Source organism: Dendrobates tinctorius, unplaced genomic scaffold (assembly GCF_039654945.1).
Source record: "Dendrobates tinctorius isolate UK_male_01 unplaced genomic scaffold, ASM3965494v1 ptg000090l, whole genome shotgun sequence".
In the NCBI taxonomy this organism is placed as follows: Eukaryota; Metazoa; Chordata; class Amphibia; order Anura; family Dendrobatidae; genus Dendrobates; species Dendrobates tinctorius.
This window is the reverse complement of record NW_027361758.1, coordinates 1,049,591-1,303,987: the sequence shown is the minus strand read 5'-3', so window position 1 is coordinate 1,303,987 and position 254,397 is coordinate 1,049,591. Positions and strand designations below refer to the sequence as shown.

The following is a 254,397-nucleotide window of genomic DNA, read 5'->3' as shown; positions in this document are numbered from 1 at the left end:
GGTCTGTTTTAATGCTAAGAATGATGAAGTTATTACTAAGAAGTTATGAATGATGAAGTTAATACTAAACGTGATGAAGTTAGAATGAGAGAATGTATGTCAGGCAATCTGCAGCGTCTCCACACACAGGCAGCCCCCCTTCACAAGATCAGTCTGTGTTTCCACAGCTCCCTCCGCCCCTGTAGTAGCGGAGGGGATGAGAACGGCCCCCCCTTAAGCAGCCCAAAGCGAAATGTGCTGACAGGAGATTTCTTCTGTGTCTGCAGCCTTAACATCTGTATAATTCTATACTTGCCTGGTTCGTGTAGCCTCATCTCCACCCCATCTCTGGTAGACCCTGGTGATATACCATCAGCCAGGGGTCCCATAAGTGCCAAACACGGGGGGAGGACTGATCCCCATGTCTCCGCAGATGCAAACTAGCTGACTTGTATATAATGCTTCTCTATACTTATTGCCCTTGGGTTGCCACAGGGGTTCACAGACTGTTTCTCCACTCCGGTAAGGAACAGCCCCAAGCAATTCCTACGGAGGGGAGAAATGAGGAAACATTTTACATTTGCAGACAACCCTTACACCTGATAACTATGATTTGAAAAACCCTAGAGAAGCTAGATTTGTAAAAATGTTACTGATAGGATTGAAGGAAGATCTGAGAAAGAAGTGATGAGGGTACGGCTAGAATGTATATACAATCCCTTTCCATGTTTAGGGGATAGATGACCAGATTATTAATAGGAAAGTAAAGAAGCAGCAGAATGCAACTCCTGTTATGGTGAATACACCTCCGGATGCATTTAATAATACTGTGGCACAGGCGGCAGGTACACATCACAGGGGAACAGAGAGAGAGAAGGAAAGATGGGATAACAGACCCAGAGAAGTGTAAACAAGAATAGCGGTTCCCCCACAGGATGGTCCACTCACTAATCACATAATTAAATCTTCCTCCTTGGAAACAATTAAAATGCCTGATTGATAGGGGGTGAGCCGTACTATAATATATAAGAAAAAGGATATGCCACAACGATTCATGACAGGGAAAATGGTGCAGGGATTAGAAGCAGGTGGAATAGTTCATCCCTTGTATGAAACAGAACCCATGAATTTGTGAATAGCATGTACCACAGACGTGTGCCTAATTGCTAGTCTCAGATAAATGTCCTATAGCCTTGATAGGTGCTGATATCCCGAGTGCTATGAATGCAGTCTTTTTAATTACGTTTGGAAGAAAGGCATTACTGTTACAGGCCCGTTGTCTGAAGCAACCCTCTCACAATGATGTTGCTAATTTAGCTAGATGGCGAGAAATACTGCAACTGACCAAGATGAGGACATTCAACAAATGTTCAAGCAGATGCTACCTGCAGTATAGATAAAGGATAAGACAGATGTTGGTTTAGGATAATACCAGTATTCATCAGATTGAAGCCAGGAACTGTACCGGTGCGTATTAGACGATATCCCCTGAGCAGAGAGATCAAACAGGTACTGTATGTCTAATGGAAACAGCTTCCTTGTTAATAGTTTGGTACCATGAAGGATGTATGTAAGGCGTCAAGAGGTAACTGCCAATAGCAAAGGAAAAAGTGTTCTTAGGTTATTGCATTTCACTTCAGCTGAAACACATAACACCAGAAGAAAAAGCCATAAGCCAAGCAATGGAGCTCACTTACATCTGCCACTGAGTATATTCCTGGGGCTGACCAGTTACTGTAGAGAATGGATTCCCTCTGCATCACAAACGATACAGCCTCTCTTTGATGTGTTGTCATTGTGGTACAACAAGGGACAGCCATACCAACTGACCCCGGAAGCAAAAGAGGGGTTCAAGAACCTGAAGGAAGCCATTCTCTCAGCCTCGGCTCTAGGAATCCCAAATTATGACCTCCACTTCCATTTGCATTGTCATGAATTGGAGGGGGGGGCATGCTGAGGGTATACTGTATTTTTAACATGGCTACTTGCTCATGTGCAAGAGATACCAATCCCTAATGCAGATCAAGAGTTTTATGTAGATGTGTCACAGGATTTACCAAGATGAAGTACCTTATACAAGTTATTCAATAGTTGATCAACATAAGGTGGTACAAAGTAAAGCTTTACCTTCTAGGATGTCTACTCGAGAAGCTGAATTGAAAGTGCTCGCTGGGGCGTGTGTAATCGCTGAACATTTGACAGAAAATACTTTTACAGCTAGCCGCTAATGCAGATCAAGAGTTTTATGTAGATGTGTCACAGGATTTACCAAGATGAAGTACCTTATACAAGTTATTCAATAGTTGATCAACATAAGGTGGTACAAAGTAAAGCTTTACCTTCTAGGATGTCTACTCGAGAAGCTGAATTGAAAGTGCTCGCTGGGGCGTGTGTAATCGCTGAACATTTGACAGAAAATACTTTTACAGATAGCCGCTATGCAGTTGGCATCTGCCATGATTATGGTCCCATATGGAAGAGCAGAAAGTTTGTTGGTTCCTCCGGTAAGCCCATTAAAAATGCAGATTTGGTGGCTCAGCTTCACAGAGCATTGGAGCTGCCTAAAAAAAGTTGCTATAGTGAAGGTGCAAGCTCACACTAAAGAGCGCACTAAGGAAGCCGAAGGCAATAACTGAGCTGATGTTGCAGCCAAGGCTGCTGCTTTGTTCCCTCTTCCTGCAGGAACATACACTGTACAGGTGTCGGGGGAGGTGACTCTTCAATTACTCCAGAGCCTGCAAGAACAGGCCTCTGCACCAGAAAAGGAAGAATGGCAAAGGCACGCAGGTGCGAAGGAAGAAGATGGATTGTGGAGAGCGGACGGTAAGTATTGCTTGCCTAGGGCATTGTTCCCTATGGTGTGCTCCCTCTCCCACGGATTAACAAACCGATCCAAGGATGGAATGGTAAGCCAGGTAAAAGCAAGTTGGGTCGCACCAGGATTCCATTATGCTGCTGCAAAATTTGTGCAGGGATGTGCAATCTGCGCATGCCATAATGTAGGGAAAAAAAAAAACTGAAGGTGTCACCAAAGTGCACCCCCAGGCCATTTTACCCTTTTCAGCGACTGCAGATTGATTTAATTCAGCTTCCAAGAGTAGGCAACTATGAATACTTGCTGGTATGTGTGGATCTTTTCTCCAATTGGCCAGAGGCATGGCCCTGTGCTCATGCAAATGCACGCACTGTGGTTAAAAAGCTAATGTCAGAAGTGGTTTGCAGATTTGGAGTGCCAGAGGTAATTGAAAGTGACCGAGGTAGTCATTTCATGTCACAGGAGTGCCAAGGAATCACCCGAGCCTTAGGGATGGAGCAATAATTTCACACTCCCTATCATCCTCAGAGCAGTGGCAGGGTGGAAGGGTTAAATGGTACACTGAAATTGAAAATTCAAAAAGCAATGGCAGAAACAGGTAAACCATGGACTGAGTGTCTTCCCATTGCATTGTACACTTGTAGGATAACTCCCAACAAAAAGACAAGTTTGAGTCCATATGAGATATTGTTTGGGAGCCCTCCCAAGACAGGATTGTACTTTCCCTAGCAGATGCAGGCCTCTCATTCAAATATGACGGCCTATGTGGGTGCATTGCAACAGGTGTTGCAGCAAATTCATGCGCGTGTTTTTAGTTCCCTTTCAGATCCATCCTCCTTACCGGGCTCGCATGACCTTAAGCCTGGAGACTGGGTGGTGACGCAAAAGCACCTGAGGAAAAGTCTAGATCCTCACTTTGAGGGACCCTATCAAGTCCAGCTGATCACGCCCACATCTGTTAAGTTGGAAGGAAAGTCTACCTGGATTCACGCATCTCACTGCAAGAGATTTCACAAGAACTAAAGGAGAATGGAATTTGGGAAGTACTATCCATTCTTGCTTCTCATTGTGATTGAGATACAAGGAGAAAAAAGTAATAAAATCCTCATAGGGGTTTGTTATAAGCCACCAAATATAACAGAAACCACTGAAAATGTATTATTGAAACAGACAAAGCAGCAAATCACAATGAGGTGATTATTATGGGGGACTTCAACTACCCCGACATAGACTGAGAAACAAACCTGCGTATCAGAAAGGAAACCAATTTCTGTCAGTGACCAAGGATAATTATCTGTCATAACTTGTGCAGGGCCCAACTAGAGGGACAGCCCTTCTGGACTTAATTTTAAGCAACAGGCCAGATAGAATAACAAGTACGAGTCGATGGGCACCTAGGGAACAGTGACCACAATATAATACAATTCCACTTGTCCTTCAGTAAGGTGCCCTGGAAGGGGCTTACAAAAACACTGAATTTCAGGAAAGCAAAGTTTGATCAGCTTAGAGAGGACCTTCGCCGAATTGATTGGGACAATGTCCTCAAAAATAGGAGCACAGAAAATAAATGGGAAATATTTAAATCAGTTTTACACACCCACTGCGAGCTAGCCATACCATAGAGAAATAAAAGGGCTAGGAACAGGAGAACACCAATGTGGCTAAATAAGGATGTATAAAAGGGCAATAAATAACAAGAACAAGGCATTTAAGAAGCTAAAACAAGAAGGCAATGAAGAAGCATTAAAAAGTTATATAGAAAAAAATGTGTAAAAAACAAATACATTTACCAAAAGTGGAAACTGGGACAGAGATATCGCATGATAAAGAGCTAAATATATAGATATAGGCTGCAAATAGTTGTTTTGTAGTAGTAGTAGTAGTAATGTTTTAGAAGTGGCAGGCTTTATTATTTGAATAATAATACACAGACTAATGTAAGGCAATTGACAGTATGTTTTATTCAATGCACAGTTGATATACACAAGCTGTTTGACATTGATGCTCTGTGATATGTATATGTGTTGCATGATATTTTCGTTGCTGTCAGTTTGCATACTGTATACCCTGCCTTTGGTTCAATAAACGAATAAAAAAAAAAAAAGTGGAAACTGAGAGACTCGTTGCTAAGGAAAGTAAAACAAACCCCAAACTATTCTTTAATTGTATAAGCAGTAAAAAGATTAAAATTGATGGTGTCGGCCCTTTAAAGAACAATGAGGGTGAAATCATAGAGAGCGATGTGGGAAAAGCAAATGTTTCAAATACTTTTTTCTCAACAGTGTTCACACAGGAAAAGGATTTGCCAGGGGAAATGCAGAGTGATAATGTAAACTCCCCATTAAGTATTACCTGCCTAACCCAGGAAGAAGTGCAGAACCGCCTTAGTAAGATTAAAAGTGACAAATCACCAGGCCCTGATGGCATTCACCCTCGGGTATTAAGGGAGTTAAGTAATGTGATAGACAGGTCTCTATTCCTTATATTTAAAGACTCTATAGAAACAGGGTCTGTTCCTTTTGATTGGCGGCAAGCAAATGTGGCACCATTATTCAAAAAGGGGTGTAAAAGGGAACCTGGAAACTATAGGCCGGTAAGCTGAACATCTGTTGTGGGTAAAATTTTTGAAGGGTTTCTAAGGGATACCATTATGGAATAGCTCAATGTTAATAAATGTTTAACTCCATATCAACATGGATTTATGAAGGATCACTCCTGTCAAACTAACCTGATTAGCTTCTATGAGGATGTAAGCTCTCATTGGATGTCATTTATCTCAACTTCTCTAAAGCATTTGACACTGTCCCACATAAAAGATTGGTAAGTAAGATGAGAAAGCTTGGGCTAGGAGAAAATGTGTGTAGATGGGTAGGTAGCTGGCTTAGTGATAGAAAACAAAGAGTGGTTATTAATGGTGCATACTCATATTGGGCCAGGGTTACTAGTGGGGTACCACAGGGCTCTGTATTGGGCCCCCTACTATTTAATATATTTATTAATGATCTAGTGGATGGCTTACACAGTAAAATATCAGTATTTGCAGATTATACAAAACTATGTAAGGTAGTTAACACAAAGGAGGACAGTTTGCAACTACAGACAGATTTGAGTAAATTGGAGAATTGGGCTGAAAAATGGCAAATGAGTTTTAACACAGAAGTGTAAGGTTATGCACATGGGAAGGAGAAACAGATGCTACAATTACTTACTAAATGGGAAACTGCTGGGGAAATCAGACATGGAAAAAGACTTAGGCATCTTAGTCAATAGGAAGCTAAATTGGAGTGCCCAGTGTCAGTCAGCTGCCACCACAGCAAATAGGGTCATGGGATGCATTAGAAGAGGTCTGGGGACACGAGATGAAAACATAATTCTCCCTCTGTACAAATCACTCGTCAGACCACACCTAAATCACCTAGAGACAGTATTGGACAGGATCCACCAGGCCGGAATCACCCTGAACCCAAACAAGTGTCACGTGGGCAAAGCAGAGGTTCAGTATTTAGGGCATTGGGTGGGAAGTGGGAAACAGCAACCAGAACCAGCCAAGATTGAGGCCGTAGCCAAGTGGCCCATCCCACGCACTAAAACCCAGGTCATGGCGTTTCTAGGGACAGCGGGGTATTACAGGAAATTCGTTCCCAATTACAGCAGTGTAGCCAAGCCCCTCACTGATCTGACCCATAAGAACCAACCCTGCCAGGTAACCTGGACCTCACAGTGTGCGGAAGCCTTCCACCAACTAAAGGACGCCCTCACCAAAACTCCTGTATTGGCTGCACCCGATCCAACTAAACGTTTCCTTGTTCTCACAGACGCTTCTATGTTTGGATTGGGGGCAGTACTGAGCCAAGTCGGGCCGGACGGCTAAGAACACCCAGTAGCTTACCTGAGTCGGAAACTACTGCCCCGTGAAGTAAGCTATGCGGCCATCGAGAAGGAGTGCCTGGCGGTAGTATGGGCACTCAAGAAGTTGCAACCATATTTGTATGGATGACAGTTTTCCCTCCTAACGGACCATAATCCCCTAGTCTGGCTTAATCGGGTCTCTGGAGACAACATCAGATTGCTGCGGTGGAGTTTAGCCCTACAACCTCTGGACTTCACCATCCACCACAGACCCAGCAAACAAAACTGTAACGCCGATGGACTAAGACGACAAACGGAACTTGTAAGAACCCCATAAATATCGGTCATCCCCAAACCGATCCGTTGAGGATCAGACTGTGTATGCCGATCGCGTCGCTGAAAAGGGGAGCCGTGTTACGTGCTACAGAACCACTCAGCACCCAGAATATGCTGTGCAGTTATATGTGTGTATAATAGGTTCCAAGTGAGATGCATGTCCCTAATGCATCAGTTCACAGGCTGCGCCCCTGGGCAGAGGGGACACGATACTCTCCTTTTGTCCACCCTCCCCCCACCTTTGTAATTTCCACAGTAAACATCGGCAAGCTCCGGCCACCTGCGGCTTTTCTAATGCATGTCTGGCCTGCCGCTTTTCTATTGACCGGCCCTCTGTATCTGTGTGATATATTCTGTGTCCTGTGAGTAAAGTGTTGTCAGACTGGAAATACATGGAGAAGCAGTGATCTTTTATATGCGCCCATGTAACCAAGGAATTCCAGCCAGCGTCATTCATTCAGACTCCAGCCAACGCAGAGCGCACCTCTGAAAACACGGGGTGGTACTAGAAGAGGTACCCCAGCTTGGTAAACCCCGTTACAATGATATTATAGGGCAGTCACTACAGATTTAGACGACTCTTGGTGTCTTTACACTGCCACTACCCGGTTAGTTTCAATAGCAATAGCTTTTCTTAATGAATTTCAGTTTATAACCATAGTATGTGGGAGCAATGCATATAGGTGGATTCCTAAAGTAGCTGAAGGTGATTGTACACTGGCTAGATTGGAGCCAGCCACCTGGGTATGTAATGAGAATGACAAAACTCAAGATAAAAAGCGGACGGCACCGCTGTTACCGTGTGACTTCAAATGATGTGCGGCATACAGAAGCCCAGCAGCTGGGAATCTCGGGTGCCAGACCTGGAAACAGTCAATCCTGGGAATCCATGCGAAGAGAAGAGGTCGCACTCATCGAGATGGAAGTTTCACTGATTTATTGACATATCATGAACATGTCAAGTCGGGGGAGTGACATAAGGAGTGCTAGAAAGGCTGACAACGGCCGTTTCGCGCTGCTCGAGCGCTTCAACGGGTCAAACAGTGGGGGGGAAGTGCCGGGTTCATATGGAAACCACATCACTCCGTACCTCCTCCCTCCACAGCTGCTGTCTAAGTGACATTAGTGAATTAAAAACATGCTGAGATGCATTACAACATACAAAAGCATAAATACAACTTACTGCACAAGCAGAAAAATGGTTACATCGAGAGATAAATTACAATGCATATTCATATATCGAAGACTACTGTTATTTTCATATGTCGAAAACTACTATTTTTTTCTTTTTCTTATGGAAAACATCTACAATCATATGTATCCAGAGACTGAACTGTCTCACTATTATTGTATTGAACCATGAATATACTCAAAAAAAAAAAAAAAAAAAAATTTTTCAATGACAAATCTCAATCATAGCGGACAAAAACCGCTGCACCGAAAGTGCACAATGTATACGTGCACGTATACTATACAAAAAAAAACAGGTCACTAAACGATTCAAATGCTACGGGAAAGAAAATCCACCAGATTCAAAAAGATGTCTTTGTCTCAAATATGTAGAAGTTCATCAAAGCTACAATAAGAGGCTGCACAAAAAAGGTACCAACCAGAAAAGCCACATGTATACACATGTGACCTAGTTCTCCTATCAACGTCAAGGGAAATGAGGGAAAATATAAACTCCTTCATAAAAAAACAGCCATGTCTATTCTATCATTAAAACCCAGCGGACCTGTCGCCTGTGTATTCATAATCCACCTGGATTCTCGTTTTAATAAGATTTTATTTAAATGCCCTCCCTGCGGCGGTAAAACCACCTTCTCGATTCCTGCAAAGGAGAGAACATTAGGGTCATTTCCATATGTATCTCTTACATGGTTAATTAAACGTGGGACTCTTTTCCCGTTCTGATGGACTTAAAATGCTCACGAAAATGAATGTATAGCGGACGTATGGTTTTACCTATGTAGAAAAACCGACATGTGCAAAAAATCACATAGACTACATGATCTGTCTTGCATGTGATCAAATCTGTTACTGTATGCGTGACCGCGCCCATGTGTAGTGTACAATCAGTATGATGAAATTTACAATAAGGACAATGGCCACACCTATAATTCCCTTGTGGTGTTCCTTTACTCAGCCAAGTGTCACGCTTAGTGACGATCCGATTCTTAACCAGAATATCTCTAATTCTTGTGCTCCGCTTACATGAGATGAGGGGCCCTCTAGATACTATGTCGCTTAAATCCCTATCTTGTTCCAAAATATGCCAATTTTTTCTAATTACTGCTCGTATCTGACGATCCATGGGACTATATCGAAAACAGAAGGTAAATCTCTTTTCATTTTCGACTCTTATTTTTTAGAGGCACAACTCCGCTAACTTTGTTACTATACTGAGATTTTACTTTTTCAAGTGTGGCATCTAATAGAGCCTTAGGATATCCCCGTTGTCTGAACCTATTATATAACTCTCTAGATTGTGTTTCAAAGCCCTCCATGGTATTATTTAGACTCTCAAAAATTGACCATATGGCAATGAATTGATGGTATGTGATGGATGGAAACTGTCATAACGCAATATGGAATTGGTGGCCAAAGGTTTCCTGTAAACTGACGTGCAGGTTTCATTATCCTTAACTTCCAACAAGACATCAAGAAATTACACATGTGGCTTTTCTGGTTGGTACCTTTTTTCTGCAGCCTCTTATTGTAGCTTTGATGAACTTCTACATATTTGAGACAAAGACATCTTTTTGAATCTGGTGGATTTTCTTTCCCGTAGCATTTGAATCGTTTAGTGACCTGTTATTTTTTTTGTATAGTATATGTGCACGTATACATTGTGCGCTTTCGGTGCAGCGGTTTTTGTCCGCTATGATTGAGATTTGTCATTGATAGTCCGTTATTGTGTTTATCCATAATAAGATACAGCTATGCAGGTACATAGTAGTTTATGAGAATCCTAAAAAAACAGATATTAAGTTGCACACAATTAACATTTTTCATTTCAGGATAAAAAAAATTTTTGGGGAAAAAAATTTTTTGAGAGAATTTTTTTGAAAAAATTTTTTATTTTTTTTTGCGTATATTTATGGTTCAATACAATAATAGTGAGACAGTTCGGTCTCTGGATACATATGATTGTAGATGTTTTCCATAAGAAAAAGAAAATAACAGTAGTCTTCGATATATGAATATTAGAGTTGAGCGACTTTGGTCGGATCGGGTTTCGTGAAACCCGAATGAAACAAAATAAGTTTCAGATGAAACTCGTCCGACTAGAGCAAAACAAAGTCGGAGTTTCGTCCGACTTTTATTTCCCATTGACTTGCATTGGGGTCGGGTTTCGGACGAAACTCCGACTTTGTTTTGCTCTAGTCGGACGAGTTTCATCTGAAACTTATTTTGTTTCATTCGGGTTTCACGAAACCCGATCCGACCAAAGTCGCTCAACTCTAATGAATATGCATTGTTAGAGTTGAGCGACTTTGGTCGGATCGGGTTTCGTGAAACCCGAATGAAACAAAATAAGTTTCAGATGAAACTCGTCCGACTAGAGCAAAAAAAGTCGGAATTTCGTCCGACTTTTATTTCCCATTGACTTGCATTGGGGTCGGGTTTCGGACGAAACTCCGACTTTGTTTTGCTCTAGTCGGACGAGTTTCATCTGAAACTTATTTTGTTTCATTCGGGTTTCACGAAACCCGATCCGACCAAAGTCGCTCAACTCTATGCATTGTAATTTATCTCTCGATGTAACCATTTTTCTGCTTGTGCAGTAAGTTGTATTTATGCTTTTGTATGTTGTAATGCATCTCAGCATGCTTTTAATTCACTAAAGTCACTTAGGGTACCGTTACACCTAGCGACTCACCAGCGATCCCGACCAGCGATATGACGCGGTCAGGATCGCTGGTGAATCGCTGGGTGGTCGCTAGTGAGCTGCCACTCAGGCAGATCTCACCAGCGACATCGCTGGGACGGGGATCGCTACTTACCTGTCAGACGCGGCGATCCTGCGTCCTCCTGCCCGGCTCCACGCGTCGCTCGTCGTCACAGCAGGAAGCGCCGCAGGAAGTGGACGACGAGGAATGGTCCAGCAGCTTCTCGCGCGATCAGCGATAACCAGCGGGGGAGCCGGTCGGAGGTAAGTATCACATAAAGCGATATCACTAGCAATATCGCTTTAACGTCACAAAATCGGTGACTTAGACAGCAGCTGTGGAGGGAGGAGGTACGGAGTGAAGTGGTTTCCATATGAACCCGGCACTTCCCCCACTGTTTGACCCGTTGAAGCGCTCGAGCAGCGTGAAATGGCCGTTGTCAGCCTTTCTAGCACTCCTTATATCACTCCCCCGACTTGACATGTTCATGATATGTCAATAAATCAGTCAAACTTCCATCTCGATGAGTGCGACCTTTTCTCTTTGCATGGATTCCCAGGATTGACTGTTTCCAGGTCTGGCACCCGAGATTCCCAGCTGCTGGGCTTCTGTATGCCGCACATCATTTGAAGTCACACGGTAACAGCGGTGCCGTCCGCTTTTTATCTTGAGTTTTGTGATTTAATATTGGACTAGTTCCAGGACTGTGCACGCTTGTTTTGCCTTTCACAGTGATGTTTTAACGGCTTGAACATTATATATAACCATGTCAGTTAACATGGAGTCAGAAGTAACCACACTGGGCAGTAACCTGCAAGCAGGTCGGGAAGATGTGGACAACTATTTTAAGGAGTGCGAAACTTGTGATGAGGTGCAAATTTTAAGCACAAAATCATTAGAGTTTAAACTCATGAATTTGGCTGAGAGAGAGATAAAATTGTTTTGGACTAATAATTCATTAAAGTCATACAGCGATTGTGGACGCGTACCACGAGGACTACGAGTATGGAAAGATATTTCTAATTTTAGTGATAATACTTCATTCCGCACAGAATGGGAGAAGATTCTATTGAAATGCTCACAGGATTTGTTGCAACTAGTTTTGGCCACGAATTTACATAATTATGAGACAGTAAAACATGATCTTGTTAAAGCACAAGAGGAACTAAAATCCAGACTGACAGAAAATCAGTGGACATCGTTTAATAAAAAGATGGACAGTAAACTTCTACCAATACAGGCGGAAATTAAATCAAGAAAACGCGATAAATTTCTACGGGACAAAAATGATTTCGCCAGTGGACAGATTTTTAATTGGAATAAACAACGATCCAATATTAATACTAACTTTGGGCATTTTGGTAAAGGGAAAAATAAACGTTTCTATCACAAACCGAAACGGGCACCAGTAAAAAAAGATTACCTCACTTCAGATTCAGATTCCAGCGTGGGGGAGGGGGTCAGTTACAATACTACCTCACCGGACCAGCAATCAGCATGTGAAGTAGCTCGAGCTGGATCTAATGTCCCTTTAGGCGGAGAGTTAGAAGAGGAAGGAGGAAGAGTTTTCGGTCGGTACCGCAAGAGGAAACAGGTCTCGTGGAGACAGAAGTAATAATGGACTCTCAACCATTTTCAGTGATCAATTTGACAGGACATCTTTTGAATGATTCCCATTTTTGCATACCACAGCCTTTCGATATGACTGAATTTAGAATTGATTTATTTAAGTCTATCAGGAAGATCCATTTGCATAAACACTTTACAGCAAAACCCCCCATTGATAGTAAATTATCTGGGGAAGCACAATGTAGGGTGGGCCCTTTAGGTTTCATGGCTGGTACAGGAGCATTAGCTGATTTACATGAAGATGCCAATTTACTACTCAGTATCACAGGCTCAGATAGGGTAACTAGTAATGAATCACAGTTGATCAATAGACCGTTTACAGGGGGGGTTGCTTCACAATACATGCCTCCCATATCCCCTGGTAACCTTATTGATGTGTTTGAAATGCAAGTTATAAAGGACATTGAATCATTGGTATATCCTGTAGTGCCTTCTAATCTGACAGAATCAGAAAGGAAGGCCATGGTGGAGATCAGAGAATGGTCTGATACCATAGTGAGATCTTCAGATAAAGGCGGCAACACGGTTTTATTGCCCAGGGATATGTATTTTTCTGAGGCACACCGGCAGCTATCTGATACAGAAACATATACCAGATTGAAGACTAACCCCACTCCCAGGTACATCAGGGAATTAAGGTCGTTACTCAGGAAATATGTCATGATGGATGTTATTTCTGAGAAGAAGGCAGAGAAATTGCTGCCGGAGTTTCCCACACGCCCCCACTGGTACCACGTACCCAAAATCCACAAGTCTGCTTCTTGTCCCCCAGGATGCCCTATCGTATCTGGGATAGGATCCGTCACGGAATCCCTGTCCCAGTATATTGATTGGTTGCTGCGCCCTTTATTGGGAGAATGTCATGGTCACATGTGTCAGGTCGCAGATGATACCGCAAGGCGGACCCATAACACACGTGACCCTGGATACACCGCCTCCAGTGGGGCGCATTTAAATAATAAAACGTGCAGGTGGATACGCCGCCTCCACCTGGCGAATTTGGGTATTACACGTTATACATACAATAATCAAATAATAAAGGGGGAACCTGGGAAACTTTAACAATGGTGGGCCCTGCGATAGGGAAAAGGGAATTGGAGAGCTCCCCTGAGCCAGTGTCCCTGCACTCCTAACGTTCCCTATGCCGGTTTCGCACCGGGCGCCGCACGCGTACATCAACGCCCTAGCTCGCCCTGACCCTAAACCCTCACTAGGGAATAGGTCGGTGCGGAAACTAATCCCACCACTGCACTAATAACACACATGAGGAAAGAGACAATACAGGGGAAACGCCACTTAGCTTTGCTCTGTTGCGTGCGCTCCTAGCAACAGAGCCCTCCACCAGAGTGCATCTTCTCCTCCACCCGGATCCATCACCATAACAGGATCCTTCACCTTAGTGCAACCTTGGAGCAGAGTCCAACACCAGTTGCAGCTGCTTAGTACCAGAGTCCCAAGGACGAGTTCAGCTGCTGACACGAAGTCGAGCATGCTTGAGTCCAGCTCAGCGGCCAAGTCCCACATGGTGAGTGCCACTCTCCATAGTCGCCACTCCACCAGCCCATGCAGACACTTCCTGCTGACACCATCACTGCGACTCCACCACGCCATGCCAGCCCTTCGTCCAGACACCATAGCTGAAACACATCCCCCCTGGCTAAGCTGCGCAGGACTCCTCACCAGCTCCATCCTTCATCCAGGCTCTCCAAAAACAGAGTGAACACACTCTCACAATATCACAGGCCGTGATTGCACACCCCTAGCACACCTTTATAGGGTGTAACACCTGATACATGATTAAGTGCACAAAACCTAAAGTGCAATATCAAAACCACCACCGGGGACAGTCAAGACACCTTGGAACTTTCCAAAGTAAAAAAAGTTCACCCAGTGATTTAAAACTGTCAGATCATGACAGAGAGATCCCGTCGTACATAAAGGACACCAATGCTTTTCTGCATGTGATACGGGACTTTGCTTGGCAACCCGGCTTCATGCTGGCATCCATAGATGTGGAGAGCTTATATACACGAATTCCCCAGAAGTTGGGTGTGGATACCATTAGAGAAATATTGAACTCCACAGGCAAAGAGCAGGGCTTTGTGGATTTTGTTTGTGAAGCTTTGAATTTCATACTCACGCACAATGCATTCACTTTTGATTGTACGTGGTACCGTCAAAATGTGAGCACCGCGATGGGTACCCCGGCAGCATGTACATTCGCCAATCTTTTTTTTGGGTGCCCTGGAAGAAAAATATGTCTACAATACCAAACAATTTTTTCAACATATTAGACTGTATCTCAGGTATGTGGACGACGTGTTCATTGTCTGGGATGGCACCAGAGATTCTTTTGACAAGTTTGTCAGTCACCTAAATGAGGTGAACCAGATGAACATGCTGTTTACACACAATTTTGGAGGGACACGGCTGGAATTTCTTGATGTCTTGTTGGAAGTTAAGGACAATGAAATCTGCACGTCAGTTTACAGGAAACCTTTGGCCACCAATTCCATATTGCGTTATGACAGTTTCCATCCATCACATACCATCAATTCATTGCCATATGGTCAATTTTTGAGAGTCCACCGTCTAAATAATACCTTGGAGGGCTTTGAAACACAATCTAGAGAGTTATATAATAGGTTCAGACAACGGGGATATCCTAAGGCTCTATTAGATGCCACACTTGAAAAAGTAAAATCTCAGTATAGTAACAAAATTAGAGGAGTTGTGCCTCTAAAAAATAAAAGAGTCGAAAATGAAAAGAGATTTACCTTCTGTTTTCGATATAGTCCCATGGATCGTCAGATACGAGCAGTAATTAGAAAAAATTGGCATATTTTGGAACAAGATAGGGATTTAAGCGACATAGTATCTAGAGGGCCCCTCATCTCATGTAAGCGGAGCACAAGAATTAGAGATATTCTGGTTAAGAATCGGATCGTCACTAAGCGTGACACTTGGCTGAGTAAAGGAACACCACAAGGGAATTATAGGTGTGGCCATTGTCCTTATCGTAAATTTCATCGTACTGATTGTACACTACACATGGGCGCGGTCACGCATACAGTAACAGATTTGATCACATGCAAGACAGATCATGTAGTCTATGTGATTTTTTGCACATGTCGGTTTTTCTACATAGGTAAAACCATACGTCCGCTATACATTCATTTTCGTGAGCATTTTAAGTCCATCAGAACGGGAAAAGAGTCCCACGTTTAATTAACCATGTAAGAGATACATATGGAAATGACCCTAATGTTCTCTCCTTTGCAGGAATCGAGAAGGTGGTTTTACCGCCGCAGGGAGGGCATTTAAATAAAATCTTATTAAAACGAGAATCCAGGTGGATTATGAATACACAGGCGACAGGTCCGCTGGGTTTTAATGATAGACTAGACATGGCTGTTTTTTTATGAAGGAGTTTATATTTTCCCTCATTTCCCTTGACGTTGATAGGAGAACTAGGTCACATGTGTATACATGTGGCTTTTCTGGTTGGTACCTTTTTTGTGCAGCCTCTTATTGTAGCTTTGATGAACTTCTACATATTTGAGACAAAGACATCTTTTTGAATCTGGTGGATTTTCTTTCCCGTAGCATTTGAATCGTTTAGTGACCTGTTTTTTGTATAGTATACGTGCACGTATACATTGTGCACTTTCGGTGCAGCGGTTTTTGTCCGCTATGATTGAGATTTGTCATTGATAGTCCATAATTGTGTTTATCCATAATAAGATACAGCTATGCAGGTACATAGTAGTTTATGAGAATCCTAAAAAAACAGATATTAAGTTGCACACAATTAACATTTTTCATTTCAGGATAAAAAATTATTTTTTTTTTCTTGAGTATATTCATGGTTCAATACAATAATAGTGAGACAGTTCAGTCTCTGGATACATATGATTGTAGATGTTTTCCATAAGAAAAAGAAAAAAATAGTAGTTTTCGACATATGAAAATAACAGTAGTCTTCGATATATGAATATGCATTGTAATTTATCTCTCGATGTAACCATTTTTCTGCTTGTGCAGTAAGTTGTATTTATGCTTTTGTATGTTGTAATGCATCTCAGCATGTTTTTAATTCACTAATGTCACTTAGACAGCAGCTGTGGAGGGAGGAGGTACAGAGTGATGTGGTTTCCATATGAACCCGGCACTTCCCCCCACTGTTTGACCCGTTGAAGTGCTCGAGCAGCGCGAAACGGCCGTTGTCAGCCTTTCTTGCACTCTTTATGTCACTCCCCCGACTTGACATGTTCATGATATGTCAATAAATCAGTGAAACTTCCATCTCGATGAGTGTGACCTCTTCTCTTCGCATGGATGTAATGAGAATGACTTTCCTTATAAAAATGTCCCTAGCCACATGATAGCCAAATGTAGTGCACCCTCTCCATAGCCACCCAAACATTTAATGCACACTCCATGGTATCTTAAAACTGGGATGGTCCTCACTGGTCCTCTGGGAGTTATGTTCGGAACTCCAAGAAATGCTTAGATGATAGAGGAATTAGGTGATATCTTTGATATTGTGACTGAGTATTTATTTGATGCTATTATTGTAGAATCTGCTTATATGAGACAGCTCATTGTCATAACTAACCAACACTCTATGGTGCTCGACTATCTCACAGCATCTCAAGGGGGATTCTGTCAGGTAGTGGGACCCGCATGCTGTCATTACATATATCCGTCCGGTCTGATGAGAGTCACTCATGACAAAGCACAAGCTAGGCTGATAAAGGAAGGAATACGGAAAGTTAATTTACTAGATGACCTGCCCCTCCCTGAATGGCTCGCATGGTTAAATCCTTTGAATTTGTTTAAAGGAATAGGTGGATGAATATCGGGTGTAATTCATTTCCTAATTCAAGCAGTTTTTGTGATATTGATCATTGCAGTGATGATAAAGTTATTTGTTATGGTTATAAAGTTCTCAGTTCTAATTGTAAATATTTTCCAGGTAAACATAAAGCTAGAATCAATACTGACTCTGATATAAAGCAAGCCCAAGTGATGAGTACCCTGATAACTGGACTTTACTGTGAATGTATATTCTGCAACAAGCAAACTTCAGTGGACCTGGCTGACTATATGCATTGTGGAAAACCGCTGGTGTGAACAAAGACAAAGATAAAGGCTCTACAAAGAACAACAATGAAGATTTATATGCGTTATGGATTTTTAAATGATTAACACTTACTAACAAAGATATAAAATAAATATACTAATATATTAAAATATATGTTACAATGTATCACAATAAGTACTGTATGTATTCACTATATCTTATTAACATATTGCACACAAGACAGACATTACTCCCTTAATAAAATCTGTACTCCTCTGAGATAGGGCAAATCAGTAGAAGTGAAACAAGGAAAGGAGGTCTGATTCACAAGTATAATCTGAATGAATGCACAGCAAAGCTGGTATCCCATGATATACATAGGATAAGCCGTGTATTTTGTGAAGTAGTGTTATCTTGCAGGCCTCGGAAAAAGGCAGGGTGAGATAGAAGGTAGACAGAATGATAAAAAGAGGGGAGTTGTTAAAGAAATGGTCAATCTTAGTTCTCTAAAGCCTAGAAAAATATCAGAAAAACAAGTCTTGTAACCCATGACACCATTGTAATTGTTATCATCTGTCAGTGGTCAGCTCCAAATTTCCCTCTTTTATATTTGAATGATGTCTAAATATGTCGAGGCCAAGTATCTTCTTGACCAAATGCACTAACAGGATATGGTTCCACGAATTGTTAATTTGACCTAAAGGAAATGCCAAAACCTCCCCATATTCCCGCCACATCTAATTAAATATATCTCATATCTCAGGATATAGTTGGCATATCATTATATAACTTATCTTTTTTGCCAATTATTGTGTAAACTCTAATTCATTTTGCCAATTGTTACACAATGTTACAGAATTGTCCATATTTGTTCTTTTCCTCTTCTGATGGGCTATAAAGGATCTACCCTGACCCCCCAATAAAGGAGATTTACTTGATAGACAAGCTACCTGTGTCTCTCATTTTATTTCTCCCAATCCTAGGTACCTAGGCAAAAGCTCCTCCTGAGCTATACCCGAGGAGACATAGAAATCCCTTCTCTGACAGACCCAGTGATGAAACCAGCACAAGCAAATCATACTATTAGAAATATTGTATGCTTATTCCAGCTAACGGTTATTTCTTTAGTAGAAAATAGAATGTCTGTGAATCTGCTGCAGATATGACAAACAAGTACAATGGGTGCGGAAAGTATTCAGATCCCTTTACATTTTTCACTCTGTTTCATTGCAGCCATTTGGTAAATTCAAAAAAGTTCATTTTTTCTCATTAATGTTCACTCTGCACCCCATCTTGACTGAACAAAAACAGAAATGTAGAAATGTTTGCAGATTTATTAAAAAAGAAAAACTGAAATATCACTGTCATAAATATTCATACCCTTTACTCATTATTGAGTAGAAGCACCCTTTTGTGCTAGTAGAGCCATAAGTAGTCTTGGGAATGATGCAACAAGTTTTTCACACTTGGATTTGGGGATCCTCTGCCATTCTTCCTTGCAGATTCTCTCCAGTTCCGTCAGGTTGGATGGTGAACATTGGTGGACAGCCATTTTCAGGTTTTTCCAGAGATGCTCAATTGGGTTTAGGTCGGGGCTCTGGCTGGGCCAGTCAAGAATGGTCACAGAGTTGCTCTGAAGCCATTCATTTGTTATTTTAGCTGTGCGCTTAGGGTCATTGTCTTGTTGGAAGGTGAACCTTTGGCCAAGGCTGAGGTCCATAGCACTCTGGAAGAGGTTTTCATCCTGGATATCTCTGTACTTGGCCACATTCATGTTTCCTTCAATTGCAATCAGTCATTCTGTCCCTGCAGCAGAAAAACGCCCCCATAGCATGATGCCACCACCATGTTTCACTGTTGGGGTTGTATTGGGCAGGTGATGAGCAGTGCCTGGTTTTCTCCACACACAACGCTTAGAATTATCACCAAAAAGTTCTATCTTCCTCTCATCAGACCAGAGAATCTTATTTCTCATAGTCTGGGAGTCCTTCATGTGTTTTTTAGCATACTCTATGCGGGCTTTCATATGTCTTGCACTGAAGAGAGGCTTCTGTCGGGCCACTCTGCCGTAAAGGCCCAACTGGTGGAGGGCTGCAGTGATAGTTGACTTTGTGGAACGTTCTCCCATCTCCCTACTGCATCTTTGTAGCTCAGCCACCATGATCTCGGGGTTCTTCTTTACCTCTCTCACCAAGGCACTTCTCCCACGATTGCTCAGTTTGGCTGGATGGTCAGGTCTAGGAAGACTTCTGGTGGTCCTAATGACCAGGCCAATTTTTACAATTCTGGCCACTGTCCCTTTATAAGGTAATAACTCTGGAACGCTTCCATGGATCCCGGTGATTCTGACATTATTTTCCCGTGATATATTGTACTTCATGATTGTGGTAAAATTTCTTTGATATGACTTGTTTATTTTTGAAAAAAAATGGAAATTTGGCAAAAATTTTGCAAATATCCAATTTTGAATTTTCATGCCCTTAAATCACAGCGATGTCACACAAAATACTTAATAAATAACATTTCCCACCTGTCTACTTTACCTCGGCACAATTTTGGAACCAAAATTTTTTTTTGTTAGAAAATTATAAGAGTTAAAATTTGACCAGCGATTTCTCATTTTTACAAACCATTTTTTTATTAAGTCACTTTGAGGGGTCTATATGATTGAAAATACTCAAAGTGCTCAAAACCACATTCAAGAAGTTTATTAACCCAGGTGCTTCACAGGAATTTTTGGAATGTTTAAAAAAAATTAACATTTTAACTTTTTTTCACAAAAAATTTACTTCAGATCCAATTTGTTTTTTTTTCCAAGGGTAACAGGAGAAATTGGACCCCAAAAGTTGTTGTCCAATTTGTCCTGACTTTGCTGATACCCCATATGTGGGGGTAAACCACTGTTTGGGCGCATGACAGAGCTTGGAAGGGAAGGAGCACCTTTTGATTTTTTCAACGCAGAATTGGCTGGAATTGAGATCAGATGCATGTCGCGTTTGGTGAGCCCCTGATGTGCCTAAACAGTGGAAACCCCCCCAATTCTAACTCCAACCCCAACACACCCCTAATCCCAACCCTAACCACAAATCTAACCCTAACACACCCCTAACCCTAACTTTGGCCCCAGCCCTAACCCTAGCCCTAACTGTAAAATGGAAATAAATTTTTTTATTTTATTTTTCCATAACTAAGGAGGTGATAAAGGGTGGTTTGATTTACTATTTATAGCGGGCTTTTATCTTTGGCAGCTATCACATGCTAAAACACACTTTTTATTGCAAAAAAATAGTTTTTGCATCACCACATTTTGAGACCTATAATTTTTCCATATTTTTCCCACAGTCATGTGAAGTCTTGTTTTTTAAGGGATGAGTTGACGTTTTTATTGGTACAATTTTTGGGCACATGACATTTTTTGATCACATCTTTTTCTGATTTTTGGGAGGCAGAATGAACAAGGGACAGCAATTCATGAATTTCTTTTTTTTTGGGGGGGGGCATGTTTATACCGTTCCGTGTGTGGTAAAATTGATAAAGCAGTTTTATTCTTTGGGTCAGTACGATTACAGCGATACCTCATTTCCATTATTTTTTTATGTTTTGGCGCTTTTATACAATAAAAACAATTTTATATAAAAAATAATTATTTTTGCATCGCTTTATTCTGCAAGCTACAGCTTTTTTATTTTTTTGCTGATGACGCTGTATAGGGGCTTGTTTTTTGCGGGACCAGATGACGTTTTTAGCAGTTCCACGTTTATTTGGAACGTCTTTTTGATCGCGTATTATTCCACTTTTTGTTCGGTGGTATGATAAAGCATTTTTTTTGCCTTATTTTTTTATGGTGTTCACTACAGGGGTTAACTAATGGGTCAGTTTTATAGGTCGGGTCGTTATGGACGCTGCAATACTAAATATTTGTACTTTTATTGTTTAGATTTGTTTTATTTAAATTTATTGATGGAATAAGTATTTTTTATTATTTTTTTAAAATATTTTTAGAATTATATAAAAAAAAATTATTTCATTCTAAGTTTTACACATTGTCCCACTATGCTATAGAAGCTATCAGCGCTGCAGCTTCTGTACACTGACCTGAGAGACTTCCTGGTCATCACTGCGCATGACAGGAAGTCTCTCAGGTCTGGAGTCCCGGATGCCATCATAACGACATTGGGTCTCCATGGCAGTGATCGGGACCCTGGGTCATGCCGCGTGGTCTCCGATCCAAAGGCAGAGGGGCTGTAAGCCAGTCTGCCGGCTCTGGAACACTGTAAACTTGTTTGATCGCAGTGTTCCGGGGGTTAAAGTGCCGGTAGTCAGCTGTGAGAATCAGCTGACACTCGGCCGCACACCTCCCGTGTGCGCAGCCGATCACCGATGACGTACTTTTCCGTCCATGGCCATTAAGTCCCAGGTCACATAGACGGAATAGTATTTCTGGGGTCAGATAGGGGTTAATGTGCATTCTGCACCCCATCTTGATTGAAAAAAAAAGAAATGTAGAAATTTTTGCAAATTTATTAAAAAAAGAAAAACTGAAATATCATATGGTCATAAATATTCAGACCCTTTACTCAGACACTCATATTTAAGTCACATGGTTTCTATTTCCTTGTGATCCTCCTTGAGATGGTTCTACTCCTTCATTGGAGTCCAGCTGCGTATAATTAAACTGATGGGACTTGATTTATAAAGGCACACACCTGTCTATAGAAGACCTCACAGCACATTTCACACCAAATGAGAATCACCTGAAAACATGCAAGATTTCTGGCTCTCACAGAATCTGTCACCCCTTTTTTGAGATATCATATAATGATATCATTCAATTGTGTGTCATATAAGGATTCTCTTAGTACTATTGCTTTCCCCCTGACCCCGCACCTTTCATGCATAAATACCTTGTTTATATCAGTTCAGATGTATATAAACTGCCGCTGTCTGGTCCGCTGGGCGGGGCTTATTCAACTGCTCCCCCCTCCCTGTCTTGCTCTACGTATTTCTTCTTGTGTAGAGCAAGACAGGGAGGGGGAGAGCAGTTGAATAAGCCCCGCCCATCGGACCGGACCGTGGCAGTTTACATACATCTGAACCGATATAAAAAAGGTATTTATGCATGAAAGGTGCGGGGTCAGGGGGAAGCAAAAGTACTAAGAGAATCCTTATGTGACACACAATTGAATGATATCATTATATGATATCTCAAAAAAGGGGTGACAGATTCCCTTTAAGAGAATCCTCTGTCCTTCACTCATTACCTGTAATAATGGCACCTGTTGAACTTATCAGTATAAAAGACACCTGTCTACAACCTCAAACAGTCACACTCCAAACTCCTCTATGGTGAAGACCAAAGAGCTGTCAAAGGACACCAGAAACTAAATTGTAGCCCTGCACCAGGCTGGGAAGACTAAATCTGCAATAGGCAAGCAGCTTGGTGTGATGAAATCAACTGTGGGAGCAATAATAAGGAAATGGAAGACATACAAGACCACTGATAATCTCCCTCGATCTGAGGCTCCATGCAAATTCTCACCCCATGGGGTCAAAATGATCACAAGAATAGTGAGCAAAAATCCCAGAACCACATGGGGGACCTAGTGAATGACCTGTATAGAGCAGAGCTGGGACCAGCGTAACAAAGGCTACAATCAGTAACACACAACACCGCCAGGGACTCAGATCCTACAGTGCCAGACGTGTCCACCTACTTAAGCCAGTACATGTCTGAGCCCGTCTAAAGTTTGTTTGAGAGCATTTGGATTATCCAGAAGAGTACTGGGAGAATGTCATATGGTCTGATGAAACCAAAGTAGAACTGTTTGCTAGAAATAAAACTCGTGTTTGGAGGAGACAGAAAGCTGAGTTGCATCCAAAGAGCACCATACCTACTGTGAAGCATGGGGGTGGCAACATCATGCTTTGGGGCTGTTTCTCTGGAAAGGGACCAGGACGACTGATCCGTGTACATGAAAGAATGAATGGGGCCATGTGTCGTGAGATTTTGAGTGCAAACCTCCCTCCATGAGCAAAGGCAATGAAGATGAAACGTGGATGGGTCTTTCTGCATGATAATGATCCCAAGCACACCACAAAGTAGTGGCTTCGTAAGAAGCATATGAAGGTCCCGGAGTGGCCTAGCCAGTCTCCAGATCTCAACCCCATAAAAAACCTTTGGAGGGATTAGAAAGTCTGTGTTGCCCAGCGACAGGCCCAAAACATCACTGCTCTAGAGGAGAGCTGCATGAAGGAATGGGCCAACATACCACAAACAGTGTGTTCCAACCTTGTGAAGGCTTACAGAAAATGTTTGACCTCTGTCATTGCCAACAAAAGATGTATAACAAAATATTGACATGAACTTTTGTTAATCACCAAATGCTTATTTTCCAACATAATTTGCAAAATAAATCTTGCCAAATTGGACAAGGTGATTTTCTGGATTTGTTTTCTCATTTTGACTTGCATAGTTGTAGTCTACCTATGATGTCAATTACCGGCCTCTCATCTTTTTAAGTGGGAGAACTTTCACAATTGGTGGCTGACTAAATATTTTTTTTACCCACTGTATATGCCGCACTCAGCCTCCTCTCATGTATATGCTACACTTAGCCTCCTATTATGTATATGCCACACTTGACCTCCTCTCGTGTATAAGCCGCGCTCAGCCTCCTTTCATGTATATGCGGCACTCAGCCTCATCTCATGTACAGTATATGCCGCAGTGTCGTATGCTATGTGATGTATACAGAATAATATAGAATATAGTATGCTGCTGTGTATATAGTGTAGAGATGTTTATATTGCATGATGCTGTGTAAATATTACATGGTGTGGGTGTAAGATACCGACAGGGTTGTAGTTATGGCCCCATTCTCAGGGCTTCACTTACCCCAACTCTTCTCGGACAGACAAGATCTCTTCGTCAAATCAGCACAACCCATACTCACTGTGCTGGCAGCTTCTTCACTGCTGTGTTCCCCATTCTTCCCTGCATTCAAAGGACTGGAGGCAGAGTCCAATCAATTTTAAACAACACAGGTTTATTATCTTCAGGACACAGCACATCCATTACACTTCCAGCACATTCTTCACAATACCAGCAGCACATTACCAGCAGCACATTTCTCTGTCTTTCCCTGCTTCTTCTGCATTACGGAATAGGCCACAAAGATATAACGGAACGAGGTGCCCAGTGAAAACGCCACTGCGATATTTCCCCCTTCAACCTGCGTCGTTTCAGACTGTCTACAAGGTCGTCCACAACGTCTACGGTTAACCTGCCTGTGCACTTTCATGGTGGCCCACTGTATCTTCTTCTGTAGCTCACTTCACTTTCCACTCCACTGCTGTTCATACTGTGCTCTTTACTCTTTTCTTCCTCTCTTCATCTTCTTCTATTTTTGCAGGGATGGCTGGGCTTCTGCTTATAATGTTATATGGTAGCTGAGCAGCCCAGGCCATAGGCCATCTGAGCACACACAGGGGTCTACCCCTGGCTGACTAACTACAGGAAGTCTCTCTAACTTACTCCCCAGCTACCCCTCCTAGTGTTAACTCCTAAGTGTCCTACAGCTAAACCTTACTGTGCAGTGTACTCAGTGCCCCCATCTAGTGGTATTTTTCCCTAACTGCACTGTCTTTATCTTACATACAATATAATACAGATAACAGCAATAAATATATGATAAATAGCAATTATATACAGGAAAATACACATAGCAGCATAAGAATTTAAAGGGGTAAAGCTCACACCTCTTAAATGGGATCCAAACTATATACACTGACATAGCTCAACAGTATCTACTATATACATAGCAACACACTACTGTATATTCTTTAGCATAGTATATACTGTGAAGCTGTGTATATAATTTTTTTACCATATATTATGGAGTTGTGTATGCTGTGTATACCTCTCCTGTCCTTTTATACTGGTGTAATTTTAAATATTATTCTGTACATTTACAGTGCACAATACCACTTCTCTTGCCCTGTATATACAGTATGCACTGGATAGGAGATAAGTTTTCCAGTTGCTGGTGATCCCACTGCTGGGACCCCCATGATCCCAAGAACTGGAGCTCTGAAGAGCACCATGTATATGTAGCTGTGGTTGATCACACCCAATGGCGTGCTATTCATATATGGCTCTTCAAATAACTCCTTAAAGAGAGTGTAGTGGGGCACAACAAAGTATTGCAAAAATTCACTGTTCTGGGATGGGGAGTATTATAGTATGTGGGCTGGTGGGGTTTGTGTGGCATGGCTGCTTTTTTGTCCCAGTCCAGCCCTGAATGGGACCATCCAGCTTGTGTCCACAGGACACAGTGTTCGTAGTTTCCATAAAGAATTTCACATTTTTGTTCATCTGACCTCAGCCTAGTTTTTCATTTTCGAACAGTGGATCTGCTACAAATGCAAGAAACGTTTGGGCAGTAAATTCTGCAGAAATGAGTTATTGCCAGAAAAAGGCACTTTAGTATTTACAGAAGATGGAGAAGAAAAGAAAAAATGACTCGAATAAATGTTACCTGTATCATAACTAGTTGTGTTTAATTGTGCTCCTTAATGTGTATGATGAGTACCTTAGTCACTGCATGTCATACCAAGTGATGAAGGATTATAGCTTTCTTCTTTGTGAAAAAACTCCCAGCATATCCTTTTGATGTTTAAGGTTATACTGAAAGGTGTAGTTTCACTGTCACAGTAAAATATGTCCATTACGTATGACTTGTAAATGAAAATGTTTTATTTTTCTTGTGATTAGAGATGGGTGAACCCCAAAAGTAAAGTTCGGGGTCCGTACCAAACACCTAGTGTCCGTGGATGGACCCCAAACACGGACTTCTCCCATGTTTGGCAGACCAAACAAATCTTGTTGAAAGGCTGCAGTGCAGCCAATCAACAAGCTGTTCCTGTGTGGGCACTTCTGGCTCCATCACAGTATGTGGGCTGGTGGAACAAGCTGCCACGAGAAGTGGTGAGTTCTCCTTCAATGGATGTCTTCAAACAGAGGCTGGACAGACATCTGACTGGGATGATTTAGCGAATCTTGCTTTGAGCAGGGGGTTGGACCAGATGGCCCAGGAGGTCCCTTCCAACTCTACGATTCTATAATTCTATGATTCTATGATTCTATGTCATGTACTGGCATGGCTGTGATTATCTGGCAAATTATGTTAAAAAGACGTGGGGTCCCCTCCATTTTTTTATAACAAGCGCAGGTAAAGCAGACAGCTGCAGATCTCAGCTGTCGGGTTTATCTTGATTAGTTCTAAAAATAGAGGGGGCCCACAATGTTTTTTTTAAATTATTTAAATAAATAATAAAAAAAACAGCATGGGGTCCCCTCCATTTTTACTAACCAGCCAAGCTAAAGCAGACAGGTGCAGCTGGTATGCTTTGGCTGGGAAGGCCCATGGATATTTGGCACTCCATAGCCTAAAAATAGCAGCCCACAGAAAATGCGCATCCATTATATGCGCCAATTCTGGTGCTTTGCCCAGCTCTTCCCACTTGCCCTGGAGCCTTGGCAAGTAGGGTAATAGCTTTGGGGTTGATATCAGCTTTGTAATGTCAGCTAACTTAAAGCCCAGGGGTTAGAAATGGAGAGGCTTCTATCAGACACCCCCATTACTAACCACCATAGTCAAAAGTAAAAGACATACACACAGAAAAGTCCTTCAGTTAAACAAAACACTCCCTGACAAATCCCCTCTTTTACCCATTCAAAATGTAAAAAAAATAAAAGTAATCCTCACCTGTCTGCCATTAGTCCAGAATGATGAGGTCCCATGACGATCCCCAACTATGCTACATCTACATGCTGTGGTGAGCGGTGACATCGGGAAACATGACCACTCATGGCATCCGGAACACAGTGAGCTTAGTGGGAGATCCGCCGACTACAGTGACAAGTGGTGACATAATTAAAGGTATCGCACAGGTGGTGGTTCTCATGTTAACCTCTGTGTGAGTCGGCTTGTGATCTGTGGAAACCATACTATAAGGCCACCTGAGTTCATAGTGTCACAATCTCCACTCTGTTTCTGTCTTTTTGTTACTTTGTGTTGGGGCTGTCAGTCTGTGCTGGGGCTGTGCTGCAATCACCTGTGTTCATTTTCCTTAATTAGGCTTCTACTTAAGCATGCTAGTTCTTCCACCCAGGGGTCCCCTATCGGGATGTTTTCAATTCGGTCACTGTCTTGCCTGCGCCTGTCCTACGTGGTTCAACCTTTGAGTCCTCAGATGGCTCTACATTTAATATCAGGCAGCACATCACATGTGGCACTAGTAACATCATTTATTATGCCACGTGTTCGTGCTCCCTGATTTACATTGGTCTTACTATGAGGGAATTTCGTGGTAGAGTGCGTGAACACGTTCGGGACATTTGCGTGGTCAAGACGGTGACTGATCCCTCTGGCCTCAAGGCGATCCCCCGTCACTTTTTAACTTATCATAATTGTGACACGGAGTTCCTTCGCATCAGGGGCATTGAGGCCCTACATATGGGGATTAGGGTTGGTAACTATTGAAAATTATTGGCACAACGGGAAGCCAGTTGGATAGTTAAACTTGATACCCTAACACCTAGAGGTTTAAATGAATCACTTAGTTTCTCTTCATTCTTGTGATCTATATATGGTGTTCCTGTGTTTCTTGTTTGTCTCACCCTTTAGGGGCCCCTTGGACCCATATTGCATCTTATTATGCTTTTTTGCTTATTTGCTTATTTTATTTTTTTAATCTTTTTTCTTGTTAATTTTTTAGCTCTTTATACTTTTGTTACCATTGGCAACTACCAGGATATTTCTCCATCTAATATGTTGGTCTGAACTTTTATCTGATGGGAATCTGATTTGCAATGGATATTCTTGATATTTTGTCATTTAAATTCAGTGATTGTCCATATATACTTTATTCCTTATATATTCCTTACACTTCTGTATGTTTCTCTTTGGAGTTTATGTACCACGTATTTAATGTTATCATTACTGGTGTTGGCGGCATGCATGTGCGCTATTGAGCTGACCTTTTTTTCCGGTCTTGGTGCGGCGTCTCCAGTGCCTCCTGTGCAAGTCCGGGGGGCTTGATTCCCCCGTGCATGCGCAGTGATGCATGACGCTTGACGGCAAGTGCAGGAACTGGCGGCTCTGGTGCGCATACGCCGCTTGAGCCTCTGCTATTGGCCAGGACACAGCACATGACCGGCATTTGCACTGACCACCAATGAGATATAAAGGTCTCTGCCTGGTATTTTATCTGATATCCCCTTGAGAAAACAACCAACTAAAAAAGCGAAACACGCCTTGGGGTTCCTGATCCAACCCGGTGCCACTCATCCTCCTTTATGTTGGTAAGTGCTGCCCTTTATTGTTGTATTTATACCCTTATTTACCTTATACCTTATGCACTTTATGTGGGTCAGTGTTTCTCTGTCCACTTATGACAGACTATTGGTGGGTGTCTGGCACCGTGGTCCTGCTATTCCCATCCTTATGCATCCTACTTTTCTGCCATTTGTACTTTTTTGTATTTGACTTTTATTATAGTTCACTAATAAACATTCTACTTTTTACCTCTATACTCCGCTTTGGTCTCCTTTTGTATCTGTCTATATGGAGTTGATCATTCCCCGGCTTTGGGGGTTTTTCTGCACTAGTTAGTGCTTTTGTCATGATATTATCATGTTACCTGGTGTAGTTTTCATACTTCCTTCACCCAGTATCAATAGTACACTTGCTGTTGCCTGTGGAAAATTGATCCTCCTGTGCTCTGTGCCTGACCCAACTTGACTTGATTTTCTTCCCGAACTCAGACCCTTTGCTTGTGACCTGACTTTGTTTGTGCCTGCTCCCTGATAACTGTTTTCTCTAGTCACCTTTCACGAAGGCATATGGAGGTTGCCCTGATGGGGGACAGGAAACACAGAGAGGTTAAAAGGCCCTCCCTCCTCCCACTTGCCAGTGTCTTTCCTGTTCCCCATGGGGCAGGGAGAGGTCTCCGTGTGCTGTGGTGGCCGGCGACTGCAGTACCTCATATCTTCACAGGCAGGTGGTCGTTTCACGCCTCCTCAGGCTGCTCCCGTCGTCCCTTTTAGCGGTGACCTCGGGACCCCCTCCTGGCCTTCCCACGCCCCCAAGAGTGCAAAGCAGGCCAGGGAACTCGACCGGTGACCTCCCGGAGCTCCCCGGTCTTCTCGCCCTCCATACGCGCTCAGTGGAGAAGCGCGCATCACTTCCAGGACTTGCGTTCCAACCTGGAACGCATCTGGACTTTCGGCTGGGGGCTGAGCAGTGCGAACGCCGCGCCACCTGCACATAGACTCAGGAGGGGGAGGGGGAGGGGGAATCCATCCACGCTGAGGGCAGGGGCTGGCTTCCGACCGCCATGTAAACCTGCCCGAAGTTGCTAACTATCCTGCCAGTATGGAAGGCACCTGTGTCTGCAGAGCCCAGCGCTGCCCCTGCTTCAGTAAGTGTATGCAGGGAAGGGGTCCTCGGGTGGATAGTTTTTAGGGGGTCTTTTCTTCTGATACCTCTCCCCCTCTTCTTCTAGGGAGACTAGTCTACCCCCAAAGCCACTAACAGGAAAAAGTGCACCATATGTAATATAAAGCTACCCTCACTATTGAATAAAAAGCTCTGCCAGTCATGCATCGACAAAGTAGTTAGAGTTGAGCAACCCTCAGTTTTGGAAGAGATTCACTCGCTGGTTGAACAAGAGGTGCAGTCTTCCCTGACGGCTTTTACTCCTCCACCCCCACCACCCCCTTCTCCAAGAAAGAGAAGGAAAATACAGGTTGATGACTCTGAGTCTGAATCAGACCTGTACTGTACATCGTCCTCTGGTAGATGGGAGGAATCTGTATCACCCAAGGCCTCTGAAACCAGAAAATACCTTTTTTCCTCTGACTATATTGAGGAGCTGGTGTCTGCAGTATGCAGCACTATGGGGCTGGAAGAGGAATCAGAGCCTCAGTCCATTCAGGACCAGATGTTTGGAGGGCTAAAAATGGGGAAACGTATAGGGTTCCCGATGCATGCGCATATACTTGACATGATTTCTCAGAAGTGGGAACTGACAGAGAAACGCCTCAGCACCCCCTCAGAGTTGAAACATAGATTTCCCCTGGAAGGTGATTCTGTTAGATAGGACATTCCCAAAGTCGACGTACAGGTCGCAAGAGTTGCGAAAAGAACTGCACTCCCATTTGAAGATTCTTCGCAACTGAAAGATCCAATGGACATAAAAATAGAGAGCCTCCTGAAAAAGTCTTGGGAGACATCTACGTCTGCCTTAACCCCTTTCCTACATTAGATGTACTATTCCGTCCATGTGACCTGGGACCTAAGTCCCAAGGACGGAATAGTACGTCTAGTGCGATCAGCTGCGCTCACGGGGGGAGCGCAGCTGATCGCGGCCGGGTGTCAGCTGATTATCACAGCTGACACCTGGCACTATGTGTTAGGGGCGGTCACGGACCGCTCCCGACACGTTAACCCCTGGCACACTGCAATCAAACATGATCGCGGTGTACCGGGGGTTAAAGGAAGCATCGGCAGGGAGGGGGCTCCCTCTGTGCTTCCCTGAGACCCCCACAGCAGCGCAATGTGCAGCACTGCTGCAGGGGCCTCTTTCCCTGCAGGTCCCCGGATCCAATATGGCGGCGGGGACCTTCGGGGGCCTGCAGGGAGCTGGCTTCCTCACTGCCCGCAGAGCGCAGGCATGAGGAAGCCTGCAGCAGTGCCTGTGACAGATCGCTGATCTGTCACAGCGATCTGTGATGTGACAGATCAGCGAACTGTCACATGACAGTGATGTCCCACCTGGGACATTATAATAAAGTAAAAAAAAAGTGTAAAAATAATTTTTAAAAAAATCGCTAAAAAAAATATTCCCTAATAAATTAATTTTTTGAAAATAATAAAAAAAACGATAAAAGTACACATATTTGGTATAATGACCCACCCTATAAAATTGTCCCATTAGTTAACCCCTTTAGCGAACCCCTTAAAAAATAAAAATAAATGAAGCAAAAAATAATGATTTATTATCATACCACTGAACAAAAAGTGCAATAACACGCAATCAAAAAGATGCATATAAATATCCATGGTACCGCTGAAAACGTCATCTTGTCCCGCAAAAAACGAGCCACCACACAGCGTCATCAACGAAAAAGTAAAAAGTTATAGCTCGCAGAATAAAGCGATGCAAAAATAATTATTTTTTATATAAAATTGTTTTCATTGCATAAAAGCGCCAAAACATAAAAAAAGACATGTACCGCTGTAACCGTACTGACCCGAAAATAAAACCGCGTTATCAATTTTACTGCACGCGGAATGGTGTAAACGCACCCCCCAAAAGAAATTCATGAAACGCTGGTTTTTGTTCATTCTGCGTCCCAAAAATCGGAATAAAAAGCGATCCAAAAATGTCACGTGCCCAAAAATGGTACCAATAAAAACGTCAACTCGTCCCGCAAAAAATAAGACCTCAGATGACTCGGTGGGTCAAAATATGGAAAAATTATAGCTTTCAAAATGTGGTGATGCATAAACTATTTTTACAATAAAAAGCGTCTTTCAAAAGCGTATGACAGCTGCCAAACATAAAAACCCGCCATAAATAGTAAATCAAACCCCCCGTTATCACCCCGTTAGTTAGGGAAAAATAATAAAATAAAAAAAAATGTATTTATTTCCATTTCCCCATAAGGGCTAGGGAAAGGGCTAGGGTTAGGGTTGGAGTTAGAATTGGGGGGTTTCCACTGTTTGGGCACATCAGGGGCTTTCCAAACGCGACATGGCGTCCGATCTCAATTCCAGCCAAAAAAGTTAAATGGCGCTGCTTCCGTTCTGAGCTCTGCCATGTGCCCAAATAGTGGTTTACCCCCATATATGGGGTATCAGCGTACTCAGGACAAATTGCACAATAAATTTTGGGGTCCTGTTACTCTTGGGAAAATAAAAATTGGGGGTGAAAAGATCATTTTTGTGGAAAAAATATGAGTTTTTCAAATTGTATGGCTGTACGTTATAAACTTCTGTGAAGCCCTTGGGGGTTCTAAGTGCTCACCACATATCTAGATAAGTTCCTTGGGGGGTCTAGTTTCCAAAATGGGGTCACTTGTGGGGAGTTTCCACTGTTTAGGCACATCAGGAGCTTTCTAAATGTGACATGGCATCCGATCTGAATTCCAGCCAATTTTACAGTGAAAAAGTCAAACGGCGCTCCTACCCTTACGAGCTCTGCCATGCGCCCAAACTGGTTCCCCCCCACATATCAGGTATTGGCGTACTCAGGACAAATTGCACAATAACTTTTCCAGTCCAATTTCTCCTGTTACCCTTGGTAAAATAAAAAAATTGAACCTGAAGTAATTTTTTTTGTGAAAAAAAGTTAAACGTTCATTTTTTTTTAAACATTCAAAAAATTCCTGTGAAGCACCTGAAGGGTTAATAAACTTCTTGAATGTGGTTTTGAGCACCTTGAGGGGTGCAGTTTTTAGAATGGTGTCACTTTTGGGTATTTTCTATCATATAGACCCCTCAAAGTGACTTCAAATGTGACGCGGTCCTTAAAAATAAAATGGTGTTGTAAAAATGAGAAATTGCTGGTCAACTTTTAACCCTTATAACTTCCTAACAAAAAAAAATTTTGGTTCCCAAATTGTGCTGATGTAACGTAAACATGTGGGAAATGTTATTTATTAAGTTTTTTGAGTGCCATATCTCTGTGATTTAAGAGCATAAAAATTCAAAGTTGGAAAATTGCAAAATTTTCAAAATTTTCACCAAATTTCCATTTTTTTCACAAATAAATGCAAGTTATATGAATGAAATTTTACCACTAACATGAAGTACAATATGGCACGAGAAAGCAATGTCAGAATCACCGGGATCCATGGAAGCGTTCCAGAGTTATTACCTCATAAAGGGACAGTGGTCAGAATTGTAAAAATTGGCCCGTGAATTAACATGCAAACCACCCTTGTGAGTAAAGGGGTTAAAGGCTAACATTGTCTCCACCTACATAGCTAGAGCTCTCTCCCGTTGGTTAGAGGAATTAGAAACCCATATATCCCAGGGTACCTCCAGGGGTGAGCTCCTGGACTCACTGCCTATTCTTCATAGAGCTACTGGGTTTTTAGCGGACGCCTCCATGGAATCCATCAGAGTTGCCGCCAGGTCACTTGTGCAATCCAACTCCGCTAGGAGGGCTCTTTGGCTCAAAATGTGGAGTGGTGACATCACCTCCAAAGCCAAATTATGTGCCATACACTTTAAAAACGAGTATGTTTTTGGGCCTGCCTAGATGAGACCCTATTGCAGAGAAAAGGAGGCACAAAAGCGCAATAGGGTCTTATCCATGTTACAAAGAAAGATTACACTAAAAAATTTGCTCACCTGATTAGGATGAGAGAAAGCATATAGTCTGGCGGCTGCTGCAGATCCACAGGTCCTCAACGACCGTATTCAGGGGAATTTGTAGTTATATGCCGCGCTGCCGCAAGAAAGTATTCCAGGAGATAGATGTCAAAGATTCACAGTGGTTTATTCTACGCGTTTCGGGAGTCTCATGCACCCTTCGTCAGGAAATACGGGGGCATGAGACCCCCGAAACTACAAATTCCCCTGAATACGTAGATGAGACCCTAGAAAAAGCCACCGACAAGGAAAAAGCCCTCTCGGAACAAAAACCTCCTAAAAAGCATTTTTTTTCATGCCTCACAGCCTCAAACCTCACAGACAAGGGGGAAGGGCAATGCCGGGAGGTGGAGCTATGCAAAAGGTAGGGGGAAAAATATTCCCTTTCCCCAGCAACAGCAGTCTCAACAGGAGAAGCAATGACTCCGACCCGGTGGAGGGGAGGGACTCTCAAGATATGTACATCAGTGGCAGAACATCACCAGTTGTCACTAGGTCCTCAATGTCATCAAGGAGGGCCTATTGATAGAGTTCATCTCCTCCCCTCCACAGGGTCTGAAAGTCACCTCCTTTCCAGCTCCAAGAGATCAAACAACGCTGCTAGTAGTTCTCAAAGACCTTATAAGATCAAATGCGATCTCCCCGGTTCCAGAATCGGAATGGGGTCTGGGCCACTCCTCTCGGTTGTCCCTGGTAACCAAACCCTCAGGCGAGGCTCGTATCATTATAAATCTGAAGGGACTGAACCAACATGTAAAGTACCGCAGATTGAAGATGGAATCCATAAGATCAGCCATTCCTCTGATTGGGACTCACTTCTTTATGTCGACCATCGACTTGAAGAACGCCTACTTCTATATCCCAATCCACCCGAGACACAGAAAATACCTCAGGTTTGCGGTACGGCGGAGCTGGCAGGTGGAGCACTATCAGTTCAACGTCCTTCCATTTGGCATCTCCTCAGCGCCAAGAGTCTTCTCCAAGGTAATGGCGGAAGCAGACTCATTTATCCAGAGTCAAGGCGTCTGTATAGTGCCTTACCTGGAAGACTTACTGATAGTAGCCTCCACCGAGGTGACCCTGGAATCCCTCGTATCAAAGACTCGATATACTAAGATCTCTGGGGTGGATCCCGAACCTGAAAAAGTCTCAGCTGCAGCCCTCAAAAACCAGAAAATTCCTGGGAGTACTTCTGGACTCTGCAAAACAGATGTCTTTTCTTCCAGACGACCATCGTCTGACCTTAATAGCAAAGGTCACGACATTCAGGGACATGAGATCCCCTACACTCCGGGAAGGCATGTCGGTTTTAGGCTCCATGACAGCCTGTATCCAATCGGTAGCCCGGGCACAAGCCCACTCCAGAGTCCTTCAAGCTCACGTTTTAGGGAACTGGAACGGTCATCCCAGTACTCTGAACAGAAGAATACACACGCCGGGTCGGGTAAGAGCCTCCCTGGCATGGTGGATAAATTTCAAAAACCTCAACAGGGGTGTGAGCTGGACTCAGGTCCCGCTGACTACAGTTACATCAGATGACAGCAGAAGGGGCTGGGGAGCCATGATAAATCATATCCCTTTCTAAGGACTCTGGGACCGGAGAACGAGCGAAAATTCATCCAATTTCAGAGAGTTGAAGGCTGTGGAGGAAGCCCTTCTCTCAGCAGGTCGCCAGATCGCTGGACAGCACATCCAAATACAGTGGGGAAAAAAAGTATTTAGTCAGTCAGCAATAGTGCAAGTTCCACCACTTAAAAAGATGAGAGGCGTCTGTAATTTACATCATAGGTAGACCTCAACTATGGGAGACAAACTGAGAAAAAAAAATCCAGAAAATCACATTGTCTGTTTTTTTTTTCATTTTATTTGCATATTATGGTGGAAAATAAGTATTTGGTCAGAAACAAAATTTCATCTCAATACTTTATGATATATCCTTTGTTGGCAATGACAGAGGTCAAACGTTTTCTGTAAGTCTTCACAAGGTTGCCACACACTGTTGTTGGTATGTTGGCCTATTCCTCCATGCAGATCTCCTCTAGAGCAGTGATGTTTTTGGCTTTTCGCTTGGCAACACGGACTTTCAACTCCCTCCAAAGGTTTTCTATAGGGTTGAGATCTGGAGACTGGCTAGGCCACTCCAGGACCTTGAAATGCTTCTTACGAAGCCACTCCTTCGTTGCCCTGGCGGTGTGCTTTGGATCATTGTCATGTTGAAAGACCCAGCCACGTTTCATCTTCAATGCTCTTGCTGATGGAAGGAGGTTTGCACTCAAAATCTCACGATACATGGCCCCATTCATTCTTTCATGTACCCGGATCAGTTGTCCTGGCCCCTTTGCAGAGAAACAGCCCCAAAGCATGATGTTTCCACCACCATGCTTTACAGTAGGTATGGTGTTTGATGGATGCAACTCAGTATTCTTTTTCCTCCAAACACGACAAGTTGTGTTTCTACCAAACAGTTCCAGTTTGGTTTCATCAGACCATAGGACATTCTCCCAAAACTCCTCTGGATCATCCAAATGCTCTCTAGCAAACTTCAGACAGGCCCGGACATGTACAGGCTTAAGCAGTGGGACACGTCTGGCACTGCAGGATCTGAGTCCATGGTGGCGTAGTGTGTTACTTATGGTAGGCCTTGTTACATTGGTCCCAGCTCTCTGCAGTTCATTCACTAGGTCCCCCCGCGTGGTTCTGGGATTTTTGCTCACCGTTCTTGTGATCATTCTGACCCCACGGGGTGGGATTTTGCATGGAGCACCAGATCGAGGGAGATTATCAGTGGTCTTGTATGTCTTCCATTTTCTAATTATTGCTCCTACAGTTGATTTCTTCACTCCAAGCTGGTTGGCTATTGCAGATTCAGTCTTCCCAGCCTGGTGCAGGGCTACAATTTTGTTTCTGGTGTCCTTTGACAGCTCTTTGGTCTTCACCATAGTGGAGTTTGGAGTCAGACTGTTTGAGGGTGTGCACAGGTGTCTTTTTATACTGATAACAAGTTTAAACAGGTGCCATTACTACAGGTAATGAGTGGAGGAAAGAGGAGACTCTTAAAGAAGAAGTTACAGGTCTGTGAGAGCCAGAAATCTTGATTGCTTGTTTCTGACCAAATACTTATTTTCCACCATAATATGCAAATAAAATGAAAAAAAAACAGACAATGTGATTTTCTGGATTTTTTTTTCTCAGTTTATCTCCCATAGTTGAGGTCTACCTATGATGTAAATTACAGACGCCTCTCATCTTTTTAAGTGGTGGAACTTGCACTATTGCTGACTGACTAAATACTTTTTTTCCCCACTGTATATTCAGACAACATGACTACAGTCGCTCATATCAAGCATCAAGGCAGTACAAGGTTCAACAGCCACAGAACTATTTCCACTCCAAACTTCTGTTGGGCCGAAAAACACCTTCTGTCTCTGACAGCAGTCCATTTGAAAGGCTCTTCCAACACCCAGGCGGATTATCTAAGTCGCCAAGACATCCACCAGGGGAATGGAGCCTGAACAGTCGAAGCTTCAAGATACTGGTAGACAGGTGGGGCCTGCCAGAAATCGATCTCTTTGCATCTCACCAAAACGCTCAGGTCGAAACCTTCTTCCCCCTAAACCCCAGGGAAAATACCAGGGGAGTAGATGCGTTAGCCCACAATTGGGACTTTCACTTGGCCTATGCATTCCCAGCAATTCCGATTCTGGCGAAAGTTCTACAGAAAATCCGAGAAGACCGGACTCCAACTATCTTGGTAGGCCCGTTATGGCCAAAAAGAAGTTGGTTCAACCTGATCATCGAGCTGCAGGTAGACAGCCCGGTACAGTTACCAGTGGAAGACGACCTCCTCTCACAGGGGCCTATTCGCCACTTGGATCCTCAGAAGTGGAATCTAGCCGCGTGATTACTGCAGCCCAGGTACTGAGAGCCAAAGGGTTGTCGGACCCAGTAATTGCTACTCTACAGAGATCCAGAAAGCCAGTAACCAAAGCTATCTACAAAATAAGATGGAGTTCCGTGCACCTGCAGGTAGAGTGGGTGAGCAGGCTGAGGTCTTGTACCTTATTTTCTCTATGTATGTATATTTGATGACTATGGTCTCCTAACAAAACACTCTACATGTTAAGGATTACTTCCTGATATTTTTTATATATAACAGTGTGCTAGCATAAGAATATATACTTTTAAAGAAATTATGGCATCAGCAAATGGCAAAGACAGACTGAAAAAAGTCGCACAAGTGTTCTCTGGTGATCCAGGAGAAACTGTTGACATGTTGGATCTTTCTACCAGCATAGCACATTTGGAAAAGCTGTTAGCTCAAGAGACAAGGATCTGGTGGGATCATACCACATTGTTGAATTCTGTGGAAAAACAAATGATTCTCAGGGGTCTGAGAATTAAAAAAAATCCTTTGAGTGCATACATAGCTGATTTCAAAGAGCAATGGAATGAAATTTTGAGTAATTGTTCATTGGCCCTTATGAAACTCATTATAAAATATGAGGAGGCTAAACTGAATTATATGCAAAAGGAAATTGACACGGCAAAAACAGCAGTGGAAAAATATAAAGACTGCACAAAATATGAATCCTCAATGTCTTAAATGCATAAGAACATTGCAGACATGGAAGAGGAAATCATGAAGAGAAAAAAAATGAAATTTACACGTGAACTGAATGATTACTCTAAAAATAAAATATATGATTGGGGACAATGGGAAAGAAATTTCAAAAATCCCAAATCTATCTTAAAGGGAATCTGTCACCTATTTTTTGCCCTATCAGCAGCCAGCACCACCATCAGGGGCTTATCTACAGCTTTCTGTAATGCTGAAAATAAGCCCCTGATGAAACCTGAAAGATAAGAAAAACAAGTTGGATTATACTCACCCCGGGATATGGTCCGGTCCGATGTGTGTCACCGTTTGGTCCGGCGCCTCCCATCTTCATACGATGACATCCTCCTTCTTACTTCAGCCGCGGCTCCTGCGCAGACGTACTTTATCTGCCCCGTTAAGGCAGAGTAAAGTACTGCAGTGCGCAGGCACCGGACCTCTCTGGCCTTTAACTGCACCTACGCACTGCAGTACTTTACTCTGCCCTCAATAGGACAGATAAAGTACGCCTGCGCAGGAGCCGCGGCAGAATTAAGAAGGAAGATGCCATCGTATGAAGTTGAGTGGCGACGGACCAGACCGCGACACCCACCACAAAGGACCACACCCCCAGTAAGTATAATCTAACTTGTTTTTTCTTATCTTTCAGGTTTCATCGGGGGCTTATCTACAGCATTACAGAATGCTGTAGATAAGCCCCTGATGGCGGTGTCGGCAGCTGACAGGGCAAAAAATAGGTGACAGATTTCCTTTAAAACATAGCCAGTCTCACAACAGACCTCAGAATAAAATGCATGTGTTGTTTACTTCCTCTGATGTGGACTTCTCTGACAACAATTCGAGTACATCTGAAACTTCATGTATTGAAGAAGTTGTAAGAGAGAGATAGAAATATTTTCGTTCAGCAAAAAACAGAAGAGGAGAGGAGGTAGAAAACACCAGCATAAATCTAGGAGCAACAACACGGTAAAAAAAGACAATGATGAAGTACCGTATTTTTCGGACTATAAGACGCACCGGACCATAAGACACACACCAAATTTTGGGGTGGAAAATAGGGAAAAAAAAATAATGTGTCAAATGGGGGTCCGTCTTACAGTCCGAATTCAGCTTATCAGGGAAGGGATCAGCACAGGGGTGGCTGTGTCCGTGGGGTGGCTGTGCCCGTGGGGTGGCTGTGCTCTAGTCACAACATACTTACAAATCTTGTTGCGGCGATCCCGTGGCGGTGGTCCCAATGCAGCCTCCCTGTGCTCTGTTCTGTGGTGCGGTGGTGTCGGGGCTCTGTAGTGTGGCTGCAGCGGGGCTCTGTGCTGCGTGGGGGGCTCCGCCGGCATTTCGTTAAAGCCCAAAAGCCCCCCGCAGCTCTGTTGCTGCGACGCGGAGGCCTCCGGAAAGATGGCCTCTGCTCAGTTTCAGATCTCCGCAACGAGATCTTGTCCAGAGATTTGAATTTGAGTATGCCTCGCTCCCGGCGGCCATCTTTCTGAAGACCACCACGTTGCAGCAACGGAGATGTGGGGGGCTTTCGGGTTTTAACGAAATGCCGGCGGAGCCCCCCACGCAGCACAGAGCCCCGTTGCAGCCACACTACAGAGCCCTGACACCACCGCACCACAGCACCACCACCGCACCACAGAGCACAGGGAGGCTGCATTGGGACCGCTGCAACAGGATTTGTAAGTATATTGCGACCATAAGACGCACCCCCATTTTCCCCAAAAACCTTTGGGGAAAAAAGTGCGTCTTATGGTCCGAAAAATACGGTAGTTTCCAATAGTGTTCTGAATCTTTCTTCTCAAGAACTCACAAAAGATCAAATTGATGTGTTATCATTGGCACTCAATTTTGTACCAGATCAGAACTTTAATCTATTCAACACTATACTGGATATCAAATTTATCAGACATTTGACTGTAAAAAAACAATTCTGGAATGAAGAGGAAGCAACTAAAGAACCAGATGAAAATCTCCTCCCTAATGAATATCAACATATGGACTACAAAGAACAAATGGCACTTCTTACGTTAATGTCCATCATTGGATGTTAAGGGGTTAACTTCAGTATAAATAATTCACAAACTGTCAATGAACACAGTCCCTTAAAGGGGTTGCGCACGACTTGTGGATCCACTCAACTACTAAAGTGCCTCAGATAAAATAAAATATATCTGTGTGTGTAATATATACATATATGTGTATATACACAGCTCAAAAAATAAAAGGAACACTTACATTGCTTTGTTTAATTCTAAGTCAATCACACTTCTGTGAAATCCGACTGTCCAGTTATGAAGAAACACTGATTGTGAATCAATTTCTCCTGCTGTTGTGCAAATGGAACAGACAACAGGTAGAAATGATAGGCAAATAGCAAGACAACCCCTGTAAAGTGGTTCTGCAGGGGGTGACCACAGACCATTTCTCCGTTCTCATCCTTTTTGGCCTCATGTGGTTGAAGTGTGTCAGCAGTAGAGATGAGCGAACATTGTTGGCTCTTTCCTTATTCAGCAAGCTATAGCGCTTACTGAAAAGGCTGCATCGGGAACCCAAATAGCTGGAACGCTCCTGATAATGAGCTGCTCGGCACTGCAGCTGCATGTGTCGCGGCTGTGTGATAGTTACAATACACAGGTTCTCCTTGCATGTGTTGTGACTGTCATACAGTCACGACACATGCAGCTGCGGTGCCGAACAGCTGATTATTGGGAGCTCTCCAGGTATCCGGGTTCCCAATGCAGCTTCTTTGGTAAGCATTACAGCTTGACGAATAAGGAGGGAGCCGACGATGTTTGCTCATCTCTAGTCATCAGTTTCTGAATGATTAAGGCATTGATGCTGTGGACTTGCCTGCCCAAACCCCAGACCTGAATCCAATCGAGCACATCTGCGCCGAGCAGGATACCTAAAATCCCTAGCTTGCCCTGCACCTAGCCCTTTCTAGTGAAATGGACGGTGCAGAAACTAATCCCACCACTGCACTGAAACACACAAAAGGAAAGGTACAAGCAGGGATAACACCACTTAGCTTTGCTCTGTCGCTCTTGCTCTCAGCTCTTGCACCCAGCAACAGAGTCCAGCACCAGAATGCAGCTTTCATCCTGAATAGCTGCTGCTTCACCAAGCTTTGTCAGAGCTGCAAGGAACTCCTCTCTGTGGCTCCTTCCACACCAGGACTCTGACTGAGCTGCAAGGAGCTCTCTCTAGCTCCTTCCTCCACCAAGGATACTTGAAATGACCAATATCACCAACAGTGAGTGAGAGCACATGACACACCTTTATAGTTAAGCCAGAGGAATCACACCTGTTAGTGATTCCCGTGTAGTAGCGCTAACCACCACCGGTGGCAAACTAGAACAAAAGACACCACTGTGTAATGACCCTAATGGCCACCGGGGGCAAAACTAACTTTAAGCAACCAGCTTAAAGAAAAAAAAAGGTTACAAGTGCTTTTATCTGTCACAATCCAGCATGGATCATGACAGTACCCTCCGTTAATGAGGGGCCTCTGGACCCTCAAGACCGCTCCTCATCAGGGAACCACCTACAGAGGGGACGCCCAGATCCAGAGTTCACCCCTGCAACTACCTGCACTTCAGGTTTTATGACAAACGAGCACCGCTGGTATTGGCAATGTATGTTCTGGAGGCACCACAAATCTCCAAAGCGCCGACCGGGGAACGAGTTGTGTATGTGCATGTTTGGGGGTAACTCGAGCTGGTAAGACTCCACAACACACTTCCACTGGATGTTTTTTGGTGGCCACCCATACATGCTCGTTCACACACAGGTCCGGACCTGAACGTTTATTGCCACACATTCGTTTGTCACAATTTGGTGAATTCTTTTTGGAATTGACAACAGAGTCATCCCCCTGTGTCACCACGCTCACACTCCCGTAATTCACCAAGGGGTACACCACCCTCCAACCCCTTCCACCACGAGGTCGGCGCCTCCCAGGGTTGGCTAACGGCGAGGGTTGAGACTTGCCCCTACTCTCCTGCAGCACATCTGCTGCTCTCACTGAAGAGGAAGGGGACCGTAGTAGAGAGACGGCAGATATAGTAGCCCCTAGGCAGCAGTCCTCACACGACTGCCCCCAGCTGACTACTTCCCTCGCCCGCCAATCTATTACCAGGTTGTGTTTTTTCAGCCAAGTGAGGCCTAAAACGATAGGTACTGGCATTCCCTCCAAGACGTAGCATGACAAGGACTCCTCATGATGTCCTATACGCAGATGGATATTTTCTACGACTTGGGTCAAGCTCCCCTGGCTCAGTGGAACAGAGTTAATGGCCTGGACGCTTATAGGTTGGGCTAGCATCCTACACCTCAGGCCATGAGTCTGGACAAAGTGAGCATCCACCAGACTGACTCTTGCTCCGCTGTCCACAAGCACCGGTATCACCTCCGGTACCCCGTCAGCCAACACCTCTGCTGACATAGTACCTTGGGAGGGCAAAATGGAGGAAATACATACTCCCTGGTCGTCTCCCTCCAAGCGACCAGGGGAATACGGCTTCTGAGATGACACAGATAATTTGGCGCGCATTGGGCAAGTCTTAAGGACATGACCAGTCTGCCCACAGTAAAAACATGCCTCCACCACTCCCTGAACCATAGGCAGGCCTGAACACAAACTAGCTCCTCCTTCTTGCATAGGTTCATCTGGAGACAGCAGTACTCCTCAGCAACCCGGGCTCCCTGTTTACACCTACGGAGTCAGGATTCCGCCAGGGAGACGCCATCAGGATCCCCATACACTAGCGCCAAAGCCACAAAAACCTCGTCCACGAACTCTAATGATGGTGAATCGTCCGGTAGGGAGAAGGCCCAGGATTGGGGATCACCCTTAAGAAGGGACATAATGATTCCCACCCGTTGCTCTTCACTCCCTGATGAACAAGGGCGCAGCCTGAAGTATAGTTTACAGGCTTGCTGAAATACCAAGAATTGATCTCTCCCTCCAGAAAACCTGTCAGGGAGAGATATCTTGGGTTCTGGCTAAGCCTGTCTCTGAACCAAGCTCCAAAAGCCCACCAACAGCTGCAGTTGCTGCACCAACTCATCGCGCAACCCCCTAATCTCATCCGTAAAGATTTGCAGCATTTGGGCAAAGGTCTATATTGGGTACATGGCTCAGCAGAACAAAAATGAAAGGTTGGTGATAATGTGATGGATACGTGTGACTGGACACACCGCCTCCAGCAGGGCAAATTTCTCTGACACACGTGACCCTGGATACACCACCTCCAGTAGGGCAAATTTAAATAATATAACGTGCAGCCGGATACACCACCTCCAGCAGGCGAATTTCAGAATTACACGTGTATCTGGATACACCGCCTCCAGCAGGGCGAATTTAAATAATAAAGGGAAACACTAGGGAAACCGATACAATGGAGGGCTATGCGATAGGGAACGAGGACCTGGAGACCTACTGCACTCCCCTGAGTCAGTGTGTCTACACTCCTGACAATCCCTATGCAGGTTCCGCACCTGGCGCCAAGCAGGATACCTAAAACCCCAGCTCGCCCTGCACCTAGCCATTTCTAGTGAAATAGACGGTGCAGAAACTAATCCCACCACTGCACTGAAACACACAAAAGGAAAGGTACAAGCAGGGATAACACCACTTAGCTTTGCTCTGTCGCTCTTGCTCCCAGCAACAGAGTCCAGCACGAGAATGCAGCGTTCCTCCTGAATAGCTGCTGCTTCACCAAGCTTTGTCAGAGCTGCAAGGAACTCCTCTCTGTGGCTCCTTCCACACCAGGACTCTGACTGAGCTGCAAGGAGCTCTCTCTAGCTCCTTCCTCCACCAAGGATGGTTGAAATGACCAATATCACCAACAGTGAGTGAGAGCACATGACACACCTTTATAGTTAAGCCAGAGGAATCATACCTGTTAGTGATTCCCGTGTAATAACGCTAACCACCACCGGGGGCAAACTAGAACAAAAGACACCACTGTGTAATGACCCTAATGGCCACCGGGGTAAAACTAACTTTAACCTCTTAATCCCATATGACGTACTATCCCGTCCTTGTGCCCTGTGACTTAATTCCCAGGGACGGGATAGTACGTCATAGCAATCAGCGGCGCCCACGTGGTGAGCGCCGCTGATCGCGGCCGGGTGTCAGCTGATTATCACAGCTGACACCCGGCACAATGTGTCAGGGGAGGTCACGGACCGCCCCTGACACGTTAACCCCTTGCACACAACGATCAAACACGATCGCAGTGTACCGGGGGTTAAAGGGAAGCATCGGCAGGGAGGGGGCTCCCTCCGTTCTTCCCTGAGCCCCCCACGGCAGCGCAATGTGCAGCGCTGCTGCGGGGGGCTCTTTCTCTGCAGGCCCCCGAATCCAAGATGGCGACGGGGACCTTCGGGGGCCTGCAGGGAGCCGGCTTCCTCAGTGCCTGCAAAGCGCAGGCACGAGGAAGCCTGCTGCACTGCCTGTGACAGATCGCTGATCTGTCACAGTGATCTGTGATCTGACAGATCAGCGATCTGTCACAGGACAGTGATGTCCCACCTGGGACAATGTAATAAAGTTAAAAAAAAAGTGTTAAAATAACTTTTAAAAAAATTCGGCAAATAAATTAGAAAAAAATAAAAAATTCCCCCAATAAATCCATTTTTTGGAAATATAAAAAAAAAACAACAAACAATAAGAGTACACATATTTGGTATCGCCGCGTCCATAGCGACCTGCCCTATAAAACTGTCCCATTAGTTAACCCTTTAGCGAACCCCTTAAAAAATAAAAATAAAAAACGAAGCAAAAAATAATGATTTGTTATCATACCGCTGAACAAAAAGTGCAATAAAGCGCGATCAAAAAGGCGCATATAAATAAACGTCATCTTGTCCCACAAAATACAAGCTGCCATACAGCATGATCAGCGGAAAAATAAAAAAGTTATAGCTTGCAGAATAAAGCGATGCAAAAATAATTATTTTTTATATAAAATAGTTTTCATTGCATAAAACCGACAAAACATAAAAAAGACCTAAATGAGGTATCGCTGTAACCGTACTGACCCGAAGAATAAAGCCGCTTTATCAATTTTATCGCACGCGGAACGGTGTAAACGCACCCCCCCCAAAAGAAACTCATGAAACGCTGTTTTTTGTTCATTCTGTGTCCCAAAAATCGGAATAAAAAGCGATAAAAAAAAGTCACATGCCCGAATATAGTACCAATAAAAACGTCAACTCGTCCCGCAAAAAATAAGACCTCACATGACTCGGTGGGTCAAAATACGGAAAAATTATAGCACTCAATATGTGGTGATGCAAAAACTATTTTTACAATAAAAAGCGCCTTTTAGCGTGACAGCTGCCAAACATAAAAACCCGCCATAAATAGTAAATCAAACCCCCCGTTATCACCCCCTTAGTTAGGGAAAAATAATAAAATTAAAAGAAAATGTATTTATTTCCATTTTCCCATTAGGGTTAGGGTTAGGGCTAAGGTTAGGGCCAGGGCTAGGGTTAGGGCTAGGGTTAGGGCTGAGATTAGGGTTAGGTGTGTGTTGGGGTTAGGGTTGGAGTTAGAATTGGGGGTTTCCACTGTTTGGGCACATCAGGTGCTCTCCAAATGCAACATGGCGTCTGATCTCAATTCCAGCCAATTCTGGAGTTGAAAAAGTCAAATGGTGGTCCTTCCCTTCCAAGCTCTGCCATGCGCCCAAACAGTGTTTTACCCCCACATATGGGGTATCAGCCTACTCAAGCCAAATTGCAAAACAACTTTTGGGGTCCAATTTCTCCTGTTACCCTTAGGAAAATAAAAAATTGGGGGCAAAAATATCATTTTTGTGGAAACAAATGATTTTTTTATTTTCACGCCCGGGCGTTATAAACTTCTGTGAAACACTTTGGGGTTCAAAGTGCTCACCACACATCTAGATAAGTTCCGTGAGGGGTCTAGTTTCCAAAATGGGGTCACTTGTGGGGAGTTTCAATAGTTTAGGTACATCAGGGGCTCTCCAAATGCACATGACACCCGCAGACCATTCCATCAAAGTCTGCATTCCAAAACGTCACTAATTCCCTTCCAAGCCCCGACGTGTGCCCATACAGTAGTTTTCTCCCACATATGGGGTATCAGAGTACTCAGGACAAATTGAACAACAACTTTTGGGGTCCAATTTCTCCTGTTACCCTTGGGAAAATAAAAAAATTGGGGACTAATTAATCATGTTTGTGGAAAAAATACGATTTTTTAATTTTCATGCCCGGGCATTATAAACTTCTGTGAAGCCCTTGGGGGTTCAAAGTGCTCACCACACATCTAGATAAGTTCCTTAGGGGGTCTAGTTTCCAAAATGGGGTCATTTGTGGGGGGTTTCCACTATTTAGTTACATTAGGGGCTCTCCAAAGGCAACATGACATCTGCAGACCATTCCATCAAAGTCTGCATTCCAAAACATCACAACTTCCCTTCCGAGACCCGACATGTGCCCATACAGTAGTTTTCTCCCACATATGGGGTATCAGCGTACTCAGGACAAATTGGAAAACAACTTTTGGGGTCCAATTTCTCCTGTTACCCTTGGGAAAATAAAAAAATTGGTGACTAAAAGATCATGTTTGTGGAAAAAATACGATTTTTTTATTTTCACGCCCGGGCGTTATAAACTTCTGTGAAGCACTGGAGGGGTCAAAGTGCTCACCACAAATCTAGATAAGTTTCTTGGGGGGTCTAGTTTCCAAAATGGTGTCATTTGTGGGGGGTTTCCACTGTTTTGGTACATCAGGAGCTCTCCAAACACGACATGGTGTCCGATCTCAATTCCAGCCAAAAACGTCAAATGGCGCTGCTTCCCTTCCGAGCTCTGCCATGCGCCCAAATAGTGGTTTACCCCCACATGTGGGGTATCAGCGTACTCAGGACAAATTGCACAATAACTTTTAGGGTCCTGTTACCCTTGGGAAAATAAAAATTGGGGGTGAAAAGATCATTTTTGTGGAAAAAATATGATTTTTTAATTGTACCGCTGTACGTTATAAACTTCTGTGAAGCCCTTGTGGGTTCAAAGTTCTCACCACATATCTAGATTAGTTCCTTGGGGGGTCTAGTTTCCAAAATGGGGTCACTTGTAGGGGGTTTCCACTGTTTAGGTACATCAGGGGCTCTCCAAACGTGACATGGCGCCCGATCTGAATTCCAGCCAATTTTGCATTGAAAAAGTCAAACAGCGCTCCTTCCCTTCTGAGCTCAGCCATGGCCGAAACAGTGGTTCCCCCCACATATCAGGTATCAGCATACTCAGGACGAATTGCACAATAAATTTTGCAGTCCAATTTCTCCTGTTACCCTTAGTAAAATAAAAAAAATTGAACCTGAAGTATTTTTTTGTGAAAAAAAGTTAAATGTTCATTTTTTTTTTAAATATTCAAAAAATTCCTGTGACGCACCTAAAGAGTTAATAAACTTCTTGAATGTGGTTTTGAGCACCTTAAGGGGTGCAGTTTTTAGAATGGTGTCACTTTTGGGTATTTTCTATCATATTGACCCCTCAAAGTGGCTTCAAATGTGATGTGGTCCGTAAAAATAAAATGGTGTTGCAAAAATGAGAAATCGCTGGTCAATTTTTAACCCTTATAACTTCCTAACAAAAAAAAATTTTGGTTCCAAAATTGTGCTGATGTAAAGTAAACATGTGGGAAATGTTACTTATCAAGTTTTTTGTGTGCTGTATCTCTGTGATTTAAGGGCATAAAAATTCAAAGTTGGAAAATTGCGAAATTTTCAACATTTTCGCCAAATTTCCGTTTTTTTCACAAATAAAGTTATTTGAATGAAATTTTACCACTAACATGAAAGTACAATATGTCACGAGAAAACGTCAGAATCACCGGGATCCATGGAAGCGTTTCAGAGTTATTACCTCATAAATGGACAGTGGTCAGAATTGTAAAAATTGGCCCGGTCATGAACGTGCAAACCACCCTTGGGGCTTAAGGGGTTAAGCAACCAGCTTAAAGAAAAAAAAAGGTTACAAGTGCTTTTATCTGTCACAATCCAGCATGGATCATGACACTGACCAGGTGCCCCCATGCTATATACATTTGTTTACAGCATACATTTTTAAACATTTTTTAGCCTTTTCCTCAGCACCCAGACCACCTTGCAGGGTCCAGCAGACAATTACTCGCATTTTCCATTGACTTTCATTGGACTCGCTATTCATACCGAATACCTGGCTAAGGGACCCCTCCTTGCTTCCAGGCATGTCATCACCCCCCCGTGAGAGAGGCAATGCCACTGTGGCAACCGGACTCCTGGGGTGCCACAACTGTGTGATTGTATGGACTGATTCTGTCTCCAGGTATTGCTGCTAGAGTTATTCATCTATGTTTCTTTATTCTTCTAGGAATAACACACATGCTAGAACAACCAGCTGCCCACAATTCTTTACTAATTATACATCTGCGTTCTGAAAAGCATATATTTCCCTCCTACACATATAATGGAATTTACACTGTAGACTATTGTGTACTTAAGTGACTTGCATGGTTTCTAGCTGTGTTTAGCAATCTGGGATGGATAATAATTGGTTGAAGAAAATCTGCCTTGATTTGTTGGTGTCTATGAGAGCAAAAAATCCGACAGATATAATGTCTCTTCCAAGGACAGTAATCAGTAAAGCATAATGCAGATGTAATTGTTTAGATCAGGGGTGGGCAATTCATTTTTATGAGGAGCCACATGAAAGATAGTGACTGTTGTGGAGGGTCGAACCAATAGGCTGAAATTAATTCTTCTCAATGTTAACATATTATTGTTTTTTATTAATATTAATTGTATCACTTAATATTGTGCGGAATTGAGTATGCTGACAAGCTTCATAGCTTCTCTATGGAAGGTCATAGGGTGGCGGTTTTGGCGCCATTGGATCCGGGAGGCCCCCATTACATTTGGAGATTAAATATGGTTTCTCTACCTGGCTTCTACTAGCTGTTCTACGTATCTCCCTACCTTTGGGTGGTAGAAAGGGACGAGCCCTGGGTATACAGCAAGGACATATGATAAGTTCATAGCTCCATAACTCCTTATGAAATTATAAAAGAAAACTATAATCTTGAAGAGGATATGATAGCTGATTGGCAAGAAATTATAGCCCCCATATTCTTCACAACCCTTATATACAGTATAAGCCCCCACATAGGCCCTTATATACAGTAAGAGTCTCCACATAACCTCTTATATACAGTATAAGCTGCCATATAGCCCTATACATACATATATACACACACTAGATAGATAGATAGATAGATAGATAGATAGATAGATAGATAGATAGATAGATAGATTGATAGATAGATAGAGATACTCACCTCGCTCCTACTTTCCCTGACGCTCTGCTCTGGCCTCTGGTGCACAGACGCTTTGCACAGCAAACGTGATGTAGCAACGTCATTGCGTCTGTTGTCTCAGTCGCACACGCTGATTGGTGGAAGAATGATCTGGCAGCTCCATTCTCCACCAATGTATTCAGCTCTATCTGCATTATTGAGGCAGACAGCGGTGATATCGAGATGGAGGCAAGGGTGGGAAAGGTGCAGCTTGTGGGCCACTGTTTTCAGCCCTTCTGTTATTTAGGTTTTTGGGCTAGACTGAAACAGGTACAGGGCCGGATGTGGCCCGCGGGCCGCACTTTGCCAAGGTCTTGTTTAGAAAAATTTACTCCAATCTAGTAAATGATAATAAAAAAAGAACATTTTTAAAAATCCAAATAAAATACAATATTGACACAACACAATTTTCAGCATGAACATGATATACACTTAAGGGAACCTGTCACCAGCAAAAGCGCTATTAAACTGCAGATAAAGACTTAATTTGCAGGTTAATAGAGTTACTAACCTGCTCGACGCCTGCATGTAGCCAAATGCTGTGGGAAGAAAATGAACTTTATTCCCCCGGCAGTACTCCGGTTTCAGTCATGGGGTGGTGCCGGTGTGGGTTCAGTCATCACCCTGAGTACACAGAGTGTTAGCAGCGGATTAATCAGCGTAACATCCAGAGTCAGCAACACAGAATGTAGATTTATTCATATCAAGGTTGAACAGCTTACAGCATGAAATGTGATCAGTCTGGTATCTGCTGTGGCTTGCAGCATGGGAGCATTACAACAACAAAAAGGGAAGAGGAGGGGGCATCCTGTCTGGTTTTTTTTTTGTCACTGAACTTTGTTAACAATCTCACAATATGCACAATATATAAAACAGTACAGTAGTAGTTGTTGCAATACATACAGAACAATATGCATTATTCCAACACCCCCACTCAACAACTACTTATCCTCTTAGTCCCAGTGTGGTCCTCAATTCTTGGAACCTGGCTCGTGGCAATGGCTTTGCCATAATGTCAGCTGACATCTTATAAATTTCACAATAAACGAACTGAATTATGCCACGATCTATCAAATCACGTAAATGATGATGTCTGACGTCCATCTTTTGTACAGCAGCTACAGCTAACAAAGCTCTGAACGTGGTCTGTTTAGCGACTGGAGCAAACGTAGCATCGTAATCTTCGCCATACTTTTGAGAATATCCTTTTGCCACCAACCTTGCTTTAAATCTGTGGACTTTACCTTCAGAGTCATATTTGGTTTTGAAGACCCACTTGCACTTGATTGCCTTTTTGCCTTGTGGCAGCTTGGTGAGTTTCCAAGTATGAAGTTGATGAAGCGATTTGATTTCCTCATTAGCAGCATTGATCCACTTTGTTCTTTCATGGACAGGTAGTTCTTGCATTTCATCCCATGACTGCGGCTCTGATTCAGGTAGTGTCTTGACTATGTAGGATAGACGTTTAGCTGGTACGCCTCTGTTTGATCTTGAAGATCTCCTGATTTCAGATTCACCTGATTTTTCTGTTGTTCCTTCAGTGGTTGAAGAATCCAGCCAGACATCTACATCCTCCTTGTTATTGTCTTGCAATTGTGACTTCAGCTGGACTACTGGCGTGATGTCACAAAACTTGGGGGACACAAAGTTCTCATCAATCACTACATCTCTACTTATTGTGACCTTGTTTGTTTCTGGGTGTAGAATCCTATAACCTTTCTGGGTTTCACTGTAGCCTACCAGGATCCCTTCCTTAGCGTGAGATTCCCACTTAGTTCGCCTTTCTTTGGGAACATGTACAAGTACTTTACTTCCAAATATTTTTATATGATGTAGTTTTGGCTTTCTGCTGTTCCATTGCTCAAACGGAGTTTTCTCTGTAGCTTTACCTGGTTGTCTGTTCTGAAGATAGCAAGCTGTCATGATTGCTTCACCCCAATATGCTGTGGGCAGATTTGCATCAAACAACATACTTCTTCCACTTTCACAGAGTGTTCGGTTCCTTCTTTCCGCGACACCATTTTGCTCAGGATTGTACGGTACAGTGGTCTGAAATAGGATTCCATTTTTCTTTAAAATGCTCTGTGTCTCATTACTTGTGTATTCAGTCCCATTATCTGCACGTAGAATCTTTGGCATTCTCCCAAATTTATTATATACCTCAGCTAGATATACTTCAAGTTTCTCTGGAACTTCTTTCTTGCTGTGAAGCAGATGGACAACTGTATATCTTGAATGATCATCAATAAATGTGAGAAAATATCTCTTCTTCCCAGGAGTCTGAGTGCTCATTGGACCACAGACATCTGTATGTATTAAATCTAGTGTCTGTTCTGTTCTTGTAGTACTTCTCTTAGGAAAAGCTTTTCTAGACATTTTCCCTTTGATGCAGCTAGTACATTTCATTATCTGGTTACATAGATCAATTGTAATGTCCTCAGCTAGTTGCTTTTGAACTAACTTCCTTATTGCTTCTGGGTCTCTGTGTGCTAGGCGTCTATGCCATACATGAATGCAGAGTGTGGCCCTCTTTTGAGATGATGCAGCTATCATGCTTAAATGTAACTTCATTTCCTTGTTTTGTGAGTTTCTTCACAGATAGTAAATTACTCTCAAGCCTAGGCACATAGAGCACATGTTTTACTGGGATCTTCTTGCTTTGTGTTGGTGAGATTTGACAATCAATATAACCATCTCCTATACCTTGTGAAGTCATGTTGACCATTAGCCATAATCACTTTCTCTGACTTACTTTGGTTAAGCTTAGAAAAGAAGTCCCTGTTATTAGTCATGTGACTAGTTGCTCCAGAGTCTATACACCATGCATGCTTTGATGTATTTACACTGACAGTAAATGCAGTTTCAGTATTCACAGAATCATTTTCTGCAGACACAGCACTTTTAACCCTTTGAAGACTGCTTTGCTTTTTCAGCTGATTCATTCTAGCTTTCCAGACTCTGCAGTCGGCTTTCAAATGTCCTGATTTCTTGCAAACAAAACATTCATGTGTTTCTTTTAGGCGCTTTCTGTTATCATTTAGATTTTGTGTCTGTAAAGCAGATTCTGCATCAAATGTCCTTCTGTTTACACCTTCCGCTTTCGCTTATATTCATCTATGAGCTTCCCACTGACATACTCCAATGTAAGCTCATCATCTGGGCGCGCATCTAGTGCAGTTACAAGCGTGTCATAGTTTTCTGGAAGACCACTAAGCAGTAATGTGGCTACATGAAAGGCCTTCAAATCTTCCCCAATGCCTATCAGGCGTTCTACAATCTCTAGAATGCTTGTTATATAGTCCTGCATATCCTGGCCATTCTGTAGTTTAGACTGGTACAATTTTCTCATGAGATAAAGTTTATTGCTTAAATTTATCCTCTCATGCACCTTTTGCAGCTGCTCCCACATTTCTCTTGCAGTTTCACTTTTACACACATGCACAATCTGATCATCATCTATACTGAGTGATATGGTACTTTGTGCTTTCTGATCCATCTCTATCCATTCCTGTGATACTGGGTCAGGTTTAGGCTCCTGTGTGTATTTCCACGTACCTTCTCTTATCAGCAGCATTTTCACTTTGAATTTCCAGGATTGATAATTCTGGTTAGTGAGACTTGGTACTGTAAACTTCATGGAGTTGCTGCTGCTGGTGGCCATCTTTGCTGTCTTCCTTTCTTTTCTTTTCTCTGTGCTCTGGGTATCTGGGACTCTAGGACTCTGGGCCCATAACCTGTTAGCAGCGGATTAATCAGCATAACATCCAGAGTCAGCAACACAGAACGTAGATTTATTCATATCCAGGTTGAACAGCTTACAGCATGAAATGTGATCAGTCTGGTATCTGCTGTGGCTTGCAGCATGGGAGCATTACAACAACAAAAAGGGAAGAGAAGGAGGGGGCATCCTGTCTGTTTTTTTTTGTCACTGAACTTTGTTACCAATCTCACAATATGCACAATATATAAAACAGTACAGTAGTAGTTGCTGCAATACATACAGATCAATATGCATTATTCCAACACAGAGAATGACAGCTGGCTCCACTACAGTGCGAGTGTCAGTCAGGGCCAGGAGCGCGGTTACAGCTGAACCAGCTCCGGTGCCGCATATGCTGAACCAGCTCCGGTGCCGCATATGTGACTGACGCTGGGGAGGATAAAGTTAACTTTCTTCCCACAGCGTTCAGCTATGTGCGGGCTACCGGCAGGTTCATAACGCTATTAACCTGCAGATTAACCCCATATCTGCAGGTTAATAGTGTTTTTCTGGTGACAAGTTCTCTTCACTGCTCTCTTAAAAAATTTATAAAAAATTGCAAGTAATGCAATCCACTTATTTACACATTATTGGCAGAGGATCAGGAGAAAACCCAAAATTCTGGCTCACAAAACTTATTATTATATTGACTCTCAATTAGTGGGCATTCAAGTGGAAATCTTAACACAATGCTCCGCACAGAGAACTGTCAAAATGTGACCAAGGCAAAAGGATTTGTTGATGCTACATTTTCGGCCAGAGTCAGATGGTAAATGTATACAAAAGAAACATACAGTAGTGTTCAAAATAATAGCAGTATGTTCAACAACATAAGTTATCCCTAGAATGCACTTTTGCTTTTTACTTATTTAATTATAGCAGGGTTTTTTTCATTTTGTCTTTTGTAGGTTTTGTATGCTTTTTGGCCATGTGAACATGCATTTATATGCTGCATGTGTACCAACTCAAACCAAGCTCAATTTTTGTGTTTCTTCTTTGTATTTTTGCATTCTGTGCAAGCTGGTATGTGGTCTCCCTCTCCTGAGCTGGAAATTGTATTTAAAGGATTCCCCTGACTGGTGTCCAATGGTTGGGACCCGGTCCTTGTCTGCCCTTATTCACACAGACGTCGACTTTGACACATGATAAGGTTATTAATACTAGACAGTGTAGGACCGCGCCGACCACAGAGTCACCTTGTCGATAGTGGGATGGCTTTTATGCTATGTTTGTTCAAATACAGTATTACTAAAAACTCTGTATGATTTAAATGAACTTTTGCTTTTTACTTCATTTAATTATAGCAGGGTTTTTTTCATTTTGTCTTTTGTAGGTTTTGTACGTTAGACACTTTTGGCTGAGCTCTACTCTACTCTAACCTATTAAATAATTTTTAAAATATGCAATATAATTTGGGCATATTTTTATATATTTTTCAATTTTTAAAATGACCAATAATATCATATACAAGGAACAAATACCGCCACACCACATATTATCACCACAGTGACCGAATTATATCACATACAAGGAACAAATACCGCCACACCATGTCCAGACCACATATTACCACCACAGTGACCGAATAATATAACATACAAGGAAAAAATACCACCGGAGGGGAGAGGGGAAAGAAAGAACAGAGAAAGAGAGAAAGAAAGAACTGAGAGAAAGAATTAAAGAAAGAACAGAGAGAGAAATAAAGAGGGGAAAGAAAAAGAACAGAGAGAAAAAAAGAAGAAAGAATGAAGGGAAAGAAAGAACAGAGAGAGAAAGAAAGAGTGGACAGAAGAAAAGAACAGAGAGAGAAATAAACAAAGAGGGGAAAGAAAGAACAGAGAGAGTGAGAGAAAGAAAGAGGGGAAAGAAATAAAGAACAGAGAGAGATAGAGAGAAAGATGGGAAACAAAGAACAGAGAGAAAGAACAGAGAGAGAAAGAAAGAGGGGAAAGAAAGAGAACAGAGAGAAAGAAAGAAAGAAAGAAAGAAAGGGGAAAGAAAGAGAACACAGAGAAAGAAAGAAAGAAAGAAAGAAAGAAAGAAAGAGAAAGAAAGAAAGAAAGAGGGGAAAGAAAGAACAGAGAGCGAAATAGAGAGATAGAAAGACAAAGAAAGAAAGAACAGAGAGAAAGAATAAAAGAAAGAACAGAGAGAGAAAGAAAGAGTGGACAGAAAAAAGAACAGAGAGAAAAAACAAAGAGGGGAAAGAAAGAACAGAGAGGGTGAGAGAAAGAAAGAACAGATAGAAAGAATGAAAAAAATAACAGAGAGAAAGAAAAAGGGGAAAGAAAGAACACAGAGAAAAAAAGAAGGGAAAGAACAGAGAAAGAAAGAGTGGACAGAAAAAAGGAACAGAGAGAGAAAAAACAAAGAACAGAGAGGGTGAGAGAAAGAAAGAGAGGAAAGAAATAAAGATCAGAGAGAGGAAGAAAGAAAGAAATAGAGGAAAGAAAGAACAGAGAGAGAAAGAAAGAAAGAAAGAAAGAAAGAAAGAAAGAAAGAAAGAAAGGGAAAAAAGAGAGAACAGAGCGAAAGAAAGAAACAGAGAAAGAAAGAACAGAGAGAAAAAAGAAAGGGGAAAGAAATAAACAACAGAGAGAAAGAAAGAAAAGGAAAGAAAGAAAGAAAGAAAGAAAGGATGGGAAAGAACAGAGAGAGAAAGAAAGAGGTGAAAGAAAGAGAGAACAGAGAGAAAGAAAGAAACAGAAAAAGAAAGAACAGAGAGAGAAAAAAAGATAGAGGGGAAAGAAAGAAAGAAAGAAAGAAAGAAAGAAAGAAAGAAAGAGGGGAAAGAAAAGAGAGGGAGAGAGAAAGAAAGAGTGGAAAGAAAGAACAGAGAGAAAGAAAGGGAAAGAAAAAGAAAGAACAGAGAGATAGAGAAAGAAAGAAAGAAAGAACAGAGAGATAGAGAGAAAGAAAGAACACAGAGAGAAAGAAAGAAAGAGGGGAAGAAATAAAGAACAGAGAGAAAGAAAACGGGGAAAGAAAAAGAACAGAGAGAACAAAAGAGGGGGAAGAAAGAAATAACAGAGAGAAAGAAAGAACAGAGAGAGAGAAAAAAGAGGGGAAAGAAAGAGAACAGAGAGAAAGAAAGAAAGAAAGAGGGGAAAGAAAGAACAGAGAGAGAAAGAAAGAACAGAGAGAGAGAAAGAAAGAGGGTAAAGAAATAAAGAACATAGAGAAAGAAAGAAACAGGGGAAAGAAAAAGAACAGAGAGAACAAAAGAGGGGAAAGAAAGATGGGAAAGAAAGAACAGAGAGAGAGAAAGAACAGAGAGAGAGAAAGAAAGAGGGGAAACAAAGAGAACAGAGAGAAAGAAAAAAGAACAGAGAGAGATAGAGAGAAAGAAATAACAGAGAGAAAGAAAGAAAGAGGGGGAAGAAATAAAGAAAAGAAAGAAAGAGAGGAAAGAAAAAGAACAGATAGAAAGAAGGAAAGAAAGAAAGAAAGAAAGAGGGGAAAGAAAAAGAACAAAGTGAAAGAAAGAATGAAAGAAAGAGGGGAAGGAAGAAAGAAAGAAAGAAAGAAAGAAAGAACAGAGAGATAGAGAGAGAGATGGGAAACAAAGAACAGAGAGAGAGAGAAAGAACAGAGAGAGAGAGAAAGAAAGAGGGGAAAGAAAAAGAACAGAGAGAAAGAAAGAAAGAAAGAGGGGAAAGAAAGAACAGAGAGAAAGAAAGAAAGATTAGAGAGAGAAAGAAAGAAAGAAAGAAAGAACAGAGCAAAGGAAAGAACACAGAGAAAGAATGAAAGAAATAACAGGGAGAGAAAGAAAGAGGGGAAAGAAAGAAAGAACAGGGAGAAAAAAAGAATCATAGAATCATAGAATCATAGAATCGTAGAGTTGGAAGGGACCTCCTGGGCCATCTGGTCCAACCCCCTGCTCAAAGCAGGATTCGCTAAATCATCCCAGTCAGATGTCTGTCCAGCCTCTGTTTGAAGACTTCCATTGAAGGAGAACTCACCACTTCTCGTGGCAGCCTGTTCCACTCATTGATCACTCTAACTGTCAAAAAGTTTTTTCTAATATCTAATCTGTGTCTCCTCCCATTCAGTTTCATCCCATTGCTTCTAGTCTTTCCTTGTGCAAATGAGAATAAAGTTGATCCTTCTACAATGTGACAGCCCTTTAGATATTTGTAGACAGCTATTAAGTCTCCTCTCAGTCTTCTCTTTTGCAAACTAAACATTCCCAAATCCTGCAACCTTTCCTCATAAGACAGGGTTTGCAGACCGGTCACCATTCTGGTCGCTCTTTTCTGAACTTGCTCCAGTTTGTTGATGTCTTTTTTAAAATGCGGTGCCCAAAACTGGACACAATATTCCACATGAGGTCTGACCAAAGAGAAGTAGAGGGAAATAATGACTTCACGTGATCTAGACTGTATGCTTCTGTTAATACATCCTAGAATTGCATTTGCCTTTTTTGCTGCTGCATCACACTGTTGACTCATATTCAGTCTGTGATCTATTAGTATACCCAATCTTTTTCACATGTGCTGTCACTTAGCCCTATTCCTCCCATTCTATATATGCTTTTTTCATTTTTATTGCCCAGATGTAGTACTTTGCATTTCTCCCTGTTAAAAACCATTCTGTTAGTTGCTGCCCACTTCTCCAGTTTATTTAAATCTTTTTGAATCCTCTCTCTCTCTTCTCTAGTATTAGCTATCCCTCCTAGCTTTGTGTCATCAGCAAATTTAATCAGTTTACCCTCAATTCCTTCATCTAAATCGTTGATAAAGATGTTGAACAATACAGGGCCCAGGACAGAGCCCTGTGGTACCACACTTGAGACATTCTTCCAACTGGATGTGCAGCCATTTACGACCACTCTAAGCCAGTTATGAATCCACCTAACAGTTGCCTTGTCCATTCCATACTTAGTCATTTTTTCAATAAGGATTGTATGAGAGACTTTGTCAAATGCTTTGCTGAAGTCAAGATATACTATATCTACAGCATTTCCTTGATCCACCCAATCAGTGATACCGTCATAGAAGGAAATTAAGTTAGTCTGACATGACTTATTAGTTACAAACCCATGCTGACTCTGTTTAATCACTTCATTCTTATCCAGGTATTGACATACATGTTGTTTAATAATTTGTTCAAAGATCTTTCCTGGTATAGAAGTCAGACTCACCGGCCTATAGTTGCCTGGGTCCACCTTCTTCCCCTTTTTGAAGATAGGAACAACATTTGCTCTTCTCCAGTCTTCCGGCACTTCTCCTGTTCTCCAAGAATTTTCAAAGATTATGGAGAGGGGTTCAAAAATTTCTTCTGCTATCTCCTTCAGTACTCTGGGGTGTAATTCATCTGGACCTGGAGACTTGAATTCATTTAGGTTAGCTAAGTGTTTCCTCACTATCTTTCTGTTTATAGATATCCTGGATTCTTCTATTCCCTTAATAGGACAGTGAATAACAGTAGATGTTACATTTCCTTTCTGAGAGAAAACAGATGCAAAATAAGAATTTAAAAGTTCAGCCTTCTCAACATCCTGTCTTACCATTTCATCATTTTCATCCTGTAAAAATCCTATAGCATCTTTGACTTTTCTTTTACTTTTGACATATCCCCAAAATCCTTTATTATTGCTTTTGACATCTCTTGCAAGCCTCAATTCATTTTCAGCTTTAGCTAATCTGATTTGTGCCCTGCAGGTTCTGCAGACAGCATTATATTCTTCTTTAGATATGCCTCCCTCTTTCCATTTTATAAACATTTTTTTCTTCCTTTTTAGCATGTGCTTAAGCTCTGTGTTCATCCATCCTGGTTTCCTTAAATGCTTCCTATTCTTCCCTCTTTTCGGAATTGTTAACAACTGTGCTTTGAGAATTTCATTTTTCAAGATTTCCCATCCTTCCTGGACATTTTTGTCTTTAAGGATATCCAGCCATTGGATCCCTCCAATTCTCTTTCTGAATCCCTTAAAATCTGCCTTTCTGAAATCTAACCTTGACGTCTGAGTCTTCACAGGTCTTCCGCCTCTAGTTATCCAAAATTCTAAAATAGCATGGTCGCTACCTCCTAGGGTCCCAGCGACTTTTACCTCCTCAACCATTTCCTCCCTGTTTATAAGGATCAGATCCAAGGTAGCAGTTCCCCTTGTTTTCTCCCTTACCTTTTGGAAGATAAAGTTGTCAGCAAGAGAGGATAAGAATTTCCTTGACCTGTTAGTTTTGTCTGAGAGAGATTCCCAACAAATGTCTGGATAGTTGAAATCTCCCATGACAACTATGTGATATTTTTTGGAGAACTTGGCCATTTGATGCATAAAGAGTTCATCCATATCTTCAGCTTGCACAGGTGGCCTGTAGTAAATGCCTACAATGGTGTCCTTTCCATTGTTCTGTCCTTGTATTCTTACCCAAACAGTTTCTACAGAACTCCCAGTCTCTGAAGCTTCAATCTCTGTGCAGATATACGCGTTTCTAACATACAATGCAACACCCCCTCCTCGTTTATCAAGTCTGTTTCTTGCAAATAAGTTGTATCCTTCTAGTCCTGTATTCCAATCATGTGTATTGTCCCACCAAGTTTCAGTGATTCCAATGACATCATATTTCTTTTCCTGTGTTAGTAGTTCCAATTCTCCTTGTTTGTTGCCCATGCTTTGTGCATTAGTATAGAAACATTTTAGTTTGTGATTGGTTTCTCTTTCTCCAATATTTTTATTAATTAGATTCTTTCGTCTTTGTTCTTCCTTTCCACTTCTAATAGCAGAGTTCTCAATAGCATTTGTCAGGTGTATGGCTTTTTCTGGTCTTTTGCATCCCTTCCCATGTTGTTCTAGTTTAAAGAAGAAAGAAAGAAGGGAAAGAAAGAACAGAGAGAGAAAGAAAGAAAGAAACAGGGGAAAGAAAAAGAACAGAGAGAACAAAAGAGGGGAAAGAAAGATGGGAAAGAAAGAACAGAGAGAGAGAAAGAAAGAGGGGAAACAAAGAGAACAGAGAGAAAGAAAAAAGAATAGAGAGATAGAGAGAAAGAAAGAACAGAGAGAAAGAAAGAAAGAAAGAGAGGGAAGAAATAAAGAAAAGAAAGAAAGAGAGGAAAGAAAAAGAACAGATAGAAAGAAGGAAAGAAAGAAAGAAAGTAAGAGGGGAAAGAAAAAGAACAAAGTGAAAGAAAGAATGAAAGAAAGAGGGGAAGGAAGAAAGAAAGAAAGAACAGAGAGATAGAGAGAAAGATGGGAAACAAAGAACAGAGAGAGAGAGAAAGAACAGAGAGAGAGAGAAAGAAAGAGGGGAAAGAAAAAGAACAGAGAGAAAGAAAGAAAGAAAGAGGGGAAAGAAAGAACAGAGAGAAAGAAAGATTAGAGAGAGAAAGAAAGAAAGAACAGAGCAAAGGAAAGAACACAGAGAAAGAATGAAAGAAATAACAGGGAGAGAAAAAAAGAGGGGAAAGAAAGAAAGAACAGGGAGAAAAAAGAAGAAAGAAAGAAGGGAAAGAAAGAACAGAGAGAGAAAGAAAGAAAGAGGGGAAAGAAAGAACAGAAAGAGAAAGAAAGATGAGAAATAAACAAAGAAAGATGGGAAAGAAAGAGGAGGGAGAGAAAGAAAGAAAGAGAAAGAAAGAACAGAGAGAAAGAAAGAACAGAGAGAGAGAAAGAAAGAACAGAGAGAGAGAAAGAGAGAGGAGGAAGAAAGAAAGAACAGAGAGAGAAAGAAAGAACAGAGAGAGAAAGGAAGAGGGGAAATAAAGAAAGAAAGAAGAGAGAGAGAAAGAAAGAGAGGAAAGAAAGAACAGAGAGAGAGAGAAAAAAAGATTAGAGAGTGAAAGAAAGAAAGAAAGAACAGAGAGAGAAAGAAAAAGAGAAAGAAAGATTCTATAAAGATACTATAGCAGCCTGGCTCCCATTGTAATGCCCACTTCAGCCTCCCGGTGCAGGACATATCATGATCCGCTCACATGGCCGGCACCCCCGATTCCAAGGCGAACACGCTGTCCGTGCTGTCGGAGAAGGACATGGTGATGGATCTGAAGCATTCCCTGAAGTGCCTCCATGGTTCCCTCGCAATCTCCTCCCGATATTACCTAATTTCTGGTCAGCTTCTAGCACGTCACTTATGGTGGAACGTCACATGCGAATTTTAAAGAGCTCCTCGGGGCTCCGCCGTGTACCCCTGTGTCTGCAGGAAAAGTAAGCTCCCGGCTGGGACAGACTCTCTCTCAAAATTGAGACTGTCCCACTGTATCCGGGACAGTTGGGAGGTATGAATGCTCCCCACCATGCACCTTGTACACGTATGGCTCCGCACACCTCATACACACGGTTCTGCTTTGTATGCCTCGTACACACACGGCTCCGCTCCGTACACCTAGCACACACGGCTCCACTCCGCAAACCTCGTACACATGCGGCCACGCTCTGTACACCTTGTACACACATGGCTCCACTCTGTAAACCTTGTACACATGCGGCTTTGCTCCATACACCTCGAACACACGTGGCTCCACTCCATACACCCCGTACAAACATGGCTCTGCTTCGCTCTGTAAACACACGACTCAGCTCCATACACTTTGTACACACAGGGCTCCGTTCCATACACCTTGTACACACACATCTCCACTCCGTACACCTCGTAAACACACGGCTCCGCTCTATACACCTCGAACACATGCGGCTCCGCTCTATACACCTCGTACACACACGGCTCTGCTCCATACACCTCATAAACACGTGGCTCTGCTCCGTACACCTCATGCACACACACGGCTCCGCTCCATGCACCTCATACACACGTGGCTCCGCTCCGTACACCTCGTAAACATACGGCTCCGCTTAGTACACCATGTACACACGCGGCTCCGCTCCGTACACCTCGTACAAGTACGGCTCCGCTCCATACACCTCGTACACGCACGGCTCCGCTCCGTACACCTCGTACACGCACGGCTCCGCTCCGTACACCTCGTACACGCACGGCTCCATTCTGTACACCTCGTACACGCATGGCTCCACTCTGTACACCTCGTACACACGTGACTCCGCTCCAAACACCTCGTACACACGTGGCTCCACTCCATACACCTCATACACACGTGGCTCCGCTCCGTATACCTCATACACACACATGGCTCCGCTCCGTATACCTCGTACACACACATGGCTCCGCTCCATATACCTCGTACACACACGGCTTCGCTCCATATACACGTGGCTCCGCTCCGTACACTTCGTACACACACGGCTCCGCTCCATACACCTAATACACACACGGCTCTGCTCCGTACACCTCATACACACGTGGCTCCGCTGCGTATACTTCATACACACACATTGCTCCGCTCCATACACACGTGGCTCCGCTCCTTACACCCCGTACACATACGGCTCCGCTTTGCTTACCCCATACACACACGGGTCTGCTACATCCACCCTGTAAACCCCTCCTGACCCCACACATAAACTTCCCCTCACCAGCATCATGACAACCAGCACAGCAGAGTCCTGCACACACACTGAGCCCCTGATCATGTGACTCCTGACTCCTCCCCTCCTGTGACCTCATCACAGGTCCTATGCGCGCAGAAGCAACAGCCTAGCAAGTCATCGCAGGCTGTGGGGGGCGCTGCGGGGGATCTCGGGGAGGGTGAGGATGGGATTGGTGCATGGGGGGGCGTGGTGGCTCAATGCAGTGTGGAAAAAAAAGTGTCCCGCTGTCCCGTGTCAAAAACGGGACTGTCCCGCCATATTAATTCACGGCGCTTTGGAGAAAGTACATAGCGCCCCCCAGTGTCAGATTTTCTCCGGGGTCTCGGCTGCCAGGAGTAGCCGAGACCCCAGAGAACATGAATCGGTCGGTTTTTACCGATCTCACTTTTGTGATCGCCGTTATTATTATGCATTAAATTTCTCTTTCCTCTGATGTGATCGCACATCAGAGGAGAGAGAAATAGGGTCCCCGATCCCCCCTGGTACCTCTCCGTGGTCCTCACTTCCCTCCCAGTGGTCCCGCGTCCCGCCGGCGTCCTCCGGTGGGCGCCGCCATCTTGAAAATGGCAGGCGCATGCGCAGTGCGCCCACCGGGAATCTGCCAGCTCCGGTTGGCAGATTCCATTCATTATTTTGATCACTATGATAAACGATAAAAATAGTACATAACCCCCCGTTTATCACCCCCTTATATAGGCAAACATAATGAAATAAAGAAAATATTTTTTTTTTCAGTTTTCCATTAGGGTTAGGGTTAGGGTTGGGCTATGGTTAGGGTTGGGCTAGGGTTAGGGCTAGGGATAGGGTTGGGCTAGGGTTAGGGCTCGGGTTAGGGCTAGGGTTAGAATTAGGGTTAGGGCGAACTAGGATTAGGGTTAGAATTAGGATTAGGGATTAGGGTTGGGATTAGGGTTAGGTGTGTGTTGGGGTTAGGGTTGGAGCAAGAATTGAGGGGTTTCCACTATTTACCAACTTTGGGGGTCTAAAAATTGGGGTCTAAAAAAATCACTTTTGTGGAAATAAAAAACTTTATTTTCACGGCTCTGCGTTTATAAACTTCTGTGAAGCGCTTGGGGGTTCAAAGTGCTCACCACACATCTAGATAAGTTCCTTAATGGGTCTAGTTTCCAAAATGGGGTCACTTGTTGTAGTTTCCCACTGTTTAGGCACATTAAGGGCTCTCCGAACGCAACATGGCGTCCGATCTCAATTCCAGCCAATTCTGCGTTGAAAAAAAAAGTCAAACGGCGCTCCATCCCTTGCGAGCTCTGCCGTGTGCTGAAAAAGTGGTTTACCCCCCACATACGGGGTATCGGCGTATTCAGGAGAAATTGTACAACAAATTTTGTGGTTGATTTTCTCTTAACACTTGTGAAAATAAAAAAAATTGGTTCTGAAGTAAATTTTTTGCAAAAAAAAGTTAAATGCAAACTGGCTCTGTCGCTAAGGGGTTAAACTACTCCCCATTATAGAAATTGAGGGTCCGTCATGCATGAGACCGATTAAGGACTTTCATTTTCTACAATGGAGATCAGCGCAAATGAAGAACTCAAATATGTACATGAAGCAAACAATGGTGGATTGTAAAAATGGAAGTGTAAACAAATGTAAGGGGGTGAAGAGGAAGAAGAGCCCAAAGGAGGTTACCTTCCCTGCTCCTTATCCGGAACCACTTAGCCAGACAGCAGGGTTGCCGGGGAGAAGACTTTCTGCCCTGGACGGACTGGATCATGTGACTGCAAGGGGCAGGGAGGAAGAGGAAGGGGCGTTGGACCAGAAGGTGTGCAGGCAGAGGGCAGCAAAAGCAGAGTGCACCAGGCACGGAGGAGAGTGCGCCAGAGAAAGGGGAGAGCACGCCAGAGAGAAAGCAGGCTGCAGGACCGCGCTCCTAGAGAGAGAGAACTCCCCGTCAGAGTTCTGGGACTGAAGTACGAGACATAGTGCGCACTGTATGTGAGTACGTGGATTCGGTAGCCTTCGTGACCAGAGGAGACTTTCCCCCTGACAGTGCAAAGACAGTGACCCGAGTGTGCAGGACTGGGGACCGCAGTGACAAGCCGGGGCCCCTAAGTGTGGCCAAGAGACTTCCCAGTGTGTGCAGCATCGTTACTGCATAACTGTTTAGTAGATTTCTTAGTCTATTTTTCCGTTTATGTTGTTACTCCTACTCATTTAATCCCCTTACTGCTCCTCCCTGTGTGGAGAATCTATTCCCTGTAAATAAACCCTTTAACTCTTGGTCTGTCTCTGATCCGTGGCGACATCCTCAGTACCTGCAGTTAATTACACACAGATGCTAGTAATATGGCCACACTATTGTAGCACTCCTGTATTGTAGCACTCTAAGACTGTGTGCCCACGTAGCGTTTTTTAAGCATTTCCAAGGCATTGTTAAACGTGCGATTCTGCAGCGCAAACGCTTATAAAAAGCATTCCATTCAATTATAATTGAAAACGTACATGTTGTGTCAATGGTGCGTTTTTTACCGCTGCGGAATCGCTTAGCGGTAAAAACCGCAGCATGTTCATTAATTTTGCGGAATCGCCCGCGATTCCGCATACCGTCGATTGTATGGCCAAAAATGCATGCAAAAACGCTTGACAAACGCTTAAAAAAGCGCGTCAAAAACCCCATGCGTTTTCACGGGAGCAGGGTGTGCGATTCTGCTCAGGAATATTCTGCACCAGAATCGCTACGTGGGCACATAGCCTAAAGGTTTAAAAAAAAAATCTGTACCCTGTGCATGTATTAAGACATTTACAAATTGCCATCTGATCCCGTATTCAACCCTGTTCCAATCCTCTTCTGCACCATATGACTGACTAGCCATCTCACAGAGGGTCTTCTGTATGAACCCTATGAGAGCGTCAATATGAGTCCGATAGACTAAAGTCGTGATCACATGAATAAATCGAAAATCGCCCACTTTGTGTCTAGGAAAAACACGATTTTTCATCCATATTGTCAACCGTATCTCATCTGTGTGTCTATTTGTTTCCTCCATAAGCAATCTGTACGTCTGCGCTGTCCATCTATGTGCCTTCCATTTTTTACTTGAACAATTTAATAAATAATAATAGTAATGCATGCATGAAAAATCTGATTTATAATGAGTAAGTCCAATCTAGAATACAGATGAAGGTAGAACACGCTGCGATTTTTTACACATAGACCATCAGTCCGTGTGTAAAAAGTTTATATGAACTTATATATTTGCATTGGTCAATTTGCTGTCCGTATGCTATCAGATTTGCATAGACAGTACTTGGATGTGAAAAGGGAATCTGTCATATCCCCAAACAATATTTACCTGCAAATAAGAGGTTAATCTGCGATTTAATAGTGTTCTGTAGTTGTGCTGTCGCTTTACTGAAAGCCCCGCTGCCTGGAGGAAATTAACTTTATTCCTCCCAGCAGCCTCCAGCTTTCAGTCATAGAGGCCGGCACAGCTTAGTATACAGTGAACCTTAGGCATTATCGGAAAGGTGCCAACAACTTTTTTCAAAAAGAAAAAGGCAGACAGCTTACCCCAGTCTCTGTAAGTTATATGCAAATCAAATCCTCGCATGGATCCAGGCAGAGCAACCAGAAAATGCGACAAAAAGGAAAAAGCGTGGGATGGAAAGATAAAAATTACTTTATTGACTAGCTACTTAAAAAGGAAAAACATTTTCCAAATAGTTATTCAGGCAGATTCAGCTCCATGTGAGACTTGTGAGTCAGATCAACGCGTTTCGATGTGAGTCTTTGTCAAGATTTGTCTAAAAAAAAAATCCAAATTACCATTATGAACGTGTGAAAAATGCTTGGATACTGCAGAAGGTGAAGTAGCTTTAGGATTGACCGCATCCGAAAGGTGCCGTCTAATACGTATTTTTAAGGGGCAGGTTGTACAGCCAATATATTGCAAATCGCATTTTGTGCATTGGACCATGTAGACGACATAAGATGTATTACAATTTATGCAATTATTTATGGAATAAATTTTATCATTATGTATATAAGAAAACCTCTGCATTTTACAGCATGTGAACATGCCTTACACTTATTTGCACCGCATTAAAAAAAACTTTAATGTTTAACCAGTTGCTAGTATTCCCAATACCAACTGGTTTGCTAGAAAAAAACTCGGAGACAAAATATTATTTAAGGTTAGTGCCTTCTTGGCTGAAAAGTATATATTGCCATTAATCACAGTTTTAATTCAATAGGAGAACATTTGGGAACATGGATGGACTTTCATCTTCAGCCTCTCGTTCAGGAGATTCCTAGTTTTGTCAGAGACACTAAATATATAACAATGATTTTTGATAAATTTTTCTGGAAAGATAATTATACTTGGCTTTCATGTGATGTTGTGAGCCTATAACCCTCTATTCCGCATTCTGTGGCACTTGAATGTCTTTCATATCATTTAAACAAATACAGTTTATATAACACAGAGACAAAGGATTTTTTAATTATGGCGGTTGACTTTTTGTTTAATCACAATTATTTTTACTTTTGATAATAGTTTTTTTGAAAACAAGTGGCGTGAGCATGGGGGCTAAATTTTCCCCTTCCCTGGCAAATTTAGTGATGTCCCACTGGGAAGTTATTTCTATATAATGATGGCAATGCATTTAGTAGCAATATTGTGTGGTATGGGCGTTATATTGACGACCTCCTGTTTGTTTGGGGGGGGCTCTAATCAAGAAGCTACTGATTTAGTCAATTATTTTAATATCAATAAATTTAATCTGAAATTTACTTATCATTTTCATGAAAATAAAATTCACTTTTTGGATTTAACATTATGTGGCGATAGAACTGACCACTCTGTAACTATTCTCTTAGATACCCGATGTTTACCTTGGAAACCAGAGTGTACGCCGGTTTCCAAGGTAAACAGCGGGTATCCAAGAGCCGCGACTCCTTGGATACCCGATGTTTACATTAGAAACCAGCTTGCTCTCTGGTCCTGATCACTGGAAGGCCGTCTATGTGACAGCTCACCAGCGATCAGCCTAACGATGTCCCAGCGATCCCATCCATGTCGGATCGTTGGCGAGATCGTTGGGACATTGTTATGTGTAACGGGGCCTTAAGGCATATTCACATGCTGTAAAAACGCAGAGGTTTTCTTATATACAGTACATACTGATAAAATTTATTCCATAAATAATGACATAAATTGTAATACATCTTATGTTGTCTACGTGGTCCAATGCACTAAATGTGATTTGCAATATATTGGTTGTACAACCTGCCTCTTAAAAATACGTATTATACGGCACCTTTCGGATGCGGTCAATCCTAAAGCTACTTCACCTTCTGCAGTATCCAAGCATTTTTCACAAGTTCATAATGGTAATTTGGATTTTTTTAAGTTCAATGTCATTGAAAACGTTTTTAAACTGCAAAGAGGAGGCAATCATAAACGCAAATTGTTAAATAGGGAATCCTATTGAATTTTTACTTTAGATACCCGTATCTCTCTTGGTTTAAATGCCAGATGTGATCTGATTGAGCAGCATTGACATTTGTACTTGTAATGCTTTTTGTCAAAATCTTTTGGTGAATGTTTTGTCCACATTATTCAGTATGCATTTTATATATATTTTATAATTGTTATTTTTCCTTTTTCTGTTTTGTGTTTTTACAAGGTTTATATGTGTGCATAATTACTTAATTATTGTCAGGTGGTGTGCCCTATAGGGAGGCACGCTATTTTTAGATCTGTGTTCTGATTTTGAGTCAGATCTTCAAAAAGACTCACGTCGAAACGCATTGATCTGTCTCACATGGAGCTGAATCTGCCTGAATTACTATTTGGAAAATGTTTTTCCTTTTGAAGTAACTAGTCAATAAAGTATTTTTTATCTTTCTATCCCACGCTGGATTTTTTTTCCTTTTTGTAACAATTTTTTTTTCGGCCCATTTTTGGGGTTTTGTATGAAATTATGTCTAATTTGCCCTTTGTTATGTTTTTTTTTGTGTTCTTCCAATACACTCAAAGGAAATAAACATATGTAACAAACCATGTAATTGCACTCATTTTCTGGGATAAATACTTCATTTTCTGGAACAATTTTAAGAGTGCTCATTCTTTTGGCCATGACTGTATATGCAATTTAATAGTGTGTTTTGACTTGACAGGTTCCTTTTAATATGTTCCTCTGAACGAGCCCTTATGTTCAGGAAGTGACTTCCGGTCCAGAGAGAATCCACTGTATGAACCAACTGCTCACATTGCCAGTCATGTGGAGTGGAAGAGGATCAGAATGGCGTTATTAGCAGGAGAAGATGGTGATCAGGACAAGGGCAGACATAACATTGGTGCAACCTGTGCAGTTGGGGCCCAAGAAGTGAGGGGGCCCATCTGCACCTCCAAAGCAGGTGTAATTATACATTATGAGCCATTGGGGGACACAGACATCAGAGGGCCCCTGTGCAAGAACTGTATATGGGCCCTCTGCAGCTCCTCATAATGCACAATCGCACCTGCTTCGGAGGTAGATGTGGCCCCCTCATCTCTTGAGCCCCTTTGTGGCAGCACAGGTTGCACTAATGATTTCTCCGCCTCTGTGATGAGCTATTGGGCTGTGGAGGGCCCATATACTGCTCTTCCGCAGGGGCCCTCTCCTGTCTGTGTTGTGTTTGTCTGTTGATGTAGTGGTATCTCCGTGGCGGCTTATATCTGTGTGTGCTCAAAGTTTTGCCACTTTACGACGGTTTTCTTTTTTTTCCTGGGTGAAACTGTACTTATATACAGCACTAGTTAGCCCCTAAAATAAAAAAAACAGGACACACATTTGTCATAGTGCTATCTCCGTGGCAGATCATATCTGTGTGTGCTCAAAGTTTTGCCAGTTTACGGCAGTTTTCTTTTTTTGTCCTGGGTGAAACTTTACTTACTGTATATACATCACTAGTTAGCCCTTCGTTGAGAAGGAAGCTTTTCGCAACCTGATGGCGGCGGCCGTCCCAAGGTACTTGGTCCCCAGTCGCCACTATTTCTCCCGTTGTTCCGTACCGGCATTACACCAGCATGTGTCCCATAATATTACCCATGCCCTCAACAATGCTGTTACTGGGAAAGTCCACCTAACCACGGACACGTGCCTGTGGGCAGGGACGGTACATCTCACTGACGGCACACTGGGTTTACATAGTGGAAGCCGGGACCCAGTTGGACCTTGGGATGGAACACATCCTCCCCATGCCGAGAACTGTGGGCCCTACGTCAATCAGGGTTGCCCCCACAGTCTACAGCTCCTGCACCTCCTCCTCTTCTTCAGCCTCCATCTCTGAAATGAACACATCAGTCAGAAGCTGGAAGCACTGCAGCACTGCCTCAGTCAAGCGGCAACTGGCTGTGCTGAAGCTAATCTGCACAAATCGCACAATGCAGAAGAGTTGTGGACAGCGCTGAAAGAGCAGTCAGATATTTGGATGACACCGCCGAACCTACAGCCTGCCATGGTCATCTGTGACAATGGCCAGAACCTGGTGGCAGCTCTGAGGCAAGGTGAGCTCACACACGTACCTTGCCTGGCCCATGTGCTTAACCTCATGGTTCAACGTTTTCTCAAAAGATACCCGGAACTGCCAGATCTGCTAGTGAAAGTACGCCGTCTGTCTGCCCATTGTAGAAAGTCAGCTACAGCTTCAGCCGCCCTTGCCGTGCTTCAGCAGCGTTTGCAGCTTCCGGCTCACCGACTGGTGTGTGATGTCCCCACGCATTGGAACTGTACACTGCATATGTTGGAAAGGATTTGTGAGCAGAAGAGGGCAGTCGTTGACTACCAGCATCAACAAGGCCGTCGATATTCAGTTCATAATCCACACCTAAGACCTCAGGAATAGACATGGATGTTAGACATATGTACCATCCTCCAGAACTTTGAGGACTGCACCAAGATGGTGAGCGGCGATGATGTCATAATTAGAGTCACCATCCTGCTTCTCAGCATTCTGAAAACCTCTCTGCTTACAATTAAAGAAGATGCATTGCAAGCAGAGCATGAGAACATGGAGCAAGGAAACATACAAGGTGATTACACTCAGCCCAGCCTCATGTCGTCGCAACGTGGATTGGTAGACAATGAGGAGGAGGAGAAAGGACAAGAGCTACTTTCATGCGCTATAGACGGTACTACAAGCACAGCTGTCATGCCATCTGTTCAGTGGGGATGGCCTGAGGACAGGGAGAAGGATGAGGAGGAAGAGGACAGCATGGTCAGTCATCCTGTTGGTGAGGACACGTAAGTCTTGTCTGTTAGTAGTCTGGCACGCATGGATGACTTTATGTTGCGCTGCGTTTCCCATGACCCTCGCATTATAAAAATTTTCCGTGACTCTCATTAATGGTTGTTGACACTTCTAGACCCATGCTACAAGGAAAACTTTCAGTCTCTTCTTCAAGGGGCAGACAGGTGTACAAAAATGTTGCTGTACCACAGGGCCCTTGTAACGGAATTACTGAAAAAATTCCCATGTGAGAATGCTGGCAGCAGAGGTCAGAGTTTGTTGTACAGCCAAGGATTCCAAGCGAGAGAGACAGAAGTACAATCCAGCTCAGGCAGCGGAACAATGGCAAAATTTTGGGACAGTTTTCTCAGACCCTCCCATCGTGCTGCCACAGAGGCAAGGGGTGCTGTCACAAAAAGTGCAATATTTGGGAAGATGGTGAGGGAGTACCTTGCATATCGTACAAAAGTCCTCCGGGATTCCTCTGTGCCTTTTAGTTACTGGGTATCCAAGCTGGACACGTGGCATGAACTGGCTCTCTATGCCTTGGAGGTCCTGGCCTGCCCTGCTGCTAGGGTTCTGTCAGCGGGTTTTTAGTGCCACTGGTGGAATTATAGCAGATAAGCGCATCTGCTTGTCAACTGACAATGCTGACAGGCTGACTCTTATAAAAATGAACAAGGGCTGGATTGGGCAAGACTTCTGTACACCACCGAATGAAAACAGCGAAACCTAACCTCAAATACATTGTCTTTTTTGTGGAGGTGTATTCTCAGGCACTTCTTCACAACCACACATGGGTATCCGCTTCCTGATTTGGTCTGTTTGGTGTTATTCTCCTCCTTATATTCATTCTCATAATCCACAACCAGTAGAACACCAGGGTGAACGTATTAAGATAAGATAATCCTTTAATCGTCCCACCATGGGGAAATTCAGAGCATTACAGCAGCAAGGCAGGAACAAGTACAGATACAGATGCATAAAGGCATTACATTGACAGTAGGTAGGTACATATACGAAAAAAAAAAAAAAGATACAACCGGACTATCACAACTCTGGATCTATCAGTTCACTGTTTGGGTCGTTCTCCGTTTTGGACAGTGCTGGTTATACAGCCTAAAGGTACTGTCACACTTAGCGATGTACCAGCGATCCCGACCAGCGATATGACCTGGTCAGGATCGCTGGTGCATCGCTAAGTGGTCGCTAGTGAGCTGCCACACAGGCAGATCTCACCAGCGACATCGCTGGGGACGGGGGTCGCTACTTACCTGTCACACCAGGCGATCCTGCGTCCTCCCGCCCGCGTCCACGCGTCGCTTGTCGTCACAGCAGGAAGCCCAGCAGGAAGCTGACGACGAGAAACAGCCCAGGCCGTTCTCGCGCGATCAGCGATAACCAGTGGGGGAGCGGTCGGAGGTAAGTATCACACATAGCGATATCGCTAGCAATATCGCTATAACGTCACAAAAACCAGTGACGTTATAGCGATATTGCTAGCGATATCGCTTAGTGTGACGGGCCCTTAACTGCAGCAGGAAGGAAGGACTTTCGATAGCGCTCCCTCTCACATTTAGGATGAAGTAGCCGGTCACTGACAGTACTGCACATCTTTGTCACGGTCTCATGCATGGAATGGGAATCATTCTGCACCATGTAGCTCACCTTGGCCAGTATCCTCCTGTCGCCTACTTCCTGAACTGGATCAAGGGGGCATCCCAGGACAGAGCTGGCCCTTCTAATCAGTTTGTCCAGCCTATTCTTGTCCATGGTTGATATGCCACTACCCCAGCACGCCACACCAAAGAAGATGACTGATGCCACAACAGAGTTGAAGAAGGATGCAAGGAGTGCCCCCCTAACTCCGAAGGCTCTCAGCCTTCTGAGCAGATAAAGCCTACTGTGGCCCTTCCTGTACACTGCATCCAAGTGATGGGCCCAGTCAAGCTTATTATTGAGGATCATACCAAGGTACTTATAGGTGTCAACTATCTCAATGTCATTTCCCTGAATGTTCACCACTACTGGTGGATTTTTTCCCTTGCGAAAGTCCACCACCAATTCCTTGGTCTTCCCGGAATTAATCCTAAGGTGGTTCCTCTGACACCACTCCACAAAAGCTTGGTTAGTATCTCTGTACTCTCTTTCATCTCCTCCTGTGATGAGGCCTACTATTGCAGAGTCATCAGAATACTTCTGCAAGTAGCAGCTAGATGAGTTGCACTTAAAATCCGCAGTGTACAGTGTGAAGAGAAAAGGGGCAAGAACTGTACCTTGAGGTGCCCCTGTATTGCAGATCACCGTGTCTGACACACTGTCCCGAACCTTTACAAACTGAGGTCGGTTCGTGAGGTAGTTAACGATCCAGGTGGAGAGTTGGAGGTCCACGCCAACAAGGCCCAGCTTGTCTCTCAGTATACCTGGCTGTATGGTATTAAAAGCACTAGAGAAATCGAAGAACATTATTCTCACAGTGTTCCCAGGTTTCTCCAGGTGAGAGAGAGTCCTATCTAGAAGGTGGATAATGGCATCATCCACATCAATGCCCAGCCTGTAGGCAAACTGGAGAGGGTCCATATCTGAGCTCACTAGAGGACGGAGACGTGTGAGAACCAATCTCTCTAGTACCTTCATCTGGTGTGATGTCAATGCTACAGGTCTATAGTCATTAAGGTCTTTCGGATAAGGTTTCTTCGGAACTGGTACCACACACGATAATTTCCACAGTTGTGGTACTATACCTATTCTCAGGCTCATATTGAACAGATATGAAATGATCTCACTCAGCTGGTGCCTGCAGGTTTTTATTAGCCTTGCACTGATGCCGTCAGGACCTGCAGCCTTAAAAACTTTGATCTTATCCAGTTCTTTTGCAACCTGGGTACTTGTGAAGAACAGACCCTGGCTCAGTTGACAAGTTGCAGCAGGGGGTGAGGTTATTGTAGCAGAGAGGTGTGAATTGTATGCAGGGGCAGGCGCAGCCAGTGTGTGATTAAATCTGTTAAAGAATAGATTAAGTTCATTAAGCCCCTCTTTATCTACAACCATCCTGGAGACAGTCTGTCTATGCCCAGATATAGACTTAAGACCCTCCCAGACTTCATGAATCCTTCATGAATTCAGTTCAATCTTTCTCTTATAATTAGCCTTTCCCTGCCTGATTAGATTCCTCAGATCTTTCTGCACATCTCTCAGCCTGCCCTTGTCACCTGATCTGATGGCCAACTTCTTCTCTTTGAGAAGAGCCTTTATTCCGGGGCTGATCCATGGTTTATTGTTAGAGAAGCACCTCACTACTTTTGTGGGTACCGTATTGTCTACACAGAAATTAATGTAGTCCGTTATACAGTGTGTGAGACCATCCATGTCATCACCATAGGAATCTTGCAGAACATCCCAAGTGGTTGTTTCAAAGCAGTCTCACAGAGCATCATCACTCTCCTCAGTCCATATCCTCACTGTGCGAGTGACAGCAGGTTCTCTCTGTACAAGTGATTGTACACGGGTTGGAGGTGCACTAGGTTGTGATCCGATCTTCCAAGGGGCGGTAGGGCTGACGAGGCATATGCCCCTCTCACATTGGCAAAGAACAAGTACAATATTTTGTTGTCTCTAGTGAGGCAGGTAACATACTGTGTGCAACCGGGTAGTATGGATGCTGGAGACACATGATTGAAGTCTCCTGAAACCAGAAGGAGTGCTTGGGGGTGAAGGGACTGCATCATGCTCACTGTGGATTGTAGGACCTCAGGGGCGGCAGCAGCTTTCGCAGAAGGGGGGACATATGCAGCTATCATGATTACATGCGATAGTTCCCTCAGTAAATAAAAATGTCTCAGGCCCACAGCTAATAGCTCAATGTCCTTACAGCATGTTTGCTCTTTGACCACGATGTGCCTAGAGTCACACCATCTATCATTCACAAATATCGCCAGCCCTCCGCCTTTCTTCTTACCGCTCTCCCTTGTCCTGTCCGTGCGAATGAGCTTAAAGCGATCCAACGAGACAACAGTGTCCGGAGTACCTTCGGTGAGCCAGGTCTCTGTAAACAGCAACATACTGCACTCCCTTAATTCCCGATGATGTCTGGTCAGCGCCGACAGTTCGTCCATCTTATTCCCGAGTGACCTCACATTGCCCATAATGACGGAGGGAAGAGCCTTCTTCTAGCTTTCCTGAGGGCTCCAGCTCTGCAACCTCTTCTCTTAGTCCTCCTTATTTCTGGTAGAATGTCCTCTGGTCTATTGGCAGCATGCTGCCTTGCTGTATCCCTAAGCAGCAGTATAGCTTCTCTGGAGTAGACAATAGGGTCAGTGATGCAAAAGTCAATATTTGGCAAGGGTGTTTTTATGATGCCCGTTACTAATTTGAAACCAAAACAAATGTTACTCCCCCAGGGGGAACTGTCATAAAGCTGAGATTTAAGTATATTTTTCCCATTTATTCTTATATTTACCATTTTTCCTATCTGTGGAACATCCTCTTATGACCTAGTGTATACCTCTCCAATATAAAATTAGTGAAATCCTATTATATTATATTTTTATTTATATCCCTGTCTCTGAGCTGTTGCTGTCATGATCCAGGTTGGATCTGACAGATAAATGTACAAAGTAACCTTTTTTTCCTTAAGCTGGTGGTTTCATTTATAGTTTTGCCCCTGGTGGCCGTTAGGGTCATTGCACTTGATGTTTTCTTTGCTTTTCCTTTTGCTCCCGGTAGTCACTGGGATTATTGCAGCCTTTAGCCCCTGATCATTTGACCATTCCCTTTTCCTATATAGGGTCACATGGTCTATGAGCAGGTGTTGGTGATAGTGACTTTTTTGGATTCCCACCACGGTGAAGGGAGCAGCTGGCTGAGCTGTAAAGCCACTGCAGAAACCTGGTGAAGTTAGCAGCTGGCTTGAAGGTTGGAGCCACTGCTGAAACTGGTGTTGAACTCTGGCTGCCTGGTGTCATGATCCAAAATGGATCTGACAAGTAAATGGACAAAGTGAACTTTTTTTTCCTTTGGCTTGGTTCCAAAGTGGGTTGATTGCCCCCGGTGGCCATTAGAATTATTACACGTGGTGTCATTCATTCTAAGTTGCCCCGGTGGTGGTGAGCGGTAGTGCACTTTAGTTTCTTTGGTTTAATGTGCACTTAATTACAAATCAGGTGTGAGGCTCTATAAAACAGTTCAGGTGTGTTTGTTCACTGTTGGTGATATTGTGAGTTAGTCATTCTCAAGGAAGCCTGGGTGAAAGAAGGAGCTGAATGAGAGTCCTGGGCAGCCCAGCCAGAGGGGTTGAGTCAGCTATGGAGTCTGCATGGAGGGCTGGCATGGCGTGGTGGAGTCGCAGTTTATGGTGTCAGCAGGAGGTGCTTGCATGGCTTGGTGGAGTGGCAACGATGGTGAGAGTTGCACCCAGCATGCTGGACTTGGTTGCTGAAAACTGGACACAAGCATGCTGGACTTTTTGGCAGAAGCTGGACTCATCTCTTGGACTCTGTTTACTGGGCAGCTGCAACTGGTGGAGGACTCTGCTCCAAGGCTGCACTATGGTGATGGATCCGGTTATGGTGATGGATCCGGGTGGAGAAGATGCACGCAGGTGGTGGGCTCTGTTGCTAGGAGCGTACACAACAGAGCAAAGCTAAGTGGTGTTCCCCCTGTATTGTCATTTTCCCTTGTGTGTGTTTAGTGCAGTGGTGGGATTAGTTTACGCACCAACCAATTTCCTAGTGAGGGTTTAGGGTCAGGGCGACTCAGGGTTTTTAGGTTCCTATGCGTCGCCCGGTGCGGAACCGGCATAGGGAACGTTAGGAGTGCAGGGACACTGGCTCAGGGGAGTACAGGAGGTCTCCACGTCCCTATTCCCTATGGCAGGGCCCACCATTGTTAATGTTACCCAGGTTCCCCTTTATAAATAATAATAATAATAATCTTTATTTATATAGCGCCAACATATTCCGCAGCGCTTTACAGTTTCAAAACACAAGTCATAAGTAACAACGTTAACAATACAATAATTGAAGCAAAATAAGACGAAATGAGACGACCCTGCTCGTGAGAGCTTACAATCTACAATGAGGTGGGGGAGATACAAAGTACAGGTGTGTATTTACAATTGTGTATTTACAATGAAGGTCCAGCCATCTTGAGGGAGTGAAGGATGGATGGAGATAGTGAATGGGCTACACAAGCACACTTACACAGAGAATTACTTTGATCAGTGAACGTGATAGGCCGCTCAGAACAAGTGTGTTTTGAGGGAGCGCCTAAAACTATGCAAATTGTGGATAGTCCTGATTTCTTGGGGTAGAGCATTCCAGAGGATAGGAGCAGCACGGGAGAAGTCTTGGAGTCGGGAGTGGGAGGTACGGATTAGTGCAGAGGTTAGTCGAAAGTCGTTTGCAGAGTGCAGCGATCGGCTAGGCCGATAGACATAAATGAGGGAAGAAATGTAAGGGGGAGAGCTTTGTGGGTGAGAACAAGTACTTTGAATTGGATCCTATAATGAATGGGCAGCCAATGTAAGGACTGGCGAAGAGCGGACGCGTCCGAGTACCGATTAGCCAGAAGGACGATCCTGGCCGCTGCATTAAGTATGGACTGGAGGGGGGATAGTCGAGTGACGGGGAGGCCAATTAATAGAGCATTGCAGTAATCCAGGCGGGAGTGGATCAATGCAACAGTGAGAGTTTTTGTTGATTCCATAGTGAGAAAAGGTCGGATTCTAGAGATGTTCTTTAGGTGTAAGCGGCAAGAGCGGGCAAGAGATTGTATATGGGATGTGAAGGAGAGATTGGTGTCAAACAAAACACCCAGACAGCGTGCCTGCTGCCGGGGTGTTATTGTAGTACCATCCACGGAGAGGGAAATGTCAGATTTAGGGAGGTTAGTAGACGGCGGGAGCAGAAGAAGTTCAGTTTTAGAGAGGTTGAGTTTCAGATAGAGAGTGGACATGATATTGGAGACTGCGGACAGACAGTCACTGGCGTTCTGTAGTACAGCGGGGGTGAGGTCGGGGGAAGATGTGTATAGTTGTGTATCATCAGCATAAAGATGGTACTGAAAGCCAAATCTGCTGATGGTCTGTCCAATTGGGGCCGTGTAGAGAGAGAAAAGAAGGGGACCAAGGACTGAGCCCTGAGGTACCCCAACAGCAAGAGGAAGAGGAGATGACATGGAGCCAGAGAACAAAACACTGAAGGAGCGGTCAGAGAGATAGGAAGAGAACCAGGAGAGAGCAGTGTCCTTAATGCCTAGTGACTGGAGCCTAGAGAGTAGGAGATGGTGGTCAACAGTATCGAAAGCTGCAGATAGGTCAAGAAGAATGAGCAGAGAGTAGTTACCGTTACGTTTTGCTGTCAGAAGGTCATTGGTCACTTTGATGAGTGCAGTTTCAGTCGAATGTAAGGGGCGGAAGCCAGACTGTGAAGGGTCTAGAAGGGAGTGAGTGGAGAGGTAACGGGTAAGGCGGGAGTAAACTAGGCGTTCCAAAAGTTTAGAGATGAAGGGGAGATTGGAGACTGGTCTGTAGTTGTTTGTGCAGGATGGGTCGAGAGCAGGTTTCTTTAGTAATGGAGTAACAATGGCGTGTTTGAAGGAGGATGGGAAAATGACCGAGGAGAGGGAGAGATTAAAGATTGTAGTTAGGTGGGTTGTGACGACTGGAGAGAGAGACTGGAGGAGATGTGAGGGCATGGGGTCGGTAGTGCATGTAGTCAGACGAGAAGAGAGGAGTCTGGAGAATTCTTCTTCTGTGATGGGATCAAATGTGGAAAGTGAGCCAGGGGAGATGCAGGAAGGGATGGGAGTCACAGCACTTGGCGGTTGGGAGCAGATTTCTTGACGGATATTATCTATTTTTTCTGTAAAGTGGGAGGCCAGGTCATCAGCACAAATGTCTGTGATAAGGGCTTGTGCTTTTTGCCTGAGGAGGGAGTGAAGTGTCAAAAAGTTTCTTGGGGTTGTGGGCTAGTGAGGAGATCAGGGTGGTGAAGTAGGTCTGTTTGGCGAGGTGAAGGGCAGCGTTATAGGTTCTTAACATAAATTTGAAGTGGATGAAGTCTTCTGGTGTGCGGGTTTTTCTCCATAGGCGTTCAGCACTCCTGGAGCATCGCTGGAGAAGTTGAGTTTGCGATGTGAGCCAGGGCTGTTTTACTCTGTGTTTGGAGGTTCTGAGGGTGAGGGGAGCTACTTGGTCAAGGGTGCTTCTAAGAGTGTCATTGTAGTGATGAACAGCCAGATTAGGACAGGAAAGAGAGGAGATTGGGGACAGTGATGAGTGTAGGGAATTTGAAAGTGTCTGAGGGTTAATGGCTTGTAGATTTCTGAATGTGTGATAGGTAGGAGTGTGCTGGGGTGGGTGAGGATTTGTGAGCGTGAAGGAGAGAATGTTGTGGTCAGAGAGTGTTGTTTAAATTCGCCTTACTGGAGGCGGGGTTTCCAGACTACTTTATATATACGTGTAATATCTAAATTCGCCAGTTGGAGGCGGCGTATCCAGCTGCACGTGTTATTTATTATTATTTATTATTATTATTTATTGTTATAGCGCCATTTGTTCCATGGCACTTTACATATGAGGAGGGGTATACATAATAAAAACAAGTACAATAATGTTAAACAATACAAGTCATAACTGGTACAGGAGGAGAGAGGACCCTGCCCGCGAAGGCTCACAATCTACAAGGGATGGGTGAGAATACAGTAGGCAAGGGTAGAGCTGGTCGTGCAGCGGTTTGGTGGATCGGTGGTTACTGCAGGTTATAGGCTTGTCGGAAGAGGTGGGTCTTCAGGCTCTTTTTGAAGGTTTCGATGGTAGGTGAGAGTCTGATATGTTGTGGTAGAGAGTTCCAGAGCAGGGGTGATGCGCGAGAGAAATCTTGTATGCGATTGTGGGAAGAGGAGATAAGAGGGGAGTAGAGAAGGAGATCTTGTGATGATCGGAGGTTGCGTGCAGGAAAGTACTGGGAGACGAGGTCACAGATGTATGGAGGAGACAGGTTGTGGAAGACTTTGTATGTCATGGTTAGGGTTTTGTACTGGAGTCTCTGGGCAATGGGGAGCCAGTGATGGGATTGATAGAGGGGAGAAGCTGGGGAATAGCGGGGGGACAGGTGGATTAGTCGGGCAGCAGAGTTTAGAATAGATTGGAGGGGTGCGAGAGTGTTCGAGGGGAGGCCACAGAGCAGGAGGTTGCAGTAGTCAAGGCGAGAGATAATGAGGGCATGGACTAGGGTTTTTGCAGATTTTTGGTTGAGGAATGAACGGATTCATGAAATATTTTTGAGTTGAAGTCGGCAGGAAGTGGAAAGGGCTTGGATATGTGGTTTGAAGGAGAGATCCGCGTCAAGGATTACCCCAAGGCAGCGAGCTTGTGGGACTGGGGAGAGTGGGCAGCCATTTACTTTAATGGATAGGTTCGTTGGGGGGGTCACGTGAGATGGGGGAAAGATGATGAATTCTGTTTTGTCCATGTTAAGTTTCAGAAATCTAGCGGAGAAGAAGGATGAAATAGTGGACAGACATTGAGGGATTCTGGTTAGTAGAGAGGTCATATCTGGTCTAGAGATGTAGATCTGTGTATCGTCAGCATAGAGATGATACTGAAAGCCATGAGATTCTATGAGCTGTCCCAGGCCAAAGGTGTAAATGGAGAAGAGCAGGGGTCCTAGGACTGAACCTTGTGGGACTCCGACAGATAGGGGTGAGGTGAGGAGGTGAAGTGAGTGGGAGACGCTGAATGTCCGGTCTGTTAGGTATGATGAGATCCAGGATAGGGCCAAGTCTGTGATGCCAAGGGATGAGAAGGTCTGTAATAATAGGGAATGGTCCACTGTGTCAAAAATTAGCCCCACTGGAGGCGGTGTATCCAGGGTCACGTGTGTCATATGGATTCGCCTTGCGGTACTCGCTGCGTCCAGACACATGTGACCGTGACACCCGGTGTCCGCAGCAGAGTGAGAAGGTGAAGGTGGCAGCTGGCTCTGAGGTGTCGAGCCACTGTGAAAAGTTAATCCGTTGATGCACTCTGCTGCCTGGTGCTGCAGCAGAGCAAGATAAGTCTTTTTGTGTTTCCCCTGTTTGTATTTTTCCCTGGTGTGTATTAGTACAGCAGTGGGGCCAGTTGTTGTGAGTTCATTTTCTGGTCTACCAGTTGTGAGTTCTCCTTCCAGGCTCCCTCTGGTGGTAACAGGAGGTAGTGAGGCTGATTTAATCAGTAGAGATCTGCCACCTGATAATGAGGATGACTGTTATGAATGAGTCACCGAAGGAGGAAAAAATAAAAATACAAGCAAAGTCCAGAAAACCGGAGAGGTTGGTAGCTATCAGATTGCAGACCCCTGATCCTATTCACACAAATAACAGTAGCCTTGGGGGGTTCCTACGGTGCCCTAGACCCCTCGTTCACAGCCGGAGAACTAAATAAGCCTAAAGAAAGAAAGGGGAAATCTAAACTGCCCCAGAGCAGACCCCCAAAGCAATAGACAGCCCCCAACATGTATTGTCGGTGAAAAGCAGATGAAAACACAAACACAGACAGAAAGACAGGTTGAGCAAACGATGGGGCCCAACTAACTAAATAGGAAAGAACAGAAAAGCTGCTGGCTGCAATCCGCAAAAATTCTGCCAAAATAATGTCAAACACGTCTGATAGAAAAAAGGCCCTGAAGTCACTAAACTTCAAAATCACTATATCAGCACTCAGGTATATTCTGAAGACTGAGCAAAAGATCAACTTGACCAGAGACAAAAATGGAGCTCAGCCTGTACCAACAAGGGCAGGCAGAACACAACACTAAGTAAACAGACACAATCTCATGGAAAAATAAGAGAGCAAAAACTTAGCTTTCAGAAGACAGGTACTGAACTGGCTTGCAAGAGCTCAGAGCAGAAAGGATCACCAGCAACCCTGCAGGGCATCAGCTGCCTTATATCCACTCAGTGATTCCGGGTGTCCAATCACGCTCCGCCTGTTCAGATGACAGGTTTTTCCCATCCCAATCAATTTCACTACCTCTCTTCACCAGCAGAGGGAGTTCATCAGACATCAACGGTGAAGGGGAAAATGAACTCACAACAGTACCTCCCCCTTGAGGAGGGGTCACCGAACCCTCATCCATGCCACCAGGGCGATCAGGATGGGCCTGATGAAAAGCACAAACCAATCTTTCGGCATGAATAGCGGATGCAGGGACCCAAGAATTATCCTCCTGGCCATAACCCTTCCATTTAACCAAATACTGGAGTCTCCGTCTAGCCAGGCGAGAATCCAGTATCTTCTCAACCTCATATTCCACATTACCTTCCACCAATACAGGGTCAGGAGGTGCCACCACAGGAACTACTGGCTCAACAAACCTCTTTAACAAAGACTTATGAAACACGTTATGGATCTTAAATGTAACAGGAAGAGCCAATCGAAAAGAGACAGGATTAAGAATCTCCAAAATCTTGTAAGGTCCGATAAATCTAGGTTTAAATTTTGGAGAAGCCACCTTCACAGAGATATTCTTTGATGACAACCAAACCATATCACCCAAATTAAACTGGGGACCAATGGTCCTATGACGGTTGGAAAACCGCTGGGCCTTTTCCTGGGAGAGAGACAACCTATCCACCACTTGGTCCCAGATCTGGTGTATTCTCCCCACCACAGTGTCAACACCTGGGCAGGCAGAAGACTCCACCTGCCCTGAAGAGAATCGAGGATGAAACCCAAAGTTACAAAAAAAAGGTGACATCAAAGTGACAGAACTAGCTCTATTATTTAAAGCAAATTCGGCCAAGGGCAAAAACGAAACCCAATCATCCTGATCAGCAGAAATAAAACATCTCAAATACGACTCAAAAGTCTGGTTTGTTCTCTCCGTCTGCCCATTGGTCTGAGGGTGAAACGCAGAGGAGATGGACAACTGAATTCCCAGCTTGGAACAGAAAGTCCTCCAAAATCTAGAAACAAACTGAACTCCTCTGTCAGACACAATGTTCTCAGGAATCCCGTGCAAGCGAACCACCTGTTGCAAAAACAAGGGCACCAACTCTGAGGAAGATGGCAACTTAGGGAGTAGTACAAGATGGACCATCTTAGAGAATCTATCACAAATCACCCAAATAACAGTCATTCTCTGAGAGACAGGCATATCAGAGATAAAATCCATTGAAATATGGGTCCATGACCTCCTGGGCACCGGCAAAGGCATCAACAACCCACTAGAGCGAGATCAAGGTTTAGACCGAGAGCGAGATCAAGGTTTAGACCAGGAGCAAGTCCCACAGGACTGCACAAAACTCCTGACATCACGAGACAAGGCGGGCCACCAAAAAGACCGACTCACCAAATCTCTAGTACCAAAAATACCTGGATGACCAGCCAATGCAGAGCAATGAACTTCAGACATCACTCTCTTCCTCCACTGGTCAGGAACATACAATTTTCCAATGGGACAACGCTCAGGTTTGTCCTCCTGAAACTCTTCCAGAGCACGTCTCAAATCGGGCGAGATGGCAGAAAGAACTACCCCCTCCCCTAAGATGGTAGCAGGCTTGGTCACAACAGGAGAATCAGCAAAGAAACTCCTAGAGAGGGCGTCTGCCTTGACATTCTTAGTGCCCGGAAGAAAAGAGACCACAAAATCAAAACGTGTGAAAAACAAGGCCCACCTAGCCTGTCTAGGATTCAAGCGTTTGGCAGACTCCAGGTAAATCAAATTCTCTTGGTCAGTAAGGACCACGACTTGATGTTTAGCTCCCTCCAACCAATGTCTCCACTCCTCAAATGCCCATTTCATGGCTAACAGTTCCTGATTCCCCACATCATAGTTACGTTCAGCTGGGGAGAACTTTCGGGAAAAGAAAGCACAGGGATTCATTTTAGATGTTACCGGATCTTTTTGGGACAAAACAGCTCCTGCACCAATCTCAGAAGCATCCACCTCTACCTGAAACGGGAGTGAGACATCAGGTTGCCGCAAAACCGGAGCAGAAGTGAACCTTCGCTTCAGCTCCTGAAAGGAAGAAACAGCATCCAGAGACCAATTCAGCACATCAGCACCTTTCTTAGTCAAATCAGTCAATGGTTTGGCAATACCAGAGAAATTAGCTATAAATTTACGATAAAAATTAGCAAAACCCAAAAACTTCTGGAGGGCCTTCAAAGAAGTGCGCTGAACCCAATCATAAATGGCCTGTACCTTGGCTGGGTCCATTTCAATAGTTGACGGATACAAAATAAATCCCAAAAATGAAATCCTCTGTACCCCAAAAAGGCATTTCGATCCCTTAACATACAAGGAATTCTCCCTCAAAATCCGGAACACAGTCCGAACATGTTCCACATGAGAGTCCCAATCCTTGGAAAAGATCAAAATATCATCCAGATAGATAATCAAAAATTTATCCACAAAGTCTCGGAAAATATCATTCATGAAGCACTGGAAGACAGAAGGGGCATTAGTGAGCCCAAAAGGCATCACCAGGTACTCAAAATGTCCCTCCGGAGTATTAAACGCCGTCTTCCATTCATCCCCATGCTTAATGCGAATAAGATTATACGCCCCTCTGAGGTCAAGCTTGGTAAACCAACAAGCACCCTTAACTCTAGAGAATAGATCAGAAATCAGGGGTAACGGATACTGATATTTAACAGTAATTTTGTTGAGGGAACAAGGCCTCAATACAAGGCCTTAATGAACCATCCTTCTTGGCCACGAAAAAAACCCCAGCACCTAAGGGTGAAGAGGATGGTCTAATATGACCCTTCTCCAACGACTCCTTAATATAGGATCGCATAGCCTCGTGCTCAGGTACAGATAAATTGAAAAGTCGACTCTTGGGAACTTACACCCAGGGCTCAGCTCAATTGCACAGTCATAACTCCTATGAGGAGGCAAAGACGCAGACTCATTCTCACTAAATACATCATAAAAATCAGCCAAATAGTCAGGAACATCATGCGACTAGGGAGAGGTGGAGAAAACAGGAGTGTCACTAAGGGCACACCGACAACCCCAACTCACCACAGACACAGATTTCCAATCCAAAACTGGATTATGGATTTGCAACCAGGGAAACCCCAGAACAATGGTATCATGCAAATTATGCAACACCAAAAATCTGCAATTTTCTTGATGATCTGGGGCGACCCGCATTACCACCTGGGTCCAAAACTGAGGTTTATTCTTCGCCAAAGGAGTAGCATCAATACCCCTCAAAGGGATAGGCATCCGCAGAGGTGTCATAGGAAATCCACAATGTTTAGCAAAATCCAAGTCCATCAGGTTCAGAGCTGCTACCGAATCCACGAAAGCCTTAGCGGAAAATGTGGACAGGGAGCAGATCAGAGAAATTGCCAGAAAAAACTTAGGTTGAACACCACCCACAGCAAATGTGTGTGCAAAACGTTTCTCTCGTTTAGGGCAGACAGAAATAATATGCGAGACATCTCCACGGAAAAAACACAGCTTATTACGCCTTCTGAACTCCTGACGTTGCGCCCTAGACAAAACTCTATCACATTGCATAGGTTCAGACATTTGTTCAACAGGTGGCAACACCTCTCGTGCAGTTCTGCGTTCGCGCAAACGCCGATCAACCTGAATGGCTAATGACATAGAATCGTCAAGACCAGAGGGAACAGGAAATCCCACCATAGTATCTTTTACGGTTTCTGACAAACCCTTCCGAAAGAGAGCTGCCAAGGCACCATCATTTCAAGTAGTAAGGACCGCCCACTTTCGGAATTTTTTACAGTACAACTCTGCAGAATCCTGACCCTGGCTCAATGCCAACAGGGCCTTTTCAGCCTGATCAATAGCATTAGGTTCATCACACAACAGCCCTAAGGCTTGAAAAAATGCGTCCACATTAGTTAAAATAGGATCATCAGGTGACAAAGAAAACGCCCAATCCTGAGGATCGCCGCGCAGCAAAGAGATGACAATTTTAACCTGCTGTGCGGAGCTCCCTGATGAGTTAGGCTTCAAGGCAAAAAATAATTTACAATTATTCTTAAAGTTCAAAAATTTAGACCGATCCCCAAAAAACACATCAGGAGTAGGGATCTTTGGTTCAGCAACATGTGAATGAGCAAGATAGGCGGAAATTCCCCGCACTTCAGCAGCGAGCTGCTCCACACGATCAGACAATTGCTTCATCTCCATTGAGAAGAAAAAAATTCCCCCTACGGCCTCAAAGACAGAGGAAAAAATATAAACACACAAAAAAAATTCTGACACTTTTTTTTTTTTTCTTTTTTTACAATTCTTTCCTGCTATAGAGCAGGGGTCCCCAACCGCCGGTCCGCGGCCCAGCACCGGGCCGCAGCAGTGCCCTTGCCGGTCCGCGGACACAAGGGGAGCCAGGGGCGGTCAGTGGCGTAGCGGGGGCTGGGGCGGCGCGCAGCAGTTCTTAGCGGCGTGTGTAGCGGCGGCCAGGGAGCGATCCAAGCAGCTCTGCTGCCTGCAAGAGGGAATAGCAGGAGCGGAGCTGCAAGGACCCGTCCAGCTTCCTGCCCGCCGCCCGCGCTTCCTGTCTCTGACTGACACAGAGAGGAGCGCGGCCGCTGCTGTGTCAGAGCGAGGAAGCGCGGGCGATGCTGCGACAGGTGAGAGGAGAGAGGTGGTGTCTGTGTGTATGTATAATGTGTGTGTGTATATATAATGTGTGTGTGTTGGTCTGTGTTTGTGTAGCCTTGCCCTGGAGGAGATGGGGACATGAGGAGAAGGCCATGAGGGGAGTGATGGAGAGACGGCAGTGATGGGGTGAAGGCAATGATGGGGAGAAGGGAGTGATGGGGTGAAGGCAATGATGGGGAGAAGGGAGTGATGGGGTGAAGGCAATGATGGAGAGACGGCAGTGATGGGGTGAAGGCAATGATGGGGAGAAGGGAGTGATGGGGTGAAGGCAATGATGGGGAGAAGGGAGTGATGGGGTGAAGGCAATGATGGAGAGAAGGGAGTGATGGGGTGAAGGCAATGATGGGGAGAAGGGAGTGATGGGGTGAAGGCAATGATGGGGAGAAGGGAGTGATGGGGTGAAGGCAATGATGGAGAGAAGGGAGTGATGGGGTGAAGGCAATGATGGAGAGACAGCAGTGATGGGGTGAAGGCAATGATGGGGAGAGGGGAGTGATGGGGTGAAGGCAATGATGGGGAGAGGGGAGTGATGGGGTGAAGGCAATGATGGGGAGAAGGGAGTGATGGGGTGAAGGCAATGATGGGGAGAAGGGGGTGATGGGGTGAAGGCAATGATGGGGAGAAGGGGGTGATGGGGTGAAGGCAATGATGGGGAGACAGCAGTGATGGGTGAAGGCAATGATGGGGAGAGGGGAGTGATGGGGTGAAGGCAGTGATGGGGAGAAGGGGGTGATGGGGTGAAGGCAATGATGGGGAGAGGGGAGTGATGGGGTGAAGGCAATGATGGGGAGAGGGGAGTGATGGGGTGAAGGCAATGATGGGGAGAAGGGAGTGATGGGGTGAAGGCAATGATGGGGAGAAGGGAGTGATGGGGTGAAGGCAATGATGGGGAGACGGCAGTGATGGGGTGAAGGCAATGATGGGGAGAAGGGAGTGATGGGGTGAAGGCAATGATGGGGAGACAGCAGTGATGGGGTGAAGGCAATGATGGGGAGAAGGGAGTGATGGGGTGAAGGCAATGATGGGGAGAAGGGGGTGATGGGGTGAAGGCAATGATGGGGAGAGGGGAGTGATGGGGTGAAGGCAATGATGGGGAGACAGCAGTGATGGGGTGAAGGCAATGATGGGGAGACAGCAGTGATGGGGTGAAGGCAATGATGGGGAGAGGGGAGTGATGGGGTGAAGGCAATGATGGGGAGACAGCAGTGATGGGGTGAAGGCAATGATGGGGAGAAGGGAGTGATGGGGTGAAGGCAATGATGGGGAGAAGGGAGTGATGGGGTGAAGGCAATGATGGGGAGACGGCAGTGATGGGGTGAAGGCAATGATGGGGAGAGGGGAGTGATGGGGTGAAGGCAATGATGGGGAGAGGGGAGTGATGGGGTGAAGGCAATGATGGGGAGAAGGGGGTGATGGGGTGAAGGCAATAATGGGGAGACAGCAGTGATGGGGTGAAGGCAATGATGGGGAGAGGGGAGTGATGGGGTGAAGGCAGTGATGGGGAGAAGGGGGTGATGGGGTGAAGGCAATGATGGGGAGAGGGGAGTGATGGGGTGAAGGCAATGATGGGGAGAAGGGGGTGATGGGGTGAAGGCAATGATGGGGAGAGGGGAGTGATGGGGTGAAGGCAATGATGGGGAGAAGGGAGTGATGGGGTGAAGGCAATGATGGGGAGAAGGGGGTGATGGGGTGAAGGCAATGATGGGGAGAGGGGAGTGATGGGGTGAAGGCAATGATGGGGAGACGGCAGTGATGGGGTGAAGGCAATGATGGGGAGAAGGGAGTGATGGGGTGAAGGCAATGATGGGGAGAAGGGGGTGATGGGGTGAAGGCAATGATGGGGAGAGGGGAGTGATGGGGTGAAGGCAATGATGGGGAGACAGCAGTGATGGGGTGAAGGCAATGATGGGGAGAAGGGAGTGATGGGGTGAAGGCAATGATGGGGAGAGGGGAGTGATGGGGTGAAGGCAATGATGGGGAGAGGGGAGTGATGGGGTGAAGGCAATGATGGGGAGAAGGGAGTGATGGGGTGAAGGCAATGATGGGGAGAAGGGAGTGATGGGGTGAAGGCAATGATGGGGAGACGGCAGTGATGGGGTGAAGGCAATGATGGGGAGAAGGGAGTGATGGGGTGAAGGCAATGATGGGGAGACAGCAGTGATGGGGTGAAGGCAATGATGGGGAGAAGGGAGTGATGGGGTGAAGGCAATGATGGGGAGAAGGGGGTGATGGGGTGAAGGCAATGATGGGGAGAGGGGAGTGATGGGGTGAAGGCAATGATGGGGAGACAGCAGTGATGGGGTGAAGGCAATGATGGGGAGACAGCAGTGATGGGGTGAAGGCAATGATGGGGAGAGGGGAGTGATGGGGTGAAGGCAATGATGGGGAGACAGCAGTGATGGGGTGAAGGCAATGATGGGGAGAAGGGAGTGATGGGGTGAAGGCAATGATGGGGAGAAGGGAGTGATGGGGTGAAGGCAATGATGGGGAGACGGCAGTGATGGGGTGAAGGCAATGATGGGGAGAGGGGAGTGATGGGGTGAAGGCAATGATGGGGAGAGGGGAGTGATGGGGTGAAGGCAATGATGGGGAGAAGGGGGTGATGGGGTGAAGGCAATAATGGGGAGACAGCAGTGATGGGGTGAAGGCAATGATGGGGAGAGGGGAGTGATGGGGTGAAGGCAGTGATGGGGAGAAGGGGGTGATGGGGTGAAGGCAATGATGGGGAGAGGGGAGTGATGGGGTGAAGGCAATGATGGGGAGAAGGGGGTGATGGGGTGAAGGCAATGATGGGGAGAGGGGAGTGATGGGGTGAAGGCAATGATGGGGAGAAGGGAGTGATGGGGTGAAGGCAATGATGGGGAGAAGGGGGTGATGGGGTGAAGGCAATGATGGGGAGAGGGGAGTGATGGGGTGAAGGCAATGATGGGGAGACGGCAGTGATGGGGTGAAGGCAATGATGGGGAGAAGGGAGTGATGGGGTGAAGGCAATGATGGGGAGAAGGGGGTGATGGGGTGAAGGCAATGATGGGGAGAGGGGAGTGATGGGGTGAAGGCAATGATGGGGAGACAGCAGTGATGGGGTGAAGGCAATGATGGGGAGAAGGGAGTGATGGGGTGAAGGCAATGATGGGGAGAAGGGGGTGATGGGGTGAAGGCAATGATGGGGAGACAGCAGTGATGGGGTGAAGGCAATGATGGGGAGAGGGGAGTGATGGGGTGAAGGCAATGATGGGGAGAAGGGGGTGATGGGGTGAAGGCAATGATGGGGAGAGGGGAGTGATGGGGTGAAGGCAATGATGGGGAGACGGCAGTGATGGGGTGAAGGCAATGATGGGGAGAGGGGAGTGATGGGGTGAAGGCAATGATGGGGAGACAGCAGTGATGGGGTGAAGGCAATGATGGGGAGACAGCAGTGATGGGGTGAAGGCAATGATGGGGAGAAGGGAGTGATGGGGTGAAGGCAATGATGGGGAGAAGGGAGTGATGGGGTGAAGGCAATGATGGGGAGAGGGGAGTGATGGGGTGAAGGCAATGATGGGGAGACAGCAGTGATGGGGTGAAGGCAATGATGGGGAGACAGCAGTGATGGGGTGAAGGCAATGATGGGGAGAGGGGAGTGATGGGGTGAAGGCAATGATGGGGAGACAGCAGTGATGGGGTGAAGGCAGTGATGGAGAGAAGGCAGTGATGGGGTGAAGGCAATGATGGGGAGAAGGGAATGATGGGGTGAAGGCAATGATGGGGAGACAGCAGTGATGGGGTGAAGGCAATGATGGGGAGAGGGGAGTGATGGGGTGAAGGCAATGATGGGGAGACAGCAGTGATGGGGTGAAGGCAGTGATGGAGAGAAGGCAGTGATGGGGTGAAGGCAATGATGGGGAGAAGGGAATGATGGGGAGAAGGGGGTGATGGGGTGAAGGCAATGATGGGGAGAAGGGGGTGATGGAGCACTTATTCAAAACCTATGGTGAGTTGAGTCACATTATAAATGTTATTTAATTATAAGTATGCACTGCTACACTACAACCGTGTCCATAGCCCCGCCCCCTTATGACTAAAGCCCCGCCCCTGCCACACCTCCATCCCCGCCCTGCCGGGCCATGGAAGAATGGTCTTGCTTGAAACCGGTCCCCGGTGCAAAAAAGGTTGGGGACCACTGCTATAGAGTACCCTAGAATCTGCGGTATGGCTGGTGATTCTGTTATGAATGAGTCACCGAAGGAGGAAAAAACAAAAATACAAGCAAAGTCCAGAAACCGGAGAGGTTGGTAGCTATCGGATTGCAGACCCCTGATCCTATTCACACAAACAACTAACAGTAGCCGTGAGGGGTTCCTACTGTGCCCTAGACCCCTCGTTCACAGCCGGAGAACTAAATAAGCCTAAAGAAAGAAAGGGGAAATCTAAACTGCCCCAGGGCAGACCCCCAAAGGAATAGACAGCCCCTAACATGTATTGTCGGTGAAAAGCAGATGAAAACACAAACACAGACAGAAAGACAGGTTGAGCAAACGATGGGGCCCAACTAACTAAATAGGAAAGGACAGAAAAGCTGCTGGCTGCAATCCGCAAAAATTCTGCCAAAATAATGTCAAACACGTCTGATAGAAAAAAGGCCCTGAAGTCACTAAACTTCAAAATCACTATATCAGCACTCAGGTATATTCTGAAGACTGAGCAAAAGATCAACTTGACCAGAGACAAAAATGGAGCTCAGCCTGTACCAACAAGGGCAGGCAGAACACAACACTAAGTAAACAGACACAATCTCATGGAAAAATAAGAGAGCAAAAACTTAGCTTTCAGAAGACAGGTACTGAACTGGTTTGCAAGAGCTCAGAGCAGAAAGGATCACCAGCAACCCTGCAGGGCATCAGCTGCCTTATATCCACTCAGTGATTCCGGGTGTCCAATCACGCTCCGCCTGTTCAGATGACAGGTTTTTCCCATCCCAATCAATTTCACTACCTCTCTTCACCAGCAGAGGGAGTTCATCAGACATCAACGGTGAAGGGGAAAATGAACTCACAACAGATGACGATTGGACCTCAGGAATCTCAGATTGGATTTAAGACAGCCGACGCCCTACTCTGGTGCTGGTGATTCCTTCTGCTTGTCAGGTCTTGGTTCTCAGCTCTGTTCCAGTCAGCTCAAGCTAAGTTTCTCTGCTAATGTTCACACTTGAATTTGTTGTTCAATTCAGTTTTTTGTGTGGTCAGCCAGCCCCGGCTGGGGCTGTGCTGAATTTCCACTCTTATTTATCTGTATTTGCCAATTTGCTTTTTGTCCCTTATAAGATTGGCCTCTTTTTGCTCTGTCTCAGAATATTTCAGAGTGCTGATATAGTGGGAGAAGTCTAGTGACTTCAGGGTTAATTTTGTTATCAGAAGTGTTGGACATTATTTTGTAGGATTTTGGGCAGATTGCAGACAGTGTCTTTCCTTTCCTCTCCTTTCTAGTTAGTTTGGGCCCCATCGTTTGCTCAGCCTATTTTCCTGCCTGTGTTTGTGTTTTCATCTTGTTTCACCGTCAATACATGTGTGGGGGCTGTCTATTCCTTTGGGGTCTGCTCTTGGGCAGCTAGTTTTCCCCTTTTCTTGCTTTAGGCTTATTTAGTCCTCCGGACGTGACGAGGCACCTAGGTTCAACGTAGGTACGCTCCACGGCTGCTGCTAGTTGTGTGGTTAGGATCAGGGATCTGCAATCTGCAGTTACCAACTTCTCTGTTTTTTCTGGGCTTAGCATGTTTAGGTTTTTTCCTCCTCGGTGACCCATTCATAACAGAATCACCAGCCATATCGCAGATTCTAGGGTACTCAAAAGCAGGAAAAAGTTGTTAAAAAAAAAGTGGCAGAATTTTTTTTTTATATGTATTTTTTCCTCTTTTTCTCTGGGGCCGTAGGAGGATTTTTTTTTCCCTAATGGAGATTAAGCAATTGTCTGATCGTGTGGAGCAACTTGCTGCTGAAGTGCAGGGAATTTCCACCTACCTCATTCAATCACATGCCGCTGAACCCAAGATTCCTACTCCTGATGTGTTTTCTGGGGATCGGTCTAAATTTCTGAATTTTAAGAAAAATTGTAAATTATTTCTTGCCTTGAAGCCTAACTCATTGGGGAGCTCTGCGCAGCAGGTTAACATTGTCATCTCCTTGCTGTGCGGCGATCCCCAGGATTGGGCTTTTTCTCTGACACCTGAAAATCCTGTTCTGACTAATGTGGATGCATTTTTTTAAGCCTTGGGTTTGTTGTATGATGAACCTAATGCTGTTGATCAAGCTGAGAGAACCCTGTTGGCATTAAACCAGGGTCAGGATTCTGCAGAGTTATACTGTCAAAAATTCCGAAAGTGGGCGGTCCTTACTACATGGAATGAGAGTGCTTTGGCAGCTCTCTTTCGGAAGGGTTTATCAGAGACCGTGAAAGATGTTATGGTGGGATTTCCTGTTCCCTCTGGTCTGGATGATTCCATGTCATTAGCCATTCAAGATGATCGGCGTTTACGTGAACGTAAAACTACACGGGAGGCGCTGCCACCTTTTGAACAAACGTCTGAACCTATGCAATGTGATGGGGTTTTGTCTAGGGCGCAACGTCAGGAGTTTAGAAGGCGTAATAAGCTGTGTTTTTTCTGTGGAGATGCCTCTCATACTATTTCTGTCTGCCCTAAACGAGAGAAACGTTTTGCACACACATTTGCTGTGGGCAGTGTACAACCTAAGTTCCTTTTGGCAATTACTCTGATCTGCTCCTTATCCACGTTTTCCACTAAGGCTTTTGTGGATTCAGGAGCAGCGTTGAATCTGATGGATTTAGACTTTGCTAAACGTTGTGGTTTTTCCATGACGCCTCTGCGGACGCCTATTCCTTTGAGGGGTATTGATGCTACTCCTTTGGTGGAGATTAAACCTCAGTTTTGGACCCAGGTGATAATGCGAGTTACCCCAGACCACCAAGAAAATTGTAAATTTTTGGTGCTGCATAATTTGCATGATACTATTGTTCTGGGTTTTCCCTGGTTGCAAACTCATAATCCAGTTTTGGATTGGAAATCTGTGTCTGTGGTGAGTTGGGGTTGTCAGTGTGTTCTTAGGGACGCTGCTGTTTTCTCCACCTCTCCTCAGTCTCATGATATTCCTGATTATCTGGCCGATTTTTCTGATGTATTTAGTGAGAGTATGTCTGCATCTTTGCCTCCTCATAGGAGTTGTGACTGTGCAATTGAGTTGATGCCTGGGTGTAAATTTCCCAAGGGTCGGCTTTTCAACTTATCAGTACCCGAACATGATGCTATGTGATCCTATATTAAGGAGTCGTTGGAGAAGGGTCATATTAGACCATCCTCGTCACAATAAGGTGCTGGGTTTTTTTTTGTGGCCAAGAAAGATGGTTCATTAAGACCATGTATTGATTATCGTTCCCTTAACAAGATGACGGTTAAATATCAGTACCCGTTACCTCTGATGTCTGATTTATTCTCCAGAGTTAAGCGTGCCTGCTGGTTTACTAAGCTTGATTTCAGGGGGCGTATAATCTTATTCGCATCAAGCACTGGGATGAATGGAAGACGGCGTTCAATACTCCGGAGGGACATTTTGAGTACCTGGTGATGCCTTTTGGGCTCACTAATGCCCCGTCTATCTTCCAGTCCTTTATGAATGATATTTTCCGTGACTTTGTGGATAAGTTTTTGATCATCTATCTGGATGATATTTTGATCTTTTCTAGTGATTGGGATTCTCATGTGGAACACGTCCGGACTGTGTTCCGGATTTTGTGGGAGAATTCCCTGTTTGTTAAGGGATCGAAATGCCTCTTTGGTGTACAGAGGATTTCATTTTTGGGATTTATCTTGTCTCCATCGACTATTGAAATGGACCCGGCCAAGGTACAGGCCATTTATGATTGGGTTCAGCCTACTTCTTTGAAGGCCCTCCAGAAGTTTTTGGGTTTTGCTAATTTCTATCGTAAATTTATAGGTAATTTTTCTGGTATTGTCAAACCACTGACTGATCTGACCAAGAAGGGCGCTGATGTGCTAAATTGGTCTACTGAGGCTGTCTCAGCATTTCAGGAGCTTAAGCGGAGATTTACTTCAGCTCCGGTTTTACGGCAACCTGATGTCTCACTTCCATTTCAGGTGGAGGTAGATGCTTCTGAGATTGGTGCAGGAGCTGTTTTGTCCCCCAAAAGACCCTGTGACTTCTAAGGTGAATCCCTGTGCCTTCTTTTCTCGAAAGTTCTCCCCATCTGAACGCAACTATGACGTGGGGAATCGGGAATTGTTGATCGCTGTATAGTACAAGTTATTTTTATATGGTTTCAATCAGTTTAATATAATATACACTGACATGAGGTAGGCAAAAGGTCAGTGAAACTTACTTAAGATAAAGGAATGTAAATTACTGGTCATTTGTTTATCCATCAACAAAGGACCATTGATATTCAAGGCAACTACCTTAATTAGATTGGGTGTGTTAACTTTCCCCATGGATGTTATCTTGTGCTCCGAAGCCCCTCCTCCAGCTCGCTGTATTTCTGCCATGTGGCACACATGAGGCCCCCTCCTCTAGTTTCCTGTATTATATACTGGTTAAAACAGGTATTGAGGGGATATGTTTATAGCCAATGGACAATAGACTTGTGACATCATTCCCCATATTGTGGGGCTGGACACACCTTTTAGCTGGACATTTTAAAAGAACTAGGACACATGTTCTCTCTCTCTTGGCTCCTGGAGGATGACTGGTCGACGTCTATCTGAATAATGTAACGTATGAATAATGCTTGTTTCTGATTAATGCATTTGTATTTATAGTTTTATATTGTTTATTATTTAATCTTATCACTTATTAAGTAAATCAATTTAGTAAATTCGATTCTTGTGTGAGCATTTTCTTATTCATCACAATCCATTGGAACCCTTACAATACAACCGTGAAGTGGGCATTTGAGGAGTGGAGACATTGGTTGGAAGGAGCTAGACATCAAGTTGTGGTCCTCACCGATCACAAGAATTTGATTTATCTGGAGTCGGCCAAACGCTTGAATCCTAGACAGGCTAGATGGGCCTTGTTTTTCACGCGTTTTAATTTTGTGGTCTCTTTTCTTCCAGGCACTAAGAATGTTAAGGCAGACGCCCTTTCTAGGAGTTTCTTTGCCGATTCTCTTAATGTGACTGAGCCTAGTACCATCCTAGGTGAGGGGGTAGTTCTTTCTGCCATTTCGCCCGATTTGAGACGCGCCCTGGAGGAATTTCAGGAGGATAAACCTGAGCGTTGCCCTATGGGAAAATTGTATGTTCCTGACCAGTGGAGAAAGAGAGTGATGTCTGAAATTCATTGCTCCGCACTGGCTGGTCATCCAGGTATTTTTGGTACCAGAGATTTGGTGAGTCGGTCCTTTTGGTGGCCTGCCTTATCTCGTGATGTCAGGAATTTTGTACAGTCCTGTGGGATTTGTTCTCGGTCTAAACCCTGTTCTCATTCTAGTGGGTTGCTGATGTCCCTGCCGGTGCCCAAGAGACCATGGACCCATATATCAATGGATTTTATTTCTGATCTTCCTGTCTCTCAGAGAATGACTGTTATCTGGGTGATTTGTGATAGATTTTCGAAGATGGTCCATCTTGTACCACTCCCAAAGTTGCCATCTTCCGCTGAGTTGGTGCCCTTGTTTTTACAACAGGTGGTTCGGTTACATGGGATTCCTGAGAACATTGTGCCCGACAGAGGAGTTCAGTTTGTTTCCAGATTCTGGAAAGCCTTTTGTTCCAGTCTGGGAATTCAGTTATCCTTCTCCTCCGCGTTTCATCCCCAGACCAATGGACAGACTGAGAGAACAAACCAGACCTTGGAGTCTTATTTAAGATGCTTTATATCTGCTGATCAGGATGATTGGGTCTCATTTTTGCCATTGGCCGAATTCGCGCTGAACAATAGAGCTAGTTCTGCCACTTTGATGTCACCCTTTTCTGTAATTTTGGGTTTCATCCTCGATTCTCTTCAGGGCAAGTGGAATCTTCATCCTGCCCAGGTGTGGACACTGTGGTTGAGAGAATGCAACAGATATGGGACCAAATGGTGGATAAGTTGTCACTCTCTCTCCTGAAAAGGCCCAGCGATTTTCCAACCGGCATAGGACCATTGGTCCCCGGTTTAAAGTGGGTGATATTGTTTGGTTGTCGTCTAAGAATATTCCTATGAAGGTTGCATCTCCAAAATTTAAGCCAAGATTTATTGGACCTTATAAGATTTTGGAGATTCTTAATCCTGTTTCTTTTCGATTGGCTCTTCCAGTTACGTTCAAGATCCATAACATATTTCACAAATCTCTTTTGAAGAGGTTTGTTGAGCCAGTGGTTCCTATGGCAGCACCTCCTGACCCTGTGTTGGTTGAAGGCAATGTGGAATATGAGGTAGAGAAAATATTGGATTCTCGTTTGGTTAGATGGAGACTCCAGTATTTGGACAAGTGGAAGGGTTATGGCCAGGAGGATAATTCTTGGGTCTCTGCCTCTGATATTCATGCCAATAGATTGGTTCGTGCTTTTTACTGTGCCCATCCTGATCGGCCTGGTGGCGTGGATGAGGGTTCGGTGACCCCTCCTCAAGGGGGGTACTGTTGTGAGTTCATTTTCTGGTCTACCAGTTGTGAGTTCTCCTTCCAGGCTCCCTCTGGTGGTAACAGGAGGTAGTGAGGCTGATTTAATCAGTAGAGATCTGCCACCTGATAATGAGGATGACAATTGGATCTCAGGAATCTCAGATTGGATTTAAGACAGCCGATGCCCTTCTCTGGTGCTGGTGATTCCTTCTCCTTGTCAGGTCTTGGTTCTCAGCTCTGTTCCAGTCAGATCAAGCTAAGTTTCTCTGCTAATGTTCACACTTGATTTTGTTGTTCTATTCAGTTTTTTGTGTGGTCAGCCAGCCCCGGCTGGGGCTGTGCTGAATTTGCACTCTTATTTATCTGTATTTGCCAATTTGCTTTTTGTCCCTTATTAGATTGGCCTCTTTTTGCTCTGTCTCAGAATATTTCAGAGTGCTGATATAGTGGGAGAGGTCTAGTGACTTCAGGGTTAATTTTGTTATCAGAAGTGTTGGACATTATTTTGTAGGGTTTTGGGCAGATTGCAGACAGTGTCTTTCCTTTCCTCTCCTTTCTAGTTAGTTTGGGCCCCATCGTTTGCTCAGCCTACTTTCCTGCCTGTGTTTGTGTTTTCATCTTGTTTCACCGTCAATACATGTGTGGGGGCTGTCTATTCCTTTGAGGTCTGCTATGGGGCAGTTAGTTTTCCCCTTTTCTTGCTTTAGGCTTATTTAGTCCTCCGGCTGTGACGAGGCGTCTAGGTTCATCGTAGGTACGCTCCACGGCTGCTGCTAGTTGTGTGGTTAGGATCAGGGATCTGCAATCTGCATAGTTACCAACTTCTCTGGTTTTTCTGGGCTTAGCATGTTTAGGTTTTTTCCTCCTCGGTGACCTATTCATAACAGCCAATGCCTGCACCACCCAGCTCCCTAGCAAGGGATATGTGTAGGGTGTGCTAGGGTGACAGGTATCCTGATCGGCGCCCGATGCGGAACCGGCCTAGGGATCGTTAGGAGTGGAGGGACACTTACTCAGGGGAGTGCAGGAGGTCTCCATGTCCCCGTTCCCTATCGCAGGGCCCACCGTTGTAACTGCTGCCCCTTCTCCAGTGTTTTGCTGTTTCAGTTACACGTGCCGTGTCTTGTTGTCTGTGTTACCGGCCTGTGGGTCGCGTCACACAGGACGGGTCCAAGTGACAGTTGCTAGGGACACACATATCTCATTGAACACATTCTGGCTTCATATCTATGAAACTGTGTTCGCCCTTCCCTCTTGTTATTTTCTTTCATAGGTGGATTCACATTTTTTATTTATTTGTTTGATTTCAGTATGGTTTACCATTATGTCTCCTCATTCTCCACCACTAGATCATCAGGGTTAACGGGTTCTGTGCTGCTACAGCCAGTCCAATTTTTGGCAAGGTTGTCTATGATGCCCATAAAATATTTTTAACAAATTTACTCCAAACACTGGTCAAACACGATCGCGTTGTACCGAGGGTTAAAGGGTTAAAGGGAAGCATCAGCAGGGAGGGGGCTCCCTCCGTGCTTCCCTGAGCCCCCCACCGCAGCGCAATGTGCAGCTCTGCTGCGGGGGGCTCTTTCCCTGCAGGTCCCCGAATCCAAGATGGCGACGGAGACCTTCGGGGGCCTGCAGGGAGCTGGCTTACTCAGTGCCTGCAAAGAGCATGCAAGGAGGAAGCCTTGTGCAGTGCCTGTGACAGATCGCTGATCTGTCACAGTGATCTGTGATGTGACAGATCAGCGATCTGTCACAGGACAGTGATGTCCCACCTGGGACAATGTAATAAAGTTAAAAAAAAAAAAAAAAAGTGTAAAAATAATTTAAAAAAATCGCTAAATAAATTAAAAAAAAAAAATTCCCTAATAAATTCATTTTTTTGAAATAAAAAAAACAAAAACAATAAAAGTACACATTTGGTATCGCCGTGTCCGTAACGACCTGCCCTATAAAACTGTCCCATTAGTTAACCCCTTTAGCAAACCCCTTAAAAAATAAAAATAAAAAATGAAGCAAAAAATAATGATTTATTATCATACCGCCAAACAAAAAGTGCAATAACGCGCGATCAAAAAGACGCATATAAATATGCATGGTACCGCTGAAAACGTCATCTTGTCCCGCAAAAAACGAGCCACCATGCAGCATCATCAGTGAAAAAGTAAAAAAGTTATAGCTCGCAGAATAAAGCGATGCAAAAATAATTATTTTTTATATAAAATTGTTTTCATTGCATAAAAGCGCCAAAACATAAAAAAAGACCTAAATGAGGTATCGCTGTAACCGTACTGACCCAAAGAATAAAAGGGCTTTATCAATTTTACTGCACGCGGAACGGTGTAAACGCACCCCCCAAAAGAAATTCATGAAACGCTGGTTTTTGTTCATTCTGCGTCCCAAAAATCGGAATAAAAGGCGATTAAAAGATGTCACGTGCCCGAACATGATACCAATAAAAGCGTCAACTCGGTGGGTCAAAATACGGAAAAATTATAGCTCTCAATATGTGGTGATGCAAAAAACTATTTTTACAATAAAAAGCGTTATCGCCCCCTTAGTTAGGGAAAAATAATAAAATTAAAAAAATGTATTTATTTCCATTTTCCCATTAGGGTTAGGGTTATGGTAGGGTTAGGGCTAGGGCTGAGATTAGGGTTAGGGGTGTGTTGGGGTTAGGGTTGGAGTTAGAATTGGGGGGTTTCCACTGTTTGGGCACATCAGGTGCTCTCCAAACGCAACATGGCGTCTGATCTCAATTCCAGCCAATTCTGCGTTGAAAAAGTCAAATGGTGCTCCTTCCCTTCCAAGCTCTGCCATGCGCCCAAACAGTGTTTTACCCCCACATATAGGGTATCAGCGTACTCAGGACAAATTGCAAAACAACTTTTGGGGTCCAATTTCTCCTGTTACCCTTAGGAAAATAAAAAATTGGGGGGGAAAAATATCATTTTTGTGGAAAAAAAAATGTTTTTTTTATTTTCACGCCTGGGCGTTATAAACTTCTGTGAAGCACTTGGGGGTTCAAAGTGCTCACCACACATCTAGATAAGTTCCGTGGGGGGTCTAGTTTCCAAAATGGGGTCACTTGTGGGGGGTTTCCACTGTTTAGGTACATCAGGGGCTCTCCAAACGCACATGACACCCGCAGACCATTCCATCAAAGTCTGCATTCCAAGACGTCACTACTTCCCTTCCGAGCCCCGACGTGTGCCCATACAGTAGTTTTCTCCCACATATGAGGTATCAGCGCACTCAGGACAAATTGGACAACAACTTTTGGGGTCCAATTTCTCCTCTTACCCTTGGGAAAATAAAAAATTGGTGACTAAAAGATCATGTTTGTGGAAAAAATACGATTTTTTTATTTTCACGCCCGGGCGTTATAAACTTCTGTGAAGCACTGGGGGGTTCAAAGTGCTCACCACACATCTAGATAAGTTCCTTGGGGGGTCTAGTTTCCAAAATGGTGTAACTTGTGGGGGGTTTCCACTGTTTTGGTACATCAGGGGTTTTCCAATTGCGACATGGTGTCCGATCTCAATTCCAGCCAAAAAAGTCAAATGGCGCTGCTTCCCTTCTGAGCTCTGCCATGAGCCCAAATAGTGGTTTACCTCCGCATATGGGGTATCAGCGTACTCAGGACAAATTGCACAATAACTTTTAGGGTCCTGTTACCCTTGGGAAAATAAAAATTGGGGGTGAAAAGATCATTTTTATGGATAAAATATGATTTTTTAATTGTACCGCTGTATGTTATAAACTTCTGTGAAGCCCTTGTTGGTTCAAAGTTCTCACCACACATCTAGATAAGTTCCTTGGGGGGGTCTAGTTTCCAAAATGGGGTCACTTGTAGGGGGTTTCCACTGTTTAGGTACATCAGGGGCTCTCCAAACGTGACATGGCGTCCGATCTGAATTCTAGCCAATTTTGCATTGAAAAAGTTAAACGGCATTCCTTCCCTTCTGAGCGCTGCCATGCGCCGAAACAGTGGTTCCCCCCCACATATCAGGTATCAGCGTACTCAGGACAAACTGCACAATAACTTTTGCAGTCCAACGTCTCCTGTTACCCTTGGTAAAATAAAAAAAATTGAACCTGAAGTATTTTTTTTGTGAAAAAAAGTTAGATGTTCATTTTTTTTAAATATTCAAAAAATTCCTGTGAAGCACCTGAAGGGTTAATAATCTTCTTGAATGTGGTTTTGAGCACCTTAAGCGGTGCAGTTTTTAGAATGGTGTCACTTTTGGGTAAGTTCTATCATATAGACCCCTCAAAGTGGCTTCAAAGGTGATGTGGTCCGTAAAAATAAAATGGTGTTGCAAAAATGAGAAATCGCTGGTCAACTTTTAACCCTTATAACTTCCTAAGGAAAAAAAATTTGGGTTCCAAAATTGTGCTGATGTAAAGTAAACATGTGGGAAATGTTAGTTATCAAGTTTTTTGCATGCCGTATCTCTGTGATTTAAGGGCATAAAAATTCAAAGTTGGAAAATTGCGAAATTTAAATTTTTTTTGCCAAATTTCCGTTTTTTTCACAAATAAACGCAAGTTATATGAAAGAAATTTTACCACTAACATGAAGTACAATATGTCACGAGAAAACATTGTCAGAATCACCGGGATCCAAGGAAGCGTTCCAGAGTTATTATCTAATAAAGGGACAGTGGTCAGAATTGTAAAAATTGGCCCGGTCATGAACGTGCAAACCACCCTTGGGGGTTAAGGGGTTAACATATTTCACAGCAAAATCCGTATTGGTATGTTTTTTGGTGCATCGGTAAAAATGGGATGAATCTCTGAAAACATTGTTTAAAGCTGTGAAATAGGAGTCAGGAATGCTTCCAGGGGCTTTTGCCATGATGTCCCTGTGTCATTTGAGCAGTGGTTCCATCATTTTCAGACGTTTTTAGACCTTTAAAGGACCCCCAGGGGGATAACGGCAAAAATGCTCGGGTCTCCCATGGACTTACATTGGACTCGTTGTTCTGTCCGGGTACCCGAGTATTCCAATATGCTCGACCCGAGCAACGAGCACCCGAGCATTTTAGTGCTCGCTCATCACTAATCATGACTCAAAAATGAAAAAATAAATAAGAAGAATCGCCTGGAGTTTCAGGGGATAACTTTTCCTCACACTGAAGCATAATAACACTTTCCTAAAATAAGGCAAAGCAGCCGATTTGTCTCCTTAACTACAGCGCCTCCTGTTGACGGCCAATGCTCTAAGTGCACACGTGGATTTTCCTCCTGCGTATCTTTCCGCACAGATTTGAAGAAACCCGCAGGTCAAATGACCTACATGTTTCCTGCGGATTTCTTCCTGTTTTTGTGCGGGTTTCTTGCGGTTTCCCCCTGCGGATTTGGAGAATGGAGCAGGTGGAAAACCGCACAAAAGAAGTGACATGCTGCATATTTTGTACCGCACAAAAAACGCGCGTCTGCACAGCGGTTTTTTTTTTTAAATTGATTTACATTGTACTGTAAATCACTTTGCGGATTCACAGCATTTCTGTGCGGTAAAATCCGCCGCGGATCCGCAGGAAAAATGCATCGTGTGCACATGGCCTTAGGAGCTTTAGGTTACGCAAACCGGCAGCTGAGGAGTTAAGATCATTGCGCTCAGTGAAAACACAGTGATTGGGCCAATCAGAGCGGCTCTTCCATCCGCGCACATCTGGGCCACTCAGCAGCGCGCTATGAGCCGGGGGACGATACAATGGGGGAAGTCCCGAGCAGCCAATCATCGGGCGACTCCCAGGAGCCGCTGCCTGGAACTGCTGCCCTGGCAGGGTGAGATGCTCGGTGTGCCCGGCTGCCAGTCACCAGGGAGGCAGGTAAGAGCAGACGGCCGCGTCCCTCCCGGTATAGCGGTGATGCCCTCGGTTCCCCGGACCGCTTCTTTCTGTGGGCTGTGCCTCTCTGACTTCTCCTCACGTCCAGCTGCATCTTCTTAAAGTGACCGCACACCTTAGCGGAAATTCAGGCAGAGCCGCCTTGTTACATAGTGGACATGTCGGCTAGTGGTCCAGGACTGAGGGTGAGGAATTGGGCAGAGTTCACAGCTGTGATCCAGCTCTGCCATAAGGGCAGAAAGCCCCAATTTCCCCCCGTGTGTGCCATGACGGTGCCGTGCTGCTGTGTTCTCCCGCATGTCTGTGTGTCCCTGACTCCCCTCATGGTTTATGCCAGTGTTCTGAAACCTCCATGCTGCCAGTGCATGCTGAGAGTTGTAGTTCAGCAGCAGAATGCTGCTACTAGTGGGTGGCATCAGTGTGGTCTTCAGTTTCCATTTTGGGGGCATTGGACCCGTTTCATCATCTGTAATGTGGATTTAGACCATTATGCCCCAGCATGGTGACAGACGTGTATGGCGGAGCCTGTCCGCCCACTCCAGGCTGGCACGCCGGGTACCGCTGGTTGCTAGGAGCCCGTAGCATGCTGGAGGTGGGTGCCACTGATGGTGTTAGGGGGTCCTGCCTGCTGCGGGAATCGGTGGTGTCCGGGAGGGGGAGTCACCGGAAAGGCGCTATAATAGGAGTGGGAAACGCAGAAATAGATCCAGATCGGAAAAATCCTTCCTGAAGCTGTGGGAACTGTCTGCCAACGGGGTCTGTATATCTTCTGCTGGCAAAACGAGATAAGGGTGGTATGGAGAACTTGTAGTTTGTCGCAGACCTAGGATGTAACACGGGGTTAACCCTCTAAACTGCAGAAACGCTGTAGTGTTTTCTAATAAAATAATGTTATCTCCCCCCGCTGTTTATAGATGGGGGCTTCATAGTTGTGTGCCGGCTAATGTCCTGGCCGGGGCTGTTCTGGACAGTGTCGGGACGTTCTCTCTGGGTTGTAATAATTTCCCTTCTCCAAACTTTATGAGGATGTTTGCTTTAGATTGGGGCTATACAGCGACATGTCACGCCACCAAAAATATTTGTGCAGCTTTCCCGGGACTTGCTTTCGCGCTACTGTTTCAGAGCTGAGATTTTGCTGTAAAAAGCAGCCGTATTTCAGGCAAGCTGCAGTCATACGTGCCTTGCATTGACGTCTGTGGCGCGTGAGTCACGAAAAACTTGCGTCAGAAAGTCATAAATACTTGCGACTTTGTAGCAACACTGATCTCAGGTATCACTTTGTAGCCTTAGCCATAAAGGGGTTGTCTGGCCTTTAGGCTACAAGTCTGCAGTTACTCTATGTGACTTGAAGACTTGTGAATCATCACATTGCGCACTGTGAGGATTCTCCTGTGCTGGTGCCAATAGCGGATGGTCATATGACCATAAGTGTGCGATTTGCATACTCTTGGCCACATTCCAACTAGAGATGTCTGACCTTTCTCAATGCACTTTTATTGAGCGAAGCTGAGCACGTCTAGTCGGCATGTAACTGCAAGTAGGCAAATCACTTATTTGCGATCACCTCCAGAGAATCCTCACAGCATGCAGTGTGCTCGATGTGAGTAGTCACATGGAGTGACTACAAACTTGTTGCCTAAGGCCGGACAACCCCTTTAAAGATGAATTATGTATGTAATTGACATCAGTAATCCAAATTGCATAATCTACTATATAATCGTCTAATTCTGTAGACTGTCTGTAACGGAAATCCCGTGTCGGCGGCCGTGACCAATCAGCGACAGGCGTAGTCTGGCTGCGAATTGGCGTGGAATTCGAACTACGCACGCCACCGCTACCGTCGGGAGATCTGCGGCGCTAGCCGCTGATCTCCCGACGGTTCCCCGATGAAACCTGAAAGATAAGAAAAAAGAGTTAGATTATACTCACCCTGGCATTTGGTCCAGTCCGATGGGTGTCACCGTCCCCTCCGGCGCCTCCCATCTTCATACATACTGCAGTGCGGAGGCGTAGGACCTCTGACCTTTCCCGGCGTCTGTGCACTGCATTATTCTGCTCTGCCCTCAACAGGGCAGATAAAGTACGCGTGCACAGGAGCCGAGGGAGAAGCAAGGAGGAGGACATCATCGTATGACGATGGGAGGCGCCGTACCATACCGCGACGCCCACCGCACCCGCTACCCGGTGAGTATAATCTAACGTGTTTTTTCTTATCTTTCAGGTTTCATTGGGGGCTTATCTACAGCATTACAGAATGCTGTAGATAAGCCCCTGATGGCGGTGGCCCCAGCTTATGGGGCAAAAATGGGGTGACAGATTACATACATATTCTAGAATACCCAATGCGTTAGAATCGGGCCACCATCTAGTTTTTAATAACTCTCTACCAGTGTTTACAGAGCTGTCACTGGTTACATCCTGCCACAGCTCTCTTGGCAGGGAGAGCTTGCCCATATGCATTCCCTTTATTATATGGCTTACAATACCAAGGACCTGTACTAGAGACGTTCTGTAAGTGCAGGGTGGGCACTTGCCCTACAGCAAAGAACTTTACTAGCAGTGCTGCTTCTCCGCCATCTGTTCTGTGCTGTTGCGCTGCTAAGAGGATACAGTCCTGAGCAGAACGCTGCACACACAACCTACATGGATAAAAATGGAGAAACTGAAATGAGAGACTGAAAGTAATCAGAGGGAAGAAGGGTTGTGAATCTAAGGGTACGTGCACACGCTGCGGATTTGTCAGCGCGGATTTTGAAACCGCGGAAAAATCCGCACTGTCTGCACTGCGGTTTCCATTTCCCATAGGATATTATGGTACTGTACACCGCAGCAGAAACTGCTGCAGATCTGCAGGACCAAAACAGCTGCAGATCCGCAGCAGCATCCGCAGCGTGTGCACACACCCTGGGTCTCCTGACACAAACCCGACAGCCTCATAACCATGGTCCTGATCACTTTTTGGGGATTTTCCCTATAAACTTTAATTTAAAAAAAGTGATTATTGAAAACCTACTTTTTGACATTTTTTTTTAAATAAAGCAATATAAGATATTAACCCTTCCTTAAATGCTTTAATGGTTTTTCACACTTTCCAATGTTTTCTCCAAAATCCAGCCACGTTAAAATATTAAGTCTTTTTACTTTGTGGCCCCTGGGTGCCACCTCCTCACTACCGACTCCTTGCAGCCCCTACATGGTTTTCACTGAAGATAATCTGAAAGTGAATTACGTGTCCCCCTTTCTAAAGTGAAAAAACTCCACTTCCCATGAGCCATCTTAGGCCTGTTTCACACATCAGTTTTTTGTGTCAGTTAAAATGCGCCAAAATGGCGGAAAGCGGATCCGGTATTAACTGCTGTGAACGGATGGCGCCGGACCGTTTTTTTTACGGATCTGCCGAATGAAGAATTTTAACCCCTTTCTGCCATCCGACGTACTATCCCGTCCACGGTACCCGGGCCCGTATGACCGGGGACGGGTTAGTACGTCGGCGCGATCAGCGGCGCCCACGTGGTGAGCGCCGCTGATCGCGGCCGGGTGTCAGCTGATTATCACAGCTGACACCCGGCACAATGTGTCAGGGGCGGTCACGGACCGCCCCCGACACGTTAACCCCTTGCACACCGCGATCAAACACGATCGCGGTGTACCGGGGGTTAAAGGGAAGCATCGGCAGGGAGGGGGCTCCCTCCGTGCTTCCCTGAGCCCCCCACGGCAGCGCAATGTGCAGCGCTGCTGCGGGGGACTCCTTTCCTCCAGGCCCCCGAATCCAAGATGGCGACGGGGGCCTTCGGGGGCCTGCGGAAGCTGGCTTCCTCAGTGCCTGCAAAGCGCAGGCATGAGGAAGTCTGCAGAACTGCCTGTGTCAGATCGCTGATCTGTCACAGTGATCTGTGATGTGACAGATCAGCGATCTGTCACAGGACAGTGATGTCCCACCTGGGACTATTTAATAAAGTAAAAAAAAAAATAAAAGTGTAAAAATAATTTAAAAAAAAATCGCCAAATAAATGAGAAAAAAAAAAAAATATTCCCCAAAAAATCCATTTTTTGGAAATAATAAAAAAAAACAATAAAAGTACACATATTAGGTATCGCCGCGTCCGTAACGATCCGCCCTATAAAACTGTCCCATTAGTTAACCCCTTTAGCGAACCCCTTAAAAAATAAAAAACGAAGCAAAAAATGATTTATCATACCGCCAAACAAAAAGTGTAATAACGCGCGATCAAAAAGACGCATATAAATATCCATGGTACCGCTGAAAACGTCATCTTGTCCCGCAAAAAACGAGCCGCCACACAGCATCATCAGCGAAAAAAAAAAAAAGTTATAGCTCGCTGAATAAAGCGATGCAAAAATAATTATTTTTTTATATAAAATAGTTTTCATTGCATAAAACCGACAAAAACATAAAAAAAAGACCTAAATGAGGTATCGCTGTAACCGTACTGACCCGAAGAATAAAACCGCTTTATCAATTTTACCGCACGTGGAACGGTGTAAACGCACCCCCCCAAAAGAAATTCATGAAACGCTGGTTTTTGTTCATTCTGCGTCCCAAAAATCGGAATAAAAAGCGATCAAAAAATTTCACGTGCCCGAAAATGGTACCAATAAAAACGTCAACTCGTCCCGCAAAAAATAAGACCTCACATGACTCGGTGGGTCAAAATACGAAAAAATTATAGCTCTCAATATGTGGTGATGCAAAAACTATTTTTACAATAAAAAGCGTCTTTTAGCGTGCGACAGCCGCCAAACATAAAAACCGCCATAAATAGTAAATCAAACCCCCCGTTATCACCCCCTTAGTTAGGGAAAAATAATAAAATAAAAAAAAATGTATTTATTTCCATTTTTCCATTAGGGCTAGGGTTAGGGTTAGGGTTAGGGCTAGGGTTAGGGTTAGGGCTAGGGTTAGGGGCGTGTTGGGGTTCGGGTTGGAGTTAGAATTGGGGGTTTCCACTGTTTGGGCACATCAGGGGCTCTCCAAATGCAACATGTCTGATCTCAATTCCAGCCAATTCTGAGTTGAAAAAGTCAAATGGTGCTCCTTCCCTTCCAAGCTCTGCTATGCGCCCAAACAGTGTTTTACCCCCACATGTAGGGTATCAGCCTACTCAGGACAAATTGCAAAACAATTTTTGGGGTCCAATTTCTCCTGTTACCCTTAGGAAAATAAAAAATTGGGGGCAAAAATATCATTTTTGTGGAAAAAAATGATTTTTTTATTTTCACGTCCGAGTGTTATAAACTTCTGTGAAGCACTTGGGGGTTCAAAGTGCTCACCACACATCTAGATAAGTTCCGTGGGGGGTCTAGTGTCCAAAATGGGGTCACTTGTGGGGAGTTTCAATAGTTTAGGTACATCAGGGGCTCTCCAAACGCACATGACACCCGCAGACCATTCCATCAAAGTCTGCATTCCAAAACGTCACTGCTTCCCTTCCGAGCCCCGACGTGTGCCCATACAGTAGTTTTCTCCCACATATGGGGCGTCAGCGTACTCAGGACAAATTGGACAACAACTTTTGGGGTCCAATTTCTCCTGTTACCCTTGGGAAAATAAAAAAATTGGGGACTAATTGATCATGTTTGTGGAAAAAATACGATTTTTTTATTTTCATGCCCGGGCATTATAAACTTCTGTGAAGCCCTTGGGGGTTCAAAGTGCTCACCTCACATCTAGATAAGTTCCTTAGTGGGTCTAGTTTTCAAAATGGGGTCATTTGTGGGGGGTTTCCACTGTTAAGGTACATTAGGGGCTCTCCAAAGGCAACATGACACCCGCAGACCATTCCATCAAAGTCTGCATTCCAAAACGTCACTACTTCCCTTCCGAGCCCCGACGTGTGCCCATACAGTAGTTTTCTCCCACATATGGGGTATCAGCATACTCAGGACAAATTGGACAACAACTTTTGGGGTCCAATTTCTCCTGGTACCCTTGGGAAGATAAAAAAATGGTGACTAAAAGATCAGGTTTGTGGAAAAAATACGAATTTTTTATTTTCACGCCTGGGTGTTATAAACTTCTGTGAAGCACTGGGGGGGTCAAAGTGCTCACCACACATCTAGATAAGTTCCTTAGGGGGTCTAGTTTCCAAAATGGTGTCATTTGTGGGGGGTTTCCACTGTTTTGGTACATCAGGGGTTTTCCAAACGCGACATGGTGTCCGATCTCAATTCCAGCCAAAAACGTCAAATGGAGCTGCTTCCCTTCCGAGCTCTGCCATGCGCCCAAATAGTGGTTTACCCCCACATGTGGGGTATCAGCGTACTCAGGACAAATTGCACAATAACTTTTAGGGTCCTGTTACCCTTGGGAAAATAAAAATTGGGGTGAAAAGATCATTTTTGTGGAAAAAATATGATTTTTTAATTGTACCGCTGTACGTTATAAACTTCTGTAAAGCCCTTGTGGGTTCAAAGTTCTCACCACATATCTAGATAAGTTCCTTGGGGGGTCTAGTTTCCAAAATGGGGTCACTTGTAGGGGGTTTCCACTGTTTAGGTACATCAGGGACTATCCAAACGTGACATGGCGTCCAATCTGAATTCCAGCCAATTTTGCATTGAAAAAGTCAAACGGCGCTCCTTCCATTCTGAGCTCTGCCATGCGCCAAAACAGTCGTTCCCCCCCCACATATCAGGTATCTGCGTACTCAAGACAAATTGAACAATAACTTTTGCAGTTCAATTTCTCCTGTTACCCTTGGTAAAATAAAAAAAATTGAACCTGAAGTATTTTTTTTATGAAAAAAAGTTAGATGTTCATTTTTTTTTTAAATATTCAAAAAAATTCCTGTGACGCACCTAAAGGGTTAATAAACTTCTTGAATGTGGTTTTGAGCACCTTAAGGGGTGCAGTTTTTAGAATGGTGTCACTTTTGGGTATTTTCTATCATATAGACCCCTCAAAGTGGCTTCAAATGTGATGTGGTCCTAAGAATAAAATGGTGTTGTAAAAATGAGAAATCGCTGGTCAACTTTTAACTATTATAACTTCCTAACAAAAAAAAATTTTGGTTCCAAAATTGTGCTGATGTAAAGTAAACATGTGGGAAATGTTAGTTATCAAGTTTTTTGGGTGCCGTATCTCTGTGATTTAAGGGCATAAAAATTCACATTTGGAAAATTGCGAAATTTTCAAAATTTTCGCCAAATTTCCGTTTTTCTCACAAATAAACGCAAGTTATTTGAATGAAATTTTACCACTAACATGAAGTACAATATGTCACGAGAAAACAATGTCAGAATCACCGGGATCCATGGAAGCGTTCCAGAGTTATGACCTCATAAAGGTACAGTGGTCAGAATTGTAAAAATTGGCCCGGTGAACGTGCAAACCACCCTTGGGGGTGAAGGGGTTAAAGGAACCGCTGCCCGAGAGAGAGAATTTTTTCTGTCCGCCAGAAATGATTTCAGGGTTAAATTTCTGCCTGACTTCATTCCTCCGGGCATGCGCACTATAAAAGTGCGGATCCTGCAGCACAAAAAATGTTACATGGTCCGTCCAGGCTTCTCGGCGGACGCAAAAAAATTGACGGATTCGCAAAAAAACGGATCCAACGGATGGCCATCCGTCAAGATCCGCTGGTAATGCAAGTCAATGGGGAAAAAACGGATCCGCCAAAAAAAATGGCGGATCCGTTTTTTTGCAGAAACGGTGGATTTTGACTGATGGTCAGAAATGGAAGTGTGAAACAGGCCTTACAAAGACAGTGAGAGCGATTCATTTAACCCCTTCATGACCAAGCCTATTTTGATCTTAATGACCTGGCCATTTTTTGCAATTCTGACCAGTGTCCCGTTATGAGGTAATAACTCAGGAACGCATCCTAGCGATTCTGAGATTGTTTTTTTTCGTGACATATTGGGCTTCATGTTATTGGTAAATTTAGGTCGATAATTTTTGCGTTTATTTGTGAAAAAATCAGAAATTTGGCAAAAATGTTGAAAATTTCGCAATTTTCAAATTTTGAATTTTTATTCTGTTAAACCAGAGAGTTATGTGACACAAAATAGTTACTAAATAACATTTCCCACATGTCTACTTTACATCAGCACAATTTTGGAAACAATTTTTTTTTTTTTTTTTTTTTTGTTAGGAAGTTATAAGGGTTAAAAGTTGACCAGTGATTTCTCATTTTCCCAGCAAAATTTACAAAACCATTTATTTATGGGTCTATATGGCAGAAAATACCCAAAAGTGACACCATTCTAAAAACTGCACCCCTCAAGCTACTCAAAACTACATTCTAGAAGATTAACCCTTCAGGTGCTTCACAGGAACTAAAGCAACGTGGAAGGAAAAAAATGGACATTTTAATTTTTCTAACAAAAAATTTTCTTTAGCATCATTTTTTTTTCATTTTCACATGGACAACAGGATAAAATGGATCCTAAAATTTGTTGGGCAATTTCTCCTGAGTACACCGATGCCTCATATGTGGTCATAAACCACTGTTTGGGTGCACGACAGGGCTCAGAAGGGAAGGAGTAGTGAGCACTTTGAACCCCCAAGTGCTTTACAAAAGTTTATAATGCAGAGCAGTGAAAATAATTTTTTTTTTCCTCCTTATTTTATTTTTTATTTTCACATGGCTAACCGGAGAAATTGGACCACAAAAGTTGTTGTCCAGTTTGTCCTGAGTACGCTGGTGCCCCATATGTGGGGGGGGGACCACTGTTTGGGCGCACGGCAGGGCTCAGAAGGGAAGGAGCGCCATTTGACTTTTTGGAGCTAATTTTCATTTCAATCATTAGCGGACACCATGTCGTGTTTGGAGAGCCCCTGTGTGCCTAAACATTGGAGCTCCCCACAAATGACCCCATTTTGGAAACTAGACCCCCCCCAAGGAACTTATCTAGATGCATAGTGAGCACTTTGAACCCCCAGGTGCTTCACAGAAGTTTATAACGCAGAGCCGTGAAAATAAAAAATATTTTTTTTCCTAAAAAAATATTTTTTAGTCCGCAATTTTTTATTTTCACAAGGGTAACAGGAGAAATTGGACCCCAAAAGTTGTTGTACAGTTTGTCCTGAGTACGCTGGTACCCCATATGTGGGGGATGACCACTGTATGAGCACACATCGGGGCTCGGAAGGGAGGTAGTGACATTTTAAAATTCTGACTTTGATGGAATGGTCTGCGGTCATGTTACATTTGCAGAGCCCCTGATGTACCTAAACTGTGGAACCCCCCCCCCCCCCCCCAAAAAAAAAGTGACACCTTTTTGGAAACTAGATCTTCCAAGGAACTTATCTAGATGTCTGGTGAGCACTTTGAACCCCCAAGTGCTTCACAGAAGGTTATAACGCAGAGACGTGAAAATGAAAAAAAATCATTTTTTTTTTTCCACAAAAGTAATTTTTTTAGCCCCCAATTTTTTATTTTCCCAAGCGTAACAGGAGAAATTAGTCCCCAAAAGTTGTTGTGCAATTTATCCTTAGTACGCTGATACCCCATATGTTGGGGTAAACCACTGTTTGGGCACATGTCGGGGCTTGGAAGGGAGGGAGCACCGTTTGACTTTTTGAACGCAAAATTGGCTGGAATCAATGGTGGCACCTTGTCGCGTTTGGAGACCCCCAGATGTGCCTAAACAGTAGAAACCCCTCAGTTCTAACTCCAACCCTAACCCCCAACACACCCCTAACCCTAATACCCTAATCCTAACGCCATCACACCCCCAACCCTAATCCCAACCCTAACCACAAGCCTAACCCTAACCCAAATGGAAAAATAAAAATATTTTCTTTATTTTATTAGTTGTGCCTACCTATGGCGGTGATAAACAGGGGGGGGGGGTTATTTACTTTTTATTTCATTTTGATCACTGTGAATGATCAAAATGAATGAACGGAATCTGCAGCCGCAGATTCGAGCGAGCGGCATTTTCCAAGATGGCGGCACCCATGATCCGGGACCGCGGGACACCGGGAGCAACAGCGGCACTCGGAAGGTACCAGGTGGGTGAGGGGGGATCGGAAGATGACGGGGAGCGGAGGGAAGGGAAGCGGGAGCAAATGATGACAGCGGCGGCAGATCGCCGCTGACATTCAGTGGCGGGGGAGCGATCGCCGGTGGGGGGGGGGGGGGTCGGATCTGTGTCTCCAGCCATGTCCGATGCTACTGCAGCATCGGCCATGGCTGGCTTGTAATATTTCATTGATGAAATATTACTATCGCTCTGATTTGGCTGTTAAAAGTGAAACAGCCAATCAGAGCGATCGTAGCCACGTGGGGGAGAAGCAAACGCCCCCTGTGGTGAAGTACAAAGCCCCCTGTATCGGGTGACCTTTCATTGACACCGGTCACCCGACCCGCAGGGGATCTTTGAAGTCATGACACAGCATATGCGTTATGAAAGTCGGTGCTAATCCGACCCATGACGCATACGCTGTGTCACAGGTTGGGAAGGGGTTAAGACAGGTGTTAAACACCTAGTTCATTAAGTGGTGTTTGTCAATTAATGGGATTGTCCGGTCTAAAATGTAAAGTCTACAGTCACTCTGTGAAGTGACTTTTGAGTCCCCCCAGCGCAGGCACTGTGCTCTGCGAGGATTCGCCGGTTTCTGAGCTGTGGACGGTGGTGATGTATGCAATATGCATACAACCGGGCAGCGCTCGTCTAGTTGGCACGGCCTCACTCCATACAAATGTGTTGAGCAAGGACATGACCGTCCAGTGAGTGCAGCTTCACTCAAAACACTTGTATGAGCATATCTCATACATCACCTTCTGTGTTCTCAATCGATCATGTCTACGAGGCAGCAGAGAACGGCTACAAAAGACCAAATCCTGGTCTGGCAGATTAAACCTATGTATTGAATATGTTTTTCCTCCGTGCTCCTTGAAGAGGGCATGGATTGCCAGTGGAAACTTTGTCTTGCGAAAACAGTTGATAATCAGAAAATTCGAGCTGCGTCTATCTTTGAAGGCGAACAATACCCTAAATGATGGCAACATTGATACACTGCATTTCGAAAACTTGGGAACTTCCACGATGATCTGATATGCAACCAATTTTTCTGGGAGGGAGTAGCAGGATTGTTGCTGATTTTTACTAAATCTCATATCTCTTGCTGCTAAGAAACAAACTGACTATTGCTGAATGTCAACTTACGAAGCGCATTATCACTGCAGATAAGCAAATTTGAAGGCATACGGCAATTTGGTTGCATTTCTTCCACATAGGTTGCGCTGTGGATCTAATGTACGTACCCTTAGACACTGTTCACACCTTGTAGGAGCCTTGGCTATATACGTCATGTGATTGTTATGTCAACTTTCTGTAATGTTGAACCGAAATGCGTTTTATAAAAGATGCCAATAAATTTGGTCTTATGTGGCTGACTATTTTATGTTGAGCACCTTTTTTCTTATTTCTTTCTATACCCTCATCCTTGGCTTTAGAAAACCTCCTTCGCGTGCAACTTTCTCTTTCTGTAATTAACTTACTGTAGTCAGGGACACTCTCAGCCTTGATTCAGTGAATCAGCAGCGTCTCCTAGATCAACGATGTCAATCAATTGTCCAAGAAATTTTATGTTTTACTGTTAATAGGGGTGTCCACTATTGAGGAAACCCCCTTTTTTTAAATGAAGTAGCCCCCCTTATAAAATATCATACTCTCCTCTGTTGCTGCATTGTTGGTCACTTGTGGCTCACCTGACATTGGCTGCAGGGCTCACATAGCATATCAATCAGCATCCACTATCGGGCTGTTGCTCTCACTTATTAGGCGAAAGAGCACAGCAGTCTAATGGCAATAAAAGAAAAAAAAGTCTAATAACAATGTGGCGTGAGTCCTAGGAGACCCAGCACTGACATGTCTAGAACAGAGCTGGTGTGGGAGATCAGTATCTGCACTACTTCATTAAAAATTGTGTTTTCATGTAGTGGTCAACACCTTTTAATTTTTCACATTGAGGCCTTGGGTGTTCAGTCCTTGTTAGCACACTGCATGCTCAACAATTTTTAACCTTTGTATGTGACGATCAATATGACTGTTGTAATGCCTTGGTCCCACGCAGTATTTTACAGCCTTCTTGTGGACTTTTTTTTTTTTGTTTTGAGCCTAATGAAAAATTCAGCATTATTGAGTTTGTGCATCATTGACATGAACATTATCGTTATCGACTATTAAATTATATCATGATTGGTAGAAAAATCTTGCCTGACCAACAGGCTTTTTTTTTTTTTTTTTTTTTTTTTTTTTACACACGACAGAAAAAAAAATCTTTTACATATTTTGTGGCCGATCCGCTGAAAAATCCAGATATATTACTTGATTTTCTGGATTGAGAGTCCTCAGTGGTTGATACCTTTTTAATGGCTAACTGAAAAGATGGTAACACATTGCAAGCTTTCGAGACTACTCAGGTCTCTTCATCAGGCTAGACTAATACAAAATCTGAAGTCACATATTTATGCACAATACAGCCTAGAAAAAATGCAATAGATAAGACAAGTGACGTGAAGCAGAACTATCAATATGGGAAAGGGAGAAACATAAATATAAACATTGGACCAGTTCATAGAAAAGGAGTCCGGATGTTTTATGGTCCTCTGATTGGGGTCTAGTTCTGTGTTGCCCCGCAAGGTTTTAAAAGGAAATTCCTTAATTGATGTAAAAAGACATAAATCCATGCGACACATTCATTCCAGCACTGAGAGTGTCAAAGGTCGTCATAAATTTATACTCCCAAACTCGTCTCTCTCTCTGAGACTTGAAGTTACCTTTCAATACCAGTAATTTCATATCCACGCTGCTGTGATCAGGGATACAGAAATGTTTGGCCACAGGTAGATCCATTCTTTTTTCTCTTATTGTGTGACGATGAGCATTCATCCTTGTTCTAAGCTTTTGCCCTGTCTCCCCCACATACAGACCCCCAGTTGGACATTTAGTACAAATAATTAAGTACACCACATTAGAAGTAATGCAGGTGAAAGTACCTGGGATCTTGTAGTCCTGATGTGAGTTGGGGATCTTTATCTTGTCCGTGGTCATTATAAATGGACAGGTTTTACATTTTTTCTGGTTGCAAGGAATGGTTCCTGCAGCTGTTGGAGAGGACAGGGAGCTTCTGACAATGTTGCTTCTTAAATTTGGGGGCTGCCTAAAACACAGCAGTGGGGGGTCTGGAAAAATGGATTTTAATCGGGCATCTTTTTGTAGTAAAGGTTGTAATTTCCGTGCAGCTCCCCTTAGCACCTTCAGATTTGGGTTGTAGGTGACTACTAGAGGCACTCGGTTATTTTCTTCTTTAGCTTTGTAATGTAGCAGGTGATTCCTTGACAATCTGGTGGCTCTTGTAATTTGGTTTTCATTTGTTCTTGGATTGTAACCCTGATTCAAAAAGGTCTTTTTGAGGCGACCAAGGTGTTTGTCTCTATCCATGGGGTTGGAACATATACGATTGTATCTGATGGCTTGGCTATAGATAATAGAGTTCTTTATGTGTTTTGGATGGAAACTGTCCCATTTAAGGTATGTTGGACGGTCGATTGGCTTCTGATACAGGGATGTCTCTATTTCATTGTTTTTTAGCTTAATGATGGTATCCAAAAAATTAATCTCGGTACTGGAGCAGTTCTGAAAATCCTCAGAAAGAATTGACATGATAGAAATTCTGTCCAAATCTGGATGTCAATGTCTGCACAAATCCAAGTGGAAAATTTGCACAATTTCTATGACATTTGCTTGCTGTATTGTTGTTTGGACCCCACTAATCATTGATGGCATATAAATCAGTAGGTGATGAGTTGCTGCGTTTTTTATCAGCACACAGTCTCGGTGGCAAATTATTGTCCTGCGATTGCTAATTTTTCCATAGGTCTATGGATGATCCTGATTTGCCCTATATTAGAATTCAATAAGTGTAAATGTGTTTTGGGAGGCATACACTTGGGCTTTCCTTTCTCCCAGACTTGAGGTCAGAAATGTTACTGGTTGGAGGCACTCTTCTACATCAGAAGTCTCCCTCCACTACCCTAGCTGATCAGGAGAACTTAACTCCAACCCTCAGAAGGGGATTAAGAGGAGCTGGACACCTGCTTTCTTTGTCCAAGGTCCCAATTATAAATGCTAGAATCAATTTGCAGGACTGCGGTCTATTGGCCGGGTCAGTGATCTGTGACTGCTGGATGGGAGACCTGTAAATCTGCTTGGCCTCCTGCAGTCCCGGCTCTCATTTTGATTAGCCAGGCTGATGTGATGTCGTCATTGCAGTGTGAAGCACACACGATGTCACACCTGCTCGGTTAATCAAAAGGAGAGCTGGGAGATGAGGAGGTATAAAGAGACCTCCCGGTCACAGACTAGTGACCTAGCCAATGAGCTAATTAATTGGATCTCCCATCTCTAGTCCCAATTTTGGAATCTTCACCAGAATTTCCAAACTTGTGCAAAAATGTTGCAACTGTTTTCGTTTTTACACAATTCCTGGCCGGCTCATTTAAACTTATAAAAAGTGGGCAGAGTGCTGCCAGAAAGGGCCTGGTAAAGATCGGACAAATGTGTCATAATTTACACCAGACTTTGGCTAGAATACATTTGTTGTAGTGTTGCACGGCAGCTGAAAGATGCGCCAAATTCATCAAGTTATACAAGCTGCAGGTTTTAAAGGGAGCCGCGACAGAAGTAAGGAAGAGTACGTCATCGCATGAAGATGGGAGGCGCCGGACCTGTTTCTGCGACGCCCATCGAACCGGATCGCCCCTGGGTGAGTAAAATCTAACTTATTTTTCTTATGTTTCAGGTTACATCGGGGGCTTATCTACAGCATTATAGAATGCTGTAGATAAGCCCCTAATGGTGGTGGCCGCAGCTTATATGCGAAAAATGAGGTGACAGATTCCCTTTAACGAATTGGAGAATGTTTTAGACATTTGCAGACTGACAATTTTTTTATTTTTTTTATGTTTGTGTCGCTTTAAGTGCCTTTTTTATGCTTTCAGTAAGACCCGGTGTGGGAGGCTGTTTGTATTGTGTGGGCTGATTCTTTATTTGTTCTCAATTGCTTCTCTGCCAGTTTTTGCAGCATATGTCAGATTATGCCTGCCTGCTAAAAGTGGGAGTGAGGGATAAATTCAGATTTATTTATTTCTATGTGCAGTGTCTTCTGCGCTTACACTGGCCAGTAAGGCTATGTGCGCACGTTGAGTATTTGCTTGCAGAAATTTCTTCAAGGTTTTTGCATCTCTTGGCAGCAAAAATGTGCGTTTTGCTATGATTTTGGGTTTGTGTTTTCCATGTGTTTTTGTACAGCAATAATAGCTTTTTTGAGCTAAATAAAAATATTAACAGTTTTGTGATGTAATTTCTTGGTTCAACACCACCTTTTCCATTCTGATGCACTAGCATATGAGTAATGGGATTAGGGCTTGGTGTCAGCAGCTGTCATTGACATCAAGCCCTAGACTTGGTAATGATTAGGCGTCAGCCCGACACCCTCATTATTAAGTCGGTAAATAAACACACACACCTTGTCACTAGCGTATGTAGGAGCATTAAGAAAATGCACCTACATAGTCTGTATCCAAACAGTATCTCTTAATTTAAAGAACAAAAACATGGGAAAAAAATTCCATGGGCTCCTGCAATGAGAAATTTCTCATGCAGCAGTGGTGCGAAATCACCGGAGCTGATCAGCTGATGAACTCCGGTGACCTCTCTCTCACGACAGCTCAGTGATACACTGCTGGAGCGATTACCTCCTGTCATTGCGACGTGGGATCGCCGTGGGATACTCGGGATTGCGTGGACTATGGCGGACAGGAAAGTATACGGTGTTTTATTATTATTATTATTATTATTATTATTATTATTATTTATTTTTTAAAGGCATCATGGGCATTGGGGATTGAGCGATAATGTGAGTATATGTTTGATTTTTATTTTACATTTTTTCTAGGAGACAGGGGCGTTGGGGTCACAGACAGCATGACCCCACAGCACGCTGATCAACGGTCTTACCGGTAGTAGCGTAACCGCCGATAAGAACCACCGCCCCGGTGTTTTCAACACAGATGACAGCGTGGGAAACACCATGAGAAGCCGTTGGAAACACAAACAGTAACTCAGGAAATCCGCAAACCTTTTTATACCTTCGTTTTTGCTGTGGATTTGACTCAATTGAAGTCAATGGGTGGAAAACGCTGCAGAAACGTACAAAGAATTGACATGCTGCAGAAAAAAAACGCACTGCAAATACTCATGAGACATCGGGGACAATTTTTTTTTTTTTTAGCTGCATAATCAGTCGTCTTTTGTCACATTGCACCTTATGGACTAATATTTTAGTAGAATGTCATGTAAGTCCCCTATTCCTTGAGAATGTGTTTTCAGTTAGTCCTTTGAGTTATCCACAAATAAGACAATCACTTTATTACCTATATACAACACTCTCAACCCCCCCAACCCATATGTAAATTCTTACATCATTTGGGATATTTTTGGAGGGAAAGATTAAAGGGATAGTTAGGGTGAGTCTTTGAGCGGTGGCGCCACTTGCGTACAAGTTAATGTGCCAACCTCTGCAGCAAGAAAGGGTCTCCTTTAATAGGGACTTGAAAGGGTGAGTTAAAGTTTAGTTTAACCCCTAACAACAATTTTTCCCCCCTTCTCCATTAGGGTACGTGCACACGCTGCGGATTCCGCTGCGTTTCCGCAGCGGTTTTGGCCGCTGCGGACCCGCAGCAGCTTTAGCTGCGGTGTACAGTACCATTCAAATGAATGGGGAAAAAAAAAACCGCTGTGCCGACGCTGCGGAAAAATCCGCGCGGATTTGCTGCGGTTTTGAATCCGCAGAAAGAATTGCATGTCAATTCTTTCTGCGGAAACCGCTGCGGGTTCCTATCTCCACCATTGTGGAGATAGTGAATCCGCAGGACCAAACCGCAGGCAATCCGCAGGTCTTTTGACCTGCGGATTATCTGCGGTTTTTGCAAAATCTGTGCGGATTAATCCGCAGCGGATTCCGCAGCGTGTGCACACACCCTTAAAGTCACTGACTGTTGGTTTGTGTATGACTATTGTTGTGGCCCTTAGGCATGGAGTTGTTTCATTCCAATGGGTGTTATCAAGACAACTGGCTGGTAATTCCGGTTTTTGTCACCCTTGTCCACCTATCACACCAATCTACCTCCTTTTGTCTGATTTATTATGCATGGTATCGGATTATTGGTCCTTGATTAGGCAGCTGTGTTGGTAGATATTGAGTGGTTTATATTGTGCTGGTCACTTTTAGTACATTTCTTCAGGTGATCAGTGTCTCTTGGGGACCCTTAGGGTGAGCCACCGAGGAGTGGGGGTGCCAATTTGCATACAAGGTAGGGTGCCAACCTCTGCTGGCAGGCAGGGTCTAATTATGATTTTTTCAACACAATAGTCGGCTCTAGTTCAGGTAATTTTGGTTCCCTGGTATGGCATCATATGTTGTTGGTTGTTAATTATTTAATAAAAGGTTATTTTTAATGGTATTAGCTGAACACTACGCCCATCGCCATAATCCTATGGCGGGTGCGTGCGCACTGCTATGTTGACGTTGTTGTACGTTACTTAAATAAAATATTAATTAACCTGACAGATGCCGGATTATCAGATGTGATCAGTATTAATGGACCTGACAGATGCAACATTATCAGATGTTATTGGTATTAATGGTGCTGACAGGTGCCATAATAATGATGATTTTCTGTAGCTCCCGGTAGTGATGAGGAGGCAGCAGCGGGGTCATTTCAGGCTGTAAGCATTCTTGAAGAGCTGGGTTTTCAGTTTGTCTGAAGGATCCGAATGTGGTTGATAGTCGGAGATGTTGGAGCACAGAATTCCAGAGGATGGAGGATATTTAGGAGAAGTCTTGGAGGCGATTAGGTGTGGAGCGAATAAGTGTGGCGGAGAGAATCTATCAGGAGATTTAGTTCAGAGATATATGGAAGAGACAGGTTATGGATGGCTTTGTAGGTCAGCATTAGTAGTTTGAACTGGATACACTGAGAGAATGGGTTTGCAGAGGAGAGAGATGAATTAGTCGGGCAGCAGAGTTAAGGATAGACTGGAGAGGTGCGAGGGTGTTAGCAGGGAGGCCACAGAAAAGGATGTTGCAGTAGTCAAAGCGAGAGATGATGATGGCATGCACAAGCATTTTAGCAGATTGAGGGTTGAGGAAAGGATGGATTCTGGAAATATTTTTGAGCTGGAGGCGACAGGAAGTGGAAAGAGCTTAGATGTGTGGTTTAAAGGACAGGGCAAAGTCAAGGGTTACTCCGAGGCAGCGGACATCCGGTACGGGGGAAAGCGTGATGTCATTAATTGTGATAGATCAGGTAAGGAAGATCTGTGAGATGGAGGAAAGATGATGAGTTCAGATTTGTCCACATTGAGTTCGAGGAAGAGAGATGAGAAGGATATGGCTGATAGACACTCTGGAATTCTGGACAGCAGAGAGGTGACACCTGGGCCAGAGAGGTAGATCTGAGTGTCATCAGGATAAGGCTATGTGCACATGTTGCAGATTTTTAGCGTTTTTCCACCGCGAAAACGCTAAAAATCTGCAGCCCATTGAATTCAATAGCATTCTGCATATGCTGTGCTAATGCTGCTTAGTTTTCCGCGGCGGAATTGCATTGTGGAAAAATACGCAGCATGGTCTTGCTTTGTGCAGAATCACGGCGATTCCGCACACATAGGAATGCATTGTTCCACTTACTTTCCGCATGTGGCTATGCCCACCATGAGCAAAGTAAGCGGAAAATGTGCGGATGTTACCCAGGGTCTGGAGGAGAGGAGACTCTCCTCCAGGCCCTGGGCACCATATCCCTGTTAAAAAAAAAAAAAAAAAAAAAAAATTGAAATAAACCATGATATCCTCACCTTTCGTAGCCCCTGCAGCCTTCCCGCAAGTCAGCCGCGCTCCCGGCATCTTCCAGTCCCAGTGATGCCTTGCGACAATGACCTGTGATGACGTAGAGGTCTCACTTTAGTTTTGTGCCATATCTCTGATCTGCTTTTTTTCTACAAAATTAAACAACTGAATGAACATCCTCCAAGGCCAGTGATTACATAATTTTTTGCCAGGGGTTGTAGTAATTTTGGTCAGGGCACACTCAATGGAATGATGGGGACGGAAACCAGATTGTAGATTGTCAAAGAGCAAGTTAGTTGAGAGGTGGGAGGAAAGTTCAGCGTGGACGTGCTGCTCCAGGACTTTGGAAGCATATGGGAGCAGCGATATTGGGCGATAGCTGGACATAGCAGTTGGGTTGAGGGTTTTTTTTTTTTTTTTTTAAGGATATGCCTGATTGTGGCATGTTTGAAAGCAGAAGGGAAGGTACCAGAAGTTAGTGATAGGTTGAAGAGATGGTTTAGGGATGGGATAAGTGTGGTGGTGAGGTTGGGGAGAAGATGGGATGGGGTCGAGTGCACAAGTGGTGTGGTGTGATTTGGAGAGGAGACTATTAAGCTCCACTTCAGTGATGTTGGAGAGGGAGGTTATGTGGGAAGGGCATTGGTCTGCTGTGCAAAGGGGTTTTGATGGTTGAACAATGAAGACTTGCCTTGTAAGGTCGATCTTATTTTTGAAGTGTATGGAAAAGTTGTCAGCAGAGATGAGGGAGGTTAGAGGGGGCAGTGATGGGCGGAGGAGGGAGTTAAAAGTTTTGAATAACTGTTTGAAGATACGAGGGTTGTGAAGTAGGCCTGTTTAGCAAAGGTGAGGGCAGATGTGAAAGCGAACTTTGCCTGTTTGAATGTAGTGAAATCATCTTGCGAATTTGTTTTCCAACGTTGCTCTGCAACCCTGGACACTTGCCGGAGCTTTTTAATGGTGTTATTGTGCCAGAGTTGTCTTTTGATATGTCGCACTCTGCCATGAACGAGAAGGGCGACCGTGTCAATAGCTGATGCGAGAGTGGCACTGTCTGTGTCGTGGAGTGAGGATATGGATGTCAGATAGCGTGTGGGTGTTTAGGTGTGCAAGGTTTCTGCAGGAGGGGGGGAATGTTGCTGGACATGGTTGACAGGTGAGGAAGACAGGGATGAGAAAGTGAGTAGATGGTGGTCAGATAGAGGGGAGGTTATGAAGTTAGAGAACAGAGATGGGTGAAGATCAGGTCTAATGCTTGTCCGTCTGTGTGGGTGGCTGAGGAGGACCACTGAGTAAGTCCAAAGGATGAAGTAAGGGACAGGAGTTTGGAGGCTGCTGACTGAAGGGTATCAGTGGGGATGTTGAAGGCACCCTTGATGATAGTGGGAATGTCAGTGGAAAGAAAGAGAAGCTGCCAGGTGGAAAATTGGTCAATAAAGGCAGTGGTCGGGCCCGGAGGTCGGTATATGACAGCCACTTGGAGGTTGGAGAACGAGTAGATGCGGACAGAGTGGACTTCAAAAGGGGGGAGGGTAGAGGTGGGATTGGGTTAAAGGTGCAGTATCAGACGTTATCGGTATTGATGGACCTGAGAGATGCCATGTTATCAGTATTAATGGTGCTGACAGGTGCCTGATTATCAGATATTACCAGTATTAACATTTAGCTTTTTTAAGGTTTCACATTGAAGCTTATAGGGAAAAAGTACCAAAATCGCTCAGTTCAGCAGCGTCATCAGACGCACAGAGATCGCAGATCTCATGAAATCACATCCACTTTCCTTGCACATATAGGCCGTAGCGTAAATGTTGTATTTCTTCTGCTAATTTTTTTTTTTTGCAGAAACTCTGCTGCTTTTAACTGTCTCAATAAATGCTGGGCAGAGTGCAATAGTTGATTGCTTTGTATACCATCTGTGGCGTGGCTAAGGGTCCTAGAGTCGATGGGAGGTATGTGTCTCAGAGATGGCTTGTCTCTAATGTAAGCCCAGTGTTTCTTTAGTACACATAAGCCCTAAGGGATATCATTATATTTCTAATGTTTTGCAAGGACCTGTGGTGAGGTCACAATCGCATGACTAGTCAGCTGCTGGGTTCGTGGGTGTGGCTATACCTTTAAAATGTAGACTACTCCTGAAACAGAGAGCTGTATGTGGGGAGGGATAAGCCTCCTGTGTGTGCTGGGGCTCCAGGACTGAGCCTGAAGTAATGGACATTTGTGCTTTCTTTTCTGAGCTAAAGGCTATTTCTCTTGTTTTGTGCTGCTTTATGGGTTATGCCGCAATAAACCCTATGAACTTTGTCTCCCGTTGCACCTGAGCGAGTACAATCCCTACAATTGGTGCTAGACATGCGGGCAGCGTTCCCAGCAGAGCTGTGACACTGTTGCTGCATGTCCTGTTGTGAGTTCATTTTCCCCTTCGTCACTGAGGTCTGGTGAACTCCCTATTCTGGTAAAGGAAGGTAATGAGCCTGATTATCAGGCACCTGAGTCTAATGATGATGACTGGCTGAGTGGAGTCACGGACTGGATATAAGGCTGCCGACGCCCTTCTGCCCTGCGGGTGATTTCTCTTTGGACTTCTAGGAAACCAGTCTGATTCCTGCTCCTCTAAAGCTAAGTTTTCTGCTTTGCCTTTTAGCATTTGTGTTTTGTTTTTGTTTGCCTTGCTTTTCTGGATTCTGCCATTCCCTGCTGGAGTGAGCTGATTCTCCTTTTGCCGGTTGCTCTGTCTTCAGAATATTCCTGAGTACTGACATAGTCTTTTTGAAGCCTAGCGTCTTCAGGGCCTTTTTCACTGTCAGTCTGTTGGCTCTTATTTTCATAGGGTTTTTCACGGATTGCAGACAGCAGCCTTCCTGTCCTTTCCTATCTAGTTAGCTTGGGCCCCGTCTTTGCTCAGTCTATCTTTCTGTCTGTGTTGTGTTCTTTCTTCTTGCTTCACTGTCATTATATGTGGGGGGCTGCCTTTTGCTTTTGGGTCTGCTCTGGGGCAGTTTAGATTTCCCTTTCTGTCTTTAGGCTATTTAATTCCCCGGCTGTGATCGAGGGGTCTAGGGCATCGTAGGAACCCCCCACGGCTACTGCTAGTTGTGTTGATAGGTTCAGGGGTCTGCAATCCGATAGCTGCCAACCTCTCTGGTTTTCTGGACTTAGCTAGCATTTCTGTTTTTGCCTCCTACGGTGACTCAATCATAACAATGTCCTGGGTCAAGTTTGTAGCAAGCATTGCCTGGAAAAATGGAGGACTTGCTGAAACACCTGGTCCAGTCCCAGGCACAGCAACAGAAAACCAATAGGCTGTTACAGCAGAGCCAGCAGGAGCAACTGCAGCAGATGCAGCTTCTGGCAACCGCCATCCAGGAGGGCAGGACGAGCGCCCCAACCCCAGGTCTGGCTGATGACACCCACGTCAGGAAGGCGGTAAGACGCGCATCGAAGAAAATGACCTCTGAGGGTGATGTTGAGGCCTTCCTGACAGTGTTTGAGAGGGTGGCTGAGAGGGAAAAACTACAGTGAGAGCAGTGGGCAGAGGTACTGGCCCCATACCTGACAGGGGAGCCTCAGAAGGCATACTATGACTTAACTTTGCAAGATACCAAGGAGTATCCCAAACTAAAAGCCGAGATTCTCTCTCGTTTGGGGGTGACAATGACTGTCAGGGCACAACGAGTTCACCGCTGGGCCTATCATCGGGATAAACCGCCTCTCTTCCAAATGTTTGACCTCTTGCACCTGGTCCAGAAATAGCTGCAGCCAGAGTCTTCTACTCCTGCACAGATGGTAGAGTGGGTGGTGATGGATCGGTTTGTGCATTCCCTGCCGAGACCCCTACAGACTTGGGTTGCCCATGGTGATCCCCAGAATGCCGATGGACTGGTCGAGAGATAACAAGGGATGGAAGGCTCCTTGGGGAAGCAGCCCATTCCATATTGGGGGTTCCAGCAGGGGGCGGAGTCCCAAAAAGGGGTGGGGTGTCCAAGGTCAAAAGAGGTGGGGGAGGCGGTGCCCAAGGTCCCCATGGGTGATATTATTTGCTGGAAGTGCTACAGGCCTGGACATATAGCTGCCCGTTGTCCCCTGACCACTGAGCAGATGGACTGCAGCATGGGACGCCGTAGTTCCTACTATGCATATCCAGCCTGCAGTGTGAGCTCTCCACCTAACGAGGGGCCACAAGCGTGTCCCGTGAAGGTGAACGGTCGAGCAGTAATGGCGCTGTTAGATTCCGGGAGCTTGGTGACCCGTGTACGGGCCACATTTCCTCTCAACCTACTCCTGGGTAAAAAGGTTGGCGTTCGTTGCATACATGGCGATGCTAAAGACTATCCTATGGCCAGGGTGAACATTGAAACGGCGAATGGCACAGAGTCCCATGAAGTTGACGTCGTTCGGGACTTGTTGCATCCTATAATTATTGGCTGGGATTTCTGTCTATTTTGGGAGCTGTGGGGTAAGGGATCTGAGATCGCTTAGCAAGAGCAGGGAACCAATGAACCCTAATAAGGTATCGCCACCACCAGAGGCAGACAGGTTCCCTTTTTGTGTCCTTGTGGGGGATGAGGAGAAGGTGTCCCCTGTATCTGACATTCTGGAGTTGGGGGTGGCCGTGAGAATTTTGGGACTGCCCAACATAGGGACCCAACACTAAGGGAAGCCTTCAACAATGTCACCGTCATTAATGGGGTTGCACAAGAGCCGGGAGCAGACACAAGGTTTCCCTATTTTATGATGAGTGGGGAGTTGTTATACCGGGTCACGAAAATAAGGGAGGAGTTGGTAGAGCAGTTAATAGTACCAGGCCCCTATAGACGGAAAGTGTTGGACATGGCCCATTCACACATCTTGGGGTGGAAAAAATGCAGGAACGGGTTGTGCAGAGGTTCTATTGGCCTGGGTGTCACGGGGAAATAGTAAACTATTGCAGGTCCTGCCCTGCGTGTCAGTTAACTGCCCCCACATCTCATTTCCAGAACCGCCTTGTGCCATTGCCCATTATTGAGGTGTCATTTGAAAGAATTGCCATGGACTTGGTCGGTCCCTTAGTTAAATCAGCCCGGGGCCATCAGTATATATTAGTCATCCTGGACTATGCCACACGCTATCGCAATTCCCTTGAGAAATTCCACCGCGAAGAGTATAGCCCGCGAGTTGGTCCATGTGTTTTCCCGGACGGGTTTGCCGAAGGAGATCCTGACCGAGCAGGGGACACCTTTTATGAGCAAGGTGATGAGGGAGTTGTGCAAGGTTCTGCAAATCTCCCAGTTGAGGACTTCAGTGTACCATCCGCAGTCAGATGACCTTGTTGAGAGGTTTAACAAGACACTGAAGAGCATGCTAAGAAAAGCCATAGAGAAAGACGGTAGAGACTGGGATTGTCTCTTACCGTATCTGCTGTTTTCTATCCGTGAAGTTCCCCAGGCCTCCACGGGGTTCTCGCCCTTCGAGCTTCTGTACGGCCAACATCAGCAAGGTCTCCTAGATATAGCCAAGGAAACCTGGGAAGCCGAAGTCACGCCCCACAGAAGCGTCATTGAGCATGTGGCACTGATGCAGCAGAGGGTTGCGAAGGTGATGCCCATTGTTAAAGAACATCTCCGCCAGGCACAAGAGGCTCAGGCCAGGGTCTACAACGGGCCAGCAAGAGTGAGTCAGTTCAGTCCGGGAGACCGAGTTCTCGTGCTAATTCCGACGGTGGAGAGTAAGTTCTTGGCCAAGTGGCAAGGGCCGTATGAGGTGGTGGAGAAGCTTGGTGAGGTAAGTTATAAAATTCACCAACCCGGAAAACGGAAACCATACAAGGTTTACCATGTCAACCTCATGAAACTGTGGCAAGATAGAGAGCCAGTAGTAACTCCGTGCTTGCTGGGCAACCTAGAAGGTGAGGTTGGAGCGGTTACCATAGCGAAGATGCTATCGAAGGCCCAGAAACAGCAGTGCCGGGAGTTACTCCAGAAAATCAGGGACCTGTTTTCAGAGTTGCCGGGGTACACGAAGGTCGTGGAGCACGAAGTTCTGACCGAGCCACATGTGCGGGTGAACATGAAGCCTTATCGAATTCCCGAGGCCCATCGAGAAGTAATCTCCAAGGAGGTGCAGCGTATGTTGAAGCTCGGGGTCATTGAGGAATCCAAGAGCGGCTGGTCGAGCCCGATTGTCTTGGTCCCAAAACCTGATGGTGAATGGAGGTTCTGCAATGACTACCGGAAGCTGAATGAGGTCTCCAAGTTCGACGCATATCCCATGCCACGCTTTGAGCTCATCGAGAGACTTGGACCTGCCAGATACATAACCACCTTGGATTTGACAAAGGGATCTTGGCAGATCCCCATGGCACGGGAGGCCAAGGAGAAAACTGCATTTTCTACACTACACGGGTGCTTTCAGTATGTCCGGATGCCATTTGGCCTACAGGGAGCTCTGGCGACCTTCCAGAGGGCTATGGATAGAATCCTTGCGCCTCATAAGCTATACGCTGCTGCATAACTGGATGATATCGTCATCTTCACCCCGGACTGGGAGACTCGCCTGGAAAAGGTCCAAGCAGTGTTTGATTCTCTAAGGGAGGCGGGGTTTACGATAAACCCAAAGAAGTGTGCCTTGGGTAAATAAGAAACCAAGTACCTGGGATATGTAGTGGGGCGTGGCGAGATCAAACCCCAAATCAATAAAGTGGAGGCAATTCAAACATGGCTGAGACCTCTGTCCAAAAAGCAGGTTCGAGCCTTCCTGGGGATCGTGGGATACTACAGGAAGTTCATCCCAAACTTCTCCATGATGGCTGCGCCTGTAACTGATCTGCTTAAGGGGACAAAATCCGTAATGGTCAAATGGTGCGAAGAGGCAGAGTCAGCCTTCCAAGAAATGAAAGGGGCTCTATGTAAGCAACCCGTTCTGGTGACCCCAGACTTTAAAAAAGAGTTCATCCTTCAGACAGACGCCTCAGATGTCAGGGTAGGTGCAGTCCTCTCCCAGGAGATACATGGGGAGGAGCATCCTGTCCTCTACCTGAGTAGGAAGCTATCTTCATGCGAAAAGAATTACTCAGTCGTAGAGAAGGAGTGTTTGGCCATAAAGTGGGCAGTGGATACGTTACAGTACTATCTGGTGGGACGTAAGTTTAGATTAATATCCGACCATGCCCCACTCAGATGGATGAGGGGAAACAAAAGGTAAGAATGCTAGGGTCACCCGCTGGTTCTTAGCCCTGCAAGACTTCAGCTTCCATGTAGAACATAGGGCCGGGAAGCTACATGGTAATGCCGATGCCCTCTCAAAAATCCCTTGTCTAGTAGGGGAAAGTGCCAAGCCCCACGGCTTTAGGCAGAGGGAAGAGGTATGTGGCGTGGCTAAGGGTCCTATAGTCGATGGGAGGTATGTGTCTCAGAGATGGCTTGTCTCTAATGTAAGCCCAGTGTTTCTTTAGTACACATAAGCCCTAAGGGATATCATTATATTTCTAATGTTTTGGAAGGACCTGTGGTGAGGTCACAATCGCATGACTAGTCAGCTGCTGGGTTCGTGGGTGTGGCTATACCTTTAAAATGTAGACTACTCCTGAAACAGAGAGCTGTATGTGGGGAGGGATAAGCCTCCTGTGTGTGCTGGGGCTCCAGGACTGAGCCTGAAGTAATGGACATTTGTGCTTTCTTTTGCCTGAGCTAAAGGCTATTTCTCTTGTTTTGTGCTGCTTTATGGGTTATGCCGCAATAAACCCTATGAACTTTAAAAGGAATGTGCCTCCTGATTGTCTCCCGTTGCACTTGAGTGCAATCTCTACACATCCTTAGAACCCTAGCATGGTCCACGGAGTTTTGAAGGATCTTTTAATAGGCTTGGATTCTGATAAATAGTTGTTGCAATAATCACTGGAACCAAGTCCTAGTGGTACATACATATTGTTGTATATTGAGATCAAGGAAGTTTACTGATCATGTGCTCAACACTTCAGGATGGTCATTGAGTTAGCTTGCACAAGGTTTCCATAGCATTTTTGGCCCGTTTCTTCGTGGAAAAAAACGCACTGTGTGCACATAGCCTAATTGTCACAACTTCACAGCAATTTGTAGTGATAATTGGCGTCTCCTTCCAAAGAAGGATTCTATCCATAAACTTTCAAAGACCTTAGTTGCGTGCCACCAGATCACTAACACAATAAGGACTTGTTCACAAGCTGCATGTTTTCCAAAGTACAAAAAGCTGTGTTTTACAGTATCACCAAAGTGAATGAGATGTCTGAAATCTTGTGCACATGTTGCTTATTGCCTCTCATTGTGGATTTGAGCCATCAGTGGTTTTTTTTGTCTGCATTCAATTGAATGGGGGAAAAAGCATATTAAGAAATACGTTAAAAAAAAAAAATAAAAAATGCATTTTTCCGGCCAACACTTGAGTATTTACTGCAGATTTTTCTGCACCAAAAACCAAACTTGTACATACTTTTAGATTATGTTTACATGCTACTTATTTTTTCTGAAGCCCAAACCTGCTCTCGAGTTGGCAGTGTGTTTGCTTTGGTTTTTGTCGCATTTTTTGGGCGTGGATTACATGTATGCTTTGACTACAGTACATGTTAGTTAAATGTAACCTTTAATTAAAGTGTAAATGTATACAAAAAAGTCAAGCAACAATTGCAATAAAAAGAGTAGGCTTAAAGAATGTCCCTGTTTCATCTCTCATTCTTACTCCTACCTTACAGCGGAGGTTGGCAACCTAGACCTGCGCAGATGGCTCTCCCTTCTTTCTTTATTAAACTCTAGGGACAAAAAGGGATAGTATTATCAACCGTTACTAGTGCTAATTCATGCATAGGTTTTACTGTATGAAACATAGAATCCCAGTAAATGGGGAAAAAAAATCTGTAATAAGAACCTATGATGGATATATAACTGTTAGGCCGGGGTCACACTGGCGAGGAATACGGCCGAGTGAGAGGCGCTAAAAGCACGCATTAGACACGGACCAATGATTCTCTATGGGGTCACTCGCACCAGGCGTATATTTCTCATCCGTATTCTACGGTCCGTGCCAATCGCAGCATGCTGCGATTGTCAGCGTACTACGGCCGTAGTACGCCAATGCAAGTCTATGGGTGCGCAAAAATACTGATTACACACGGACCACATGTATGACTTGCGAGAAATACGCACCAGGTGTCTTTTAGCAAAGCCGGCAATTCAGTGCGCGATACAGTAAACTCACACTGACAGGTTTAATAAAGAAACGAAAGAATAGATATAGACACATAGAATACATATATATGTATTCTATCTATTGTTTTGTTTCTTTATTAAACCTAAGAATAGATATAGACACATAGAATACATATATATGTATTATGTGTCTATATCTATTCTTTGGTTTCTGTTAGAAACCCTGTCATAGGGCTCCATTATATTTCCATTTTGCAAGCCTGCGAGAAAATCTCGCCATACGGATGCAGACATGCGCAAAATACGCGACCACACCTTGCTTACGGATGACATACGGAGCACTATTTAGGGGTCATTCATCCGTATTACACTTGTAAACTACGGACCGTATTTTGCGTTGGTTAGTGTGACCCCCGGCCTCAAAGGGAATCTGTCACCCTCTTTTTTTGACTATCAGCTGCCGGCATTGATATCTGGGGGCTTATCTACAGCATTCTGTAACGCTGTAAATAAGCCCCCAATGAAACCTGAAAGATAAGAAAAAAAGAGTTAGATTATATTCACCGGAGGGAGCGGTCCGGGGTCCGATGGGTGTCGCGGTCCGGTCCGACGCCTCCCATCTTCATACGATGCCATCCTCTTCTTCCCTTCCTGTAGTGGCGCAGGCGCACTGCTTGAGGGCAGAGCAGAGTCCTGCAGCGCGCAGGCGTCGGGTGAGGTCTGGCGCCTGCGCACTGCAGTATTCTGCTATGCCCTCAACAGGGCAGAGCTGTGCGCCGGAGTACAGGAAGGGAAGAAGAGGACGGCGTCGTATGAACATGGGAGGCGTTGGACCGGACCGCCCCCTCCGGTGAGTAAAATCTATCGTGGTGTTTTGTTTTTTTTTTTTTATCTTTCAGGTTACATAGGGGGCTTATCTACAGCATTACAGAATACTGTAGATAAACCCCTGATGTCAATGCCGGCAGCTGATAATCAAAAAAAAAAAAAAGGGTGACAGATTCCCTTTTAAAGCTAATGATACATGGCGACGTGTTATACAACACTGAAATCGCAGCGACATGTTGCAACATTGGGTTTAATTATTTACTATAGTGCCACATTGAGACCTATGATTGCAACAGAGTTGCATGGGTTTCCAAATATGTTGGATTTTCTGCAAAATGTGACTTGTCCACAACTTGGCTGTTTTAGTCACAGCAAAATCAGAGCTGTAGAATAGTCGCAAACAAGTTGGGCAAATGTTATTGGCCCATGTGTCAGAGAACTGCTGTCGCACAACATATGTCAATGTGGTCGCTAAGCCCCTAATCTTTCAAAGCCACAAAAGGGGAAAGAGTAAATAAAAAATATAAGATAATTTAGAAATAAATAAAATGTTACAATGTATTACCTGAGATACCAGGCACGTTATGAAAAATGATGTCCTATGCAGAAGAATAGCTGGGGTATTTTTTTTTTTTTTTTCCTGTACTGCACTGTAGCTATATTCACATGCAGAGGATTTTTGCTGCAATTTCTTAAACAAATTACCGTATATACTCGTGTATAAGCCCCCCCCCCCCATTTTGTATAAAAAAAACTGGGAAAACTTATTGACTCGCGTGTTGGGTGGGAAATGCTGAAACTACTGGTAAATTTCAAAATTAAAAATAGATGCCAATAAAAGTAAAATTAATTGAGACATCAGTATAATACTCATAATGCTGCACAGTGAGTGGCCCCGTATAATGCTGCACAGTGAGTGTCCCCTTATAATGCTGCACAGTGAGTGTCCCCTTATAATGCTGCACAGTAAGTGGCCTTATATAATACTGCACAGTGAGTGGCCCCAATTGCACAGGTAGCATAAGGTCAACCAATTATTTTGCTGCCGCTGCCTCAATTAAAAAACAAAAAACAAAAAAAAAACTATACTCCCCTCGTCGCTGCCGCTGCTCATCAGCGTTGCCGGCTCTGCAGTGACTGTTCAGGCAGAGGGCGCATACTAACTACATCATTGCGTCCTCTGACCTGAATGTCACTGCCAGAGGAAGCAAGACAGCAGTGCGACGCGCAGCGGTGGAACAAGGAACAGGTGAATATGGCACCCCGTCATACTTGCCCCCTCCTGGCTCATCTCTGCAGCCCCACTGCTTGTTCCTTGTTCTCTGCACCGCGCTGCTCTTCCTGCTTTCAGCAGTCACGTGGTACCGCTCATTAAACTCATGTATAATCACATATTCATGAGTGTACTGAGCGGTACCACGTGACCACTGAAAGCAGGAAGAGTAGGGGCGCCGAGAGCATGGAACAAGCAGGGGGCTGCAGAGATGAGCCAAGAGGGGGTGAGTATGATCTCTGACCCCCCCCCCCGGTATATGACTCGCATATAAGCTGAGAGGAGACTTTCAGCCCCAAAAAATGGGCTGAAAATCTCGGCTTATACGCGAGTATACAGTGGGGAAAAAAAGTATTTAGTCAGTCAGCAATAGTGCAAGTTCCACCACTTAAAAAGATGAGAGGCGTCTGTAATTTACATCATAGGTAGACCTCAACTATCGGAGACAAACTGAGAAAAAAAAATCCAGAAAGTCACATTGTCTGTTTTTTTTTCATTTTATTTGCATATTATGGTGGAAAATAAGTATTTGGTCAGAAACAAAATTTCTTCTCAATACTTTGTGATATATTCTTTGTTGGCAATGACAGAGGTCAAACGTTTTCTGTAAGTCTTCACAAGGTTGCCACACACTGTTGTTGGTATGTTGGCCCATTCCTCCATGCAGATCTCCTCTAGAGCAGTGATGTTTTTGGCTTTTCGCTTGGCAACACGGACTTTCAACTCCCTCCAAAGGTTTTCTATAGGGTTGAGATCTGGAGACTGGCTAGGCCACTCCAGGACCTTGAAATGCTTCTTACGAAGCCACTCCTTCGTTGCCCTGGCGGTGTGCTTTGGATCATTGTCATGTTGAAAGACCCAGCCACGTTTCATCTTCAATGCCCTTGCTGATGGAAGGAGGTTTGCACTCAAAATCTCACGATACATGGCCCCATTCATTCTTTCATGTACCCGGATCAGTCGTCCTGGCCCCTTTGCAGAGAAACAGCCCCAAAGCATGATGTTTCCACCACCATGCTTTACAGTAGGTATGGTGTTTGATGGATGCAACTCAGTATTCTTTTTCCTCCAAACACGACAAGTTGTGTTTCTACCAAACAGTTCCAGTTTGGTTTCATCAGACCATAGGACATTCTCCCAAAACTCCTCTGGATCATCCAAATGCTCTCTAGCAAACTTCAGACGGGCCCGGACATGTACAGGCTTAAGCAGTGGGACACGTCTAGCACTGCAGGATCTGAGTCCATGGTGGCGTAGTGTGTTACTTATGGTAGGCCTTGTTACATTGGTCCCAGCTCTCTGTAGTTCATTCACTAGGTCCCCCCGCGTGGTTCTGGGATTTTTGCTCACCGTTCTTGTGATCATTCTGACCCCACGGGGTGGGATTTTGCGTGGAGCACCAGATCGAGGGAGATTATCAGTGGTCTTGTATGTCTTCCATTTTCTAATTATTGCTCCCACAGTTGATTTCTTCACTCCAAGCTGGTTGGCTATTGCAGATTCAGTCTTCCCAGCCTGGTGCAGGGCTACAATTTTGTTTCTGGTGTCCTTTGACAGCTCTCTGGTCTTCACCATAGTGGAGTTTGGAGTCAGACTGTTTGAGGGTGTGCACAGGTGTCTTTTTATACTGATAACAAGTTTAAACAGGTGCCATTACTACAGGTAATGAGTGGAGGAAAGAGGAGACTTAAAGAAGAAGTTACAGGTCTGTGAGAGCCAGAAATCTTGATTGCTTGTTTCTGACCAAATACTTATTTTCCACCATAATATGCAAATAAAATGAAAAAAAAACAGACAATGTGATTTTCTGGATTTTTTTTTTCTCAGTTTGTCTCCCATAGTTGAGGTCTACCTATGATGCAAATTACAGACGCCTCTCATCTTTTTAAGTGGTGGAACTTGCACTATTGCTGACTGACTAAATACTTTTTTTCCCCACTGTATATGGTAAATGCTGCCTTTTACAGTACCGGCAAAAGCTATGAGATTTCAGAAATCTTATGCACACACTTAAGCATGCAACTTGCTTTGAAGTCTATGGCAAGTGAGTTGTATGTAACGTTACAACCAGCGGCAGAAAATCCAACATACTTGGAAACTCATGCAACTCTGTTGCAGTCACAGGTCGCAACGTGTCAATAATTACATTCAATGCTGCAAATTCATGCATCATTAGCTTTAACAGCTATATATCTATCATAGTTTGTTATTACAAGTTTTCTTTTAATTTGAATTACTGCGAACGCTTTTGGAAAACCAAATATTACAAAATGAAGGAACCCTGATTTGGGCTAAGGCAACTTGGTGACGCGTTGCAGAACACTTTGATTTTCTGTGTTGTTGCCTTGTGCCCTGCAGTGTCCTGCCACACAAGTGTTGTAATAATTGCAATGTGTTGAATTTTCTACTGCATTTTTTTTTTTTTTTCATGCATTCAATTAATATAGTCCTGTGGACATCACAATAACCCGATGTAAATCCAATAGTGGTAGAAGGAAAATTGCTATCCAGCAGGAATGAGCAACTGTGAAACACTTGCGGGATACGCAGAATTTAGGTATTTGAGACTAACCGAATCTATTGGTTGTACCTTTGTTTGGTATTGTCTCGGTTGTCTGCTTTTCCCTGATAGTAGGCAGTTACTTATCCGTTCTCAAGAAAAAGATGCATGATTGTAAAATACAAAACATGTCAGATAACCATCATGTGAGCTTCCCGTCACTTTCGACAGTGACAGGGCGCCAGTGATTTAAGAGTTCTGCAGAATTTAGATCTGATCGGCTGCACAGAAGCTTGAAAATGTTAGAATAAGCTGTGTTTGACCCTCTCCAGGGCATGGCTTACAATTGCTATGTAAATCACTAGTGATAAACCTCATTCACACGTTAGGGTTTTGTTTTGTTTTTTAGCTCTTTTTAACCACTTCCCGACCTCTGATGCCATGTAGGCTCATGAAAAGTCATGCCAATCCGACCTATGACGCCTATGTGGCATCATGACTTAATCGCCCTTCTGCGGGTCAGGTGACTGGGGTCACTGAAAGGTCACTCGACCCACAGGTACAGGACCCTTTGTCCTTCACTCCGGGGGAGGTGGCTTAGCCCTTCCATGGCTACGATCGCTCTGATTGGCTATTAAAAGTGAAACGGCCAAATTAGAGCGATTGTAATATTTCACTAATGAAATTTGGTGAAATATTACTATACAGCCCTGGCCGATGCTGCAATATCATCGGCCATGGCTGGAGACCTCGATCTGAACCCCCCTCATGACTGACGGCAGCGACCTGCCGCCACCGTCAGTATTTGCTCCCCCTCCCCTGCCCTCCGCTCCCCCGCCTTCCGATTTCCCCCAGCCCGGTACCCCCTGTGTCCCTCCCGAATCCTTTTATGGGCGCCGCTATCTTCCAAAATGGCGGGCGCATGCCGACTCTACCGGTCGCAGATTCATTCATTCATTCATTCATTCATTCATTCATTTCAGGTACATTTTGATCACTTTGTTTAATCCTATCAGTGTGATAGTTTGTCCCCTGATGTGCCTAAACAGTAGAAACCCCCCCACAAGTGACCCCATTTTGGAAACTAGACCCCCCCCCCCCCCAAGGAACTCATCTAGATGTGTGGTGAGCATTTTGAATCCCCAAGTGCTTCACAGAAGTTTATAACGCAGAGCTGTGAAAATAAAAAAATAAAAAATTTCCACACAATTTTTTTTTTCTTTTTTTTTTTAACCCCCAATTTTGTATTTTCCCAAGGATAACAGGAAAAATTAGACCCCCAAAGTTGTTGTGCAATTTTTCCTGAGTACGCTAATACCCCATATGTTGGGGTAAACCACTGTTTTGGGCACATGTTGGGGCTCGGAATGGAGGGAGCACTGTTTGACTTTTTGAACGCAAAATTGGATGGAATCAATGGTGGCGCCATGTCGCGTTTGGAGACCCCCTAATGTGTTTGGAAACCCCTCAATTCTAACTCAACCCTAATCCTAACCCAAACCGAAAAATAAATCTTTATTTTATTATTTTTTCCTACCTATGGGGGGTGATAAACGGGGGCTTTATTTTTTTTTCTATTTTTTACCCTTGTGAAAATAAAAAGTGTGGGCTAAAAAAATAATTTTTTGAGGGGGGAAAAAATGATTTTTTATTTTCACGGCTCTGCGTTATAAACTTCTGTGAAGCACTTGCGGGTTCAGAGTGCTCACCACACATCTAGATAAGTTCCTTGGGGGGGAATAAAAAACTGGAGTCTGAACTGAGAAAGTAAGTTAATGCGTATGCACTATGTAAGTGCATATTAACACATGACCATTAACCAGAGAAAGCTATGTTTACTAAATACTACTATTATTATTAATAATAATAATAATATTACCTTTATGCATTACTTGCAGTTTACTTTTTTATTTTAGGATTTTTTGTTTTCTCTGGTTAATGGTCATGTGTTAATATGCACTTACATTGTGCATACACATTAACTTACTTTCTCAGTTCAGACTCCTGTTTTTTTTATTCATTTAATTTCATTTAATTTCATTGTGCATTCTGTGCATGTATGGGTGTGACTGCCCTCTTTCTGATCTGGGAAATCCATCCTGTCTGGACTATGCTTTTACTAGTGGTTCAGTCCCTCGATCCTTGTTCACATTCACGTCACTTGTCAAGTGAAAAGGTTTTAAATGGTAGAGTTAGGACTGTCCCACAAGGGTTGCCTTGATGTGGCGGGATAGCTTGTACATTATTTTGATCAAAATTATGTTTACTAAATACTATTACCTTTATTCATTATTTGCAATTTACTTTTTCATTTTAGGATATTTGTGTTTTTTGCTTTTTGTTTTCTCAAGTTCCTTGGGGGGGTCTAGTTTCCAAAATGAGGTCACTTGTAGGGGAGCTCCAATGTTTAGGCACACAGGGGCTCTCCATACGAGACATGGTGTCAGCTAACGATTGGAGCTAATTTTCCATTCTAAGGCTATGTGCACACTCTGCGAATTCGCCCGCGGATTTGTATCTGCGGATCCGCAGGTAAAACTGCAGGTAAAATGACCTGTGGATTGGCCAGCGGTTTTCCCCTGTGGTTTGACACCTGGACAATGGAATAGGTGGTAAACCGCAGCAGAATCCGCAGAAAGAATTGACAAGTCAATTCTTTCTGCGGATTCAAAACCGCAGCTTTTCCGCAGTTGAAAATCCACAGCATGTGCACAGCAGAATGTAAATCACATAGACTTACATTGTACTGTACACTGTCTGCAGAACTGCTGCAGTTCTGCAGTGGATCCGCAGCAAAAACCGCAGCGTGTGCACATAGCCTAAAAGTCAAATGGCGCTCCTTCCCTTCTGAGCCCTACCATGCGCCCAAACAGTAGTTTAGGACCACATATGAGGTATCGGTGTACTCAGGAGAAATTGCCCAACAAATGTTAGGATCCATTTTATCCTGTTGCCCATGTGAAAATGAAAAAATTGAGGCTAAAAGAAAATTTTTGTGAAACAAAAAAAAAAAAGGTACTTTTTCATTTTTACAGATCAATTTGTAAAGCACCTGGGCGTTCCAAGTGCTCACTATGCATCTAGATAAGTTCCTTAGGGGGTCTAGTTTCCAAAATGGAGTAGTTTGTGGGGGAGCTCCAACGTTTAGGCACACAGGGGCTCTCCAAACACGACATGGTGTCCGCTAACGATTGGAGCTAATTTTCCTTTCAAAAAGTCAAATGGCGCTCCTTCCCTTCCGAGTCTTGCCGTGCGCCCAAACAGTGGTTCCCCCCCCACCCTTTTACCCTTGGGAAAATAAAAAAAAATTGTTACAAAAAGATCATTTTTGTGACTAAAAAGTAAATGTTCATTTTTTTTTTTTTTTTTTTCCTTCCATGTTGCTTCTGCTGCTGTGAAACACCTGAAGGATTAATAAACTTCTTGAATGTGGTTTTGATCAGCTTGAGGGGTGCAGTTTTTAGAATGGTGTCACCTTTGGGTATTTTCAGCCATATAGACCCCTCAAACTGACTTCAAATGTGAGGTGGTCCCTAAAAAAAAAAAAAAAAAAAAAATGGTTTTGTAAATTTTGTTGTAAAAATCGCTGGTCAACTTTTAACCCTTATAACTTCCTAACAAAAAAAATTTTGTTTCCAAGATTGTGCTGATGTAAAGTAGACATGTGGGAAATGTTATTTATTAACTATTTAACATAACTCTCTGGTTTAACAGAATAAAAATTCAAAATTTGAAAACTGCGAAATTTTCACCAAATTTCCGTTTCTTTTTTTTTTTTCCACACAAATAAACGTAAAAATTATTGACCTAAATTTACCACTAGCATGAAGCCCAATATGTCACGAAAAAACAATCTCAGAATCGCTAGGGTGCGTTAAAGCGTTCCTGAGTTATTACCTCATAAAGGGACACTGGTCAGAATTGCAAAAAAATGACCAGGTCATGAAGGGGTTAAATTGCATGTATGGAAAAAAAAAAATTAAAATGTGCCTGTCAGGAATGGGGGTAAAAGCTATCAACTTTAATAAGCAGATAAAAAGTTGTTAAACAGGTTGTTGTTGTGGTGTGTGTGTGTTGTGTGTTTTTTTTTTTTTTTGTTTTTGTTTTTTTTTTTTACATTTCTTTAAACTATACGTGGTTTTTACTAATACATCTTTCTTTTAAAGCAAGTACATGGTGTAAGTGATTAAAGTGCCTTACATATAATAACAGATCTATCAACAGCAGCTTTATTGGCCGGATTGCCAGGTCGCAGCACGGGCTCTTGTTGCTGCCTGAAAATCCGATGTCATGATGGTAAAATACAAATGTGATTACCGTATGTGCTTGATACTTTTGCTGACCATAAGTCAACATTAAATGGGGAAGCTGTAGTTGTAGTCTTACCGCACGCCACAAAATAAAAGCTCTGGTTTTGATTCAGTTACAAATTAACTTTGGACATAAATGGAGCAACTAATGAAACCACTAACTAGAAAAAAAAATCGTGCTTTAAAATACTCGTATTTTACCTATCTAGGCACAACATTTCCTTTCCTTCTCTAGTAATTGGGACACAAAATGAGCTTTAAATATTTTTGCAATTGTTTATTCATGCACCACTACTAGATGAAGCTACTTTTCTAGCTGTTGGTGTCACTGAAGGAGTTAAGTCAGAGGCTCTGATATCTGTGGCAGGAGAAAGATTCACTTTGAAGCCAGACCTAGAGCAAGCAGGGAGCTGTGAATTCTTGTGCGCTCATCTCCCAAATCTGAATTCAGGTCACACAAGAAGTTTTCCATTTAATGAGGCGGAGGATAAAAGGAGCCTACTGATACAGTAAGAAAAGACGCCAAGGGTCAAGGAGATGAGCAGCGGCACAATGTGCGCAGTGTATTTCATATCTAGCAGCGAATACACAGACCCTGTTTTAATGAAGAATGTGCTATTTCATTAGATACATCCGCTCCGAATTCTGCCATAAGGCACAAATGTTCTGTGACCCATTTATGAGGTGTAAGCAACTCCGAAAACGAGCGTTGGTGAATTTAAAGCATTCTAATTTTATTGTACATGGGGAATTCAGTTCTTACATTCTGCACAATGAAAACAGAATCTTCTTCCGAAATGCGATACTTTGGCTGTTGGATTGTGCTTTTTGTAGTCTTGATAATGGGGTCATAGTTGGAGTATTGATCCATTTTAAAAGACGGACTATGAAATTCGCAGATCTGTGATACAATGAATAGATTGACATTTCTTTGACAAACCTAGATTGCTACCAGTAGAACATGGCTTACTGATTTTATAGCAATGCATTAAAAATCTACTCAAATATTTTATTTCCAATTTCCCTTAACGGGTATTTTTGGTTGCAAAAATATGCAAACAATCCTTTTTACTGAGGAAGAGAACAGGATCTCTAGTGACCTCTATTAGAAGTACTAAGATTGCTGTAAAAGAGAAATAGCAAAATGGTGTTTTTTTTCCTGAGGAAGGAGTTCTGTGAGACTCTGAAACGCGTAGAATAAAGACCACTGCATTAATAATCCGAGTTTTTAGTGATTCGCAGCGCGGATTGTCTGACCACATTTTTCCTATCCTGAATCATCTATTAGAAGTAGCAAGTCAGGGGTGGGCAATTCATTTTTACGAGGGTCCAAATGAGACCATGACTGTTGTGGAGGACGGAACCAAGAGGCTGGAATTCTGCTCCATGTTAATATTTTTCCTCCCCTGCCTGTATGCATTTATTGGCATTCCCTTTTGAGTGTTGAGAGATGGATATACGAGTAGATAATATATAACTCTGCATGCCTCGTATGGGAAGCATACAGTCGATTTACTGTTACTCGCTTTTACTGTCTCCAATGCAAGGCTTTGCTTCCTTCTTCCCCATCAACCTGCTCTGTTAATACCACGTTGGCATAGGGAGACTCAAGGGCCATATAATGCTCTCCATGGAAATTAAGTGTGCAAGTAGCCTCTTCACAAGGGAAGAGAATCTAATTTCTCGGGAGTGTTGTCTGGCCTATAGGTCTCCATAATCCAATGTCGCACTCTCCACAAGGAGAATCTTTACCTTTTCCACCAGTGTCAAAGTACTCAGCCAACCAGTTCCACTGATTTGCACTTATGAGAGGTAAAAACCCTCAAACACGGATCTGCAAATCGAGGTTCTAGTTTGGTTGTATGTCTTAAGTCGTGTGTCAAGGCTCTTTAAGGGTCAATATTGATTTTTAGAATTAATACTTCCTTTATGTGACACTGAAGACCCTGTTCACTTCCACTGTGAAGAGGATATTTGCACAATAACAAACTATAACAGATAACAATTGGCTGATTTTTCAAGGCATAAATTGGAGGCATCAAAAACAGACTTCATCATCCGCTCATACAGTGGGGTAAATAAGTATTTAATCCCTTGCTAATTTTGTAACTTTGCCCACTGACAAAGACATGAACAGTCTATAATTTTAAGGGTAGGTAAATTTTAACATTGAGAGAATATAAAAAATAAAATCCAGAAAATCACATTGTATAAATTTATTTGCATTTTGCAGTGAGAAATACGTATTTGATCCCTCTGGCAAACAAGACTTAATATTTGGTGGCGAAACCATTGTTGGCAAGCACAGCAGTAAGACTTATTTGTAGTTGATGATGAGGTTTGCTCACATGTCAGGAGGAAATTTCGTCCGCTCCTCTCTGCAAATCATCTCTAAATCATTAACTTGGAGCTTCAACTCCCTCCATAAGTTTTCTATGGGATTAAGGTCTAGAGACTGGCTAGGCCACTCCTTGCCCTTAAAGGGGTTGTCCGGGCTGTTAACATAATCTCAGTGCATATCTGGGCTGCAGAATGCTGACAAATAATTTACCTTCTGTGGCCAGTTTGCAGCGTTTCCAAGATATGATCTCTTGCTTGTAAGAAAAACGTCCAGGGGGTGTGTGTTCTGGCATTGAAATGAGAACTGGTCGTTTCCTCCTCAATAGTTTCACTTTCCATAGATCAGTGTTCAGCGTGTGTCTGGGGGAGGAGCAGCTGGGTGGTCTGCTCTCTGCACTGAGGCTGCTAGAGGGGGAGGATTTGTTACTGTGTGAGGAGGGATAGGCTGCTTCATGTGGTCGGGGAGGGCCTGTTGCTATGGAGGGTGGGGTTGTTGCTATAGAGGGCATGTTTTTAGTAGAGTAGAAGGAAACAACCAGTTCTCATTTCAATGCCAGAACACCCCCCCCCCCCCCCCCTGGATGTTTTTCTTACAAGCAAGAGATCATATCTTGGAAACCCTGCAAACTGGCCACAGAAGAATAAATTAATTATTGTCAGCATTCTGCAGCCCAGATATGCACTGAGATTATGTGAAAAGCCCGGACAACCCCTTTAATGTGCTTCTTTTTGAGCCACTTCTTTGTTGCCTTGGCTTTGTTTTGGGTCATTGTCTTGTGGGAAGACCCAGCCACTACCCAGCTGTCTTTAATGCAGGTAGTGAGTTGATTAGGAGCATCTAACTGGTCTGTAGGAGCCAGAACTCATAATGGTTGGTAGGGGTTCAAATACTTATTTCTCACTGCAAAATGCAAATTTATATAATTTATACAATGTGATTTGTCTTTTTTTTTTTTTTTTTTTTTTTTTTTTTCATTCTCTCTCTCTCTCTCTCTCTCTCTCTCTCTCTCTCTCTCTCTCTCTCTCTCTCTCTCTCTCTCTCTCTCTCTCTCTCTCTCTCTCTCTTAAAATTTATAGACTGTTCATGTCTGGCAATGGGCAAACTTACAAAATCAGCAAGGGATCAAATACTTATTTCCCCCACTGTAAATACATATAATTGGACACTAAACTTGCTTTAAGAGCTAAGTATCAGAAAACCAACTTTATGAACCATAACCGATCTCCTTAGCATTAATGAAGGTTAAAAGAACTTGAAGACTTGAACAGAATGAGACCAATGAACAGAAGCACCGAATGTATATGTGAATAAGGTTGAGGATGGAATAGATGGTGACATTACCAGGTATTTGGGTCTTTCTGCAGGTACCATCCCAGTGAATGAATATTTCCAGGATATTTATAGCTATCAGTGACAGCTTGGCAGATCGGGAAGTGGAACAGTTTATATTGGTGTTATAGACATCGTAGCATTTCACACTCCGAGCACATGACGAGAGAGCCGTCTCTGCTGAAGGCAGAACACGAATGGAGGTTGGAAGAGAGAGAGAATAAATTCCATTTTGAGGTCTGTTATAGCTCACGAGTTCTGCAACCTCATATTAACACTCATAGACTTGCCAATCCACTAACATACACTATAAAATGCACATACAATAGTCCAAGCTGAGGAACAGCAGACTCTTTAAGCTCCCCATTCATTTCACTGGATAACAGATGTTTAAACTGTGTGAGAAAATAAGCTTCCTTGTAAATTATAGTTAATGTGTGTTCAATAATCTAAAGATCATGTAGTGAAAATTCTTGTCATTCTGAACTCGAGAAAGCCAGTCCTGACTGTATAAGGATATGGCATAGAGTTGTGCCCTTTTCACACACTAAGCTAGGTAAGTAAATGAAATGGCTTATAAATTTCTTCAAATCAATGTTCTGTCTTTAGAATATGCATTAATATTAGATTAGTGGGGGCGGCGTGCGACATTTTCCATCCCAGGAATCGGCTATTGGAAGAGTTCTTCGGAGCTTATTAGTGTACTTTTCTACCATTTGTGACAAGTGCCGTACAGACCTATGTTAACAATGATGGGGACACTTCAAACAGTTGATCAGTGAGACGGATAAGAGTCAGACCCCTACAGATCTAACAGATCAGTTGTGTTGCTAATTCCAGTAAAGTTTTTTTCAATTGAAACTTGAGGCTGGATTTGTAATCTTAATTTTCCAAGCAAATCTTTTTTTTTTTTTTTAATGAGAAACTAGGAAACCGGAATGTATGGGTCATTGAGATTAATCCCCCCCCTTCTTTTTGGGTGGGGGAGTAGCACAATGAATTTCTTTCCTCCCAGACTAAAATTTTGTGGGCAATAGTGAGATGACACTAATCCGATGTTGTCCTACATTCATATAGATGATTATGTATGTTTCTTTTAGATGCCTAATATATCTTTTCATTTAATTGACTATTCTTTCTTTGCCATTGGTCCTATGAAAGTAGCGCTCACATTACATGATCTTCTGCTATTTTACTGTTCGTGATATCTGCAATGCTTTACCTTTTGAGAAGTGACAAGTCGGCAAGAGAGTCAACTGTCAGTGCTCATTGTAAAGCCCCTGTTACACACTGTGATATCGCTAGCAATATCGCTGTAACGTCACCGATTTTGTGACGTAGCAGCGATATTGCTATGTCTGATACTTGCCTCCGACCGGCTCCCCCGCTGCTCATCGGTGGTCGTGCGAGAACGTCCTGGACCATTTCTTGTCGGGCGCTTCCTGTGGCGCCGACGAGCGACGCGTGGACGTGGGTGGGAGGACGTCAGGATCGCCTCGTCTGACAGGTAAGTAGCGACCCCCGACCCCTGCTATGTCGCTGGTGAGATCTGTCTGTGTGGCAGCTCACTAGCGACCACTTAGCGATGCACCAGCCATCCATATCGTTGTCGGGATCGCTGGTGCATCGCTAAGTGTAACGGTACCCTAAGGAAAGAAGGTGGCGAAGAGAAACAAGTCCTGCAGCCGAAACGGCTTCACATTCGGGTCGGAGCTGGTCCCTGCTTGCCATGTTCTTTCCTTACAATGCATACTGCCAGTGCTCTCTCTTGCTGGTTCATTACTTCTAATTAGAGGAGGCGAGTGCATGGTCACCGTGCCTGCAAACAATGTTCAACAGCAAGAAGGGGGCTTCTGAACATATGTTGGAATTGACAACTGATACATGCTTATGAGAGCAGGGTCTAGCCCATCCCCTGAAACATATGCCACTGTTGACACTTTGTGTCATTGGGGACAGATACTGTGACAGTGACAGCAGCCTCTGCCCCCTGATGATTTGTTTGAGTATTCCAGAAAATGGAGCGTTATCAAAGCAGCAAAAGTTAAAATAAATTACGGTAGTTAATTACAGAGGGAACGTTGGGGACCTTTTAATTATAGTATTTTAAGAAATTTTTTACATTATTTCCAGGGCTGTGGAGTCTGTCTGTGGTCCATTGTGGTGCAGTCGATATCAAATGGACCGCCTATACTAAAATATATAGAATTTGTACAGTAGTACAATGCAGGATGTAAATGTTTTCATAAGAATTTGTGAAAGTTATGAAGTGTCCTATAAATGTCTGTTCTGTTCCTAATCTAAGGCTGGTTTCACATTAGCGCTTTTGTGCGCAGCGCATCGTGCGCACCCGTGCGCATGCGCACTGCGCACCTATACTTAACATGACGTGCGCATGGTCTTGCGCATACTTGCGTTTTCGTGCGCATGCGTTTTTTTGTCTCTTGCGCCAGGCGCGCCAGACGCAACATGTTGCATTTTTGGTTCCGCCCTGTCTCGTCAAAAAAACGCATGCGCACGCTTGCGCACGGAATGCGCAAAAACACCACATTGGAGCCTATGGGAACGCATGCGTGCGCATGGTCTTGCGCACGCTTTCGTTTTTTTGCGCATGCGTTTGAGTTAAACAAGTCTAGAATGTTCTCTAGACAATGGAAAAAACGTCACACTTAAAAACGCATGCGCATAAAAAACGCCAACGCATGCAAAAAACGCATGTAAAACGCAAACAACGCTGCGTTTTTTTACACATCAGCGTGCGCATGACGTTAAAAAAACGCGCGTTTGTTTTGCGTTTTTCTTTGCGTTTTTTATGCGCCCGATGCGCTGCGCAAAAAAAACGCTAATGTGAAACTAGCCTAAGGATCTCGGCCTTTAGTTGAGATGAATCTGTGCTGCACTTTATGTACATGCTCGGTAATGCAGTGCTGTGGAGACAGGAGTCAGGGAAATTGAGGAGTCGGTGGTTTGGCTTATCGACCCCTCAGCCCTGATTATTACAATAAGTACCGGTAGTCATTCACAGAGAAAATCAATGTTAATTTTGGACCTCCCCTTTAATGACCTATTTTATAGTGACTTCAACCTAAAGCGGGCAACTCCTGTTTCAAATGGCAATAAATGGATTGAAACAGCTCTTCTTACATTGAACAAGGCTTTGCACCATTTAAAGTAAAAGTTAACCTGGTATTCTGAATCAAACAAAGCGTGCCTCCTCTACCCGTCTGCCAGCTCATTCCATTCTTTTTGTGGACACACCATTTTTTTTCCAGTTGTTGCCAGAAGTGCTTTGGCTCCTTGATGGATTTAAGGAAACTAACTCTGAAAATGGAAGCATGTTTATTTTGTTATTTGGCACCAATCCTAAAACAGCTTGGAAAGGAGCTTTGGAAACATGTACTCTTCAAGGGAGATGAAATGCAGTTGCCCATCATGATGGAAGCACAGATTAACAATTACAAGAAACTGCAGCAACTGTACTCTATCTAAAGCTAGGTTTGCATGCATACGTTTTGTTAACACATTTTAGTTGATATCGGCTAATGTGTGTAAATACATCAGGCGGCTAACAGTCTGTATGGCTGCAAGTGGCGTTTGCTATAGGAGAGGTCTTTCACAATTGGGTATGATTATTGAAGAAACCAACTCCGTACCAGTCAATGTGACATCTACATCTTGCAAGTCATGAAGGACAGTTTATTGGCGCATTTTATACCAATTTTCTTCCACATTTGGCTTCATAAATATGCCCCATTGAGGTGTGCCATTTATTAACTCCTTAGTAACGGCCGTCGTGTACTTTCAATATATATGTTATAAGCCATTTCTTTAGCGCTGCTACAGGCAAATTCTATACAGACACTTTGCCAATTGAAAAACTATTGGGGTGATCTCCCTCTTCAGGTGCTCCTGCCCCCTCAACTATGTCGGTAAGACAGAGGGAGTTTAGGAGACGAATGGGTGATCACCTGGGTGACATCAGGCATGCTAGGCACACACCAATATCAAGACATGTCCGAGAGGTATATCAGGGCAACCTGGGGTCCTTTTCCTTCCGTGTCATCAAGGTGACCGCACCATCAATTAGACAGGGCAATTGTGACAAACAGATATTGCAGAAGGAACTCGGGTGGATCTATAGGTTGGACACCATCTCTCCCAAAGGTTTAAATGAACAAATGCAATTTGTTTGTTTCATCTGGTATTCTTTCCCTCCCTATTGTTTTCGGGCCTGAAGATACAAGAAATTGACTACCTTTATCAGTCCTAATGGGCCCTGGTAGTTTTATTTTATTCTACTCGCATAAGGAAACGTTTGTCCTCTATATTTGCACCATTGACAACTTCTTCTGTTGTCTGCTCTTTACTGAGTATGTAGGCATTATCTCTTGAGGAACCCACATGTTGTTGTTGTTGTTGTACATTTATATATCATCTCCTACTATTGGTATGCAGATTGGACTCTTAGTTTCCACATTGTTTTTATATCAGGAGTTTAATATTTGTTTCTGACCAAATACTTATTTTCCACCATAATATGCAAATAAAATGAAAAAAAAACAGACAATGTGATTTTCTGGATTTTTTTTTTTCTCAGTTTGTCTCCCATAGTTGAGGTCTACCTATGATGTAAATTACAGACGCCTCTCATCTTTTTAAGTGGTGGAACTTGCACTATTGCTGACTGACTAAATACTTTTTTTTCCCCACTGTATGTGTATGTATATGTGTGTGTGTGTGTGCATATGTGTGTGTGTATGTATGTGTATATATATATATATATATATATATATATATATATATATATATATATATATATATATATATATATATATTAGTGCCTGACAATTTGCTTTATTCCATACTGAGTTCTTGATTCACTTGATAATACTAAAAGCTCAGTCTGGTCAGCGTTACCTTTGCTGTTATCTTTTCTGATCTAACATCCACTGCTCTGGCTTACTTTGATTTTGATAAACATGTGATATGTTTCTAATTTATGTAAGGGGCAACTGGGCACTCGGGGATAGTTTTCCTCTGCACTTTTCACTGGTACTTGTGTATTGATATTTCAGATATGTGTTATTACCAACTATTTAAAAATAAATATTGATTTTTATTTATAATGCTCAAGATACCAAGGCACTCCCTTTGATAGAAGCCTGAGGTGAGAATCAGAGCGCTGACGGATTTACCCTAACTTCCATACCGGAGATAAGAGGGGCCTTTGGTCAGAACCAGAGCGCTGAGTGGATTTGCCCCGACTTGCATACCAATGATCCCTTTAATAGAACCCTGGGGTCAGAACCACAGAGCTGAGTGGAACGGTCCTAACTTCCATACCGGAGAGGCCTGGGGTCAAAACCAAAGCGCTGGATGGATTTGCTCTGACTTCCATACCGGAGATCCCTTTAAGAAGGAAGATGTGTCTCTGGGATGGAGGATGTGTGATGGGTATATAGGCACGGGAGGGGGGGATTCATTTCTGTCATGTGCTCTGTGCTCCTTTCTGGGGGCAGACAATGGCTGGGAGCTTATGTTCCCGAAGTTGCTAGATTTCTCCCACCGTGTCCGTGTCTGCTGAGGTGTTGTCAAGTGGGAAAACTTGCTCATAGCAAACAATCACAGCTCAGCTTCTTTTAACCAGCTCTGGTGAAATGAGAGATGCTTAGTGATTGGTTGCAAGAAGAACTGTTGCTCATAGCAACCAATCACAGCTCAGCTTCTTTTGAACTGCTCTGGTAAAATGAAAGATGCTTCGTGATTGGTTGGTGAGATATATATATATATATATATATATATATATATATATATATATATATATATATATATATATATACACTCACATGTATACATACAGTTTTATATATATATATATATATATATATATATATATATATATATATATATATATATGTGTGTGTGTTTTCTTTTGTGGTGTTGTGATCTGTACCTTGTGGTTACAATATCGACATGTTTTACCGCATGGGTCGTTTGAAAAGGAGTGTCACTTTCCACTCTACTCAGTTCTCTGTATTGCTCCTACTATATCTAAGTGGTTCATTAACTCTTTAGGCACTTTTTATATGTTATTCTGAGTGTAACCATGAATGTTATGAGGTTAGAGTTTTCTATGGTGTTTTCTGTACCTTGTGTTTTACAATATCAGCATATATTACAGCATGGGTTGTGGAAAACTCTGGTTCTCTACATTGCTCCTACTGTACCATGTGGGTTTATTAACTCCTTGTGCATGTTTTTGAATATATAACTCTTTGAACCTTACAACAGCAATATATATTACTACAAGAATTGCTATCAATAAGTCAGTGGCATTTTTCCACTCAACTTGGTTTTCTGCACCATACTCACTGTGCCAAGTGGTTCTATTAACTCTTTGTGTAGTTTTGCATAAACCTCTTTGTCGCTCTATAACTGACTGACTCTTATGTCTTTGGATTTCCACACTGGAGTCCGTCTTGCGTATTATTACATCTTGATTTTTCTTTACTGAGGCGCGACACAATGGGATATCGGCAGCACTTTATCTGTAAAGCACTGAGTACTCACTTTATCCCCTCTGTTCCCTCTCCCCATTACTTTTATCTTCTAGCACATTAGTTAGGGACAGGTGGGACAGCCTCCGAGCAGGGGCTCCAGTCTCGTTATTAATAGGGTGCCAACCCCTGTTAGGCAGGCAAATATATATAGGGGTAGCTAGGGCGACATCTTTATACCCAGACCCTGCCTGACGTCATCTGATGCCAAGACACGCATGTCATTATACATCCCTTCTTGCATAGATCCATGAATCTCACTGATCTGATTATCACTTTTTTTTTTTTTTTTTTTTTACAATAATTACACTTTCTTTTTTTACTGCTGACATTATTTATATATCTATCCCTTTCTAACTAAGAATCTTCTGATCTCCTCTTCCATCCAGGGCTCTGCAGGGTGAGCCGTGGACAAGCAGGGGCACCATTGCGCAGGTATAGGGTGCCAACCTCCGCTGGTAGGTAGGGCGGTTCAGTAACAGAACAGGAGCAGGCACCGCCTTGTGGTATTTTCATTTTTGTACCGGAGTGTCTCTTTGGTGGTGGTTTTTTTCATGTTCTTTAATTCTTATAACATGTATATTTTATTTATTAAATTTAGTTATATTTTATTATTGCAATATAGTATTGAGTCCTACAGTGAGCTACTTGTTATATACTCGTACTGTCCATCTTTTCTTCGAAACTGTGAAATCATATTTTCACTATAATGGTACAGCTCAGTTGCTACCTGTATTACATAGCCGGCGCCTTAGAGTAACTAATGTTATCAGGGTTAGCTGTGATTAGATCAGTCATATCTCTTAAATGCAGCTGTCAAGTGAGATTTTGTCTTCTAAGGGTCCCGTCACACTAAACGATGCGACCTTGTCAGCATCGCTGGTGCCTCGCTGCATGATCGCTGGTGAGCTGTTAAACAGGCAGATCTCGGCACCGATCAGGACCAGCAAGGATGCTGGTATCCAAGGTAAATATCGGGTAACTAAGCGCGCGCGTCGCTTAGTTACCCACTGAGTACCTTGGATACCTGCGTGCTCGCGCTGGGAGTTGGTATCCAAGGTATACAGCGGGTAACTAAGTGACTCGCACGCTTAGTTACCTGATATTTACCTTTGGATACCAGCTCCCAGCGTCTGCTTACAGCGCTGGGAGCTTGCTGATGGTTGGTCTCCCGCTGCCACACGCAGCGATACGTGCTGGCCAGCGGGAGACCAACGATCAAAAAATGGCCCAGGACACTCCTGCACGATCAGCGATACCCGCACACAACGATTTCGCTGATGCGTCACAAAATCAGCGATCTCGCTAGCGATCTCGCTGTGTGTGACGGGGCTTTTAAAGACCTCCAAGGTAACCACCATCAATTTGGAGGCTATTGTCCCATGTTTGTGCCTTGCAAAAATAGGCTGCCACGACAGCTGCATGCAGAGCTTCTGAACACTTTTGCGTTTTGCTGTGGTATTATTCCCATAAACCCCATATGTACCTGGACTTTATAGAGGACTATTAATTTTCTAATACATATGGTATAGGTGATCCTTAGTTCGTTATTGAAGGGGACATAAAAAAAAAAGCAAAACAAAGAATAGTTAAATATATTTGGCTGTGCTAAAACGTAGACATAATAATATTTATTACATATATAATCATTATGTCTAAGTTTTAGCAAAAAATGCTGTAAAGATGTAATTTTTTCAAAAATAGAATTGTTAGTAGTTACGGTCATTTTTATGCATTAATAAAATGCAAAGTGAATGAACAAACTTGTATCTAATTATATTTATTCTAATATTTTGGTGTGACAACCCTTTTGCTTTCAAAACAGTATCAGTACTTCTAGGTCACTTGCAAAAAGTTAGGAATTTTGCAGGATTGCAGTCAGGTGTATGAGTAACTAATTATATCAAACAGGTGATAAACATCAATATTTATAAGTGGGTTGAATATCATCATTTTTATAAGTAGGTTGATACTGAGTCATTAACAGAAACATCTGTGTTAAGTCTTAAAAATGGCCAAACTGCTTCTGATGTGGAAGACTGTTTCACATCATGGGTTATACAACATGGCAATAGCTGAGCACAGCCACAAAGACACAAGGTAGTTATACTGCATCAGCAAGGTCGCTCCCTGGCAAAGATTTAAAATTTATTTCCTAATGAAAACCATAGAAGGGGGAATTTAAAATTTTGGATCAGTGCTATATATCTGCACCTTGAAAATATAGAAAGAAGTCAAACCACTATGCAGAAGAGCTTGTGTGCTGCTGTTTGCCTGTGAGCTCATTGTGGATCTTGCTTGTTATGTATGCACTGGTGAGTAGAGCTTACGACTTCAGTTTCTATGCCGCTAATTAACACTTCAGAGCTGCTAGGTGCGCTAACATTGTCTTTATGCATCAGAATGATTTTCTTCCTAATTGATATTCATGCAGAATGTATTTGCATAAAATATTATCGTACCTGGTGGAGAAAAAAATGGATTCTCAAAGATTCCAAACAGATTGTTCTTTATCTAATAATGTATTTTTAAAGAGAACATTAAATTGATCCACAATTAAAATTGTCATCATAATTGAGCGCATTTGAATACATTATTAAAATTCATAGAATAAACTTTCATGCTGTAAGTGTTCCAGTATTTTTCTGCAATCAGCAGGGTATGCAGTTTAGTGGCTCTATTCAATATTCCATGTAGCATCTTCTCAGCCAAATTAACTAATTATTCTAGACTGAGTAGCAAGGCATATGCTCATTTTCTTTGTACATCTCTGCTGATGATAAAATGGATTGTCTCACAGAAATCTGGCAGCAGAAATATTCTATAAAATTAAAAAGTTAACCTTTTATTGACTTGTTCAATCATGGGCCTATAACACGCATACCAGTACCTATCCAATCTCCCTTCAGTCACAGGGCAGCGCTGCTCCTTTTCTTCCAGGGATGCAGCTGTCCTATTTTAATTTCTGTGACTTTAGGTGCTAATCAGATAGGGAGTTCTGGGGTTTATTCCTGGCTGTTTAGATTTGCTCCTTTCTGTGAGCCCTGGTCAGGGCTGTCTTCTATTTAAAGTGACTGTCGGCACAGAATGACTGAAATGACACCTACTTTAGTAAGGAACTGTTCATCTCTTCAGTCCTTCCAATCCTTCTCGCCTCTTCCTCAGATCTGTTTCTCAACATCATGTGATGCTTCTCTAATTTGTTTAATTAACAGCACCTGTAACTTACCTGTGGCACCTAACAGGTGTTGGCAATAACTAAATCACACTTGCAGCCAGTTGACATGGATTAAAGTTGACTCAACCTCTGTCCTATGTCCTTGTGTGTACAACATTGAGCATGGAGAAAAGAAATAAGACCAAAGAACTGTCTGAAGAATTGAGAAAACAAATTGTGAGGAAGCATGAGCAATCTCAAGGCTACAAGTCCATCTCCAAAGACCTGAATGAATTGACAAGAGATTTCAATGCAAGATTGTGCGGATGTTGGATAAAGAACCTCGACTAACATCCAAACAAGTTCAAGCTGCCCTGCAGTCCGAGGGTACAACAGTGTCAACCCGTACTATCCGTCGGCGTCTGAATGAAAAGGGACTGTATGGTAGGAGACCCAGGAAGACCCCACTTCTTACCCCGAGATATAAAAAAAGCCAGGCTGGAGTTTGCCAAAACTTACCTGAAAAAGCCTAATAATGTTAATTGGTCAGATGAGACAAAAGTAGAGCTTTTTGGGCAAAGGCATCAACAGAGTTTACAGGAGAAAAAAAGAGGCATTCAAAGAAAAGAACACGGTCCCTACAGTGAAACATGGGGGAGGTTCCCTGATGTTTTGGGGTTGCTTTGCTGCCTCTGGCACTGGACTGCTTGACCGTGTGCATGGCATTATGAAGTCTGAAGACTGCCAACAAATTTTGCAGCATAATGTAGGGCCCAGTGTGAGAAAGCTGGGTCTCCCTCAGAGGTCATGGGTCTTCCAGCAGGACAATGACCCAAAACACACTTCAAAAAGCACTAGAAAATGGTTTGAGAGAAAGCACTGGAGACTTCTAAGGTGGACAGCAATGAGTCCAGACCTGAATCCCATAGAACACCTGTGGAGAGATCTAAAAATGGCAGCTTGGAGAAGGCACCCTTCAAATATCAGGGACCTGGAGCAGTTTGCCAAAGAAGAATGGTCTAAAATTCCTGCAGAGCATTGTAAGAAACTCATTGATGGTTACCGGAAGCGGTTGGTCGCAGTTATTTTGGTTAAAGGTTGTGCAACCAAGTATTAGACTGAGGGTGCCAATACTTTTGTCTGGCCCATTTTTGGAGTTTTGTGTGAAATGATCAATGTTTTGTTTTTTGCTTCATTCTCTTGTGTTTTTGTTTAATTCATGACAAATTAAATGAAGATAATACCAAAGAATTTGTGTTTGCAATCATTTTCAGGAAGAAACGGAGTATTATCTGACAGAATTGCAGGGGTGTCAATACTTTTGGCCACAACTGTAAGGTGAAACAATACATTTTCTGGGTCGTTTCTATCAATCTCTTATGTCTTGAGGTTAATTAAGCATTTGATCTTATGGCTCACCTCAACAGTTCTAACCACTTCTGCCAGTCAGCTATCAGCCGACTCTGTGGCCTCAACCTGGTTACCCAATGTAAATTCAGATCCATGAACATGGGATAAAGGCTAGATGCAAGGACACCCCAAGGGATCTGGTAAACAAGGCCTTAGTGGTGTCATGTGCTATCATTGCTGGCGTGGCAGAGGACTCATTGGATTCATGCTGCATAGACCACGGGCAGCATGAATGAGTCTGGGTGCACTGTTGCAGCCAGGTGTGTTTTGACTCTTGGTGTTTTAGAATAAATTTTTTTTTGAAAAGCCAAATGATGTCTATGCATTTCTGCTGTCCAGTCCGATGTAGTCTCCTGCTGGCTTCTATATGCCCAATAACGTTGACTAACATACAGTACAGACCAAAAGTTTGGACACACCTCATTCAAAGAGTTTTCTTTATTTTCATGACTATGAAAACTGTATAAGTCTTTGTGCATGGCAGCCAGGTATGATTGGCTCTTAAACACTGCAGCTTCTCCCTGTCCCGATCCAGTTTACATGCTTTTCCTTACGCGAGTACATATGGATAACAAGACAAACTGAGCTGCAATGAAGCAGTTGATCACTACAAAGTAGCCAGTGAAAATGTTGTAAAGGGACAACTCTCTCCCTATGAAGACACAGGTAGGTACAGTACAGACCAAGAGTTTGGACACCTTCTCATTCAAAGAGTTTTTTCTTTATTTTCATGACTATGAAAATTGTAGATTCACACTGAAGGCATCAAAACTATGAATTAACACATGTGGAATTATATAATTAACAAAAAAGTGTGAGCCAACTGAAAATATGTCTTATATTCTAGGTTCTTCAAAGTAGCCATCTTTTGCTTTGATTACTGCTTTGCACACTCTTGGCATTCTCTTGATGAGCTTGAAGAAGTAACCACCGGAAATGGTCTTCCAACAGTCTTGAAGGAGTTCCCAGAGATGCTTAGCACTTGTTGGCCCTTTTGCCTTCACTCTGCGGTCCAGCTCACCCCAAACCATCTCGATTGGGTTCAGGTCTGGTGACTGTGGAGGCCAGGTCATCTGGCGTAGCACCCCATCACTCTCCTTCTTGGTCAAAAAGCCCTTACACAGCCTGGAGGTGTGTTTGGGGTCATTGTCCTGTTGAAAAATAAATGATGGTCCAACTAAACGCAAACCGCATGGAATAGCATGCCGCTGCAAGATGCTGTGGTAGCCATGCTGGTTCAGTATGCCTTCAATTTTGAATAAATCCCCAACAGTGTCACCAGCAAAGCACCCCCACACCATCACACCTCCTCCTCCATGCTTCTCGGTGTGAACCAGGCATGTAGCGTCCATCCGTTCACCTTTTCTGCGTCATACAAAGACACGGTGTTTGGAACCAAAGATCTCAAATTTGGACTCATCAGACCAAAGCACAGATTTACACTGGTCTAATGTCCATTCCTTGTGTTCTTTAGCCCAAACAAGTCTCTTCTGCTTGTTGCCTGTCCTTAGCAGTGGTTTCCTAGCAGCTATTTTACCATGAAGGCCTGCTGCACAAAGTCTCCTCTTTAACAGTTGTAGAGATGTGTCTGCTGCTAGAACTCTGTGTGGCATTGACCTGGTCTCTAATCTGAGCTGCTTTTAACCTGCGATTTCTGAGGCTGGTGACTCGGATGAACTTATCCTCCGCAACAGAGGTGACTGTTGGTCTTCCTTTCCTGGGGCAGTCCTCATGTGAGCCAGTTTCTTTGTAGCGCTTGATGGTTTTTGCCACAGCACTTGGGGACACTTTCAAAGTTTTCCCAATTTTTCGGACTGACTGACCTTCATTTCTTAAAGTAATGATGGCCACTCATTTTTCTTTACTTAGGCTGGTTTCACATTTGCGTTTTTTAGCGCTGGAAAAAAACGCATACCTGCGCATGCGTTTTTTTCCCCTATATTTAACATGGGTGCGCATACCTGCGCACTGGTCAGCGCATGTATGCGATTTTCATGCGCTGCGCTTTTTTGGGGTGTGCGTTGGTATTTTCCAGACGCAGCATGTTGCATTTTTTGGCCCTGCAAAAAAGCGCATGCGCACATATGCGCACGTTTTGCGCTAAAAATGGCCATTATAGCCTATGGATGCGCATATGTGCGCACTGGCATGCTCATGTATGCGTTTTTTTGCATATGCATTTTTTTTTTTTTAACCATGGAATTTAGGGGTTTGGGTTAGAGTTAGGGTTAGTTAAGGGGGTTTAGGGTTAGGGTTATGGTCAGGGTTAGGGTTGGGGTTTGGGTCAGGGTTAGGGTTAAGTATGGTTTGGTTAAGGGTTAGGGTCAGGATTAGGGTTAAGTATGGTTTTGTTAAGGGTTAGGGTCAGGGTTAGGGTTGGGGTCAGGGTTAGGGTTAGGGTCAGGGTTAGGGTTAAGTATGGTTTTGTTAAGGGTTAGGGTCAGGGTTAGGGTCAGGATTAGGGTTAAGTATGGTTAGGGTCAGGGTTAGGGTCAGGGTTAGGGTTAAGTATGGTTTTGTTAAGGATTAGGGTCAGGGTTAGGGTCAGGATTAGGGTTAAGTATGGTTTTGTTAAGGGTAAGGGTTAGGGTCAGGGTCAGGGTTAGGGTTAGGGTCAGGGTTAGGGTTAAGTATGGTTTTGTTAAGGGTCAGGGTCAGGGTCAGGGTTAGGGTCAGGGTTAGGGTTAGGGTTAGGGTCAGGGTTAGGGTTAGTTAGGGTTTAGGGTTTGGGTTAGGGTTAAGTATGATTTGGTTAAGGGTTAGGGTCAGGGTCAGGGTTAGGGTTAGGGTTAGGGTTAGTTAGGGTTTAGGGTTTGGGTTAGGGTTAAGTATGATTTGGTTAAGGGTTAGGGTCAGGGTTAGGGTTAGGGTCAGGGTTAGGGTTAGTAAAGTCATGGTTTGGGTAGTGTGAGGGGCCACCTAAAAATGTTGGAAAAAAACGCAAACGCGGTAAAAACGCACTAAAAACGCATACAAACGCATAAAAACGCTGTGTTTTTTTCATGCATGCTCATAAAAATGCTTGAAAAAAACGCAGCAGTTGTATGCTTATGTATGCGTTTTTTCAATGCGTTTTTTTGCGGGAAAAACGCGCTGCAAAAAAAAGCAAGTGTGAAACTAGCCTTAGCTGCTTTTTTCTTGCCATAATACAAATTCTAACAGTCTATTCAGTAGGACTATCAGCTGTGTATCCACCAGACTTCTGCACAACACAACTGATGGTCCCAACCCCATTTATAAGGCAAGAAATCCCACTTATTAAACCTGACAGGGCACACCTGTGAAGTGAAAACCATTTCCGGTGACTACTTCTTGAAGCTCATCAAGAGAATGCCAAGAGTGTGCAAAGCAGTAATCAAAGCAAAAGGTGGCTACTTTGAAGAACCTAGAATATAAGACATATTTTCAGTTTCACACTTTTTTGTTAATTATATAATTCCACATGTGTTAATTCATAGTTTTGATGCCTTCAGAGTGAATCTACAATTTTCATAGTCATGAAAATAAAGAAAACTCTTTGAATGAGAAGGTGTCCAAACTCTTGGTCTGTACTGTACCTACCTGTGGCTTCATAGGGAGAGAGTTGTCCCTTTACAACATTTTCACTGGCTACTTTGTAGTGATCGACTGCTTCATTGCAGCTCAGTTTGTCTTGTTATCCATATGTACTCGCGTAAGGAAAAGCATGTAAACTGGATCAGGACAGGGAGAAGCTGCAGTGTTTAAGAGTCAATCATACCTGGCTGCAATGCACAAAGACTCATACAGTACACAGCTAGTACTGTTCAACAAGTGTCCGAATAAATGCACAGGGCACTTCACATAAATGTATCCAAAAATCCCATATTCAGATATATAGGACAACGAAGAGATCCCAGAAATATTAAACAATTTTTATTACATTATCAATTTAAAATGCATACAAAAAAACAAAATGCCGTCTAGGGGACGCTAGAGCGCACAATAATAATAAAAGGGCCAATAACAGTCTGAAATGTTATAAATATAACCTGATATATAGCATGACAAAGCTGCAATAGCAGTTACACAGGATTATAGATACACAGAATAAAAAATAGAGGATAAATTACCAATGCTATAATGTGATGGTAAAAAGAGCCAATAACACCTATCTAGAAAGTATTCCAAAACCTCAATACCCTATAATGCATAAATGTACAGTATACAATGAAAGACTGTGTATCAAAGCCTATATCCCATAATTATGTGGCCACAAAGAAAGGAAGCAGGACCAATGGACAGATGGACTGATAACAACCAGATCTCGGTGTATGGTAACATACATGTAGCAGGAAGGAAAATCCCAGATTCCCAAGAATTGTCGATACCAAGGATCAATGCAACCAAAAAGGTAAGTAAAATTGTAATTACCAAAGTGTGGTGACGGTGCTCTTGGCCTCCCCTCACCCCCGACGCACATTTCACCGCCAGCTTCTTCCAGGGGGCGTGTCCCCCCCCCCCCCCTTTTAAAGGCATTCTCCACTGCTTGTGTAAACCCTTCTTAATTACTATATTCCACAATGTCAAATAAAAAGTACCCTATGGTCACCTCCAGTATCGGCACCATTCCGGCAATGTCGCACCGGTTCTCCTGAAGCTTGCGTGACATTGGCTGCAGGACTCACGTGGCATAACGATCAGCTGCCACTATCGAGCTGTCGTTCTCTCTCACTTTCTTTAGATGCCTGAGGGAAGTGAGAGTGCACTGAACCATGTACATACTGTCGGGCTACATTCAAGCGCAGCGTTTTTGCTGCGTGGTATTGTTTTTTTTGTTTGTTTGTTTTCAGCCAAAACCTGCTGTCTTGTCAGTAAAAATGATTTCCCAACATTTTTGCTGTGTTTCTTGTCTGCAGTACATGTTTTAATAAAGTTACTTTCTATGGGCAAAAAAAGTTGCAAAAACCTGAAAGAACTGTCATGCTGAAGATTTAAAAATGCTGCAGTTCTCAAATTCAGTGAAGGGAAAAGGTGTACACATGAGCCTTCTAAAATATTGCTTCTGCTGGTACTGTGGAGAAAAAAAAAAAAAGCAGCTTTTAGTTTGCATAAAAAACTGCAAACCATTGCATGTGACTATAGCCTGAAGGAGATTTGTAGATGTTCTCAGTGTGGTTTTTTTTTTTTTGTTTTTTTTTTTGTTTTTTTTTTTGTGGTTTTTTCTCAATTGTTTTCTTGTTCAACCTCAATAAAAATAAGTCAAAACAATGACAACCATAGTTACAACCACCATATATATCTGAAACTAGGGGAACGAGAGGAGAAAATAAGGAGCAGAAAGTGGGGACCGACAAATGAAAAACAGGAAGGGGGGGGGGAAGGGGAAGGGGTGAGGGGAGGAACAGGCATTAGTGGCATCGATAGAACTATGTGTAACAGCAAGTACACATAATAAGTCTGTGTTCTGCAGTACAGTAATATATTCCAAAAAGGAAAGAATACAAACAACATCCAATATCTAATATCCGGCATCTTAATTATATACGGCTAAGCAGGCTGGAGCGGGGCAACCGTGGAGTGTCTACTATGTATCCAGGGGTGCCAAATGTTCTGTCTTTTTATTATGGTGGTCATCGAGTGAGCTAGTGCTAGTTCAAGCTGGCAGTGAGTGTTAATTCTATCAATTAGTCCTGCAACCTCTGGAGGGGTGGGATCTTTCCATCTAGCCGCTATCAACACTCTAGCAGCTATCATAATATGTGACAGCGTACCTCTAAGAATATGAGGAATTTCGTTCAGGCCAATGTGTAAAATGGCCTGGCTTGGGGTCAGAGTCATCTGGATACCCAAGACTTGTGAGATCAATAAATCAACACCCCTCCACCAAGGCTGGAGCACCGGACAGGAACACCAAGTATGCTCAAGAGTACCCCTCATCCCACACCCTCTCCAGCATTCACCAGACCCACCAGCTCCAAAATGTGCCGTTCGGACCGGGAACTGGTACCATCTCAGGTGCGTCTTTTTCAACTGCTCCAGATGGTTCACACATGAAGAGACCCGTACAACTTCACACAATCCTTCCTCCCAGTCAACAGGTTCGGAGAGAAAACCCAGATCCCGCTCCCACCTGATCATATAGGGCAGTGTTGTGTTATTTAGTTGTGAATTGAAAAAAAAACAAGTCCGGTGAATTATGCAACATATGACGTATTGGTAAAAACACCTCCTGGTGGCCGGAAACTCAGCAGCCAGTTGGTCAAACGGGATTAACCCACCACTCCCCACCAGGTCTCCCAGACTCACAATTCCGGCAGCAACCCATGACTGAAGATTAAGGTATGGAATATGTATCTCAAGGGCCTTTAATGATATGGAGTGGCGTGATAATTTAATAAGAGATGGGACCACTGTCCTCCAATGATGTAGCGCAGCTTTCATAGTTGGCAAAAGTGGGGAATATTTAGTAGTTTTAATAGATTCAGCCTCCAAAATATATCGGGTAGACCTGGCGGTAGCATAATCGTTTTCTATTTGAAGCCATTTATGGTCTCTGTCCGCTTGCCACCAGTCTCTCAGTCCCGTCATTATAACGGCTTTATGATACTTTAACAAGTTAGGTACCCCCAGTCCCCCTTTTTTAAACGGGAAATACATTAGGGCCCTGGAGATCCTAGACTTTTTATATGACCAAATATAACTAACTATATGCCATAGTTTGTAATCTTAGAATTCTTTTTTTAGGGATTATCATTGGTATGCACCGGAGTAGGTACAATATTTTAGGTAGGACAATCATCTTAAAGGCATTAATCCTTGCAATCCAGGAGGTCTGGACAGCATGAAGCTGCTCCAATTGTTTCTTAAGCTGTATTTCCAAATTAGTAAAGTTCCTATCCACAATCTGCTCAGAACCCGTCAGTGTAATGCCCAAATATGGAATACCTTCTCTCATCCACTTAAACGGAAAAATGGCCTCCAGCCTTGTCTTTGCCACACAAGGAACCGCCACCGGAAACAACAGGGATTTTGTGGGGTTCAGTTTATAGTATGAGACCTTGCTAAATTCCCCAAGTTCGCAAATAATCGCAGAAAACGAAGATTCTAAATTTACACAGGATAAAATGACATCATCGGCGTATAGACCGACTTTGTGCTCCACCTGTCCAACCCTAATCCCAGAAATGCCCGCCGACATTCTAATGTGCTCGGCAAGCGGCTCCATGCACAGCGCAAAAATAACAGGCGAGCGCGGGCACCCCTGTCTCGTACCGTTCGTGATCTGGAACGGGCCGGACAAGAAGCCAGACGTCAAAACCCTGCCGCAGGGGGTCGAGTACATGGCACAGATTGCAGATAATATAGGGCCTGACAGTCCAAATTTCTTCAGGACTGCTCTTAAATATCCCCAGTGCACCCTGTCAAAAGCTTTTTCAGCATCAAGTGACAGGAATGCACTGGGTTGGCCAGACAGCTCAGATATTTTAATCAAATTCAACATACGTCGTATGCCATCCTTCGTCTCCTGTCCTGCAACAAAACCCACCTGATCTGGTGACACTATAGTCGGTATAATTAGTTTCAGTCTAGATGCTATGATTTTAGTAAACAGTTTGACATCTGAATTTAACAAAGCAATGGGTCTGAAAGCTCCAAGATGTGTGAGTGATTTCCCTGGTTTTGGTATAGTGGAAATAGTGGCCTCTAAATTAGGGGCCATCACAGTACCAGCGTCTCTCCAGTGTGTGAACAGACGCTGTAGATATGGTGTTAATTGCTGAGAAAAGGTCCTATAATAATCATTCGTTAAGCCATCCGGGCCTGGGGCTTTATGAAGTTTAGTCTGTTTAATCGCCTGCTGAATTTCTGCAGCCTCGAAGGGGGCGCTTAAATAATTTAATTGGTCAATGGTAATGCATGGCAAATTAACAGAATCTAAGTATGCATCAATAGATGTTTGGTCAGGTTGAGGGGTGGAGGCATCATCTTTTAAATTATAGACGGCAGTGTAATATTGAGCAAAGGCTTGCACTATGTCCCGTGGGTTCCTAAGGGCTCTACCTTGCTCATCCAATATGTGGTCAATTCGTGACATGACCTCCCGTTTACGAACTCTGCGAGCTAGAAGCGCTCCCGCTCTGTCCCCGGTAGCATATAAGTTAGTTTTAAGTTTCCTCATATTGTTTGCATATTTGTATAGGAAATTTTCCCTTAATTTAAATCTAATTTGGGAGATCTCAGAGACGGAGGGCGTATGTGCAGCCTTATTAATAGCATCTAAATAATGTAAATGGGAGAGCAGAGCCTCTCTACTGGCTTCTCTTTTCTTCTTTAAATATGAAGCTTGTTATAGGAGAACCCCCCTAACCACCACTTTGTGAGCAGACCAAAGGGTCTCATCAGAGACCTCCCCATTATCGTTTATTTGAAAGTAGCCCTCCAGCTCCGAGGAAACCTTATCAGCCACCTCCCCCCTCAGCAGCAATGAGTCATGAAGACGCCACCTGAACGCAGGGTCAGCCTGGTGGGCAAGAGCAAGGGTCAGAGAGACAGGAGCGTGGTCAGACCAGGCGATTAGGCCAATAGTGGCATTTAGACACCTGCTTAGGGTCGCACTCTCTATTAAGAAATAGTCGATACGGGAGTATGTGGAGTGCCTAGGAGAATAAAAAGTATAATCTCTTTCCGATGCGTGTGAGTATCTCCAAAAATCATGCAGGTGAAATTCAAGGGATGGGAGGTTCAAACCCCTCCTAGTTCTCTTCCTTCCTGAAGAGCAGTCAAGGTCCGCATTCATGGGGAGATTGAAATCACCACATATGATATTGCTACCCTTCGCTTTTAAAGAGATATCATTTAAAGGTAGTTCTCAAAAATTTGTGTTGGCCTTCATTGGGAGCATATACATTTGTCAACGTGTGCACCTCTCCATTTAGCAGGCAAGTGACTGTCAAGCATCTACCTACGGAGTCAGCATATTGTGATAACAATTGAAATGCTATTGTACGTTTCACCATAATGCACACACCAGCCTTTTTGGTCTGACCATTAGCAAAAAACATGTGGGGGAAGTGAGGGTGTCGAAGCCTGAAATTATCGGCTTCCAATAGATGTGTTTCTTGAAGGCAGACAACATCCGCCCATGACCTCCCCACCTCCCTCCACATCATAGAGCGTTTTTCAGGGGAATTTAGGCCTCTAACATTCAAGGATAAGATTTGTATCCTCATAATACTGATACGAGAAGTTCACAGTGCTGCCGGCAGAATGGAGCTGCACATTTAATATAGTCACATATAGCATGTTAGAACCAACACGTCTACAAATACACTGAGAGTCCATTGTAACACATAGATGCCTGGGTATTTGGGAGGAAAAAATCCTGGAAGAAAAAATGGGAGCAGATATACTTACAGACGGGCCAGAGTATTGACCCGAAAGGATGCCAAAAAGAAAATAAAGAGAACAGACAAAAAAAGAGAGGAAAAGTAAAAAAGAAAAAGATAAGAAACCATAACATAGTCAAATATATGAGAGCCACTCGTATAAACATCCAAAACAGTTCGGACGATCCGCAGATCATGGATCTACGAGGGGGGTGGAAGTGAAAAGTTCACAAACCAAGGCCCACTAGGAAGCGTAGCAGGAGAGTCCAGTTATCCAGACACATACCATGCAGTACAGTCAAGCCATAGACCACTCCGAAGCCACCTTCCGACCCGTGTCAGCTTGTCTCGGTGAAAAAAGGATCTTCCAGCTCGTGAGCTTCTCCGCTTTCTTAGGAGAGGAACAGACGACTGTACTTCCGTCATGAGTAATGAAAAGCCTCACAGGATTGAAACCCCACCGATATTTCACGGAGACCTCCCTTAAGGCTCTGCAGACGTGGGCATATTCCCGCCTCTTAGACAGCGTAGCAGCCGACAGATCTGGGAAAACTTGCAGTGCCTGAAACTCAGAAGGAAGCTCAGGAGGATTTCTTATTTGTCTCAGAAAGGTCTCTTTAGTAGTATACAGGTGTATCCTTGCAAGAGTGTCCCTGGGGAGAGACGAATCCAAGTGCTTGGGTTTGGGCGTCCTGTAGACCCTGTCAACTAACAGGTCCCTTGGGGAGAGCGATGGCAGGACAGCTTGCATATAGTTTTGGAGGAAGGGGGCCAGATCTTTATCTCCTATAGTCTCTGGGATGCCTCTTATACGAAGATTATTTCTTCTAGAGCTGTCCTCCAGATTGTGTATTTTATCAAATGCCCCTGCCAATCTACCTTTCATGGCTTGATTCTTCATCCACAAGAGCGTTGATAACAGAAACATACTCAGACATCTTGTTTTCTAAGTGGTCTGTACGTGCTCCTAAAGAGTTAACTTCTCTTATCTCCTTTAACATGTCCTGCATGTCCTCCCTTAAAGAAGTGCGTATAGATGCCAGGAAATCCCTCATGTCCCCCCTAGTCATAGGTGCAGAGTTACTGTGATGTGTATCTGCTGAGGTCTCACCTCTCTCTGAGCCCCGGGAGCTGTGGGAGGAACGAGATGATCCTGTGGCAGGGGAAGCTGCTGCCATTTTCCCTGCTGCATGTGCAGTCTGAGTCCTCAGAAAGAAGTCAGGCAGGCGCGGAGGAGAAGCCTTTCTCTGTGTTCTACCACGGGTCATCATGTGCCCGGGGGTGTTAGGAAGCCGGCGGTGCACTGCACGGCGGTCGAGGAAGCCGTTGAATGCCGATATGAGCCGATGTAAGTCTGGAGTCACTGGAGCTCTGGAATCACATTCCCTCCATCTTCAGCACGCAGACCCCGCCCCCTCAGTGTTTTTGATGTATGAGCCATGCCAACTGGTTCAGTACTAGTGGTTACTAGTGGGATGTCACAAGCAGGGGACTGCAGTCTGAATTTGAAGGAATCTCCACAGTTGACCGAAATTTGCAATTTTCTTCAAATACAACATCAAATTCACACACACTTAGGTAATTGGTCTCTTTTGAAATATTTGGGATATACCCGAGCACTATGTTAATAATGGCTAAACTTGAGCTTTTTACCATTGTCTCGTTGTTTTCTTCGTTTGTTTTTTTTTACATTTTCTTTTTCGTTTCTAGATTCCAATGGGATCACATTAAAGGATTGCATGACGTGTGGTAACCATGTCATCATGCGTGTCCAAGAGGGCTTCTTCTGAGAGGTCCATCCTGCAAGATGACCATGAAACATCAAGTCAGCCTCGCATTGTTTGTAGTTTCTCAGCGCTGAGTTTAGACCTAGGGATGGAATCTGTAATTGTGGTCACTGAATATGAATCCAGCATCTCTGAGAGGGACTGTGGGCAGAATGGACAAACTGGCAAGCAAGTGGAAGAACCTGCTGAGAACTGCAGGGAACTACCTGATTTTCATAGACTTACTGAAAGTGGATTTATACTGACAGATAGTATGGAAGGGATTGTAAAAGATAATAAAGATCAGAGAGCCAAACTCAACATGACCAATAGAAAACTTTCACTACAAGAACGTTCTCCAACTGCTCAGTCTCCAAATGATAGCACAGATGTAAATGGACAATATATTTACCCATCTCTTCCGTATTCTCCCGTGACGTCACCGCAGTCTTCTCCTCGTTTGCCACGAAGGCCAACAATTGAGTCCAACCGGGTTTCAATTACAGGTTTTCAGGTACGTACTTTGGCCGAATTCACAGTTTTGTGAATTTAACAACTTTGACAGTTCATAAGCTCATGGAGTTGTTTAAATCTTGACTAGCAAGCCAATTCAAGTGTGTTAAGGTTTCTGTACACTTTACTGTTGGCTGAACATTTCGATATTGGTGGGATTAGAGTTGACCAAAACGATTCACATGTCCTTGGTTCAACAGTCTTGTTGGTACACTATGGCAGACTGATCAGAGACCTGCAAACTTCCTACTACCTGAGTGCATAATGATCACTTTTTCTGGTTAGTAGGCCACACAATGTCACGCTTTATGAAGAAACATGATTGCTCATCCAAGCTAAGCAAAGCAAAGCCAAAAAGCATTAGTGCGCATGCGCCGGTGAACTATGGTCCGGATGTATTTTGCTGTGTTTCGGGACATACTGTAGTTCACCAGCACATGCGCACTAATGCTTTTCGGCTTTGCCCGCAGTTGGGCAAAGCATACTGTGCGTGCGCGAGTCCAGATTGCAATGCGTACACATAATATGGAGGTCAAGTACGGAGATTCCCTGAAATACTGCGGCCAGAGAAGAGGTGGAGGAAGGGACCCGAAATACCGCCCATCAGACCGGACCCAAGTCATTTAAATACCGCGCCAAAATGAGGTGACAGATTCCCTTTCACTACTGGGGGCCGCAAAGCCTGGAGTTTGGGAAAGACTAGTTTATATGATCTAGTAGCAATGTGACAGAGCTGTACCTTGATGACTTTGAAAATCAGTGTATAAATGTCATGCTATTGCAGTAGGATTTCCAGGGAAAATGGGCTTCTACCCTGTCCCACAAGTTAAAGGAACCCCAGGCTATCCCTGTCCCCAGATTACCGCTGATGGTGGGTATGCTGGGGTCTTGTACCTACCTATGCTCCTGTATGAATGCTTATCTATTCCCTCCCCCACCCAGGGAGGAATGGACAGAAGTATATGGAATAACACAAACAAAACAGACAGGGGAAAAAGAAAACCACAATTGTACAAATACACTCTCACAAAATTACGGAGTGGGAATTGAATAAGCAGAAGGTGAAACAAACCAAAGTGATTGGAGTGCAGTGAAATGGATTATTAATAAGCCACACTTCAATGTCAACTGTGCCTTCATTTTATGTCTGTTGTGCTCTCATATTTGAAAATTAATTTTGCACAATACTTAGAGAATAGTGAATGTTAAGAAAAGGAAAAGTACTAATAAATATTAATTAAAATAACTTTGCAGCAATAAAGACATAAAAATACCTTAGCTGGTTTAATAAGCAGAAACTAGGTAACTGTATGTGTCCACGATCTGGAGTTGCTGCGGTTTGATGCTGCGTATTTATGCAGCGTCAAACCCGCAGCGGCCAGATGTTACAGCATAGTGGATGGTATTTCTAGAAATCCCATCTCCACTATGCGTGTAGGTGCACCTGCGGCAACTGACATGCTGCGCGTCTTTCCAGACCGCAGCATATCAATTTCTTTTGCGGAAACGCTAATCTCCCCAACAGAAATTTCATCAATAGGAATGTATTGACCGTGGTAAATCCACATGGTTCAGTGAACACATGCGGATTTACCTGCGTTCAATAGAAGGCAGGGCTTTGGACTCTGCTATTTCCAGATCTTAGGTACATAGAAAGAGATGCTTGGTTTGCTTCTTAGGCTAACACTGAAGTCCTTTTTAAATGGTGTCACAAACAAATACAATCATAAGTTGGTGACTGTTTCTATCCCTTTTGTTGTAATAATAAGTTTTGTTTTTTTTTTGTTTTTTTTAAAGGATTGTGTTCAGCTCAACCAATATAAGCTTAAAGATGAGATTGGTAAGGTGAGTGATTGTGACCATCAGTGTTCTATACCGTATATCTTGGTTGTAAAATCTTGAAATTCTTCTAGACTGAGGCCCAAAATATATATTACACGCACACGTGTATATAAAATTATATTATAATTTATTATATAAGATTATAATAAGAGAATGCAAACTCTTTTCAGCATAATATATAGCAAAATGTGGTTAGTGCCATGTTCTATGTTTTTGTAGCACAAGATAGGTCAGATACCAGCACAATTCAGGAAGTAATTATGAGATGACATAGATGACACAATAGGAGGGTGGTTTAGGATGAAACCAGATGGACGTTCATTTAGTGAATGTGAACACTTAAAATTCAGCTCCTGAAAGTGAATCTTGGGGTCAGCAGATCCTGAGATCAGCTCTAGGGGCTACTTTTTTAAAGGGGTCTTTAACTCTGCTCTGTGCCATTTCTGTTATTCCTCCTAGAAATGTATGACTATACCTACGACTTGGGGTTGCTCTTTCCCATCTCAGCATGTATGCGATCTGTTTTCTCTGATTGGACACTGTTAATTTTGGTGAGACACCTCCAACTTGTAACACCCAGTTGTCAATTTATATACATTTCTAGGATGAGGAAGGCACAGAGTACAGTTCTCTAAAGATGTTTTATATTATGAGGAATACACGTATTTGCTAAATAACCAACATGTTAGGAGAGCTGTCATGTTCTGTTTCTTTTGTCGGTTTCTTAGGTATTCACCACATCATAAAATGCTACAAAGCCTGCTGTCTACATTGTAATACCATATCATAGGATCTATGTGTACGAACTAGGAGTTAGTAAAACCCTAGTAATTACTTTATTCTTCTGATCTTATTATGTAGTTTACATGGGTGTGTATATGTGTTCACGTCCTACAATAAGGAAAAATAGAATGGGTATACTTTATACTTTTAGCAATCTAGAATGATAAGGAACCAGTGTTTTACCAGTGTTTGTGAAAGGAATAATGCTGCTGGTTTGTTTTTTTTTTTTTTGTTTTTTTTCAATACTGATTTGACATGGACGTTTCAAGAACGATGGAATATGGGGATATAAGATTTTTGTGTTAACACAGAGCTGATAAATACAAATGTGTGAAAAATAGTAGCTGTCTGACATCACTAATGTGTTTTACTGTTTTTGGTAGAAATCATGCAACATGGGAAAACGTTCAAGACTAGGTGTAGGCGAGTAATGGGCAACCAACAGAATGAACAGTCATGACATTCACGCTGCTAATTATGTGTAATTGACTCTTAATTAAAGGGGATGTTCTAATTAATAGCAGTGCGGGGTTCAATTAGTGAGGTCATTTATTCTGTGAAGAAACATGTGCATTTTGGTCCTTATTTAACCCCTTAACGACCAGAGGTATTTTTGGTTTTGCATTTTCATTTTTCCCTCCCCTTCTTTCCAGAGCCATAACTTTTTTATTTTTCCATGTATATGGCCATGTCAGGGCTTATTTTTTGTGGGACGAGTTGTACTTTTAAATGACACCATTGGTTTTACCATGTCGTGTACTCGAAAACGGGAACAAAATTCCAAGTGCTTTGAAATTGCCAAAAAAGTGCATTCCCACACTTGTTTTTTGCTTGGCTTTTTTGCTAGGTTCACTAGATGCTAAATCTGACCTGCCATTATGATTCTCCAGGTCATTACGAGTTCATAGACACCAAACACGTCTAGGTCCTCTTTTATCTAAGTGGTGAAAAAAGATTCCAAAATTTGCTAAAAAAAAATAAAAAAATTGCTCAACTTTCCGAGACCTGTAGCGTCTCCATTTTTCATGATCTGGGGTCGGGTGAGGGCTTATTTTTTCCGTGCCGGGCTGACGTTTTTAATAATACCACTTTTGTGCAGATACGATCTTTTGATCGCCCGTTATTGCATTTTAATGCAATGTCTTGGTGACCAAAAAAATGTAATTCTGGCGTTTTGAATTTTTTTCTCACTACGCCGTTTAGCGATTGGGTTAATGTTTTTTTTTATTGATAGATCGGGTGATTCTGAACGCGGCGATACCTAATATGTGTATGTGGGATTTTTTTTTTTTTACTGTTTTATTTTGATTGGGGCGAAAGGGGGTGATTTGAACTTTTAGTTTTTTTTAAATTTTTTTTTTATTTTTAAACATTTTTTTTTTTTAACTTTTGGCATGCTTCAATAGCCTCCATAGCAGGCTAGAAGCATGCGCAACCCGATCGGCTCTGCTACATTTGGGCGATGAGCAGATCGCCCATATGTAGCAGATTTACTGCTGTGCTTTCAGCGCCGACCACTGGGTGGCGTTGAAAGCCATCAGCCTGGAACAACCATACAGGTCTCTGAGACCTCTGGTTGCCCAGGCAACATGACGCTGACCCCCGATCATGTGACGGGGGTTGGCGATGACGTCATTTCCGGCCCGGCGGCCGGAAATGCTATTTAAATGCCCGCTGTCAGTTTTGACAGCGGGATTTAACTAGTTAATAGGTGCGGGCGGACGGCGATTCCGCTCGCGCCTATTGCGGGCACATGTCAGCTGTTCATAGCAGCTGACATGTCCCGGCTTTGATTCGGGCTCAGCGCCGGAGCCCTCATCAAAGCAGGGGAAATGTCTGATGACGGACTGTGTCCGTCATTGGACATTAAGGGGTTAAAGAAGTAGGGCAGCAAATGTTGTACCTGCTGGTTTTAGCCCTTGTTCAGTGAGTAAAATGGGTCTTTCCAGACATTGTACCAAAGGAGAAAGAACTTTTGATTAGTGATGAGCGAGTATACTTGTTTCTCAGGTTTTCCTGAGCATGCTCGGGTGACCTCCCGAGTATTTTGGCGTGCTCGGAGATTTAGTTTTTTTTCGAAGTAGCTGTATGATTTACGGCTAATAGACTGGGAATCCCCACATGTATTCAGGCTAACAAACAGACATTCCTCACATGTATTCAGCCTGTCCAGCAGCCACAAATCTTGCAGCTGCGTCGACACAACCTAAATCTCCGAGCACGCCAAAATACTAGGAGGACACCCGAGCATGCTCAGGAAAACCCAAGCATACTCGCTCATCACTACTTTTGATCAAGAAGTTGATTGGAGAGGGGAAATCCTATAAAGAGATGCAGAAAATAATTGGATTCTCAGCTATAAAAATATTCCCAGTGATTTTAAAATGGCAAAACCTGAAACAAATGGTAGGAAAAGAAATATTACCATCCACATAGATCATGTAATCACAAGAATGGCAAAGAGGCATCTAACAGTATGCTTCAGGGAGTTTAAGGAAGATCTTCAGTTACCTGTGAGTCCTGCAACCATCAGAAGACACACAAACCATCCACCAATGCCACATTTAGGCAGAAAAACGGAGGTCAAGAGTTATTTTACACATATATAATTTTATTCAGCAAAATTGCAAAAATTTATTACAAAGACTACCGCTAACCAAGCAGGTAAAAGGGGAGAATTTCATCACAATAATTATATTCAATTTCACAAAATATCAAAAGCATCAATTTTTTTATGGACATAAAAGAGGGTATTTAATAAAGTGCAGATGCTCTATAAATTAAAGTGCCAATAGCCTAGTAGTATAATAATAACTATGGTACATAATAAAGTGACAGTGCAAAAAGACGACTATATAAATGGCAAAAAAGGAGTGCCTTTTTAATACATATAGCTGAATAAATAAGGTGACAGTGCACAAAAACTGTACCAAAAAAAGGTGCTTTTGAGTGCATATAGCAGAATGCTATACGCCCTCAAAAATGCCCTAATCCATATACAATGAATATCAATACACAACCATTCCAATTTGAATTGGACAACTTATAAGCAGCACCAAATGTTCAAAAGGCAAAAAATTTGCACAGAAAGTAAAGTGTATGAAACTATGGTAAGGTAACTTGCATGTAATGAAATTGGACCCCCGCCTGCCGCCTCAACGCGCGTTTCGCAGTTCTTCATCAGGAGGCGTGGCTTAGAATAGATGTATATCCATTTAAATAGTGAAGACTGACCAATAGGGGTGTTAAGTGTGCGGTGACGTCAGCCGATAAGCGGCGCATACGTTGGTGTGATTGTAGCACATGGAACACTACATGCACTCCCTAACAAGCCAATAGATGAGGTGTGCCATGGCATTGGCTGTTAAAGGGAATCTGTCACCTGGTTTTGGCGGGCTATTTAAATGAGGTCTGTCCGGTCCGATGGGCGGTGTTTCCGATCTTTGCCGCCTCCCCATCCTTGGCCGCCGTCAGCAGTTTTTTCATGAATAGGAGTAGGTGTCCGCCATCTTTCGCACGTGCGGAAAGCATTCTTGGCTCGCGCATGCGCAGTATGCTTTGCCCAACTGCAGGCAAAGCTGAAAAACCTTACTGCGCATGCGCCGGTTAACTAAGCCCCGGAAGTATTTTGCTGTGTTCCGGGACCTAGTTAACCGGCGCATGCGCAGTATGGCTTTTTGGCTTTGCCCGCAGTTGGGCAAATCATACTGCGCATGCACAAGCCAAGAATCCTTGGCGCACGCGCGAAAGATGGTGGACACCTGCTCCTCTTCATGAAAAAACTGCGGACGGCAGCCAAGGATGGGGAGGCGGCAAAGATCGGAAACACCGCCCATCGGACCGGACAGACCTCATTTAAATAACCTGCCGAAACCAGGGGACAGATTCCCTTTAAACGGCACATGCGCGGGTGCCGTCACATCACCATGGACACTTGCTTCAGTGTTCCTGGAACACAAGCAATCCACCGCTGCTATGCAGCCGGGATCATGTGCGGACCACGTGAGCGCGTCAGGAAGGTCCTGATGTAACAGGACTCGGGCATGCGCACCAGCCATGTAGATGCATATGAAAGGTCATATTGTGACTACATAGCGGGGATCACGAGCGAACCACGTGAGAAAGTCACGATGGTTCAGATGTAGCAGAACAAAAAAAGAAAAACTCAAAGTACCATTGCTGACAAAATAAAGACATGTTGAAAAGGTTATAGTTTGCCAAAGAACACATTGACTGGCATAAAGAGAAGTGACACAACAGTCTATTGACAGATTTACAGCAAGATTGTTCTTATAGGGCTTAAAGGCCGCAGACCGTTTGTGAGACGACCCATAAACACTGAATTCAAGCAACCGTACACTGTGAAGGCTGTAAACCATGGAGGTGCAAGCATAATGGTTTGGGGATGTTTCACATACTGTGGAGTTGGGCCCATTTATTGCATACCAGCATGATAGACCAGTTTGAATATATCAAAATACTGGAAGAGGTCATGTTTCCTTATGTTAAAGAAGAAATTCCCCTTAAACGGGTGTTTCAGCAGGACAAAGACCCCAAACACACCAGGAAGCGGACAACATCCTGGTTCCAGACCAATAAGATTGATGTCATGAAGTGGCCAGCCCAATCCCCAGACCTCAATCTGATTGAGAATTTGTGGAGTGATATAAACAATGCTGTTTTGACACAAAGCCTAAGGGTGTGTGCACACATTGCGGATTCTGCTGCGGATCCGCAGCGGATTTGGCCCTGCGGATCCGCAGCAGTTTCTGCTGCATTGTACAGTACCTTTATATTCAATGCAAAATGAAAAACGCAGTGCACATGCTGCAGATTTTTCAGCGCGGATTTGCTGCGGTTTTAAATCCGCAGCATGTCACTACTTTGTGCAGAATCTGCAGCGTTTTGACACCTGCTCCATTACTAGGTGTCAAAACACAGGGGAAAACCGCAGGCTAATCTGCACTAAAAACGCAGGTAATTTGACCTGCTGATTTATCCAAATCTGCGCGGAAAAATCCGCAGCAGAATCTGCAACGTGTGCACACACCCTTTAGAGTGCAAAAGAACTGTGGAATGTAGTCCAGTCAGCTTGGGCTGGAATATCTGTTGCAGCTGTTAGTTGACTCCATGTCTCACAGATGTAAAGCAGTTATCAGAAATAAAGGTTACCCAACTAAATATTAGTTCAGTGATTAACAGAAAATCAAATTCTGGAAACTAATTTCAGTTTATGCTGTAAAAATTCCAGTTTACAAATCAAAATGCAGACATCAGTATGTCTTTTCAGTTTAAAAATGTATATTTTGTTCACGTTTTCTTTTGGAAATGAATGTGCAGTGCTCCCAGTGCCTTTTGTGCATATGGAAATGAATGCTTTTATGAGGACTGAGATTTTTCTCTGCTGTTTTAAACACAATGCTGTTATTTTGCACATGACTGTAGGTTTCTAATTTACTGCATAGGAAGTAGGCAAAGAGTATTAATTGTGGGTTTCTCACTTTAAATGCCACCTGCTTTATTAAAAATATAGTTTTAATATTTATTTGTAGGGGATGCAGACAATTAATTTAAAAAAAAAAAAAAAAGTCCAAACACTAATGCAAGTATCATCTTGCACTACCGTATACCAATTTACAACATACGACCGAACCTCTATACTTGTAAACTGGTGTTCTAGATTATCATGATGCCTAATTCTAACCACACATGGTTGCTGTTCATTCATTGCCTGTAATCAAATATTTGTCTGAGCAGGGCTGTGGAGTCGGAGTGGGTGCTCATTTTGGTGGAGTAAGTCGGTATAAAATGGACCGACTCTTAAAATATATATATATAAAAAAAAAATTGGGTACAGTAGTTCAATGCAGAATGTGCTGAATATTTTTTCATAGGAATTTGGGAAAGTTATGATCTATCCTATAAATGGCTGTTCTATTCCTGATCTAAGGCTACATTCACACACAGCGTTTTTCCTGCATTTTTTGAGGATATGTTTTTCAGCTGCAAAAGCAGATCAGCTTTTTAAAAAACCGCATCACCTGAAAGGTTTTTGAGCTCATAGATAATGTTTTCAATAGCAAAAGCAGATTAGAAAAACGCCGCACAAACTGACATGCTCATTCTTTGTGAGGATCCATTTTTGAGCCCAAAAACAGATCCTCACAAAACGATGTGTCTGTATGTCATATCTTGAGACCCATTGACTTTCCTGGGATGCCCAGAGTCCCTGCATTTTACTGCAAAAAACAGATCCGCAAAAACCCTGTGTGTGAATCATGGCCGTAGCCAGCCAGGGGCAGGGGGGGAGCAGCTGCCCCCCCCCCAGAAGCAGGGGCACGTACCTATCAAAACTCACTTGTATGCTGCAGTGCTCCCGTCCTGCGTCGGCTCCAGACTGCAGGGGGCAATCTCCCCTCCTCTGTCCTGTCTTCTACTCTCTTCACCAGAGAGAGGAGGGGAGGGGTGCCTGCCCTGCACAGGATCCGATTCCTGGGCCCTGAGCTGGAGAAAGTGAAAGTACTACTGCTCATCTCTGTCACAGGAAGGTAACTGACGCTAATATTGTAGGTGATTTATTATGTGCTTTCTGTAAAAGGAAGATCTTAAAAAGACTCTCAAAAGATGCTTCATGTTTCTTAAAATGGATGCCTGCACACGTCACAGAGTGAACTATTTTGCCATCAATGTTCGATATGTTTGTGACAACAAATAAATTGTTACCAAGACACTGGCAGTAAAAGATGCTAAAGCTCATCACAGCAGCCAGTTTCTCCAGGCCTTAGTGGAAAAAGTTCTGCAAGATTATGATCTCAAAAAAGAATCGGTTCTTGCTATTGTAATGGACAATGCTTCAAACATAAGTACAATTAAAACTGATGAATGAGAGTAATGAACAATAGCTAGAAGAAAATTTAGGATTCAGTATGTTTGAGATGGAAGGCCACAGTGCTGTTCATGTAACCGATGAACAAACAGATATTACAACAGAAGAACAGCAAAATTATACTGTAGAAATAGATGATCTTGTTGAAGCTGCTTCAAATCACTTGCATATTCATAACATGCGCTGTGTTGTGCACACGCTGCAGCTGGCAATAAGAGAGAGTCTGCAAGAGGGACATGCTGGAAATGTGATTGGAAGAGTGAGGAAATTGGTTATTGCCACCAGAACCCCTAAAATTGATTCCATCTTGAAGAGACGTGCTGGGAAAGGGGCAATTGTCGATCAAGCCACTCGGTGGGGCAGCACTTATTTAATAATTGAGCGATTGCTTGAACTAAAACCATTTCTTATAGATATGATGAACCCTCAGGTAACCTTAAATGAAGGTCAATGGACACAGGTGGCTGAATTGAAGGAATTGCTTAATCACCCATTTACCGTGTCTAAAAAATTACAAGCTGAGGATTTAGCTCCTGGCATTTTCATAAGGGACTGGAAGAACTTGCTATTTTGTCTGTCCCAATGAGGAGGTTTAATCGCAGATGACATTTCTGCTTCAGTGAAACGGAGAGAGACACAGCTATTGGAAAATAAAATTTTTCTGGCAGCTGTTTGTGGATCCAAGTCATTGTATACTGCTTGATGATCAACAGCTTACTAAAGGAAAAGAGGCTCTAACTGAGGTAGCAGTTAGGATGAGTGGCCTACAGGACTGCCAGGCTAAAGAGGACTTGGGTCCTGACAGTGCTACTGCCGCCATATCTTCATCCTCATCAGATGAGACGTTTGATTTTGACAAGTATTTGGATGACATGGGGCAGGCAAAGCGTTGCCGCAAGGAAAAATATTTCACTCCGTCTCCTATAGCAAGCAGATTGACCATATCTCAGCAAAATGTTTCACTTGCTCTCAAAGAAATAGAAAAATTCAACCGTTCATCAAAACTGACTGTGCATGAGGCAATTCCTTTATACCCGAAAATTGTTAGAGATGTTGCCCAAGTGGTTACGGCTTTGCCTCCAACCCAAGTTAGTGTAGAGAGATTGTTCTCAAGCCTTAAAATTATTAGGTCAGATTTGAGGTCATCTAAGAAGGAGGATCTGATGGAGGCAATTCCATTTCTTAGAACAAATTCATAGACTGCACAAATGTTATTTAGTATGTTTTTGTTGAAAACTGTTTTTTGCCACTTACATAGTTTATTACATAGTGATATAGATAGAGAGAGAGATATATATATATATATATATATATATATATATATATATATATATATATATATATATTCGATATTGCTTATTTACAATTTTAGTTTTTTGTGTTCTAAAGTTGTATTCCAATAACTATAATGTTCTATCTAAATATCTTGATTATTGTATCATAGAAATGATTAAATGTCTGATGTTCACATTGTGCTACAATACATTTTTCACTTAAATATAAGCAATATGTGTCAGTCGGTGTAAGGGAAATTGAGGAGTCGGAGTCGCAGGTTTGGCTTACCGACTCCACAACCCTGTGTCTGAGACTGTTGTTGTGTTTGTTTTTTTTTTGTTTTTTGTTTTTTTTAAAATTTAGCTTATATATTTTCTGCACTGATTTAGGCTTTTTAAAACAAAATAGATTTCTCAACAAATCTCTAACTGCACATTCATTATTTCCAACTTTTGTTAAAGCACTGCAATAAAATTTGTGAAATGACTTGACTGCACATAATTGCATATTATGAGGGAAGAATATTAGTCGAATAGAAAAAAATCACTTAAGTACAGTCCAATCCAAATAATTGACCTAATTTTAAAGTTTGGTTTTTTTTTTTTCCTTTTCCTTCTTCGCTCCCTCAGGGTTCATATGGAGTGGTGAAACTGGCTTACAATGAATATGATAACACATACTATGTAAGTGGACATTACTACTATAATAAAACGCTTTATGAAAACTGGCATAGTCCTCATATGTTATGTTCATTTTTAATTTAGATACTTCTTTAATGATTCTGCAGACAGAATTGATTTGTGAGTGGTTGTTCTATGTGTCATGTCGTCTTCACGTTCCTGGTAAGCGAGAGCGTTCGTTATACAGTTATTTTGTGTCTGGCCTTTATTTGGGTTGCGATTTAATGACACCTCTCAGGTGACAGACAGCAAATAAATATAACTCGGACGTTCTGTGCTGTCTGGCACTGCGGTGATCTACGCAGATATCTAACCGTGCTGGGTAACAATTACTGTGAAGTGATGTGATGTCCTCTCCAGAGGAAATGCTGAAATATTACTTTGGAACGTTCTGTTTTCTTTTTTTTTTAATTTATGTATAGTACATATACACAGTAAAAAAAATTTGAAAAATGGCAAAGAATAGATAATTTACTTATGGTAAGTACATGATATCACATATTACTATTTTTATATCATTTGATACGATTCTCTTTTCACTTTAACACAGGCAATGAAGGTTCTTTCAAAGAAGAAGTTAATGAGACAGGCTGGTTTTCCACGTAGGTTCTACCTTACCTTTCTGCTGTTCCACACTTGACTCTTTTTTTTTTTTCTTTTTTCCCTATTTCTTCTTAATTCCAAATAAATGAAAAATGATGCGCTAATTAATTTCTTAACATTTCCGTATAGTAGTCAGAGCTTTTTTTTTTTTTTTTCATACGAAGTTCCAAATCCCCCTCCATACACATACATTTAAAACATTTTCCTGCCAATCCATAGGTGTACGTTTACTTCATAGTTGCTGTGTCTCGGTGCAGAAAAGATGTATATCTACAGCCCTTTCTTTAAAGAAAGAGGATCGTTGTTAACTTATAAATGATAGTAAAAATCTAAAATTCCTAATTTTTTCTTTTCCTGTAAAATTTTAACAATTTTTAATAAAAATTATAATTTAAAAAAAGCGAGGATCTGTCAATGGGAAGGCGCCATGCCCCGATCGTTATACCTGAGGAATTTTATAAGAAGATTGTGGACATCCTCGTCCTTCATCTATAGGAAGATTTGAATAAAACTTGAATGGGGGTCTGCCTGCCACCCTCACTAAAATGGTACTCCCCAAACCAGGGATTCCAGACTATGTAAAGCTCAGTTTTGCGTCTTCAGGCAAACATTAACCCCTTCACCCCCAAGGGTGGTTTGCACGTTCATGACCGGGCCAATTTTTACAATTCTGACCACTGTACCTTTATGAGGTCATAACTCTGGAACGCTTCCATGGATCCCGGTGATTCTGACATTTTCTCGTGACATATTGTACTTCATGTTAGTGGTAAAATTTCATTCAAATAACTTGCGTTTATTTGTGAAAAAAACGGAAATTTTGCAAAAATTTTGAAAATTTCGCAATTTTCCAACTTTGAATTTTTATGCCCTTAAATCACAGAGATACGGCACACAAAAAACTTGATAACTAACATTTCCCACATGTTTACTTTAAATCAGCACAATTTTGGCACCAAAATTTTTTTTTGTTAGGAAGTTCTAAGGGTTAAAAGTTGACCAGCGATTTCTCATTTTTACAGCACCATTTTATTTTTAGGACCACATCACATTTGAAGCCACTTTGAGGGGTCTATATGATAGAAAATACCCAAAAGTGACACCATTCTAAAAACTGCACCCCTTAAGGTGCTCAAAACCACATTCAAGAAGTTTATTAACCCTTTAGGTGCGTCACAGGAATTTTTTTGAATATTTAAAAAAAAAATGAACATCTAACTTTTTTTCACACAAAAAATACTTCAGGTTCAATTTTTTTTATTTTACCAAGGGTAACAGGAGAAATTGGACTGCAAAAGTTATTGTGCAATTTATCCTGAGTACGCTGATACCTGATTTGTGGGGGGGAATGACTGTTTCGGCGCATGGCAGAGCTCAGAATGGAAGGAGCGCCTTTTGACTTTTTCAATGCAAAATTGGCTGGAATTCAGATCAGACGCCATGTCACGTTTGGAGAGTCCCTGATGTACCTAAACAGTGGAAACCCCCTACAAGTGACCCCATTTTGGAAACTAGACCCCCCAAGGAACTTATCTAGATATGTGGTGAGAACTTTGAACCCACAAGGGCTTTACAGAAGTTTATAACGTACAGCGGTACAATTAAAAAATCATATTTTTTCCAGAAAAATGATCTTTTCACCCCAATTTTTATTTTCCCAAGGGTAACAGGAACCTAAAAGTTATTGTGCAATTTGTCCCGAGTACTCTGATACCCCACATGTGGGGGTAAACCACTATTTGGGCGCATGGCAGAGCTTGGAAGGGAAGCAGCGCCATTTGACGTTTTTGGCTGGAATTGAGATCGGACACCATGTCGCGATTGGAAATCCCCTGATGTACCTAAACAGTGGAACCCCCCACAAATGACACTATTTTGTAAACTAGACCCCCCAAGGAACTTATCTAGATGTGTGGTGAGCACTTTGAACCCCCCAGTGCTTCACAGAAGTTTATAACGCCCGGGCGTGAAAATAAAAAATTCGTATTTTTTCCACAAACATGATCTTTTAGTCCCCAATTTTTTTATTTTCCCAAGGGTAACAGGAGAAATTGAACCCCAAAAGTTGTTGTCCAATTTGTCCTGAGTACGCTGACACCCCATATGTGGGAGAAAACTACTGTATGGACACACGTCAGGGCTCGGAAGGGAAGTAGTGACGTTTTGGAATGCAGACATTGATGGAATGGTCTGCGGGTGTCATGTTGCCTTTGGAGAGCCTCTAATGTACCTAAACAGTGGAAACCCCCCACAAATGACCCCATTTTGGAAAAGAGACCCCCTAAGGAACTTACCTAGATGTGTGGTGAGCACTTTGAACCCCAAGGGCTTCACAGAAGTTTATAATGCCCGGGCATGAAAATAAAAAAATCGTATTTTTTCCACAAACATGATCAATTAGTCCCCAATTTTTTCATTTTCCCAAGGGTAACAGGAGAAATTGGACCCCAAAAGTTGTTGTCCAATTTGTCATGAGTACGCTGACACCCCATATGTGGGAGAAAACTACTGTATGGACACACGTCGGGGCTCGGAAGGGAAGCAGTGACGTTTTGGAATGCAGACTCTGATGGAATGGTCTGCGGGTGTCATGTGCGTTTGGAGAGCCCCTGATGTACCTAAACTATTGAAACTCCCCACAAGTGACCCCATTTTGGACACTAGACCCCCCTACGGAACTTATCTAGATGTGTGGTGAGCACTTTGAACCCCCAAGTGCTTCACAGAAGTTTATAACGCTCGGACGTGAAAATAAAAAAATCATTTTTTTCCACAAAAATGATATTTTTGCCCCCAATTTATTATGTTCCTAAGGGTAACAGGAGAAATTGGACCCCAAAAATTGTTTTGCAATTTGCCAGAGTAGGCTGATACCCTACATGTGGGGGTAAAACACTGTTTGGGTGCATGGCAGAGCTTGGAAGGGAAGGATCACCATTTGACTTTTTCAACTCGGAATTGGCTGGAATTGAGATCAGACGCAATGTTGCATTTGTAGAGCCCCTGATGTGCCCAAACAGTGGAAACCCCCAATTCTAACTCCAACCCGAACCCCAACACACCACTAACCCTAATCTGAGCCCTAACCCTAATGGAAAAATGGAAATAAATACATTTTTTTTATTTTATTATTTTTCCCTAACTAAGGGGGTGATAACGGGGGGTTTGATTTACTATTTATGGCGGTTTTTATGTTTGGCAGCTGTCGCACGCTAAAAGACGCTTTTTATTGTAAAAATAGTTTTTGCATCACCACATATTGAGAGCTATAATTTTTCCGTATTTTGACCCACCGAGTCATGTGAGGTCTTATTTTTTGCGGGACGAGTTGACGTTTTTATTGGTACCATTTTCGGGCACGTGACATTTTTTGATCGCTTTTTATTCCGATTTTTGGGACGCAGAATGAACAAAAACCAGCGTTTCATGAATTTCTTTTGGGGGAGTGCGGTAAAATTGATAAAGCGGTTTTATTCTTCGGGTCAGTACGGTTACAGCGATACCTCATTTAGGTCTTTTTTTATGTTTTGTCGGTTTAATGCAATGAAAACTATTTTATATAAAAAATAATTATTTTTGCATCGCTTTATTCTGCGAGCTATAACTTTTTTATTTTTTCGCTGATGCTGTGTGGCGGCTCGTTTTTTGCAGAACAAGATGACGTTTTCAGCGGTACCATGGATATTTACAGTGGGGAAAAAAAGTATTTAGTCAGTCAGCAATAGTGCAAGTTCCACCACTTAAAAAGATGAGAGGCGTCTGTAATTTACATCATAGGTAGACCTCAACTATGGGAGACAAACTGAGAAAAAAAAATCCAGAAAATCACATTGTCTGTTTTTTTTTCATTTTATTTGCATATTATGGTGGAAAATAAGTATTTGGTCAGAAACAAGCAATCAAGATTTCTGGCTCTCACAGACCTGTAACTTCTTCTTTAAGAGTCTCCTCTTTCCTCCACTCATTACCTGTAGTAATGGCACCTGTTTAAACTTGTTATCGGTATAAAAAGACACCTGTGCACACCCTCAAACAGTCTGACTCCAAACTCCACTATGGTGAAGACCAAAGAGCTGTCAAAGGACACCAGAAACAAAATTGTAGCCCTGCACCAGGCTGGGAAGACTGAATCTGCAATAGCCAACCAGCTTGGAGTGAAGAAATCAACTGTGGGAGCAATAATTAGAAAATGGAAGACATACAAGACCACTGATAATCTTCCTCGATCTGGTGCTCCACGCAAAATCCCACCCCGTGGGGTCAGAATGATCACAAGAACGGTGAGCAAAAATCCCAGAACCACGCGGGGGGACCTAGTGAATGAACTGCAGAGAGCTGGGACCAATGTAACAAGGCCTACCATAAGTAACACACTACGCCACCATGGACTCAGATACTGCAGTGCCAGACGTGTCCCACTGCTTAAGCCTGTACATGTCCGGGCCCGTCTGAAGTTTGCTAGAGAGCATTTGGATGATCCAGAGGAGTTTTGGGAGAATGTCCTATGGTCTGATGAAACCAAACTGGAACTGTTTGGTAGAAACACAACTTGTCGTGTTTGGTGGAAAAAGAATACTGAGTTGCATCCATCAAACACCATACCTACTGTAAAGCATGGTGGTGGAAACATCATGCATTGGGGCTGTTTCTCTGCAAAGGGGCCAGGACGACTGATCCGGGTACATGAAAGAATGAATGGGGCCATGTATCGTGAGATTTTGAGTGCAAACCTCCTTCTATCAGCAAGGGCATTGAAGATGAAACGTGGCTGGGTCTTTCAACATGACAATGATCCAAAGCACACCGCCAGGGCAACGAAGGAGTGGCTTCGTAAGAAGCATTTCAAGGTCCTGGAGTGGCCTAGCCAGTCTCCAGATCTCAACCCTATAGAAAACCTTTGGAGGGAGTTGAAAGTCCGTGTTGCCAAGCGAAAAGCCAAAAACATCACTGCTCTAGAGGAGATCTGCATGGAGGAATGGGCCAACATACCAACAACAGTGTGTGGCAACCTTGTGAAGACTTACAGAAAACGTTTGACCTCTGTCATTGCCAACAAAGGATATATCACAAAGTATTGAGATGAAATTTTGTTTCTGACCAAATACTTATTTTCCACCATAATATGCAAATAAAATGAAAAAAAAACAGACAATGTGATTTTCTGGATTTTTTTTTTTTCTCAGTTTGTCTCCCATAGTTGAGGTCTACCTATGATGTAAATTACAGACGCCTCTCATCTTTTTAAGTGGTGGAACTTGCACTATTGCTGACTGACTAAATACTTTTTTTCCCCACTGTATATGCGTCTTTTTGATTGCGCGTTATTACACTTTTTGTTTGGCGGTATGATAATAAATCATTATTTTTTGCTTCGATTTTTATTTTTTAAGGGGTTCGCTAAAGGGGTTAACTAATGGGACAGTTTTATAGGGCGGGTCGTTACGGACGCTGCGATACCTAATATGTGTACTTTTATTGTTTGTTTTTTTTTGTTTGTTTTATTTCTAAAAAATGGATTTATTTGGGGTAATATTTATTTGGCGATTTTTTTTTTTTTTTTTTTTTTTTTATTATTAAATAGTCCCAGGTGGGACATCACTGTCCTGTGACAGATCGCTGATCTGTCACATCACAGATCACTGTGACAGATCAGCAATCTGTCACAGGCATTGAAGAAGACTTCCTCTTGCCTGCGCTTTGCAGGCACTGAGGAAGCCAGCTTCCTGCAGGCCCCCGAAGGCCCCCGTCACCATCTTGGATTCAGGGGCCTGCAGGAAAGGAGCCCCCCGCAGCAGCGCTGCACATTGCGCTGCCGTGGGGGGCTCAGGGAAGCACAGAGGGAGCCCCCTCCCTGCCGATGCTTCCCTTTAACCCCCGGTACATCGCGATCGTGTTTGATCGCGGTGTGCAAGGGGTTAACGTGTCGGGGGCGGTCCGTAACCGCCCCTGACACATTGTGCCGGGTGTCAGCTGTGATAATCAGCTGACACCCGGCCGCGATCAGCGGCGCTCACCACGTGGGCACCGCTGATCGCGGTAGACGTACTATCCCGTCCATGGGCATAGGGGCCTGGGTCCCATGGATGGGATAGTACGTCGGATGTGAGAAAGGGGTTAAAATCTTGCCAAAAATACTCTAAATGAACTCAAAACAGGTATTTTATCCTCAATCAGCCACAACCAAACAAGATTCATGCTGAATAAAGCCACACATTCTAGTTTTTGGAGTTTTTTTGCCAATATCCGAGCAGTACACAAAGATGTAGGCTCTCAAGTTTCAGTCTCTATTGATGCCTCCAAACCATTTGATAAAGTCTACAATATATAAATTTATATTATAGGGATTCACTCTCTTAGGTAGGCATCAGGTAGTGTTCACGCAGGACACAGGCAATGCAATTTTGGGCCGATCACGTGCAGATTTTATTTCTTTCCACAGGTTTCACAGTGCCAAAACAAACTCAAACAAAAATCCTAGCTTTGTCCAGGCGCTAACTAAAAAGTACAAACCCTGGCTATTCGTAAATGGCTGAACATAGCAACCACTGATGCTTGCACATGGCCTGTGCAGACTCTTCTCAGAGAAGAATTCTGGCTTTCCAACACTTTTCAGCTCCAAGTCACATCCTGTCTGCTCAACTTCACTGAGCTGACACATTTGCATCTGCTACATCCAGCAGACTGAGATTCAAAGAAGGAATTTTTATGGATTAACCGTGCGCTGCCAGACCATCACTCCTCACAAGTTGTGTGCTTCAAAACATTTAATTCCCTATTAACTAAATGTTTTGAAGCACACAACTTGTGAGGAGTGATGGTCTGGCAGCGCACGGTTAATCCATAAAAATTCCTTCTTTGAATCTGATGATCTATGGCCACGGCGTGGTCATTTGGATGTGCAGCAAGCTGACTTTGTTCCTTTATGCTTAATACTCTCCTACACAGGGTGAGTATAACTTATTGTTTTATATTCTTATTTTCTCGGGTAAGACCCTATTGCGCTCTTTTTCTTTCAGTTTTCATCACATCCAGCAGACTGGCAGACTGACTCCCTAGTCACATTTTTCAAAAAGAGAAACCGAAATATATCTCTCTCTCTCTCTCTCTCTCTCTCTCTCTCTCTCTCTCTCTCTCTCTCTCTCTCTCTCTCTCTCTCTCTCTCTCTCTCTCTCCTTCAAACATCAGACAGACACTCCCTCAGGAGACAGCCACATAATGAATTTACTTCCTGCTTCTTATAGGGACACTGCAGGTACTTCTACTCAAATACTGCAGAGCTATGATTTAACACCATCCATTCCAGCTATGGTTATATATTATACATTTATTTATACACGCACATATCAAAATAAGGAAATACTTGCACTCAATTGCATTAAGGCATATCAATGTGAAATACATGAAGTGTGAATAGCATAATGGCTTTTGAAACTTAGGAAAAAACACATGAGATGCTTAGCACAAAATTTGGCCAAAAACTGTGACCCCCCCCATCCACCAACGTCAAGGTAAGCTCATGAATCGGATGGGTCCTTGACCTAACTGCCCAGTATGAAAACTTACATATGGCTAATATCCAACCAACCCATAACTGTAGGCTTTACCAAGATATTAGCCATGGGCAGGGCAGGCATTTCGGGGCCCCATACTGGCAAAATTTTCGGGGCCCCCTTTAGACTCGGGCACCATCCCATCCCCGCCTCCACCCCTCAAACTGTCCAGTCTCGATGCCCTCTCTTTGAAAAACTCCACTTCTCACCAATCACACATTAACAGTTCCCATCACCAGATCACACATATAGCCGGCAGCTTTTGTTTTGGCCAAAAGATTTTTTTAAGCCGCCATCACAACAGTGTAGACACTTTTGGCCGAGCTCTACTCTACTCTAACCTATTAAATATTTGTTAAAATTTGCAATACAATTTAGGTATATTTTTGATTATTTTTCAATTTTTTTAAATGACCAATAATATCACATACAAGGAACAAATACCACCGCACCATGATCAGACCACATATTGCCACAACAAAGTGACCATATAATAGCACATACAAGGGACAAATACCACCGCACCATGTCCAGACCACATATTGCCACCACATAGTGACCTATGTTACCACATACAAGGAACAAATATCGCCACACCATGTCCAAACCACATATTACTACCATAGTGACCGAATGATATCACATACAAGGAACAAATACCATCGCACCATGATCAGACCACATATTGCCACAACAAAGTGACCATATAATAGCACATACAAGGGACAAATACTGCAACACCATGTCCAGACCACATATTATCACCACATAGTGACTGAATACTACAATACTGATCAGTAATAAAAAAAAAAAAAAATACTATCACCATAAGTGCCATTATACACAGGACCATCTGTACTTAGTATGCAGTGTCTGTGTACAGGTAATACAGTGATCAATGACATTATACACAGGAGCTCTGTATATAATGTACAGGTAATACAGTGATCACTGGTGACATTATACACAGGACCTCTGTATATAGTATACAGTGTATAGTGTCAGTGTAGAGGTAACACAATAACTCACCAGTGATGTCTCTAGGTGAAGTCCTTCACCCTTGCTTTTCATCTTTCATCCAGCTCAGATCGCCATCTCGTCTTCCTGCCAGGGCTCATCTCTGCGGGAAATAACACAGTTATCTAGAGCTCCGCTTGCAGAACACATTACATCATATGAAGAAAAAAAGGTGACATAGTATCACTCTACACAGTAACAGGACCTTCCCCCATTTAAAACAGTATACTCAAAAGATAAAATAAATACATCACTGCAGTAATAATATCCCTTAATTAACCCCTATAGTAATAATAATCCCCATCCTGGCCCTCGTGTGTCTCATTCCTGGCTTCAGCCATATGTTCTCCCATCCCGCCCTCATGAGTATCCATTGTACCCCATATGATCTCTCCATCGTATCCATCCTGCACCATGTGTCTCCCATCCTGCCCCCTCCTGTGTCTGACATTCTGCCCCTTCCTGTGTCTTACTGTCACATTCTGCCCCCATGCCTCACATTCTGCCATCTCCTGTGGCTCACTGTCACATTCTGCCCCTCCTGTGTCTCACTGTCACATGCTGCCCCCATCGTGTCTAGCATGCTGCCCCCATCGTGTCTAGCATGCTGCCCCCATCGTGTCTAGCATGCTGCCCCCATCGTGTCTAGCATGCTGCCCCCATCGTGTCTAGCATGCTGCCCCGGGCCCCCCGGATCGCCGCTTTCAATTTAAAAAAAAAAAAAAAAAAAGTTCTTCTAAGGCCGGTTTCACATTAGCGCATTTTATGCGCACGCACGGCCGGGGGTAGCTCCGCCCCCGATCCGGCTCTCTGCCCGGCGTGCCCGCCCCTTGCCTGTAGCGCCGCCTCCTAGCGGACGGCGGCGCCTGCGATCGGCGCACCCTATCTTTAGCATAGGGTGCGCCGATCGTGCGCAGGTCGTGCGCTAGTTGCGCTTTGACCTGCGCTGCGCACTTATGACGGTGCGCCGTGCGCGCCAAAATCGAACTTTTCGGATTTTGGCGCGCACGGCGCACCGTCATAAGTGCGCAGCGCAGGTCAAAGCGCAACTAGCGCACGACCTGCGCACGATCGGCGCACCCTATGCTAAAGATAGGGTGCGCCGATCGCAGGCGCCGCTGTCCGCTAGGAGGCGGCGCTACAAGGAAGGGGCGGGCACGCCGGGCAGAGAGCCGGCTCGGGGGCGGAGCTACCCCCGGCCGTGCGCGCGCATAAAATGCGCTAATGTGAAACCGGCCTTACCTGGCCACGCTCCAGCGGCGACGCTCACGCTCCCTCCCAGTGACGTCAGACGCCGGCAACGTGCGCGCTGTGGCTGACGTAAACTGCCAGCCTCTGATTGGCTGGCTGCTGTTAACTATTGACGTGCGGGCCGACGGGCCCGCATCTCAATAGCGGCCAGCTGCCTCAGCGCCACTGACGGCCCGGTTTAGCGTGCCGGTAGGGGCCCGGTTAGCAGATGAGACGGGGCCCGATGCGGGCCCCCTCTGTCCACCGGACCCCATACGTCAGTCAGGGCAGTAATGCCCTGATGGCAGCTCTGGCCATAGGTAATCTTCCCCTGGAAGAGGGCTCATTTAGCCGAAACGTACGTAGGGACTCCTGGCGCCGGATTATTCTATTGGTAAATACTTTATTTGACCTTTTACTCACCCATTCTGTGTTTTGTGACTTACTTTACTTCATTATTAATTTATTTTGAATCATAATCTCTTGCTATTGATTTTGTCACATTCTATGAGTGGGTTGTATGTTAATCTTACCTTGTTGTATGTAACCCCTTTTGGGATATTACTGTTGGCGCCATCTTGTGGCTGACTGATATATTGACATTTTTACATTTTTTTTTTTTTTTTTTTTTTTTTTTGGTACAATTTTTTTTTTAATTGATTTTCAATAAAAAATATTATTTTAAATATCTTTCTCTGTACTATTGGTTGGTTCACACATTTTTTGGTATATAAATTTTAGTTTGTAGTGTTTAAACCAACCTCTGTCCTACATTTTCCACTATGGTGTTTCATTTATATTTTTCACATGATGCTTCATTTTGCGTATCTGCATTGTAGAGATTGTCCTAGTATAACCTGTGTCTCTATAATTCTCAGAAATTTATAACTATGTGGACTGTTGGCGTTTTAATTGCTTCTAGTTTTCATAATGTCTGATTGTGATGATTGATAAATGGTCAGATAGGTAATGCTGTCTCTACAATTATTGTCACTTCAATAAAGCATTTTGGAATTTAAATACAAGAATCTGTTATTAGACTTAATAATATATGCAGTTTGCATTATTATGTAGCTCTTGGTAAACCCTTCAGCCTCATCAGGTCTATGAAACCCTCTCTCAAATCAGTGTGGATCTACATGATTCTAGGGTATGCTGTAGATTTACCTTCTGCAGTGCTCTTCAACGGCCAATATATACTGTATTGAGTTGTGATGTTCAGCTCCCTTCACTCCTGACATCTGGCTGGTGCTGAAGCTGGTAATAGCTGATCAGTGGGGGTGTCTGATGTCGGACCCTCCTCCACTCCCGACCCCCTCAATATGTTATCCAAAGTATGGTTAATCAATATCATAAAGCTGGAAAACCTCTAACTGTCCCACCTCTTCTGTTGTACTCAGTGCATTTAACCCCTTCCCGACCAGTGACAAAGCGTACGTGTCATGAAAGTCGGTGCCAATCCGGCCAATGATACGCATATGCTGTGTCATAACTTGAAAGCCCCCCTGCGGGCCGGGTGACCGGGGTCAATGAAAGGTCACCCGACCCGCAGGTACAGGGGGCATTGTGTACCCCCCCGTGGCTGCAATCACTCTGTTTGGCTGTTAAAAGTGAAACAGCCAGAGCGATAGTAATATTTCATCAATGAAATTTGATGAAATATTACAATCCAGCCATGGCCGATGCTGCAGTAGCGCATCGGACATGGCTGGAGACACCGATCCAACCCCCCACACACACTGGCTGACGGGGGCGATCGGCCCCCGCCACCGAATGTGCCGCCACAGTCATGATCTGTACCTTCCGAGTGCCGCTCTCGCTCCTGGTGTCCCGGATCATGGGCGCCACCATCTTCCAAAATGGCAGGCGCATGCGCAGTGCGCCCGTCTAATCTGCCAGATTCCATTCATTCATTTTGATCACTGTGATAAATGTGATAAATCCTATCACAGTGATCAAAATAAAAAAAAATAGTTATTCACCCCCCTCCTTATCACCCCCATAGGTAGGCACATGTAATAAAATAAAGAAAATATTTTTATTTTTCCATTAAGGTTAGAAAAAGGGTTAGGGTTATGGTGGAATTAGGGTTGGAATTAGGGTTGGAATTAGGGTTGGAATTAGGTTTGGAATTAGGGTTAGAATTAGGGTTAGGGTTGGAATTAGGGTTAGGGTTGGAATTAGGGTTAAGATTAGGGTTAGGGGTGTGTTGGGGTTAGGGCTGGGATTAGGGTTTGGCTTGTGGTTAGGGTTAGGGATGTGTTGGGGTTGGAGTTAGAATTGAGGGGTTTCCACTGTTTAGGCATATCAGGGGGTCTCCAGACGCGACATGGTGCCACCATTGATTCCAGCCAATTTTGCGTTCAAAAAGTCAAACGGTGCTCCCTCCCTTCCAAGCCCCGACGTGTGCCCAAACAGTGGTGCCCCCCCCCGACATATGGGATACCAGCATACTCAGGACAAACTGTACAACATCTTTTGGGTCCAATTTCTCCTGTTACTCTTGTGAAAATAAAAAATTGCGGACTAAAAAATCATCTTTTTTTTTTTTTTTGAGGGGAAAAATTTTTTTTTTATTTTCACGGCTCTGCGTTATAAACTTCTGTGAAGCACCTGGGGGTTCAAAGTGCTCACTATGCATCTCGATAAGTTCCTTAGGGGGTCTAGTTTCCAAAATGGGGTCACTTATGGGGGAGCTCCAAAGTTTAGGCACACAGGGGCTCTCCAGACACAACATAGTGTCCGCTAACGATTGGAGCTAATTTTCCATTCAAAAAGTCAAATGGCGCTCCTTCCCTTCTGAGCCCTGCCATGCGCCCAAACAGTGGTTTATGACCACGTATGAGGTATCGGTGTACTCAGGAGAAATTGCCCAACAAATTTTAGGATCTATTTTATCCTGTTGCCCATGTGAAAATGAAAAATTTGATGCTAAAAGAAAATTTTTGTTGGAAAAATTAAAATGTCCATTTTTTTTCCTTCCACGCTGCTTTAGTTCCTGTGAAGCACGTGAAGGGTTAATAATCTTCTTGCATGTAGTTTTGAGTAGCTTGAGGGGTGCAGTTTTTAGAATGTTGTCACTTTTGGGTATTTTCTGCCATATAGACCCCTCAACGTGACTTCAAATGTGAGGTGGTCCCTAAAAAAAAAAAAATGGTTTTGTAAATTTTGTTGTAAAAATGAGAAATATGTATACGTATTACTTTATGTAGGATTAGCTTCATGTGAACCTTTTCTTCCTAGGTCGTCCACCACCCAGGGGAACAAAGGCTGCTGGTGATGGGGTTTCACAGGCCAAGGGACCCATTGAGCGAGTCTACCAGGAAATTGCAATTTTGAAGAAACTTGACCATTCTAATGTTGTTAAGTTGATTGAGGTAATTTTTTTTTTTTTGTTTGTGGTGTGATATTTGCATCGCTTTCATCAAGCTTAGGGCTGGCTCACATCAGATTTTTGTTTTGTTTACATTTAGCAGGTACACTGGGAGACTTGTGGGAGTCTCATGGCTGCCATCACAGACATCTTTCAACTTTTTATGACTTGTTGATCTAAAGGGAACCTGTCACCAGAAAAAAACGCTATTAAACTGCAAATATGCGATTAATCTGCAGGCTAATAGCGTTATTAGCGTTAAAGGGAATTTGTCACCCTTTTTTGAGATATCATGTAATGATATCATTCAATTGTGAATTGTCTTGCTCTACACAAGAAGAAATGCGTAGAGCAAGACAGGGAGGGGGGGAGCAGTTGAATAAGCCCCGCCCAGCGGACCGGACAGCGGCAGTTTACATACGTCTGAACAGATATAAAAAAGGTGTTTATGCATGAAAGGTGCGGGGTCAGGGGGAAGCAAAAGTACTAAGAGAATCCTTATGTGACACACAATTGAATGATATCATTATATGATATCTTAAAAAAGGAGTGACAGATTCCCTTTAATAGCGTTATTATGCTGCCCGGTACCTGCATGTAGCCTATCGCTTCGTTGAGAAAATCAACTTTTATTGTCCCCAGCAGCGTTCCCAGTCATGGGGGTGGAGCTGGCGCTGGTTCCGTCACCGGTCTAAGTAGCCCATGCCCCTTGGGGCACAGTTATAGTCGCTGTTCTGTATTCTCAGAGCCGTGACTGAACTTGTGCCAGCGCCACTCATTTGACTGAGACCGTGCTCCCCGGCCATGACTGAGCCAGAGCCTGTGTCTGTAAGTTCTGTGGGCGCGGTTTCAGTCATGAGGATGGTGCTGGCGCAAGTTCAGTCACTGCTCTGAGAATACAGAACGGCTACTGTAACCGCCTATACAGAGCAATGATGGAATCAGTGACGCCCCCGTGACTAAAACGGAAACGCTGATTGGGAGAATAAAGTTAATTTCTCCCCGCAGTGTTCGGCTACGTGCAGGAGCCGGCTGCATAATAACGCTATTAGCCTGCAGATTAACCCCCTATGATATGCTGTTGGGTTTTTTTTTTTTTTTGGTGACAGATTCCTTTTAAATGAGTTGTCTTATTTTAGTTAATGTTTGTCCATGGGCACGGTTTGGTATAAAAAGACTGTGAAGTGGTCTCCTTTTACCAGTTTCCCCAGCGAGTCTGTCACTTCTCCCTAGTATCTGACATTGGTTTCTGTACTAGTAACGTGACATCAGCACTGCAGTCAATCAGTTAGCCCATGGCTCTAAGCTGGTCACTTTGTCAGAGCCGCTGAGCTCACTCGCTGGCTGGCTGTTAATGTGACGATGGCACTGCAGCCAATGCCATTTTCTTGGAACAGTGATGGTGAACCTTTTTTTTTTTTTTTTTTTTTTTTTTTTATTAATATATTCTAGACTGCCTCCATGGACCAAAAATTAACTGAAAGAGGACAACCCCTTTTAAAGAGATTGCATTATAGCTTATTGGTAATTATTGTCTAGCTGCGATATCCATCATCCATAGGCTGTAATGCTGGCATCCATGTGACAAATGAGCCATGAAAAGCTTATAATTTATCCGATAAATGGATGCTTCTGCGAGAGGGATTCCTCTGTTGGGAGAAAGGCAATGTGAACTTAGACTTGATGATGATATGAAGTGCCAAATAAATGTTGTTTGTTTCAGTAAGACAGAAAAAAAGAGAAAGTGATATTGTTGCAGAGTTCCATCACACTAACATGAAGTTGCCTACCTCACCCACTAAAAAAAAAATCACAATAATGACTTTCCAAGTTTCTCCATATGAAAGCCTCATTTGCCTCAGTATGTATGTATGTATGTATGTATCAGTGTTGGTAATTTTGGTTGTACATGATGTAATCATCTGAAGTCACTGACTTATTGGTGGCTTTGTGCTGGACTTGTATTTATACAGAGCAACCAATATTAGAGGTGAAGCTTCTAGGAGGAGGGCGAAAGCAAGAGCCTGAGCCAATGAGGAGACAGGAGGCGTGTCTCAGACCATCTCAGACTTCCTGTAAGCACTGTAGCTAAGCGTAGTCACAGATTACAACATCACAAAAATGGAGCTCAACTGAAAATCGGCGAAGTTTTAATATCCCAGCAAGATTTGTGGTAGTGTCTTGTATAGCATTTTGAGCTCCAGTCAGTCCGTACAGTCACTTTAACTTTGGTCTCGTGGTGAAATACTTGGTGTATTATTCAGCTCCCTTTAGTGCATCAACTCAAATAGCCATTCTATACTTGAATATGCCAACGTTAAATGATTGATGTAAGTCTGATGTTTTGAGACATGCATAAATCAGACATGACTGCGTGATTGCAGACAAGCATGTTTCATTGTGAAACGCTGTTATCTTTTCAGAGAACAAACTTTGTAAATCCATCTGGGGAATATACGACTTTGTTGACTAATCCAAGAGGCAGGTTTTCGGCAGCTTCTCCATGGCTTTCACTCTTTGACTGACAAGGTCCTTCCCTGTGTGTGTGTGTATGTATAGTGACAGACTTCTCAGTCTAAGGGAGGGTGGGCTTGGAGGAGCCACCGGTGATCTGCCTGTTGACTAATCATCGGAGGCACATTGTTCCCAGCCGGCTTACAAAGTACATGTTCTCTGAAAAACAGGAATGCTTCTGAGTAACACATACTGGGCTGCAATAACGTGGCCAGTCTTTAATTCATGCTGCCATTGTTTTGTATCTCCTATTAGGTTTGCTCATGTGCTATTAGAGGATCTTCGGCATGTTTGAAAACTATGCTCAACTCGCCATGGCTGCATGTCTCGTGATTATTCAACAGCCGCAACACATGCAGGGATTGTCTACCAGCCCTGAGACATGCAGCCACCACGACTCGAGAGTAGCTTTCAAACATGCCGAAGATCCTCTATTAGCGCACGAGCGTGCTGTGATAACACCTTATCCGTGCACGCTCGCTCAACACTAATTATTAAGGCTATGGAAATTCCAATTATTTTTATATTTGTGGTATACAAGAAATATGGATAAGGGAGATAAAAGATTATGAAAATGGAGAATACATTGAGATACTGTTTTTGCAGTAGCTTTTATTTTTTACTTACAATATTTTTTTTTTGTTACAATTTTTAAATGTGAAATTTACACGGAGAATACACTGCTGCTGTACTAAGCTGCTCCACCAATATAGTGTTGCAGCTTTTCTCCCTCTTCAGCTCATTGATTGGGGGGGGATTAAATATGCATCACACCCAAAGGAGAGGAAAATTATCACATGAAATCTCCTAATTTTGCTAAACCCTGGCAGCAGGGATTCAGCAGCAGATAGGATTTCAGCCATGGTTATCGTCTGACATGATGGAAGGCTGTAATAATGATTCGCATTTAATATGGAACGTCTTTGAGGCAGAGGGTTTTACTTTCCACTTATTGCTAATGCCTCTGTCTATCACAGGGGTCTGCAGTGCCCATATTGCCTCTATAGAATTGGGGGGCTTTTGAGGTTAATTAGAAATGCTTTACCGACCATTGCAGTAGATCACACATCAGTTCCCTTGGAAACGCGCAAACTGGATGAGCTCTATGCAAAGACGGAATAAGTGAAGCCTGATTAGCCTGGATCTGCCAGCCGAATATTCCCAAGTGTAACGGAACCTTCTAAATGATACTTCAGCCAGAGAAACTCTCACTGTAACAGAGACCCGACTTAATATTAGCTTTTTAGCACCAGTGAATTGCTGTTGGGGTAATACAAGATCAAAAGAAGATCAGAACTGTGTTTTGTTTTTTTTCTATTCAGTTCTTCTCACAAACTTGTAACAAACAACATTAAGGCTATGTACCCACGTTGCAGAAATGTCCGCGGCATTTCCGCAACTCCCTGCCGCTGGTAAAACGCATGTGGAATTCGCATGCATTTTCCCGCAAAACTCAAGCGTTTTTAGCTTGCAGAATGCTTGCACTTTCCAAGCGATTTAAAGCATCGCTTGGAAAAGTGATTGACAGGTTGGTCACACTTGTCAAGCATAGGAATATGGTGCCCAGGGCATGGAGGAGAGTCTCCTCTCCTCCAGACCCTGGGTACTATCCGCACATGAAGCGTTCACTTCACGCATTGTGGGCATAGCCACATGTGTAAAGTAAGCGCTTCAATGCAATCCTATGGCGGCGGAATCGCCGCCATTCTGCAGAAATAATGGACATGATGCGGATTTTACCGCTATTCGATTCCGCAGCGGTAAAATTCGCAGCATTGACACAGCAACTGCGGAATCCCATAGGATTGCATGGGAATGCGTTCTTAAAGCGTTTAAGCGTTTCCAAGGTCGCAAAAAACGCTGCGGAAACGCATAAACGCAACGTGGGCACACAGCCTAAGGGTAAGTTCACACTAGGTGTTTTTTCAGCTTTCTTTTTTCTGATGCAAAACCTGATCTCTTAACAGGAAAGAAGCTGCAGAAAAAAAACATGTTTTTCTTGCGGTTTTTTTTTGCGCGTTTTTGTCCGGCCGTCTTTGCACGCTAGATTTGTCTCTTGTGCTTGCTTGTGCAAAAGTCCTATTTCATAGAATTAGGTTTTGGCACAAAAAACACAGCAAAACTTGATACCTGTGTTTGGTTTTTTTTCACGCAATCAAGCCAATGGGTGAAAACCGCTGAAAGTGACCTGCTCTATATCTAAAAAATCATGCAAAGCATAAAATACTGATGGCAAAAAAAGTGTGTGCATGAGATACATACAGTTGAGCTCAAAAGTTTACATACCCCGGCAGAATTTTTGCTTTCTTGGCCTTTTTCAGAGAATATGAATAACACCAAAACTTTTTCTACACTCATGGTTGGTGGTTTGGTGAAGCCATTTATTGTCAACTGTTGTGTTTTTCTTTTTTTTAAATCCTAATGACAACCCAAAGCATCCAAAGGCCAAGAAAGCAAAAATTTGGCTGGGGTATGTAAACTTTTGAGCACAACTGTAGCTGGTACTGTAAAACACAGCTGAAAACTAGCATAAAAAAACGCAGCAAAAACGCCTAATGAGAACTTGACCTCAATGTTTTTGCTGCAGCGGCATCTTTCTTCTCTCTGCCTTAGAGCTCAGACACCCAATTTTATTTTTTTTTTTCCACTTACACTAAAAACAGACCGATTTTCATCGGATGAAGGAAATAATGAAAATTCCCCAGCTGCTATCAACCGTCCATGAAAAATGGGCAGCACACGGAAGGCATCAGAGTGTGACCCGTGTTTTTGTTTATTTTAAATTGACCCATAGACTTGCATTGGTGATTTTTGATCTGACATTCAGATCAATATCTGAGTATGTCAACGATTTTCCACAGACCACTTGGTCCCTCCCCCCCCAAAAAAAAAACTGCTATGTGAACAGCCCTATAAACTCATTTTTTTCATGGCTGTAACTCGTACCTGACGTCTGAATGAGCCCTCATGTTTATTGTATTACCATTGATTTATTTGTGAACTGGGGAGGATTGAAATGTTAAATGCACTTTACTTTTGCAAAACTGCTCTTTGTAAGGAGAAGAATAAAATAAGCAGAAGTCTCACCTGCCTGTGAGAGTGGAGTGTGGCACAGAGACAGGCAGACATTGGGATTAAGGGTGTGTCCAGACGCTGCGGAATCCGCTGCGGATTAATCCGCACCGATTTTGCAAAAACCGCAGATAAACCGCAGGTCAAAAGACCTGCGGATTATCTGCGGTTTTGCCTGCGGTTTGGTCCTGCGGATTCACCATCTCCATAATGGTGGAGATAGGAACCCGCTGCGGATTCCGCAGAAAGAATTGACATGTCACTTCTTTCTGCGGTTTCAAAATCGCAGCAAATCCGCGCGGATTTTTCCGCAACGTCTACACAGCGTTTTTTTTACCATTCATTTGAATGGTACTGTACACCGCAGCTAAAACTGCTGCGGGTCCGCAGCGGCCAAAAACGCTGCGGAAACGCAGCGGAATCCGCAGTGTGTGCACATACCCTTAAACGGGGATCACACATGCGAGAAACTCGGACGAGTCTCACACCTTAATACCCGACACTGCCGCCGGCACTCGGGAGCGGAGCGTGCGGCTGCATAGAAAGACATGCAGCCGCACGCTCTGCTCCCGAGTGCCGGCGGCAGTGCCGGGTATTAAGTTGCGAGACTCATCCGCGTTTCCTGCATGTGTGATCCCGGTCTAACCGAAAAATCTTAAGGGGTCACATTTAAAACTCCCTAATCCCATTACCAGAAGTATACTGCTCAAAAAAATAAAGGAACACTTAAACAACAGAATATAACTCCAAGTAAATCAGACTTCTGTGAAATCAAACTGGCCACTTAGGAAGCAACACTGATTGACAATCAATTTCACATGCTGTTGTGTAAATGGAGTAGGCAACAGATGAAAATTACTGGCAATTATCAAGACACACACCGAGATGAGATCCTCAGACCAGACCCTTTGTGAGACCATATGCTGGTGCGGTTGGCCCTGGGTTCCTCCTAATGCAGGACAATGCCAGACCTCATGTGGCTGGAGTGTGTCAGCAGTTCCTGCAAGATGAAGGCATTGAAGCTATGGACTGGCCCGCCCGTTCCCCAGACCTGAATCCGATTGAGCACATCTGGGATTTCATGTCTTGCTCCATCCACCAACGTCATGTTGCACCACAGACTGTTCAGGAGTTGGCGGATGCTTTAGTCCAGTTCTGGGAGGAGATCCCTCAGGAGACCATCCGCCACCGCATCAGGAGCATGCCCAGTTGTTGTACAGTAGGGAGGTCATACAGGCACGTGGAGGCTCCACACACAATACTGAGCCTCATTTTGACTTGTTTTAAGGACATTACATTCCACTTTATTTTTGTGTGTGACTCCAAATCCAGGCCTCCATTGGTTAATAAACTTGATTTCCGTTCATTTTTGTGTGATTTTGCTGTCAGCACATTCAACTTTGTACAGAACAAAGTATTCAATGAGAATATTTCATTCATTCAGATCTAGGATGTGTTATTTGAGTGTTCCCTTTATTTTTTTGAGCAGTGTATAAAATCAAACTGTTTTCTTTAAAGGAGGAAGTGACTCTGCATGTAATTACTTGGGAAATAACTTATCAAACCACAAACGATCTAAACCTTCTTTACAAAAAGTTAGTTTTTTTTATGAGAACAAAGTGTCGAAAAAGTGACTGGCCCTGTGTGACACGACCCAACAAACGGTCGGTCACTAAACTGTAAACAAACAAGGGAACACCGGGGACACAAATTACAACGGTGGGCCCTGCGATAGGGAACGGGGAAATGGACACCTCCTGCACTCTCCTGAGGTTGTGCTCTGGTCTATCCTGACGTCCCTATACGGCTTCTTTCAAACCGTCGCCGAGCAGGATACCTTAGCCCTCACTTGCCCTGCACCTATCCCTCAGTAGGGAATTGGCAAGTGCGGACACTGGTCCCACCGCTGCACTAATACAACACCAAGGGAAGATCTACAAACGAGGTAAGACAAACAACACTTACCCTGCTGTGCGGTGCATTGCAGCAGAGAAAGCTAAGGCACCCGATCACAGCATTCAGCTGAAGCACCACTGTACCAGAAAGCTCCTGTCTTCAGCACGGTTGGTATCCAAAAAGACCTGTCTAACAGTCAGCTGATGCATCAGGGGACCTTTTAAAGGAAGGTCGGAGTGGTCACCACCTGCATCAGCAAACTCACCACCATGTAATTAACCATTGATGGCGTAAAAGGAAAAAAGTTTATATGTGAGAATGCAGATCTGACACAGATCCAAAAGGGGATCGTGACAGTACACTTCCTTCAATGAGGGGCCTCTGGACCCTCAACACCACACCTCACCAAAAAGCAACCTACAATGAGGACGCCTCGATCCACCAGAGTTCACCTCGGCAATCACCTGATTCTCCGGTTTATGGCAAATGTGGACTGATGGAGGTGACAACTTATGCTCCGGAGGCGCCACAGATCTCCAGAGCGCCAACCTGGGGAATAAGTTATGTACGGGTATTACTGGGGGTAATTCCAGCTGGTAAGTCCCCGTGCAGAGAATGGCCGACACCCGATACTGCCTGATCACCCGAGAACTCCAGACCCCAGCAGCACACTTCCATCGGATGTTTTTGGTGGACACCCATACATACTCCTTCACACACAGGTCCGGACCGGAACGTTTATTGCCCCGCACACGTTTGCCACAAGATGGTGAACTCTTCACAGAACCGATAACAGAGGCGTCCCCCTGTGTCGTCACACTCACACCCTCACAATGCTCAGAAGGAACCACCACTCTCTTCTGACCCCTTCTCTTAAGAGGACTCCGACATTGAGGTTGGCTTGTGGCGAGGGTTGAGACTTGCCCCTAATCCCTGGCAGCACCTCTGCTGCCCCACTGGAGAAGGGGATGGTTGTAGAATGACGGTAGAGACAGTAGCCCCCGGGCAGTGGCCCTCACACGACTGATCCCAGCTGACTACTTCCCTAGACCGCCAATCTGTGACCGGGTTGTGTCTTTTCAACCAAGGGAGGCCTAAAACGATAGGTGATGGCATTCCCCCCAAGACATAGCACGACAGGGACTCATGATGAGTCCCTATATGCAGATGTATATTATCCATGACTTGGGTCAACCTCCCCTGGCTAAGTGGGACAGAGTCAATGGCCTGGATGCTTAGGGGTTTTGCTAGCGTCCTACAGCTCAGGCCATGGGTCTGGACAAAGTGAGCATCCACCAGATTGACACCTGCTACATTGTCCACAAGCACCGGTATACCCTCAGTTACCCTGCCAACCACCACTTCTGCTGACAATGTACACTGAGAGGAAAAAATGGAGGAAATATACACTCCCTGGTCGCCTCCCTCCTCATGACCAGAGGGACGTGGCTTCTTAGCTGGTACAGATGATTTGGTGCGCGTTGGGCAGACCCCGATAAAATGCCCCGTCTGCCCACAGTAAAAACATGCCCCCACACCACGATGAACCGCAGGCAACACTGTTTGGGAACCAACTCCCCCCACATGCATGGGTTCGTCCAACTGCACCGTTGTGTCCTCCTTAGCAAGGACCACAGGGGGCATATTTGCCAAAGCCGCAAAAAACTCATCCACTAACCTAGAAATGGTGAATCGGCCGGCAGGGAGAAGGCCAAGGATTGGGGGATCACCCTTAATAAGGGATATGATGAATCCCACCTGTTCCTCACTCCCTGATGAACGAGGGCAGAGCCTGAAGTATGGCTTGCAGGCCTCCTTAAAAAACAAAAATGTATCTCTCCCTTCAGAAAATCTGTCTGGGAGAGAGATCTTGGGTTCTGGTTGAGCCTGTACCTGAGCGGAGGCTCCAAACCCCAGCAACTGCTGCAGTTGCTGCACCACCTCACCACGCAGCACCCTACGCTCCTCAGTGAGGGTCTGAAGCAGTTGGGCAAAGGCCTGCATTTGGGCCATGGCTCACCAGAAAAAATGGTTCGATTGGTTATAATGTCACGAAGTGACTGTGTGACTGTGTGACATGACCCAACAAACAGTCGGTCACTAAACGGTAAACAAACAAGGGAATACCGGGGACCCAATTGCAACAGTGGGCCCTGCGATAGGGAATGGGGAAATTGACACCTTCTGCACTCTCCTGAGGCTGTGCCCTGGTCTATCCTGACGTCCCTATATGGCTGGTTTCAAACCATCGCCGAGCAGGTTACCTTTCTCTGCTGCAATGCACCACACAGCAGAGTAAGGCACCCAATCACCGCAAACCAGCTGAAGCACCACTGCACCAGAAATCTGTCTACAGCACGGTTGTTATCCAAAAAGACCTGTCTAACCAACAGTCAGCTGATGCATCAGGTGACCTTTTAAAGGAAGTTAGGAGTGGTGACCACCTGCATCAGCAAACTCACCACCATGTATTAAACACCAGCAGCCACCGGGGGGAAAAACTGATATTAACCCTCAATGGCCTGAAAGGAAAAGTTTAGATGTGAGAATGCAGATCTGACACAGATCCAAAAATGGATCGTGACACAAAGTTCATTTTAGTCAATATTTCAGAATACTGTTGTGAATTCGCTTTCTGGCCTACCTCTGGTTATTACTGAAGGTAGTGGAGCTGGTCAGATCGACAGAGGGGTTGCGAGTTCTCTTTCTGGGTTCCCTCTGGTGGTTAATGGAGGTGATCTGATTGACAGAGGCTTGCCACCTGATAATGATGATGACGATTGGAGATCTGGGGTTTCAGATTGGCATTTAAGACAGCCGACTCCCTCTATCCCTGCTGGTGATTTGCTTCCTGTTCCTCCTGAGGTCTGATTTCTCCAGCTCGGTCCCTGCATTTTCAGCGTGGTTTATTTGCTATTCTGTTTGCATTTGATCTGGTTTTGTCTATCTCTTCTTGGTGCGTTTACGTTCGCCGCTAAGCCCTGCCGCGCCTCCGCCGGTAGCTCCGCCTATGGACGCAGGACGCTGCATGCGTCCTGCGTTCCCTATCTTTAGCACTGGGGTCGCAGGCCCTGCGCAGGTATGCGTTTGGCGGCCCATGCATCCTTTTGACGCTGCGCCGAGCGCACCAAATTGCAACCTGTTGCGTTTGGTGCGCTTGGCGCAGTGTCAAAAGGACGCATGCGCCGCCAAACGCATACCTGCGCACGGCCGGCGTCCCCAGTGCTAAAGATAGGGGACGCATGCAGCGTCATGCGTCCGTAGGCGGAGGCGGCGGCACGGGGCGGGGCTTAGCAGCGGCCGTGCGCAGCCCGACGCGGCCATAAACGCTAATGTGAAACTAGCCTTAGATTGGTCTCTTTTTGCTCTGCTTTCAGAATATACCAGAGTGCTGATATAGTGGGGGGTGAAGTCGTGTGACTTCCGTGTTTTTTGCATCAGACGTGTTGGACTTTTTGCAGGGTTTTTTGCGTGATTGCAGACAGTGTCTTTCCTTTCCTGTACTGTCTAGTGAGTGTGGGCCCCATCATTTGCTCAGTCTATTTTCCTGCCTGTGCTTGTGTTTTCATCTTGTCTCACTGACAATATATGTTTGGGGGCTATCTATTCCTTTGGGGTCTGTTCTGGGGCAGTTTAGATTTCCACTTTCTTGCTTTAGGCTTAGTTAGCTCTCCGGCTGTGCCAAGGCGTCTAGGATCATCGTAGGTACGCTCCACGGCTACTGCTAGTTGTGTGGATAGGATCAAGGGTCTGCAATCTGCTTAGGTACCAACCTCTCTGGTTTTCTGTGACTTAGCCTGGACCTCCTCTCCTCCTCGGTGAACCATTCATAACAGAATACTATGTTTCACTATAGGATGTGTTAATAAAATGTTCCTGTGCTGAGAAAATCTTATAAATGTGCCCCTGCTGTATACTGTCTAAGGGCTGTGTCTGACTGTACAGGGACATGGTCTAATCATACTATATATAGCTCCTGGGCAGGGGAGGAGGGAAAAAAGTATACAGACATGGTAACACAAGACGCATTTACTTTTTTAATAAATAAAGACATGACACAATATTAGCGTGGATAAAATTAGACTGTGATGTAATTTATTAAGAGTTACTAAATATTTAATAATTAATAAATATACCATATTAAATAAAATGCTATCAATTCTCATAGTAACCAGTTAAGAATATTAACCCCTTCCTGACATGAGACGTACTATCCCGTCCACGGTACCCGGGCCCGTATGACCGGGGACGGGATAGTACGTCTACCGCGATCAGCGGCGCCCACGTGGTGGGCGCCGCTGATCGCGGCCGGGTGTCAGCTGATTATCACAGCTGACACCCGGCACAATGTGTCAGGGGCGGTCACGGACCGCCCCCGACACATTAACCCCTTGCACACCGCGATCAAACGCGATCGCGGTGTACCGGGAGTTAAAGGGAAGCATCGGCAGGGAGGGGGCTCCCTCCGTGCTTCCCTGAGCCCCCCACGGCAGCGCAATGTGCAGCGCTGCTGCGGGGGACTCCTATCCTCCAGGCCCCCGAATCCAAGATGGCGACGGGGGCCTTCGGGGGCCTGGGGAAGCTGGCTTCCTCAGTGCCTGCAAAGCGCAGGCATGAGGAAGCCTTGTGCACTGCCTGTGACAGATTGCTGATCTGTCACAGTGATCTGTGATGTGACAGATCAGCGATCTGTCACAGGACAGTGATGTCCCACCTGGGACTATGTAATAAAGTAAAAAAAAATTAAAAAAAAAGTGTAAAAATAAATTAAAAAAAATCGCCAAATAAATTAGTAAAAAAAAAAAAAAATATTCCCCAATAAATTCATTTTTTTAAAATAATAAAAAAAAACAACAATAAATGTACACATATTAGGTATCGCCGCGTCCGTAACGACCTGCCCTATAAAACTGTCCCATTAGTTAACCCCTTTAGCGAACCCCTTAAAAAATAAAAATAAAAAACGAAGCAAAAAATAATGATTTATTATCATACCGCCAAACAAAAAGTGTAATAACGCGAGATCAAAAAGACGCATATAAATATCCATGGTACCGCTGAAAACGTCATCTTGTCCCGCAAAAAACAAGCCGCCACACAGCATCATCAGCAAAAAAATAAAAAAGTTATAACTCGCAGAATAAAGCGATGCAAAAATAATTATTTTTTATATAAAATAGTTTTCATTGCATAAAACCGACAAAAACATAAAAAAAGACCTAAATGAGGTATCGCTGTAACCGTACTGACCCGAAGAATAAAAGCGCTTTATCAATTTTACCGCACGCGGAACGGTGTAAACGCACCCCCCCCAAAAGAAATTCATGAAACGCTGGTTTTTGTTCATTCTGCGTCCCAAAAATCGGAATAAAAAGTGATCAAAAAATTTCACGTGCCCGAAAATGGTACCAATAAAAACGTCAACTCGTCCCGCAAAAAATAAGACCTCACATGACTCGGTGGGTCAAAATACGGAAAAATTATAGCTCTCAATATGTGGTGATGCAAAAACTATTTTTACAATAAAAAGCGTCTTTTAGCGTGCGACAGCCGCCAAACATAAAAACCGCCATAAATAGTAAATCAAACCCCCCGTTATCACCCCTTTAGTTAGGGAAAAATAATAAAATAAAAAAAATGTATTTATTTCCATTTTTCCATTAGGGTTAGGGCTAGGGTTAGGGCTAGGGGTGTGTTGGGGTAGGGTTAGGTTAGGGCTAGGGTTAGGGTTAGGGCTAGGGCTAGGGTTAGGGCTAGGGTTAGGGCTAGGGTTAGGGCTAGGGTTAGGGGCGTGTTGGGGTTCGGGTTGGAGTTAGAATTGGGGGTTTCCACTGTTTGGGCACATCAGGGGCTCTCCAAATGCAACATGGCGTCTGATCTCAATTCCAGCCAATTCTGAGTTGAAAAAGTCAAATGGTGCTCCTTCCCTTCCAAGCTCTGCTATGCGCCCAAACAGTGTTTTACCCCCTCATGTAGGGTATCAGCCTACTCAGGACAAATTGCAAAACAATTTTTGGGGTCCAATTTCTCCTGTTACCCTTAGGAAAATAAAAAATTGGGGGCAAAAATATCATTTTTGTGGAAAAAAAATGATTTTTTTATTTTCACGTCCGAGTGTTATAAACTTCTGTGAAGCACTTGGGGGTTCAAAGTGCTCACCACACATCTAGATAAGTTCCGTGGGGGGTCTAGTGTCCAAAATGGGGTCACTTGTGGGGAGTTTCAATAGTTTAGGTACATCAGGGGCTCTCCAAACGCACATGACAACCGCAGACCATTCCATCAAAGTCTGCGTTCCAAAACGTCACTGCTTCCCTTCCGAGCCCCGACGTGTGTCCATACAGTAGTTTTCTCCCACATATGGGGTGTCAGCGTACTCAGGACAAATTGGACAACAACTTTTGGGGTCCAATTTCTCCTGGTACCCTTGGGAAAATAAAAAAAAATGGTGACTAAAAGATCATGTTTGTGGAAAAAATACGAATTTTTTATTTTCACGCCCGGGCGTTGTAAACTTCTGTGAAGCACTGGGGGGGTCAAAGTGCTCACCACACATCTAGATAAGTTCCTTGGGGGGTCTAGTTTACAAAATGGTGTCATTTGTGGGGGGTTTCCACTGTTTAGGTACATTAGGGGCTCTCCAAAGGCAACATGACACCCGCAGACCATTCCATCAAAGTTTGCATTCCAAAACGTCACTACTTCCCTTCCGAGCCCTGACGTGTGCCCATACAGTAGTTTTCTCCCACATATGGGGTAGCAGCGTACTCAGGACAAATTGGAAAACAACTTTTGGGGTCCAATTTCTCCTGGTACCCTTGGGAAAATAAAAAAATGGTGACTAAAAGATCATGTTTGTGGAAAAAATACGAATTTTTTATTTTCACGCCCGGGCGTTGTAAACTTCTGTGAAGCACTGGGGGGGGTCAAAGTGCTCACCATACATCTAGATAAGTTCCTTGGGGGGTCTAGTTTACAAAATGGTGTCATTTGTGGGGGGTTTCCACTGTTTAGGTACATTAGGGGCTCTCCAAAGGCAATATCACACCCGCAGACCATTCCATCAAAGTCTGCATTCCAAAACGTCACTACTTCCCTTCCGAGCCCCGACGTGTGCCCATACAGTAGTTTTCTCCCACATATGGGGTATCAGCATACTCAGGACAAATTGGACAACAACTTTTGGGGTCCAATTTCTCCTGGTACCCTTGGGAAAATAAAAAAATGGTGACTAAAAGATCATGTTTGTGGAAAAAATACGAATTTTTTATTTTCACGCCCGGGCGTTGTAAACTTCTGTGAAGCACTGGGGGGGTCAAAGTGCTCACCACACATCTAGATAAGTTCCTTAGGGGGTCTAGTTTCCAAAATGGTGTCATTTGTGGGGGGTTCCACTGTTTTGGTACATCAGGAGTTTTCCAAACGCGACATGGTGTCCGATCTCAATTCCAGCCAAAAACGTCAAATGGCGCTGCTTCCCTTCCGAGCTCTGCCATGCCCCCAAATAGTGGTTTACCCCCACATGTGGGGTATCAGCGTACTCAGGACAAATTGCACAATAACTTTTAGGGTCCTGTTACCCTTGGAAAAATAAGAATTGAGGGTGAAAAGATCATTTTTGTGGAAAAAATATGATTTTTTAATTGTATGGCTTTATGTTATAAACTTCTGTGAAGCCCATGGGGGTTCAAAGTTCTCACCACACATCTAGATAAGTTCCTTAGGGTGTCTAGTTTCCAAAATGGTGTCATTTGTGGGGGGTTTCCACTGTTTTGGTACATCAGGGGTTTTCCAAACGCGACATGGTGTCCGATCTCAATTCCAGCCAAAAACGTCAAATGGCGCTGCTTCCCTTCCGAGCTCTGCCATGCGCCCAAATAGTGGTTTACCCCCACATGTGGGGTATCAGCGTACTCAGGACAAATTGCACAATAACTTTTAGGGTCCTGTTACCCTTGGAAAAATAAGAATTGAGGGTGAAAAGATCATTTTTGTTTAAAAAATATGATTTTTTAATTGTATGGCTTTATGTTATAAACTTCTGTGAAGCCCATGGGGGTTCAAAGTTCTCACCACACATCTAGATAAGTTCCTTAGGGGGTCTAGTTTCCAAAATGGTGTCATTTGTGGGGGGTTTCCACTGTTTTGGTACATCAGGGGTTTTCCAAACGCGACATGGTGTCCGATCTCAATTCCAGCCAAAAACGTCAAATGGCGCTGCTTCCCTTCCGAGCTCTGCCATGCGCCCAAATAGTGGTTTACCCCCACATGTGGGGTATCAGCGTACTCAGGACAAATTGCACAATAACTTTTAGGGTCCTGTTACCCTTGGGAAAATAAAAATTGGGGTGAAAAGATCATTTTTGTGGAAAAAATATGATTTTTTAATTGTACCGCTGTACGTTATAAACTTCTGTAAAGCCCTTGTGGGTTCAAAGTTCTCACCACATATCTAGATAAGTTCCTTGGGGGGTCTAGTTTCCAAAATGGGGTCACTTGTAGGGGGTTTCCACTGTTTAGGTACATCAGGGACTCTCCAAACGTGACATGGCGTCCAATCTGAATTCCAGCCAATTTTGCATTGAAAAAGTCAAACGGCGCTCCTTCCATTCTGAGCTCTGCCATGCGCCGAAACAGTCGTTCCCCCCCACATATCAGGTATCTGCGTACTCAGGACAAATTGCACAATAACTTTTGCAGTTCAATTTCTCCTGTTACCCTTGGTAAAATAAAAAAAATTGAACCTGAAGTATTTTTTTTATGAAAAAAAGTTAGATGTTCATTTTTTTTTAAATATTCAAAAAAATTCCTGTGACGCACCTAAAGGGTTAATAAACTTCTTGAATGTGGTTTTGAGCACCTTAAGGGGTGCAGTTTTTAGAATGGTGTCACTTTTGTGTATTTTCTATCATATAGACCCCTCAAAGTGGCTTCAAATGTGATGTGGTCCTAAAAATAAAATGGTGTTGTAAAAATGAGAAATCGCTGGTCAACTTTTAACCCTTATAACTTCCTAACAAAAAAAAATTTTGGTTCCAAAATTGTGCTGATGTAAAGTAAACATGTGGGAAATGTTAGTTATCAAGTTTTTTGTGTGCCTTATCTCTGTGATTTAAGGGCATAAAAATTCAAAGTTGGAAAATTGCGAAATTTTCAAAATTTTCGCCAAATTTCCGTTTTTCTCACAAATAAACGCAAGTTATTTGAATGAAATTTTACCACTATCATGAAGTACAATATGTCACGAGAAAACAATGTCAGAATCACCGGGATCCATGGAAGCGTTCGAGAGTTATGACCTCATAAAGGTACAGTGGTCAGAATTGTAAAAATTGGCCCGGTCATGAACGTGCAAACCACCCTTGGGGGTGAAGGGGTTAACCAAAGACCAACGCCACCCAGCAAAAGCTGGGCAATTATCCCTCTGATAAACACATCATGACAGTTTCATAGAAAAAGGGGGTGGGTGTGATGGTGTTTTAGATCTTCTGTCGGAGAATGCCAGCTGATGCCCTGTCCTGGCTTTAAATAGCCTGAAAATCTCCCGCTCTTTTGCGGGCTAGCAATCACATCCTCTGAAAACACTGCACAGGGCATCTGCTTCAAACCAGTTCTAACCTGCTGGTGCCTTCACACAGCTGATTCAGGCTATTTGCCCACGATGCGATTTTTAAGCGTTTTTGCCGCGATTTTCGGCGCAAAAACGTTTAAATCGTGTACAGAACGCCCCCCATGCATTCCTATGGCATTCCGCACATGCTGTGCTAATGCTTCGCTTTTTTCCGCGGCGGAAACGCATCGCGGAAAAAATCGCAGCATGCTCATTCTTTTGTGCGGAATCGCAAAGAATTGCCGCGATTCCGCACCCATAGGAATGCATGAGAACCGCTTACTTCCCGCATGTGGCTATGCCCACCATGCGGGAAGTTAAGCGTCTCATGTGCGGTTGGTACCCACGGTGTGGAGGAGAGGAGACTGTCCTCCAGGCCCTGGGTACCATACCCCTGTAAAAAAAAAAAGAATAAAAATAAAAAATCGAGGTATATTTACCTTCCGACGTCCCGCGCTGCATTCCCGGCCTTGGCGTTCCCAGTAATGCCTTGCGGCAAGGTCCTGTGATGACGTAGTCTCGCGTGACTCTAGCGGTCTCGCGAGATCGCTATAGTAACGCGAGACCAACGTCATCACAGGTCTCGCAAGGCATTACTGGGAACGCTGTGGCCCGGGAATGCAGCGCGGGACGTCGGAAGGTAAATATACCCCGATTTTTTTTTTTATTTTTTTTTTTATCATTTTTAACATTTTATCTTTTACTATTGAGGCCGCATAGGCAGCCTCAATAGTAAAAAGCTGGTCACACTTGTCAAACACTATGTTTGATGAGTGTGAACAACCTGTCAATCACTTTCCAAGCGATGCTTCAAATTGCTTGGAAAGTGCTTGAGAAAATCGCGGCAAAATCACAAACAGAATCGCGGTATAATCGCGGTGAAATCACACGGAAAAAAACGCGCGATTTCTGGGAAGGAGTCCGGTTTTTAGTGTGCGTTTTAAAACGCAACGTGGGCCCATAGCCTCAAACGACCTTTTTGACCTACAGTATTCCATCTGACTAAAAAAGCAAATGTTAATACCACAAAATTGATCAAATAAAATAATTTATTATGTACACAGTCTGTGTAACCATTTACCCCCCATGATATACATGAGGGGGCCTTCATTACAGCACAAGGTCACAGCTGCTGGTTTCTGTGAGGTAAAACATTTCCCCACCTGTTTAAAAACATATTTTACCTCACAAAATGAATCCTCTGCTAACCCCTACTGTAATGTCTGTATACTCTCTCGTGTCTTCCCTGCCCCGGGAGCTGTGGCATGATCAGACCGTGTCCCTGTACGGCCATTACACCGTACACAGCAGGGGCACATTTATAAGATTATCTCAGCACAAGAACATTTTTTTTTTTTTTTTTTTTTTTTTAAATCCAATTGTGGAAGTTATTTTTATTCAAAGAGCTATTAATAAAACTATATTTTGTTCATGGGGAAAACCCCTTTCAGTCAATAATAGGATCCAGGCATGTGTGTGTACATATAAATACAGTGTATGCTTGTTTCCATGTGAATGTGTATTGCGATTATAGGGTGGGTATATATGTGGGTGTCTATGTATAATATTTATATATTACACTTAGAGTATGTATATATGTGTTTAAAAAATTATATATATTATAGTGTGTATACACGCAGTATATTTTGTTATTAACAAAATGTACCTCCTATTGTTTTATAGTGTTCCTTAATGATTACCGTAATTATCCATTGTAGTTGACGTAGATCAATCAGACTTTATATGAAGACATCACATGAATCCTCAATATATTTTACAAAGTTATGTCCTGGTTCTTTACGGATCCTAATAATGTTCTCTAGGTTGGGCCAGGAGAGTAATTTGCCTTGTGTAAACCTTTCAGACATTTGACAGCAGTTACAGCAGCAGCATGTAACATTCACCATGGCTGTGGATGTGTCCGCTATTGCTCACATGATGAAAAGAAAGAAGATAAATGAGATTCTCAGACAGCAGGGCTCACTAGATTGGCTACTCATTTGGCTGCTGAGGTGGAAAACTGTACAAATGTGTGCTATAAAGCAAACCCAAAGCACATGTGGTGCTCTTGTGACGAATGGTATTGGTCACACTGGATCAGCTGGATATATATTTTTCTCTGTGGTCTTTTGTGATTAAATCTGATTTATATATCTGTTTGCATACCAATAATTAATTAATGGTGGGGAGAGGCAGATTGGAATTTGTGTTTTGTGTTCCTGGAGTCCTTGTGGCCTCAGATGCTTTTTTTATTAATCAGATAGAAGATAAGTGATCATGTAGAGAACAGTGTGGCCGCTAAACCAAAGCCACTCTGTCATCTCTATGATGCACTTATCTCAACTGCTGCAGGAACAAAGAGGAGGCCGATACCCTGTGCAGCTTCATGTCACATTAATATAAAGGTGATCGAAATGGATGAATTAAAATAATGATTTATGACAGACTGTCAGAGTCTAGAGAAACGATGTTCATGCATGGCCACGGTGAACATTTCTGACGGCTTACTTAAATGCATATGGATACATCAATATAACGATCATTCACCAGACAGTGGTTCGTTCAATAGTTAGTCAGCCATCAGCCTACTTCTATCTAATGTGTATTGTCGTCTTCAGACTCTGCCCACTAACACTTCTACGGCATATGACAGAAGGTGCACAATAGGGTTCACTGCTAATAGGATCCTATTGGAACTAATCCCCATAAACCTATATAAGAAATGAAGATTTATTATCATTACATAGTTATATAAAAGACATGGTTGGGAGAAAAAAAACCATAGGTCCTTCAGGGTCAACCTTTCTCCACCGATTTTATGTTTTTTGTTTGTTCTTTATTTCCCTAGACTAGTGTTGACTATTTTATGGAATTATGTAGTCTACCTACTGTACTTTATGATACGGCAAAATAAGAGGTGCCCGAGCCTCCACTGGAGTGTGTGGCAACATGGACTCCATAAGTAATGTGACCAGAACCTAATAAAAGAAATCCCTGCCTTGAATGTAAACCCTTTGCTAACATAAACAACCGAGGATTGTCATTAAATATTTTACTCTAGTCTTCAGGGTGGTGTCCGAAACTGTTGGATACCTCAAGTTTCTCTTGTTTACTTACGTAATGCATGTTGCAGATATCAGCTGATTTGTGAGGGTGCCTGGTGTCAGACCCTCATAGATCTTATTTTGATCACTAGCGGATAGGTCATTGATATGTTATTCCTGGACAGACTCTTTTAGGAATATTGGGCTATCCAAGACCATGGGGCTATTGACATTAATCCTTTCTCCCCATATGATAACATTATAGCCCCTAAACCACCATAGATCACTAGGGACAATATGATTAAGCTCTTGATCACTCTAGTAATGATTTTTCAGCCCGTAATCCCCCTCAGGCAAACAGTTACATTTAGTAGTAAATTCTAAGCCACACTACTCTACCCGAAGCACAGCATTAGCCCCGAAGGTCAGACGTTTTAGAATTTTGAGTTACGCAGTAATAATAGTTGACTAGTTTTCTCAGCATGTAAAATACTTGCATCACAGTATAAATACCTTTTTTGGCTGCAGTTGTTACTGGGGATATTGATCCATTTTCAAGTTAAATGGGGAAAAACCTTTTGAAAAATGTGTGTTTTGAATAACTTCTGTAATAGTTCAGGATCAGCAGATGTGGGCTTCCTTCCACATACAAAATATGGCAAATCCTTCTCTTATTTTTTTTTTTCCTTCCACAGTAAAGTATGGTTGCCTACTACTGACGGTTAATTGCCTTCATAAAGGGATTACTTAAAGAGGTGGTCTGAAGCTAACATTTTATTTTAATCCTAAATGAATTGCCTATTTAATGTCATAATCTAAGCTCTTTTCTAATGTATTTTAATTTAAAAAAATACCTACTGTTCCCTTACTGCTTGATTATTTTTTAAAAAAAAATGTTACTACCTCCTCTGACGCTTTGTCTGAGAATCCTAGTACATGCTTGGATAGTCAAATGAGTTGTCATCAGGGGGCAGAGTCTGTGGTCACGTGTGGGGGCAGGGCTGGCTGGTATCCTGCTTTTCCTGCACGCACGAGTATTCGTACAACGCACACTGACAGTGCACTCTCTTGCCGTTCCGTCACTTCTCATCAGAGGTGGCCAGCGAGCACACTGGCACTGTCCGTTTGCATAGTGACAAGAATCCACAGAGTAGTGACACCTGATGCATGCTCAACAGAGTGAGGACTAGCTCAGCCCCTGAAAAGACTTCACTGATGCTTCATTTCAGTGACGGGGCTGTGACAGTGACCCTGTGAACCTCTGATGACAACTTATTTGACTATCCCAGTATGCGCTGAGATTCTCAGAGTCATCAAAGAGGAAATAGTGCAAAAAAAAAAAAAAATTAAGCGGTGAGGGAATAGTGGGACCTTTTAAATTTAAAGTGTATTAGGACATTGAATAGGCATTTAAGAATAAAATAAATTTTGGTTTTGGACCATCACTTTTCATGCTTGTCCTCCATTTCAAGGTCATAAGAGCACCACCAATAATGATAACTCCTGCTGTATGCTGACTGCTGCTTCTCTTCTGTTGCCAGGTACTTGATGACCCCAGCGAGGACCATCTGTACATGGGTAGGGAAACTTTTTAGCTAATTTTAAGTATGGTACTATTTCAGCTATCTAACCTAACTTCAACGTGACATTTTCATTCTAATTTCAAGACCTGAAGGGAATCTGTCTAATCTAAAGCATTACAGCCACAAAATAAATTAGTAGTAAGACTTCAGCTCAAACAGCTACAAAATAAATTAGTAGTAAGACTTCAGCTCAAACAAATCTTACTTTGCATCAGTGACCAGGTTTTTTTTTTCTCCAGGCTACAGACAAATTTACTCACACTGTGTTCCAAATTATTATGCAAATGCTATTTTTCTCTAATTTTCCTAAATGGTCAAGTCAGTACAATGTTCAAATTATCAACTGTTTCAAAACTTAAAAAACCCTCAAAATGCACCATTTCAAATTATTATGCACTATAGTTTCCAAACATTTTCTAGGTTATAAAGTACTGAAAATGGTCATTTGTTGAATTTGCAGCAATAAGAGGTTATATTTACCGAAATCAAAAGCGCTTGCAATGAAAAATATCTTAACAGACCACGTTACATGTTAACATAGGACTCCTTGTTTGCTATCACCTTCACAATTCTTGCATCCAATGAATTTGTGCGCTTTTGGTTAGTTTCTGCTTGGATTTCTATGCAGGATGTCAGGATAGCCTCCCAGAGTTTGTTTGAGGATACTCCAACGGTTCTCAATAGGGTTGAGGTCACGGGAGGACGGTGGCCATGCGTTTCTCTTTTTATGCCTATAGCAGCCAATGACTCGGGAATAAAGTAGTCAGAAACTCTATATACTTTGACAGTCATTTTCACACCATAAGGCTATGTGCACACGTATGCAGAAAATTTCTGCATAAAAACCGTACTCCTTCCCAGAAAACGCGTTTTTACCTCGATTTCTTTTGCTCGTTTTTGCCGTGATTTTTTTCCGGAGAGTCCCCAGACACATAGAAAATAGCCAGAAATGCGGAATTTACCGCGAAATTAATGAACACCCAACGTTTTTTACCGCAAAGCGTTTTTTTGCGGTAAAAAACGCATCAATATGCACAAAAAGTACAAAATGCATTAAAATGAATAGGAAGCTTCTTTTGTGCGTTTTTTGAGAGGATTTTTTTGGTAAATCCGCGGGGAAAAACGCGAAAAAAACGCAACGTGTCAACATAGCCTTAAGGATCCTAGAGAGGCCTACCAGCTGTCCCGTCATGAATTTGGGCCAAAACATGACTCCATCACTTCCTTGCTGACATACCACCCTCGTTGGGACATGGTGGCCATCCAACAACCATCCACTACTCCATCCATCTGGACCATCCAGGGTTTTATGGCACTCATCAGTAAACAAGACTGTTTCCAAATTGGTCTTCATATATGTCTGGGCCCACTGCAACTGTTCCTGCTTGTGAGCATTATTTAAAGGGCCCGTCACACTAAGCAATATCGCTAGCAATATCGCTATAACGTCACTGGTTTTGTGACGCAGCAGCGATATCGCTATGTGTGATACTTACCTCCGACCGCTGGTTATCGCTGATCGCGCGAGAATGTCCTGGGCCGTTTCTCGTCATCTGCTTCCTGCTGGGCTTCCTGCTGTGGCGACGAGCGATGTGTGGACGCGGGCGGGAGGACGTCTTCATTGCCTCGTCTGACAGGTAAGTAGCGACCGTCGACCGCTGCTATGTCGCTGGTGAGATCTGCCTGTTTGGCAGCTCACTAGCAACCACTTAGCAATGCACCAGCGATCCTGACCGGGTCATATCGTTGTCGGGATCGCTGGTGCATCGCTAAGTGTGACAGTACCTTTAGAGTGGCTTAATATTAGGTTGTTGCACAACTGTAATCCTCTGGAGGATCCTACACCTTGAGTTTGCGGCACAAGCAGCTTCAAATGCCTGCTGTTTGCTGCTTTGTAATGATATTTTAGCAGCTGTTGTCTTAATCCAATGAATTTGTCTGGAAGAAACCTTCCTCATTATGACTTTATCTGCACAAAAAATCTGCTCTGTATCAGCCACAAATCTAAGTTTTCATGAAGTATCTAATGTGTTCATACCTTGTTCAAGGCATTGCATTATTTGATGCTTTTTCGCAGTAGTGAGATCACTTTTCTCTCACATGTTGCTTGAAACTCGTGGCCTGCTTAATAATGTGGAACGTCCTTCTTAAGCAGTTTTCATTTAATTGGGCTCACCTGGCAAAATAATTATCACATGTGTTTGAGATTTGATTTCAGTGATCCAAAGAGCCCTGAGACAAAATACCAACATTGAGTTTATTTGAAAAACAAAAAAATTAGATCTGAATAAAACCTAAAACCAATTTGCATAATATTTGGAACGTGGTATAGACTGACTGCAGATTGCCGAATTGTAGTAGTGTGACACCACACACACACACACACACTCTTTAACTACAGGGGACTCATGACCCCATAGAGATATGCATCGATAACCCAGAAAACCTCTTTCAGGTAAGTGCACACTACGCCTTTATTCCAACAACAAAGTTCCAAAATTTTCCCTCTACAGCAGCTTCAGGTAAAAAAGCTGGCAGTCTTTTTTTTCCTGAAGCTTCTGCATTGGCTCTTTATTTTTTTTATGTAGTTTAAATTATATGGAGCTAGCAGCTTCCAAGTTAAACCGCCTGGATAATGAATGTTACTACTGTTGCCTGCTTATGGTTTCCAAACCATGGAGCACTTAAAATTAGTCACATTAGGCTACTTTCACACTTGCGTTTTTTTTGCGCTGCGTGCGCAGTGAAAACGCGCATAAAAAACGCATCATGTGTTTTTTATGCGTTTTCTTGTTTTTTGCGCATGGTTTTTGCAAAAAAAGCATGCTTTTTTTTTGCGCTGACGTGCGCATGACCATGCGCACGTCAGCGCTCCCATAGATTTTAATGTGTTTTTGGGTGAATTGCGTGCGCATGCTTTTTTTGAGACAGGTCGGACGCACAAAAAATGCAACAGGATGCATTTTGTGCGACAGGGCGCACACTACAAAAAAACGCATGCACATACAAACGCATGACAATGCGCACCCATGTTAAGTAGAGGAAAAAAAACGCATGCGCATTTATGTGCAAAAACGCAGCGCAAAAAAACGCAAGTGTGAAAGTAGCCTAAGACTGAACATGTGCACAGCAATGTTGTTCTAACTTTGTTGTTCATTTATGCTATTTTTTTCCTGGCTATCTGTCAGCACCTTTTCAGATGGAATCTGCCTTAGGCCGGGGTCACACTTGCAACTGCAATGCGAGAAACTCGCACATCAAAACCCGGCACTGCACTCAGGACCGGAGTCTGCGGCTGCATAGAAATACATGCAGCTGCACACTCCGGTCCCAAGTGCTGTCAGCAGTTCCGGGTATAGAGACGCGAGACTCGCGCATTGCAGTTGCAAGTGTGACTCCGGCCTTAAAAGATGACGTGTGTACATTCCCTTTAATGTTTAAATCGTAAAATGGTATGCATTAGTCCTTACCATTTCCATAGGCTTGATTAATGTCAATTTAACGCTGCCATGTCACCGTTATCAGCAGTGTTGGAAAGTCGTCAGTTAAACCTATGTGTCATGGTTAGGACATGGTTAATGTCCTGGTTTCTCAGGGTTAATTTTGCTGGCCTCCCTTTGGATCTGGGAGGGGTATTTATACTCACTCCAGACTAGGATTCCCTGTCAGCTATACTGTTATTCTGGCTGTGTGTCTGACCCCCCTGGTGTGCTGGTAAACTGCATTGCTTGTTTGATTCCCATGTATGACCCGGTCTGTCCCCTCACTCTGTTCTCTGTCTCACGTTTGGTACTATTGTCTTCTCCGGTTCTGACCTCCTGACTTGGCTATTGTTACTCCGTTACCGTTTGCCCCTTTTGTACCGTCTATTGCCCGTTCTGGTTTTCTGATCTATTGCTACGTCCTGACCATCCGCTCTGGTTAACCCTTTGGTACTGTCCTGCTATCTCGTGCTTTGACCCCGGCTTGATCTGGTTTACGTCCCTGTCTATGCCCCTTGGTAACTTGTCCCATAGTTACCTTTCTAGGAGTCTCCTTGCAGATCCTAGCTCTGTGGAGTTTAGGCCACGCCCCAGCAGTCACGTGCTTCAGGTCCTGATAGTCTGAAGCACACATCGTCACCGCTGCTGCCCTGCTCCACAGGTATCTTTGAGCACTGTTTTTGTACTCAGGACACGCGCACTGGCTCAGTGAGCAAGTGCAGTGCGGTGTTCCTGACACCATGGTGGTGCTGCTAGTCAAGGAACAATAGAGAGAGTCTGTGCATTTGCTGAATTTGGACCACCACTGGCACATTTGCTGCCTCATTGATCTAAAACTTTAAAGTTTGTTTTCACTGATGCAAAATGTAGAATTTAGTATATTATTATTCTATCCAGTACTGTAAGTTTAAAAAAAAGTTTTTACATTTAATGGAAAATCCATATCCAAAATGGTGTAAACTCATATAGTTAAGCCTTAGACTACTTATTTTATTGCAAGAGTTATCTACTCATAATAATTCACTAATGTCTGATCACTGTGAATTCATAACCATAAACTGCATCCTTGGAATATAGATATGGATACTATATGAAATACATGTTAACACCAACTTTTTATGTGGTTTTTGTTTTTTAGTGTTTGAATTGGTTAAGCGGGGGTAAGTGAGAGAACTTATCAGTGAATTGGTTTGTTATTGTTACATATTTTCTTCAATAAAACTGTATACAGTAAGCATATACTTAGAATGTGTTTGCAATATTTTTCCTCATGCTTTGAGTAATGATAATTACAATCAAGTAAAAGTGAAAAGGAAAAAAATAGAAGAAAAGTAACACAACACTTTAGTTAGGCTGTGGCTGCCACACGGATTTGTCACACAACCTGAAGGGTTTCCTGGTGCCAGAAAAGTGAATAAGAATCCTGACGTCTCATGCACAATTTGCTTATTTGTGATTGCAGATTTGGTGCACGCTCAAATATGCAGCATGGCGATTCTCTCCACATTTTTGCAATGTAGTTAGTCAAAAACACTATAAAAATACAGGTATAAAAATTATTGGAGATTTGTTGCATTTTTGTAGTGTTTGTGCTCCAAAAATCGCAGGAGTGTTTAATATAAGGAAAAGGATCTAATGTCACCAAGAGGAAGAGGAAACTCCACCATTATGTGTGTGTATAGGTGAAAGTGTATATGTATAGATATATAAGAATCTGTGTTATAGCTATCTGCCAGGGACATGTAGTTTTAGAACCTGGAGTGCTGCATTTATCTTTTTGGACATATAGTGAGATTTGTGTTTACCCGGGAGGCTTTGCACTTGCTTTTTCCAGCTTGTACTTGCGTTGCACCTATATTTTTGTTTCTATATAACTTTTTTTTTTTCAACCAGCTTTATAAGCTACAAATAGCGATCATTACTGAACAAAAGCACAGGTGAAAAACACATCCATAGGTGTTTATTGTCTGCTGCGTTTTTCCTGCTAAGAGATGCAGATACATGGATTTTTGTGAGTACTCACCATAATATCCTTTTCTCCGAGACGCTCATTGGGGGACACAGAAACTGTGGGTGTGTGCTACTGCCGTCTGGAGGCCGACACTAAGTATACAAAAAACAAGTTGGCTCCTCCTCCGCCGCATACACCCTCGCCCCGATAGCGGGCGGAAACCAGTTTAGTGCAAATGCCGTAGGAGAACATAACAATAAATTAGCCTTAGCGCAGAAAATTATATGTCTGAAAAAGGACCACCCTACATTAAATAAGGAATTATACTAATTAAATAAACAAGAGCCAACTGGCTATCAGGGTGGGTGCTGTGTCCCCCAATGAGCGTCTCGGAGAAAAGGATTTTACGGTGAATACTCACAAAAATCCATGTTTCTCCTTCGTCTCATTGGGGGACACAGAAACTGTGGGACGTCCTAAAGCAGTCCCTGGGTGGGAGCAACTCACCAATCCACACCGCATGCCCACCTGTTTAAAGGTGTGCCATCGCTGCCTGGAGAATTTTCCTACCCAGGCTCGCATCCGACGAAGCCTGAGTATGCACATTGTAATGCTTAGAGAACGTATGCAGGCTTGACCAAGTTGCCGCCTTGCATACCTGCTCTGCCGAAGCCTGATGCCGAAGCGCCCAAGAGGCGCCCACTGCCCGAGTCGAGTGCGCCCTTATTCCAGCTGGAACCGGCGCGCCTCTAATACGGTAAGCCTCCTGAATAGTAAGGCGAATCCATCTGGCTATGGTCGACCGTGAGGCTGCGAGCCCCTTCCAGCGCCCTTCGGGGATCACAAACAACGAATCTGTCTGGCGAAAAGGTGCTGTCCTCGACACATACCTTCTGAGGGCCCTTACTAGGTCCAGCGTGTGGAGCGCCTTCTACACTCTGTGTACCGGGGCTGGACAAAACGAAGGCAAAACAATGTCCTCATTAATATGGAACGAGGACACAACCTTCGGCAGAAACGGCGGTGGTCTCAGGACTATCTTATCCTTAAAAAAGGTCAAAAACGGCGCTCTACAGGATAGGGCTGCCAATTCCGAGACCCGCCTAATAGTGGTTATGGCTACCAAAAACACGACCTTCCTGGTAAGGTATGGCAATTCGACTCTGCAACGGCTCAAAAGGAGCTTCCTGCAGGACACCCAGAACCAAATTAAGGTCCCAGGCGTCCAAGGGAGCCCTAAAGGGGGGCACCAAATGCGAGACCCCCTGAATGAATGTCTTGACCTGCATATTGGTAGCGATCTTTCGCTGGAAAAGGACAGACAAGGCCGATATCTGTCTCCTCAGGGAACTCGGGGCCAAACCTGCGTCCAGGCCTGACTGCAGAAAAGCCAGAATGTTGGGAACCGAGAAGGACAAAGGCGCAACCCCGTGCTCTCGACACCAGAGAAAGAAAACCTTCCACGTGTTATGATAGACCCTCGCTGAGGCCGGCTTCCGGGCGCTAACCATCGTGGCCACCACCTCAGGCCCAAACCCCGCCTGGGTCAGAACCCAGGATTCAACGGCCATGCCGTCAAACACAGGGCCCCTAAGTTCGGGTGGTAGATCGGCCCCTGGGACAGTAAGTCTGGCCATTCCAGTAGACGCCATGGCACGTCTGCGAGGAGCTGTACTAGATCCTCGTACCAAGCTCGACTGGGCCAGTCTGGAGCCAGCAGAATTGCCGGAACCCTCTCTATCTTGATCTTCCTGATTACCCTCGGGAGAAGAGGCAGAGGAGGAAACAGGTATGGGAGCCGAAACTGGCTCCATGGAAGAACCAACGCATGCGCTGCAATTGCTCGCGGGTCCTGAGACCGGGCAACAAACCTGCGCACCTTGGCGTTCTCCCTGGAGGCCATCGGATCCACGTCCGGAGTTCCCCACCGTTGGCAAATCTGCTGGAAAATCTCGGGGTGCAGGGACCATTCTCCGGCCACGACCCCCTGCCGACTCAGGAAATCTGCTGCCCAATTTTCCACGCCTGGTATATGAACCGCTGAGATTACTGAGTGGTGCCTCTCGGCCCAACGGAGTAAATGTTCTATCTCGCGCATGGCTGCCCTGCTGCGCGTGCCTCCCTGGTGATTCACGTACGCCACTGCTGTGGCGTTGTCTGACTGGACCCTGACTGCGCGACCCACTAGCCAGTGCTGAAAATGCTGCAACGCCAACCGCACTGCTCGAATCTCCAACAAGTTGATCGGCAGAAGAGTCTCCTGGGGAGACCACTGCCCCTGTGCTGTGTGATGACGAAACACTGCTACCCAACCGAAAAGACTCGTGTCGGTCGTGACCACCAACCATTGATCTGGAGGAAAGGGTTTCCCCTGAAGGAGAGAGGAGTCGCGCGTCCACCATTGAAGTGCCCGCCGGACCTGAAGGGACAACGTGCACTGATGATCCAGGGAGAACGGACTCCTGTCCCATGCTGCTAAAAGAGCATGCTGCAGGGGGCGAAGATGAAACTGCGCAAACGGAATTGCTTCTATTGCTGCTACCATCCTCTCTAGAACCCTCATCCCAAATCGAATCGTGTGAGGGCCTGGCTGCTGAAGACTCCGAACTCCCTGCCGGAGCGCCTGGGCCTTGTCTTGAGGGAGAATTACCAACCCTTGGGAAGTGTCGAAAATCATCCCTAGGAATGGAATCCTCTGAGCCGGGGTAAGAGATGACTTCTTCCCATTGACTAACCATCCCAGGCGGGATAGAGTATCCAGCGTGATGCTGACATTCTCCTCGCATGCTTGAAAGGACGGCCCTTTCACTAAAAGGTCGTCCAAGTATGGCAGCACTACTATGCCCCGAGAATGAAGAATGGCCATAACGACCGCCATCACCTTCGTGAATACCCTGGGTGCCGTGGCCAACCCGAACGGCAGAGCCACAAACTGGAAATGCCGGCCATTGATCGCAAAACGAAGGAACTTCTGATGTGGGGGAAAAATAGGGATGTGCAGGTAGGCATCCTGAACATCGATTGAGGCCAAATACTCTCCCTGCTCCATGGCCGATATCACTGACCGGAGGGATTCCATCCGAAAGTGCCTGACTCTGATGAACCTGTTTAGGAGCTTTAGGTCCAAAACCGGTCTTACTGTTCCGTCCTTCTTGGGGACCGCAAACAGGTTGGAATAAAATCCTTGGGCCTCTTCGCCCTCTGGTACCGGGACAATGACCCCGTTGCACAGAAGAATCCTGATGGCACCTAGCAACGCCTCTGCCCGGGTTTCCGATTTGGGAAGCCAGGAATGAAAAAATCTCTTTGGAGGGTGTCCGATAAACTCTATCTTGTACCCGAATGACACCAATTCCGCCACCCATGCGTCGTGTGCCACCTTGACCCAGACGTGGCGGAACCTGAGCAGACGACCGCCTACTCTGCTGTCCTCGGGTACCTGATGCCTCAAGTCATTTTGCTGAGGGCCTTTGGGACCTAGCTCCCCTTGACCTGGGTGGACGGCCCCGCATCCTCCCCAGCGGGTTGGCTCTATACGTGACCTGGCGCTCTCTGTCTTGGTTGTGACAAGCTGGGGCAGTAGAACCGGCCGCTGTTGCCCATCCTGGGGCGCGAAATGCTCAAAAGCGCGCCTGCAGTTGACGAAAGGGCGGTCTACTCTTCTGCTGTGGGAGAAAGTTACTCTTTCCCCCTGTGGCATCTGAAATAAGCTTGTCTAGCTTCTCTCCAAAAAGCCGATTACCCTGATATGGCAGGGACGTTAACGATTTTTTAGAAATCGAATCAGCCCGCCATAGCCTTAGCTACAAGGCTCTCCTAATGGCGATAGCGTTTGCTGCCACTAGCGCCGCGCAATTAGCCGCATCCAAGGATGCATAAATTAGATAGTCACTTGCCATCGCGATCTGATTTGCCATCTCAGACACCTCTACCGGCAAGTCTCTGTCTTGCAGGACTCTATTCAAAGATTCTGACCACGACATCATGGCCTTGGCCACCCATGTTGCTGCGAATGAAGGCAAAAGCGCTGATCCTGATGCCTCATACACTGAGCGGGCTAAACCTTCTATGAGCCGATCCGTGGGGTCCTTAATGGAAGAACCACTAGGCACCGACAACAACGATCTTGAGGCCAGGCGTGACACTGGGGGATCCACAATCGGAGATTCCACCCAACTTTTACAGAACTCTGGTGCAAACGGGTACCTCGTCTCTAGCGTTTTTTGTCCTGAAAAACGCTTGTCTGGGCGTTCCCTGTGCCGCTGCACCGTGTCCTCGAATTCTGGATGAGTGCTAAACACCCTATGTGGGCGCCTGGCCTTCTTAAAAGATATCTTATGCCCTGCGGTCAGGGAGATATCCTCCTCAATACCAAGAGTTTGACTGCCTCAATGAGACTGTCTACCGTCTCCCGACACCCGGGGGTATCCAGATCCAAGGATTCCTGCCTGTCCTCATCCGAACTTTGCTCGCTCCCAGACAATGGTGACGGTGAGCGAGACGCCGCACTCACGGATGCCGAAGCACCGGAGGGGCCCGGAGACGCCATATGGGCTCTTTCCCTGTACGTCTCCTTAGAGATGGTACGGCCCCTGCAGGCCGGCGGCTCATGTGAGGTGGATGAACCTTCCCAAACCGGTGAGCCGTTGTCTCTACCCCTATCCGGGGCCTGAAGGGTCTCGATCGCCTTCGTAAGTGAAGCCATAGACCGAGACAGTGATAACGCCCATTCCGGGGGATCCGACCCCCTGGGCTCCGTTGGAGGGGAGGGCTCCTGGGCGCGTTCGGAACTACAGGCCTCACATATTTTAATAGTCTGCGCTCGCGTGAACACAGCCCCACAGGAAACGCATGCGGTATAAAGGAAAGTGTGTTTCTTCCCCTTTCCAGACATACTTGCGGGGGGAAAAAAACGGCCAGAAAATATAAATATATATATATATATATAATATATTATTATTATATATTTTTTTTTTTTTTTTTAATATCATACAGGGGTATGAGGAGGAGAACAACCTGCCCTAGTGTGGCCAAGACGGGGTCGCACTTACCCGGGCTCCTGCTGTCTCCCCGTGCTCCTGTGCTGCTGCTCGCTCCCAGCTGATGGTCTCCCTGGGTAGGCTGCGATGCTTCCTGACCGCGGCCTACTCCATCCTGAAGCCGGGGCCTCCATTTTATCCAGCGCCCGCCCAGTACCCGGGGGCGGCGCTGGATCTGGCGTCGGGGGGGCGGGCGCCGGATCTGACGTCACGTTGGGGGGCGGGCCTAGGCCGAAGACGCGGGCTAAATTTAGGCACTGCCCGCTCGCCGGCGCCGGGGGGCGGGCCTCCCCCGCGGCCTAGGCCGAAGCCGCGGGCTAAATTTGAGCCCCGCCCGCCGGAGCTGGCGCTCTATATTGGCGCCTCACCTACCCCGCGCGTTCCTTCCCCAGCCTGGCCAGAGAGACGTGGCAGGCTGACCAGGAAGGAAGGAGGGGAAAACGACCGCCGAGGATCTGCCCTCCTGCTCTCCCTGCAGGCAGGAGAGGGGAGCCGGCTCCAGCATCTGGAGTGTTCGTCGCAGCCCTGGCCTGGAACCTCCCACTGCCCAGGAGCCCTTCTTACCCTGAGGTAACCCGTCTTCGGACGGTGCAGGCACCCTAGCTCCATCTGCCTTGTCTGGGCGAGGAGAGGGACCGTCCGCCACCACGCAGTACCGCCGCCTAGCGTTGGTGTAGCAGTGGGGCCGCACAGACTAGTCTTGTGCCTCTGTGCATGCCCATGGTTTCGCTACCTAGGGGTGGACAGGGCTAAGTCTGGCATATTGTCCCACGTCGCGGGAGAGGGAACGTGGAGGGACACTCGCACGTGGTCGCCCGTTGATGGTTTGGGGAAATCGGATCCTTTCAATAGGATGCGTTGCCCCTGTCATATCTTCTCAAAATAAAAAAGAAAAAATAGATGTCTGGGGAAAAGTCCCAGAGATGTCCCTCTGTGCGGGAAAGGATATGCGGAGGCGATACTCGCGTGTGCTCGCCCGTTGATGTTTGGGGGAGATCGGACCCTTTCAATAGGGTCCGTCGCCCCTGTCTCCTCTTCATAGCAAAAAAATGTTAGTCTGGAGAGACCCAGACTGTGTGTGCCTCCATCAGACACTAAGCAAAAAAAACTGGTTTCCGCCCGCTATCGGGGCGAGGGTGTATGCGGCGGAGGAGGAACTAACTTGTTTTTTGTATACTTGGTGTCGGCCTCCAGACGGCAGTAGCACACACCCACAGTTTCTGTGTCCCCCAATGAGACAAAGGAGAAAAAGTAGAGACGTTTCTGCATCCAGATATTCAACGTGTCCACGTACCCTAAATCGTCATAATCCCGTGTTACTGTAGACAAAATAGTCACAATGTCACAATCCAAAGTAATGTAGAAGAATAAAGCACTGCGCTCCAGTATTCGATGCCCTAGTTGGATCCTATCTCTTTAAATATGCAAAGTAATTTGGGACTCAGATGTGAAAGCGGACAATATTTATTTGTGCAGGCAATCCAAAACAGACATTTCGGTCCTAAAATGGAGCTTCTTCAGTAACACTGCATAGAACATAAATATGGTCTAACATTCAGTAAACCATACAACCAAAGGAAAAAAAATGAAATACCAGAGATAATACCTGAAAGAAGTGAAACTCTCAGTGTGTGGGTGAAAAGACAAATAGCAAAGGGAATATCAAGAAAGTGGAAGTAAGTACTGGCTCCAGGAGAAACCACTGAGCCAAATCAGAATAAGAAAGGGCCCAAATAAGCTCTTTGATTGTATCGTTTACTGAATGTTACATCATATTTGTTATACAGTGTTACTGAAGAAAGATCTGTTTTAGGATCGAAATGTGTGTTTTGCATTTCCTACCGCTTTCACATCCGAGTGCCAAGTTTGCATAGTCCAGAATAAGGCAAGGTTCACACGTTGCTTTTTTTATGCTTTTTCTGTAGCCAAAACCTGATCTCTTGGCAGTAAAAAAAATTAAAGATAAAATACAAGTTTTGCTAGCTTTTATGCTCCTTTTCCTGCTGCGTTTATGCTCTGTTTTTCAGGACCCCAAAGTTCAGCTTTGCTTCTACCTTGTAAGCATAAACAATACAATGTGTTAGGCACCAAAAACCATAAAAACATTTTTGTGAAAAATGGGCAATTTTATCAAATTATCTAGTGGATAAAAATACACAATGGCAAATGTAAAATCAGCAGTGTGAAGTTGAATTGGTCGAGCATTGTTTACTTAACACATTGGTAGGGTATTTAGTTGGTAGGGCATCCTTTAGGGTGTGTGCACACGTTGCAGATTCTGCTGCGGAATTTTCCACGCAGATTTGTCTAAATCCACAGGTAAATCCGCATCTGCAGGGGTTAATCTGCTCTGTTGAGAGCTCTTGGAGCTAAGGCTCTCAGCTGTGCACTGCTAGCCACTTTCATCCCCTATATAATCTGGGTTCTGACTGACACACCGTCAGAGCTGGCTTATGATGCATGGTTAGGAGGATAGGTGTTGATGGTTATTTGAGTAGTCGGTTGGTGGATTTATCTGTGACAGTTGCTTGGTTTTGTGAGTGTGATAATTCCCTTCTCCTACTTTGGTTTAACTCCATCTTTCAACCCCATGTGAGTGCATATATGCATGTTTGGTATTTTCTGTTACCTCTGTTTGTATTACCTTGTTAATCTGGTTGGTGTACTACAGTGCACTACTACTCTCCTCTCGCATGAGTGGGGGACAGGTACATACTGAAAGCGGATTCAGGAGCTAAGGCAAGGTACGTGCATCTTCACCTTCAGAAGTAACTCTGGGAACAGGGCGAGCAAGGGCGCCCCATAACTTTAGGAACAGGAAGGAGCCTGGACCTTGGACACCCGATAAGTCGTGACACTCACATTGTGCTACGGTTCTCTCATCTGAGAGTATCGAATCACGCTATGCTGACATTCTGAGCAAACTTGGATCAGCATTTGATCAGAGTCTAGTTAGCATAATCGCTCGATCCTCTCGTATGATAGAATCTACAGTTGTGTGACCCCCCCCCCCCCAATGGTGTTTATCTGCTTGAGTCCATTGGGCGATCCTACTCAATGATTGTTATTCTTCCCTCTGTGCACGCAGAGATGGCTTTCCATCACCACTCACTGGAATCATTTGCCTATAAACACCAAGGATTTCAATAAATAAAATACCAGTTATACTGAATATTTTCCCATAAACCTATATAACATATTGCTCAGCTTCTCCCTCTCCACTCTGTTGTCCACAGATTGGACTGCATGTGCAGTGTGACCGGTTCCTTCTAAATCCACTGTTTGCATATCTGGAATGGCAAATGGCATTTGAACCCTTTAGAATAGGACACATAAGCCCATAATTAGCTTGTCTATTATAATAATAATAATCTTTTTATATAGCGCTAACATATTTTGCAGCGCTTTACAGTTTGCACACATTATTTTTCTGGTCAGTCCTCGAATACAGAGGAGGTGTTAATTTCTGGATTTCCTCTCTCTTTTTTTTTTTTTTCACTTTCAACTGTGATCATCATTGAAGACTGTTTCCATTGGTTGCAAACATGTTTTACTGTCCTGAGAAAGGCACATTGCAGTTGTCACCAAAGTCAGTCTATTTAGATAGTGGTGACTGTTACCATGACAACATCACAGATAGGAGGTGTTGCTTTTATTTTTTAGATTGCCATAATTCCTATCACCACTATTAATCCAAAGTCTGCAGCTTTACACCAATTTTTGGGGGGAGGTAGAATATGTTTGGACTTTCTATCATTGACAAGCACAAGTTGGTCTTATCAGAGTATTATTGATGATCATAAAGAAGTGCTGGTCACATTCATGGAACTAAAAACAGGATTTTTTGGGTTGCTTACCGTAAAATCTGTTTCTCGGAGCCTTCATTGGGGGACACAGAGACCATGGGTGTATGCTGCTGCCACTAGGAGGCTGACACTATGCACAAAAAAGGTTAGCTCCTCCTCCGCCGTATACACCCCACCGACCGGCAGGAAATTCCTCAGTTAGTGAGAAAGCAGTAGGAGAAGTAACGGAATAGATTGAAAACAGAACGAACAACTCAACTGTAACCAATCGACAAACATAAGAACAGGAGTTGTAGAACATGGAAGGGTGCTGTGTCCCCCAATGAAGGCTCCGAGAAACAGATTTTACGGTAAGCAACCCAAAAAATCCTGTTTTCTCGTTCGCCTTATTGGGGGACACAGACCATGGGACGTCCCAAAGCAGTCCCTGGGGTGGGAAACAAACTTGCATCAGGCCAGTGGACTCACCACCGCGGCCTGCAGAATCCTTCTACCTAGGCTGGCGTCCACCGAAGCGTAGGTGTGGACCCTGTAGAATTTCACAAAAGTGTGAACCGAAGACCCGTTGCAGCTTTGCAAAGCTGCAGCGCGGAAGCTCTGTGGCGCACCGCCCAGGAGGCACCCACCGCCCGGGTAGAGTGCGCTCTGATCCCTGAAGGAGCTGCACGATGCTTGACCCGGTATGCCTTCAAAATTGCCGATCTGATCCAGCGAGCAATAGTGGCCTTTGAGGCTGGGTGACCTTTCCTTGCACCGTCTGGAATGATAAACAGAGAGTCTGACTTCCGCAAGGAAGATGTCCTGGCTAGATAGACTCTCAATGCCCTGACCAGGTCCAGCTTGTTCAAGGATCGCTCCAGAGGATGAGCTGGGCTCGGGCAGAAGGATGGCAGAACAATGTCCTCATTGAGGTGAAACGAAGATACCACTTTCGGAAGTAAAGAGGGCGGAGGCCGCAGAACTACCTTGTCCTGATGAAGTACCAAAAAGGGAGAGCGGCAAGAAAGGGCCGCTAATTCTGACACACGTCGGATGGAAGTAATGGCCACCAGAAAGGCCACCTTCCAAGAAAGAAGGGCAAGGGAAACATCCCTGAGAGGTTCAAAAGGAGGACCTTGCAGAACCCCAAGAACGAAATTAAGATCCCAAGGATCCACGGGCGCTCGGTACGGAGGAACCGTGTGAGCCACACCCTGAAGAAAGGTTTTGACCTGGGGCCGGGAGGCCAGCGTCTTCTGAAATAAAATGGACAGTGCCGAAACTTGACCCTTCAAGGAACTGAGAGCAAGCCCCGCATCCAGCCCTGTCTGAAGAAACGCCAGAACAGATGGAAGCGAAAAAACCATGGCCGCGATGTCATTGGCCTCACACCAGGAGAAATAGGCTTTCTTAGTACGGTAATAGATCTTGGAAGAGGAAGGCTTTCTGGCGCGGATCATGGTATGGATCACTCGGTCAGAGAATCCTGCCCGTTTCAAAACCTCGGTCTCAACAGCCACGCCGTTAAATTGAGCGACCGAGAATTGGGGTGGCAAATCGGGCCTTGCGACAGCAGATCTGCCCTGTCGGGAAGCTTCCAGGGGGCGTCCGCGAGAAGGTTGACAATGTCCGCGAACCAAGACCTTCTGGGCCAATTCGGGGTGATGAGGACGACTGGAATCCCTTCTGCCTTGATTTTCTTCAACAGCTTGGGAAGAAGAGGCAGGGAAGGGAACAGGTAGGGGAGCTCGAACTGTGACCAAGGAACGGCCAGAGCGTCGGCGCCCACTGCCAGGGGGTCCCGAGACCTGGACACGAATTGTGGTACCTTCCTTTTGAGGCGAGACGCCATGAGGTCTACGTCCGGGGTTCCCCACCGACGGCAGAGCAGATGAAACACCTCCGGATGTAGGGACCATTCCCCTGCCGCGAGACCCTCGCGGCTTAGAAAATCGGCGGCCCAGTTGTCCACGCCGGGAATGTGAACCGCGGAAATTGTTGGAACAAAGGTCTCTGCCCATTGAAGAATTCTGGACACTTCCGCCAGAGCTGAGACACTCCGTGTCCCCCCTTGTCGGATGATATACGCCACCGCTGTGGCATTGTCTGTTTGAATCCTGACAGGCAGGCCCTTGAGGCGCCGTTCCCAGTGGACGAGAGCCAGAAGGATCGCTCGTATCTCTAGGACATTGATCTGCAGAGCTGATTCCTGAGTCGACCATCGACCCTGAACAGTGATTGAGGAACACTGCACCCCAGCCGATGAGGCTGGCGTCCTTTGTGCCAATCTGGGAAGAAAGGACCGCCCCGAGAGAATGAGGGGAGACGTCAACCACCAGTTGAGAGACCGCTTGATCCGGCATGAAAGACGAACCGGACGATCCAGAGACAGAGCCGACCTGTTCCACCTGGACAAAATGGCCTGCTGGAGGGGCCTGGCGTGAAACTGTGCAAAGGGAACTGCCTCTATTGCTGCCACCATCTTCCCCAGAATCCTCATGGCTGTCCTGAGAGATGAAAACCGTGCGATCTGTAGTGATCGGACGCCCTGCTGCAGGGAAAGAATCTTGTCTTGTGGGAGAAATACCCTTGACCGACGAGTGTCGAAAAGAAGGCCCAGAAACACAAGGCGTTGAGTAGGGATCAGACAGGACTTTTTCCGGTTGACGATCCACCCAAAACTGGACAGGGTGTCTAGAACGATCGCCACACTTAGGCGGGCCTGATGAAAGGAGGGAGCCTTGATCAGAATATCGTCGAGATACGGAAAAAGAACAAGACCTCTGATCCTCAACAAGGCCATCAACGCCGCCATAATCTTCGTGAAGACCCTGGGAGTGGTGGCGAGCCCAAAAGAGAGCGCGACGAACTGATAATGTTCGTGGTGAATCGCAAACCACAGGAACTTCGGATGTCCGGGAAATATGGGCACGTGTAGATAGGCATCTTGGATGTCTATGGAACACATGAATTCCTGCTCCTTCATGGAGGCAATCACCGAGCGAACCGACTCCATCCGGAAGTGGCGGAGGCGAACTCTCTTGTTGAGTAACTTGAGATCCAAGATGGGTCGAACCGCCCCGTCCTTTTTCGGCACCACAAACAGGTTTGAATAAAACCCTGTGTGCTCGTTCCTGAATCGGAACGATTCAATCACCCCAGAGCTGAGGAGAGAGGCGATGGCCGAACCGAACCCCGGGATCAAGGCAGGATCCCGTGGCGGACGGGATGGAAGAAGCGATCCCGTGGAAGAGAAATGAACTCTATTTTGTATCCTGTCGATACAACCTCTCTGACCCAAGCGTCCTCTACTGAGGCGAACCAGACGTCGCTGAAGAAAAGAAGTCGACCTCCCAATTGGAAGGGACCCACGGAAGACCGATGATAATCATGCGGATGTAGACTGTCCAGATCTAGATCTGGGTGGTCTTCCCTGGGAAGAGTGGGACCGCCAGGACGGAGTGGGCCTGAAGGAGACCTTCTTTCTTTCCTGACGTGCTTGTGGCCTTTGCTGGTTGGAAGGGTTTTCCGCCGCATTGAAACGGCGGAAAGTCCGAAAGGGACGGAACTGACGCCTTGGAGGAGGTCTGCGAGGCTTGGATTGGGGGAGAAGAGAACTCGTACCTCCGGTAGCGTCCTTAATAATCTGGTCCAATTGGGACCCAAAGAGACGCACTCCTTGAAAAGGCAGATTAGTCAGACTTTTTAGAGGACAAGTCCGCCTGCCAGGCCTTGAGCCAAATTGTACGTCGGATTGGCACGATGTTGCTTGACGCCTGAACCGCGCAAGATGCGGCATCCAAGGAAGCAGAAAGCAGATAATCCCCTGCATGGGAAATCTGATTGGCGAGATCGGCCAAATGCTCCGATTGTGCCTTATCCAGAATGCCCTGCCGAAGGTCCTCTGCCCAAGCGGATATAGCCTTTGCTGCCCAAGATGAAGCAAAGGCTGGACATACCGCCGCAGATGCCGCCTCGAAGGCAGACTTTGCTAGGGATTCTATGATTCTGTCATTAGAAGCTTTTAGAGACGCTACCCCGACAGCGGAAGAACAGTATTATTAGAGAGTCTGGATACGGGAGGGTCCACTGAAGGAGAAGCGGCCCAGTTGTCCGTGAGCTCTTTAGCGAACGGATACAGCACGCCGAGACGCTTTTCTCTTTGAAAGCGTCTAGTCGGATCTTCCCTTTCCTTGGTAAAAATCTTCCCAAACTCGGAATGAAAGGGAAACACCCTGGAAGGTGTTTCCGCCCGTCTGAACGAAACCTCCTGATCTGAGGATTTCGCAGGGGCGTCAGTGATGTCGAAGGTATGGTGAATCGCGGCAATGAGGTTCTGCACCGTAACCTTCATGTTCGCATCCTGAACCGAATCCAGCTCTAAGACCCCTTCAGATTCCGAAAGCGCTTCACCTGACTCGGGAGAGGAGGCCCGAGAGGGAGACTGCTGGGGAGTATGGGGTGAGGTAGGGCGAGGAGAGGACTCCGCCTGGAGATCCTGCCTGGGTCTCTTGCGACTGACACTGGCTGGCTCAGATGGGACGTCCTGGGACGTGCTAGGTCCCGCAGAAGCTCCCAAGGGCAACTTATCCAGAACGGCTAATAGGGACTGAGACACCTTGGTGAGGTCTGCCACCGACGGTGATAGGGAGGAGGCCCAACCCGGCAAGGGGGGCTCACTCACCCCTGGGGCTATGGATGGCTCCTGAGCAGCGTCGGGCTGGATTGGATTGCTACAGTCCAGGCAGAGGGGAGAGGACTGACCCCTGAGGTAGTGCCGGAAGGTTGGGGGACAGAGGGCGGAGAAGGGTCAGTCTGCCATGCAGAGCTACTCACGGTCCGGTGTCCCCAAAAGTGATGCTGCTCGACCTGTCCGGGGATGCAGATCAGGGAGAAGTCTGGCTGGCCGTCCCAAAGAGGCAAAAAGCTGCTTGCAGAAACTGCTCAGGGGCTGGGGAGCGTCTCCAGCTGCGTCCGGCTGGCAGGCTGTGAAGATGGCGCCTGCCTGTAGAAAAGCGCGGGTCCCGGGGAAGGGGAAGGGCGGAGCTCCTCGCAGGGTTAATAATTGCTGCCCTCTAGCCATAATATGCTGGGCAGGAGAGGGAAAGGCGGGGGGAGGGCCTGGGGAGAGCGGGAGAGAAGCCCGCTTAGAAGAAAGGGGCGGGGGGCGTGGCCGCGACGCTGCGGTAGGCCCGAACACAAGCCGGGGCCTAAATTAGTTGCGGCGGCCGCCTGTCAGCAGGGGGTCGGCGCTGAAGACGCGACGCAACACCGGGCCGCGTCCCTGCCCAGAACTGCCCGACTCCAGCGCTACCCCTGCCGAGATGGAAAAAAGGGGGGGAAGCGCAGAACGAGGCCCGTGAAGACCCGGGGCCTGCATGGATGCGGTGACCGTGGGGGGATGCGGGGCGTGCAGGGACCCAAACGTGGTCCCCCTGGCGACCGCTCCAAGAGAAAACGCCGAGGGAAGCCTGACATACTCACCCAGGCAGGGGACCTTACAATAAAGGTACCTGAAAATCCCACGCTGTCTGTCTCTATGAAATCCGCGCCTCATCCAACCTTCAGGCTCTGGTAGGCGAGAGGGTGGGAGGCGGGGGGCAAGGACCGTCCGTGCGGCTGGCACGCACCTGTGCGAGGCTCCTGGTCCTGCTCCGGAGACCTATGAGGATACGGGGTGGCAGTACACGCCGTACTCATAGTCTCTTTGTGGGAGTACGGATGTGACTGTTCACTCCGTATCCCTCCGGAACCTGCAAAGAAACGACGCACACTGAGGTAGATATGGGTCTAATAAAAGACCCGTGTCCACCTCCTACTGACACTAAGCTAAACTGAGGAATTTCCTGCCGGTCGGTGGGGTGTATACGGCGGAGGAGGAGCTAACCTTTTTTGTGCATAGTGTCAGCCTCCTAGTGGCAGCAGCATACACCCATGGTCTCTGTGTCCCCAATAAGGCGAACGAGAAACAGAATTTATATTCAGGAGAATAACTGGAGAAAGCATCATTCAGTCATTCTTTCCATGTGTATTTTGGCATTAAGCGATGACATTGAGAAGTCTCAGAAGGCCACTGTATAGCAGTAGCAATAAAAACAAGTTGTGGCCAGCTTCTTTAGATAAGGGATGCAAATATGAATGAGTAAGATAACCAGTTATTAATATATTTGGTTTATCTTTTGACAAAGTTGCTCACTCTGGCCCATAATGATACTCTGATTCTTCAGGGCTTTTGAGGAACTTATTTCATTGTTAGTTTTAGTAACTTTACTTGCGCTGTAACTTCATTCAGGAGACATTTATGCTTGAAACTTGGAGAAAATAGTTAAGTTGCAGATACTCCTGGCAGTAGGTTTTTAGACCGCAGAGTAACGTCATCACTGTAAAGTGCAGGTAATGATGATTACTTCCATACTTTAATATTCTACATCTTTGTCTGTATTGTCTGGTAAGCCATCGGTGAATTCTTGACCAAATTAACTCACAAGTGTAGGGGCTTGGACTTGGAGACTAACCTCATATCTGCAGCGTTGTGGACGTGATGGGTACCCTTTTAAATTTTAAAGAAAGCAAAGATGAGGATTGTAAATTATTAGCATATTATGAGCCTAGTAATACACTTTTATACATTTGCCACCATTACCAGTGACTGTAAGCAAAATGTCATTTATGTTGTTTAGGCCAGTAATGGATATACCCTCTACCAAGCCACTAACAGAAGACCAGGCACGCTTTTACTTCCAGGATCTTATTAAAGGCATTGAATATTGTGAGTCTTTGTGTTTTTTCTTATTACTCTGTGGGGATTAGGGTAACAGGTGTCTTGAGCTTTCTCCATATGTCCACAATTCTGAAGAGCTTATACTTGTTTTTTTATATACGGTATATGGAATTTATTATTCCTATGGCAAGATTGTTTATATTGTTGTTATAGTCCTGTTTTTTATTTTTATCCTGCAGTACATTATCAAAAAATCATACATCGTGATGTCAAACCTTCCAATCTCTTGGTGGGTGAAGATGGTCACATTAAGATTGCTGACTTTGGAGTCAGTAACCAGTTTGAAGGAACAGATGCTTTTTTGTCTAACACAGTGGGTACACCAGCATTCATGGCTCCTGAGACCCTCTCTGAAACTCGCAGAATATTTTCAGGAAAGGTAAATCAAGATCCTAAACCATGTGAGATATGCGTGTGTGTATAATATATATGATGCATACATACTGTGTGTGTATGTATATATATATTACATTACACACACTCACACAGTATGTATGCATCTCTCTCAGATATATACATCCTATTTAAATTCTTTTCAGGATATGATAAATTAGGCAAATATAACCTCAGATCAAAAACACATGACAAATTACAAATTATGAACAAAAACTAAGCAAAAATGCAAAAGCAGTGTGTGAAAAATTAAGTACGTAGTTGCTGCTTCCATAGGAATTAAGAAGGTGAGTAGCAGCACATGTTAATGCAAGTCCAGGAGGAAATGCAAGATTTTGGAGATGCAATTGTTGCAGCTCCTCAAACTGGGAAAAGGTAGTAATGCCTTTTCCAAACATTTAGTCCATTATTCTACATTGAAAAGGATTATTCACAAGTTGAAAACCTATAAAGTAGTTGACAATCTTCCCACCAGGAGAAAATTCACCCTCAAGGTCAGACTGTGCAATGCCCAGAGAAATTGCAATAAAAGACAAGAGCTACAGCTGAGACTGTAAAGGCCTAATCTGGCATGTTAAATGTTTAAGTTCATGACTAGTGATGAACAATCATGCTTGGATAACGTGTTATCCAAGCATTCTCAGATGTTATCGGAGTATCTTATCTGCAGGTTGTAGGCTTGTCCGAAGAGGTAGGTCTTCAGGTTCGTTTTGAAAATTTGATATGTTGTGGTAGAGCATTCCAGAGTAGGGGGGATGCGTGGGAGAAATCTTGTATGCGATTGTGGTAAGAGGAGATAAGAGGGGAGTAGAGAAGGAGATCTTGTGAGGATCGGATGTTTCGTGCAGGTACTGTAAGTACCAGGAGACAAGGTCACAGATGTAAGGAGGACACAGGTTGTGGATGGCTTTGTATGTCATGGTTAGTTTTGAACAGGAGTCTTTGGTTTATTGGAAGCCAATGCAGGGATTGACAGAGGGAAGAGGCTGGGAATAGCGGGGGGACAGGTGGATTAGTCGGGCAGCAGAGTTTAGAATAGATTGGAGGGGTGCAATAGTGTTAGAGGGGAGGCTACAGAGCAAGAGGTTACAGTAGTCAAGGCGGGAGATGAGGGCATGGACTAGGGTTTTTGCAAATTCTTGGTTGAGTAATGTACGGATCCAGGAAATATTTTTGAGCTGAAGTCGGCTGGAAGTGGAAATGGCTTGTATATGTGGTTTGAAAGAGAGATCGGTGTCAAGGATAACCCCGAGGCAGCGAGCTTGTGGGACTGGGGAGAGTGGGCAGCCGTTTACTTTAATGGACCGTTGAGGGGGTCGAGTGAGATGGCGGAAAGATGATGAATTTTGTTTTGTCTATATTAAGTTTTACAAATCTAGGGGAGAAGAAGGATGAAATAGCGGACAGACATTGAGGGATTTTGGTTAGTAGGGTGGTGATATCTGGTCCAGAGATGTAGATCTGTGTGTCATCCGCATAGAGGTGATACTGAAAGCCATGAGATTCTATGAGCTGTCCCAGGCCGAAGGTGTAAATTGAGAAGAGCAGGGGCCCTAGGACTGAACATTGTGGGACTCCAACAGATAGGGGGCGCGGTGAGGAGGTGGTGTTCGAGTGGGAGATGCTGAATGTCCAGTCTGTTGGGTATCCAAGGTAGGGCAAAGTCTGTGATGCCAAGAGATGAAAGGGTCTGTAGTAATAGGGAATGGTCCACTGTGTCAAAGGCAGAGGACAGGTCCAGGAGGAGGACAGAGTAATGTCGCTTAGCCTTGGCGGTTAATAGGTCATTGGTGACCTTAGTTAGGGCAGTTTCAGTGGAGTGGTGTGGCCGGAAGCCAGATTGTAAGCGGTCGAAGAAGAGAGGTGAGAGGACAGTTCAAGATGGATGTGTTGTTCCAGTAGTTTTGAGGAATAGGGGAGAAGTGATATGGGGCGATAGCTAGATACACAGGATAGGTCAAGAGAGGGCTTTTTTAGGATAGGTGTGATTGAGGCATGTTTAATGTTCGAGGGGAAGCACCAGTTGTTAATGATAGTTTGAAGAGATGGGTTAGGGTTGGGATGAAGACACTGGTGAGGTTTGGGATGAAGTGGGATGGGATCGGGTCAAGTGCATCATGCGGTCACATGCCAACTAGTTGTGCGCGACCTCACTCAATACAAGTGAATTGAGCGAGGCTGGACAAGTCTAATCAGAATGTGTTAACACAATCTAATGATAGCAACAAAACCTCCAAATACATAAACAATATAGACATACTCCATACAATAAATGGAGAAAAAGGACGATGCGATGCAAAATAATGCAAAAAGTAATCTTTATTTGATATAGAATAAAAAGTAGATAAAGTCACATCAAGAATACTAGAACCACAATCAAAGAACACAGACCAGGTGACACAAGGTCTGTGTTTTTTGATTGTGGTTCTAGTATTCTTGATGTGACTTTATCTACTTTTTATTCTATATCAGATAAAGATTGCTTTTTGGATTATTTTCCATTGCATCATCCTTTTTCTCCATTTATTTTATGGAGTATGTGTGTATATTATCTAATCAGAATGTGTCTGAAAGTATGCAAATTGCAAGCTTGGGGTCACCTGACCGCCTACTCTTGACACCGTCGAAAAAGATGCTTAAAAGGCGGTTCTACAAGCCATTGATTCATGGGGTGCACTTAATATTTTGCACACTGCGTCTGCATTTAGGCCTCGTTTTTGTTAAGTAATGACAAGGTCTAAGTGTGTCAGATTCTATTCTTCATCTAAGGTGTTATTTATCTAATTTTAAGACCCTTCCAAGGAGAAGATGATGCATTATTTTTTTTTTATTATGCACTGATCAGAAAAAGTTATCAGGTTGCCCATTTGACGTCACTTGAAGTACAAGATAATAATGACCTTAGCGAGGTATTAACTTAGTTTATAACGTCACTTTCCGCTCCCATTTAAACCCACTTCTATGCAGGCAAACCAGTCAGCAAAACTCTCATCTGTTCAATCAAAGATGTGATGCACTCACTATGGTTTTGATTATGGAATTAGTTTTTTTTAAAGCCAAGATGCTGGGCTTTAATATGATGCCAAGATTTAAAAAGTCAACATTGTTTAAATTTAAACAGTTAATTAAAATTGTCGCTCCCACATGTTAAGTGTTCTGCTGCTGCTGCAATGAGCGGCAGGTAGCCTGCTAATTCCTGTCTTATTAATTTATAATATAAATATAAAGCTTTCAGGGGTGCCGGGTACAAAATCACTGTTGATCATCTTTCGATAATGTTTCGTCTTCCACGTGTAAAGATTAAGCGTCTTTGATCAGCATACTCCTTTCTGTTCCACGGCCCTTCCGTAGCTGGTGAAGTCACATCGTGAAGATTGCCGGCGAGTCTCTGCTACTGCGCAATGACTAACCGCGCTTGCGCAAAAGATCAGTGCAGACACTGCCCATAGGAGCGCGGACAGGGTTTGCGTAACCGCATGCATGCGTAGCACATGCGCGGGATTACAGCGTCGAACAGGTCAGTGTGATGCTGATGGGAGAGGGTGACCATTATAATGTCAGGAGACAGGGATTTCTTCTAGGCTCCACACGCCCCAGAGCCTGGAAGAAATCATTAGCATATAATATTATAAGTGAATTCTCAAGAGCTACACCGCAGCTATGAGGCATACAGGTAAGACTGGTTTAACCATTCGATTACCTGTATGCCCATAATAGATCAAAATCGTCCAGGGGGTGACAGGTTCCCTTTAATTTGAACTTATTGCATAGATCCTTGGCAGTGAAAGATTTCAGATCTACACGCAAGTCTGTGAAATAAAATGGCCACAGAGTTTATAATGTATGTGTGCTTAAGATACGCCACACCTTGTATAACAAATCTAACGTGCGTGAGGTCTGCTGATCTTTTACATGTGCTGAGTATGAAGTGTTCAGGAAGGTTGCTATGGATACAGAATCCTGTGATATTTCAGTCGGTGTGTGACAGGTGCACAGCGCTAATTCCTGAACACCTGTTTGTACCTTTTCCTGCAGGCTCTGGATGTTTGGGCTATGGGAGTCACCTTGCACTGCTTTGTGTTTGGCCAGGTATTTATCTACATTATTGCCGTTTTCTTTTCCAGTTTGTGTATGTTTTGCAATAGCACACACAGCCCCGTTCAGCTTCTGGCCAAACTCAATACGTATGAATAGTAGTCACAATGTTAAATCTGATTCTAGTCTTGTTTATCACGGAGAAATACAATACAGAGTTCCCAGGAAATATAATGTATATTAGCACTAAGAGTCTTATAATGATCACTCTAAATATATAGCCATAACCCTGTGCCTTGAGATGGAATTAAATTTAAACTATATAGCAAAAAATGACCCACCCCAACGCCTTAGCCATCTTCCCAAAAAGTAAACAAAACATTGTGCTAGGGTAAGTAAAAAAAAAAAAAAGTGAATTTGACCTCAATTACCACACATCCTCCACATTTATAGTAAAATGGTGACTGTAGTCTCTAGCCACATTAGATAAGTCAGCGGGTTCAGCTAACTTCAGCTGGGTGATCCCAATATTCTTCTGTGCAGCCATGGTGGAGGCTTTGTTCTTGCAGGAAATAAGCTACTGCTACAGATGTCTGGCAGAGATTTATTCCCAGCTCCCCCTGGAAATAAACATGCTTGCTCTGCCCAGCATGCATGTCTATGTTGGAGTCTGGAGATATAGCGATTGGCCAAATGATTGCTTGGCTGACAGCTCAAGTTTGTTGCCATCATTTTTCGATTTTGTTTGGTTAAGTATTTTCTTGTATTTTTAGTGTCCTTTTATGGATGAGAGTATTTTATCACTACATGGAAAAATAAAGAATCAGCTTTTGGAGTTTCCAGACCAGTAAGTTTGGTTTCTTGTGTGTTTCTTACATGTGGTGTCAAAGATATAATACTACTGATGGTGTGAGTTTCAGCAACCTGCCAGTAGATGGCTTGCATAAATGGGTATTTCCGTCTTCTACGTTTATTGCATATCCACAGGATGTACCATAAATCTGTAGCAGATGCAGGTTACGCAAGTGGACCCCTATATGTCAAAAGAATTGTGTTCTGCCGCATGCCACTAATGATGGAGAGATTGGTTGGCATTCCCATTCATCACCTATCCACTGGCAGCATAACGCGATGCCATCCCATTATTGTAATAATTGCGTGTACCACCTATGGGAGCCAGTCTGTACATTTTTGACTGTGCCATAACTGTACAAGATGGAAATACCCCTTTAATGGTATTAACTTATAATTGTTTTTCTCTTTTAACAGGCCAGAAATATCAGAAGACTTGAAGTACCTTATTCTTAAGATGTTGGATAAAAACCCAGAGTCTAGAATTTCAGTTCCTGATATAAAGGTGAGTGAATCATAGGGCTCGTATTTGTATATGCAATGAGTTTATGTAATGAATTGGAGTGTACAATTATATAATTGGGATAAACCCTCACAGATGGTCACTTGGACAACTAGGTTAACGCACTGTTATACAATTATTCACCACAACTCGAAGTCATATGTGACTTAAGAGGATGACCGTCTCTGAAGGATGTGCTGAATTGTGCTAATAAATGGAGGAATCCAGCTTAACAAACAGGTTTGTCTTCATTTAGAGGAAATTTATACAGGGGACATCTGGTAAGATGATATCAGTTGGATTAGCGCTAGAATAGTACTTGCATCTACGCTCTACGCGTTTCAGCTGTCGCAGCACCCTTAATCATGATTTCTTGAGGCTATGTGCACACGTAGCGGAACTCTTGCGGAAGTTACCGCGAGAATTCTGGAATTCCATTCCGCGGGAAAATCGCATTTTAAATTCCCGCGATTTTTCCCGCGGAAAAACTAGCGATTTGCAAGCGTAATCGGCTTGCAAAATGCTAGCGTTTTCCAAGCGATCTGGAGCATCGCTTGGAGAACTGATTGACAGGTTGGTCACGCTCGTCAAACATGGTGTTTGACAAGTGTGACCAACTTTTTACTACTGAGGCTGCCTATGCAGCTTCAGTAGTAAAAGATAAAATGTAAAAAATAATTGAAAAAAAAAAAATATATATATTGTTATTCTCACCTTCCGGGGTCCCGCACAGCCTTCCCACCTCTCTCCACGATCCCGGTCCCAGTAATCCTTTGCACAAATGACCGCGAGACGTTGCGCTCCCGCGACGTCATCGCGAATGACTGTGAGACATCGCGCTCCCGCGAGATCTCGATGTCATCGCGGTCATTCTCGCAAACAATTACAGGGACCGGGAGCATGGAGAGATGCGGGAAGGCTGCGCGGGACCCCAGAAGGTGAGAATAACAATATTTTTTATTTTAATTCTATTTTTTTAATGTTCTGCTTACTTTTCGCATGGTGGGCACAGCCACATGCGGGAAGTAAGTGGAACAATGCAATCCTATGGGTGCGGGATCGCCCCGATTCCGCTAAATTAATGAGCATGCTGCGTTTTTTACCGCAAAGAGATTCCGCCGCGGAAAAAACCGCAGCATTAGCACAGCATTGCGGAATCCCATAGGATTGCATGGGATGCTTATTTTTCGCGACAAAATCGCGCGTTTAAAACCGCTGTGAAAAACCGCGACGTGTGATCTCAGCCTTACAGTGACTGATGCATTTGCATAGGTTCCTGTTCCAGTTTTAATTCCCGGTTAGGTAATTAACACACACAATAAATAAAATCACATTGTACCTACAAAACATGAATTAAAATCATTAATCATGACCTCATAATAACTGGTCACACTGAAAGTTTTTTATATATTGTTCTTTAGTCACGCATTTGTTAAATTATATCATGAGACACTAAAACGTTGAACAATTCATCCTGTTGAAAACTTACATCTAAATCACTTTAGAATCCTGATTCAGAATCTATGCCTAGGTCCCCAACAATCACATGCGATCTGTAGTAAAGAATTTAATAATGCCAAGGGCTCATGGGTCGCTCAGATTCCAAAACCCATATACATCTATTATTTTTGCCCATGCTGAGCTCTGTTTCAAGAACTATAATAAAGGCATTCCTAATATTTCTTGATTTAGCTACATCCGTGGGTCACTAAACATGGTGCCGAGCCTCTCCCTAGTGAGGATGAAAACTGCACCCTGATAGAAGTTACGGAAGAAGAGGTGGAAAATTCGGTGAAGCACATTCCCAGCTTGGCAACGGTGGTAAGTTCAGCACAGTGCCAAGTTACCTTTGCTGTAAATCAGGGGTGTGGAATCTTTTTTCTGCCAAGTGCCATTTGGATATTTATACCATCCTTCGGGGGCCGCACAAACTCCGTCCACAAATTACATCCTGACTGTGGCACTGGTGTCGGGATGTAATCTTTCATTGCATGCCCTTCAGTGTTCATTAGTGAACACTGCGTGTGTGTGCTAACAGAGCAAGAAGAAATGAATGAGTTTGTGGCAATCAAAATACAGCTCCCTGCCAAAGCACTGCAGTCCCTGAGAATCTGCCCAGGGGCCTGATAAAAGGTCATCGAGGGCCGTAAATGGGCCCCGGGGCCTGAGGTTCCCCATCCCTGCTGTAAATGTTTCCCTCCCCCCCTTACACACACACACACACACGTTTCCCTCCCCCCCCCCCCCCCTTACACACACACACACACGCACAAATGTTTCCCTCCCCCCCCTTACACACTCACTCACTCACTCCCTGTTTTAGGGGCATTGGAGCTTGGCTGATTTCTTTCTTTCACCTTTCCCTGAGATGGAACATGACTATTTGTATTAATGATTTGTCCGTCTTTCTAGATATTGGTAAAAACTATGCTGCGGAAACGATCATTTGGAAATCCATTTGAAGGAAGCCGAAAGGATGAAAGATCTATGTCTTCTCCTGGAAACTTACAGACGTACGTTTTCATACATTTTGCAGTTGGGGTATGATTTTTTATATTTGCCTATATTAAACCTTGGACTGGCCGATGCAGTAGAAATCACCTACAGCCTTTGCTCCTCGTAGTTGCTAACCCATCTGAACTCCATTTTGGCTCTTGTTTTGCACTCCTTTTTACCCAATTGTCATAAATTGTCGAGAACCTTTTGAAATAATAGCAACTAAACTGTTAATACATCTATGATATGTAACCAAGCAGTCTGCTACAAATGAAGGCAAATAATTTTTGCCATTAAAGTGTAAAAAAAAAAAAAAAATAATGGGTTTATTTCTTTTCATTTCTAGAAAAAACAAGTCAGGGAATATATCCATGAAAGGTAACAAGAGCAGAAAGTGTTTCCAGCTTTATAACATTCTGAACTTCAGCTAACAGCTTCTCAGCTTAAGTGATAAAATGTGGCCTATTTAGTCTTTTCTTCTGTACAGCCCAACAGGTTATATTAGGTTAGCTCATCGATTTAGAGCTCTATAGCAATTTATCTTTGACATCTTTACCGTTAGAGCAGAACATTCAGTCACCGATATTGATATCCTACGCCATGGACAAGATCCCAGTAAAAGACAACCGTTCTGCTAGAGATGCTGTATCTTGGCTCAGCCACTCTTTTCCTGCTCTTGTACCATCTGTTGCAACATTTATTCCTGCATTGCTGTATTCATTAAAATTTTACAAATTCCATGACTATGATTTTTAATATTATGTACTTAACTCACAGGATTCAAGGCAGTGATGAAAGCCTGAGAGAGAGTGACCTGCAAGACTTGGGAGAAGATGAGGTTCTATCTTGAGGCTGTCTGTCGTGATGGGCCAGGGCTTTGGCTTCTTCATCTATGACCTGGGAGTTTGTATGTTGAACACACTGTGTAAACTGAACCATGCATGCTACTTATGCACCTTATGATGCTGCATGTGCTAAAGAACTTAATGTCCTGCCTTGGTTGTTAAGCGTTTTCAGTTACTTTGCTATAGGCTCATTCTTCCAGAGGACTCGTGGAGACTGATCCTGAGAAGGTGCTTGTATTGTATATTGCAAAAAAAAAATGAAGTGGCTTGTAGCATATGTCTTAATGATGCCAAATATTATACACCGTGCGTATATATAGCTTGCAGGACACTACACTTCACAGTCAAAGGTTTTACAGTACACAAATCTATTGTATGGAGACCTTGGTGCAGGGAGCACCGAAGAGACTCATTTCAGATTAGGTAGTCTTGCTAAGGCCTGGATCACACTTCCGTTTTTTCAAATCCGTCGTTTTCCGTTAAAAACGGATCCGCCATTTTTTTGATGATCCGTTTTTTTTGTCCCATAGACTTCCATTAGCGGCTACCGCGGATCCGTCAAAAAAACGGATCAGTTTGCGGCAAAACGGAAACGGATCCGTTTATTCACACTTTGGCGGATGCATGCGGATGCAAAAAAAACGGATGTGTGAAACAGGCCTAAACTTGGTTCTCAAGGCTTGGAGTCTACTGAGTATTGCAGACAGTTGAAAACTGCCAAAGTGTTTTTTTTTTTTTTTTAAATTTTTTCTCTGTAGATTTACATTTTCATGCATATTTCAAATAAGATTTACAAGTTCTCATATGTTAAAGGGAATTTGTCACCAGATTTTTACTGCCTAATCTGAGAGCAGTATTGTAGTTCCAGCAACATATCTCTTACTGGGCTGTCTGGTGTGGTTTTGATAATCTATTGCTGTTTTTATCACTAGAGGACTAGTAAATCTGCTGCCAGATAGTCCAACCTGCCCCCGCCCCTGATTGACCGCTTTCTGTGTACGCTGTACATAAGCAGAAAGCTGCCAATTGGTGATGTGGGTTATAGAAGTCTCAGCATTTTGAGAATTTGGAGATCTGCAGCAGGGAAAACTTTTTAATCAAAACTGCGACACCCATAAATTGCTATAGCGCTGGAATCGGGGTCTCTGTCCCTAAAGCTTGCTGTTCTCAGATGGGGTAGCGAAAACCTGCTGACAGATTCTCTTTAAGATTTTGGTGCCATTTTCCTGGAAAAGTAGCCAGTACAGTCAGTAGGTGAAGTGCCAAGTTACAATAAAGACGTCTACAGCAGGGCTTCAATATCACTGTTCTCGTGTATATTTGGGGATACATGACCTCTCTGTGTGCATCCAATAAGGGAGAATAGTGCACCTCATGTATAACACTTGTGTTTGCTGGAAACCATTTTCATGAAAGTTGAAGACATGTATGACTTACTTTCACTTGTTCAAAAAAATCTGTGTATATATGTAAAGAATTCGTAGACGTGATATCACCAAGACAATATTTTTGTTCCTTGATTAAAATGCTTGCAACTTCCCTACTCCAGTGTCCCACCAATCAGAATCTCCACAGCCTTACAACCACTGTTCAGTCTAGTACGTGTGTGGCCATTACGGTCGATGGTGGCTGCAGCCCATCAGTCTAGATATGCCCATACACTTTTCAATAGCTGTTAACCGAACAAAAGTTCATCTGCCAGGTATCTTTCCCGACTCCCCCATACACCGGAGCGATCACTCTGCTGGGAACTCCTGGGTTCTCTCTAGAGCTGCTGCCAGACATCTCTGGCATCAGGTTATCCGAAATCGGACATGCCTGTATCCTTCTGTCCTGACATCATCTATCTGGAGATGGTTGGTAGGCCCCCATATGCAATACACTGTTGGCCAAAACTGTTGAGATCAATGTTTGGCTGTCGTTAGTCTAATGTGTATGGGGGTTTGTTATACAGAAGGACTACCTAGCTCCTCACACAGAAATAAGAGAGTGCGTTGTGGAACATAGATTAACATTAAAGGACTTGAAAAAGCAGCCATAGCTGGAATAATCAGTATAAGTGCAATAGATTTCTTTTGTCTTCTGAAACCAGTTGTCTAACATTCCCCAAGGTATGATTTCCAAACTGGCCCTGTTATCATAACTATTCTCTCTGCCCATGCATTGTTGCCAACCAGCAGAAATTAAAGCAAAGGTGTTAGAGTAATGCTCGACTCTCATTTGTAAAATTGGGACAAACTGTATCATGTCTTCAATTTCCTTAAACTATGGCTACAACTGCAAAAGCCACATTTATTTTACAATTGACCAGTTATTTATTCCAGATTCCCCTTGGCAATTGTAAGTCTTCCTTTTCCGCAGAGTCCTCATCGATCAGTGCCTAGTTTTAGACATCTCAAGCAGTGTGGGTCACAGCAGTTTCATCTCCGGGCACATTACTGCTTGCTATGTGACCTCTTCTAACTGTGCCAGTTATGTCTTCTCACAGTAGGGTTCTAAGAGGAAAATGCGATTATGGAAAATAACTTCATCATGCATGGGACAATTTGAAGTAAAAAGACTTGGAAGAAAAAGCTTTTTTGAGCTGTAGTCTTTTTAATCCGTTTTATGCATTTTATCCAGAAATATTTCCTTAAAACCCACAAATAGATTTTTTTTTTAGCACACAGAGCAGTGCTTCGTAGGATGTGTGCACACGTTGCGGATTCTGCTGCGGAATTTTCTGCACGGATTTGTCTAAATCCGCAGCTCAAATGACCTGTGGATTTTCTGCGGTTTAGCCTGCAGTTTCCCCCTGCAGTTTGATACCTGTCATGGAGCAGGTGCCAAACCGCTGTGGAATCCGGACAAAGAAGTGACATGCTGAGGATTTAATACCGTAGCAAATCCGCATGGAAAATTCCGCACCGTGGGCACTGCGGTTTTCATTTTACATAATTAAGAGTACTGTACAACGCAGCAGAAACTGCTGTGGATCCGCAGGGCCAATTCCGCTGCGGATCCGCAGCAGAATCCGCAACGTGTGCACACACCCTTAGACTGAGACATAAGATAACCACATAAAATAGTGTTTATTATTTTTATTTCTCCACTTGATCTTCAGTTTGCTTCTTCAAGCTTACAGCCACCTAGAAACTCATCACCCTGATAGAATAAAAAATATATAATTTCCTGTCCAATTGCTTGAGACTTATTATGTCTGAAATCTACCCATTTATTTCACGGTCTGTAATTTAAAAAAAAAAAAAAAAAAAAAAAAGTTTTGCCAACACCAAATTGAAAGAGCAGCAATATTCACAATCATATGAAGTCACAGAATATACCCCTTATATTGCACAATGTCATTGTGAAATGGTTGTCGTTTTTTTTTTTTTTTGTAGAATATACACCTATTAGCAATAACATTAAAACCGCTTGCCTGATATTGTGTACATCCCTCATATGCCTACAAAATGACTTTATTTTTTGTAGACTTTACAATACCCTTGGTGGTGTCTTGTAGTATCCTGCACCAAAATATTAGCAGCAGATGCTTTAAGTCCTGGAATGGGATCAACACCTTAAACTCTCTTGTCCTGTTCCGTATCAATGGTGACTTCTTTCAACATGAAAATGTATTCTGTCACACTACAAAAAATGGTTCTCAAATAATGGAATACCATAGCCATGATAGTTTTACCTGGCTTACAAAAAGATTTCTTGGTGGTGTTAAAGTAACATCCACATGAATGCCAGGATCCAAAGTTTCCAAGCAGGCCATTTCCCAGGGAATCACACTGCTTCCTCCCAGTTTTCACTTCTTCCCAAAATGTATGCCGGTGCTATTTCTAACCAAGAAAAATAATATACATGTACCAAGCCTGATGTAAAAGACAATGTGATTCCGAAGACTAGGCCTCCTCCCATCAATTAATGGTATGTTTTTGATACTCCTACACATTTTTGGTTTTGGCTGTAGCCTGGTCAACATAGGCATATGACCGCTTAATGGGCAGCAAGTCGGGGTGCACTTTGTATTCTGATGCCATTCCATCAAAGACAATATTAACTTTTTCAAATTGCTCTACCCTAGACACTTACAATAGTGTCTAGGGTAGAACTCATTTTGATAGGTATTAGATGGGCATTAAAGAGTGCAAATACCCTGCTAGATCTGCCATGATTGGTCAAATTTTCTCTTTTTGCTTACCCATTTTTCCCGCTACCAACAAATCTTTAAGAACTGAATATTTACTTCCTTGACAGATGACATGTTATTCACTGACTGTATACTATAAGCTGCCACATCTTATACAGACCAAAAAATGAACCGCAATTCTTCCTTCATGCACTTGAGAACATTTCTTGATTATCAAAGACTAGAGAGGTGGTCTGAGAAATAAGGAGAGTATACATAGATGATGTAACCAAACCTCTGGTTTTGATAAAGGGGTGGTAGGGTTTTGGAGTGGTTCTGTTGTAATTTGTTGTTAAAGTTATTTTACAGTTTTGTTCCTCTTCGCATTGTTCTTTCTGTAAGCCTACAGTGCTCTAGTGATATCAGTTAAGATACCCAGCCATTGACTGACATGAGTCATTGCTTACCTACTAACTTTGTGACTACATATTGGAGATTCTTTATATTAATATTATGAATGTGTGAGTTTAAGGAGTTTTATGGGGTAAAACGGGTTGTCCAATTGTTAAAAAAAAAATGAAAAATGCTTATGTTCTGGGGGCTACTTTCCAGTCTTTGTTTACAGGCTACCAGTGATGATGATGTGATGTAATTTTCTGTACTTACTGTCGTCACTGTAAAATGAGAAAAAGACACTTTAGGGGTTTCATTTCATAAAGCCAAAATAAAAAAAGTTACACAGTAAGATTCCATGCATCACAGTAAATAAAAAAGTTATTGTCCTTTTAAAAGGGGTTGTCCAGGCATTGATATTAGATGATTTAGCTACACCCTAGGTCAACAGTAGCAGATCGGTGGGAGTCTGACACCCGAATCAAACACTTTGGATGATGCTGCACTCAGCAGCTCCTATCAAAGTGTAGCGGCTAATTTCAAAGATCCTGTCTTGCATAGTAGAAGCTGTGCTGCAGTCCGGTAGCAGCTGCTACACTTTGAGCAGAGATGCTAAGCACAACTGCATTCATGGGCCAGATTCATTGTGTTCATGTCGGTATTGTTGAGGGTGTGTGCTTAAGTCAGAATTGTCTGACGAGTGTTGTGTGCCACACCAGACATCTCATTCCAGTCGGGTACCTAGAGTGAGATTTCTTGAGTATGGCCGTCAGTTCATGACGAGCTGCGGTGTCGCTCCTTAGCTTGACCCATTTTGTCAGAGCTGGGGGAAATTGATGTGAAACTCTGAGATGCGCCTACATTTTGTGACTCTTCAAAGTTGCTACACCAGAATTCTTTGGTAAAAGCTTTGATGAATAGGGTTTTTACTGTTTAAATGTGGCCTGAGCAAAGAAGATGATTGATGAGGGCAACAGGAGTTGGACCCCACCAATTTGCTATAGAGGACATATCCTGTAGATAAGTCTTGAAATGCCTATGTGCAGACAGAGCTTATAACTTGCACTATATGGAATAAAGTATTGGGACACCTTCACATTACACCTACCGCAGCTTTTATAATGTTCATTCTAAACCCCTTTAAAATGGACTTAATGGATTTAATCCCTCCTTTGCAGTTATGGCAATTTTTACTCTTCTGATTGAGTTCTTCAAAATTTTGGCGTTTGCCTTTGCTCATTCATCGAGAAGAGCATTTGTGAGGTCTGATACAGATGTTGGATGAGTGGTCCTGGCACAAAATTTCTATTCTAGTTCATCTCAAAGGTCTTTAATGAGGTTGAGGTCAGGACTATGTGCGGACAGTCAAGTTTTTCCACACCTTACTCTCCCAAACATGCCTTTATGGACCTTGCATTGTGCACTGGGAACAAGCATACTGGAACATAAAAGGGCCTTCAAACTGTTCCCACAAAGTTTGAAGCATTCAACTGTCCAAAATTTCTTTGTACAATGAAGCATTAACATTTCCCTGTACTAGGGAAAAAGGAGCCAAGAACAATATCTGAAATCCCCTATATCCACCAACCTTTACATTTGGCACAGTGCTGTCAAATGGGTAACATTCTCCTGTCAGTTGCCAAACTCAGATGGGTCCATCAGACTGCCAGATAGAGAAGGGTGATTTGTTACTCCACAGAACACGTTTCCACTGCTTCATAGTGCAGTGGTAGCATGCTTTACCCCACTCCACCTAACATTTTGTATTGTGCTTGGTGGTGTAAGGCTTGCATGCAGGTGCTTAGCCATGGAAATAATTGGCTAATATCCTGGAGCAGTTTTTGTGCCTATGTTAATGCCAGGGGAGGTTTCCAGCTATTAAGTAATTGGAAACTTTTATGCTTTATTTGCCTGCTCTAGAACTCTACATTGACACACTTCGTGGATGAGTTTCTTTGGCTGGTTTCACATTTGCGTTTTTTAGCGCTGGAAAAAAACGCTAACCTGCGCATGCGTTTTTTCCCCTATCTTTAACATGGGTGCGCATACCTGCGCGCTTGTAAGCGCATGTATGCGATTTTCATGCGCTGCGTTTTTTTGGGGTGTGCGATTGGATTTTCCAGACGCATCATGTTGCATTTTTTGGCCCTGCAAAAAAGCGCATGCGCACATATGCGCACGTTTTGCGCTAAAAATGGCCATTATAGCCTATGGATGCGCATATGTGCGCACTGGCATGCTCATGTAAGCGTTTTTTTGCATATGCGTTTTTTTTTTTTTAACCATGGAATTTAGGGGTTTGAGTTAGAGTTAGGGTTAGTTAAGGGGGTTTAGGGTTAGGGTTAGGGTCAGGGTCAGGGTTAGGGTTGGGTTTTGGGTCAGGGTTAGGGTTTAGTATGGTTTGGTTAAGGGTTAGGGTCAGGGTTAGGGTCAGGATTAGGGTTAAGTATGGTTTTGTTAGGGTTAGGGTCAGGGTTAGGGTTAGGGTCAGGGTTAGGGTTAAGTATGGTTTTGTTAAGGATTAGGGTCAGGGTTAGGGTCAGGATTAGGGTTAAGTATGGTTTTGTTAAGGGTTAGGGTCAGGGTCAGGGTTAGGGTTAGGGTCAGGGTTAGGGTTAAGTATGGTTTTGTTAAGGATTAGGGTCAGGGTTAGGGTCAGGATTAGGGTTAAGTATGGTTTTGTTAAGGGTTAGGGTCAGGGTTAGGGTTAGGGTCAGGGTTAGGGTTAAGTATGGTTTTGTTAAGGGTTAGGGTCAGGGTTAGGGTTAGGGTCAGGGTTAGGGTTAGGGTTAGGGTTTAGGGTTTGGGTTAGGGTTAAGTATGATTTGGTTAAGGGTTAGGGTCAGGGTTAGGGTCAGGGTTAGGGTTAGTAAAGTCATGGTTTGGGTAGTGTGAGGGGCCACCTAAAAATGTTGGAAAAAAACGCAAACGCGGTAAAAACGCGCTAAAAACGCATAAAAACGCTGCGTTTTTTTCATGCATGCTCATAAAAATGCTTGAAAAAAACGCAGCAGTTGTATGCTTATGTATGCGTTTTTTCAATGCGTTTTTTTGCGGGAAAAACGCGCTGCAAAAAAAAGCAAGTGTGAAACTAGCCTTTGGCTACTAAAATATGTCCATATTGGTTTTAACACAATTGTGGAATATTTAGGAGGGATTACATTTCAGGAATTTACTTGTTACAACGTTGGCTTCCTATTACAGGACCCCACTTTAATTCAGTAAGCTCTTTCGAACAAGCCATTCGTTCACATGGCGAGGGTCTGCATTTTATACATTGGTGGAAATTGGACTGTGTGAAAAACATGAACTCATTGATTAACAGGCGTGTCCAAATACGTTTGTCCATATAGTGTTAGCAGGCAAAATACCTGGACTTACTGCCATTTACTTTGTTCAGGGATCAAATTTTTCAATAGTATAAATTGCACGTGTATTACATTATTCTAACACCAGACAGTTTGCTCTTCTTTCTTGTGAATGTATAAGCTAATAAAACACTTTTTACACTTTTTATGTTCTCTTTTAGGCAGTATAATTTATAATAGACTGTACCTATAGTGCTGGTGCAAAAATGTTGTGCATTGACAATGTATTGTAATATTAGCATCCTACACTAAATAACAAGTAGACTTGGGATGAATGACGGCTTGTTCTGTATGGGTTGTGTCCTGGTGGGTGCACTAAATTATAAGTGTCTTTATATAAGGGGCTGCTTATGTTTTGTATTATGTCAGCCATTTTACCAATCTCAAGTAAACTTTTCCAGTATAAGGACACTGCAGAATCTGCAAGAATGGAAACCTCCAATGCCATGTCCAATCAAGCCATTTATAGGTTTTGCGCTTTTCTAGATAAACACAACCGATGTACTTTTGTACTAGAAGATTTCTCTTTTCATCTTGGGTATATATTAATATTTACAGAGAAAACTTATGACGTTTGGCCAAAAAGCCAAAGATTATACTTGCAACTTTCAGGAATATTTTCCTGGTGTCTATTTTACAAAAAAAAAAAAAAAATTAATAAGGGACTAAGTATTTTTAAGTTCAGTATAAACTACGGTAGTTGTATTGATGTATCGTTATCAGACTCCATGTATCGATTAAGTCTGATACATCTGTTAGTTATTGCATGATAACATGTGCAGATGTGTGTGTAGGGTTCAGAGCCCACATATAGCTGCTAAATAGCTCTTTACTTACATGTTTTCTATATGCTTTTGTAAGGGTTGCACCAATGTTTTTGGGAAAATAAACTATTGCAATTTTGCACCATCTATTACAAGCTTCAGTGATGTGAAATGTCTACTATTTGGTTGAAGTTGTATATTTGATAAAATATATATATATTTGACTGTAGCTTTTTTTTTATTGGATTTTCTTTTGCATTATGCTTATTTTAATACACATTTCATTTTAACAGGTTGTATATGATTATATACTAATTTATCACCATTAAAAATTGGTATCACTCTGTCAGGCGTGATTCATCATATATACGGTGTCCCATGGCTATGTTTTTAACACTTCATAATTATTGTTTTTATGTAGGATTGGCAAGTCCCAAAGCAGCAATAACATTAACACGTACTTCATGTTTCAATAATTTAAATGCAGTGAGATAAGACTGTCAGGTTTTTTTTATTTGCTTTATATAGTCTACGTTTGCAAGTATCCTGTAGCGGGCTACTCAAAACCTATGCTGAAAGCTGGACTCCAGGAGTACCCATCACCAGTCTGGGGCTGAACTTCTTTATCAAGAGTGAGATGAGATGTTGTTTAGAAAAATCACCAATGTGAGGCCTCTATTAACAAAAGTGATCGGTCCCTAATGACCCCATAAAGGAACCAAGAGTTTCTAGCAAAAATCAGATCTGATCTTCCAGCTTGTGGGATCCACGGCATACACAACCCTGTACAGCCCTCCTCGCTCTGAAAGCGCGTGATCTCGCACTTTGCAGTAACCCAGTGCTGCGGCATACTTTACTAAGCATTAACAATCATTCAGCGGTTACCAAACTGTACCTGCTCTAAAGTAGGAACTCTTTAACTGTTTACATTAAAATCAAGATATGGAATGACTTTTATAGCCAAGTAAGGTGACTCGAGAAGTACAAGATTAGGTAGAATTACAAATCAAAATAACCTGGAATTTAAGTAAAATTTTTGCACTAACCCAAAGTTGTTTATAATCAGTTGTTTTCTTTCAAGAAAGTACAAATTTTTGCAAAAATATACAATTTGCTGTCTTTTTACCTAGATACAATAATATAGCAGGGTAAAATACACATTGGAGAGAGTGACACTTCCAGAGGCACGCGAGATATAAGTTATACTAGCATATGGATGCTTTTCTTTTCCTTACAGTGTACTTTAATATAAGTGGAGCTGTAACTATTTGTCCAGAAATATTTGGACAGTGACCGAATCTTCGTGATTTGGCCTCTGCATACCATTATTTTTTTTTATTTAAAATGAAACAACTGAGATACAATTGAAGTGTATTCTGTCAGGTTAACCTAAAATATCCTGTGAAACATTCAGGAATTGCAACCATTTTTCTTCAAAGCCTCCTCATTTCAGAGGCTCAAAAGTAAATGGACAAATTAACTGTACCCCAAATAAAATGTTCATTTTCAATATTTTGCAGAGAATCCTTTACAGGCAATGACTGCCTGAAGTCTGGAAGCCGTGGACGTTGCCAGACGCTGGGTTGCCTCCTATGAGATGCTTTGCCTTTTCTGCAGATAACTTCAGTTGTGGCTTATTTGTTGGTCTTTTTGCCTTAAGTTTTGTCTTAAGCAAGTTACTGGCATGCTCGACAGAGCCGATATCTGGGGATTGACTTG

At 43.9% G+C, this 254,397-nt stretch overlaps 1 protein-coding gene across 4 annotated transcripts; it reads left to right on the top strand.

The window, feature by feature from the left end:
• Positions 1 to 103,366: 103,366 nt before the first annotated feature.
• On the top strand, positions 103,367 to 247,268 carry CAMKK2 (calcium/calmodulin dependent protein kinase kinase 2). 4 transcript variants are annotated; one of them, XM_073585968.1, is made up of 17 exons: positions 103,367 to 103,533; positions 166,349 to 166,918; positions 168,715 to 168,762; positions 178,333 to 178,386; positions 178,934 to 178,985; positions 192,027 to 192,160; positions 213,834 to 213,870; positions 218,496 to 218,517; positions 234,813 to 234,901; positions 235,093 to 235,292; positions 239,342 to 239,395; positions 240,115 to 240,188; positions 240,611 to 240,698; positions 242,388 to 242,516; positions 243,108 to 243,208; positions 243,538 to 243,569; positions 243,969 to 247,268. In XM_073585968.1, the coding sequence occupies exons 2-17, from the start codon at positions 166,394 to 166,396 to the stop codon at positions 243,992 to 243,994; spliced, it is 1,665 nt and encodes a 554-aa protein (XP_073442069.1). In that variant the 5' UTR covers positions 103,367 to 103,533; positions 166,349 to 166,393; the 3' UTR covers positions 243,995 to 247,268. The 4 variants fall into 4 exon arrangements, with proteins under 4 accessions (XP_073442069.1, XP_073442066.1, XP_073442068.1 ...); XM_073585965.1 differs by having other exon boundaries at positions 243,108 to 243,236; XM_073585966.1 differs by lacking the exon at positions 103,367 to 103,533 and adding an exon at positions 103,629 to 103,736 and having other exon boundaries at positions 243,108 to 243,236.
• The last annotated feature ends 7,129 nt before the right edge of the window (positions 247,269 to 254,397 follow it).

Excerpts from the sequence above, each read along its gene's own strand:
- CAMKK2 (XM_073585965.1), top strand. The coding sequence starts at position 166,394 with ATGTCATCATGCGTGTCCAAGAGGGCTTCTTCTGAGAGGTCCATCCTG. Across the intron at positions 192,161-213,833 it reads ATGTTGTTAAGTTGATTGAG|GTACTTGATGACCCCAGCGA; the intron begins GTAATTTTTTTT and ends TTCTGTTGCCAG. Across the intron at positions 242,517-243,107 it reads TTCCCAGCTTGGCAACGGTG|ATATTGGTAAAAACTATGCT; the intron begins GTAAGTTCAGCA and ends CCGTCTTTCTAG.